The sequence below is a fragment of the Alligator mississippiensis genome, chromosome 1 (genome assembly GCF_030867095.1).
Source record: "Alligator mississippiensis isolate rAllMis1 chromosome 1, rAllMis1, whole genome shotgun sequence".
Taxonomy (NCBI): Eukaryota; Metazoa; Chordata; order Crocodylia; family Alligatoridae; genus Alligator; species Alligator mississippiensis.
This window is the reverse complement of record NC_081824.1, coordinates 318,406,407-318,694,764: the sequence shown is the minus strand read 5'-3', so window position 1 is coordinate 318,694,764 and position 288,358 is coordinate 318,406,407. Positions and strand designations below refer to the sequence as shown.

The following is a 288,358-nucleotide window of genomic DNA, read 5'->3' as shown; positions in this document are numbered from 1 at the left end:
CCTGCCCCTGCCCCTGCCCCTCTTCCCCCTCCCTGCCTAGCCTGGCTGCACTCCCCTGGGCCCTAGGCTCCCCCAGCACAGCACACAGGGAGGTGGGAGACAGTGCAAAACTGTATTGAGCAGTCTGCATCCCAATAGCTATGTGGGCACAGGCCTCATACACCAAGGAATGTGCTAATGCTTGTGGCTATGTCCTCCTCAGCTACAGTGGGGCAGGGATGTGTAACACAACCACAGGTAGCCCTCCAGGTGATGGTGGAGGTTGCATGGCAATGTGGGCTTAGCCCCCTGCACCATCAAAGCTCAGGGTCCTGTGCCAGATGCACAGGTACGCCCATGGCATAGTGGGTCAGGCACAGGGAGTAGTGGGTTGGGCACCCCTCAGTTTGCGCAAACAGCTCTTTGCACTGTGCCTGGGACATGTGCAGCAGAGGCACACTTTAGGTGCAGAGCAGCCATGGGAGGGGGCTGGCCCTGGGGCACCTCCCCAGAGAGGAAGATAGGGGCACAGGAAACTCTGTGTTCCAGTCACTGGGGAACCCTGTGTGCCCTGAGCCTGTGCGCCATGGGCTTGGTGGCAGCACAGGAGATGGGCTGGCCTGCAGGAAGAGAAGGGGGTAGGAGCGTCTGGAGCTACAGCAGCAGGTGCTGCCAGGAGCCAGGTCTGTCTCGGCCTGGGAATGGGGTGGAGAAGCAGGCTGCCTGCGGCCAGTGCCCAGAAGCCCACCGGCCCCTGAGGAGCAAGCAGGGATGGGGAGCTTAGCCGGAAGCTGCCTGTGCTTGGGCCTGCCTGACTGACTTACCATGGTCCCTGGGCACCCATGCAAGACCCCCAATCCAAGGCCAGGCAGTACATGGGCTCCTGGCACAGAGCATCTTATCTCAGAAATGTTGTAAACTCTCAAACAGCTTCTTTCTCATGGCTCTGCAGGTCCTGCACCTGCATGCAGGGAAGAGGCCACAGCTGGCAGAAAGAATATGCTGTCAGGGTCACTTCTACCTACAGCTAGGGCCCTGCAGATGCACCAGCTCTGTAGGAGGGAGACCCAGGACTGAACCCTCCTCCTGGACTGACTGGTGATTGCCGTGGAGGACTGGCTAGCAGATGTGTGGGCATGGTGGGTGAAGGACATTGCCCATAAGGACGTGTCGGACTGAGTGGACCAGGAATTCAGGGTACAGCTCCTGGTCCTGGAGTGGAAGTGCAGGGAGGACCTGCAGCAGCAGGCTGTGCTTGTGGTCAGAGCAGTGGAGGCCATGGAGGAGGACTGCTGGGTGCTGGACACTGTCCTGGCCCTGGTGGTCACCTTCATGTTGCCTGATGCCTGGCACCTGGCTGTAGTCCTGCCTGGCCCATGGCAGCTGCCCACCACCCAGTAGCAGACCCCCTTGTAGGCCTGGGCAGCCCAGTGCTACCTCCACCAGCCAGGAGCCCCTGCATTGGCCCCCACCCCAGGTTCCCTGCCATCCAACCCCCAACCTGGGCTCAGCCCTGCTGCTCATTCCAGCTCCGCATGGGTGTGGAGATGGAGCTGCCTGCAATGGGGCCAGGACCATGAACTGGCCCTGCTGGCCCTGTCAGAGGGGGAGCCACTTGCACTGGAAGACGAGTGGGTGAACCCCCTGCCCACTGGGCTTGCTGAGACATGTGTACCCATGGGGGAGCAGCCTGAGTCCGAAGTTCTGGCCACCTGTCCCTCAGTGCCCCACCCCATGGTCACCTACCTCAAGAGAGCACACACAAATAGTTTGCAGGGGGAAGAGGGTGTTTTATTGTTGGTGGGTAGGATGGGTGGTGGAGGAACTCTGTTGTTGGGGAGGGGGGATCTATTTGTTGTGAGGGCAATGAAATGTTTTTTCTGAGAACTTTCTGCAGTGAGCATGGTGCTGGGGTGGGTGGTGGGGTGGGGGGTTCATGGGCAGGTGTCCAGGTGGGCTACAGTGGGGAGTGCAGGAGGAGGTGGTCAGCCAGTGCCTCTCACACCTGGTGCCCTGGCCCTCACTGGCAGGTGTGCAGCTTGCTTAGAGATTCAGTGTGGGGGGCCTGCTGCAGTTGTTGCCACCACAGCTGGTGCTCCTGCTGCCAGGCATCCTCCACCCACTGTACCTCCTCCACCCTGTTCTTGAGAAACAGCTTCTCCCAAGCCTCACAGATGTTACACAGAATGCAGGTTGTGATGATGACCTGGGGGGTGTTGGCTTCGGTGAACTTGAGGTGGGCAGTGAGGGTATGCCAACATCCCTTCGGGTGGCTGAAGGTGCACTCCGTGAGGGCGTCGTCTGGCCCAGGCACCTGTTGAAGTGGGCCTGGTGGGGGTCCAGCTGGCCAGTGTAGGGGCACATGAACCAGGGTAGGAGTGGGTAGGTGAGGTCCCAGATGAAGAGGGGTGGCACTACCATGGTGCCCAGCTACAGGTCCAGTACCCCTGGCACAAAGTGACCACTCTGCCCCAGGACTGGCAGGGTGGAGTTCCTGAATATGTGGGCATCATGAACACTGCCCGCCCAGCTGGTGCTCACATTGGTGAAAGTGCTGTGGTGGTCAATGACAGCCTGGAACATGAGGGAGTGGAAGCCTCACCAGCTGTAGTAGAAGCGGTCGCCATGGGGCAGGCAGATGATGGGGATGTGGATCCTGTCCAGGGTCCCAATATACTGAGGGAATCCCAGGGTGTGGAACCCTCCCCCACAATCAGGGGGTCGTACATGTGGAGCACAGTGTGCCCTAGCATGTCCTGGAGGGCACTTGCCATGCTAAACAGGTGGCCCATGTAGCAGAGGCTGGTGGGTGTGGCCAGCTTCAGCTGGGCAATGGCCAGCCGGTGTGGTGTCCTGTCACTCCAGGTCCAGGTAGAGCTGCTCCAAGAGGTCCTGGAAGTTGGCCTGGGTCATGCAGAATGCCTCTAGCCACTGCTCATCATCCCAGGTGGCCTGGACGATATGCAGCTACCAGTTCTGGCTGGCCCAGGGGGCCAAGATGTGGTGAGACTTGAGGCCAAGGAGGGTGTGGACAGCCCCAGCGGTGGCATCCAGGAGCACATTGCTGGCATCCCTCCCTGGGTCTGGCCAGCAGGACAGGGTCCAGGTGGCAGCTGCATGGCGGCAGTGGCCCTGGGATGATGCGGTGCAGCCATGCAGGTGGTTGGTGTGTGTGTGGGAGCAGACATAACCCAGGTGGCCTGGGCCAGCCAGCAGTTGGTGCAGTGGGCCAGCAGGGCCAGCACAGTGGCCAGCAGAGGTCTGGGGTGCTAGGCATTTCTGCCATGGGAAGGGGCTAGAGCAGCCATGGTGTGGGGAGGCAGAAGCTGCGGCGAGACAGCTGCCATGTGCTCTGCATGCTGCTGCTGGCCAGGGATGTGGCTGGCCAGGGAGTAGGGAGCAGTTGCTGGCTTTTCAAGATTGTCTCTGGCCACAGGCAACTGAGGCCTGAGCCTCCAGCTCCTCCTGGTGGTGGCAGAGGCCCACTGCAGGGCCCCAAGAAGCAGGAGTAGTTTGCTGCCATTAGCAGCAAATCTGCTCCCATGTCCCTGCATGTGAAGATGCCTGCCCAGGAGCATTTACTCATGAGTAGTTTACTCGCAAGTAAACTGCTCCTGCATCAAATGCACATGTAGACACACCCTAGTGGTTAGAAATCTTCTAATTCCTGGTCTAAATTTATTAATGGCCAGTTTAAACTCATTTCCTTTTGTGATAAAGATTTCTCTATTTTAAATAGCTCTTTTCCTTTTCTGGTGTCTACTCACTTACCGATTTCTAGAAAGCAATTACATTCCCACATGGCCTTCAGTTTGCTAAACCAAACATGGCAGACTTTTTAGTGTTCTCTTATAAGATAGGCTTTTCATTTTCCAGATCATCCAAATATCTCTTCTCTGCACCAATTCTGGTTTGAATTAATTTTTCTTGGATGCAGGTGACTGGATATTTACAAAGCATTCCAGATACACCTTCACTTGTGGCTTGTAAAATGGCTTTGATACATAACTATCTCAATACTCAATGTCAGGGGTAGGCAACCCCTGGCATGAGAAACAGGGGGTGCAGGTAATGTGCATCATTGTATAACACAAAACACATATTTTTTCCAATGAAAAAGAAAACTAGAAGCTTTCTAATAGGTCAGGGCCTAGGATTAAGGGCTATATTATTTGGTATAAGATCTAAGCAAAAAAAAAATATAACTGGCTTTGCAGTGGGGGGGAGGTGCTAACTGCCAGCTGCAGCATGGGTCAGGTACCTAGTTCTGGGAGAGCACAGTTGTATTCCCCAGCCTGGCCATGAGGCCATGCTTCCTGCATTCCAACCCATGAGCCCCCTCCAAAATGCTCCACTATAGCCCCAAAGTGCCCTCCACTGCTGTTTAAGCCTGGCCCCTGCCACCTCAAGTGCCACTCGACTCCACTCTGCCCCCTGTTATCCCATGTATCCTCTATGCTCCACCCCCCCACCCCATTGTACCCAAGCACCCCCTGCCCCCTCACTGCATCAATGAACCCACTGCACCCTGCACAGTCCTGTCCCCCTTGTGCCCTAGCCCTCCTAACCCCGCACTAGTCCCCTCACACCCCACGGGGCCCTCTCCTGCCTCTCTGAGCATCCAAACCACATACTCCTGGGTCCTGGTCACACCTCATTTTACTCCCACAGCCCCCACCATATCCCTTATCTGCAAACCTCATCTGCTTCTCACATGCCCCATCCCCATAATACCCTGGCCTTCCTCACCCTACATCCCTCTATTTCACAAGGCCTCCTCTCACCAAAACCCCCCTCACTGATCCCCCTCCAGTCCCTCATAGCTCCTGGGAGCCCCTTTCCCCCAAAAACCCTCCCCTGCTCCTCATGGCCCTTGACCATGAATCAGGTGGGACAGGGCTATAACTGCTGTAACTGCTCCCCTCCCCAAATACCCCTCCTCTTTCTGCTCTGAAAAAGGTAAGAACTCTTTATCATCAACTTTATACAACTAGTTTTCAAGCAGGAATGAAATTGCTTCTTTAGCAAATGTATTCATGCATTCTTCCTAAGTATACAGAAGCATGGTAATTAAATGATAGCTATATGATTTAGTCAGTAAAATCCTAATTTAGTGAAGCACATAAGCAATGCATAACTTTAAGAATGTATAGTCCTACTGTCCACATACTCTATCAGCAAAAGCATGAGATGTGAGTGGCCAGCCACCTTAAGTCTGTAAGAACACAAGATTTTTTTCTTGATCTACAACTGTTGTATCCTTATTTGATTTTGTTTCATCCAAATGCACCCATAACGACAATGGTTAAATAGAAATATAGAAATATAAGTGTTCTAATACAACAGAACACTTAAGCATGTGTGTAACTTTTCAAATGAACAATTCCACTTATGTTTGTGCAGCATAACACTGAAATCTAGTAGATAATGGTGCATTTTCTAAGAAAAAATCCCATTTGAGACATGCACTGGACTGTTGTGTTGGATCCCAATTTGTTGTACTCATGTACTCTAAAAGCTTCCTTTGCTCTTATTAGGTTGAGTCACGTATCAAGGTGTAGGCAGTCTGGATGATGATTTGCACAAGCAGTTAGTGGAGATCCAAGCACTAGCCAGGGTCAAAGGCAGAGGGCCAGAGCCTGAGCCAGGGCTGAAACACTAGACAGAACAAGGTCAGGGAGTAAGCTGGGTCAGACACCTGTGAGAACTGAATTCCCAAAATCTGACACACAAGGAAGAGGTGGAGGTTGAAGTCCAAGGAGGATCAGCAAAAGGTGGTCAGATCCAGAGTTAGGGTGCGAAGTCAGGGAAGCAGCAGAGCGGTCCAAGGATGATAGGAACCTTGTCGTCTGGACAGCTTCCTTAGGAAACAGGAAGGCTTATATAGGTGGAAGGGTCCAATTAGGGGCCAGGAGCCTCAGGCCAAGCAGAGGCCAGTGGGGGTCCTTTCCTTGCCACTCTGCTTTTTGTCATGAGTGTTGGTTTGGTGTAGGGCTTAGTAGCCCGTGCTTGGTTCATAAGCCTTAGGGTCACAGGCTCAGGACTGGGTGACAGGTTGCAAGACTTTTTCTTCCCTTGACTTATTTCCTAAGTACAGTTTATCTGTTTGTTACCCCGTCATGACCTCGAGGACCAGTGTTGATCATCAACATGCCCCAGTAATTTAAACACACCCTCTCTGTGAACTCTAGCTATGTGTGTTCTAGGATTTTATCATTTATCTCCTCAAGGATATGTGATGGATGAGACTCTGAACAGGATTCTGACTCTCTTGATCTTTACTTAGTGGCCTGAGTAGGAAAGAAAGCTAGACAAAATAATAAATTCCACACCATTTCTTTGGCTCATCTTCATCACCAAGTTGATAATGATGTCCATTGGGCTGGGATTTTCCATAGTCCTTCTCCTGCAGCTCATGGTTTGCTTTCTGAACTATGAAGTCTTTTGGCTTAGTTTTCTTTCCTTGAGGGGTGATTATCCCAAAGTTAAACTGGGTCTGCTGATAAAAATGCCCATCTATTCCTCTCTTCTGTTCAAAGGTTCCCGTGTTACTCTTTCCTGGTTTACGTTCCTACATGTGACTTCTTTGTTTTACCTTTGGTAGTTTTCTTCTTCTTCTTCCAAAATCAAGTCTCCTAAAGACAAGTAAGAGAAAATTTGCTTTTGTAGGTGGAAACCAGTCTCAAGAGATTCCTGTTTCAAGAGATGACCATTAAATGCAACTGACTAGTGCCCCCAATCTAGGAGGAAGTTACTCTAAAACTTAAGCATGCTATGATGTAGCATTTTTTTCATAGTAACAATGCCTGAACATCAATCAGAATTCATAAATTGTATGAATAAATTTCCCCAAATCATTACATCTGTCAGTTACTCTGTTGCATAATGTGGACATTGCCTGTAATAATGCCCTATTTCAGGTGCCTAAATTGAGGTGATTGAGGGATGTTCAGACTCTCCTTTAATGACGTCTGTGTTGGTATAACAGAATGCTGACCATGAAATAAGAATGTGAAACAGACTTTCATCTTTTAATGGGAGTATGCAGTTGAGAGTTATAAGTAAATCCACAGTGTATATGCTTTTGTCTCTAACTGCATCATGCTGTGTAATGGTACATTTTTTTCATGACCCTTTAGCACTTTCTAGCTGTGTCACATAGTCACCAGCATGACCTGTAGTTTCTGTTCTAACTTTAGTTACAGTGAATTTTTTTATCATTTTGTATCTTCAGCGATGCCATAGCAGCACTTGCTCAGTGCTAAATCAGCTATTCTTACCTTGCTGCTGCATTCAGATGGAGTTTTTACTGGTAACTTCCCTGTCTTGTTAAAGTGTGCAGTTCTTTTTTTATTTTTAAACTCTTGGCACAATTTTCCTCCTTGGCCTCAATTTTCCTCCTTCCCTCCACCCTACTCTGTCTACACTTCTTTTTCTTCTGAGAACTTCTCTTTCTCCTTTCCACAGATTGACATTTTGGACATACTGTATTCGAACTCCATCAAAATAGATTGGCTTCACTTACCAAGTCCTGCTGCAACTAGGAAATGGGGTCTTTTTATTGCCATACACCTTCAGTTTTTCTCTTTCATTAGTTCATGTCACAGTGGAATGACTGTCCCATCACTATTTTTATGGTTGGACTTCACACTCTTGAAAAGTCCATGAGCTGCAAACAACAACACTCTTTTTTATTATGCCTCATTTTAGAGAAAACAGATCTGAAATATCAACTGTCATCCAACTTCTAGGGTGAAATATTTATTCCTACACAAACTACCTATATATACTAGAGCAGTGAATCTCAACCAGGATGCCATGCCACCTTGGGTGCCTTGAGATCCTTTCAAGGGTGACACAGGGGTGCCAGATAATGTTAGCACTGTTAAGAATGCAAACATGATTCACAAGATAAATCCAGAGATTTAAAACAGAAACCCATAGTGTTAAAAACAATCTGACCTTTTTTGATTTTTCTGAGGTCTTGGCAACATAAAAATTGCTCTATTTTGTCCTACTCACAAAATGAGTGAAAAGTAACAGTTGGTATTTTCCAAGGGGTGCCTTGAGTCTAACAAGGGGTACTTTGGGTCTAGCAAGGCGTGCCTTGAATCTAGAAAGGTTGAGAACCACTGTACTAGAGGCATTACATTTTTTTTATTTTTCCTTGTCCCTAACCTCTATAGCTGAATAAATTCATCAATTGCAGATTGCACCCTGGTTCTAATAGAACTCCTTAATAATAATATTTCATAGGAGATAGAATGGCATCGTCTCAGATCTCTGTTTCAGAAAACAGGCTTTTATTCACAGTAGTTGTTTATTTTGACCACACAGATTATATGAGAATCATTAAGTGATCCTGACAATTTTTCTTTTATGTTTAGCATGAATAGAACAATAATTGTCAGAACATCAAAGGGATCACAATTGTTTTAAACCTGACTTTTAAAAAATGTGAACCTTGCTTAAAAAATAAGGGCTATTACAACATTTAATTGAGTAGCAGACATGCTATACTTGCAGCCTTCACCTCTGACATCCATTTATTTAGCAAGTCTATATTGCTGTATGGATGAGAACATTACATTCTTCTTAGTCTATTGAGAAAGGGACTAATGCTGCTGTTGTAGCTTCCTGTAAAGTCTGCTTTATTATTAGGAGGCAGCAGATTTATTGTGCTGTTGTTTATGACAGAGTGGGATAAAATTCAACTAATTGGTCCCTTTTCAAAAAAGTATGCTTCTAACAAAGTTACCTGAACAGTTTTAGAACCATCTTTTGTGTAATTGTAAAATAATGAAGTGATGCTCTTAGGAATATATTTAGATATGTGAATTGGTTTACCACATTTATCAGTTCTAGAAGGACATGTACATAGGAATGTGCTGGAAGGATGCTTTTCCAAAAGGGACAAAAACCCCTTCTTTGATTTAAACTGATGAGGTGGTGGAAGTTCACTCTGAGAGTTAGGTTGCCATGGACCTGTCCTTTAGAAAACAATAGACACAAATGTTTAAGTCAAGTGGGAAAGTGCAAACCAAGTGTGTAAAAATACATCCATCCTTTATCTATCTATAGGTATATATTATACTATATAAATATATAGCATAAATATTATATACATACATAGTATATAAATATAATATATAAATACGTGTGTGTGCAGGCACACACATATATAGAGAAGTTGTTAGCCATGTGAGTCTGAACTCAGGTAGAAAGTAGGTCAAGGTGGCACCTTAGAGATTAAGTAGTTCAGAGAGGCATGAACTTTCTGTAGATGGGTTGGTGTGCCTGCTGCCTTGCAGGCTGGCGTTGCATCCTTGGGAGCTCCTGAACCAGTCCTTTAAACGCAAACTCAGATTTTGCACCGAACAAATAAACATATAAAACTTTTAACCCTTCTCTGGGTGGTAGAAGAGGCCCTTTAGCCCTGGTTCAGTAACCTAGCTTGGCTTCCTTCCTGGAAGTGAGCTTAACTGGGTTCCAGTCTACCTCCTGGCTGCAAACTGCTCCTTCCTGCTGCTCACCACTCCCTGCTCTGTCATTTGGGGTTTTAACTGTTAGTGTGAACCACTTGCAGCTGGACTTCTACAACAAGGTTGCCTGCTCCATCTTAAAGGGCCAGACTACCCTGTTATACTTTTGTAGGCAAAATCCCACTTCGTTAAATGCTCTGAAAGGTCCTAGAATAGCTACAGTCCTTTCATAACATCTGAAGAAGTAGGTTTTTGCCTATGAAATCTTATGCATCTCTGCATTAGTTTCTAAGGGGCTACCCTGCCCTATTTTCTGCCCCCCCGCCCCCATATATACACATACACACACATATATAATAGAATTAATATACAGGTATTATGATTAATTAAATAGTAGAAGCAGATTTGTCACTAGTTTGTATCAAGTTCAGCTTGACCTGCATCTTCAACCTTATCTGTTACTTCATCACACTATTACTGCCTCACTGTGGCAAAGATGCCAGACTCATTCCATTTTTTCTCACTCTTATTGTCTCTTGTGACAATAAGACTGATAAACCTGACTGATAAACCTGATTTTTTTCTTTTGTTTTTTATATTTCTGTTACTTGGATTATTTAAAAATGATTTTAAATGTAAACAAAAGCCATTTTTTATGCCCCTCAACCCATGATAAGTCTTGCTCTGAGCAGACAGATAAAATGACAAAGAATCAGATCCACACAGCTGCAGCCTCCAGGTAGGTGACATACCTGTGATCAGCCCCTGTAATCACCTACCACCTCCAGGCAGGTGCCATATCTACCTTACCTATGATCCTTTTTCACCAAAAAGGTTTACAGAGTGATATCCTTTATTCTTTACCCATATCCTGTCACCCACAAGGTGATTTCCTTGCCTTGAAGGTATCCTGTTGGGATTACAGTTAACCTCTTTGCAAAAGTTTGCTGTTCCTTCTTTAAAGTATTGTCCTTCAACCAATTTTTAAGGAGGCCTCCCTTGCAGTTTTCAACAATTTCCTTTGATCATTATTTTCCTTCTCTTGTCAACTATGAACTTTCAACTGATTAAAAGCAAAACACAGCTAGGAATGGATTCTAATGCCATATTTCCAGAGTGCTTTACTAACACAGAACACACTTTATATGTTTTGCCACAAAGTGCAATCTAAAAATAACTCTAGCTTTCTCTAAAACTGTTTGTGGATTGATTGGTTTTCTCCTTCAGAGATGGTTTGAGTAATCAAAAAGCAGGACCAGTTCAGGGAAGTGAAATGTGATTAGATCAGATGGCTTTATCATCACCCTATAGGCTTCTAGCTTCTTTTAAAATTTCTTTGAGGAATTATTAGTTTTAGCTCTGCCATATATCACTTATCTCCTGCATATTTAAGTAAGGCTTTACTGTTGGCAGCAAACTAATGCTAAAATTTTAATGAGGAGTGGAGATCAAAGACAAACTGGCTGTCAGGTAGCTGGTTAATCTTACTCTCCGAAATGGAGCTGCGAGCATTAAATGCATCTGTTCCTTGGTTTTGTCACTGAAAATGAAACATGGTTTTCTCTTCTAGCTCACATGCTAAAACAGAAATGTTACTTCAGCAAATGTACTTAGAGGGGCAAAACCACTTGTCAGCTGCATATCAAATGTGTGAACCAATGGAGAAAAAGGAGGAACTGACACCTTGCTTGTTGCACATTTGAGCCATATATGTCCTGGTGTGGCAAGCTTCAACTAAATTCTGGGGAGGCTAGCAGAGACAATCCCTGTGGTTCTGTGCTTTTACAGATACTTAACATTTATTTATTGCTAGATTTTCCCCCCAGTTCTTCACAGCATGTCTCTATTCCAATGTGGTGTTGGTGGCAGGGATTTAATTCCTCACAACCAACACAATTTGCCCCATCTGCAAACCTCTGTATTCAGGCCAGGCAAAATTTGTTCTTTCTGCAAAGGACAGTCATTTAACACTGGTAAACACCTCCCTGCCAACCTTGGAAAGGCATTGTATACCATATCACAACTCAACAACTGTATCTCTGCATAAAAACACTTCAGCTTTTCAGCTGGCTTTCACACAAGGCCTGGCAGTAAGCTAGAATTTAATTATGTGCACAGATCCCTGGATTATGTGCAGTGGGAATTCTGGAACTTTAGAAGCAGCTTCTGCCACATAGAAAAAATAAAGTTTTTATTTAGTTAAATATGAGATTGAGCAATACAATCAGTACAAGTGGGCTTTGCCCCATTAATGTTTAATGTTAAATAATACCAATATTCCATATAATCTGGAATTCAATTAATTTTGTGATGCCCCACAGTTCCAGTTGTGAAAATACCGTAGATGTTTGTTTTGACAATGCCTAACTGAATCACTGAAATCTCTTGAAGGAAATTTTAATTCTGGCAGCTGGGTAGGAGTCATTTGAGACTTTGGTATAAGAGGAAGTCTGGGACCAAACCATAAATGTATTGGCTAGAAGTTTCTGCTAAAATGACTAGCTATGAAATAATTATCAAAGTTGGCATTTCAACTGTTATCTTTAGTTTTCAGAGTTTTCTACCCTCTGAGAGGAATGGGTTTGTACCTGTCATAGCCTTTTCTTATGACTCAGCCAGATATAATGGGTGTTTTAAAAAGGGTTCACATTTTTGAAGGTTTCTGAATGATCTAGGGGCAAGAGAAATATTCTTCACAAAAAAATATTTGAAATTCTAGAAGAACACTTTACTAGGTGCCGTGGTCACACACTCCTGCAGTACATGTGCTTCCATATCATCAACCTAAAATGAATAATTATTTATGGTTGTAATGGTCTTATGGGAAAATGCAATGAAAGGGAAAGGAACAATCAGACTTTTGGCATAATGCACCTAATGCTATCAGTGAAAATAACCTGTGGTCAAGGATGTCCTGTACACATTCTGGGTTATATTGTCATTGATTCAGAGATTCTGAGAACACACTGATGTCAATAGAAGAGGACACGATATCTTATTTCTATTACAAATCCTAGGCTTGCATGATTGTGTCTAAATTGCTGCCTAGTGATATCCTTTTTCTATATGCTCAAATGCTTCTTAGCATTTTTATTGGTAGGTCATAAATAAAGGTCATTTTAGAAAGTACAGGACACATCATCCAGAGTTCAGTTCAACAAAAATTGTTGTTGGGGGGAAAAAGTACTAAAAATGATTACACAAAGGACCAAAACACTGTGCTAAGTTACATCTGTGTAACCTCAACAAAACTGCACATTGGAGGCAGAACTTGGCCCAAAGTGTTATTTCATAAACTCTCCTGGGTTTGCCTTTGTATTTACGCTCATCATCAAACTCAGAAGTTCAAACTCTGATGATTTCCTTGGTGTAATTTTTGATGTTGAGTGCACTAAAATTTGTCCCGAAGATGAGAAGAGAGGTGGAGGTTGTTTACCTCAATTTCCTGGCAGGAGAGAGTCCATTTCAGCACTGGAAATTATTTTTAATAATTTTATCTTACCTACCCCCAGAAGAGCACAGGAACATAATAATGTAACTATATTAAATTAAGTGATAATAATGCATAAAGGTTGTGGTTATTATAAAATATTTACACCCTTAGAGTGTTATAAACACACAGTGGAGACCTAATTGCTGATAGGTATTCTACTCTTATCCCATGGTAATAACCTTAATTGGAATTGGCTCATTATTGAAAATATAATTTGTTTTTTGTATGCCACAGAAAAAGGAAGCTGGCAATTGACTAAAAACAGCAACTATTTCATCTGATTTAAAAAAAAAAAAATTAAATTGCCCTTTTAGAGCCTGTCAATGTTCCCACAATCCTAGCCATTTTACAAACAAAAACAATAATCAAGTACAATTTCTGAAGCATGTTTACTCTTACAGCTTTGTTTCTGCTTCAGCATTAACAATGATTTGGCTGATTTAATAATGGTGATGCATTTCACAGAGGTCTGTAATAAACTGAAAGGGCAGCTGAACCACTCACAGGCATGCAAATATTTTATCTTGTGAAACCATTAAATGAGATATAGGGGTGGAAAGAGAATGCACTTTCTGATGGCATTGGAATTATTTTGCACTAGGTCCTGTTAAAGCTGTGCATACCATATTTCAGCTTAGATCTAACTCCTCTCTTTCCACACATACAGGAAATCTCACAAAAATAAAAAGGGTTGTTAATAGAAGATGGGTTAAGCAAAAGTTAAGATGCAATTCTAATGTGCATGTGATAGTCTTAATATTTGTGTTATGCATCTGAATAAGATCAGTGTAAACAAGAGGTGAATCTTGGTTCCAATGAAGTCAGTGTTGCCAAAAATATTAGTCAAACTAAGATATGGTCTCATCAAACTACTAAAACTTCTATGATCCCTATATATTCTGTGGGATTTTTCATGCTTAACCAACAGAAGAGCTAATACACACAATTTGCCATTCTTTGCCAAATTGATCCTGGTGTAATTTAGTGATATTATGTCAGAGAGATGTACCAAATAACTCTTGTTTACAAAATATCTTTTTTTCTGCTAGCTGTTCCCAGATTACATGAACAAGTAAATTAAACATAATTATAATATAACCCCCTGTTTATGTAGCCAGATAACAATATATCTTCTTATATAAGGGATGCCTCTTCTAAGTCACAAACAAATTATATCTTCTATTTCCTTCTTTTGATGCAGATGGTGATCATTTGATTTTCTCTTCATTGATGTGAGTTGAAAATACCTTCTTTGAAATGATCTCTGTCATATCTTTCTGTCTCAACAAGAGAAAAACAAGTTCTTTGTAGTAGTCTGAACCCTGAAAAGGCAAATATGACTTGACGTGCAGGATAACCGCAACTGGCATATGATTTATTGATTACACCCTGTACTATGATGGGTCCTCAGCTGGTTAATCTATAGTTATGATGACATTCTCTACAGCTTGTCAGAATCTTTCACTCTGACTTTTTCCTCAGAGAACACAACTAGCATATCTTTCTGTTATTACTGCTGCTTTTAATACTATTGGTTCACCAGCCCATTTTTACCCATATTGTGGTGTTTTTTAATTTCTTTCAATACTTTGCTGAGTTGTATCAGCAGATTGCCCCTTCTAAAGTAAAATTGCTACTGCCCTTTTATAAGAGAGGAAAGACTAGGTGGGAAGGAAACAGGTAAGGGAGCTGGGTATTGGCATGGTAACTAGTTGCACACAAGGCAGACTTTTTTAAGGTATATAAACCATAGCAGTGCCAGTTTTATAATGATCAGCCAGGGCAGTTGTGCAGAGACTAATGCCAGCTCTGGCTTCAGTGAGTATTAGATAAGGTGAACGTTGGCCAGATTTAATATGGCAAGTGTTAAGAGCATAGGAGTTCATAAACTCACACAGAATTATTGAGTTGTATAAATCAGCTACTTTTCATCTGCACAAAGTCTAAAATTGTTATATCACATGATTCTTTTTTATCCTCCATTCTGTTGACATGCTTAAAGAGTTTTAAATTAGAGCACCATTAACTGCAGTTCCAGAATTTGTGCCAAATTGTTCATAACATATTGTGTTCATCTAAACACTTTGTATAATATCTTTTGATTATGGTTTCTATCAATCATCTTGGTATTGAAGCAAGCAAGCATATGTCTACTTGGTCATGAAGTATAAATAGTCAGGAAGAAGGGTTTAAGCTCCTAAAATGTCTGAGGATTGATTTTTACAACTTCAGTCATGGCCATCCTTATGCTCTGTTTCCTTTGACTAAATTCAGTAGACCTTGTCGAGGTGTGTACATTCTGTATGTTGAATATGATCCTACCACTGCAGCTGCTTTTACTCTCAGCTGGCATAAGACTGCAACCTGCTGGGATCATCAAAGTACCTCCTTATTTGTAATATAACTGTACCAATGGACATGAAGCATTTCCATCAGTTTTGGCATTGAAAGCAGTCTAATTAATTCTCTTCAGATGTTTATAACAATCCCATTTTTGCTCCCCCTAACAGAGTTGTCATCAGTACTGCCTTGAACGGTGTTATCTTACTTGCTACACGCACGTTCTGCCACAAAGACCTTTGAAATCATTGAAATACTGTTGAAACAAGACTGGTCTAATGCATGAATTCTTATCCTTGGGAACCATCTGTTAACAACCAAATATACAGACATTTGATGTCACTGTAATCCACATGTAGCACTGGAAGGTCCATTGCTTGTGTTTTATAGGGGTCATGAATAACTGATTTTATCATGGTGATGAAAGTTTCTCTGGCTTGCAATTTCTCAGATTACTTCTACCTTTTTTTAAATAACAGCTAAGTCCCATATTGCCATACTCCAATTCTATGTTATAATCAGAAATTCCATGTTTTTAATGGCTCAGAAACTTCATTTAAGACTCTAGAATGTTACTACATTGATACTGTATTTCTCAATAGTTGATTCTGGTATCTCTTCTTCTAGCAGGAGAATTATTAATATAAGAATTGCTAGTGTGATGGGCTAGCTGGCAGTGACTTAGCCCAGGGGTTTTGAAAGGGCAAAAGATGATTGGAGGACTTGGGATTCCCTTTCCTCACCAATCAGGCCCCAGAGACTCACCCCTCATGTCCCCTGATTGGCCCCTTGGGTCAGCTGGCGGGGGATAAAAGGGGCAGCGCGGCTGACTCAGGGAGGAGACCAGTGAGGGACTATGAGGAAGGAGCTTTAAAGAGCTGAGCCAGTGGGGTGGAAGCAGTTGCCCCAGAAGAGCCTGAAGGAACAGGACCTACAGACAGCAGTTGGGCCCTCAGCAGCGCGGCATGTGGCTGGTAGGAGAGGCTTCCTGCTGGGTTCCAGGATCCCCTACGAGAGGCTGTGGCCAGCAGGAGAGGCTTCCCGCTTCAGCAAGGATCTGAGCAGCGACCTGAGGGGTTCCCAGCTTGGCTTCCAGTTCCTCCAATCAGAGACCAGGCAGCTTGATGTGAAGCTGGGGCTCCAGGAAGGTCAAAATCCTAACAGCTTGTAACAGTACCATATGGTGGCTGTGTGACAGTGTTTCTGCCTACCATGTGGGAGATCCAAGTTCAAGTCCCAGCTTTGGTGATTTGGGGTAAATGAACTAACAAGGGAAAACTCTTTTTGCAGTGGAAAGGGGCTATTGTGCTTTCCCCCTTTCTCCCCTTCCAGGTACCTAGGCCCTATATTTCTTTGTTCTTTGACAATTTGTATTGTGTGCCTTTTTATATTTCCCCAACCAGTATTGTTTGCTCTGCTGTTTGTGTTTTATATTTTGTTAACCCTGTCTTTTGTCAATGATTGTAAGTGTCTAACCTTTGTTGAATCCTGCCCCTTGGGGCACTGTAGTGTCCGCTATACCCCCTGATTATGCCTGTTTATGTTCCTAGTATTGTTTCCTCATTAAAAGGTATATGGTTAAGTCCCCAGTGGTGGTCTGGCTCTGCTCTATAGGGGGAGGAGAGTCCCTACACCTCCCACAGCGCTTGTGCACCTGCTTTGATCCCTTCAATTGGAGAGGGGGTACCTTTTGGAGTACCGCCTGGGTTACACTAGCATAAGATGTTGGACAATAAATTTGAATTTTGTTCACTTGGTTCATTGAACCAAATACACAAGTGCCTAGATTATAAATATATTGAGGGTCCTTCAAGAAGTAGAGTGGCACATTTACTTCAACAGGAGCAGAAATGAACAGTACTTTGCAGGGCTGCGTCCTTAAGCTAGAGATGATTCCATACTTAAGCATCTGTGACTTGCTAACAAGCTATTTGTTGCTATGTTATTCCCAATGCTCCACTGCTCCTTTTTTCTTAATCTGGCTACCAGCTACCGACAAGGAAAGTATCTTTTGGAAATAATGATACAGCATTAAAACAGGTGAAAGAAAAATCCTAAATCTGTTGAGGTGAAGTTTCTCTCCATCAGATTTCTCTCAACTTAGGCAAGGGATGCAATTACCCTGTAAGCCAATAAACGGTGAGCCTGATCTTTTCTCCCCCCCCACAGGGCCTGCCTGCCTGCCTGAACTGTGCAGGGGCCCGGTGCTTCTCTCTGCAGCTGCGGTGACCTCTTGGACTGTGTGTACACACACACACACACACACACACACACACACACACACACACACACACTACAAGGCATCTTAGCTGAAAACACACACACACACTACAAGGCTGAAAACCAACCATATATATATATATATATATCTCACCATTTAGACTGGTTTGTTTTTAGCTAAGATGCCTTGTAGTGTGTGTGTGTACACAGTCCCAGGGGGCACAGCAGCTGCATAGAGAAGCATTGGGCCTCTGTGCAGCTCAGGCAGGCAGGCGTGTGGTGGGGGGGGAAGATCAGGCTCACCCTTTTTTTTTTTTTTTTCTTCTCCTTCTGTAGAGTCTGCCTTCTTGGGCTGCCTGCATGGGTTGCCTGCACAGCCCCTGAACCACACGGAGCGTGGTTCTTCCCTCCGTGGCTGTAGGGTAGGAAACTAAAACTCCTCGGAGGTGTTTTACTTTGCAGCACCCCAAAGTCATTTGCTGTGTCCCAAAGTCATTTAAGGCGCGTTACTCTGCTGAATGTGCTGAAGTGGCTGGAATTAACATGCAATATGCCACTGATTGGGCAAACAGCAATGCCACTAAAGCGGTGCAAAAGGCATTTAACCCACTTTAAAGTGTTGTCCACAGACGCCCTCAGGGATCATCTCTCATCTTTACATATGCTCCAGGGTGGAGCCGCTCTAATTAAAGTGCCTGCAGCATCACATTAATCAGTATCTTGTGCTTCAAAATGGTGGTGGGGCGCTTTATCTAAAGCTTGGTTGATGTCCCTGCACTTTAAGTAAAGCTTTAGTTAAAGCACCCCCACTGCCATTTTGAAGCACAGGGACACACTAATCAGAGATTCTGTCGAGTTCCCAAAAGCAGAGTTCTTATACACGCTGTTTAGTTTAGTAACATACTGATCTATACTTTCTCCTGCTGTTTGGCTGTACATTAAAAAAACTGTCTTTCAAGGGTCTCATTCTTTTCTGGCAGGAAGTACTGCTCAAATGTGGGCACTATTATACTTAACATATTTTAGCCTTCTGCAAAGGTAAAGTTGTTATAAACAGTCAAGGCTTTCCCCCAACAATATGCAAGAGGACTGAGGATTTGACTGTCATTTTTTCTTCTGCCCCTGTGGCTGGTAGGTACTATTCAATTCTCTGTCGAATGCCCTGCTCTTCTCTGCTATATTGCCTGACAGCAGAGGTTGCAAAACTTCCATGACTTACTGTCCTTTCATGTACAACTATAGCTTTGCAAGAAGATCGCTTACAAAGGACACTTGTCCTTTCATGTGGCTACATTGCTCCACTTGCTCTCAGTTTCCAACTTCTTCAGTTGGGATCTCAAATTCTTTTGAGTTCCAATTTGCCATTTCTGACAGCACATAGTGATCACCAGGTTCAAAAACACAGGCATATGTGAATGAAAATTAAAGCAAATTTTATTTGTGGAGTAGTAAGCAAATTTTTGCAGTCCTTTAGTCTCTCTGACCATTAGTTACTGAACTGAGGGACCATCTCTCAATTGTTAAATTTCTTAGTCTCCTTAGGGAGCATCTTAAAAATTACAACTTTTATCACTACAATAGGTAACATAAAGCAACTCTTAAGGTGTTACTATTCCTTCTGTGCAGCATGTCAAGTGTAGTGATGGGAAATATAGTTCAATGTGATCTTTCTCACAGAACTCAAACTTAACCCAAAATCTGTTTCTGAAGGGTTTTACAAACTTTCCTTAACTGAATCTATAATAATCACAGGTTGCATCTGGGACTAGAACCAGATGTGCCAAAACTCTATATGAATATAGGCTTCCTTCACTTTAATGGGACCAAGATCTAGGGGTCAGATGAAGATATTTCAAAACAGAGCATCTTCTGTAACTTCTGTCTACACTGTCTCTCAGCCTATTGCTGTTTTCAGAATGGGAGGGGGGAAAGAGAGTGGAGGGAGTTTGGTTTGGGAGTTTGGAGGGTGAGATGGGTGAATTGGAGCTCCTAATACACCTGCCCCACCCTCCAGTGTCAGCTGGGGAACCCCTAGAATGAGCTCCCTCTGCTCCCTTTTCCCTCTCCCATCCTGAAAACAGCTCAGCCTTCCAGGGAAGAGAGGCTGTTCCCAGGGGAAACTCGCTGCAGGATGTAGCCAGCAGCTAGATGCCCCTCCTCCCTGGAACCAACAGTGAACTTGTGTTTGGTCCAGGGGATTGTTGTAACTCAGAACATTTTCTGCAAAGCGTTCTCAGTTACAGTGGGGAGCTGCATTTATGTCTGCATTTTTGGTGGTGCTTCCTGCTTTGCCACTGGCTTGCTGGATTAGGGTAAATCACTTAACATTTTTGCCTCTCAGAGCAAGTCCATACTGAAAATCTATAGCAGTGGTGCTCAAAGTACAGCCTGCAGGCTGGATCTGGCCCACAGAGCTGCATCAGCTAGCCTGCAGGGCTAACTACAGGTCTGGAAATTTGGTAGCAGAGCAGTGGTGTCAGTGTTAATTGTTGTGGCTCTGGGAGCATTACAGCTCCTAATGCCACCCCCGCTCTCCTGCCACCAAATTTTTGCATCTGTGAGGAGCCCCATGGGCTGGATGACATGGCACCTTGTATCATTGGGTCAGCACGTGGGGCTGGTCCATGACTGGGTCTGGCACATAGTCCCAGACCCAGCATGCGGAGTGGACCCGACCCATGGACCAGGCCCTGTGTACTGGATCTGGCCTGCAGGCTGGCCATACCCCACTCATCTGGTCTATGTACCAGAAAGGCTGAGCACCACTGGTCTACAGCACTACTGTAGAGTCACCTCTGGTTCTTGACCACCTTTTTCCATTAATAGCTCTACTCTGTGCTACTTATATTGCCTAGGTAAATTCCTGAGCAATCTGTCAGCTGTATTTCAGTCATCTTGTAGTCTCAGCATATCTATCCCCCGTGTTCTAGAATTTGCCACAGCTCCATCACACTTCTTGATTTCATGTGGCTACAGCATGTCAGCAATAGGTTTGGCTTGAAATCTAGTCAGAGAGATTTTGGAGACCTTATCAGGAACTATGAATTGAGGTGTCCTTCTAGGTTTGCCCACTGAATCTGACAAATGAGTATAGACATGGAAGCTTTGCTTCTGGTAGGGACTAATGCCATGGGAAACCAGGTTTGAGCCTGGAGATGTCATCTCCAGTGCTAATCTAACTTTTAGTGGAGACATGCCCTTGATTTCCTCTACTGGATATCCACCAATGAATAATATTTCTTATCCACATTTGTGAAGAGATCTTAACCTCTGCATCTGAGGGGCATTAATGAGCCAGTTTTAAAAGGGACTCATGCACCTAAAAAGGCAGATGAACACCAGAAAGATTTTCAAAAGCACCTTGGCACCTAACTCCTAGATGAATGATATGATTTATGGAAGAAGTGAGTCAGGGTGAATGTGGGCTGCCAGACAAACGAGATTTAACTTTTGAATGTTTTATGAAAAAAAGTTGCAGCTCATTTCTATTGATCATGCAAATGAGCAACCACAATTTTTACAAGGCTGATCTTCTGCAGTCTATTTTACTTGCAGCTTTTCACAATGTAATTAAAATTTTTATAGGAAGGCATAAGCTTTTTGGTTGTTTCTTCTAGTGTGCCCATTTAGCTAATCCAGTCAGGTTTAAACTCAAGGAAAAGATGAATTTTAATTCAGAATTTCTTTTCTCAGGTCAGATTTATTCATCAGTGTGATGTTTGAAAGGTATTTTGCATTTAATAGTCTGGCACTTGGTTGATACAATTCAGAAAGGTTTTTATAAAACCTTTTGGCTAACTGGAGAGAATTGATTTCTTTGTCAGCATAAGTGATTGACAGTTGAAGCTTGTATAACCTAAATGAGATATGAACACAGTTTCTGACAGTCCACCATTATGTCTAGCAAATGTTGCTTTTGTCTCCATTTCAGCAGCAAAGAGTGGAGCTTAAAAGTAATGCTAAATTTTGATCAGTGAGCACTTTCCTACCTGCCTAGCCTCTGCTCTCCCAGAGCACCCCTCCCACCACTGAAACTAGGAGGCCAGATGCACAGAGGTAGGAGGACACCGGGGACTGAAGAGGCAGATCCCAGTTCTGGGGGAAGGGCACAGGACCTCTCAGTTTCCCTGGTCTCTTGATTCCAGTAGAGGGGAGGAGGGGGACACTCCAGGAGAGTGGAGCAGAGCAGACAGAAGAGCACTCACTGACATAGTGCCCCACTCCCCACCCCACCCCTTCTCTCTTGGGCAAGAGGAAGGAGAGCACAGGGCTGTGGGACGCTGGAGGACCCAGTGGTCCCCTGTTGTGCTTTGGAGAACGTACATGTATGACAGTTTAAATAGTACCTGTTTTTTCAGGGTCAGTTTTGGAGCATTTTTGTCATTTCTGAAGTGTTTGAAGGCATCTGAAACACTTCAAATGTTTCATCTGTCCATACCCTTTGAAAGCGGGATTAGTCACATCAAACACAACTAAGGATTAAGTCACAGTGAACAACGAGTTTGACAGCTAGGAACAAAAACAAGTTGGTAAGCCTATTTCAATTCTTGCTGCTATTTTAATAGGGTGTATATCTGTGTCTTGTATCCATGTGATCCTTCAAACATATTCATTTATGAATATATACACCTCACTATCCCACTTCTCCCTCGCCAGATCATGAATCTGTTTAAATTTCAAAGCAAATAACAATATCATATGCATAAAAGAGGCTTCAAGTTACTTCCTTGTCAAATAACTTCTAGAACTCAGATCTTGTCTACATTTATAGGGTTCTCAGCAGAAACTGTCATGGCAGACAGCCATTGCTGTGGCCAAGCTGCCAGAGGGTGTACACATCTGTGTGTTTCTGCTAGCCCTGAGTTCTGTTTCTGAGTTTCTCTGGCAGAACATTGTAGGACAGGCCTTAGTATGACAGTAGTAATTACCTACCACTGTCTCTCATTGTAAGATGAGGCCTTGGCCTCTGTGTGCTATTGTAATGCTGCAGTTAGGAGCATCACTATCTAATGACATCCTGGCTTTCTCTTATTAATTGAAAAAACTAACTAAATAAAAATCAACTGCTCCCTGATATAATGCCAGCAAAGTCCTTAAGCATGTATACACATACATTGCTGAATTAGGGTCTTAATGGGCAGGGGATGGGGAGAAAAAGTTAAGCTGTATAAGAAACTTATTAGGGCATATTTACTTTGTAAAATAATCCATTAAATGGAAATGAGTGGAGTGTAAAGTAGAGAGATTTCTATTACTGAGTTGGAGAGGCTTATCTCATATCTTTCTGTGTATATATGTTGAAATTTGATATTAGAGTCTACTGTTAGCTAACAGTTAATGAAGCTGAAGGTGAAAAACAGCTTATTTTTATAGGCTTTTTTGAAGCCATTATGCATTTTAGTTCATTTAAAATTGAACATCCTAAAGGGATGTTCTTTCTACACATTGTCTGCTAGTTGCACTTTCAGCACAAAAGGGAAAAAAGAACTTTTTAAAGAAATCAAAATTATTTTTGCAAGTGGTTATCTTTAGATTTAATAGCTAGATATTTAGATAATAAGTTATGCTTCAGGTTTTAGCAGCTTTTCTATAGTTAACATCCTTTGCCTAGGTTTGTGGAACACTATTAAAAACCTCAAGGGGTTCAGAACCAGACAATTTTAGGAATAAAGTCACCTTTGGATTTTCTTTTTCTCTCCCTACTGGTACAGGATGAAGCACTGTTTTAAAACCCCACTTATTCAGAGCTGAAGAAAAAGCTCTTTTTCCAGAGTTCAGCTCTTCCACTCAGCATTTTTTCACAGGTTATTTTATTCCTGGCACCATGTACTATTTAACAGTTGTTCAAGGTATGTATTGTTCAGTGTTTGAGTTCTGACTGATCAGATTTTTAATGTTAGCCTTGGCACTCTATAGAAACCTGTTCCAAGTGTTTCTTTTGAGAGCGTCTTAAAGGCTAGGGACAGACATTCAAGAAGCTTGAGCCTGAATTGATTCAATCTTTGCAGGTTAGTCTAACCTGGCTTGGCTGAACACGTTTGTAATTGTACAGACATCCCCTCTGGACTGAAGAAATGCTGGCACATGCCTGAAGTGGCTCAGGCTAGAAGTGGGGGGAGGGGGGGCACTAGAACAGCCCTCCCTTCCCTTCCATAGTGATGAGCTGAGGGGGGGCATAGCCAGACTCAGGCAGGACCTTTGATGAGAGACGGGTGTAAACCCCCACCCTGACTGCACCATTCCAGGCTTTTCCCTGCTTGCTGCTCAAGGGGAGGAAGTGTTGCCAGCCCCTAGCCCCAGGCTAGCACTCTGAGGCAAAGCAGGGGAGGGTGTGTGCAGTGCATGCATCTGTTGATGATATGGAGCTTTTCAATCTCCCTCTTCCTGTTTCTTCATACTGTCTGCAGCAAATCTGACAGGTAAGGGAGCTAGCAGGGGGCTGATAACACAGCATTTATCAGCCCATCAACAAAACAAAAGCCTCTCTTATTAGTTCAAGCTCTTCTTAAACCTCTTTTCCCAAGGAAGGAACGGAGGGACATTACCAGCTGACTTGTTGATTAGCTCCAAAAAGCCCTGAGCAGACACTGTCTGCCTTTCTCAATGAAATTGGAGATAGATACATAAAGACACCTCTCAGGATTAGCTAGCATACCACATGCCTAGGGGCTGTGGGGCTGGGGTCTGTGCTGTGGGAAATGGGAGGGAGGGGGGATCCCTGCTTGAGCAGTGAGCAGCGAGGGGATGGGGCGGGGCAGGGGGAGCCAGGCAGATCTTGCTGTGCCTGCAGTCTCCACCGGAGCTCTGGCTAGGGAGCAGAGGGGCAGGGCCAGCCTGTTCTCTGGAGCAGACAGCCCAGGGCTGGAAAGCATCTTGGATGCTGGGGTCCCTGGTTTAACTTAAACCAGGAAGGGGTTTGGGGCAGACATTGCATAAACCAGTTTGACCCAAATCAGTTAAGTCTGATACTATATTCAACCAGTTTCAACCATTTTGAAACTGGTTTATATGCACCGAATGTCTGTTCTGTTACAGGTTAAAACCAGTTTTTGATCACTTAAATTGGTTTATGTGTAATGTCTAGCCAAAAGGTACAGCTCTTCATGCAGGCATCAGGCAACCTGAACCTCTGAATATAGAACTACCCATTTCTTTGTGGGCTTTTTGATGGTGTTTTTCACCATAGGGTCCAAATGTTTCACAACCATTCATGACTGTATCTTCCCCTGTATGCCCTTGTGATGTAGAGAGATTTTTTTCTTTTTGTATTCTAATTCAGTTTGGGGATAGATATTAAACATGTAATGACATATTCTTTTCCAAACTCTGCATTGATTTGCTTTGAGGCCCATGCAGAGTGCAACAAAATGTTGTACATCACATATAATTATCAAGTAGAATGCAAAGCTTAAACCAAAAAAGAAAGGTTATTTAGTTGTGTGATGCCTCTTTATCATCTGTGTCCCTGGAGTTTGTATGAAACTATCAGTTAAATGCTGAAGATAGTATGTTGTATATAAAGCACGACAACAATTAGTTTCTTTCAGTAGTAGGATCAATGATTAATGCAGTTTTGCTGTACTGTTCTACCCTTTTCTTTAATGAGTCACAAGGGCTGGGTGATAGTGACCTTGCATCCTTTTCAAGTAGGGTTTTATTTGAGTACATGTTCATTTTTCAGGGCCACTATAGTCAGGATATTACGTGTTAAAGGAGGCGTACAAAATTACTGCTTCTGACAGTCTTCCACCTTAAAAATAAATTTAGCGATGATGATAAGATGAAATCATCTCCTGTTTTCCTGGAAAAGAAGAAAAGCATTAAAAAAAATCCATAACTACCCTTAAATCAACTGCAATAGACATTTGGGGGACTGAGTAATAGAGAAAAGATTTTGCCATTCAGAGGCAAATCTACTAAAAAGCAGTGGGTTGAGTGCTAGGAATCTGTTGTAGTAGGAGCAAGACATCTCTATTTTAAATAGCTTAAGGTATCAAGAGCCAGGAGATATACTACTCAGTTGCTGCTATGTCCCCCAAAGTCAAAACAGCCTCTACTGCTTTTGCAGGACTATTGTAGATGGTGAATCTGTAGAGTAACAAAAAATATCAACCAAACCCTGCTCTCTGCCACGTGCCCAATGCCTCATTTTTTTCAGCATTCCTGGAACTAAGCCATCAGTTTGTCTGGCCTCTGTTGCTGAAGTATCTCAGCACCTCACAGCATTTATTCAACACCCAAATAATGCCTATTTTACAGAAAGGCGGGTGAAACACAGAGGGGCCAGACTTTAAAGGTATTTAGGCACCCAGAAGTGCTGACTGGGATTAGTTGATAGGTGCCTACTCCCTAAGGGGTCTAGGTGCTTTTGGAAATCTACTAGGCACTTGTCTGCAATATTAGGTGTTTAAATACCATTAAACATCTGACCCTACTGATTTGTCAAACATCATAAGAGTAGTCTGCTGGAGAGCAGGGAACTACTCACAGATCTCCGACTAGCATCTAACTCTTACAGCCCCGGGCCCTTCCCCACCATCAACCTCAAGATGTGCAACAAGCCGGACTGGGACTCCAGAGACCCCAGTGCAGCTGCATGCAGTCTCCTTGCCACCTGCTGTGAGTAGCTCAGGCTCTGTAGCAGGCAGCTGCACCAGGGTCCACAGAGCCCTGGCCCTGCTTATTACTAGTGGCAGATGAATGCATGCCTCAGGGCGGATGATGAGGAAGGGGCTGGGGCTGCACTGCTACAACAAGGATCAGGCCCCTTGTAGTACCCCCACCATCCATCCCTGAATGACACCATCTTACAAGTTGAAGTTGCGGGTTTTTTGGGCACTCTGCCCAAAAATGTTGCCGATGCCTGTCTTATACCATCCTTCCCCCACCCAATACAACCCCAGTTCAGAGGGGTGTATCATGGTATTAATGTGGCTTGGTTACTGCCATTAGTATATAAAGTGAAATAGGATCTAGAGTTCAGTCACAGCTCCTTAATTTGTGCCTATTTCAATGCAAATTATTCTCAGCTATTTCAAATAGTCTTCATTCAATGTACCTGTTGCAACCTAAGGGCCCAATCTGAGAACAGCAGAACCAAAGGCATCCAGTTTTGAAAGAGGGGAAGTAAACAACTTCTGTTATTTAAGGGGTGCATTCAGGAGGGTCTGCCCAGGGGCATAAAACCCATCTTTCCCTTTAACCATGACAATTAGAAATAATGATGATGAATTCTATTGCTCCTCATTTTTCTTCTTCTTGCATCCGCCTCAAAATTGAGCCATGAAACTATCTCTAGTGAACTGGTATATGCAGCACTGGTCAGACCGCAGTTGGAGTACTGTATCCAGTTTTGGGCACTGTACTTCAAGAAGGAGGCAGCCACACGATCTGGCCAGGCAGGCTGCAGGGCAGGGCCAGCCATGGCAGCTGTGGCTCAATGATAGGGATGCTGAGCCCTGTCAGTGAGTGCAGCCTGGCCTAGCTCAGCATGTGGCCAGTGGCTAGCTGGTGGCTGCTAGTTGGGCTGGCTTGGAGGCACCACGGGGGCTCGTGGGGCTGCAGCCAGCCTCCGTGGTGGGTGGCTGACAGACTCTGGGCCTGCTGGTGCTTCCAGGCTGGCCTGGCTAGCCTGCTGCCTGGCCAGCCACCAGCCACATGGTAGGCTGGGCTGGGCTGCACACATTGATAGGGCTCTATGTCCCAGTCACTGAACTGTAGCTGCTGGGGGGCAGCCCTGCCCCCACAGCCTGGCCGGACCATGCAGCCACCTTAGCCAGGCCTGAATGAGGTTGGTCTGGGCCGTGGGGGTACAGCCACTCCTGGCAGCTGCTCCCTGGGCCTCCACTGAGCCCAGCTAGGTTGGGGAGTGCTGCACAGAGTCCCCCCTTCCCACCCCATGGCCTGGGCTTAACCCGAGCTGGGATGAGGTCACGGGGCTGAAGGAAGTTTCCTCAGTCCTGAGTGGCACAGCTGGAGTTAAGGGGAGAAACACAGGTTTGCCAGGCCAAGCTGGCTTCCCTTTGCCTGCAGTGGTGACTCTTCCTCCCATTCCTGCCCCTCTTGAGCCACTCCAGGAGGCAGTGGGGGTGGAGCTTCAGCCCCGTGGCTTCTGCCCCATGCGTGGAGGTCTGGCTGCAGCACTCAGACTGAAGCCTTTCATCCAGGTGCCTTCTGCCTTCCAAGATGTCCAGGACCTGGAGCCAGAGCTTCACAAATGGGGCAGAAGCTTCCTGTCCCCTTCCCACTCCCAGAGTGGTACAGTGCAACCATAGTAGCTGCAAACAAGGGAGGCAGAGCACACCCCCGCCCACCCCAGCCAGCCTGCAGCTGCTTGTTAGGCTGCAGCCCTGGGTACTGCACAGGACAGGGGGCGCGGCGGTGGTGGCTGCTGGGATTGGGGCCTGCCAGCACCTCCGAGCTGGCTGGGGAAGCCTGCTCCCCAACCAGCCCCCACCTGGTGGGGCCAGACACTGGCTAGCAGGGCCCCTTGGCAGCAGGGGGTGGGGGAGCAGGGTTGGGGGTTATGATTCCTCCCTTTGGTGTCTGGTAGAGACGACTGGAGGGGCCTTATTCTGCTGCTCGTTGGTGGTCGGGGTGGGCAGACCTGGCTGTGGCCCCGTGGGGGTAGAGGGGAGAATAACACCCTTCCCTGCCCTCCTCTGCCTCAGGGGCCACTCTGGCCCACCACTGCAGCGGCGGGGGAGAATGAAACACCTCTCTGGCTAGTTCAGCCTGGACTGGCCATGCCCTCCCCCCTGCCCAGCTTCCCTGCAGCCGAGGGCATGCTCTAGTGCCCTCGGCTCCTGGCCTGAGCAACTGCAGGTATGTGCCTGCATGTCTGTTCTGTTATAAAATGGTTTGACCTAGGCATGTTAGACTGATCTGCAAAGGTTGAATCAATTCAAGCTCCAGCTTTTTGAATGTCTGTCCCTGGCCTAAGAGACTCTCACAGGAGCTACTGTTAACCAGTTGTCATGCTCTATGGAGGCTCATGTAAAGTAATGCTGCTTAGTTAGACACATAACACTTTACTACATAGTAAGAGTAGTGTGAAGATCTGACCCACAGCTGAACCACCCAATAAAACACTTATCCAGGATAAAGTTCCCCCTTGAAAAAATGTGTGGTAACTTGGCTATATGGAAAAGTTAGTACATAGAATATGTTGTGTGTCTACTCCAGGAGTAGCATCTATGGGTAACTTTTTGCTCAGTGCAAACAGGGGACTCATCATTTATTGGCCAGGCATTAAAATAGCATCTGTTATTGCTTCTTGGCCTCTTGTGAGCTAAGATCAAGTGAACTCCTAGCTTGGGAGAGCTGATTATGTATCTGCTCTTCACTATGGAGTAAAATATAGGGTAAATTATTTCACAGCAGAAGAGTGCCATGCCCGCACCCTCAGACATTGGCTGCAGCAGACCTCTGTCAGGTTCTTTGGCTTAGAGATGTTACTATTGTACAGTAAAATGGAAAGCGTACGTGGTCCTAAATGACTGATTCTTGGCTAGGGGAAATTTCGTTTTCCCCCAAAGCTGATGTAACCCAAGCAAATGTCTTTAAAGTGAAACTAGTGCTTATAAAAGTTTCTTGAAGGACACTATGGAAAAGTGAAATTGTTTCTGTATCCACTAGGGAACAAAAACCCAGTGCATACTATCATCAGAGATAGGACGCATCCCTCTTAGTATCTAGTCAGTGTGCATGACCTCTAACATAGAGGGAGCTATTTTAAGAATGGAGGCAAATTCTTGTCGATACAGTCTGTGGCCTCTTTGCTGAAACTGTCAACAAGTGCTCCAATTAGTGTCAATTGTGGCAACAGGTTCTGTGATGTGGAAAAAGAATTTTTCATAACATTCATATAGAAAATGGCCTTTTAGCCTCCTGCATATTTATTAAAAAAAAACCAACTTACTCTTTTTAGAGCTTTGTAGTTGTAAGAGAAACAATGCAAATTTGGGCCAAGATCCACCATCTTGAAAACATTACTAATGCTTAACTTTAACCATGTGAGTAGTCCAGTTATGTCAATGGGACTATGTATGTGCTTCAAATAAAGCAAGTGTGTAAATATTTGCAGGGTCAAAGCCTGATTTTGTATTATAGTACAGCCATGGAACAGCTCATTGGATTAAAGTGACTCAAATTTCTTTCCACACAGAATACATTCTATGTAATGATATGTGTAATGTAAAGCTAGTAGCAGCTAAATTCAAGAAGTAACCCAAAATTTTAGATCATTAGATTTCCTGCATCTGCAAAAATTGAGCTGAACTTTGTGAGGGTGACATCTCAACTGGAGAATCATACAGAACTAGAAGAACCCAGAAGCACACACTGGTAACAAATTTCTTCAATATATCTGGCTTTTTCTTTATTTTATGGGTCCTAATTTTGAGGCAGGAGGAGGAAGAGATGGCATATTAGATATCTGTCACTATGCTGGGCTGAGAGTAAGAGGTGATTTGATTCAATAAAACAAGCCCTGATCCAGACTTTTGTTCAGCAGATGAAATGAAGTGTGCTTGGAAAAACTCCCTGACTTGAAGAAGGGTGTTTTATACATGAAAGCTTGTTTAACATCTCTCCTGGCTATGAAGTTGGTCCAATAAAAGATAGCACCAAAATATGTTTAATTTCCCTTCTTTCTAATATATTCCTGTGTCTATACACAGTCTTTTCGTTGGTCAGGATCAGAAATGGAAATGCAGAAACATTGCATAAAAAGCTATTCCCAGGGTATTTGTGGTTCAGCAAAATCAGAAAAACCTGAACAGTTTGCATACAAGGTAGCCTGAACTTTAGTGGGTTTTTTCAGCTCAGTTTTCCAGCAGGATGTTCTAATTTTGGTACTTCTCAGGGCTTTGTGGTGGTTGGTCCTGTTATGGTTATAATCACAATGTTCTAGCTGCTTCAAGCCCTCAGAATTCTCCCTTTTATCCCATGTTTCAGGAGTGTTGGTTGTGGTCATGTTGGTTTAAGGAAATAGGCAGATAAGGTTCTTTGCCTAAATGTGATATCTTTTATTAGACCAACTAAACAGTTGGAAAAATTGTTTTTTGCAAGCTTTCGGGTACAAACATCCCTACACCCCACCACACACACACCCAACCACACCCCACATCCTTCACACACAATGTACAGCAGAAGTAAGACTTTATTTCTTAGTTATTATGTAGTCACCGCTTCCTACGGTACACACACACAAATCACAACAAACTATTTTTTGTACTAAAATTTAAATATAGCAGGTATTTGTCTTTTAGTGTATGATTAGGTTTTTTTTCTAGTTCTAAGATGGCAACTCCCCCATTTCCCAAAAAAGTATTGGGGGGGGGGAAGGGGAGGGATTTCTGGTGGCAAAGGTCAGGGGCTAGGGGTGGGATTTCTGGTCCCAATATGGTGACCAGGGGGTGGGACAGCTGCCAAGGGGGCAGCTGCCATGTGGCCCTCAACAACTCACAAAGATTCATTAAGTGGCCCTCCAGCCAAAATAATTGCTCATCTCTGTGCTTTAGACATGCCCACAGAGTGCTTAAAAGATTTAAATCAACTTTCATTAGAGTTTAATTCAAAGTTTTTCATTAGTTTCATGTATTGTTTAGCTGATTGGTATAATACAAACACACCTCATTTTATTTGATACCATGCCTTGACATATTACCCTGATGCTCCTCTGCTTCTCTATTTTGCCCTCTCCTGTCCTACTAACTTTACAGATTTAAGTTCCTGACAGTTGTTATTCCTTTCTATTCACTTCATATATTCACTTTGACTCAAGCTTTTCCCTGACTCACTATCTGTTCCTGTTTCCATAATCATGCGTGTTTGTGAGGCTTCTTGAGCTAATGTGAAATGGCATAGACATCAAAGTGTGTTATTCATACCTCTGTGAGTAATGGCCACTCATTCTTTTGGATGTTTGCATTGCTTTGTTAGCATCTTCACTTCCTGCCTCTTTTCATTTATTTAATCATTTTGGTCACTGGCATCCTACTACTACAGTCACAGAAATAATTCCTCTGTCACTGTGATGCCAGCATGAAAAAATGGCATTATAGACCTGCCTTTTTAGCCAGAATCTTATAGAATTAGCTACCAACTGAGGGGGAAATGTAAGGAATTTAGGTGCATATGTAAACAGCGAATGCAGAAGGGAGGGCAGGCTGACACCTAGGGACTAACTCATTTGGAAAGGCATTTATTCTCTATGGTGCCAGCCTGCCCTGCCTTCTGCCTGACTTCAGACTAGCACAATTAACCACTGAAGGGAATTGTGTAGATAAAACCACAAACACTCTACTCAACACACCGTTAGTCTTTCTTTCCCTAGTCTCTATGCCTCACAATTCTCAAGAAACTATGCTTAAGTTAGGAGCTGGAAAGTAACGATCTGTTTTTGTCTTTTCTGACCTACCAATTTTTCCCCCCATAAGTTATGCTGGCAGAGTAGACATATGCTGCTGTCACTAATGAGTTTGCTATGGCTATGGATGCATCTGGTACTGTGTGTTTATCATGAAGCATGCTTTTTCTTTTAACAATTACACATAGTCCTACTGTAGAATACAGGCTAGTAATACTGAGCCTGCAGCTCTTGGTGCTACATTAAATTTTTCGGTACTCTTATGTAAGAGTAATCTTTCTATACTCTTATGGTGTCCACTTGGGCCGATAGACATCTCTTTTGTGCTCTTATCTTGAAATTGTGAGGGGAATGCTAAGGAAACAGCTTCTGTAGTAGGGTACCTCTGTATTTCTCCTTCTATGTGCCATAAAACTTCAATGAAAGGAATGCACCTTTCTTCCTCAGGCATCAACAAGCTTGGGGAGGAAGCAGAGAAAGGAAAAAGCCACAAAATAATCATGTCATTTTCTATTAGTCATATAACATTACGTGCTGACACTGCTTAGCAATAACTTCACTGTAATAGCAATATGCATTGAATGTGAAGAATATGGGTGCTATATCTATGAATGTTACGAATATTTTATATCTATAATTCTCTGCATAAAATTAATGTGTATCTTATAAGATATCTATATATCTGTGGAGTTGGTGGTTATTGTTGTGTAGGAGATACTATCAAGCTGTAACAGTTAATTCCTACTGATGCTCTCCCAAGTATCCAGAAACCCAGTAATGATTCTGATTCAGTTGCCTGGTACTCAAATATTTTTCCACTCCGGCCATGCACATAAACCAGCTTGACCAATTTCAGAAGCTTTGCTTGCATCCTGTGACTTGTTGGAGAAATGGATCTTGACTGAGGACTAGCTCATCAGACAGGCACAAGCTGAATGGGATATGGCCTGTCCCTCTCACCCCTGAGATGGGAGGGTACCTGAGGAAAGAGGGACCTGCATAAACTGATAAGGCTAATGTTAGGTAAGACAATATATATGTATACTTCTGATATTGTAACTGTTTTCTTTCTATGTTTCTATAGACTAGTGATTCTCAACCAAGGTGCCACAGCATGAGATTCTTCCAAGGATGTTGCAGGGTGCCACACCCTGGTTAGGTGTGCAAACATGATTCACAAGATAAACTCAGAGATTTAAAATAGAAATCCAGGCTGACCTGTTGTGGTCTCTCTGAGTTCTTTGCAACAGAAAACTTTCCCTATTATTTTTGTAAAGTCAAAAAAATGAGTGAAAGCCAAAATCTGGCATTTTCTGAAGGGTGCCTTGAGTCTAAAAAGGTTTAGAACTACTGCTATAGACAAATAATGCTCATTCTGAAGAATTCTGTGCTGTAGTTTGCTGGAGGTAACATGGTTGGTAAAGAGGGTTGCTGTAACCTGCTGATCCCATCCAGCATGGGACAAAACCAAGGAGAGTACCCTGAGGTAAATACAAGTGCAGGCCTGCAATTGACAGGAGCCTATCAAGACACTAAGTGGGCAAGGCTACAGCTTCATCCCTGAACTGCAACACCAACAAAGCAATATCAGAATAGAAACATTAATATCAGGCTGTTGAGTTACCTTTTTATCTGATGCAAAGTTTTCCCTATTTTCTGGAGTGTTGATACTCCTCTTACAGATGTTACTAATATTTATTGTCCAATGCTTTAGGACATTTTGCCTTTTATATACTGAAAACCTCTTTCCATCAGGGGCAGCAGGGTTCGAATTACACTCTGACTCTTGGGGGCAGTGGCAACGCGTAGTGGGTGCATAGGGGTCCATGTACAGGAAAGGAAAGGCAGGAAAGGATGCTGGGGTCAAATGACCCCAGCAAGGTGTCTATCGAGCCTCCTTTTAAAGACCCCCCAGGGTAGGAGTGAGCACCACTTCCCTTGGAAGTTAGTTCCAGATCCTAGCCACCCTGACTGTGAAGTAGTGCATCCTGATTTCTAGCCTGAATCTACTCTCTGTCAACTTATGGCCGTTATTCCTTGTTACTCCCAGTAGTGCTTGGGGGAACAGGGACTCTCCCATAGCCCGCTGGTCTCCCTTGGCCAGTTTGTAGACAGCCACCAGATCCCCTCTCAGCCTTCTCTTGTGGAGGCTGAACAGGTTCAGGTCTCGTAGCCTCTCCTCGTAGGGCCTGCCCTGCTGCCCCCTGATCATGTGAGTGGCCCTCCTTTGGACCCTCTCGATGTTGTCCACATCCCTCCTGAAGTGTGGCACCCAGAACTGGAAACAGTACTCCAACTGCGGTCTTACCAATGTCATATAGAGGGGGAGGATCACCTCCTTGGACCTGCTCGTGATGCATCTGTAGATACATGAAAAGGTGCGGTTAGCCTTCCTGACTGCATCCCCACATTGGCGGTCAAAGTTCATCTTGGAGTCTATAATGACTCCAAGATCCTTTTCTGCCTCTGTGCTGATGAGAAGGGAGTTCCCTAGCCTGTAGGTATGCTGCTGGTTCTTTCTCCCTAGGTGCGGTACCTTGCACTTGTCAGTATTGAATCCCATCTTGTTCTCATCCACCCACCCCTGTAACCTGTCCAGATCCAATTGCAGCCTGTCCCTCCCTTCTAGCGTGCCCACTTCTCCCCATATATTAGTGTGATCCATGAATTTAAACAAGGTGCTTTTCACCCCCTCGTCCAAGTCTCTGATGAAGATGTTGAACAGTGCGGGCCTGAGGACTGAGCCCTGGGAGACCCCACTGCCCACATCCCTCCAGGTCAAAAATGACCCATCCACCACCACTCTCTGGGTGCAGCCCTCCAGCCAATTGGCGACCCATCTGACTGTGTAGGAGTTGACACCACAATCTCCTAATTTTTTAATGAGAATGGGGTGAGAGACAGTGTTGAAGGCCTTCCTAAAGTCCAGAAAGACTATGTCCACTGCGACACCTGTGTCCAAGGATCTTGTGCCCTGGTCATAGAAAGTCACCAGGTTGGTCTGACAGGACCTGCCTCTAATGAACCCATGTTGGTTGCCCCTAAGCATACACTCCCCTGCTTCTCCCTTGCAGATGTGCACCTGGATAATTTTCTCAAAGAGCTTCCCCAGAACAGAGGTAAGACTAACAGGCCTATAATTTCCTGGGTCCTCCTTTCTCCCTTTTTTGAAAATGGGGACCACGTTGGCCCTTTTCCAGTCCTCTGGCACCTCGCCAGAGCAGCACGAGTGCTCATAAAGCTGTGCCAGGGGCCCTGCAATGACCTCTGCTAATTCCCTCAGCACTCTGGGGTGGAGATAATCAGAACCTGCTGATTTGAACACGTCCAGTCCCACCAGAAGTTCCCTGACTAGGTCCTCTCTGACCCTGGGCCTGGCTGTGCCTCTCCTGGGACCATCGGGGATCCCAGTGGGGGGGATGATCTGGTCCCTGCTCAGAAAAATGGAGGCAAAGAAATTGTTAAATAAGTTAGTTTTGTCATCTGGTGAGACCACCAGATTTCCTAGCATGTCCTGCAGAGGCCCCACGTTACCCAGAACCTTCTTTTTACCCCTATGTATTTAAAAAAGGATTTCTTGTTATCCTTGATCCGGGTAGCTAGTCCCAGTTCTATCTCCACCTTGGCCTTCCTAACAGCCCCCCTACAATCCTGAGCAATGGAGATATAGTCTGGTGCGCTGCTGCCAGTTGCGGGTCAGCAGGATCTGCCGTGGGGGAAGCCCCCTGACCACTGACTGTCCAGTCAGGGAGGGCAAGTGCCATCCCTGACTCAGGAGGCACCAGTCACCCATGCTTAGCGGGGAGGGGGTCTGTGGCGGTGGCAGCTGGAAGCTGGAAGGAGCCACCACCACTGCTGTCTGAGCTGCTTAGAAAGGTGTGGGGAGGGCCAGGGGCTCTTGTCTCTTATGTCAGGGGGGGGTCTCATCTCCTTTGGGAAAGCTTATGGGGGACTCCTGTCTCTTCTGGGGGCTTTTCCTCTTTACTTGATAACTGTTCCCTCAAACCCTCCTTAGTAAAAGCACAGAGCTTATAACTGTTTAGATAACTGAAGTGAATTTGACTCTGACTTCTCAAGTATCATGCAGCTCCTAGTTTAGAACTTCAGTTCCTTTAGGGTTTGGAATTGTTTAGAGCAACTTCAAGTATTGGACTGCTATTTTTCTCTCACTCCTAGGACTAATTTTTAATGTTCAGTAATGTGGTGAAGATATCAAAAGTGGTGCCTTGTGATCCCTTCACAACAGTCTGGGAGCTAATTACTAATATTTTTTGCTCAACAGTGGTGACAACTTGAGTGATTGCCCAGGCATGAAGTTGGAAACCCAAGGGTCTTGTTAGCCTAGTTCTAATTTCCTACTACTTACTGGCTTGAAGATAAAGCTCAATATGGATCATGCCACTGACAAATAAGGCTGAATAGGAGTAACATTTTAACAGGGTTGGAGTGACATTACAGTCTTGAAACATCTGTTAGAGCATTTTCAATAGTTTCAAAGAAAAAAGTTGTTATACACATAATTATGTAATAGTATCACTTGTACCAAAGGATCACATTTCACATGATCAGTCTGTGGCTTACTAACTAAAAAACAATCAGAAAAATTCCTGAAGGTTAAATCATGTCAGTTTATGATTATTTTCCAAAAGCTGACCATGGCTTTCCATTGCTAAAAAACCCATTATACACAGATTGGATGTCTGAAGGCATGTCCTTGAGCTGTAGAGCTTGCCTGTTTGGATTAGCTTGAGAGTTTGGCAAGGATGAGGACATCCTGTATGCAGCAGGTGGTGAGGGCTTGAGTCTGAATTCCTGCATACTGTATATTCCCAGTTCTGGACAAGGGAGTCAGGGCAATCTGGTGTGAGGGAAATGTACTGCCATCCTGGGATGACCAACAGTGGTGCCAGACCTCCAGAATGACTGGAACAACACACAGCTGTGATGATTCTGGAACATGGTGTCAGCTGAGAATTGCTGAGAGCTAGTTGGTGCACAGAGAAAGGGAAACGTAGTTGGTGCATGGAGAAAGGAAGGTAAAGACCCATTGCCACTGGAGAAGGGGATGCGATGGCTGGCGATAATCAGAGATCATTTGCCAGAAGAGGAACTTGTTGCCAGTCATGGAATGCTAGGGTGGGTCCCGAGGGGAAGTTGCTGATGGAGCAGCACCAAAGGCTGCCTCCTGACTGCAGGTGTGGTACCTCGTGTGGCAGGCTGGCTGGTGAACTCACTGGCAGCTTGGATTGTTAGCTTGAGCCTGAAGGGCTTGGGCTCCCATTGGTGGAAGCAGGTTTCCCTTCTCCCCCAATCAGGGGAAGAAGGCAGTCGTGCCCTGACCCAGGAGTGAGGTAAGAGAGAGGACCTGAGGGTGAACTAACCTCTTGAGCTTCCTCATTGGTCCACTCCCAATCTGGGGTGGAGTGTCCAGAAGAAATAAAAGCCCACATGCTGAGCACGTGGGAGGCTTTGAGGTGGAACGACGAAGACAAAGGCTGCAGAAGAGCTGGTAGAACTGACCAGTGGGAGCAGACCCATTGCCCCAGAAGAGCCCTGAAGTGGCGGGCAGCTGTATCCCAGCTGCCACATGGAGAACACAGCGATGGTGCACAGGTCGGTGCATGGAGGGTCCGGAGGGTGGAAGGGACTGCACAGCTGTATGAGACAGCATGGGTCTTCAACCCTGCATGAGGCAGGGGTCCAGCCACTTTGATGCACAGAGTTCATAGTTTCATAGTTTCATAATAGATAGGGTCAGAAAGGACCTGAGCAGATCATCAAGTCTGACCTCCTGCCATGGGCAGGAAAGAATGCTGGGGTCCAACGACCCCGGCTAGGTGATTATCTAGCCTCCTTTTGAAGACCCCCAGGGTAGGAGTGAGCACCACTTCCCTTGGAAGTTGGTTCCAGATCCTAGCTGCCCTGACTGTGAAGTAGTGCCTCCTGATATCTGGCTTGAATCTACTCACGGTCAACTTATGGCCACTATCCCTTGTTACTCCCAGTAGTTCCTGAGGGAACAGGAACTCTCCCATAGCCTGCTGGTCCCCCTTGGACAGTTTGTAGACAGCCACCAGATCCCCTCTCAGCCTTCTTTTGTGGAGGCTGAACAGGTTCAGGTCCCATAGCCTCTGCTCGTAGGGCCTGCCTTGCTGCCCTCTGATCATGTGAGTGGTCCTCCTCTGGACCCTCTCGATGTTGTCCACATCCCTCCTGAAGTGCGGTGCCCAGAACTGGAGGCAGTACTCCAAATGCAGCTTGGCCAATGTCGCATAGAGGGAAAGGATCACCTCCTTGGACCTGCTCGTGATGCATCTGTGGATGCATGACAAGGTACGGTTAGCCTTCCTGACTGTGTCCCCACATTGGTGGCCCATGTTCATTTTGGAATCAATAATGATACCAAGATTCTTTTCTGCCTCTGTGCTGACTAGAAGGGAGTTCCCCAACCTGTAGGTATGCTGCTGGTTCTTCCTCCCCAGATGCAATATCTTGCACTTGTCAGTATTAAATCCCATCCTGTTCTTATCCACCCACTCCTGTAACCTGTCTAGATTTAGTTGCAGCCTGTCCCTCTCCTCCAGTGTGCCTAGTTCTCCCCACATTTTAGTGTCATCCACGAATTTGAACAAGGTGTTTTTCACCCCCTGTCCAAGTCGCTGATGAAGGTGTTGAACAGTGTGGGTCTGAGGACCAAACTCTGTGGGACCCCACTGCCCACATCCCTCCAGGTCGAAAAAGACCCATCCACCACCACTTTCTGGGTATGGCCCTCCAGCCAATTGGCGACCCATCTGACTGTGTAGGCATCAACATCACAGTCACCTAATTTCTCAATGAGAATGGGGTGAGAGACAGTGTCGAAGGCCTTCCTAAAGTCCAGAAAGCCTATGTCCACTGAGTGATGCATGGGGCTGGTGGAAAGCTGAAGGGACCACATGACTGCATGAGGCAGCAGGGGTCCCCAACCCTGCATGAGGCAGGCACCCTTGTGGTGCACGGGCAGTGCACAGGGGGTGGAGAGCAGAGTGGTAGTGGATGGGACACTGTGGCTAAACAAGGCAGTGTGTTTCCCCTTCCCTGCATGAGGCAGGTGCTCCCTTTTGGTGCACAGAGCAGAGAATGGACTGACAGGCCAGAAGCCTGCACGAGACAGCTCCTGCAGCAACTGGCATAGGTTGACCACCCCAGCGAGGGAGGATACCTTGCCCCAACCTACCATTGGAGGCAAGCCTAAGGCTCCATAAGCTGTGGGAGTCGTGAGTTACCTGAGAAGGGGATTCTCCCAGGGGAGGATGGCCCCTCCCTACTGTGGGTAAGTCAGGGGAAGCCCCTGATGGGAGGGGATGATTTGCCTTTGCACGCTGAAAGAAATTTAGGTTTCCTGATTAGGCATACATTTACTCACCATTCCTAGTCTGATGACCTAGGAGAGGGTAAACCTGTTCTTTTAGGTAATAGGATCCTTCTCTGGGTGCCATCTCTTCTTTGGGCACAGCTGCTGTGCCATTATTTGGAGTCTGATTACTTACGTCGTTGGGATTTGGGTTGTAACCCTGTGCCCTTAAGAGGATTTTAAGCTTCTCTATATCTGAATCTATTGTATTGGTTGTCTCTATATATGAGTGTTTCATTTGATGTAATCTTGTGCATGTTTAATTATGGTCCTACCTCTGCCAGGTATTTCAGATGTTGAATTGTTAAATAACCTATGTTTTTTTTTCCACTGAGTTCCCTTTTGCCTACTGCCTGGGAAGCCCAGTTGAGGAGCAGGAACTGCATACTAGCTGGAAGGTCACTGAGGACTAGGCCTGTGCTTGAGTTAAGGGCTAATAAGAGCTTTTGTTGGAGTAAATTTATATCTGTAAATATTATATGTGTATATTTATGTATGCATGCAAGTTTATGGTTATAATTTCAATATTATGTTGCTTTATTAAACCTGTAAATATTACTAGGTGTCATTAAATATTACTAGGTGTTATTAATATTACTATTAAATATTACTAGGTATTATTAATATTAATATTAAATATTACTAGGTGTTATTAAATATTACTAGGTGTCATTGGTTTCTGCTTTGTTCTGTAGGGAAAGGAGGTGAGCTGGCCTGCAGCTAGGCAGCTATGCTTCCACAGCATAGACACATCCGTTGACATCCCTTCAACTGGAGAGGCGGTACCCTCCACATAACACCCAGGTTATACTAGTATGGGTTACATCCCCATTAGTGCACCCTGGGTCTCCCTACTCTCCATTTTGTCTTGCCTTATTTTAGACACTGCCTTGGGGCACAGCAACAGCCCATGCAGAAACTGCCTCTGTCCTCCTGGATGCTGAACTATACCAGATTTCCTGGTGCTTTGCTGCTGCTATAGTACCACTAACTCTTGATACTCATCCATGGGGGTGGCTTGCTCCTGAGATGCCTCTACAAGTTCCCTATTATTTTTTCCTGGGACTTCCTTCTTCTCCTTTGCTTTGAAGCTGAGCACTGCATCTTTCTGAGGATGCATTCTTGACTAAGGTGGTGGTGGTCCCCTGGCTTTGAGGTAGGGCAGTGGCACTGGGGAGTAAAGAGTGCTCAATGCTCCATCTTCAGGAACAAAAATAAGGTATGATGCTTTCTTTTACTTCTGCCATGCCACTGCAGTTGTTTACTCCAGTCTGGAGAAAGGGTCACCATGGTGTGTACCTTGTTCCCCAGATCCTACATAGTTTGCAACCAGGGTTTGAGTTGGATTTGGGCCATCCAGCAGTGATGTGTGAGAGTCTTTTATGTATACCTGGGGAAGAATGGAGAGGCTTACTTGTACCATGGATATTGTCATGGACATGACAGGGATGTAGACTGTTGGGGCTTGACCCTAGGGTATCACAGGCCAAGGGATCACCAAGGCGCCCCCGGGGGTTACAAGAAACAATGGCCACAAGCTAGCAGAGAGCAGATTTAGATTGGACATTAGGAAGAACTTCTTCACAGTTAGAGTGGCCAAGGTATGGAACGGGCTCCCAAGGGAGGTGGTGCTCTCCCCTACCCTGGGGGTCTTCAAGAAGAGGTTAGATGAGTATCTAGCTGGGGTCATCTAGACCCAGCACTCTTTCCTGCTTATGCAGGGGGTCGGACTCGATGATCTATTGAGGTCCCTTCCGACCCTAACATCTATGAATCTATGAATCTATGAACAGGCAAGGTTGGGGAAACAATGGTCCAGAGTAGAGCTAGGAGTTAAGGGATCAGGAACAAATGGGTCAGGAGTCCAAGATCTATGAGGGATTGGGATGTAGGCAGTCACCCTGCAATAGAAGCATAGGCTAAGAAGGGCAGGAAGAGGGCACAGGAATCCAGACTGGTGTTAATAGTCAGGAGGCTTGGAGCTAGCAGTTTTAGAAGTATGGGACTAGCTAAGCCACAAGCTGGCTGTCAGAGGACAGGGATTTGGAAGTACAAAGGGTCAAGGAGCTAGCAGGCAGTCTGGAACATGGGTTGGCATCTGGAACTAGGAGCAGGTGGGCAGGAAACAGGAGCCAAGGCACAGGACACTAAGAACAAATAGGACCAAAGAAATGAGAAACAGGGTGTCAGAAGCCCAAGGCTAGACAGGGAGTTATCTGTCTTGTTGAGTAGCCTAATGGGCACTGAAAGAACTGGTGCTTAAAAGTAGGCAGGGCTGTGCGAAACAGCATCATTTCATTTCGACTTCCATTTCGCCATTTCAAAGGGACAGTGTTTCGTTTTCAAGTTTCATTTAGTTTTGAAGCTGTTTCGATGCTGTTTTGACGTTTCACCCACAGGCTATAATGGGGAATCACAAAACTGCCTATAACTTTGTCATTTCTTGTCTGATTTGAATGAAAACAGCTGGGTGGGTAGCCCCTGCTGTGGTCACAAAGTCCGCCATGTTTCAAGGAGATAGGTACCGGGGTTTCTGGGAAACTGCACCTCAAGCTGCTGATTTATAGATTTTACTGGCTGAGCCCATCTTTTCATTGCTGTCAGTTACCACTGGAAGGTGGACAGGATCTGACCCAGTTTAGCTTGGGGGAGAAATTAATGGGAGACTGTAACAGGACCCTTACCCTGTTACAGCCCTGAAGCCCTGAGGGGGGCATAGCACTTGCAAGAGGGCTCTGTAGGGGATATAACCCAAATTTTAGACTGAGGAGGGGCCACTGTCAGTTCCAGAGCTTTGGAAGGAATGGTGGTCAGCTTCCTGAATGCTGTGGGAGACACTGCTCAAGGTCTGCTCGAGGGTGGCATCAGGCAGCAGAACTGAGGGAGTTGCAGGTGTTAAAGGGTTAATTGCAATTAGCAAGCTACAGGAGTCAAGCCCTGAGCAGCTGAGAGGGAGAGCACTACAGCAAAGAGTGGCAACAGGCCTGTTAATCAAGCTAATAGGAAGCCACTGAGCCCAGTTAAGCCTGAGCCTCAGGCCAGGTGATCAGGAAGGAGAGGAGCACAGACGTACATAAGCTGGAACCAGACATTGAACCTCCAATGTTTGGTCTGGTCTTAGCAGAAGCAGGCTGTAGGGTTTCCTTGGGGGTGTGGGGAAGAGTTGCACAGGACCTGAGGAACATAAGTTCACAGACCCAGGAGGCAAGGCAGTGTATAGGCTCTGATAGGAAGGAGCCACTTTGAGGGAACACCTACAAGATAAGTGACAGAAGCTGCTCATTTTGGTTTATATTCTGGACTAGCTTAAAGGCTGTAAGGCATGGGAGTGGCTGAAGGAGAGGAAAAGAAACCGCTGAAGATGCCCTTTAAAGGGACTGAGATCACATTGTTGAACTGGGGCCCAGTGAACTGTGACATAGCTATTAAAGCAGTGAGAGTTGGGGCAGAGGGTGAGGGAGCCCTGAGAGCTGGAGCAGAGGGCACCTTTCTGGGTGCAAGGGCTTTCTTGTATACTGGAGAAAACAGAAACTTTTGAGGAGTAGGCAAAACAAGTAACAACCCAGCAGAGCCTGATGCTCTAAGGGGTTGGTGGACATTGAAGTGTTTGATAGCAGAAGGCACTATTGATAAAAAAGTAGCCTGGATGTATGCCTCACTAGTATCTGTGCAGTTTCTATCAATGGCTTCCTATTTTCCCCAGTTCATAAGGAATAAGAATGAAGAGGTGGGAATTGTGACTCTTAAGCCGGATTGCTGATCCACCGACTGCCAAAACTGCTAAGTGTTGAAGAGTGGTGGTCATAACAAAGTTTTAACGTTCCAAGAGCTCATGGTTGCATCTGTTGTGAAGCTGCTTAGGAAGGTAGAATACTAAATAAAGTTTAAAATCAATAGATCTGAAAATAAGAATGTTTATGTTGACAGCAGTGTACACCAGATTCTCAGTCTGCAGGTCTGTTGCAGTCGTAAATGAGAGATCCTTTCTCAGAGTCTGAGATTTTTCCCTATTAACTTCAACATCCTACCTAAAAGGAGAAAAATAAACAAGACCATCTGAATTTATATATATAATATTCAGTAGCAAAGGACTATGGTAATACGTAGCTGAAATGATCAGAACAGGCACTTTGACATGTCCTCTGGAGGGGGGGGGAAACGGGGATGGTGCTTTAATTAGAGTGGCTCCGAGAGCTTTAGTTCAAGTACCCCCACCACCGTTTTGAGGCATGGGGCGCTGATACATGAGATGCAGAAGGCTGCTGGAGCACAGTAATTACCATGCTTCAGCTAATCAAGTCTGTAATTACAGTGCATCGGAGCAGCCTCTGTGCTTGTATACAGGCACCCAATAATCCCTGTGTTCTAGTACTGATTGTTTCAGCGTCTCTGATCTTGTTCAGATATCCACTGTCTTAATTCTCGCTTGTAAAAAGGGTATATTACTTGGCCGCACGTTGTGGTCTGCTTAGTGTCTGTAGAATTAACAGTGCTAAATTGTGTACAGTATTTGATCACTTTTGTGTGAACCCTGTTATTATACATTTCTCTGTGGATTTTTATGGTACAAGTGCAGCAAAAAGCTGGGTGCTTAAATTTACTGCTACACATAAAAGATTTAGTACTACCTGTTGTTAAACCTCCCCCCACCAACCAAATATACAGATGCAGATGCAAATAACGTGTAGTTGTATGGGATGCGTATAAGATCTTGGTTATACTTATCTTGTTTGAAAGACAGATGGGGACGTAATGTATTGAAAATAATGTTCATGTAAATTTCTGGGTGTGCCTCGGGAGGTCCATTGGAAAATGTAGTGGTTAGTGTGTACAACTTATACACTGCAGACATGTATGAATATTCCCAGTTTTAGTTTTTTGAAGTATTTTAGATCTCATTTAAAAAGAAAAAATCAATTCTCATGCTATAAACATTCATGTGACTTTTCTCTACTACACTGTAATGTCAGAACCAGTGAAAGAAGCTTTGCTTAAATATCTTGAACATACTGAAAATAGCAACTGCTGAAAAAGCCAATAACATATGTATGTATTGCTAATCACCTTTGCATCAGGTAGATTCAAAATATAATGGAACAGCATATTGGAGTCTCTGGATATGTTGCCATTTATACTTATTTCATATTCCTTTACCTTGCCAAAAAGACTTAAAGGGGGCCTTAAAGTTTAATAAGAATTGGGTATTCATGCTTTGAACTAATATTTCTTAATTATTTCACAATACTATGAACTAATCTGTGATTGTACCTCATGCACTGCAGGCTGAAATCCAGGGAGATCTTTAGCTGTGAATAGACAGATCTTTTTGGAACTTAAAAGTATCAAAACAGCATAACTTATGACAGCTCACTTTTTAGTGGGGAGCAAATCATAGTTATTGGTCCTGCACTGCTAAAAGAAATTTCCCTTTTCTCTCTCCTAGGCTGTTAAACTTCAATGAAAGCAGTTGCCAGCCAGTGTGGTAAACCAGAGATCAACTGCTCACCTTGCTGCTGCTTCAGAACTGGTAGAAAAATAACAATTGACTGGGGGGTGCAAGTAAAAGGAATTCAACAGTATGGGGAAGAAATGTTTTCCAGTTATGACAGTCACTGATTTGGATGTACATTTTGGCCCTCAGTTTACTTCAAACAATGGCAATAGAAGGTAACATCTAACTGGGGCAGACTGTCTAGTTAAGCTGAAGACATCAAGGTCAACAAGGGGGCAGAAGGGTGGGAAAGAATTACACTTGCTGCAACCGTGTGTGTGTTTCTTCTGTTAGTGCCTGTTCTGAGCTCACTTAGAGCACTGGGGCTCTTATTAAGCTTTGGTAGAACTCCTGTAGACATTAATAGATCTACAGTTGGGACCTATTTACTCAGGCTCCTGTAACTACAGATCCAGGGTTACAGCTGAAAAGTGAAGAGGTCCAGGGACTCCCTGCAGAAGGAGATGCAGGTAGGTAATGTTTTCTGTTAAGTAGCATGGATTTTTTTCCCTTAGATCACTGGGGGGCCTTGAATTTTAAGTGTCTGATTGTGTGCATGTCTGTAAATGCTCCTGATGAACATGTTCATTATGATCTTCATAAACAGAATGAGGACACGATGCTCCATTATATAACTTTGCCTCTATTACAAGGTGGTCTAAAAGGAGATATTGTTCCCAAAACAAAACACTGTTCATCCGATCAAAACACTTTCTTAAGCAAACTCTGGGCCTTGCTCAGTGTATGAAGGGTCACCAGCCTCAGTGCCAAATCAGAAGCCAAATTTGAGGGGCTTCCACTTAGCTGGCAGATATTCAATGTTAGTTTTATTAGCTTGAGTACCTCCCCTGGCCTACTATGTGGTGACAGTCAATATAGAAAGAGTCTCCTGAGCAGGTGGCTCTTTGTAGATCAGTAGTCTCTTGTATTTCATCTGACTTCAGGTACATTTCTAGAAAACTGTTGCTTCCTGTTCCTTTTGGTTAACATTTGATGGGTAGAGAGTTGTATTCTGTAGCCATAAACTGCAGGTAGTTTCTAAGCGCAATGATAAATTTATGACAGTAATCCAGCCTAGAAACTGCAAAAGCCTGGATTAATGGAGTGAGGTCTAGATCAGAACAAAAGTGACAAGTCAGAAAAAAGAATGATTTGGAGAGAGATTTAGAAAACTCTTGGGTTCCTGGCAGAAGGGTCTTGCTCATACATTAAGGGTCAAACCAATCATCAGGTCTGGGATCAAGAGGGTTCTCTTCCCTGTCAGGTTAGATTGGTAAGGATACTTTGCGTTAATATAAGATCCAATGATCCTAACAAATTCCCGCTTGCAGTAGCAGGGTATGTCCTTATCTCCTCTGCTCTGTGTTAATGAAACTTTGTAGGGTGCTTGTGGCAGTGGTGTGTGGGAGGTATCAAAAGTGGATGATCTTGTATATCCTTTGTACAAATGGTGGTTTACAAACATGAGGCTAGCCAGGGAAGCCCCTTTCAGTCCTGTGTTCCTATTGTAGATGAGTAATTTTGCATTACCATTCAGAATGGTGGATAGGAATTATCTGGAAGGAATAAATGCTTGTTCTATCTTACAAATAAGGCAGTTTGGGAGCAAAGAGAAGTAAGAAGCCAGAAGAGAAGAGGGCTAGTTAAATCTTTTGCCTTGATTAGGCTTGCTATGAATATATGCCAGGGGTGGGCAATTATTTGGGCTGGTGGGGCACGTAGGGAGTCTTGGTAAGCTGTCACAAACTGGGTCAGCATTCCCCTCCCCTCCTCACTTGGCCCCAACCTGGTCCGCAACAGCTCACCAAAACTCTCCAAGTGGCTCTGTCCTTTGCTCACCGAGATGGATGAGGTGGGGCTGTGGGTAGGTGGGGAGCATGGCATCCAGGAGCAGGAGAGACGGGTGGGGATGGGGCTGGGATCAAGATCATGGGGTGGTGACAACGTGGGGGCTCAGGGCAGAGCCATGATCCTCTCCCCACATGCATCTGTGATGGGCGCCAATTCTGTGGGCAGGAGCATGTGGGGAGCAGATTGCGGCTGTGGCCTGGGCCTCAGCTCTATGCTGTCGCTGCCGCACAATCCTGGGGTCTCTATGGAGACCAGCCTGGGTCCCATGCAGGCAGGGTCCACTCAGTTGGGTGGATAGGATGGGGCCGTGGGTGGGGAGTGGTGTCCGTGAGCAGGACAGGCAAGTGGGGCCAGGGCTGGGATTGCGATTGTGGGGCAGTGGCAGTGCAGGGCCAGGGCCCAGGCCCAGGGCAGAGCTGCGACCCACAATCCACATGCACCTGCCCACAGAATGTGTCACAGGGATGTGCAGGTAACAGATCATGGCTCTACCCTGAGCCCTAGCCCCATGATGTCACCGCCCTGCAATCCCGATCTTGGCCCTGGCTCTGCCCACCGTCCTGCTCCAGGATGCTGCTCCCTACCGACCCACGGTCTCATCCCATCCACCTGGGTGAGCATGCCCTGCCCTCGCAGGTCCTGGGCTAGTTTCCATGGAGTCTGCCTGCACCATCTGGCGCCCCCAGCACTGGGTGCATGGCAGATGGACTGGGGTGCCTGGGCAGCAGGGCTAGTTCTGGCAGCAGTGGCAGTTTGGCAGTGGCAGCTGGAAGGAGCTGCTGCTGTGGGGGCTGCTGGGAAGTGAGTCCAGCCACTGTACTGTCTCAGCCCCACTGTGTGCCCAGGGGTGGCAGGACTACCTGCATGCATTTGTTATTTTTCTACTGTGGTAAAAATACAGCATAATCTATACACCCTGCTTTTGTAATTGCTTATGCACTCTGCATGTTTTCACTCTCGCTTCCACACTTATCACTAAGACAAGTAGACTAACAATTGATTTACAAATAGAACTAAAATTCTGCAGACGGAGCCAGGAACGGATGCAATAAATAACTCCTTACAGGAGATAAGCGAAGAGGGACAGGGAAAAATGTTGATGCAAAGAAATTTTACCCTGACTGAAGGATGACCAGAGGGGCTTAAGAACTGCCCCGGGAGGGGATTTAAGATGTAAATGATACATGTATGTAAACCGTCATAAAACATGTAACTGCTAAGACGTACGATGCAAGACGTAATGCTAAGTCTGCCAATAATTGCACGACACGTTGAAATCTATTGTTTACGTTGGCTATAAAATGAAGCTTCAGACACAGTTTGAAGTCGACTTGGCTTTGAACATTGAGTTCCCTTGTTGACCTGTTTGCAAACAATAAACTCGAGTTGGACCCGGCCTGAGTGTGTATGACTCTCTCCTTGAGGTGTATTGGAAAAGCCTCCAGGGGCACGAAACTAGCCGTTTGTGCAACACTACCAGTTCTGAAGCAGCAGCAAGGTGAGCTGTTGATCTCTGGTTTACCACACTGACAGGCAATTGCTTTCACTGAAGTTTAACAGCCTAGGAGAGAGAAAAGGGAAATTTCTTTTAGCAGTGCAGGACCAATAACTATGATTTGCTCCCCACTAAAAAGTGAGCTGCTCCCCATGCATGGGCTGGGCAAGTGCTGAAGGACCTGCAATGGGCTGGATAAAATCTCTTGGCGGGCTGTATTTTGCTCTGATATGTGCAGTGCTTAGCACAGCTTTCAGTTTAAGGGAATGGTTCTCTAGATGCAATGATGAATGCCAGGAGAAACAGCCTGAACTATGCTAGAAAAAAATTTCTTAAACTATTTGACTTCTAGTCTCCCTATCGTGTAATGCATATAATCCAGTTAATTCATATTTTATGTACATCTTGCCATCAGGACCTAAACAAGAGAAAGGAGGGGAAAAATCTTGAATCCAAAAAAGTTATTGACACTCTCAAGAAAAACAGCTAAATCTTTCAAACAGCCAAATCTTCCAAAGTAAGTTTATAGATGTAAGAAAAGAGCATAAATATTCAAAAGCTCTCTTGAAGGAAATGGAGGTGGAAACATATGTAAGAATAATCAGACCAGCCAGTCTTTCTTAGCCAAGGTGGCTGTGTTGCTCATGGACTTTTAAAAGTATATTTGAATTACAAAGCAGTAACTAGTGTTGCCTTCTCAGCTGGATGACAGACTTTTTCCAGATGGGTTCCTTGTATAACATAATGGATGATGCAGAGTTAGAGACTGACGTTTTGCAGAGGAAATGCAAGATTAAATTGAGACTGAGAGGACCTGGTATGACTGTTTCTTAGCCAAAACTAATCCATGCCTTGCTGAAATTCCCACGCATTTGCCCATTCCTGGTCCTTCATTAGTCTTCCCAACTGGCAGGGTGGGTAACAGGGAAATGAGACCCCAACCCATGAGGCTTCATGCACACATACGCAAATATCTAAAACCAGCTTTTTTCATTAGCTTTTGGATTTAAAACTGTCTCCTCTCCTCTCTCTCCTCCTGCTTCCTTTCTGATTTCTTACCAAATTCTCTTCTTTTCTTCCTGCCTATCTTTTCTGTGCGTCTCATGCATATGCCTCTGGCCATCTTCTGAAATGAGTAGAACGCTCAAACCTGTTACTTTTTTCCCCCATGAATCATCCCTCTGTCTTGTCACCTCTGTGGTGTACCATCTGTGGTGCTACCTCTTCCAATCTAACCTTTCTTGCTCCCTTGTCTTCCTGACAAGCCTGAAGTTTTTGGGGTAAGGAAGGAAAAGGGTATTCTTGGTCCACTACAAGTACTGTTCTCATTGCTCCTCCCTGCTTTGTGATTGCAATGGCACTCTTTATTGCCACCTATTCAGATGTGGTGGCTTCTTGATTTCTTAATATTTAGGGATGTAGCTGCCTAAAGGAGTGTATGGAGTTGTTGGTCTTGGAATTTCCAAAAGAGAAAGGTTAAATTAAAGGTTCAAATCTGGCCTTGCTCAGTAATGAATGGAGTTCATTGGTATCTATCTAGTTGGTGTACAACAGGGGTGTCAAACACATGGCCTGTGGGCTGGATCAAGCCTGTGGAACTCCATAATCTGGCCCCTTTGTTGAATCCTTATGATGCTATAATGGATTTTATACCAGGCAAGGAGACAAAGACATGGTTGTCCTAAACTAAAAGCAAGTTTTCTGAACCTGATCAGATACTATTCTAATTAAAATTGGAGTAGCAGTAGCAGTTAAAAATTTTAGGTTTGTAGCTAGTACAGATGCTCACCACCACAAAATGTTGCAAACACAACTTCACTGGTTGGTCAGGCCGTGAAGTCTTGTCTGGGGCTCCTGGCTCCCATGTCTGATGTCAAGACAGGATCTTGAATTGGTGACAGGATCTTTTCAGGCTTTCTTCAGGAGTGTTCTGAAGGGTACACTCTCTCACCTCTCTTTATACACCATATGGCTTGCATTTCTTAATACATAAAATTAACTTAAGCATTCCTCCTAATGCATATTAATAGTCTTGCTTCTGTTTGCCAAATATGGTTACCTCTAACTGGAATTTTCTATTCTGAGATAATTTTTTCATTCTTAGGTGGGGGTAGGTTTTGCTCTGACTGTTCCTCTTTTGCCCAGGTTATATTTATTCAATTTAGTTAGCCAACTTCCCGATTCATTTTAAGTCAGGGAGAGTATTTTTCTATCTGGTCCTTTCACTGGGTTCAGGTCTTGACCACAATTCAAGCTAAGCATGCAGCTTGAGCTGAGCACAAAGGTCAAACCGAGGCCTGAAGTCCTCTGGGTCCCAATACCCTGTGCTGCCCATTGACTCACACGCTGCACCAGATTGGCCTCGTGGTGTTTGCTGATGCTGGGTCCTGGCCTGCGCTGCCCAAGCATTCAGGTTGGGACTTCAAGAAATGGAAAATCTGCTACATACTTATGTAAGTTGTGCAATAGTTAATTATCCTTTCTGCTAAAAATGTGCACTCTTTCCACTCTTAATTGGTTTAGCTTTAGCTTCACATTGTTGAATCTCACAATGCCTTTTTCTCTTGGATAAAAGAACTATCTACTTATTGAAATCTCCTGTCCCTCACAGTAGGCACTTAGCTGCTTTTTGCATAATTTAAATAGATCAAGCTGCTTAAATCTAAGTTTTGTTTTTCCAGATCTTAAATAATTTTCTTATGGTTTCTGAACCCTTGCAAAAGAAGTTGATCACTCCCTTTGAGTATGGACAGTGTAGACCATTCCTAGAATAATGTATAATAGTACATTCTTCCCTGCTCATACAGTACAATGCTGAACAATCTCAATTGTTTGGAGAGACATTTATGCTGTTATGAGAATATCTGATCAGTAACTGGACAATAATTGTTCTGCATGCTTTTAAATCATTGCAGATTTGACTGTGTTTCATTCAGAGTTAAAGGGGCACATCTACATGTTGCCATATGAAATAGAGTCCAGAATCCATAGTCATTTTAAAGTTAACATATACTTTGTTAACATACAAAGGGAGTTAGAAGGTGTATTTTTGAGCAAGAGAAACAAAGAGATTTACTAATCAAAAGAGAACAAGAACTCTTTAATGAATTTTAGGAAAAGAAACTGCACTGCAGAAATGTGGCAACATGTGATCGACTGAAGGGCAGTTGTTCAGCACTTTACTGTTGTGGTGGGCTTGCCGGACTTAGGAGACCGTGAATGCAATTAATGGGGCAAAACCCACCAACCAGAGACAGGCGAGGAGGAGCCAGGAGGAGAGTTCACTCTACCTGTTGTGCGGGCCGGGAGCAGTCCGAGGCCCTCGGGGGTTTTTTCACGCGGCGGGCTGTGGCCAGCAGCCCGGACACGCCGGGTTGGGGAAGACAGGCGGCATGCTAGAATTAGGCACGGACGCTTAGTGGTTGTTTAAGATTGTTTACTTACACTGTAGATGGTCGCAGTGTAGGCTGGAAAGACTTCCAGGAAAAGCTTCGCTTAAATCCCAGTTTCAAGGACTCGGACCCGGGTAGAGCTCTGGATTCACTCACACGAAGTTTGCTAGGCTCTGTGGAACTTGCGCACAGGGAAGGGGTTCGTTGAGGGATCGTTCGGCGACGGGGAGAGGCCAGAGGTTGATCAGACCTCTATAGCCAGCTCTAAGGCACACGTGTTGGGTCCGATAGGCTCTGCAGTGTGCCTAGAGTTCTCCTCAAGATGTTTACGGAGTCCCCCCTTGCAGGGTTATCCTCCGGAGATCTCCAACTTGGGCGGAAACCACTCAAGCCTCTTATACGGCTAGCAAGCCAATCGCTAGCCGCCACGTAGGAATAATTTAGAACTGACCAATAGTGGGGCACGAATCTGAATACAAATGGCGGGAACTCCTTGCAATGTGCATTTCTATGTTGCAACGAAGAAATGCACCCTGCAAAGAAAGCTACAAGTGGCGGGAAATAATTTAGCAGTGCTGAAGCACACACAATCAAAAATCACACCCTTGGGTTGTGACACCTGTATTCCAAAGAGGGGGGGCAGGAGTGGATTTAATTGAGAACTGCAATTGCAGTCCCCCAGTTGGTTCATTTTCAATCTGGGGGTGGAGCCCCTGAAGGGGATATGTGCTGCTGTGTGCTGTGCATGCGGGGGCAGTTGGCAGGGGATGAAGAAGAAGGAAGAGGTCCCAGGGCCAGGAAGAACTGGGAGAGCTGCCCAGTGGGTGTATCCAGCTGCCCAGAAGAGCCCGAAAGATTCTGCTGCTGGATGGAAGTGGTGGGTGGTGCAGGCATTGCTGCACAGAGGGTCCACAAGGGACTGGGACGAAGGGAGCTGCAGCGATGTGGCTCGGGTCTCCAACCCCGGCACAAGGCCGGGCTGTGGTGCAGGCATCACTGCACAGAGGGTCCATGAGGGACTGGGACCAAGGGAGCTGTAGCGAAGTGGCTTGGGTCTCTAACCCTGGCACGAGGCCGGGCTGTGGTGCAGGCATACTGCATGGAGAGTCCGCAAGGGACTGGGATCCCGAGAGCCTCAGCAAGGCGGCTCAGGTCTCCAACCATGGCATGAGGCCAGGCACAGGAGCCAGTGCTACCACGGGGTGAGTCATTGTGGGGCGTAAGGCCCCGGAGAAGAAGGGGCCGGGTGGTCTGGGACCCATTCCCTGCAGTGGGTCTGCAAGGGCCCTGGGAACGGAGTGGTGCGGGGAGCAGCATTCAGAGTGGCACAGCCCTAGGTATGCATGAGGCGGCCCAGGCCTGCAACTTCCCTTAAGAAGGATTGAGCCACTGGGACGTGTGAGCAAGTCATGCTGCTCTCTTGGGGTCTGGACTGAGCCCTCCTGTGGAGAAACATTAGCCAGACCAGGGAGCTTATGAACACTGCCTCACCTGGCTCCTTGGGACACTTGGGTCAGTGGGGCAGCGGGTCTCCCACTGGGGAGTGACACTCTGGGAAGGCAGCCTCAATAAAGAGTCAGGAGGAAGATATCCCCTAGAGGAGGGGAACCACTTGAGAACTCTTGCATTTCATATTTTGGAGTGTTTATTGATTGTTTGACGCACACCGTGCATTTTTGGAGTGTTTATTAACTGTTAACTGTGCGCCTTGTATTTTAGAGTGCCATTTATTGTTGTACTTACCTGTTCATATTGTTTGGGACCGTTATGCTTACCTGTTTGTATTTGAGTGTGTATATAGTTATAGTTGTATGTATTTATAACCTGTAAATACTCACGTTAGTTCACTATCTTATTATATATATCTATATTAAATTTGTACCTGGTTTAATATATCTATATTAAATTTCTGTCCCTTCTCTATTGAGACACGACAGGCAGGAGGGAACTGTGAGTGACTGCAGTTTCCAGTCCTTGCATTGGTGAGTGGGAACACTCATTTTGGGGACACCTGGTTTACACTGTTAATTAAATAACGATGTTCATCTCCTTACCTAGGCTATCACAGGGGGGTTCGTATTCAACTGGTTATCTACTGTGATGTCCAAGTCCTTTTCTGTGTCACTCCAGGAGATGGCCTACCACACCCCCATTCTTGTAGGTGTCATCTGACTAGACTGCAAACCCTAATTGCACAAACGGACTATTTTGGAATATTTCTGTGATCTCTGGATGTGTGCCTTCCCCCTTCCTCCCAACCTTTCTGTATGAAGTTGTACATGGGGGTTAAATGGGTTAATTTCCTACCCTGACCATGGGGAGGGGAAGATGTGTATACTGTCATGTAACTGTGTGAAATGGACCTCTGAGAACTGAATGGGGCCATTCACTTGAAGAAGGAGTACTAATCCAAGAGAAGACTCAGCAACTAGGCTAAAAAGAAAGGCCTACAAAGGATGGAGGATGGGAGTCACCTCCAAGAAGGATTATTCTGCACTGGTCCGGTCCTGTAGGGAGCAGACCAGGAAAGCCAAGGCTGCAACTGAACCCCAACTAGCTTTGAGCATCAAGGACAATAAAAAGTCCTTTTTCAGATATGTGGGGAGCCGGAGGAAAAGCAGGGGCAACGTTGGACCCCTGCTGAACCAGATGGGGCAACTGACAACTGACGCCCAGGAAAAAGCCAACCTATTAAATAGGTACTTTGCGTCGGTCTTTCATCAGTCCCATGGGATGCCTATGCCCGCTTCGGGACAGGGAAGTCTGGGTGAGGGTGATCCCCTGCCCTCCATTGATGCTGACTTCGTGAAGGAACATCTTGAGAAGCTGGATACCTTCAAGTCAGCTGGCCCTGACAATCTTCACCCCAGGGTACTCAAGGAGCTGGCGAGCATCATAGCCCAGCCTCTAGCACAGATCTTTGAAAACTCTTGGCGCTCTGGTGTAGTGCCCGAAGACTGGAAGAAGGCCAATGTGGTGCCTATCTTCAAGAAAGGGAGGAAAGTGGATCCGGCTAACTATAGGCCCATTAGCCTGACTCCTATTCCGGGGAAGATCTTAGAAAAGTTTATTAAAGAGGCCATCCTTAATGGACTGGTCGACGCCAACTTCTTAAGGGATAGCCAGCACGGGTTTCTTGCGGGTAGGTCTTGCTTGACCAATCTCATTTCCTTCTATGACCAGGTGACCTATCACCTGGACAAGGGAAAAAAGATTGATGTCATATATCTTGACTTCAAAAAAGCCTTCGATCTGGTTTCCCATGATCGCCTCTTGGAGAAACTGGCCAATTGTCGCCTTGGGTCCTCCATGATCCACTGGCTGGAAAATTGGCTCCGGGGTCGGACCCAGAGGGTAGTAATTGTTGGAAGTCACTCATTGTGGTGTCCTGTGACCAGAGGGGTCCCCCAAGGCTCTGTCCTTGGACCCATGCTGTTCAACATCTTCATTAATGATGTGGACACTGGAGTCAGAAGTGGACTGTCCAAGTTCGCCGATGACACCAAACTTTGGGGCAAATCATCCACACCAGAAGACAGGCGGGTAATCCAGGCTGACCTGGACAGGTTCAGCAAGTGGGCGGATGAGAATCTGATGGTGTTCAACGCCGATAAATGCAAGGTTCTCCACCTTGGGAAGAAAAACCCGCAGCATCCTTATAGGCTCGGCAGTGCTATTTTGGCTAGCACTATGCAAGAAAGAGACTTGGGGGTCATCATTGACCACAAGATGAACATGAGCCTGCAATGTGATGCTGCGGCTAGTAAAGTGACCAAAATGCTGGCTTGCATCCATAGATGCTTCTCAAGCAAATCCCAGGATGTCCCTCTCCCCTTGTATTTGGCCTTGGTAAGGCTGCAGCTGGAGTACTGCATCCAGTTTTGGGCTCCACAATTCAAAAAGGATGTGGAGAAGCTTGCAAGAGTCCAGAGGAGAGCCACGTGCATGATCAGAGGTCAGGAAAACAGACCTTAAGACGACAGGCTGAGAGCTAAGGGGCTCTTTAGCCTGGAAAAGCGCAGGCTCAGGGGTGATCTGATGGCCACCTATAAGTTTATCAGGGGTGACCACCAGTATCTGGGGGAACGTTTGTTCACCAGAGCGCCCCAAGGGATGACGACTAGGTCGAATGGTCATAAACTACTACAAGACCGTTTCAGGCTGGACATAAGGAAGAATTTCTTTACTGTCCGAGCCCCCAAGGTCTGGAACAGCCTGCCACTGGAGGTGGTTCAAGCGCCTACATTGAACACCTTCAAGAGCAAACTGGATGCTTAACTTGTTGGGATCCTATGACCCCAGCTGACTTCCTGCCCTTTGGGCAGGGGGCTGGACTCGATGATCTTCCGAGGTCCCTTCCAGCCCTTATGTCGATGAAATCTATGAAACTGGAGTTTAACTTTTTCACAACTAGTACCCCAGGTCTGGGAACAAACTAATATGTCTTTGGAGGAATGAGGAACATACAGGACCCCACTTGGATCGTTGTCCCAACAGGATGATTCTCTTACACACAATCTTTTTCCCCCAAGGAGGAATCAGTGACTTACAGGAGTCCTTACTACCACAAAGAGATGCTCCTAGATGGAGTTTCCCCTCTGCAGTTCTGTTTTACCTTTCCTGTCTGCTGTTCTTCCCCCGCTTTATTTTTAGTAGGCTTCAGGCAGTTCTGAGGCAGTGATGCTGGCATCTGGGAGTAGCAGCTGGAAATTGAGAGCAGCACTGCTTGGAGCTGAAACCACTGCCAGCTGAGCAGTAGTCTACACAATGGATTCCAGAGAGGGCCTTCGTACCCAGCACCAGAACTGCGATTGCTTCATCTGGGATGGGTAGAAGAACCCTTGGAAACTGCACATAGGGGTGAGAGAATGACCTTCCTGTAACATGGATTCTAGGACTGTGCGAGGCTTCAGATCTGGAGAAGCTTTGGACACTTTGGGGTCCAAAGCAGCACACCCGGGTCAAAGCACTGGCCTTGTTAGGCTTCCCGAAGTGGGCCGGAGCTCCCGAAGAGCTTCGGAGCCGCCTCGAAGATCCGGCCGTAGGGTATAATAGGGAAACAATAACATATCTATAACTTGGTTGTTTTTTGTCTAATTTGGATGAAATTTTCAGGGATGGTAGACTCTGCAGAGAGAATGAAGCCTGCCAAGTTTCAAGAAGATCAGTGCAGGGGTTTAGGGGGAACAGCACCCCAAATTCTTGAAAGCAAAACTCATGTCACATCTAGGTTTTACAACATACTGGGGTGAAAACTGCAGGGGTGGTAGCTCTTACTGAGGCCACAAAGCAGGGGCCACCATCTCTGCAGCTTTCACCCTGCTGCGCCTGAACACATGCAGTGTCACCCATGTCATGAGTCTTGCTTGTCTGCAGCTTGAGGGGCAGTTCCCCCAAACCTTGCACTGGTCTTCTTGAAACTTGGCAGGCTTTGTGGCCTCAGTAAGAGCTACCACCCCTACAGTTTTGATCCCCCTGTGTTGTAACACATAGATGTGACACGAGTTTTGCTTTCAACAATTTGGGGTACAGTTGCCCCAAAATCCCTGCACTGATCTTCTTGAAACTTGGCAGGTTTCATATACTCAGCAGAAGCTACAATCTCTGCAAGTTTCATCCAAATTGGACAAAAAACAACAAAGTTATAGATATTTCATTAATTCCCCATTATACCCTATGGCCAGATCTCTCAGGTGGCTCCGAAGCTTGGGAGCTGCTTTGGCCAGATCGAAGTGGAAACCGAGTCTGGAGCTCCAGATCAGATTGTGGCTGGATCCGAAGTCAGATCGGATCACTGCCGACTCGCACAGGCCTAATGGATTCCTCCACCAGGACAGCAAGTGGCGAATGACGTCTAACAAAAGGAGGATAGTTAACTACAACCCTCTTATCAGCTGTCTTGGCAGTGGAAGAAGGACTTGCTATGGACTAGTACCAAAGGACTTTAGTGGGTACCTCACTTAATGATGACTTATGATGACTCAGGATTTCCAAAAACATTTGCTTGTTTAATTATGTTTCCCTGCATTCCCTGCTCCACGCCCCCTCCCCCCAACATTCCCTTTATATTTTTCTTTACAAAATCTTGTTTTAATTCCTGGGACTCATTCACCATGAATACTCAGATAGTGTAACTGAGCTTTCCTAGGTTTCTGGGTGGAAGGTACAAGGTAGTTTTATTGCAGTTTATTAGCAGAAAGTTCTAGAAATTGAACTCAGCCAGTTGTTGCCACGCAGCATCTGGGTCAGATGCCTCATTTGTTCCTGTCTTAGGGCTGTTGTAAAGCACACTTTTCAATCAAGCTGTTCTTACCAAGCTATCAGTAGGTGCCACTCTGATGACCTTGGTATCATCCAGAAACATTACCAGCACAGAAATTTATATTCTTCCACCTTACTTTGTCATTGTGCCAAGAACAGACCTTTGCAGGAGCTCTGTCAATGTGTTTTTCATCTATTTATTATGCATAAACCATATAAATTTGTATATCTTTTAGGGGACTAATTGTCACATTTTTAATGCACAAATACACATATATAAGAGGCCTGAACTTGCAAATTGATCATAATCTTTTTGTTCTGTCCTCCTCATCCTCCTCACCAAGTGGCTTCAGTATGAAATAATTTTGCAGTTGTGAAGTCCTAAGTCGACTTCTTGGTACCTCTGTCCCTGTATAGGTTTATCAATTGCTCTTTTTCAGAATAGGGTAGAAGGGGGAAGATCCTTGCTCAAGGAAGTAGTCACTTGAAATCAGTGAGATTACTCAAGAGAGGAGCGGCTTGCAGGATTAAACAATATGGTACGAACATAGGCTTTATATTTATGCAAGTTACTACTCTCTCCTAGAAAAAACTCTGAAGAATATTGTAAGGTACTGCATACAAAATTAAGTTCAGTTACAATTGCCATTGGGGGAGGGCGGGAGCCCCCTCGCCTATCCCTCATGCGCCTACCTTCGGGCCTTGGAGGAGCAAGTGAGGGAACTCCAGGAGGCAGTGAGCAGGCTAAGGGGGATCAGGGATGATGAGGCTGTGATTGACGGGTATTTCCATTCCTTACAGCTCCAGATGCCCATGGGTGAAACTCCATGCAAGGAGTCTGCAGCAGGGAAGTGGAGAACAGTCATCTCTGGATCCAGGAGGTGGGGCCCGGTGTCTGCTTCCCCACTGCATGTGGGGAACAGATACGGGGCCCTGAAAACCATGGAGGAGACAGAGGAGGAGCATTTTCCTGCAGAGTTGGTGATCCCTGTAGCCCCTATTGGGCAGGCTGGGGGATCACTGCCCAGGCAGAAGAAGAAACGCCGAGTGATTGTGGTGGGCGACTCGATCCTGAGAGGCACAGAGAGGCCGATCTGTCGACCAGATCCTATGGTGAAAGAAGTCTCCTGTATGCCTGGAGCTAAGATCAGGGACATCACTGAGGCAATTCCTGCTCTCATTAAGCCCTCTGACTACTACCCCATGGTCCTCGTCCATGTGGGAACCAACGATGCAGCTAGGACCAGCCCTGACTGCATCATGAAGGACTTCCATGAACTGGGAGACAGCCTCAAGAAGACTGGAGCACAGGTTGTATTTTCTTCCATCCTTCTGGTTGGCAGCAGCCAGAGACGCTAGGGTGCCCACATCAAGGAAGTCAACTGTCGGCTCCAGAGTTGGTGTCTTCAGGAAAGCTTCGGATTCTACAGCCATGACCAGCACTTCCAGGGAGGAGGCTTCCTGGGAGATGATGATCTTCATCTCTCTCCCAGAGGTAAGTATCTGTTCGCCCGCAGGTTGGACGGAGGTCGGGGAACTGGTGGTCAAAGAGAGCCCAGGGTTGGTAAACCACAAACAAGATGCCAGATCACACCAGATAAGTAGTAAGGGGTTGGTAAGCCATAAACAAGGCACCAGACCACACCAGATAAGTAATAAAGGGAACACACACCATCAAGGCACAGGGGCACCTAGAGCCCCCTTTGGGGGACTAAAATGTCTTTATACAAATGCCAGGAGTATGGGGAACAAGCAGCAGGAGCTTGCAGTCTTGCTTGCTAGGACCCAGTATGACCTAGTCAGACTAACCGAGACATGGTGGGATTCTACACATGACTGGGCGGTAGGCATTGAGAGGTAAAGGTTGTATAGGTGTGACAGAGTGGGGAAAAAAGGTGTGGGGGGGTAGCACTCTATGTTAAGGAGCAGTATACATCTTCCACCATTAAGGCGGGGGCGGAGGAGGGGAACACTGAGGCATTGTGGGTCAGGATCCTTGGGGGGCCAGGGGAAAAGGACTTGGTTGTGGGGGTCTACTACAGGCCTCCTCATCAGGATCAAGAGCTAGATAATGTATTCTCTGGGCAGCTAGTAGATGCCACACAGGCGAGGGAAGCGGTGGTCATGGGAGATCTAAACTATCCAGATATCTGCTGGGAGGAGCAGACAGCCAAAACAAGCCGCTCATGGAGGTTCTTACACTGTGTGCAGGACCTCCACCAAATCCAGGTGGTGTCTACTCCTACCAGGGGTAGTGCCTTGCTTGACCTGGTCTTAGCAACAGGGGATGATCTCATGAGGAACATGCAAATTCATGGTAGCCTGGGAGATAGCGACCATCACTTGGTCGAGTTCACTATCCAGCGAAGGGTGGGTAAAGTAACTAGTGGGGCTAAGGTGTTGGACTTCAGAAGGGCCAACTTTAGCAAGCTTAGAAGGCTAGTTAGTGAGGGGATGCAACTCAAGAACATAGAGCATATGGGGGTCCAGGAGGGTTGGAGGTATTTCAAGGGAGTGATCCTTGGGGCTCAAAAGGAGTCTATCCCATTACATAGAAAGAGAGGTAAGGGGGCAAAAAAGCCCCCTTGGCTGACCAGGGAACTCTAGGAGAGTCTGGGGGCAAAGAAAGAGATGTATAGGCAATGGAAGCAGGGAGCAGCCACCAAGGAGAAATATATCTCCCTGGTGCGCTATTGCAGGGAATCAGTTAGGCAGGCCAAGGCGGGGCTTGAGCTCAGGCTGGCTTCAACAATCAAGGTCAATAAAAAGTCCTTCAGGTATATAGCGAGCAAAAGGAAAGCTCAGAGCAACATAGGCCCCTGCAGGACAAATGAGGACAGTTGGTGGTTGACACGGGGAAAAAAGCAGAGCTCTTCAATGAGTTCTTCGCTTCAGTATTTCTATGTACCGACCAAGCCAATTCCCCCACCTTGATCATTGACGGATGTCCACATGGCACCAGTCCGCCTATGGTTAGTTCTGAAATAGTTAAGGAGCTCCTGGAGGAGCTGGATGGGTACAAGTCAGCAGGCCCGGATGACCCCCATCCACGGCTGCTGAAAGAATTGGCCAGTGTCATAGCTGAGCCGCTGGCACAGCTATTTGAGCACTCGTGGTGCTCTGGCCAGGTCCCTGAGGACTGGAGAAGGGCCAATGTGGTGCCCATTTTCAAGAAAGGGAAAATGGATGAGCCGGGTAACTTTAGACCAGTCAGTCTTACCTCTATTCCTGGGAAAATGCTAGAGAAAATAATCAAAGAACACATTTGTGCAGGCCCAGCAGGGGAAATGATGCTGAGGGGAAACCAGCACGGGTTTGTCACAGGTAGATCCTGCCTGACAAACCTTGTAGCCTTCTATAACCAGGTTACACACTGCCTGGACATGGGAGCTGAGGCTGATGTCATCTTCCTGGATTTTAGGAAGGCTTTCAACACAGTTTTGCACCCTATCCTCACTGGGAAGCTAGCAGACTGTGGAGTGGACGCCTACATGGTCAGGTGGGTGGCCAACTGGCTTAGGGACTGCACCCAGAGAGTGGTGGTGGATGGTTCCTTCTCGGCCTGGAGGGAGGTGGGCAGTGGGGTTCCGCAGGGTTCTGTCCTCGGACCGATATTATTTAATATCTTCATCAGCAATTTGGACAAGGGCATGGAGAGCACCCTCGCCAAGTTTGCTGATGATACCAAGTTATGGGGCAAAGTTAGTACACCGGAGGGCAGGGAGCAGATTCAGGCCGACCTGGACAGGTTGGATCAATGGGCAGAGAGAAATGGGATACAATTTAATAAAGATAAATGTAAGGTACTCCACCTGGGAAGGAGGAACCGCTGGCACACCTATAGGTTGGGGAGTGTCCTTCTCAGCAGCTCAGAGGCGGAGAGGGATCTTGGAGTCATAATTGACTCCAAGATGAACATGAGCCGGCAGTGTAATGAGGCCATCAACAAGGCCAATCACGCCTTGTCGTGCATTAGCAGGTGCATGACTAATAGAACAAAGGAGGTGCTGCTCCCCCTCTATGCGGCACTGGTCAGGCCGCAGTTGGAGTACTACATCCAGTTTTGGATGCCACACTTCAAGAGGGATGCGGGGAATCTTGAGAGGGTCCAGAGGAGGGCCACTCGCATGATTAGTGGCCTTCATGATAGACCCTATGTGGGGAGGTTGAGAGAGCTGAATCTCTTCAGCCTTCACAAGAGATGGCTGAGGGGAGATCTTGTGGCCTCCTATAAATTTATTAGGGGAGGTCAATGGGGAATAGGGGAAGCGCTGTTTACTAAGGCGCCCCAGGGAGTGACTAAGAATAACAGGTGTAAACTAGTTGAGAGTGGATTTAGGTTGGATATTAGGAAGAAATTTTTCACAGTAAGGATGGCCAGGATCTGGAGTGGGCTTCCAAGAGAAGTGGTGCTATCACCTAGCTTGGAGGTCTTCAAGAGGAGGCTAGATAGTCACCTGGCTGGTGTCATCTGACCTCGGTCCTCTTTCCTGCCAGGGGCAGGGGTCGGACATGATGATCCATTGTGGTCCCTTCCGACTCTACAATCTATGAACTATCTTCTGAAACAACCTGAATCCTTGGTCGTGCACTAAAGGCAACATCAGGCTATGTCTATTGAATGGAGGTAGCACTAACTATAAATAAACCTGTCTGTTTTATTCTGCTTTAGGGCTTTAATATTCATTTAATGTAGTCTTTGTTAGGTAACATTGTTTCTGCCAAATACTCCCATATTGATCACATGCTCCTCCTGAGGAAGTTCAATAGGAACTCTAAGTGCTCAGACCTATTGGAATTTGCCCATTTTATATTTATTTAACTAAATGCACAGGCTGGATAGACAGTAAACCTAGAAAAGATAGGGAGGAAGTGGTATTGAACCAGTCTTCTGCTTGCCTTGACAGTCAGGGACTCATTCAATTTCCAGTGTGAGTCTGAACAATTCCATAGCAAACTCATTTATGCTGCAATAGCCCTGAAAGGTCAGAGTGCCCTGGACTGTCTGCCTACACAAAGGACATAGAAAGTGGGTGGCACAGAGATGGCAATGGAAATGCCAACAATTGCCTTTAACCTTGTCATGGGACATGGGAATGACGTGTGTGTGTGGTATTTCTAGGTTTATCACAGCACAGAGAAGAAAATATGGTGCTTGCCTACAGTTGAATTTCAGCTATACTGTTCTCCAAAGAAGAGAGGATAAACAGAACAAGATGTGGGGAGGTAGTCTGGAGAGAATGCAGGGAACTAGCTTAATAACACTGCATACTTACTTAGCAAAAGCTAGAACAGAGGATGATGGGCTAAAAAGTATGTCTTTGTTAAAGGAAAGATAAAAAATAAACTATTAAGCTAGATAGTTTCTTGTGGGCATTAGAGGGAGTGGGTCTTGAGAAGAGAGTGACAGTCCATCTTAGAAGGAACTGAGAGCAGAACTATGGAAAGGGCAAGAAATTTTAACCTGATACCAGAAAACAAAGGAAGTTCACTGGAGGGATTAAAAAAGTGGGGTGATCTGGCCAGACTTTCCTGGAAAGGAAAGAAATCTTTTGTTTGTAATCTGTATGGCTCTGCCCAGGATGATGCAAGGATCAGGTAAACAACTGAGGTTGCTGTAATCTACATAGGTGATGACAAAGCTGGACAGGATGTTTGAATATCTAAATAATAGAAAAAGGTTTATTACTAATGTAGCCCAGGTGTACACAGGTTTGTACTTCCCTCTCCAATTGAGGGAATTATTGGCAGGGCAGTGTGGACACAACAGCCCAGCGGATGCCTCCATTCCCTATAGAGTCAGGTCAAGTCAGTTACTTAACTATATACAGATTTATTATGACAACAAAACCATTAAAAGGTAAGGACATAGATTATGTATATATAATGTACAAATTTACAAAACAATAAACCCTATAATTATATATATAACTCTTCACATGCAGTTATATATGTGTATATATACACACACACCCCATTATCATTTAAAATACAGATGAACAAGAGAACAAACCAGACCAAAGGATATTGATTGGGCAACCTTATAACTCTATTCATATACAAACTATTACTTCAAATTATTCACATAAATTGTAAGGCACAGTCCACAAATATAATCAGCAGTCCTTAAACTACTTGGGTGCCCTCCAGGGCAGGGGCTCCACTCCCAAGGTAACACTACAGGAAAGGAGGTGGGGGAAAAGAAAAAGGAGAGGAAGATCCCAAAGACTCCTAGGCTCCCCCGCTATCACCCAGGAGCAGCCCATGTGGTGCCCCTTCGCAACCGTTGGGGTGGCCCTTCCCTGTGGGGACCCTCTCTCCAGGGAAACTTACTACTCCACAGTCCCAGAGGATTGTTCTCCAGGTCAAGCTCTGTTCCCCACTGGGGTTTCTTGCCGCCTGACTCTGCTGCTGCTGCCCTGGCTTAGGGCCACATGCATCACTGTGTGTAGTGGGTGCTTCGTCTTGTGCTAGGGGTTGGAGGCCTGGACAGCCTTGTGCAGCATCTGGGGTTTGGTCTGTTCCTGGACCCTCTGGGCAGTGGCGTCTACACTGAGCTGCTGCCCCACGCCAGCAGCTGTAGACCCAAGCCACCTCAAGCAGCTCTCAGGGTCTCTCACCCTCTATGCAGCACCTCCTGCACCGAGCTCCCAGCCTCGTTCTGGGGGTGGAGGACCTGGTCCACTCCAGGGGTTCCAAAGATCCTACTCTGTGCACTGGCCTGTGCACCGTGTCTCTGGCTGCACGTCAAAGGTTGCAGACCTGAGCCACCTCACGCAGCTCCCAGGGTCTGGACGCCATGCGCCGTGCTGCGCACCAAGAGCCTAACTGCTGGACCCGTCCCCTGCTTCCCGCTGACAGAAGTCTTCAGGGGCCCTTCCTGGGCTACTGCTATGCCCCACTGAGCAGCTCTCGTCAGCTCTTCTAAGCCCTGCTTGCCTCTCTTCTCCATCCCCGATGCATCTCCCTCGTGCTGGGCACGCAGCTCCTTTTACATTCTCCAGGGCTCCGTCCCTGAGGTCTTCCAGACCTGACAGTGTTGCAGTCTTCAATCAGGTCTGGGGGAGCTCTTCTCTGCCTCCCCTCAGGAAAGGGGCGTGATGTTATTTCTCTTGCTGCCTCCTGATTGGTGGATGGGCTCCACCAATCAAAACAGCAGGATCTCAAGCCTGGGACTCAACCCAAGCTCTGAAAGGTAAGCCTGCTACACTAAAAAAAAAAAAAAATCTTGTAAAGTAAGAAGCAATGAGAGGCTGTATGTGTGGAGCAAGTGTTATGGACTTAAATGTCATAAGTTAAGTGTAAAGTTGCCACCATTGGACTTGTAAGGTGCAGTAGACTTTAGAATAGGTCTCATGTCTACCAATCACCTGGTAGCAGTCTCCATTCCACCCCCGCTCCTGCAAACGCCTTCCAATTTTAATCCAAGAGTCACCTGGTCTATATGACTTGATAAAGGAGTCTTTCTAAATCCCTCTCTCCCTGCCTAATTTGTTTTCTCATCTTGTTCTCTCATCTATACCATTTAATTTGTCCTACTTCTGTTTATTACTATAAGTAGTATCAGTATTAATAAAACTGGTACTAGCTCTTAGGCATTTTGATATACATTTTATTCTTATAATATAGAAACTGGTGTTATTGTATTTAGTCCATTCTAAGATGAGGTCCTCCTCTCTCCCATTTAATAATGGGTGGGAGGAACCCCTTGTCTTAGAATCACGTGTGAGGGTAGGGGAGCAAGTGGGTTCTGTGGCTCAGGCTCCAGCCCCTACCTGGTTTTGGGACCATAGCTGTAGTTGCTGTCTGCCTCCCCTGCTTCACCCTGCTGCGTCTGCATCCTAATACCTCCCCTCTGCATCCCTTATTTCTCCCACCCCCATGCAGCCTTTCCTCCCCTACCTGCCCCTCTCCCTCTCTGCCCCCACCTTACCTTTAGAATCATAGAAAATGAGGGTTGGAGGGGATCTCAGGAGGTCATCTAGTCCAACAACCTGCTCAAAACAGGACCATCCACAACTAGAGCATTTCAGCCAAGGCTTTGTTGATTCAGGCCTTAAAAATCTCCAAGGATGGAGATTCCACTACCTCTCTACGAATGACTCCACCACCATTCCAGTGATTTACCATGCTCCTATTGCGACATTTTTTCCTACTATCCAACCTAAACTTCCCTTGCTGAAACTTAAGACCACTGCTCCTTGTTCTCTCATCGGTCATCACTGAGAACAGTCTAGCTCTTTGTAACTAGCCTTCAGGTAGTTAAAGGCAGCTATTAATCCCCCCTCAGTCTTCTCTTCTGCAGACTAAAGCCCAGTTCCTTCAGCCTCTCCTCATAAATCATGTGTCCCAGCCCCCAAATCATTTTTGTTGCTCTCTGCTGGACTCTCTCCAACTTATCCACATCTTTTCTGTAGTTCAGGGGAGCCCTGAAGACTTCTATCAGGGGGGAGCGGGGGATGGAGGGAGGGGTGGCAGCAAAACTGGACACAGTACTCCAGATGTAGCCTTACAAGTGCTGAATAGAAGGGAATAATTACTTCTTTTGATTTGCTGGGAACGCTTCTTGTAATGCAGCCCAGTAAGCTGTTAACCTTCTTGGCAACAAGGGCACATTGCTGGCTCATATCCAACTTATTGTCCACTGTAACCTCCAGGTCCATTACTGCAGAGCTACAGCTTAGCCAGTTGGTCCCAAGCCTATAGCAGTTCATGGAATCATTCTGTCTTAAGTGTAGGACTTTGCACTTGTCCTTATTTAACCTTATGAGACTCCTTTTGGCCCAATCCTCAAATTTGTCCAGGTCACTGAATCCTAGCCCTACTCTCCAGTGTATCTACTACTCCCCCAAACTTGGTGTCATCTGTGAATTTGCTAAGGGTGCACTCCATCCCATCTTCCAGATTGTTGATGAAGGTATTGAACAAAACTGGCCACAGGACTGAACTCTGGGGCACTCTAATTGATACCAACTGCCAACTAGACATTGAGCCATTGAACACTACCCATTGAGCCTGATGGTCCATTCATCTAACCTGTACTTCCTTAGCTTGCTTGCAAGAAGGCTGTGGGAGACCACATCAAAAGCCTTGCTAAAGTCAAAGTATATCACATCCACTGCTTTCCCCACATCCATAAAGCCAGTCATCTCATCACAGAAGGCAATCAAGTTGGTCAGGCATGACTTGGTGAATCCATGCTGACTGTTCCTGATCACTGTCTTCTCCTCCAAGTGCTTAGAAATGGATTTCTTGAGGACCTGCTCCATGATTTTCTGGAGACTGAGGTGAGGCTGATAGGTCTGTAGTTCCCTGGATCCTCCTTTTTCTGTTTCTTAAAGAGGGGCACTATATTTGCTCTTTTCCAATCATCTGGAACCTCCCCTGATTACAATGAATTTTCAAAGATAATGGCCACTGGCTCCGTAATCACATCAGCCAACTCTCTCAGCACCCACGGATGCATTGCATCCAGCCCCGGTGACTTGTACACATCCAGCTTTTCTAAATAGTCCCTAACCTGTTCTTTCACCACTGAGGGATGCTGATCTTCTCAAACTGTGCTACTTGGAGCAGTAGTCTGGGAGCTGATCTTTCCTGTGAAGACCGAGGTAAAGAAGGCTTTGAGTACTTCAACCTTTTCCTCCTCATCTGTCACTAGATTGTTTCCCTACACTTTCCCTGACCTTCCTTTTGTTGCTGACATGCTTGTAAAACCCTTCTTGTTACCCTTCATGTCCCTTGCTAGCTGCTACTCCAGTTGCATTTTGGCTTTCCTGATTTCATCCCTGCATGCCTGAGCAATACTCTTATACTCCTCCCTAGTCATCTTTCCAGGCTTCCACTTCTTGTAAGCTTCCTTTTGTGTTTAAGCTCACTGAAGAGTTCTTTGCTAAGCATAGCTGGTCGCCTACCATATTTGCTATTCTTCCTTCACATCAGCATGGTTTGTTCTTGTGCCTTCAATAAGGTTTCTTTAACTAGGTCTCCTGGACACCATTCCCCCCAGATGGGACTCCCAGGGGATCCTGCCTATCAGTTCCATGAGGGGGTCAACTCTGGTTTTCTGACATCCAGGGTCCATACTCTGCTGCTTTCCTTTCTTCCTTTTGTCAGGATCCTGAGCTCAATCATCTCATGGTCACTGATACCCAAATTGCCATCCACTTCTACATTTCCCACTAATTCTTCCATTTGTGAGCAGCAGGTCAAGAACAGCACAACCCCTCATTGGTCTCCCCAATTCTTGCACCAGGAAATTGTCCCCAGTGCTGTCCAAAAACTTCCTAGATTTCCTGTGTACTGCTCTATTGCTCTCCTAGTATATATCAGGGTGATTGAAGCCCCGCATAAGAACCAAAGCCTGTGATCTGGAAGCTTCTGTTAGTTGTCTGAAGAAAGCCTCATCTACCTCATCCTCCTGGTTTGGTGGTCTGTAGGAGACACCCACTATGACATCATCCTTGTTGCTCCCCCTTTAACCTTAACCAAGAGATTTTCAACAGGCCTATCTCCAGTTTTATACTGGAGCTGTGAGTAAAGCTTCTTTACATACAGCACAACTTCTTGTCCTCTTCTCCCCTGCCTATCCTTCCTGAACAATTTGTACTTATCCACGACAGTGCTCCAGTCATGCAAGCTATTCCACCAAGTCTCTGTTATTCCAATCATGTCATAGTTTCTTGACTGTGCAAAGACTCCCAATTTTTTCTGCTCGTTTCCCAGGCTCCATCCATTTGTGTACTGATACTCAGAGCCCTGTAGTCACTCTTGATCTGCTCAGGGTCACCCTGGCAGTGTCACTGGCACCCACATGGATCAGCAGCATGGAATAGTAGTCAGAGGGTTGGATGAGCCTCGTTAATCCTTCTGTAATATCTCAAATCTGGGCTCCAGGCAAGCAGCAGACCTCCTGAGACAACAGGTCAGGCCAGCAGATGGATCCCTCTGTCCTCTGCAGAAGGGAGTCTCCAACCACCACCTCCTGTTGCTCCCTCTTCATGATCTTGAAGTGTGCCAAAGGGCACTGGGATATGCCTGCTCCTTTAAGAGAACAAACAGCCTGAGAGGCTGCTTGCAGGTGTAAGGGGGGAGCTAATGAGGGACTGACTTGACTGGAAGAGAGCTCAGGCTGGCTGGAGCTATATAAGCCTGCATGGGTTAGGTAGTCTCTCTCCAGCAACCATAAAGTGAGGAGCTCCTGGCTGCAGGGCTCCTGAAAGGACCTGGGTGTTGCTGGACAACTTGGCAGGTCTGGGAACAGAGGCAAGTTCTCTGGGCTGAGAAAAAGTCTGGGTTTATAGGCAAGTGCCTGAGAGGCATGCAATAGCCTTGAGCCTTGCCAGGGGGCAAGCTCAAGCCCTGACCTATTGTTGAGCCCAGAGAGAAGTGCAGTGTAAGGCTAGAGAGTACACAGGGTCCAGGGGCCCTGTGCTCAAGAGGAGCACAGCCACACAGGGGGCAGGGGCCTGGAGACTGAAAAGGACAAGTGAGAGCTGATGCCTCAGAACCAGGTCCAATACAGTGGGCCTAGACTAGAAGGCCTAGCGAGATTAAAGGGGCAGAGGCTGAGGAGGCTGAAGCCCCAACAGAGGGAACAACATTTTAGTAACATCCATGAGGCTTGGGGTGTGGTGTAGGGGAGGAAACAGAGCCACGCATTGAGTCCTTAAGGCTGGGGGGTGTCTGGGATGGGCGCAGATGCACATTGTAGTGCTCCAAGCTACAGGAGCCCTACAGAGGCAGAGGCCAGCTGAGGAGGTTCATTTGAACTTAAGGGCTGAATCTAAGTGGTTGGAGACCCAGTGGTAGTGCAGGTAGACTAAGGTTCACTCTAAGTCCCATGGGCAGTCTGCCCATATGCAACCTCTAGTAAGAACAAGGCATGGCTGGTGAGCAAATAAGGGAGAACTGTAATAGAAATTGAGCCAGGCAGGAGTTCTTGCCAGGGCCCCTGAGCCGGTGTCCCTCACTCCTGACCCATAGTCCCCCTCCCACCCACACCCTACCAGTTCCCCTCACTCCTGACCTGCCCCTGCAGCACAGCTGGTGCCCCTTACTCCCAACCCACAGTCCCTTGCCCCCCTAGCCCTGTTGGTTCCTCTCACTCTTGACCTGACCCCCCCCAGCCCAGCGGGTGCCCCTCACTCCTGAACCTCAGCTCCTGAACCACAGGGTGACTAAACTTGGTGCTGTTTTTAAACCCTGGGGATCTGCCAATGTCCTTAGACCAACGCTGCTACAACCAAACACCCAGTCCAAGAAAAAGTAATTTTAATTAACCTGAGTCTTGAACTGCCTGACCCATAACAATTTGATCTTTGCCATGAAGTGCATGCGAACACAGGGAACAATTTTTTTTGGAATCCAAAAAGTTGTATTTTTCATTAATCTGAACCTTGAGCTAAATCACCAGTAACAATTTACAAGATTAGCCCCTGGAGTCTTGTTGCAGCATTGCAATAAAAATTCAGTGGATTTCTATGGATTACCAAGTGAACCCAAGTGGCACCCAAGTGGCACCTGGTGGTGAAATTGTTGCAAAGCAGGGAAAATCCCATTTCTGGGCGTAAGTCAGATCCACATTGAAAATTTAAAATAATAAAAAAAGCCCTCATGGAAGAAATTCAGGACCTAAAAATAAAACATGCCAGAGGGGTTTTAAATTACCACCTCCCCCCACCATGATAAAATCAGCTGATAACGTGGATACATGGACATGATTTAGCTAGCTTAATGAGGATTTTTGTCACGTGGACACAGGAAGAGTGTAATGTGGAAACAGGAGAGGTGTAATATGGACAAGCGCCTGATGGTACTTCAACAACTTCAGATGTCTCCTGTACGTGTTCATGTATCAGCTCTGTACAGCAAGGTGGGGATCTTGACTGCTTGATAAACCATGAGCTTGGCTTTGGATTTGATGTTGTGATCTGGAGCAATGATGCAGCCTTGTTTAACTCCCATTTTAACCTCAAAGGGATCTGTGATAGCTCCATTGCTGAGAACCACCATTTGCATACCGTCATGGATCAGACAGAGAATGGTGACTAATTTCAGTGGGAATCTGTACTTCAGAAAGATCCTCCACAACACTTTTCAGCTGACAGTCGAAAGCTTTCGTGAAGTCAAAGGCAGCCATGTAGAGAGGCTTATGTTGCATAGACAAACCTTTTTAGTACTTGTATCCATGCAGGAAGTAGTATATTGTATCGGGCATCCAAGTATAAGTATGGAAACCTAAATTCTGCTCTTACCTCTGCCACTGATTCCCTGTGTAATCTTGGAAATGTCACTCAGTGGCATGAGTTAAGGCATGTTTGCATAGAGGGTTTTGTGGATTATGGTTTTCTTTGCAAAAGCCATTTTCTATTTCCCTTTGAGTTGGCACATCCACATGGTAGTAACTTGTTGGAATAAGGGCTGAGCATTGGGACAGGTGTCTCAGATTCCTCTGTCCTGCTACTGGTCTGTCTTTATTCAGGCGGGTTTCTTGCCATACCCTGTGTATTGTCTACCAGAAGCCTATGTAATTCTCTGACTGGCATTCCTGACAGTTTACAATACATGTGTCTATGGTGAACAAAACTGTTGTCAGGTGGCATGGAGGGAATACTGCTGTGTGGCCTGATCTGTCATCAATACGGAGAGGCTGTTCCAAATGTGTTTGTGATCTGCTTCCACGTGTCTCTTTAGTGGAAGCTGCTGCTGTGCTGTCAAACCAGGAGTTGGAAGAGGAGGATGAGATCAAGCAACTTCTTATGGGCAATGCTTTTCTGGAGAATCTTTAATTGGCTCAGGATCATAATGGTGACTGGTGGGGAGGGCTAGCTATGTGGTCCTAGGATGTCCAGCAGTATTAGAAAAGTAACAAAGGCGACATCAATGGCACTGTCTGCAAGATCTGCAGGGAGATCACCCTGGAGCTGCTACAGTAGTCCAGAGACATAAGAAGTTCCCTCAGACTGCAAAAATAGGGAATGATAGCATCCAGAAGCTCTCCAACCCATTAGCTACACATCTGTTGGTGGAAGGACTGTTAGGGCTGTTATGGAGGTGTGCACTTCTATAAAGGTACAGAGAGCATCAACCTGGAGATAACTGATGGATTTGCATACTTGGGTTTCCCAAATTGTATTCTGGCTAATAAGGGGACACATTTGCCTGTCCCTCAACAGGTTTCAGAGTTCGTAAAAGAAGTATTTTTACTTTGAAATAGTGAAGAGCACATCCCTTTATACTCTCTTATTGTTTTAGCTATGGTTCTTAATCACTGTGGGAGATGCCATCCATGTAGACTGTCTGTTTAAAGCAGGGGTGGGCAAAATGGTGGATCCAGCTGGTGGCCAGACTCCATTTCCCAGCAGCTTCTGTTTGTGATGCTGTGGCTGGTTTCCATAGAGACCACAGCAGCAGTGGTGCCATTACAGTGCGGGGCCAGGGTTTCCATGGAGCCTGGCCTCAGTTGCTCTGGCAGAGCGCGTAGCTGGGTAGGGAGCTACTCCAGGGCTGGGATCATGGGCAGGAGTGTGCAGGCAGCAGATCACAGCTCTGTCCTGGTTCCAGACCCCGCTGTCACTGCTGTAAGACTGCCAGTGCTGCTGGGGCTAGTCTCCATGGAAACCCTGGCCATGCACTGTCACTTTGCTGCTGATGAGGTCTCCATGGAAACTAGCTGCAGTGATGTGGGCAGGGGCTGCTGGGAAATGGAGTCTGCTGCAGGCCCAATCTGGCCCATGGGCTGGACTTTGCCTGCCCCTGGTTTAAAGACTCTGATGGCTTTTCCCCTTTTCCCCCCTCCCTTCTTTCTTTCTGTAGATAAGGAGACCATCAAACTTTGCAGAAGCCCCTTGCAATTAAAACATATTGCACGCACAGCACACAAACACAGTATAATGCAATGCCCTGCAGAAATAGCTGAGTTAGAGTATATAAACCCAGGCAGAAAACTATTCTAATACTGCTGTTGATACTTGAGTCAGCTCTAGTTTGAGTATCTCTGCCCTCCACTGCATTGTGCCATGTAGACTTAATCAATGATTCTAACAGTTCTTTCTCATGGGCTGCTTGCAGACATAAAAAAAAAAGTGCTTTATTTTAGCTTGGTGTGCTCCTGCACCAAGCCCAGTGCATGCCCAGAAGAGGCAGCACCTTAGTTGAACCCAGCTTGCCTTAAGTTTGTATAGCTCTTTAGTGGGGCTTTTCTGGCACTTTTATCTAATAACTGATTGAATCAGTTTAAGTTAAGTGCCAAAAAGCCTTGCTGAAGCACCTGAACTAGATAGACACTGCAGAGCTGGGTCCAAATAATGTGCTACTTCTTCAGGTAAAGCACATTTTTTAAAAATATCTGCAAGCAGCCATATACAATCTTTAGAAACCTGGCAACATCGTGGTTTGTCTTTTCTGTGAGCAGGAGATGGGGGAGACTCTTTCAGGCCTTCCTGGATTGCTCCTTGCTGTGGCCATTCAACTGCCTTCAGCATCCTCTTGGTGTGTTGGAGTTATAGATTCATAGATTGTAAGGGGTTTGAAGGGACCTTGCAAGATCATCAGGTCCAGCCCCCCTGCACTTGGCAGGAAGACAACTGGAGTCAGGTGACCCCAGTGAGGTGACTGTCCAGTCCCCTTTTGAAGATTTCCAGGGTAGATGATTGCACCATCTCTGGAGGGAGCTTATTCCACAATCTGGACACTCTACTGTGAAGAAGTTTTTCCTAGCGTTAAACCTGAAACGGTCTTCCAGGAGTTTGTGGCTATTATTCCTGGCTTTCCCCAAGGGTGTCCTGGTGAACAGTTGTTCACCGAGCCCTTGATGTACTCCCCTGATATAGCGGTAAGCTGCTACCAAGTCCCCTCTCAACCTTCTCTTTTTAGGCTGAAGAGACCCAGGTCCCTCAGCCTTTCCTCGTATGACTTAACTTGCAAGTCCCTGATCATACATGTGGCTCTTCTCTGGACTCTCTCAAGGTTTTCCACATCCTTGTTGAAATGCAGTGGCCAGAACAGGATGCAGTACTCCAACTGCAGTCTCAGGAATGCTGAGTAAAGTAGAAGAATCACTTCCTTGGTTTTGCTTGAGATGCATCTGTTGATGCATACTAGGGTATCGTTTACTCTGCTGGCTACAGCATCTCAGTGATGGCTCATGTTTATACTATGGTCTGTTATTACCCCCAGGTCCTTTTCAGTCATGATGCCTAGTCAGTTTGGCGCCACAGAGCCTGTAAGTATGTTGGGGATTGTTCGTCCCCAGATGGAGCACTTTACACTTCTCAATGTTGAACTTCATCTGGTTCTGATCCTCCCAGCTTGCCAGCCTGTCTAGGTTCACCTGTACCTGCAGCCTATTTTAAAGCGTGACCATGCTGCCCCATATCTTGGTGTCATCTGCGAACTTGGCCAGTGACTTCTTCACCCCAACATCCAAATAATTTATAAAGATGTTGAAAAGCATTGGAACAAGCACAGACCACCAAGGGATGCAACTGGCCACTTCTCACCAGGACAACACAGATCCATTCATTAGAATTCTCTACACAGCCAGCTTCCTACCCACTTAGCTGCCGAGCAGTTAAGCTTTCAATTTTCCTGTGAGAACATCATGGGATACCAGATCAAAGACCTTTTGGAAGTCTAGGTATATAATGTTGACCTCCTCTCTCTTATCCAGGTGGCGAGTTACCTGGTCATAGAAGGAGATGAGATTGGTAAGACAAGACCTGCCTGCAAAACAGCCATGTTGGCTATCATTCAGAATCCTGTCTTCTGCAACTATATTGCACATAGATGCCTTGATTCATTTTTCCAGGATTTTCCCTGTGATAGAAGTTAGGCTAATTTGGCATATAGTTGCCTGGGTCCTTTCTCCTCCCCTTCTTGAAGATGGGCACAACATTGGCCCTCTTCCAGTCTTCAGGGACCTCCCCCGAGTGCCACAAGTTTTGAAAGAGTTTTGCCAGAGGTCCCGTGATGACTTTGGCCAGCTTCTTCAGCACTCTTGGATGAAGGTCATCCAGTCCTGCTGACTTATAAATGTCTAACTTTTCTAACTGATCACGCACTAGCTCAACATCAGCAGTAGGAATGTGGTCATTCCCACCATGCCTGTTCTGGACCTTATCTAGCATGATTTTCCCCTTAGTCTGGTGAAATACCGAAGCAATGTTGTCATTCAGGAGTTCAGTTTTCTCCTGAGTGTCAGTAACCAGCTGTCCTGAGTTGTTAAGCAATGGTCCCATGCTTCCATTTGATTCCCTCCTGTTCCCTACACACCGAAGGACTTCTTATTGTCCTTGATTTCTGTTGCTAGTTTAAATGGACTTGGACTTCTCTGACTTTATGCATCTTTTCTGTTCTGTATCAAGCAGCTTAGAGGAGCATGATCTGCCTGGTTATTAACCTGCTGGGACAGGCCAAGATGGTGACCTTGAAAAGCCACAGAAACAACTTGCAGGGGCTGGCTCTGATTATACCCTCCAACTCTTCTGCTTCTTGGTCCAGGCATTTGAGTTTGGACACTTCACTTTGCAACAAAATGTGGACCAGTTTGTGTCATACTTGGACATCGAGGGGGCACACTACAAAGTAGAAGATGGACAGCTAGTCTTAAATATGTAATTTCATGAAGGGTTTTGTGGAGGAGGGGGACATGGTCTCTAGTAATGTGGTGTTTTTGTTGCTGACAAGTGGTTCATGCTCAGCCCCTGGGGAGACTGCACATTTTGCACTTTTATTCTTTGTTTTTAATATTTTTATAACAAAGGTTTAAAAAAAATGAAAAGTCAAATCCTGTTGATCTATCTCCTCTGTAGAGCAAGCAGTCCTTTCAGATGTAGCTGGGGTTAAATTTGTTCCTGAAAAAGCAAGGCATTTTGTCATGATATCACTTCCAGTAATGTTGTCACTTCCAGTCTAATGTTGTCGTATCTCTTTATCACTCTTATCACTTCATTTTAGTATAAGGTAAGGACAGGGTACTCCCCTGAAGAATCTTTTTTATGATAAAGAAAGAATTAATTTTATAAAATATCTTTCAGAGAATTTCAATTTCTCCTTGTTGCTAAGTGGTGTACAGTAATTCTGCAGAAAGACCTGGAGCTTGAACACATTGCTCCCTAGATATGTGTACCCTGGTGAATAGTGTATAATGAAAAATGAATTGGATTTTGAAGATTTTGTTGATTTCTTGAGTGAAGTACTATCATTTTTCTTTTCTTTATTTCTTTTGTTCCCTTTATATTACTGGCTGTAAAACAGATCTCATAGGTAACTTTTCTGCCAAGCATTTCAAGACGATATTAGCTGCCTCAATGGACTGCTGTGAGAACATTGCATTTTCTGAAACAGAGCTTTTATCATCAACTTGGGAAGGGAACAGTCTGAAAACTCTGAGTGTAGCTCTGCCAGGAAGGAGACTTGATTGCTATGAAAACCAGTGGTGAATGAGAAGGGAAGGGGATTTAGAACTAAGTATAAATATCTACAATAAGCATGTTGTTTATGAGAGAGAGATGCCTCTGAAGAAAACTGTGCAAGAGAGATGGAGTGATCGTTTAGGGTGTGGTGAAATACCTCAAAAGGAGGTAAAACTGTGCCAAACTCTACTGACAGTGGGGTGATGGAACTAGTATATTACTTACTTGGCATGAAGTAGGGAGCAGTTTATGGATATATAAAATGTTATATTGCTTATAAGTAGGTCCTGCTCTGTTCTGAACATACTACATATAATAATTATGGACTTGGCTCATGCTTGGGGCCCTTTTGTGTGTCTCAGTGATACAAACGATACTGAGGTTTCCCTATATAGACAGCTGAAGGTGTTTAGGAAGAGGGCAAGGAAAAATCTGAGGAAAGAATTTAGGTTGGAATATCATATGAAACAACCCTGAGAGGGGGCCAAGGAGAAGCCTTGTGTAGGAGGTGTTTTAGAGTAAGTAGGTCAGGGGAATAGGTGGCCACTGGAAGATCAGAGTCTTTGGGCCACAGCCAGGCATGTGGGAGGGCCTGGGTTCCCCTGGGCATCCCTAAACCAGCAATTCTCAGCATCTCTAGACTGAAGGCACCCTTAGACTCAAGGCCTCTCTTGGAAAATGCCAGCTCTTGGTTTTCACTCTTTTTGTCTACAGAAAAATACTTCTGTTGCAAAGAAATCAGAAAGACCACAACAGATCAGAATGCTTTTAACATTATGGATTCTTATCTGAAATCTCAGGGTTTATCTTGTGAACTATGTCTGTACACCTAACATATACACCCAAATGAGATTGGTGGATGCTTTGCCCCAAAGTTTGGTGTCATCAGCGAACTTGGCCAGTCTGCTTCTGACTCCAGTGTCCACATCATTAATGAAGATGTTGAACAGTATGGGTCCAAGGACAGAGCCCTGGGGGACCCCACTGGTCACAGGACACCATGATGAGTGACTTCCATCAATTACTACCCTCTGGGTCCGACCACGGAGCCAATTTTCCAGCCAGTGGATCGTGGAGGACCCAAAGCGACAATTGGCCAGTTTCACCAAGAGGTAATCATGGGATACCAGATCGAAGGCTTTTTTGAAGTCAAGATATATGACATCAATCTCTTCTCCCTTGTCCAGGTGATAGGTCACCTGGTTGTAGAAGGAAATGAGATTGGTCAAGCAAGACCTACCCGCAAGAAAGCCATGCTGGCTATCCCTTAAGATGTTGGCGTCGGCCAGTCCATTAAGGATGGCCTCTTTAATAAACTTTTCTAAGATCTTCCCCAGGATAGAAGTCAGGCTAATTGGCCTATAGTTAGCCGGATCAACTTTCCTCCCTTTCTTGAAGATAGGCACCACATTGGCCATCTTCCAGTCTTCGGGCACTACACCCGAGCGCCAAGAGTTTTCAAAGATCTGTGCTAGAGGCTGGGCTACGATGATCGGCAGCTCCTTGAGTACCCTGGGGTAAAGACTGTCAGGGCCGGCTGACTTGAAGGTATCCAGCTTCTCAAGATGTTCCTTCACGAAGTCAGCATTAATGGAGGGCAGGGGATCACCCTCACCCGGACTTCCCTGAAAGGGAAGTGCATTTGCATCCCCTCACCTGGACTTCCTTTAAAGCTTCCCTCCACCCCCCACTTCCCAGAGGACATTTATAAATGCCCAATGGTCTCCTATGGGTTAGTTATTCCATGGATGCACAATACAAGGCTTTTTTCACATTTTTTTTTTCAGGGTTTTGGAACTTTGCCTGACCCTGTTCTGGGTTCCAGTAGATCAATTTGTTTGTCTAAAACAAAATAGACGGGGTTTCTGTCAGCTGAATTTCACTACCAATATTGTTATCACTAAAGTGGCAAAGAGAAGACAAACTGGTTGGTTTTGATACATTAAAGTTAATGCAACCATGTGAAAATTCTTTCCCCAAATTGATGGCAGTTTTTTAACTGGGCCTGAACCAAAGCCTAGTGAGGTAGTTCTTCATTTCTACTTTGAAAATTGTTTGTGTCAGAGAAAAAAAAGCACCTAACTGAACCAAATTACTTTCACCTGCAGAGCTGCATCCCAACGATGATGATTATTAGTGATGTACATTGGATAAAGCTTAGGGGAGAAAGAGCTCAATTCCACTTGGATCTTGTCCTGAATTGTTCCCTAAATCCTGATTGCAGAACCTTTGGCTGCCTGTAAATATGCTCGGTCATGTTTTAATTAGAATGCATCAGATTAATCGAGAATGCATCAATTGAGTCTGCTCCATGTTCTCATAAAAATGCTCTAACGTTGCCTCATCTTCACATGTATTAAGCCTCCATGAGTTTTAAAATGGCCACCAGGGTACTTTAGCTATTTTATTTTATTTTATTTTTAATTAGAGTGACTTTCCAGGAACTAGTCTAATTAAAACATCCCCACCCCTGAGCACGTGTACACGCAGCCTTTATTGCTGGTGACATGGAAGATGCAGCTTAAATTTGAGATTCCTGGTAGATTTTTTAGAATTGCATTTCTTTCTAAGTTTAATTAATTAATTTGTCTAAACATAGGGCAGATTTGATTTGGAAATCGGTTGGGTGTAATAGACAGAACTCCACCAATGCCATTTGAAAAGGCACTTGTGCGAGTAGATAAATACCTGAAATTGGCCTTTTATTAGGCAAAAGATCTGAAAATGCCACTTTGTCTCTGCCCCTCGGCATGGAATATTGCAGTCCAACAGATTTGTGCACCAGAAGGTGTAGGAACTGTTCCTTTGAAAAGGAGGCAATGCTAAGTGAAGATGATGACAAATGCACTCACTTAACAATATCAGCTATTTTTGGTGTGACATTTTATTTTACCAATCCAGAAAAATAGTAACAGTAGTTAATAAAAAAAACCCAAAGAAACAAGCTGAAGGTAATTTTGTTCCAGCTGCTGGAATCAGTGGAATTACTTGCAGAGTAGTAGCTACTCCCATTACGGAGCAGTATTTAGGCCTTACCGTGCAATACTACAGTTGTTTGAAAGATGTTTATTTCTATCTTTTGCAAGGACTGCACTCTAACAACCTGAAATGTTTTAGTAAGGGGAACATATGCCTTAATTTAATGGGTAATGTACTGAAGACTGAAGCCAGAGAAACTACTTTCTGGTATCTGTTTTCACTAATGTGAAATATTACATTTTTCTTTTATGAACTAGCTCTAGATTTGTACATCAGTGCAACAGACTGTGAGCCCATTAATCATTTGGTGATGGTAGAACAGGGAGGAGCTCAATACCAAGACTAGAACTGGCATGCTTTGATACTGTACTTTAATGTTTGTGGGAAATAGTATTGATATACACGAAATCTTTGCCATTTGTGGATTTGCCATTCACGGTTTTGAATATTTGTGGTGCAAATATTCGAACCCACGTGCTCTCCCTGCACACTCTCGCCATGCTTCTCCACCCCCTCCCGCCAACAGCGCTGGCGGCATCTGCGGGAGCTCCATGCTTGCCACCATCAGGCTCCCGCTGCCACTGCCGCACTCCTGACATTCGCGGATTTCGCCATTTGTGAGGATCTCTGGAACGTATCCCCCGCGAATGTCGTGGGTTTCCTGTATCCTCATCTTCCAGTGTGCTGCATTTGTTTGCAGCCCTTTATCAGTAGGACCATATCAGAGTGAGTGGAAGTCCATACTGTGACAGCACAGAGCTGGGTCTTGTTGTTAAAGCAGCAAACCCCACACACTTGTTCCTGCTCTGTTCCAGTGAATCCTGAAAATGAAATAGTGAGGTTGTCCTGGGGCTATCTCAGGCGTAATGCTCAAGGCATGCTTAGGAGTGGCAACTTGGGGCACTCCTAGATCATACTCACCACCTCTTTTTCTGTGGCTGGTGTGTGTGTATGTATGTGTGGAATGACAGTAATAAGGGAGTGGCGCTTATTGTCTCAGCAGTGGGAACAACCTCTCTGCCACTGTAGTGTAGACATTCTTTTTTCTATGCCGTTAAATACAAACTTCCCCTGTGATGATATAGAGCAGTGTCCAGAGAGGAGGATGTTTTTATAAGCTTCACCTTAAGGGATGATGTCTTTATTCAAGTTAACTCACAGCCCCCCAGTATCCCTGCTTTGCATCTCCTTGGCAAACCTTCCCATGCAGGGTGGGCAGGCAAGTTTTGGCTCAAGCTGTCTGCTCCTGCCAAAAAGGGAGGCATGCTCTAGCAGACCCTGGCTTCTGGCCTGGGCTACTGCAGGCATTTGGCTGCATTTCCAGAATCAAAATTGAATGTCTGTTCACTTACTTATTGATTCAGTCTATGCAGTTTAGACTAACCTATGAAGATTGAATTGATTCAGCCTCAGGTTTTTTTACTGTCTGTACTTAGTCTTGATCTGTATTATGTGACTTAAAACTAATCCCCTCACATGAGTTTTTTTACAATCTTCATATACAGTCTCTCCTGCTCATCCCATCACCAGTGTTCAGTGGAGAGATTTCACAGGAAAGTAAATTAGCCAGGAATTTGATGAGATTTTAGCCTATTGTAATCAGAGCTGTTCTTCTGCATGTTGGGTCTAATTAAAATACTTCCCCCCCCTCCTTTTAATATGTCCAGATGATTGCAGTTAATTAAAACAACCCTCAAGAGATTAATTTGTGAAGAAATGTATTAGTATCTTTCAGGATAGTACATATGTCCAGCCAATATGTGCACACATCTAACTCCAGATCAAGGCATGCTCATCAAAGGTGATATCCCTGAATAATGGCTCTTCAAATCCACATTTTGCTTTGGACCTAAAAAACAATTTCATCATTCAAATCAGAAGTGATGTGTTCTGCATAATCAAAGCATTGTAGCCTTAGCATCGCACAGCTCCAGGAAAAACAATCTGCCTACCCACAGCTATTCAGGGAAAATGTTTTTCTTTAGGAGTAAAGAAAAGTAAAATATGAATATGGAAAAGCTTTCAGGCATATGTAATTGACCTTCATTAAGTTAAATAACACCTGAACTCCTGCTCTGTCACAGCCAGTTCCTCTGTGATTACCTGTGGGGATAGGCTTACAGGAAATGCCAAATAATATCACCTTGTAGTAAAAATCTGAGTCCTTAATGCCTTCTAACACTCTTAATTGAGCTAGATATAACCCTGAAGTGTATGGGCCTATTCCCCTTCCATTCAGAGTTAATGTTTGATTCAGTTTCCAAACATACTGATACATGAAGGTTGACATGAAGAAAATATAGAAATGAAGCTGAGCTCTTCAGTTTTGACATTATGTACAGCTGTATTCACACATGGATCAGGGCTTGCGCTCTCTTGTTTGCCAGCAATAAAAATAAAAATTCCAATAGTAATGCTAAAACTTGTATGCCTAAGATTTATTAGCACCAGTTGTTTAAATATGTTTGGAATACAGGAGAGCTTACTGAATCCCAGTTATTGTTCCCTCTGCCCAAATTTTACATAAAAAGACTTTCATTTTTCTTACCTCTTTCTGACATCCCGCTCTCTCCTTCTGCAAGACTATGACCCTCTTTCTTCTGTCTATAGGTGGATCTAGGATCTTTAAAAAGGGTGCGTGGGAGCAGCAATTGTTGCTGCCGGGGTGGCAACCCCCACCCTCTTGGCCTCCCTGCTACATGCACTTGGGAGGCAGACTATACTGCAGCAGCAGCAGCCTAACCCTACTGCTCTTTGCATCCCCTCCCTTTCCCTCTGTGCTCAATGACATTTCCCTTCCCTTGCCCCAACCTCTCTCTCTCTCCTTCTGCCTCTGGTCACAGGGAGACTTCTCCTGCCCCACCACGTCCACTCTCTTGGATGTTCCTCTCTTATTCCACCTGGGGTTGCAGGGACCAGCTTGTGGGTTCAGGCACACTGAAGTTTTCAGCGCACTGAAGTTTTGATGCAAAAAGCTACTCTGAAAATATAAAAAATCCCAAATAACAGTTTTCCAGCATATAAACTTTAATGTCAGCATCCACTTTTATGCCCACAAATATAGGTGTCTAAATTCAGGTTTTTTGGTGCCTAACTTTAGGAACTCAGGATCTGAATTTTTTTTGCTTGCAGTTTCATTCCTTTCACCATCCTCAGTTTTTAAAAAAACACTCTATCAATCCATAAGCAATGAGCACAGGTTTGAGATACAATAGCATACAGAAAGCACTTGTTCTCTTGCTGCGAATGATATTTTAGTTACAAAAGATCAGACTGGGAGAATGTCTGCAGAGGTGCTTATATAGCTAAACAGAAGCTGTAAAGTCATTCAAATTCTGCAAGTCACAGCCAGGAAAGTGAGCTTAACAACACGTTTTGTTGCATTCATTAAAACCTCAGGTAGCATTTCCAATATGTTCATAGCAGTAACAGTTAAATAACATTAAACAAACAGTAGAAAAAACTATTTCAAATTAACAGATTTTTCCCTGGCACTGTTTAGGACAAGTCTGATCTTGAATTGAGCACTGATAGGTATTCATGCATATCATGGTAATAGTGAATTACAAATACAAGATACACTGGCCATGCCTATATGACATGCTACTGCACAGTAGTTATAGAGCATTTATTTAGTACTTGTATAAACAAGTACTAAATAACTATGCAGTAACTCAAGTTACTGTGCAGTAGCACCAGCAAACACCTTTTTTGTGACTCTACTGTGCAGTAGCCTAATGCTACTGCGACGTAGCATCACATCATGGTTTTTGCCACTTGATGCTACTGTGCACTAGTATCGGGCTACTGCGCAGTCAGCATTTGGTGTAGATATGGTCACTGTTACTTCTCAGCTCTGTGTTCTTGGGGAACCCTGACACAGGACACAGCCTGTCTGACTCACAAAGAATTCCCCCCCTCCCCTGAACAAGAACTGATTACGAAAGACAATCAAGATGCAGTGGGAGATGCACCTAAAGCCCTCCAGATAAGGGAGCAACTGCCCTAGGTCTCATTTGCATCCGAGATGGAACCAGATGACAATTTATTTAAATGGGAGATGGAGAACAGAAAGCCCGAAGCAAAGACCACAGTGAATTCTGGGATCGGAGAAGCAGGGGAACACTGCATGATGGGGAATCTGTGCTCCAAATGCTAATCAACCCACATTTACACACACACCCAGCTCAGCATTTATCAGACCAATTCTAATCTGGATTTACAAAGGATTCCCCGCCCCCTGCCCCGGCCTCCCCTCCCCCCTGCCCCACACACCTCATCTAACCAGAACTAAGCAGAAGTAAAGTTTAATAGGCATCTCGGGCCGTACATTCCCCGGTCCCACTATAGAAGGTCTATTTAAACTTAATTGACTAAAACTCAGTTGCCGGGTTAGGGAATGCTGAGGCAAGAGACGGAGTCAGAGGGGATATGGGCAACATTTGAACAATGATAAAGGGTTCATCACAGCGTCCAGCCCGTTGGAGCCCTGACCACAAATGCTGTCATACTTTTTCTGGGATGATTGGTGGAAGTCTTCCTCACAAAAGTTTATGAAAAGTTATGCTAAGCTGAGGCTTGTTCACAACAGGTAAAAATCCCAAACCCTGACGCTGCAAGCTATCTATTGTTTCTGAAGAAACAATGAGGTATCCCACCCAGTATATCTGCTATCCATAAGAATTTCAAGATGGCTCCTAAGTGTCTGGTTACTCCTTAAAAACTTATGTTTTTCCTGGTTGTTAATCAGTTTCTTGAGATGTTCCAAACCAGATAACCCCTTGTCAATAGAAAAGACAATTATTTACACTATTAAAAGAATGCTTTGAAGAAACTGAACTGAGTGTATAAACATCTGTAAAAAAGCAGCAAAGTTGTGCTTCAAGAGGAGAAATCTCTCTGACACCATCTGCTGTTGCTCTCGAGAAGCTGGAAAAAACAGATTGTCTCCCTTCAAGGATTGTGCTAAGAACTTTACCTATCAGAATTGGAACCCGAGTGCCTTGGACTGGTGAGATCCCAACTCTCGCTCTATCTCTCTTCTCTTTTCTCTCTAGGCATAGATTTCTGAACCTGAACTACTGCCAGGGTAGTATTGTAATTGTTTGTGTTTTTTTTCCTTTGCATGTCTATTACTACTAGTACCATTACATATTTCATATACTTAGCAATAAATAACTTTTATAATCAAACTGGTGGTAACCAAGTGTATTTTTCTTTCTTTACTTTTCCTTCCCCACTTGCTCTGCAGCAACACTTCTTTTACCTAAGCTAAAGATCCCTGTGAAGCCCAAAAATACTGTGAGGTCTGCTCATCAAGAGGCTAAAGATTGGGATGTGCTGAGTTTGAGACACATAAAGGGATCAGCTTGTATAGGATGATTGACCCAGTTTGGCTCAGATGTGCCCTAATGAACTGAACGTTAGCCCGTGAGGGTGTCAGCTGGACACCCAGCTGGATTCAGAGGTATTCTGCTTGTCTGTGTGCTTGTGTCTGACTGCAGTTTATTGTTGCTCTGATGAACTGATTCCTGGAATATGAGGGTGTCAGCCTGTCCATGATGATCAACCCGGCCAGGTCAGGTGTGTCACGTTAATCTGTTGTGTGTGTGTGTGTGTGTGTGTGTGTGTGTGTGTGTGTGTGTGTGTGACTGATTTGGTGACTGGAGGAACCCAGCCCCATTGAAACTGAGTCCAGAAAGATAGCTCCATTGGGGGTGAAGACTTGCAGAAGAGAGAGATACAGCTGTATATAGAAACACAAGTAACACAAGCAGCACATCGATAGAATTACAAAGACCCTAGAAATGTACCCCTTATAAATGAGCACACCCCAAAGTGATGGGCAAATCTAGTAACACCACAGTAGCATAAAATAAAATATGCAGTGGTGCCAACTCTTGCAGTTTTATTGTAAGCTTCTCAGCATTTCCCCCTGCCTTAAAGATCTGATTGATTCCAAGGATCTCCATTTCCTTGTTAAAACACAGCAAGTTTTTAGCTTTCATAGTAACAGAGAAAAGCTTGGGATTTGGGGGTCACATTTTTAAGAACTTTAAAGAAAATAAAAGGAACTTCTAAAAAAATCTTTCACAAAACTCTTACCAGTCTTACAGCTTTTAAAATTAATCTGTTCCTTTTTGAAGGCCTGATTCAGAGTTTTTGAATAATGGCAATATTTGATGCAGTAGATTGAACTATGACAATAACTTCTAGAGGTCCAGTAGCATGAAGCTGCTTCGTCTCTAGGGAGATCTATCACGCAGTTAGATCTCCCCTCTCACCCTTTTTTTTTTTTCTTTTAAACTTCCAGTGTTTCCCTCTCATTTTGCATCTGGGTGGGGGACAGCAGAAGTAGCAGTTTCCTTACTCTTTGTAGAGAAGAATGATGGGAAGGAGGCCAAGTGACAAGTGTAAAAGGACCCTGGGAAGACTGGGGCTGAGCATCAGGAGGTTGTTGATGCCTGTCAGGGTAGAGGAACCTGCAGATGGGTTCTGTCTGGATGGTGAATAAATTTGGTGAGAGGTGAATAGGAAAAACAAATTATATATGGAGGTAGATAGGGTGGAGGAGTAGGAAAGAGATAAAGTGGGAAAAATTAATTTATTATATAGCCTTGTATTTGGTAATTACCTGTCAAGGTAAGTAAATATAAAATAGCAGAAATAATTGATTCTAGAGGGAAAAAATGACATTTGTTTGCTAACTAATAAGCAGGGATCCAGGTTTTCTGTTTTCCATGGAAAAAATGGAGAAAACTGTGGATTTTATCTTTTACCAGAGGCAAACACGGATTTCTCATTTTACTGGAGAAATCCATGGATTTTGCTGTTTTGGAAAGAGCTCTCTGCAGGCTGGCAGAGTTCCAACCTGCAAGGGGCTGCGGGGGGAGGGTGGTCAGGTGGGGAGCACCACGTGCATATATATGCACATGGCTGCCAGGCAGCCTGGAGAACAGCTCCCGCAAGTAAGTGGAGGAGGGGGGGGATTGAGGTTCCCATAGGGAGGGAGGGAATTGGGCAGGGCAGCGGTTGGTGCTGCTGCCTAGCCAGTCAGTGCCTGGGCTTGGAGCCTAGGGCTGCAATGTGTGGCTGCAAGGCCCTGGGGGGAGAGGGGAAGGGGGATGGGGCTGCAGGCTGCTCATGCAGGGGGAGGGGTGGGGTGGGGCTGGCTCCCCACTGCTGTGCACACTCCTAGGGCGCAGGGGGGCCCTTGCCCCCCAGATCTGTGTGCAGGGTGCAGGTGTGGGGGCAGGCTGCCTGCTTCAAGCTTGGGCTTCTGTCCTGCTGCCTTGCCCCATGGCCTCTGCAGCCCCATGGGTGCAACCTGGCACTGCAAAGAGCTGGGTGTGGAGGCCCTGGGGGTGGGCAGCAGGGTGGGAGCCCATAGCTAGCAGTGAGCCGCCCCTGCCCCATGCACAGATCTTGGGGCAGCGGGTCCCCCTGCCCCCTGAGAGTGCACACCACAACAGGGATTTGCCCCCCCACCCCCCTGAGCCTGTATTGGGCAGGCACAGGCAGCAGGCTTTGCTCCGCTGCAGCAGCTGCAGCCTCGTGCCAAGGGTAGGGGGCTGTGGACCTGGGTCCTTGGCTCTATAGCCCTGGCAGCCGGGGGAGCAGGAGCTGTGGGTACGGAGTGAGGGGCATGAGCAGGGCTGGGGGTTGTAGGGGGGAGTGAGGGGCACGAGCAGGGCCGGAGGGACTGTGGGAGGAAGGCTTTCATTTTAATCACAGAATTTGCAATTTTTTATCAGAGAATTTGAGATATATATATTAATCAGGGAAAATCAGGATCCCTGCCAATAAGCAGGCTAAACTGAAGGGGATGAGTGTGTACAAATAGAGAGAAAGGGATTTGGTGGTAGGGGTCTGTTACAGACCCCCACACCAAGGGGAAGAAATAGATGCGGGGCTCCTGAGGCAACTCTCGGAGACCATAAAAGCTAAAGAGGCGGTAGTCATGGGGGACCTAAACTACCCGGACATCTGCTGGGAGATGCAGACAGCAAGGTCCCATCGCTCACGCAGGTTTCTAACTTGTGTACAGGACCTCCACCTGACACAGGAGGTGTATGGTCCCACTAGGGGGAATGCCATACTGGATCTGGTATTGGCAACGGGAGATGACATGATAGGGGACCTCCAAATTGGTAGCTATCTGGGAGACAGTGATCACCTTATGATAGAATTCAACATAAGACGGCGAGTGGGTAAGGTAACTAGTAGGGTGAAAGTGCTAGACTTTAGGAAAGCTGATCTCATTGCACTCAGGCGATTAGTCAAGGAAGCACTGCAGAGTAGGAGTTTTGATGGGATGGGTGCCCAAGAAGGGTGGCTGTGCCTAAAGGAAACGATCCTTTGGGCACAAAGCAAGACGATCCCCGAGCGAGGCAAAAGAGGGAAAGGGGCCAGGAGGCTTCCATGGCTGACCAGAGAAATCCAGGGCAGCCTAAGGGCCAAAAGGGGAGCACATAAAAAGTGGAAACAGGGTGAGATCACTAAAGATGAATATACCTCCTCTGCTCGTGCTTGTAGGGAGGCAGTTAGGCGGGCCAAAGCTACCATGGAGCTGAGAATGGCAACCCAAGTAAAGGACAACAAGAAATTGTTTTTTAGATACATAGGGAGTAAAAGGAAGGCCCAGGGAGGAATAGGACCCCTGCTAAATGGGCAGAAGCAATTGGTGACAGATAGAGGGGACAAGGCTGAACTCCTCAACAAGTTCTTTGCCTCAGTGTTCCTAAGCGAGGGGCACGACAAGTCTCTCACTGGGGTTGTAGAGAGGCAGCAGCAAGGCGCCAGACTTCCATGCGTAGATCCTGAGGTGGTGCAGAGTCATTTGGAAGAACTGGATGCCTTTAAGTCGGCAGGCCCGGATGGGCTCCATCCGAGGGTGCTGAAGGCACTGGCCGACGTCATTGCAGAGCCACTGGCGGGAATATTCGAATGCTCGTGGCGCACGGGCCAAGTCCCGGAGGACTGGAAAAGGGCTAACGTGGTCCCCATTTTCAAAAAGGGGAGGAAGGAGGACCCGGGCAACTATAGGCCGGTCAGTCTCACCTCCATCCTTGGTAAAGTATTTGAAAAAATTATCAAGGCTCACATTTGTGAGAGCCCGGCAGGACAAATTATGCTGAGGGGAAACCAGCATGGGTTTGTGGCGGGCAGATCGTGCCTGACCAACCTAGTCTCTTTCTATGACCAGGTTACGAAACGCCTGGACACAGGAGGAGGGGTGGATGTCGTATACCTGGACTTCAGGAAGGCCTTCGATACGGTATCCCACCCCATACTGGTGAACAAATTAAGAGGCTGTGATGTGGATGACTGCACAGTCCGGTGGGTGGCGAATTGGCTAGAGGGTCGCACCCAAAGAGTCGTGGTAGATGGGTCGGTCTCGACCTGGAAGGGTGTGGGCAGTGGGGTCCCGCAGGGTTCGGTCCTTGGACTGATACTCTTTAATGTCTTCATCAGCGACTTGGACGTGGGAGTGAAATGTACTCTGTCCAAGTTTGCAGATGACACAAAGCTATGGGGAGAAGTGGACACGCCGGAGGGCAGGGAACAGCTGCAGGCAGACCTGGATAGGCTGGACAAGTGGGCAGAAAACAACAGGATGCAGTTCAACAAGGAGAAATGCAAAGTGCTGCACCTAGGGAGGAAAAATGTCCAGCACACCTACAGCCTAGGGAATGACCTGCTGGGTGGCACGGAGGTGGAAAGGGATCTTGGAGTCCTAGTGGACTCCAAGATGAACATGAGTCGGCAGTGTGACGAAGCCATCAGAAAAGCCAATGGCACTTTATCGTGCATCAGCAGATGCATGACAAATAGGTCCAGGGAGGTGATACTTCCCCTCTATAGGGCGTTGGTCAGACCGTAGTTGGAGTACTGCGTGCAATTCTGGGCGCCACACTTCAAGAAGGATGCGGATAACCTGGAGAGGGTACAGCGAAGGGCAACTCGTATGGTCAAGGGCCTGCAGACCAAGCCCTACGAGGAGAGACTAGAGAAACTGGACCTTTTCAGCCTCCGCAAGAGAAGGTTGAGAGGCGACCTTGTGGCTGCCTATAAGTTCATCACGGGGGCACAGAAGGGAATTGGTGAGGATTTATTCACCAAGGCGCCCCCGGGGGTTACAAGAAACAATGGCCACAAGCTAGCAGAGAGCAGATTTAGACTGGACATTAGGAAGAACTTCTTCACAGTTCGAGTGGCCAAGGTCTGGAACGGGCTCCCAAGGGAGGTGGTGCTCTCCCCTACCCTGGGGGTCTTCAAGAGGAGGTTAGACGAGTATCTAGCTGGGGTCATTTAGACCCAGCACTCTTTCCTGCTTATGCAGGGGGTCGGACTTGATGATCTATTGAGGTCCCTTCCGACCCTAACATCTATGAATCTATGAATCTATGGTTTGATTTGGAATAGCACTGTTTCAGAGTGAGCATTCAAAAGTGCTGAAGACAATACTGTATTTTGCTCAAATCCAAGACCAGTTTTTTCCTTCAGTCAACATGCGGGTGGGGTGGTGGGGCACAGCCTCATCTGTGGGGGAGGCAGGAGGTGGGGGGAGGCAGGGAGTAGGGAACAGAGGCAGGTCCAAGAATGGAGGGGCATGTGGCAGGGGGTGCATAGTGAGGGGGTAGGGATGGGGGGACAGGCACAGGAATGTGGGGGAAATGGGGCAAAGGTCTGACTCCTCTTTTCCCACCACTGCTTTCCCTGCCACATCAGTGGTGGTGGTGGTGGTGGGAGGTACGAAACAAATTTAAGACAACCTTCTACTGATTAGATTCTATACATGGAAAATTATAACACATTTATAATCTTCCATAGATAGAATCTAATTATTAGGTGTGGGGGGAGCATCTTAAATTCAAAGTAATCTCAGATTCAGGTAAATACAGTAAAAACTTTTCTGAATTACTCTTTTTATGTCCTTTACATGGATCTGGTAACAAAATCTTCTACATAATATTTTCAGCCCAAAATTCAGTTAGCAGCCACTAGATGGTAGTGTAACAAGCTGGGAAGGGCTTACTTTAGTAAAATGCCTTCCATTGTTTTACCTTAAATCTTGTATATGTTGTTGAATGCTGTGGCCACTTTAGCTTAAAGGCATTTAGTAAGGAGGAGTGGAAACTAAGTATTCTGAAGAAGAGAACTGGTCACTTCCACAATTTTACCTACTACTAGTAATATCACTGCAGCTAAATTAGATTATCCTTCTTACTCCACTTTCCCATTCTGTGTTACAAAATCCTATTTTCCCCCTGGCTAGCACTCTTTTGTTACCAATGAAATCCTTCTATAAGAAAGTGTGAAGAAGCTAGGTGGTATAATGGATTATTTTCCTCGTGCTTTGCTCCTGAAGCCCCAGATTAAAAATCTTGATTAAATTCAGTTACCATTTTACTCCAGTTATAGACAGGTAACCCAGAGTGGAAAGGCTTAATTCCATTTTCATTCCTTTGATTCATCCTGCTGCCAAACTTATTGGCCTTGAAGTATAAGGTTATTTTTCCATGTACCTCCTTGCAACCTCTGCCAAATACACCATGTATTACAGCATCACTTGATGAGACAGGACAAAGTCATTTCAATACCCTGCTCCCTTTTATCTGTCCTCTCTGTAACACCAGTTGTGCTGTACTTGAAAAATGTATTGGAATGAGTCATATGGATAATCAGACTGTGCCTTGAAATGTGAGATTTGACTGTATTTGCTTTTGCTCACTATAAATGTTGTTGCCAATCATAAAATTGTACTTCTGTCTTTTTTTTTCAATATCTCCAAACTTTATTTAGACATAAGTTCGAGTAGGCATCTCAGATCATGAATATTTAACTAGGTGGTAGTCACAATTCACATTTTTATTCATTTATTCCATAGGTTGATATTTACGGTCTGTAAACTACATACAGTATAATAATTCCTAATTCCAACATCACATTTTCAGCGAAGATACATGAGCTTTCTTTGTTACAGGAATCACATTATTACACTCCAGGATAGACTGAGTGACGGCAGAAGCAGAACATTTTTTTGCTTCGGAATATTTTTGCTCTGGATGCAGTTGAACAAAAGGAGCAAGATGTTTATGACATTGCTTTTCAAAACTATCATCCATGAACGGTTGCATTGTAGCTGTAGGGTAGATCCAGAGATTCATGGTTCACAAGATATGAACAACCAAGATGCAAGGAATGACAACTGTTAGTTAAAAGGGTCTTCATCTTTCAAGCACTAGACAGGAGCAGTTGATCATTTGCTTTTCCACTTCTGTCACACCCTTTCTTGTGTTTGTCATCTGTAGCCCACTGCAATTTGAATGGCAGCTATTGATAGTGTCATCACTATTACAACAAGATTTGTCATGGATTGTTTCATCTGTATCAATTTACGAAAGGAAAACGAAGGAATTCCACTTCTCATCTTTCTTTTTCAAATGTTTGCTGGTTCATCTGGCCATGTAGCTGATGAATACATCATTGCTAAGAGAGAACAGGGTGAAAGTGAAGAGTAACCAGTTTAAATTAGAAAAAGGCTCCTTTGATGTGGAATATGAAATTGGTAGATTACTAGAGGTGCTAGGGAATTTTTGATGAAATGCTTTCTCATCAGAAAATGTTGATATAACCCAATTAAAATGTTATTTGATGAATTTCTCAACTATCAAGTGTTTTGAAACAAAGGTTTGTAGTTGTTGATTTTCTTGACATTTTTCAAAATAAAAAAGTCTGGCTTTCTTTTTAAAATTACTTTTAATTTCATAATTGATGCTAATTATATGACGATCATCAAATGGCCACCATGAAAATTATGGACACAACATGCTTTTATTAAATCAGGCCATTTCCCCCCCAATATTTTTTTAAGTTTGTGATTTGGACTTTTCACCCTAATTTAGGATGGTATTATTTTTTTTTCTAAACTTAAGTTTTTTTTCTACCTATTTCTACCTGCTTTCTACCCATCTCTATGGATTACATGCTGTCTGTCTTGTTCACTAGCTCTGTTATCCTATCTCCTGCACTTGTAAAGTCAATATGTTTGACTACTTCCTATTATTTCCTTTGCTCCTAGTTCAAGGCAAGTCCTATCATTTGTTCATTTTTAATATCTCAAAAATTGTTCACTCTGAAACCTATTGAAAGTCTACTCCATTTTCTTTATTAGTCTTCTGCCTCTTGTTAATGTACTTCCCTCTTCTCTTGACACGTGTTGTATGTAGCTGTGGTAATTACTGACTTTTTTGTGATTGTATTTTAGTCTATGCAACATACCCATGTGAGTGAATGGAGAAATTTTGAAATGGTTGAAATGGTTTCCACTTGTTTCTCCAAACCGTAAATGACTAAACATAATGCATGCAGAGGTGAGTCAGATAGTGTATCTGTGGTACCCTGACATCTATAATACTATGGGTTAGAAGCTGATTGCAAGTACACAGGTGTATACAATTCAAAAGTAGCTCACTGATCAGTGCAGTTAGCCTTGCTTTATACTAGTATGGGAAGAGGAGAAGAGATTAACAAGTTAAAGATAGTCATGAGGTGAAGTGAGACCAGATGCAGCTTTATTAATGCATCTTATGCTGCATCAAGATCCTTATAGCCTTGATTGTTCTTTTTTATTTCCTTCTTCCCCTTTATCTAGGTAATTTAATTTATGAGAGGTTTTATGGTTAAATCTTGACCTCACTAATTAGACAAAAATGCAGGCACCAAACTCACTGTCTCAGATGCTCTGGCTATGTTCTTTCTACACACTTTTATGGATGAACAAAAGTAGCTTTAAATGTTGGTGTGTGGGGGTGTGGAGTAGGGACTCAGGAAATGAATACTTATCTTCTTGTGCTGAGGCTGTGTTGGTGGTGGCATGGGCTACTGCTGCCTCAGCGCAAGGGCCCTCAGTATAGTATAGCTATAACAATGGCTCCTTGAGGGCTGCAATTCTGGTACCCCCCACTCCGAGTCAGTGCCTGGATCTGGTGTTTTGGTCATCCCTCTCAGGTTAGGCTACTCTGGATACACACAAACTCGATTTGTTGTAAGCGTCTTCAGCTAAACTCTACACAATTCTTTATTTTCTGACACTTCAATTAGGTGGATTTTCCTCTTTGATTGTCCTACTGTCCTTTTCTTTATTCTTGGACATTTATCACAGATCACTAACAGCCTTCCCAGTGCTTCAGTTTTTCCCATATATGAAGTAAAGGGCACTGCATTTCCCTGTTATGACAAGGTAATATATGTTACAGAAATGCCTAACTGGACACTCATATTCCCACTTAGTGGTAGTATCTTAAATCAAACTCTGGAGGGCCTGATTCTCTGTTGTTCTGAGGCTTTGTAACTTGGTGTATATAAATGTTGCTGCCATTTCAGGACACCTTAGAAAAAAGGAAAGTAGTGCTTTATTTTACAGCTGGAAAGAAACATTTGTGTTAAGGGGAAGTTTACTGATACCTTGTATACTATCTTGTGAAGTGATTTATGTCTGTGTGAAATGGATGTAAAATGCTACTGTCACAATGGCAGCTATTGGCATGCACTTTGCACTGGTGGTAAAGATGAAGGAGCAACACATCCTCAAACCTTCCTGGTGAAGGATGTGGTGAATACAGATTTTTCAGATCACATCTGTGCTGCTAGGATATTGAGGGAATGAAGTGGTTTGCATCACATCCAGCCACCTTTGACTACTCAGCATGAATAATCAGGTACAGCTTGGCTACTTGAGGGCAGCTTCAGTTCACGTCTTCAGGGCCTTAGTGAGAGACTTCCATTACTCTGCCACAGTCTATTGCAGACATGTTCATTATGTAAGAAACTCAACTTTCATTTAAAAAGAACTGTCCAGTTTTCATGGATAGGGAGAAAATATTGAAAACGGTTTGGTTCAAAAACACTCCAAGAAGCAGAGAAAAAGAACCCAAAATTATTTCTTTATATCTCACTTTACACAAATCACATAATTTCAATGGCCTGACACAGGTTTTTGACTGCAACACTCAATATACGTAGTATTGCTTAAGTACATGTTGAGATCAACTCTGCAATCCTTGGATGGCAGGCAGGATTTTTTTTCCACTAGAAACCTACCTTTAGCATTCAAAACCAAGTAAGCTACTATAAGTTGGACAAATAAAACAGAAAAATGCTCCATAGAGTAGGCTTCAATTTAGTTTCCTTTGTCAGTCCATAGACATTATGGCTATGGACAGACATTCAAGAAGCCTGAGCCTGAATTGATTCAATCTTTGCAGCTTAGTTTAACCTGGCTAGTCTGAACCAGTTTGTAACTGTATAGATATCCCTTCTGGACTGAGGAAATGTGGGCATGTCTGCAGTGGGTCAGACTAGAAGCCAGAGGGTACTGTAGCAGCCCTCACTTCCCTTCCACAGTATTGAGCTGGTGGCGGGGCATGGCCAGGGCCCGGCAGGATGCTCTGATTAGGGAGGAGTCTCTCTCGTCCCCCGCCCCCCCACCCCACTCCTTTGACCAGTGAGGGAGCCAGCAGTGAGTTACAGAGCCTTTATCAGCCCATCAGCAAAACAAAAGCTTCTCTCATTAGTTCAAGCTCTTCTTAAACAACTTTTTCCAGGGAAGAAATGGAGGGACATTACCAGCTACCTGTTGATTAGCTCCCCAAAACCCTAAGCAGACACTGTGCTGTCTACCTTTGTCTTGTCTGCCTTACACAGACACCTCTCAACAGTAGCAAGCATACCACATGCTAGCTATAGTTCATGCTGTGGGAGAGAGGAGGGAGGGGTCCCTGCTTGAGCAGTGATTGGTGAGCAAGATGGGGCAGGGGGGAATTCAGGCAGACCCTGCTGTGCCTGCAAGGCTCTGCCAGAGCTCCAGCCAGGAAGCAGAGGGGTAGGGCCAGCTCTGCGTTGGAGCTGCAACCCAGGGCTGCAAAGCATCTGGGATGCTGGGGGAACTCTGGTTTAAGTTAAACCAGGAAGGAGTCTGGGACAGACATTGCATAAACTGGTTTGAGCCAAATCAGTTAAGTCTGATACTACATTCAACCAGGTTTCAGCCATTTTCAGACCGGTTTATGTGCAATGAACATCTGTTCTATTACAGGTTTAAGCCAGTTTCTGATCACTTAAACTGGTTTATTTGTAATGTCTGTCCCTAGCCTATTTCTTATTACCTTCCAGCTGTCTATTAGATATAATAAGAGCCTCTCTTCTGACAACCCAAGCAAAGAAAAAGAGAAGGTATGCCATATTTAACTACATGATTTTGAGGGGTCTGTGGTGGCCAGAACCAGAGGGGTTACTATCATGAGCAATAAATATATGTTCTTGGAGACATCCAGGCAATTGTCTAGCAGTTAAGATTAGCTAATGCAAAGCTTGCAAGTTTGCAACCCACAAGTGGAATTTGTCTGTCACAATTTAACCAAAGCATTGAATCTAACTGTTTGCACTGGTCATGGGACTGACTGGGCCCCCAAAATAAGCAAAACTACAAGATTAGCTGATCTAACAGGTTTTTTAAAGGTTATCCATAACAAGATCTGACCACCTAATATAATTAGCATGTTCCAAGGAATCCAAGGAATAGGAAACCAAGGGATTGAGCTTGGGCAGAGTAATGCTAATTTCAAGTCTCAAAGTAATGTGGTGTAATTTGCTTATTGGGTGAACCCGAGTTTGGGCGGTAACCTTCCATGATAATTTCTAACACCTTTTAATCCCATAGGGTAACAGCTATAGGGCAAGATTGTGAGTAGCTCTAAAGTGAACAGATTAGCATAAGGTAATCTGGCCCATAAAGGAACACGCATGTCAAGTGACCAGTTGAAAGGATGGGACAGAAGGACCATCGCTGTATCAAGCCTGGACCCTGGACTCCCAGTGTGAGCGAGGACCGGATCCTGGCCAAGGGATCTTCCTGGTGACCCCTCGGACAGCGTTGATCGGGGACACCTGACTTCGGTGGAACAACTTGGTGTGCACCTGGCATAGAGGGACTGCTGATAAGTTGCCAACCCCATGTGGGAACTCTTTGTCATTTTGTCTATCTGTTGTTATTATTTACTATTAGCTCTTTATTATTGTACTATTTGTTTGTTGCATTAACCTTTCTGTTAACTGTTGTATGCTAAGCTATAAGTAAATTTGCCTTTACTTCACTCCCGACTCGCCTCCTCGATCCCAAACCCAGCAGCCTAACGGCTGATACATTTACAGTTCCTAGCCGGCCTGTAACAGGGTTCTACTCTCACCAGTATGATATGCTGATGTCACACTCTGTCACATCACTTATCCCTTGGCTTCTTAAATTACTATAATACCTAAAGTGCATGTCTATCCCCTGTCCCTGCTCTTCCCCAGAGCATGCAGTCTTGAAACTGTAACATCACTAGCTGAATTTTTCCAGAGCTTCTGTTCTGGTTTGAAGCATTACAAAACATTGTTGAATAATAAAACAGAGAATTGTGTAACAGGGAACATATTGGTGAGGCCAGAGAGGGCAGGCAGTTGAAGATAGCCGGGTGGGTGGGCTGAGCCTAGCACTGATGAAGGCAGTCTATTGATGAGTGACCAGCTACAGCAGGCCTGGCCAGGTGATGGGAAATTGGCTGGGTTGGGGGATTTAGACCTAGCCCAAAACTATACCAGGGCAGGAGAGAGAGAGTGCAAACATGGCAGAGGCAGACAGGCATTTAAGCAACCCATGGGAACAGAGAGGAAGTCTCCTAGGCAGGTAAGGTAAGGCCTGAAGGTTGACAAGGGCAAGAGTTCTTATTTTCTTTGTGGAGCAGACAGTTTGGACCTTTTGGTTTATTTTTTGATTGGACTTGGACTTGTGAGTTGGATTACGGGAGCCCTCAGAAACCTGCAAGGACAGCTACATGCAGGGGGAGCCCTGTGTGGGTCCACCAGGTCAAAAGGACCCAATTCTGGAGATGGGTCTGGTGGATCTGGCTAGGTAGATGGCAGAGCTGCTACTGGTCCTAGGACTTCCTTCCCCTTCCCAATATCCAGTAACATCAAAGTTCTGGCAGATGAGGAATAGAAGCATAGGGAGGCTGGGAGAAGGTAGCAGCACAGCAGAGTAGCACAAGTTATATTTGCCTTTATAAACTATCATAAAAGGTGACAGACATAAAACAAAAAATCTACTTCAGTTCAGTACTGAAATACACTGTCATATGCACTGGTGGGATTACTGCATGTGGCAGAGCACAGGGTGTCTCTGCCACTTTAAGGGCCAGGAGCTGGCAGCCTCCAGGTGCCTGAGTAGGGCAGCCATTTTGGAGACAGCGGCTGCCTATTTAAACAGGGCAGTTTGGCTGCAGGAGGCCAGGCAGCAACATTGCCTGGCTGAAGGGCTGCTGTGAACGACCCGGAGGTAAGGGGGAGCTGCAAGGGGTTGGCAAGGAGGCTCCTGGTCCTGGGCATGACCTGAAACTGCACCGTGCTGGGAGTGGGTGGCCTGGTGGGGCTTTCAGTGGCGCGGGAGCCCCCAGGAAATGCCAGGTCAGTTATCACCCCGGTGAAAGGCGGGTCGGGGCGCCTTAACCCCTAGCTCCCACCACCACCGGGTGGGTTACCCATGTGTTTGTTGCGGGGCCCAGAGGTCCAGTGTTGTGTGGGGCCCAGAGGGGGTGGACCCTGAGAGCATGATGGAGTACAGGGCGTGGTGCTGCGGTTGCCCCTAGGAGAAAAGGAGTAGTGGCACGGTGAGGCCCGAGGATGCAAGTGAGGGGCTAGAGAGACCCAGCCCGAAGAGAGAGTACCCTCGACTGGCCCATGCTGGGGCCAGGACCAGTGAGGGTCAAAAGGGCCGGGGCCCACCGCGAGGGACACCCAAGAGCCAGGGGCCTGGGGTCCTGACTGGCCTGGAGGTGGGCCAGGGCTAGGTAGCTGAAGGTTCCAGGGGAACCACACCCGAGAGGGGAACATGGCTTCGGGGGGGGTGAGGTAGCCCGGATGAAGGCGAAGAGGCCGCCTGAGTGGAGAGGATCATAGAGAGGGGTCCTGTATGGATGATTCTGGGGCCCAGTGTGGGGCCGGTGATTATGGGAACATCACGATGCCATCTGTGAGGCTTGGGCTGCGGTATTAGGGGAGGTTGGAGCCGCAGAGTGCCCCCTGGCATCGGGGCATTACAGTGGCTAGCCTCCCACTTAATTGACATCTTAATGAATCAATTATCATCAAAGGCGTGGCGGGCGAGATAAGTGGGTGGTTGCCCAGAGACAGGCGGGCGGGCCACGAAGAGCTCAGCCCTGAGTAGGCCCCCTGTCACGGTGACAGGCGGGCAGGCCATGGAGCTCGGCCCCAGGAGGCCCCCTGTCACACTGCACAATCACCTCTTAGCCAGGCAGACAAGTGCTCAAACAATAGAAAAAAGTATACTAGGAGAGATGCTATCATATGACCATGACCAAGGACCAAGTTCTGCAGCTGCCTCAGACCTATTTTGCTATACTTTCTTGCCTTGACCCAATGCAATGTCGTTATTATGCTCAAGTACCTTGCTTTCCTTTGGTATCTCTTTATTTGCATAAAGCCACTGTAAAATGCTATCAAAACAAAATGTTGCCATTCTTCATCTGCTTCATTCTAATGTTACTAGGTACAGCTATGAAGATTGAGAACCATTGATTCTAGGAATACAACTATTTTCACTCGAAAATAAGTTTATACAGCAAAGGATTTTGAGACCAATCTACTTCAAATGCACGGTGACACGAAGCTAGGACCAATGATTTAAAAGTAGCACTTCAATTCTAGAGCTTGAAGAAAAATTAAGAGGCTGAAATATAAGCATTTCATTTTTTAAGTCATCATGTTTTAACAGATTTAGATAACAGACATATTGATGAATTGCTCAGCTCATCAGCGTGCTGTACTATTTATGTTTTAGTATGAAACTTTTTAGCAGAGAATAGAGGTGTGGCGGAGCACAGGGTGCTCCTGCCAATTTAAGGGCCTGGAGCCAGCAGCCTCCAGGTGCCTGATTGCGGCAGCCATTTTGAGGCCTGTATAAACCAGGCAGTTGGGCTGCAGGAGGTCAGGCAGCAACATCGCCTGGCCTTAGGGCTGCTGTGTACGACCTGGAAGTAAGGGGGAGCTGCAAGGGGTTGGTAGGAGGCTCCTGGTCCTGGGCATGACCTGAAACTGCACCCTGCCGGGAGTGGGTGGTCTGGTGGGGCTCTCAGTGGCGCGGGAGCCCCCAGGAAATGCCAGGCCAGTGATCACCCCGGTGAAAGGCAGGTCGGGGCGCCTTAACCCCTAGCTCCCACCACCACCGGGTGGGTTACCCTAGTGTTTACTGGAGGGCCAAGAGGGCCCGTGTGATGAGGGCCCGTGTGTGTGAGGGGCCCAGAGAGGGCAGACCCCGAGAGTGGGAGTGATGTGGGCGAGGTGCCGCGATTGCTCCTAGGAGGAAGGGAGTAGTGGCATGGTGAGGCCCAGTGTTAGTGAGTGGCTAGAGAGACCCAGCCCGAAGGGGAGAGTCCCCTTGACTGGCCCATGCTGGGGCCAGGACTACAGTAGTCAAAAGGGCTGGGGGCCCACCGCGAGGGACGCCCAAGAGCCAGGGGCCTGGGGTCCCGACTGGCCTTGAGGTGGGCCAGGGCCAGGTAGCCGAAGGTTCCGGGGGAACCACACCCGAGAGAGGAACAAGGCTTCGGGTGGGTGAGGTAGCCCAGTTGGCGGCGGAGTGGCCGCCTGAGGAGAGAAGACCATAGTGGGGTCTTGCACGGAAGATTCTGGGGCCCAGTGTGGGGCCGGTGAGATGTTGAACACCATGATGCCATCTGCGAGGCTTGGGCTGCGGTGTTAGGGGAGGTTGGAGCCGCAGAGCGCCCCTGGGCATCGGGGCAGTCGAAGGGCAGCCTCCCACTTAATTAACATCCTAATTGAACTCATTATCATCTAAGGCGTGGCGGGCGAGATGAGCGGGCGGTTGCCCCGAGACAGGTGGGCGGGCCATGAAGAGCTTGGCCCTGAGTAGGCCTGCTGTCACGGTGACAGGCAGGCGGGCCACAGAGCTCGGCCCCGGGAGGCCCCCCTGTCACAAGAGGCATAACAAAAGTGTTTTTCAGGCTGCACTGCAGTTGCACCAAAAGAAGTGAAAAACAAGGGACCACTCTAAGTGGCCACCACGGGTGAAGCTTTGTGTGTAACCCGGGCGGTACTCCAAGACGTACCTCCTCTCCAATTGAAGAGATCAAAGCAGGTGCACAAACGCTGTGGGAGGTGTAGAGACTCTCCTCCCCCTATACAGCAGAGCCAGACCACCAATGAGGACTTAACCATATACCTTTTAATGAGAGAACAGTACTGGGAACATAACTAGTATAAACCAGGGGGCATAGGGGACACTACAATGCCCCGAGGGGACATGATTCAACAAAAGTTAGACACTTACAATCATAGACACATTCATCCAGTTGACAAAAGACAGGGTTAACCAAAATGTAAAACACAAACAATACTGGTTGGTATTACTGGAAATACAAAATGTCAAATGACAAGGAATATAGGGCCTAGGTACCTGGAGAGGGAGAAAGGGGGGAAAACACAATGGCCCCAGTGCTGGGACTGTTCCAAGCTGCTAGGGGTCTTGACCTTCCTGGAGCCCCGGCCTCACATTGAGCTGCCTGGCCTCTGATTGGAGGAGCTGGAAGCAGAACTGAGACTCTCTCAGGTTGCTGCTCAGATCTTGCTGGAGCTGAGGAGCCTCTCCTGCTCACCACAGTCTCTCATAGGGGATCCTGGAGCCCAGTGGGGAGTCTCTCCTGCCGGCCACACACTGCGCTGCTGAAGACCCTAGTGCTGCCTACAGGTCCCACTCCTTCAGGCTCTTCTGGGGCAACTGCTCCCACGCCACTAGCTCAGCTCTTTGAAACTCCTTCCTTGTGGTTCCTCGCTGCTCTCTTCCCTGAGTCAGCCGTGCTGCCCCTTCTATCCCCCTCCAGGTGACCCAAGGGGCCAATCAGGGGACATGGAGAGTGAGTCTCTGGGGCCTGATTGGTGAGGAAAGGGAATCCCAAGTCCTCCAATCATCTTTTACCCCTTCAAAACCCCTGGGCTAAGTCACTACCAGCCAGCCCGTCACATGTGTACCACATTTTAAGAAGGAAATAGCAAAACTGGATGATCCAAAGGCAACCAGCACAGATGAAAAAATGGTTGGAATGCAAGTCATGTGAAGACAGGTTGAGAGAACAAAATAAGTTTAGTTTGGTGAAAGGGAGAATAGGGGGAGACACAAGCTGTTGCCCTGGTTCCTCCACCTTGCAAAGAGGTGGACTCAGAAGAACACTGAGTTTAGACTAAGCAGTGGGCAGAGTAAAGCGTATACTGACAACATTTCATAGAAGCAGGATGTTGGCTGCCATGGTTCCCCTGCTGTATCTGTGGCAAGTTAGGCTGTGTAGTGTCAGGGTTGATGGTAGTTTTACATGGAGTTTAGATTATGGTCTGGATAGGGATGATCCTGCTTTAAGAAGTACCTTCCAGCTCTACTTCTCAATGCTTCTATGAAAATAAGTTTGCCAACCACAATCAGTGTTCCTCTATTTTAAGCACTTGAGAATTAAAGATATTTGCAGATCAGCAGTCCTGAGATAACATGGCCATGCTGAGGGGGACTGGGCACTATATCATATCCAGAAGTGCTATATTAGCTTAGCTTTGTAATAGTTTCCTATAAGCCGGAATCCTGGTTTTCTCTGACTTCAAAAAATCCCCAGTTTTTGGTTAAATTTTTTTTTCTGTGATTTTAAATGAAACACCACATATATATATTAGCGATTTGCCCTTCAAGAATGATGAGGGGGTAGCAGGTGGGGATGGAGTGCTGTCACCCATCACCCCACAGTGCCACCACCTCCCAGGAGCGGGGCAGGGGGGAAGCTTGCCCCACCATCCCCTCTGCCCCCTGCTGCCAGCACCCCACGCTGCCTCCAGGGCTGGAGGTAACAGTGGGGATGGAGTGGGATGATGGAGTGCTGCTATGATGGTGGGGATGGAGGGATGGAGCTGGCGGGGGGGTGAGGCCAGCAAATTGCCTATTAAGAATGATGGGAGGGGCTGGGGGGGAAAGAGCACTGCTATGCACCACCCCATGCCTCTGCCGCATCCCAGGAGCAGAGGATAGGGGAAGCTTGCCCTGCTATCCCCTCCGTCCCCCTCTGCCAGCACTCCGTGCTACCACCACCTCCAAGGATCAGGGTTGGGGGGGGTAAGGCCAGCTCGACCCCCCACTCTGTCCCATCCATCCCCACTGTCATGGAGGCGCTCTGCTGTGGCACTCCATCCCCACCATCCCCTCTGTTCCCCTCCACTGAGGACGGAGGGGACGGAACTGTCCAGTGCCACCTCTACCTCCAGGGAGCAGGGCTGGGGGGTGGCAAGGCCAGTGGCGCTGGCCTCGTCCCCCTGCTCCATCCCTGCCATCATGGTGGCTCTCCTCAGAGCACTCTGTGCGGAGGACTCTGTCTGTGGAGCACTCTGGTCTTTTCACTCAGCATTGCAATTGGCTGCTGAGACAACCATTCAGAGTGCTCCAAGAGCATTATGGACAGACAGATGGACAGACAGACAGATGGACTAAGCCCTTTATATATATAGTTTCATAGTAGTTGGGGGTCAGAAGGGACCTAAATGGATCATCTAGTCTAACCCCCTGCCACTGTTTGGAGCACACGCTGGGATCACATGGACCCAGACAGGTGTTCATCCAACCTCTTTTTGAATTTACCCAAGGTAGGAGCATGGACCACTTCCCTAGGAAGCTGGTTCCAGATCCTAGCCACCCTAACAGTGAAATATTGCCTCCTAATCTCTAACCTGAACCTACTCTCCAGCAGCTTCTGGCCATTGTTCCTCGTCACCTCCGGTGCTGCTGCGGGAAATAGGACCCTTCCTATTTGCTGCTGATCTCCCCTAATGAGTTTGTAGGCAGCCACCAAATCCCTGCCTGTCTCCATTTGCTGAGGCTGAACAGGTTCAGGTCCCTCAGCCTCTCCTCATAGGGCCTGCCCTGTTGCCCTCCAACCAAGCGGGTGGCCCTCCTCTGAACCCTTTCAAGGCAGGCCACATCCTTCTTAAAGTGTGATGCCCAGAACTGGACGCAGTACTCCAATTGAGGCCGGACCAAAGTCACATAGAGGGGGAGTATCACCTCTCTGGACTGGCTTGAGATGCATCTTTGGATGCACGACAAGGTGCGGTTGTCTTTGCTGGCTGCGGTCTGGCACTGGTGGCTCATGTTCATCTTGGAGTCAATAATGACTCCAAGATTCCTTTCCACCTCTGTGCTTTCAAGAAGGGAACTCCCCAGACTGTATGTATGCTGTGGATTCCTTCTCCCCAGGGGTAGCACCCTGCATTTATCTACATTGAAGCCCATCCTATTACCGGCCGCCCACTTCTGTAGTCGGTCTAAATCTAATTGTAGCCTCTCTCTCCCTTCGAGTGTGCCTACCTCTCCCCACATCTTGGTGTCATCAGCAAATTTGGACGTGTTTTCCACCCCCTCGTCCAAGTTGCCGATGAAGATGTTGAATAGTGTAGGCCCCAGGACCGAGCCCTGGGGGACCCCACTATTCACATCCCGCCAGGTCAAGTATGACCCATCCACCACCACTCTCTAGGTGTGCCGCATCAGCCAATTTCTGACCCATCCAACTGTGTAGGCATCAATGCCACAGTCGCTCAATTTATTAATGAGAATGGGGTGAGAGACAGTGTCAAAGGCCTTCCTAAAGTCCAGAAAGACTACATCCATGGTGACACCATCATCCAGGGATTTAGTTACCTGGTCATAAAAGGCCATCAGGTTGGTCTGGCAGGACCTGCCTTTGATGAACCCATGTTGATTTTCCTTGGGCATGATCTCCCCTGCTGGCCCCTCACAGATGTGATCCTTGATAATTTTTTTCAAGGATTTTCCCCAAGACCGATGTGAGGCTTATGAGCCTATAGTTTCCTGGGTCCTTGTTTCTCCCTTTCTTATAAACGGGGACCATATTAGCTAGTTTCCAATCTCCGGGCACCTGGCCTGTGGACCACGATCGCTCGTACAGCCGGGCCAAGGGCACAGCAATGACCCTCACCAGCTCTCTCAACACCCATGGGTGGAGGGCATCAGGGCCCACAGGTTTAAAAACATCCAGCCCTTCCAGAAGATCCCTAACTACTTCTGTGCAGACCCAAGGCCTGGCAGTGCTATCCCCAAGATTGCCCCTACCTGTGGTGGGAGAGCTGTCCTGGTCCCTGTCCAAGAAAACAGAGGCAAAGAACTTGTTAAAGATTTTGGCTTTCTCATCTGGCATAGCCACAAGATTACCATTTGAGTCTAACAGGGTCCTTACATTACCTGGTGCCCACTTCTTACTCCCAATACAGGTGTTTCATTTTGATCATGGAAAAATGTGAATTTGGGGTTACTTTTTTTTAACCAAAAATTGGGGATTTTTTTTTTTAATTAGAGAAAAGCAGGATCCCTGCCTATAAGTAAGTTTGCCCAATATAGGCTCTATGTTTTATAAACATGCTCAGTGTGGGCATGCCCACTTCATAGATGGCTTCCATGACTGAGCACATGCTGCTTCTAGCAGCAGATTAATCATAGACAATGTATTTAAGGAAGTTTTCTTCTATGCAAATAATAAAATGAGGGTTTCCCCCCTCATGCTGCTTGGGGGAAAGCAAACCTTATGTTTTATTTGAGCAAATACAGTATATCCTATGAGATGATAAAGTTACTTATGGTACTACCTAAACTGCAATGTGGCCAATTTTAATCTGCTGCTCTTTTAATCTAACTTTTTTTAGAATAATTTTTATAGTAAAGAATTTTCATAGTGTGTGTTATTCTATTCATTTGTAAGTCTGTTCCTAACTAACTTTCGTGCCCCAGTTCATGCAGTGGTTCTGCTGCTTTTTCTGTGAACAGTAGGTGGCAATCATTTATCCCTGTCCCTGTCTATGTTTCCTGAAGGACCGATAACTAGCTGCAGCACTCCAGCACAACTATGATTCTGTTACTAAGGCAACCAGTTGTATATAGCAAGGAACAGCCATACCTATCCAGCTTTTCACTCTCAGGCTGCTGAAGCATGTCTGTCTAACCAGAATTTATCTGAAAAAAACCAAAACAAAATGGTCACTCTTTAGAGCAAATAACCCAGACCTATGTTGCCAGCCTCAAGTAGGTTGGTAGGTATTTTCTGTACTGCTGTTTTTAAAGACAGTCAGTAGTTTCTAAGTGATTTTTTTTTCAAAGTCCCCTTAAAAAAGTTTTCAGGGTTTCTCTTTTTAATTTATTTTTCTAAAACAAAACCTGGGGACATCCCTTGTTTCCCTTCCCTCTCTCCCCTGCTCATAAAAAGAAAAAAGGGGAGAAAAGGAGACAAAATGGAAATCTTGTTAATGATTTTGAACAAATAACTTTTTTGGGTAAGTTTTTAAATGGAATATTTTAGTGCCGAGATTTTTTTCCGCTCTTAAGCTCTCCAGTTACTGTCTTCTGACCAGCTTTAGGTATTTTTTAATTAGTTCAATATAGTTTTTGCTCTTCACTCTGTATTGCTTGGGACAGGTGACCTGAAACTAATTTTATCTATGGCCTGGTATATGTACCATTTTGAAGCTTAACTATATCAGTTTAGAAACAACGGTAACCAGATGGGTGCAGCCCCTTCTAGTATATATCTGTCTGCAGTGACAAGAGTCTAAACACCCTTATCTCCCAACTGATTGGTGCCATATTCAAACACGCAATTAAACTGGTATACATGCATTGTGTGTATATGTTCTGAGTTACATTACAAAGGCCTGATATCATGGTAAGATTGTAGCGATCTTCCCAGTCCAGCCTGCTAGTGCTCCAAGACAGTTATTTCAGCCATAGATGTTGTAATTTACAAGTATTTACTTGAATTTCCTTTGCAGGGCTGTTTATCATTCTTCTAATCTGTGCTTGCTGCCTCAATGAACATGCTTTACAATATATTTGTTTTGTCATCTATTTAGAGACCTAGCGTGGAATCCTTATCTCACTGAAATCGGGGAGTGCGGCCATTGACATCAGTGGATCCAGCATTTTACTATCACTATTGACTCTGGGAGTGTCACAGAAACCTTGAGAAAATCCGAATGGAGGTTGCAACTTGTTAGCAGCCCTTAGAGCAGTGATTCTCAACCAGGATGTTGCAGCATTACTTTGAGATTCTGTCAAGGGTGCCATGGGACATAGGCACTGACTTTGGTTTTTGCTGGTGGGTGCTTGCAGACGTAAAAAAAAAAAAGGCCCTTTAAACTCGGTGTGTTTGTGCGCCGAGCCCCGTGCATGCCCAGAAGAGGCAACTCATTTCTTCAGCCTGGCTTGCCTGATATCTGTAAAGATTGGGCTCTTTAGTGCGGATTTTCTGGTGCTTTTATCTAATAGTGGATTGACTCAACTTTAGCTAAAAGCACCAAAAAGCCCCGCTGAAGTGCCTGATCTTCACAGATGCTGCAGAGCCGGGTTGAAGTAACATGCTGCTGCTTCTGGTAGAGTGCTTTTTTGGGGTTTTTTAAAAGATGTCTGCAAGCAGCCCAGTGGGTATTGAGCACCTGCTAATTTTTTGAGGTAGGCACTTGAGCCCTGGAGCACCCACGGAGTCGATGCCTATCCCATGGGATGTCACACAATGTTATCCCTGTTAGGTGTACACATGAATCACAAGATGAACCCAGAGTTTTCAAATAATAATCCAGAGTGTAAACAACGTTCTGACCTGTCGTGGTCTTTCTGAGTTCTTTGTAGCAGAAGAATTGCTCTGTTCATTTTCTATAGTTCAAAAATGAACGAAAGCTCAGGTGGCATTTTCTGAGGGGTGCCTTGTCTAAGGAGGGGTTGAGAACCACTGTTTTAGAGGTTTTGGTACAGAATACTTGCATGCAGTCCTACAGTAGAACTAGTGACATGTCTCTTGGAAAAAGCAGGATACCTGAGATCAGTTTGACTGAGAAGAGACGAAACTCTGGATTTCAGAAAAGGAAAAAAAAAATCAAACTTCTCGTTTCCTTTTTTAAAAAAAAATTAATCTTTGAAATAAATAGAAATCTTGAATGGCTCTGTATGCAATTAAGAGTTCACAGAAGTGAAATGTCAGAGAAAACTGTCTTATAGCAAGTCAAAACACAGGGTCCTTTTGAATCCACCTGATTTCTACTGTCTCTTATGCCAGAGGAAACTATCCTGGAAAGGAAAGCGCTTTTCAAGTGTTTTTGTTGTATGTTCTGTTCTAACTGCTTAAATTATAAATGTGGAAAGATAAAACATAATTTGAGGCAGAAGAAAAACAACTGCAAGGTTTATTGTTATACATCTGTTTCGGCAGAGGAAAGTAAGCTAAATACAATCCCAGAATTAATTAGCTGAGAACACCCAAACAAACATAGTAGCATCTGCTGTTATTTTCTAAATTTCTACACACTTTCTTTCTGAAATTGACGGTGGGAAATCTTAGAATAATAGAATCACGGGGTTGAGAAGTGGCTCTGATGTCATCTAGTCTAATCCCCTGCTCTATAGGGTAGTCTTCAATCTAATTTTCCTACCCAGTCCGCAGACAGTGCTCCTCACCATGCTCCAACGGTCTGTTGGCTACAATGAAAGCCTCTCTTCTGAGGGCCTGTGCAAGGAGAAAGAGAAAGGAGACATATTTAACCATGTACTTCCAGGAGGGTTGGCTACAACTGGTCCACTTATCCAAAGCTACTTAGACAATTAGAGAATCCAAGGTATGGAGAAGCCCCAAGGAGTCACGTAGTTCAACCTCTGACAGGTTGTGCTGTCCAGCCTGGAGAGAAGTCTGAACCTGCCATAAAGGAGATTTTACAACTTCCCTAAATGTTGTTCCATTGTCCTAATGCTCTTACAGTTAGGAAGCATCTCCTGAGAGTCTGCTTTGTTGCAGTTTAAACCTGTAGCCTTGTGTCCTGCCCTCTGTGATAAGGAAGAACAATATTCCTTCCTATTCTTTATGGGAGCTTTTCATATATAACTCATTCTCAAAACCTCTTTTTTGATGGCTTGCATCCTAACCCTCCTATCATCTGTGTTGTTGTTTGCCTTTGGGTTCTCTCCAGTTTTTCTACCTCCATCTTAAAATGTAGTGCCCAGAATTGGATCCACTACTTCAGATAAGGTTTAACCAGTGTTAAGCAGAGTGGTCGTGTGCAAAGTACTTCTGTTCATGCAATCCCAAATGTAATTTCCATTTATTGAAACAACATCACATTGCTGACGCATGTTGAGTTTGGGATCCACCCTAACCCCCAGGTCCTTCTGGTCAGTGCTACTACCTAGCCAGATATCCTCCACTGTAGGTGTCTACATTCAGTTTTATTCTCTAGGCATTCCACTTTACATTTGACTTTATCCAATTTCATATTGTTGTCTGTCACCCACCTCTTTACTTTAACAAGATCATGTACCAAAGATTTCATTTTATGCTGAAATTTCTATTTGTTTTTTAAAAATAGCATAAAATCATGAATACAAATATTGATTATGGCTATTTGGATGCTAATGTTACCAGTTCCCTTAGATTTATAAACTGCTGTTGCTTTCTGTGTTTATAGTTGTTTGTAGTTATAATAGTAAAATGGAAATGGAGCCTATCATTGTATAGTTTCAATGCCTGACTGGGGAAGATGCATGGAGCATTTCCCATTGCAGGGGCATAACCTTTCTGAGAGCATTATAAACACTATGTTATTGGGAGAGGTCTACCACTATGTTATTGGGAGAGGTCTAGCACTAGCGACCTTTCACTATACAAATGGTGGGCAATGAAGGTAAATAAATACTTTGCAACCCCTATTACTAACCCAGTCTGCAGAACTGGATTAGAGGAAGAAATAATGCATGCCTCATTCTGCAGAAGGGCATAATGTGGAAGGATCAGAGCCTCCTGGCACAGTGACATCTTTTGCAAACTCTGCAGCTCCTCTTGACTTGCTTGCACAACATGGACACAGACTTTTCCTGGGACATTTGGATAATTTAGTTTGGGTACTTTTAGTTCTCTTCAGTAGTTATTCTTTTTTGTTGTTCACTAGAGGGCACTCTTAAACTGAAAATAATGCACCTTAAAAACAAAACCCACCATTTCCAGCTGCAAAAAGATCTGAGAAAATTTCAGCTTTGAACAAGTATTTTTAACTTGCCATTTATTTTGAAGCCTGTACTGCTACTTTACTGCACTTAATCTTCTCTGCCAGGGAAAAATGTTAAAATCATATCCATCAGCTGTCGGTGATGTACAACATTGGTATCTACGATTACTCCATAATGCACCAGCCCAGAAGAGACCACAGTACCAAAAGCACCACTGGGTGGACAGAACAATAGTTATGGGAATTACTTCTGCATTACTTTTCTCTAGTTACTGCTGCAAACATTACGTAATCTCTCATGGCTCTTTGGTCTTCACCATCATTTGCCACTCCAGGTGCAGCAAACTTCCTCACAGCATTCAAATTGGCTTGGAATATGAGTTGTCCTTATTGTAGAAATACTTTTTTGGATTGGTTACACGCTTCTGTTCAGAGACTAAGGCAGGTATTTCATATGTTTATATTTAAATCTTATAATTTTCCCTTTTATAAGAAGTATAAGTACAGCTACTTTTACAAAGGCACATAGGGAGATTGTGACCTAAGGCCTTTATTGAAAACCAAACTGGAATGACCTTTACATTTTTTCCTGAAGCTTTCCATGTGCCTTTCATAATTCAGTTAACTTTTTTATATGGGTTGAAGATCAGGAGTAAAAGAACTTGTGCCAGGCTCAAAAAATGTGAGAATGAAGTCATTCCATCACAGTTTTGTTAGGAACACAATGGGGATTGTATGTGTAGCAAGGAGCTGAAACAGTTTTGTCAAAGAAGCCAGTAAAAGAGGGAGGTTGTGTTCAGCAGACTACGACTGAAGAAGGAATGGCAGGAGGGTCATGGAATGCACCATAAAACATTTTAAAATTCGAATTATAAATCATTTTTTGCTGCAATTGTTTGGCCAGTCTGTTCCACAGGACACAAAGGAAAGTGCTTTGCATAAACTTCAGGAATTACGAAGAAAAATTACCTTTGCAACCAATTTGTAGAAGAATATATTGTACAAATACAAACTGTAAACTATAGGATATAGCCTCATATGAAAGTAGAACTGGAAGGGACCTCCTGAGGTCATTTAGTCCATTCCCCTGCTTAAAGCAGGATCATCCCTGACTAAACCATCTCAGCCAAGTTTCTGTCTGACCTGGTTTGGAAACTTCCAAGGATGAAGAATCTATAGTTTCTCAAGGTATCTTGTTCCAATTCTTATCTGAGTCACAGTCAGAAAGATCGACTTAATCTCCAAACTAACTATCCCCTGCTGAAGCCTGAGGTCTTGTCCCCTACATCCACAGAGAAAAGCTTATCTCCATGCTCTCTGTAATTGTGCTTCAGTTATCTGAAGACTGTCTTCAAATCCCACCCACCTCACTCTTCCCTTCTCCAGAGTCCAGACTGCCTAACCCTAGTTCTTTCAAACTTTCCTCATAAAGCTTGCTTCTGAGGCCACTAATCATTTTTATTGCTCTACGTTGGACTCTTCCCAAACTGTCCACATCCTCCTGGAAGTGAAGGGTCTAATGACTATCTCTCTGAACATGTTTCTATGTTTTATATATGTAGCTATAATATTTCATGGTGCGTTTTTAGCATGCTCTGCCTTTAAAATTAAGAAGTCTTCCTGTGTGAGAACAACCCTTTAAATCTAAGAATAGTTGCAGCTCATTATGGTAAAGAGCTACCCTATTTGCTCCTGGAGACCTTTTCTTTTGTTCTTTCTTTTTCTTGCTTTCATTAAAGTAAAAAGTATTCATATTCCTTTCAACCCTTTTTTGTCCTGTCTCTCTTAATGATGTGACTGATGAGAAATAAGAACGCATACCAGAAAAGTCATTATGTGAAATAAAGAAAGACAGGTGTAGAGGATTTCATGGTCCATTGGAAAAAGGCCTTCCAATATATAGCCAAAATGCAAAAATATCATTAGCCTGGAATTCTCTCACCCTGATACACAACATGTATTGAAACATGCTGTATAGCAAGCTGTACAGAGCTTTCTGGAACTGGGGTTAATAAAATAGTGTTAGCCTATGAGCTGTGGGTACATTTAATTCTGCTTTGTTAATATAGTATACTAACATGGCTAGAGAGAGATGTAGTTAGGCATGTTAGTCTGAAATAAGGCAGAAGACAGGGCAGGATTCTCATGCAGAGAAGCACAAGCTTTCGTGGGCTACAGTCTACTTTGTCAGATACGGTGAAAGAATTGGCTATCGTCCCTTTATATTGTTTGTGATTCTCCTAGCGGCATCCATTGTATTCTAGGTTGTTAAAGCCCCTAGAAACCAGTCAGTGGAATAGATGGATAAAGTGAAGCCTGATTCACTTGTGTGTATTTAGGAAACATGTTTTCTTTTTTTTTAGGAACCCAATATGTCCAGTGATGTCTCATTATTTTTGTTTTAAGAGCTAAAAACCCCATAATCATTACCTAAAAGTCAGTGATTTACAAAACAGTGCAGATCAAAATCTTTTTGTTCTTGTTTACCTCTTTTATCTAAACAGTTAAAAATCATGTCCATGGATGGAGCTAGGATTTTCTAAAAGCAGGTGCAGGAGCAGCACCCAGATCCCAGCTTCCTTCTCTTCCTGCACCCCCTGCCCCCGCCAATGGGATGCACAGACCTCACTGCAGGAACAGCAGCTCAGGACATTTTTAAAGCCCCCAATCAGGTAAGAATGTCCCTGCCTGGCTTTTCGCACCCACTCCCTTCCCTCTATACTTGGTGGCACATCTCTTGCCCTCCCACGTGCTCCCTCCCCTGCCCATTACTGCTGCTCTCTCCACTGTCCCCAGCTAATATGGGGACAGGGGGAGCTCCAGAACAGCTCCTTCCCTGCTTCAGCTGGGCTGCAGGGAGTGGCTACGCAGACAGCCAGGCTCAGCCAGGGACATGGTCAGTGTCAGCAAATGGGTTCCCCTTACCTTTCCTGCTCCTGCTCCTGGCTGGCAGGGAACACCTTGGGGGGAATCATACAGGAAGGAGAAACCTGCCTGCCACTGCTGCTGCTGCTTTCCCCAGCTAAGCCCACCTCCTCAGGCAATCAGGCTGGAGTGGAGCAGGAGTGATTCTGCAACTCCCTTTGCTGCTGCCAGTCAGCCAGGTATGATGGCAATGGTGGACTGGGGAGGGCCATATGGGAGGGGAGGTAATGTGCCACTGAGTTGGAGACGAAGGGAAAGGGGGGATTCTCACCTGATTCAGGGACTTGAAAAGACCCTGGCTGTTGCTGCCGTGGTGTGGCCTGATAGGAGTCAGGGGAAGCACAACCAGGCCACTGCACCTGCTCTGGATCTGCCTTGGCATGTGTAGATCAAAAGTTGTTATAGAAATTCACTTATATGGTGGCACTGAGAGTTGTGCTGGGCCAGAATCCTTCTTAGCTCTGCATGCAGTGATCTATTTTGTTGGTACAGAACCAGATTTTTAAGTTTGGCATTGTATATCAGGACTAGATTTCTTGCAGTTATTTTTTGGTTTTAAATGCAATTGTCATGCTAGGAAGAATTGAGTATCCTAATTTCTGCTTTTTAGTACCTGTGCAAATGCATAGGTACTGACTTGCACAGGTGTTAACTGGAAACAGATTTGACTCTAAATAAATAATGGAACCGTTTCAGAAGGCATGCTCTCCTGAACTCTCGAAGGGGGACTGACTCACTTAAACAGAAAGAGATTCTATCCCTCACTCGTAATTGAATATAGAGAGAAAGAGATTTCACTCACTCTTGCAAATCTAGCTTCAGAGTAAGAAGCAAAGAAAAAGAAAATCAGATCCTCCTATGTACAACTGGATTTATTCCACTGCTGATGCACCTGCAGTATAGGCCACATGCCAAATCTATTACTTCAGCAGGGAAGGTGATTGATTAAATCAAGTTAACCATGGTATGTTTACTAAACTTCTTCTTTTTGTTCGCTTCCTCCTATTTTTTCCTCTTTCCAGAAGATGCTGCTACAAATGCTGAAAAAGAGGCTGACTATGACTATGCCATGAATAGTGTTAATTTATAGTTGGACAGATATGAAAGGAAAGTCTGGGTTTGCCTTTTGCTCTGTCACTGCTACTCCAACAGCAGTTACTGTATATTTTTTTTCCTGATCTCTAGTGTTTCATGATTACTGTGCAACTGTGAAGAGACACAAGTGCTCTTATTTCCAGACCTGCTTGCTATGAAGAACTGGATTCTCAGCTGGTACAAATCCAACATATCACCACTTAAGTCATCAGAACTATGTCAGTTTATCCTCACTGAGGATATGAGCCATGGTGATTTTTGGGGGTGTATTGTTTTCTTAAGTTAGCCCCTTAGCTTTAAATCAGAGCTTAAAAATACATACCATATTTTAAGGGACAGTCTTGTACCATGGAAGGATGGAGTAGAAAGATGATCAAGGGCACCCATGTCCAGAACAAATCAAGGCTCTCTATGACTCACAGTAGCTGCTTGCCCTGATAATATTGAGATGTTTTCTCTAGGTCACGTGGAAAATTGTCCAGTAGGATCCCACTCTCAAAACAAGCCTTTGTGGGGGCATGGGTCTCCTCTTCTCACAGGGGCTAGATCTAGCCTCTGATTCATTTTTTTCTGTCTAGTACTTCCTTATCAGTATTCTTATGATTCTTTCTACTCTAAATATTTCCTTCCTTCTCAATTCTTGTCTGGCATTTTTCCTAGGTATAAGGGATGCCCCGCTGTTTCCTGTGTGGCTGTATTGTCCTCCATTGCTACAGTATCTTCTGCTGCATGTAGTACATGCCATCAAACATCAGCTAGCAAAAGTGACACTGAAATGGTGGCATGCGAGCCCCCTGCAACAATCATGAGCCTCTTGCTGTATTGCTGAGAGATTGAGAAGACATCAACACTGACTATAGCTATACTAGAAAAGAACTGAAAAGTGTGTAGTCACTGAAGAGAACATTTGCAGCAGGAAAAGCTCTTTTCAGCCAGGGAGACAGTGAAAGCAAAACTGTCTTTAAAGAAAGTACATGGATTTTAATTGTTTACAATTAAATATTTAAGGACAATTGCATTCCTTAATCTTGACAGTTTGAACACAGTACTTACATATGCTCGTTTGGGACTGTGAGTTCTCTCCTGTATCTTGCTCTCTAGACCAATAATTTGCATTGGCAAGCTCTGTTAGTGAATTTCCCCAGATCAAAACTTCTGTTCTGAAATGTAGGTAGTGAGACCTTGACTTTGAATGATAGGGAAATCAAGTGGCTTGGAAATGTGCCAGCCTATAAGGAAGTGCCTGATTGTACTTGCAAATAGATTCTTTATTCATCATCTCAGCAGTTGTATGCAGCACAGATGAAATCCCTTCTGATTTTTCTATTCCTTTTAGAGAAGGGGTGGATGACCTGTCTGAAAAAACATCCCCTTGAAATGATTTATGTTTGGTAATGCTGCTGCCTCTGTACACAGTGGTAGCCCACTCACACAGTGAGTCACCGTGTCAGTTCTAAGATTTAAGAAGAATATCTACAAAAGCAAGCTTTAATCTGAGAAACAATTTAAATAAAAATCCCAAGTGAACACCCTTATTATAAAAGCAGACCTTAGTGTTGGCTTCTGTATAGACTAAATGCTACATATGAAGTTTAATTTGAAAAACAAAATGACCCACATTTACTTCCACATTTCTTAAAGGAATTTTCTAAAAATAAACTTCAAGTTTCACTTGCTAAGGACAGATATGATGATGAATTTTTTAGCAGTTGCCTATTAGTTTTCTGACTGAACAATACAGAGGATAACATCTTAAAGACATTTAAAAGACCCTAAGCTTGTTGTTAACCATGTCCCTGTCATTCATTTTAAATAACGACCAGCCTTCTGAATTTGACAGTACTTTATTTGCTTCTTTGGGGAATTTATCTTTTTTTTTTGGTCTGTCTCAGTCTTCACAAATTAAAATTACTATCTCCTCTTCTGTCATCTATAGCTGTGTTTTGAAGTCTATTCATTGCAATGAATCAGAGAAAAATGGAGTGGTTTATGTGTGTAGGGGTAGGCTCAGCATTTAACTCATTAGCTATTTTTAATCTTCATTTGCTTGCTTGCTGTACCAAAGTCTAAGAGGCAGACAAAAACATTTTTAAAATGTGGGTTAAAGCCCAAGATGTAAGCATGAGTCTCAAGTTAGATTCCTAAAGATATGGTTTCAGGCGAGATAAAGGTAAAAGGCACCTATTCACCCCACTAATGAGATCAAGTGTGCTGGATGGTCCAAGGATGGAGAGCTTTAGCACACTGGGAGATGGGTTCTCCTTTCTGCTCAGTCCCTTAGATAGACAATTACAGAATCTTTTGCTACTGCTGTCAGCTGATCTGGATAGAAACAAAAATGCTCCATTTCACTCACTAGTTCTCCTGGTTGGCAGCCCTTATATATCCCCTCTCAGCAAAGGGATTGGCATAGGGGAATCAGTCCCATCCTACTCCACTAGATCCTGGGCCAGGGCTATGATCTTTTGCAATCAGCAGACCACCATCCTTCCACAACATGCAGTTCTGTGTAGCATTTCCTAACTCTGTCCTTTAGCAGTCCTCTAGCAGTTTAGTATGTCACCTCTATTGGGGTACCATCTTCCTCCTCCTTCCAGAGCTTATGGACTTCCAGTGACCCTGCTGTCTGAGAGAACTCACAGTGGGAGCTCTCCAGCTGTGGCTGATATCTGGGAGCTCCTGATGCTTCCCAGACTCAACTGCACCCTGTTCCCTGGCTCAAACTTCATAGATGCAGGTGTAGAGCTGGATGTGGTCAGGAATCTATGCCTTCAAAAGCCACCACTTGAGGCTTCATTAGTATTCAGTATTCTCTTCCTGTGTGTTCCTCATCATAGGAATGGAAGGGAGTATGTGGCGCAGTAGATGTGGAATGGCACTGCTCATGTTCCAGGATTTGGGAATAGTATGGGTTTTATATACGTGTCTCTCTCTCTCTCTCTTATTTTGCAGGACTTGCCTGTACCCATTCAGATTGTTTGCATAGGGTGATTTATTTTTTTTCAGCCAGCAGTCAAATCATCCTTCAGAGTTATGCACACATCCACCACTGGAGTCAACCAGAGATCATTTGTCAAAATCAAAATGACTCTGAGATGTAAAGTTATTCCACTACAAGCAATTTTAAATTGGTTTGGGCCCAGGCCAAAACTCCAGATCCAGTTTCAGAGCTCTCACATATCTCTGCCATGGTCTGTATGAGGACACCTGTCTGATATCTCCCAGATAAAAATTTTAAAACTTTAAAGAGATTGGGATCTGGAAATTTTTACAAATCATTATAAAGCTGCAGGGCATAAGCCTCCTCTCATAAAAGAAGAACTCATTCCATCAACTGTATTAGAGATGTAGCAACATGAGCAAAAGGAGAATTTGGCTCATGAAGTTTAGATCCTCCTCTGATATGGAGCTGCAGTTGGGATGTTGGAAAATGACTGAATCCGCCGGCAATATGGAATGAAGATTTCTATCTCTCTTTGTCCCTTTGTACATGTGCACACACACATATATATGTAATCAAGCAAAAACTGTTAATTATCTATCTTTGCTGATTATTTTGGGGGCGATGATGCTAGTCATAAGCATTCATTTCTGTAGTGTTATCCCACTCCACCTCCTCACCATGTGTTAAATTACTGTGATATTTTTATTCTTCTCTTGTCTAGTGCTCTCCAGCCTTCTCTTTTCTCACCATTGACTTATGAGAACTGAGTCTTTGTTATTTTCTCCTTTTTTATAATTGAAATTGTATGTGAGTGAGATGAGGGAAGAAGAACATTGGGCTGCTCTCCTTGTTTTGCGTTGGTGTTTACTATGACTCATATCAACAGCTTGGTGCTCTTGAAAAATTTTATGGTGGGAGAACCAACAGCCTGAATACAGCAAAAGTAACAGCAGAAGGTACTGTACTTGCAGTTCACTGATTCAAGAACATAATTATGGATGGTGAAGATGCATTTTTGGTAGGGGTTTACACCTACTCATGAGCTGGGTATGCAACATTTATCTGAGAAAGCAAACCTTGAGGCTTGAATTTCTGGGAGGGGGGACTTGTCAGGAAGAGATTTGGATTGACAGTTCACTCACCTTTTCTGTGAGATCCTGGAATACAGTGGCTGTGAATAGCAGTGCTAGAATTATTATTTATCTTATGGTAGCACTTAAAGGCTTCAACTGAGACCAGGCATCCATAGAACCAGGCTCTGAACATTAACACAGTAATAGTCAGTCCCTTCACAATGATTTTACTATTGCTTAAAATGAGATGGGAGAAAGGAAATGCTATTTTTCTTCATGTTATGCATAGGGAACTAAGGCAGAACAAAGTTAAATACTTTGACACAGGTGATGCAGGAAGGTTGTATCTTGTGCCCCAGCTGACTGCTTGAGCTGCACAAAACATCTTTCCTTTCAGAAGTCAAAGAAGTGAGAGGTAAGCAATAACAGCCTAATCAATTGAGAATAGTGGGGTTAAATAACAAAGGCATCCATATTAACCAGATCTTTACTGGAGGGACTGTGTTTATAACATGATCATCTCATATCATAACATGATTTTGTCTTGCCTGCATAGATGGAACCAAATGGTGTTCTAAACAAGCTTCCAAATTGTGCTCTAGTTCTGATCTTTCAGGATTGGACACGGGCTGCATCTACATGAGACCAGCTGACTGCGCAGTTGTTACTGCACAGTCATTTAATACTTGAATATCCAAGTACTAAATGACTGCACAGTAACTTCGCCCCACACCAAGGGGAAGAACTAGATTTGGGGCTCCTGAGGCAGCTCTTGGAGACCATAAAGACTAGGGAAGCGGTAGTCATGGGGGACCTAAACTACCCTGACATCTGCTGGGAGACTCAGACAGCAAATTCCCACCATTCACGCAGGTTCCTATCCTGTGTGCAGGACCTCCACCTGATGCAGGAGGTACATGGTCCCACTAGGGGGAATGCCTTACTGGACCTGGTACTGGCAATGGGGGATGACATGGTAGGGGACCTACAGATCACTGGTCACCTTGGGACAGTGACCACCAAATAATAGACTTCACCACAAGGCGTAGAGTGGGAAAGGTAACTAGTAGGGTGCAAGTGCTAGACTTTAGGAAGGCTGACTTCATTGAGCTCAGGTGTTTAGATAATGACACACTGCAAAGTAAGAGATTTGGCGAGATGGGAGCCCAGGAAGGGTGGCTGTGCCTTAAGGAAGTGATGCTTCGGGCACAGAGGGAGACCATTCCGATGTGGGGAAAAAAGAGGAAAGGGGCCAAGAGGCTTCCTTGGCTAACCAGAGAAATCCAGAACATCCTAAGGGCAAAAAGGGGGGCATATAAGCAGTGGAAACAGGGAGAAATTACTAAAGAGGAGTATACCTCCTCAGCTCGCAGCTGTAGGAAGGCAGTTAGAAAGGCCAAAGCTACCATGGAGCTGAGGAAGGCATCCCAAGTTAAGGATAACAAAAAATTGTTTTTCAGATGTATAGGGAGTAAGAGGAAGGCCCAGGGTGGTACAAGACCACTACTGAATGGGCATAAGCAATTGGTGACGGACAGGGGGGACAAGGCTGAACTCCTCAATGAGTTCTTTGCTTCAGTGTTCCTAAACAAGGGGCACAACAAGTCTCACAATGGGATCATAGAGAGACAACAGCAGGGTGCCAGACCACCAAGCGTTGACCCTGAGATGTTGCAGAGTCACTTGGAAGGACTGGATGCGTTTAAGTCGGCAGGCCCGGATGAGCTCCATCTGAGGGTACTGAAGGCACTGGTTGATGTCATTGCACAGCTACTGGAAAGAATATCTGAGCACTCATGGCGCACTGGCCAGGTCCTGGAGGACTGGAAAGGGCCAATGTGGTCCCTATTTTCAAGAAGGGGAGGAAGGAGGATCCAAGCAACTACAGGCCAGTCAGTCTCACCTCCATCCTTGGTAAAGTCTTTGAAAAGATTATTAAGGCTAGTGTGCCCGCCTCTGCTCGACCAGGTGCTCTCAAGCTGCTCTAGCCCGAGTGGCCGTTCTAACTGGCCACGAGCTCACGAGAGGGCCCCGGGAGGTGCCTCGGATGGTGTCGGTAGGCCCCCTAACCTCTCCTGCCACGACTTTGAATGTAACCTCAGTGGTGGGGGGTCTCCGTTAATGCCGCCTCCCGGGGTCGTTGCACCTTCGGCGGGCACTCACGGGGCTCCGACCTCCCCTACACCCCGGCCAATCGCCACCTGCTGTTGCAGGTCTTCTAGTGGCCTTCCTCTGGCGGCCCCGCCACGGTTCCAGTCCTAAATCTCCCGGTGGTCCTTATTCCGGGGACCCAAACTACCCAGGCTGGAATCTGCCTAGGGGTCTCACCCCCTCCTGGTTTCTCGGTTGCCCCTAGCCTGTATTGCCCCGAGGCCTCCGCAACACTACAACAACGAGCGAGCCAAAAGAAAACAAATACTGAAACTGAAAACTTAAACTCTTTTATCACGCCTAGCCCAGGCTCTGACCCCGGTGCCTAAGCCCCGACCGATGAGCTCCCCCTGGCTCCTGGCCTGTCGGGAGGCTTAAGGCCACCGACTTCCTCGGGTGCCTACTCTCCGGGCTCATGGCTCCCTCTCTCTGGGAATCTTGTATCCAGCGTTCTCTCCCTTGCCGAGTCCACTGCCAGCTCCCCGCCGGCCCGTCTGTCACTTCTCTCACGGGGTCTGCAACCGGTTGCCTCACTGGCTCCGCCCCCCGCTCTCCTGCTACAACTGTAGCCAGTTCCCTCTCCCGTCGTGCTGCCGACGTCGTCTTCCTTTTTACTGTCGGCTCCTTTAAGAGCACAGCTCTCACTGCTGTAGCTGCAGCTTCCTCTCCCGGCTCCTTTAACGAGGCGGCTCTCCCTGCCGCTGTCAACACTGTTATTGCTGCCGCTCTCACGGCAGCTGCTGTTGTTAGCGCCGCTACCTCGGCTGACCCTGTTGGGCCGGATACATGGGCCCTGCTGGCACGGGTCCCACTCTTGGGGTTTCCTGCGGGCTTCCCTTGCCTCTCCTCCTGCCCTGCTTCCGGGGCCGCCTTTTATCTCTGCCGGGCGGTGTCTCCCGCTGACGTCGCCCGGCCCCAGCTGGATATAAGCGCGGCTTACAAACCGCGCCGGCGGTCTCCCTGCGCGCGTGCCCCTGCTCGCTCCGGCCTCTGTGTGGGGTAAGTAGGTGGTCACTTCCCCCCTGGTCCGGTCCCGGGGTACCCTTCTAACCCCGGTGTCCCTGGGACAGCTAGTATATATGAGAGCCCAGCAGGAAAAATTATGCTGAGGGGAAACCAGCACAGGTTTGTAACAGGTAGATCATGCTTGACTAATCTAGTCTATTTTTATGACCAGGTTACAAAACACCTGGATGCAGGAGTAGGGGTTGACATCATTTACTGAGACTTCAGGAAGGCCTTTGGTATGGTATCCCACCCCATATTGGTGAACAAATTAAGAGGCTGTGACTTGGATGACTACACAGTCCGGTGGGTGGCAAATTGGCTAGAGGGTCGAACCCAAAGAGTGGTGGTGGATGGGTCGGTATCCACTTGGAAGGACGTGGGCAGTGGGGTCCTGCAGCACTCGGTCCTTGGACTGATACCTTTCAATGTCTTCATCAGTGACTTGGACGAGGGGGTGAAGTGTACTCTGTCCAAGTTTGCAGATGATACAAAACTGTTGGGAGAAGTGGACACACTAGAGGGCAGGGAACAACTACAGGCAGACCTGGACAGGTTGGACAAATGGGCACAAAACAATAGAATTCGATTTCATAGTTTCATAGTTTGTAGGGTTGGAAGGGACCTTGACAGATCATCAAGTCCAACCCCCTGCCATGGCAGGAAAGAGCACTGGGGTCAAACGACCCCAGCAAGGTGTTCACTAGCCTCCTCTTAAAGACCCTCAAAGTAGGAGCCAGCACCACTTCTCTTGGAAGTTGGTTCCAGATCCTAGCTGCCCTGACTGAAGTAGCGCCTCCTGATGTCTAATCTAAATCTACCCTCGGCCAGCTTGTGACCATTATTTCTAGTCACTCCTGGTAGTGCTTGGGGGAACAGGGAGTCCCCCAATGCCTGCTGGTCCCCCCTGGTGAGTTTGTAACAGGCCACTAGATCCCCCCTCAGTCTTCTCTTGTGGAGGCTGAACAGGTTCAGGTCCCTGAGCCTCTCCTTGTAGGGCCTGCCCTGCTGCCCCCAATCATGCGGGTGGCCCTCCTCTGGACCCTCTAAATGCTGTCTGCATCCCTCCTGAAGTGCGGTGCCCAGAACTGGATGCAGTACTCCAACTGCGGCCTGACCAGTGCCGCGTGGAGGGGGAGGATCACTTCCTTGGACCTGCTTGAGATGCATCTGTGGGTGCATGACAAGGTGTGGTTGGCCGTCCTGACCGCGTCCCCACACTGCTGGCCCATGTTCATTTTGGCATCAATAATGATTCCAAGGTCCTTTTCTGCCTCTGCACTGACAAGAAAGGAGTTCCCCAGCCTGTAGGTATGCTGCTGGTTCTTCCTCCCAGGTGCAGCACCTTGCACTTGTCAGTGTTGAAACCCATTCTGTTCTCATCTGCCCACCCCTGTAACCTGTCTAGGTCCAATTGCAGCCTATTCCTCCCTTCTAGCGTACCCACTTCCCCCCCCCCCCCACATCTTAATGTCATCAGAAAATTTGAACAGGGTGCTTTTTACCCCCTCGTCCAAGTCACTGATGAAGATGTTGAATAGTGTGGGTACGAGGACCGAGCCCTGGGGGACCCCACTGCCCACATCCCTCCAGGTCGAAAATGACCCATCCACCACCACTCTCTGGGTGTGGTCCTCCAGCCAGTTAGTGACCCATCTGACTGTGTAGGTGTTGACACCACAGTCCCCTAGTATTTTAATGAGAATGGGGTGAGAGACAGTGTCGAAGGCCTTCCTGAAGTCCAGAAAGATTATGTCCACTGCTACCCCTGCGTCTAAGGATTTTGTGACCTGGTCATAGAAGGTCACCAGGTTGGTCTGACAGGACCTGCCTCTAATGAATCCGTGTTGATTGCCCCTAAGTATAACCTCCCCTGCTAGCCCCTCGTGGACATGAGCCAGAATAATTCTCTCAAAAAACTTACCCAGGATTGAGGTAAGACTAACTGGCCTATAGTGCCCTGGGTCCTCCTTCCTCTCTTTTTTGAAAATGGGAACCACATTGGCCCTTTTCCAGTCCTCTGGCACCACACCAGAGCTCTATGAGTGCTCGTAAAGCCATGCCAGGGGTCCTGCAATGACCTCTGCTAATTCCCTCAGCACTCTGGGGTGGAGATCATCAGGACCAGCTGATTTAAATACATCCAGTCCCTCCAGAAGTTTCCTGACTAGATCCTCACTGACCCTGGGCCTGGGTGTGTCTCCCCCGGGGCCTGAGGGGGTCCCGGCAGATGGGCTGATCTGGTCCCTGTTGAGGAAAATGGAGGCAAAGAAATCATTAAATAGGTTAGCCTTGTCATCTGGTGTGACAACCAGATTTCCTAACGTGTCTTGCAGAGGCCCCACGTTACCCGGTACCTTCTTTTTGCCCCCTATGTATTTAAAAAAGGACTTCTTGTTGTCCTTAATCCGGGTAGCTAGTCCCAGTTCCATCTCCGCCTTTGCCTTCCTGACCGCCCCCCCTGCTGCCCCGAGCTACTGAGGTATAGTCTTCCCTGGTGATGGCCCCTCCCTTCCATTGGGTGTATGCCTCCCATTTAGCCAGGAGACGTTCCCGTATGCTTTTGGTGGGCCATGGGGGCTTTTGTGCCCTCTTGCCCCCTTTTACCCTTGTTGGGATTACCTCCCTTTGGGCTTGGAGGATCGTCTCCTTAAGGATCGACCACTCCTCTTGGACACCTGACTCCCCTCCCCTCCGGGACCTTAGTACTTCCCCAACTATTCTTCTTACCTCATTGAAGTCTGCCCTCCTGAAGTCCAGGGCTGCTGCCTTGTTGCTGGCTTTTGCCATCTTGTGCTGGATGGTGAATTTCAGCAGGCGATGATCGCTGTCGCCCAGGTGGTCGAGTACCCGCAGCCCCCCCATGAGGTCATCGCCTGTGGCCAGCACCAGGTCCAAAAAGGCATCTCCCCTGGTGGGGCTGTGCACCTCCTGAGTTAGATGGAGGTTCTGTATTTTGGCTAGGAACCTACGTGAGCGGTCAGACCTGGCTCACTGCTCTTCCCAGCAGATGTCTGGAAAGTTCAGGTCCCCCATGATGACCACGTCTTTTGACCTAACTGCCTCCATGAGCTGACTTAAGAATTCCCGGTCTAGCTCTTCCCCTTGGTTGGGTGGTCTGTAGTAGACTCCCACCGTTAAGTCCCTTTCCCCTCGACTTCCTTGTATTCTAACCCAGAGCACTTCATCTGACCTTGTGCTACTCATTGAGGATGTGCAGCTGCGACTTAACAAGGAGAAATGCAAAGTGCTGCACCTAGGGAGGAAAAATGTCCAGGACACCTACTGCCTAGAAAATGACCTGCTCAGCAGCACAGAAGCGGAAAGGGATCTCAGAGTCCTAGTGGACTCCAAGACTAACATGAGTCATCAGTGTGACAAAGACATCAGCAAATCTAACTGCACTTTATCATGCGTCAGCAGATGCATGATAAACAGAACCAAGGAGGTGATACTTCCCCTCTATTGGGCACTGGTCAGATCGCAGTTGGAATACTGCGTGCAGTTTTGGGCACCACACTTCAAGAGGGATGTGGATAACCTGCAGAGCGTCCAGAGAAGGGCCACTCATATGGTTAAGGGCTTGCAGGCCAAGCCCTACGAGAAGAGACTAGGGCACCTGGACCTCTTCAGCCTCCGCAAGAGAAGGTTGAGAGGCAACCTTGTGACTGCCTATAAATTCATCGTGGGGGTGCAGAAGAGAATTGGTGAGGCTCTACTCACTAGGGCATCCCTGGGGGTTACAAGAAATAATGGCCATAAGCTAGCAGAGAGCAGATTTAGACTGGATATTAGGAAGAACTTCTTCATAGCTAGAGTGGCCAGAATCTGGAATTGGCTCCCAAGTGAGGTGGTGCTCTCCCCTACCCTGGGGGTCTTCAAGAGGAAGTTAGATAGGCATCTGGCTGGGGTCATCTGAACCCAGCACACTTTCCTGCCTATGTAGGGGGTCGGATTTGATGATCTGTTGAGGTCCCTTTCGACCCTAACATCTATGAATCTATGAATCGATGAATCTATAACTGGTGTTACTGTGCAGCAGTATCCCTGCACAGCTTCATGTACAGTAGAAGTCACATGACAGTTCATGCCGTGTGATGCTACTGCATAGTAGTAATGGGCTACTGTGCAGTAAGTACCTTGTGTAGGCATGGCCAGGGAAAATAAATATTGCTATGGCATGATCTTGGGACTCTCAACATTTTTCTGACACAGTATCACAACACAATGGATTTGCTAGTCCAGATAAAATAAAAGGGGGCAAGAGCATATGAGGATAAACAAAAAACACATAGCTGGGAGGTCTTGATTTCTGACAATAGGGTGCAATTTTCGGCATAGAATATCAGGAATTTGTGAAGAACTCCTATTCTGAATGCAAATTACCTTCAAAGCAGTGAGATGGCAGTTCAGACAATGGCAAATATGAGAGTAAGGCTAAATTTTATATATATATAAAGACAGACAGACAGACAGAGCCTATATATATATATATATATATATATATATATATATATATATATATTTAGCCTTACTGTCTTTATATATATACAGTCCACCTGAGAACGAATACTTATAACTGAAATCCAAAAGGAATTGTTAGCCCAAAGTAGAATAATAATATATTTTGGAAAGGCAAAGTCAGATATACATGAGAACTCATAGGGTGTGTCCTGTCGAGTGTGGCTGTGTGATATGTGGTGCCGCAAAAACACAGGTGTTCTCTGTGCTCCAAGGGAACACTGCCTGTGCATGTGCTGCTCCACTTTTTTTTCCCTGCAGGATATCCAAGGAATATCCATGGGTCAAAAAAACCCACAGAAGAAAAACTGGACCAGTGCATGCAGGGGCAGCGCACCACTGAAAAGTGGAGCTGGACTCTCTGGACCCGGCAGGATCACTGTTGCTGCAGCCCTGGGAGGCCCCCAGGATCCCAAGTAAGGCTGTTGGGGCCAGCCCAGTGCTGGCCCCAGCCTTCCTTACTCCACCCCACCCAGGGTAACTTGCCGCATGCCAATGCGCATGTATCACAGGCATTCTTCAGGGACAGCTTTGCAAGGTGCCACCGCTGCTACTCGTCCCTGGGGAAACAAAAGTCCGTGTTCATGTGGATGCAGCCATAGGGCACACATGTGCTTGCTGCAGCTTAAATAGTAGTGGCACAATTTGTGCCAGAGATTTGTGCCTCAGCACATGTGCCTGAACATGCACTTTGGTGTGGAGCAAATCGTGCCTCTTGGGGCAAACTGACCCTGCCCAGCTTCTCCTGGACCTTCAGCTAGGGGGAGCTAGAGGCACCTGTGCTGGCCCCAGCAGTATAAAAAGCTGCCCTGGTAAGCAGCCCAAGGCTACTTGCCCTCAGGAGCTTTGGAGGCCCGGCCACTTGGTATCTGGGGGCACTAGCCCCTTATGCCAGGCAGTTACCCCTGCAGCCAACAACTCCTGCCAGCAGGTCCTGTCCCATCACATTTGGCTGGCTGGGCACATAGGGTGAGGTTTGGGAGGGATGGAAACTGTGGGGTTTGTGGGTGGGGGTAGGGCTTGTGGGGGTAAGGTTTGTGGGGGTGGTGTGGGATATGTGGGTAGGTATGTGGGTGGGGAGTTTGTGGAGGTGGTTTGGGGTTTGTAGTTGTGGTGGCCTGTGGTTGTGGGGTTTGTGGGTGGATTGTGGGGGAGTTTGTGGGTGTGGGGGACTGTGTGCAGATGGGGGGAACTGCTCAAGGGGGGTGGCACCCCCATCTGCCCCCCCACCTGGTGCACAGCCCCCACCCCACCACAGCAGCAGCGGCCGTTGGAGCACTCCTGGCCTGCTCCTGGCAGAGACCTCCAGCAGCGCGGTGCTGTCTCAGACCTGGGGGCTGCACATAGTGCACAGTGCTGGCTTGGTTTGCTGGCACGTGCCTTTAACGAGAACCGGGACAGATCTTGCTGTCACCCAGGCCCCTAGCACTGAATGTAGAAGCAGTTCACCATTGGGCTGGGCCAGCTCCTGCCTCCATGTGCCCCGTGTACCAGTGGACTGGGCCAGCACCATTTGCCATGTGCAGCCCCCGGGTCTGAGGTGGTGCTGCGCTGCTGGGGGTCTCTGCCAGGAGTGAGCCATGAGTGCCCTGATGGTTGTTGCTGCTGCATGGGGGTGGGGCGGCAGGGCTGTGCACTGTGTGGAGGGATGGGTGGGGAACCTACCCCTCCCGAGCAGTCTGCCCCACCTCCATGTCCCTACTTACTGGGGACAAAGCCTGGGTCTGATTCACTGCTGCAACCTTGCCCCACTCCTACTTTCCCCAGCATGCTGAAGCAACATGCTGGAGCAGCAGGGGCATGGGGCAGCCATAGAGACACTCTGGCTGCATGCTAGAGTGTCTCTGGAGATTTCCTGGTATCAAATTTAGAGTTTGCACTGCAAATATGCAGCACGGGGAACATTTTTTCATTCTTAGCTTGCCTCTTGCTAATATCAAACTGCTTTGAGGTATCACAACAGGTATGTACTCACTTGTCTGGACGTGGCCATAAGGTTTACTTGAAATAGCTGAGTTATCCAAATATCTATTAATGCATAAGGAGAATAATAGCATAAACTCAATTACTAAATGGTTAGATAACTAGAAAATTTGTGCCAGGTGAACCATTATAGATAACACTGTTGCAAGGGTTGCCCCCTCTAGTGTCCTGGCTGGAGCCTTATCATAACCAGTGCTGTCATCACCATTTTAATGGCTGTGTCTTGAATGATTCAATTGGAGATATACTAGACTGGAAAAAATAACTACTGGTAATTGCTTAAAAAAAATCTATGAGTTGTTTGTTTCAAAATAAACAGTGTTTTTAGAAGTTTAATTAGATAAAAGAATTGGGAGGTATGTGTATTTTGGGGGAGCGAGGGGAAATAGAAAGGGATAGAGAAATTCAAGTAATTTCTATAAAACGACTTGTACTAATAACTTGTGATAGATCTGAATGTGCCCAGTAGAGCTGTTAACAGATAACAGGCAGAGTCAGAACATTTATGAAGTTAATTAATGTGCTATGCCTCTTTCAAGTGTTGCCTACCTATTAAATAGTGCAAAGCAACCCTTGAATTCAAGTTGAGTTATCTACCATAATCATAACGTAGTAACCCTTTTCATTGCTACTGCTTTCCAAAATCCAGTCTGATCTGGTTAAGTGTGGGCTATATTTGTTCCTAGTTGTGTGACTGTATGATTATTCAAATAAATTTGACCTGATGTCATCATTATTGCCTACTTCATCTACTTTTGTGGTATCTGCAGATTTTAGCAGTAGTGATCTTTACCAGATGATTAGAAAAAATACTGAATTGCATTGGGCCAAAAAGGAAGCTTTGTAGGATACCAGTAGAAAAATCCTCATAGAATGATGGCTTTTTAAAAAATGACTGCTTGAGGTTTATCAGTTAACCAGTTTTTAATTCATTAGTATGGGTCACCTGGATAATGACTCGTGCTAAACTTGTCAGTGTCATCTGTTGAATGTCTCATCAAAATGTCTTTAAATATATTCTTTCAACCAAATTTATAATCTAATTCAATAACAATACTGTTTGCTTAACAAGAGCTATTTTCCATAAGGCCATGCAGATTTGCATTAATTATGCTATCATCCTTTAATTCCTTACTGATTATGTTCTAGATCAACCTTTCCATGACTTTGCCTGAAGGCAATGTCAGACTAAATAGCCCGTGATTATCTCATCATCCCCTTTAGCTGTTTTAAATACTGGCCTAACTTTAGTCTTTTCCGATTTCTTAAAACTTTTCCAGTTATTAAATTTATTCCTGTTCACTTATTTTAGTACTTCTCAACTAACCAAGAATGGAGTCCCATTCTTAGGCACTGTGCAAACACAGAATAGCAGGCAGTTAACAGTTTATAATTTAAGGGGTGGGTTTTGTAATATATAACACACAAACAATATGAATGTTGTAACAGAATTCAGTTCAATTTTTTTTTAAATCACTATTATTATTCAAGAGAGCTCCTTGGCCGAAATCCTCTTTCAATACTCTTTGGGACAAGCTATCAGCTGTTGCTGATATTAAGATATTTAATTTTAATAGCTTATTTTTAACATGCTTTCTACTTGATGAAAAAAAGTATTTCTTTATCAAGGTAAGATGTTAAAAGCTCATCCTATTCTCCCCACATATAGAACAGAAATATTTGTTGAATACTTCTGCTTTTTCTGCATTGATAAATCAGTTAGGTCCTGATTTAACAAGTCATTTCAATGTTGCTGACCTGAGGGCACAAATCTCTGCTTCATTTCCCTACCTGTACTATATATTAGGGTGTGGCAATTTTCCATGTGTAGACAGGGAATAGTCTGAGCATTATGAGAACAAAGTTGTGGGTGTTCAATGACCTTTAGATACAAGAGACATGGTGAACATGGAATAGAAAAATACAGGACAGAGTGATTTTATTCTACAAGGTAAACCCTTCCACAAGCATCAGCTACATAGTTGGATAGGATTCTGAATTCTGGTGTTCCAGAAATAGACTTTGGATAAAATATGCTCATTGTCTAATATTACAATAATTATGTTTGGCTACTGACCTTATGAAGGAGCAAAGTATATGTCTGCCATGTGATTACAATGAATCTATAACAGGTTGTTCAATATATTAGAATGACAGTCAAATTAAATGGTCTCGTACAGGCTGAGCATTCAGAGTGCCTTAGAAGTTGTAAATGGTAGCCCTGGGAAAGAGGATTGCTTCTGTTTACAGCAGCTTGATTAATGTCTGTCAGGTGGTGTCCTTCCTTTCCCCCCCACCTCCCAATTCTTAGTTATCACTGCTTTTTAAAGAAGCTGTAAAGGAAAAAAATGTAGACACTCTCAGGTATTTGGACATCAAATTTAGATGAAGACACTGAACTTGGCATTTCATTATATCTGCCTCTTTGCAGCATGAAAATCTAAATGCAAAAATGATTAAAGGCCTGCTCCTGAGTCCATCAAAGTAAGTGCCAAGGTCCTGATAGTTTCTAGTCGGGGTAAGATCAGGCCAATAGTTTTCTTTGTCTCATTCTCTTTGTTAGGAATACAGCACAGGAATACTCACTAATAAACATCTGAACCTATGTTCTTTCACCTTTGGAAAGCTATTAACAATATTAATATTTGTAGTGTTTTTATTTAATTCTTTATGTGTGTTGTTAAGTTATTAAGGTCGCTAATCCCATGCCTAATTTTACCAAGAGACAGAGGTCAGGGGAGGTATGGAAAAGGTGTTAATGGAATCCAAACACATAAATTAGTCATGTTCACAAGAGTAAACCAGGTTGTCATTTATCTTGTTTCTTCTTCAGAAGCCTGAGAGTTGAAAGTCCCAGGGACTGTGATCAAGCAGTAATTGGCAGATTAAGATTGTTGCAAGAATCAGTTTACAGAAGCCAATGGAAATGCTGTGCATTAATATAGCATACATGAGAGGCAGGTGGATAAACCCATAGGAATCTGAGCAGAAAGACAGAAAGCAGCCCAAATCACTGCACAAGGTAACTCTAGACAGAACAACACCTATAAACTATGATTAAACAGCACCATTTCATTTTGACTTCCGTTTCGCCATTTTGAAGGGACAGTGTTTCATTTTGCTGTTTCGAAGCACTGTTCTGTTTCGTTTTGCTGAAACTGTTTCACTGTTTTGACGTTGTTTTGACGTTTCACCCATAGGCTATAATGGGGAATCACGAAAATGCCTATTACTTTGTCAATTCTTACCTGCTTCAGATGAAAATTGCAGGGATGGTAGCCCCTTCTGAGGGCATGGAGCTTGCCAAGTTTCAAGGAGATAGGTGGAGGGTTTTTTGTGAAACTGCACCTCAAACTGTTCAAAGCAAAATTAGTATCACTTCCTGGCAGCAGCAGAATGCTGTCATCCTGCACACAGATCCAGGGGCCCGCTCCCCCCGGGAGGAGTCTGGTACAGCCCCGCAGCACTCCCAGGGGGTGTGGGCCCCCAGATCTGTGTGTGGGATGACAGCAGGCTGCCGCTGCTGGCTGGGGCTAGCGCCAGCATTGGGTTCTTCCTGGAGTTCAGTGTGGGCTGTGCTGGGCAGACTTGGGTGCTGATGCTGGCCCCAGCTGGTAGTGGTAGCATGCTATCATCCACATGCTCTGCAGCTAGTGAGTGTGGAGCTGAAAAAAAAAGCCCCGCATTTTCCAGCTCTGGTGGCAGTGATTGGGACCTCTGGGCACTCATGGCTGAGCCCCACTGTGCAGCATGGGGCAGCGGGGATCACCCCCCCACCCCAGCCTGGCACCCGTGCAGCAGCTGCACGATCATGCAGGTACAGTGTGGCTTGACAGGGTGCCATGCACTGTCCCAGAGCTGGGATGGATCTGCCTGCCAGCCGGAGCTCCTGGTTTGATCCCCCCAGGTCTCTGATCATTCCCTAAGCTGTCCTCAGTGGGTGCATCTCCCAGATCTGCGTGCAGGGTTTCAGCAGGCTGCTGCCACTGCCTGGGGAAATAGCCCAGAGCTGCAGCCATCCCCAGCTGGCAGCAGTAGCCTGCTGTCACCCCGCATCATCCGGAGGCTTGCGCCCCCAGGAAGAACTGGGGGAAGTGATCAGAGAGCTGGGGGAAAGATCAGGATGCTGGGGAATCAAACCAGGAACTGGGGGAATATGCAAGGACCTGAACATTCTTCCAGCTCCTGGTTCGATTCTCCAGGTTTTCTTGTGGGGTGCAGGCCACTGGATCTGTGTACTGAGTTTCAGCAGGTTGCTACTGCAAGCTGGGGCCAGTGGCAGCACGTCTTCCTGGTGTTTGGTGTGGGCTGTGCTGAGCAGCTGCTGCTGGCCCCAGCCTGCAGCAGCAGCCTGCTCAAACGGCGTGCACAGATCAGTGGCCCATGACCCCCGGGAAGAGCTGAGGAAAAGATTGGAGAGGTAGGGAATCAAATCAGGAGCTAGATGCCAATATCAGAGCAGTCCATCCCCCCTCTTCTCCCTCCCTCTCTTAAGTTTCTATTTAGCTGCAAGCAAGCCTGGCTTCGAAACTTGAATCGTTTTGAAATTTTTGAAACATTTCGAGTGCCCTCATTTAGTTTCAAAGCTGTTTCGAAGCCTTTCGTTTTGTTTTGATTTCGCTGTTTCAAGCTTGAAACGCATCAAAACAGCGTTCAAATGAAACACCCATTGAAATTTCGCACAGAGATATCCAACTTCCCAATAGAAAAAAAAAGCAATATCTGCTTTTCCTTGGTTCTTTGAAATCAAACCCCAGCTGTCACACCAGGTGGGCTGCTGAAGAATTTCAGAATATTTGGTTCAGTCAGTTACATATTTTTTTTCTTTTTGAGTATCAAAAATCCCCTATTGCAACCTTTCCATGATAAAGTCCCATGAAGGTCTACTCCTTCCAAGGGTTTGCAGGATTGGAGATTAACTTTTTATAAGTATTTACTTATTCATATGAATAAATTAATTTTGATAAGGGGAAAAAAAGGAATAGTTAAACCAGCCTCAAATTGTATTTTATTTTGAATGAAATTAAAAAGATATATCTGACCAATTGATGCCTTATTATCTTCACTGTCTTTCCCAGGACACAAAAAATAAGAACTGATGAGTTCAGAAAGACAAACCCAGGTCTCCACCACAGATGATGGAAAGTAAGGAATTAAAAAAAAAGAGTTAATTGAATGCTGCTTATAAAATGAGAGGTGTAATTTACTATGCAGGGAGCATAGCTAATATACTGCATTCATCTGAGGCTAATCATACTAAAGTAGGATTAAATTAAAGGATTTAAGCTACCTAAAGCTGTTTGTATGTATCCAACATTGCAGCTTGAATATCTTTCAGGTAAAAAGTACAATTCTCATGTTTTTATCTGGTAATGTTTTTCCCTTCCACACTCTTTGATTTTATTATTTTGAGCCCCTCAGCCTGTGCATGGCATTTGTTCAGTGCTATTCTCTTTCTCTATTATTGTCCTTTTATAAGACCCCTTTAGGAAAAAAAAAAGTTTCCTTCTGATTCACATGCCATCTGCTCCTGTTTCTCTTAATTTAGTACTAAACTAGTGTCAAAATACCTAGTTTCCTAAAGACTTATCGGTAGACATGCAACTAATTAAGCTCATCAACTGTGTACACCTATGTGTTCTATAACCAGATCAGTTAGTAAATATGACTGAGGCTGGACTGGATATTGGGCCTGTTTCCCTGCTGTATGTCCCCCTACTGACCCAACGTCAGGACATGATGCGTTAATGATAGATGTACAGTACCCTTCCAGAATTCAGATTTCTGGGAAACCCATGTGCTATCACTATGGGTTTATATTAGAGAAATCTTACTCTAATTTTTAGTCTTGCTCGAGGTACATCTACATGACACATGTCTACATAAATGCAGTAGACTAATTCTACTGTGCTTTAGTGTGGGTGGGCCAAACCCATGCTAATGTGCAGTAGAATTAGTCTACTGTACATTAGCATCACAAAAAAGCTTGCGCCGGCACTAATGTGCAGTAGTATTGATTACGGCGCATTAAGTTAGTACCTGTAATTACAGGTACTAACTTAACGCGCTGTAATTATGGTGCATTAATGAACATGTAGATGTACCCTTTAAGTCTTACTTCTGAGGACTGTCTTTGGATGGTATTTCAGCTTAGACTTTCTAAATCACAAAAGACTATGGGGGCACCCTCTTGCTTTCTCTTCTCATGTGCAGAGAAGATTGTCACTTGAGTTGCAATTTGACTTAACATCTGGTGTATCTGCATTTCTGTTTTAAAGCACTATCTTTGATGACCATAAGTAGTCAGTCCTCTGTTTTAATGTCTTATCTGAAGAGCACATCTGTCCTGTTATGCACACTGCTTGAGGCATTTAATCTCTAGAACAAACCCTGCCTCTTGTATAGTACTTTCAATCCACAAATTCACTATCATTATCTCTGTCTTGCATATGAGAAACTGAGGCAGTGAGCAGGGAAAAAGCATGCCACAAAAATCATCCAGGAGGTCAGTGGCAGAGCCAGGCATGGAACTCAGGTTTCCAGCTCTATCCACTGGAAGTATCCTATGTAGATATTTGATGCTGCCACATGGAAGTGTGTCACCTCCTGAATTGCTAGCCTCTGTGCATCCTGTGGGCGTTCTCAGATTTACTCTGGAGCTGATAGCTTCTAACTCTTGTCAGAGCTGATAGCTTGTAACTCTTGTCAGAGGTAGTTAAAAACTCACTTGTAAAGCAGTCAAAGAAAAAAAAATCCTAATCTAAAAGGACCAGTTAAGTGGAATGTTCAAGGTAACAGGAAATTATTTTGAGAGCTTTACTGATGCCTGGTAAATTCAGATGAATTAAAGCATAAGTTTAGGTGAATTAAAGGATCTATTTGCTTATATAACCATAGGAAATAGCATTCATGCTCTGGTGATATGCAGCATAACAGGTTATTTTCCTTGGATTATTTAAAATGACAAGGATTCCTCTAAAATGATGGGCAGCCTGCACATATTTTTGTGAGAATTATTACCTCAAAGTGCATCTCCAGGAAGCAATTAACAAGGATGGGACATCCCATCCTTGCCAAAAGGAGAATGAGAAACCCCTTACATTGTTTGCTGAAGATATTTCTCTGAAAACCATAATTCACCGCTACTCCTGTCAAGCAGGAAGGCTGTAGGTAATTTTGTCTGTAATGTACTGATAGGAGGAAGCATCACAGCAGTGGCAGAAAAAAACATCTGGACTGGAAAAGACTAGCTGCCAAGCACCTTAGACAGTAATCATAGCATGCCAGGGGAAAGACTTGATATAATAATAACAAAAAAGTAAGTGCAGTCTGGGAGGAAACTATCATACTCCTTGAGGAAGTAAGCAGCACAAGCCTCAGTCCAAAGAAAACAACCCAGCTTTTCCCAAAGGCTGCAGGGTAACCCATGTTTCTTGGCTTGTTAGTATATACTTCTTTATGTTCTGTCTATATATGTATTTGCAAATGTGAAAAATATGCATTGAAAGGCCCTGAGTTAATTAAAGTGAACTCACTGTTGGTAGCCTGGGGTAGGTGCGGTGCATATATTTTGGTGGGGAGGGGGAAAGCCCTAGGGTCCAAATGATTGACTTAATGAAACTTTATTATGTTTCTGCCCACTGGGCCTTAAGTTACACTTCAAAGGTAACATGCAAACTATCTCTTCGAAATTCAGTAGGTACGCATTTACTTATCATGCCTGGGTTTAGTAACAGTTTCCCAAGGGGGAAACTGTTTTATGCTGCCTGGTTAACTGGCAGAGACTACAGGAAATAACTTTCCTATCTTAAACCGTTTTGAAGCAGGCAGGTCTTAAGTAGGCATTTCTGGCCTTGAGCTACTTCCCCTTCTGCCTCATGAACTTCATGGCTTGTTTGCCCAATGTATGTTCAGTGGTGCACTCGAGGGACCCAACTACTCACCAATGATATCACAATATACAAATAACCTTTTATACAGGGCTCTATAACTGTATAACTATACAAACACTTCATTGTTATAAAACCAGGCCACGTTGGCACACAAATATTTTTCAGTGATGCGGAAACCTTCATAATAAGCTTTGCATATTCAAATTTGAACCTAAATGTTTCCTACCCTGCAGCTAAATATATGAGCATAAGTTACCATTAGGGCAGCACATCATTCGCTCAGCAGTAACTTCCTTTCCACAGGGTCTTACCCCATGGCAAATGAGAACTGACTGGCAGGGCAGGCTTGGCTGCAGGCTAAAACTGTGCACATTGGCAGGGCTGGATTAACCCTTTAGTGGGCCCTAGGCAAACTAACTATGAACCTAATTTCTTTGCATGGGGTGGCAGCAGCAGCAGCCACTGCCAGGGCTTGGAGCTGTAGCATGCAGCCCTAGAAGGGAAAAGCAGCCATGCAGCACTAACGCAGCAAAATAAGCACAACTGGGCCCATCTTCACTTAGGGCCCTAAGCATGTGCCTAGTTTGCCTATGCACTAATCTGGCCCTGTACATTGGTAGTTATTGTGGACAAGAAAATGTGTTGTACAGCCCCATTCTTGTTTTCCACATAGTTACTTGTTCATGTGTGCACTCCCTAACTACGTTGCTTGCAAACCACAGCTGTAACTTACACAGGAGTTGGTGCAATGTGATATAGCTCATATATTTCAGTTATAGCTAATTGCTATATTATCAGCATGATATAGTAGCAACACAGTCCACTTACGGTGAATTTGTGTAGAGATTCTTGTTTTGAAAGTCCCATTTTATGAGTGGACCAGTGAATCTCAACCAGTGTGCTGTAGCACCCTAGGGTGCTATGAGATCCTTTTAGAGGAGATGCAGCACAATATTAGCACTGTTAGTTGAGCACAAGATAAACTCAGAGATTACAAATAGGAATCCATGGCATCAAAAACATTTGGATCCGTTGTGGTCTTTCTGGCTAGAGATGGAAATTACACATAAACCAATATAAGGGATTGGAAACTCATTCAAATTGTAACACAACAGAAGTTCAGTGCATATAAACTACTTTCAAAATGGCCAAAACCAGTTTAAAATAAACCTGGGTGGATGTAGTATGAGACTTAACTGATTTAGGTTTAAACGGGTTTATTGAACTTCTGTCCCAGATCCACCTCCAGATACAAGTTAACTCACAGTCTCCCAGGATGCTTTGTACCTCTCCCACAAGTTCCCCCTTGTAGGGTGGGTAGGGTAGCCTTGGTCCAAGCTATCCACTCCAGCTGAGCAGGGAGGTATGCTTTAGCATCCTTTGGCTTCTGGCCTGATCCACTGCAGGCATGTGGCTGCATTTCTGGAATCAAAAGTGAATGTCTGTTCACTTGCTTATCAGTTCAATCTACATAGCTTAGACTGACCTACCACCATTGAATTGATTCAGCTGTGGGCTTTTGACTGTTTGTACTTAGATTATTTGAGTTCTTTGTGACAGACGCATTGTTCTTTCACTTTCTGTAGTCAAAAATGAGTGAAAGCAAGAGCTGATATTTTCTGAGGTCTGCCTTGGGTGCTTTGAGTCTAAGGTGGGGTAGGTACCTTGCATTTTAAAAGGTTGAGAAATACTGAAATAGACCTAGGTACTGAAAAATCAAAATCTGTAACTAGATTATAAATCAGAACCAAGGTAGGTGTCAGTCCTTTCCATTAGGGAGATGGGAGAGGAAGAAAATCCTTATAATTTCAGATAACTACCAAGAAATCAAGTATGCTTGGCTAGTTTTAGAATAGTTGACAGTTTTGTTTGATTCTGTTTTCTTTTTAAATGCAAACCTTGTCAGTTTGAATGGGAAGGGAGAAGGAGTTATGAAAACATGATATACGAATCAGGTAAACAGATTTTCTTCTTAATTGCTTAAATAGTGCTGTATTTATACTTTTGTTTTTTGCATCTCTAGGAGAAATCAGCAAGTAAACAAGAAGTGTCACTGAAGTGGGAAATAATTATTAGTCTGACTAACAGAAAGAGCTCTTTGAAATGCTTAACAACAACAAAAAAAAAAAGAATCACAAATCACAATAATGAAACTCACAATAGCAAGCTGGAGAACACAGCTTTGGAGAGTAAAGAAAAGATGGTTAAAGAAAAGGAGAAGTAGATCCAGAAAGATGTACTGCCTCCCTTTTCAACACAGCAGCAGTCACATTGATCTGAAAACTGCTTCTTTCTTTAATGCCGGGGTGTCAAACTCATTTGGTCCTGCAGGCCAGATTAGTGGCAAGGGGCAAGTTTGGGGGCTGGATCAGACCACAGATTATCTCCTCTTCCCCCTCCTCTCCCATGTCTGCTGGATCCACCATATGCATTCAGTGTGGGTCCTGGACCAGTAGCAGGCACCATGTGTGGCATGGATTCTGGCATGGACAGAATGAGCACTGTGCACGGTACAGTCCAATCAAGATGGGTGACACACAGCACCCAGCCTGGCTGGACTGCGCTGCATGTGGCACCTAATTTGGGATCCATGCTGCATGCAATGTAGGGCTTTGCAATCCAGGACTGTGCTGCACATTGCACCTGCTCCATCCAGTTTAGGACCTGTTCTATATGTGGTACCTGAGGGTGCCACGTGCAGCCTGGATCTTGGGATAATTGCTGCACATCCCAGGCCCTGCCTGTGAGGCTGGGCCATTGTTTGTGGGTCATCTCTGACCAGCACTTGGGGCCAGACAAGAGGGCTCCATGGGGAAGGTCTGTCCCACAGGCCGTGTGCTTGACAGTTCTGGCTTATGTAGTTATAAATGAAAATGTTTTACTGCTAGGAGCAATATGTTTATTCACATATGTTTATTAACAATTTTCAAACTTGGTTGCCCAGGGTTCTTAAGATAATAGGATCATTGGAAAGTAGACGTAGACAGGACCTCACAAGGTCATCTAGTTTAGTCCCCTTATCAAGGCAGGATCATCCCTGACTAGTCTATCTCAGCTAAGTGCCTGTCTAACCTGCTCTTGAAAACTTCCAAGGATGGAGATTCCTCTAGGTAGCCGGTTCCAATGCTTGACCACCCTCCTGGTCAAAAAGTACTGCTTAATCTCTAATCTAAATTTCCACTGCTGCAGCTGGAGGCATTGCTTGTAGTCATGTCTCCTACAGCCACAGAGAAAAGCCCATCTCCATGCTCTCTGTAATTGCCTTTCAGGTTTTGAAGACTGTTATAACATCCTCAATCAGTCTTCTCTTCCCTAGGCTAAATAACTCTAGTTCTTTCAGCCTTTCCTCATAAGTCTTGCCTCCCAGGCCTATAATCTTTTTTTGTTGCTTTTCACTGGACTCTTTCCACACTGGCCATATCCTTCTTAAAGTGGGAGGCCCAAAACTGAACATAGTACTCCAGGTGAGATCAGGTAAGGGTTCATCCCATGCATTCCCAACTTTCAGAAGCATCCAAAAATACCCATCGGTGTAGATTGCAGCCGTGGGTGCTTGGTATATTTGTTTAGGTTTCTAAACCTAGAAATAAATGTTTTTATTTTGTAAATGTTGGTCCTAATGTTTAGCCTATTAAGCTCATGATTAGTTATGTTAAAAAAACCCCTATTTTCATGTTACCATTCATGTTCTCCCTTCCTGTCCTGTTTTTAATCTCCTGTTGTCTGTCATCACTGTGGACAGGTCTAGGCTGCAAACTTGCTGTGCCTGGCTGTGGTGCTGTACCGCTGCTCCATCTAGAAATAGTGTGTCTACATTGTACTCAGGCTAGGCAAATTAGCATCGTCAACCAGCACTGCTAATTAGCCCATCTTTTTTACTTTGCAAAAGCAGTCACACTGCTTCTGGTTTTAAAATGCATAGGCTGTGTAGAGCAATAGGGCATGCTGAAGGACCTCTACTGGACAAGGCAAGATTGAACTCTAGACACAAATGTAGCCTCTGTGGGGTCAGGCCCATCATTTCACTGTATTTGTGTATACAGCCTAGTTCAGTGGTGACTCAGGGAGCTCACTGGGCATGCTCAGCCCATCCAAAGGGGGGTGGGGGTGGCGGCCACATCCCCTCTCTTCCTGGATCTGTCCCTGGTGTCAGAGAGACTAGAAATTCTGTAAGGATAATTCTGGGTATGGTGTCCTGAACTGAGGGAGGTTTTGGGGATGTGCAGATCATTGGCTTCGGTAGCCTCCAGACCTTATGGGAAATAGAATTATAATAGGAAAGGAGGAACAATGGCTGAGGTCCAAGTGTTATATGCTGCTCCCATTATTTAACATTAATTTAAATGAGGAACTTGGTGCAAGCAAGGCCTAATAGCTGGCCACCAAATTCCACTGAAGTCAAAGCAAGAATCCTACACAGGTAGAAAAACACTTGGCTGCCTGTAAGCCACAGGGGAAATGGACTCAATATTTGTCAGGGGCAGTGATTCAGATTCAGTTCTCCAAGGGACTGTAACGGGGAACCCTGGCCCTGTTACTGAAGAGCAGTGCAGCCCCTTTAAGGGGAGAGTCTTTAAAGCACAGGCAGCCTACAGAGTGGGGGTCAAGAGATAGCCTGTAGCTGGGTCAGCTGGCTAGGGCATCACATGACTAGAAGTGGGCTCAGCCCAGAGCTATATAAGCCCTGGGTTTGAGCCAGTCAAGGATACCAGCCCTGAGAGTCATGGAATATGGAGCTCCTGACAGCAGCATGGTGGGGCCCCCAAATCTCCAGTGTGTCTGGCAGGAAGCAGCTCTGCAGGCCTGGGAGCAAGGAAGAACTACCTGGGGCAGAGAGAGAGAGACTCATTATGGAGGCAGGTGGCCTTTATTTTGGATGCCTAACAGAAGGCCAAAGTGTTATAATTTTAGTTACAGTGGTGGCTTGGGTTTGGGACTAAAGAGGTGGTTTGGAGGTCCCATTAATGTCCTAGGGGCACTGTCTTGAGCCTTGCTGGGGGCAGGCTCTGGGCAGAGCGTGGGGCCGCAAAGCCCAGTGCCAGAGAGAGGCAAGACTGGGGCTGGGGCCCAGAGACCAGGCCTAAAATAATGGACCTTGACCATGGGACCAGCCAGAATAGTGGGATGGAAGCTGGGAAGGCTAAAACCCCAACAAGGGATGGAAGGCCTGAAGTGGCTTAGAGATGTAGGGACACGTGTCCCACCCAGTTGGTGACTGAAAACACCTGTGAGGTATGGGGTGTGTTGTAGGGGTGGAATGGAAGCCACTCAATTAGGCCTGAAGGGATCATTGGTGCAAGATCAGGGCAGCCTCCTGTGCTTTAATAATAATTTCCATCAAGGTGTGGCGAATGCAAGAAGGGTGGACTACCTCAAGAATAGGGTGCAAAGAATTTGCTTGGCCTTCAGGGGCTTCACAACCACCCCTGGAGATGGTGTCCCATTACTGGGACGCATTAGCATTCAAAGATCTTGCCATTAGATGCATAGTCAGGGTGAGACTGCTATGCAACAATTGATAGTGGGTAGGAGGAATTGTGTCTGCAGTTATGGAACTGTGGTTTTGCTTTCTGGTTGCTGCCCTGGTGTATTCCTAGGCGTTTTCTGAAGGCGGTTTCCATGTTGTGTTTGGTTCAAATACAGCCTTTTAGGGAAACCTCACTTTTGCCTTTTCCTATCTTTTGTTTGTTTCTTTTTTCCCTGTAGTCTGAAATAATAAATTTAGATTGAAGGTATTTGGTTGCTCTTTGTATATAGAAAAGAAGGAGGAGATGTGCGGGGGTTGGGAAAGATACAAAGAAAACAAGGGCTCATTTGATGTCTTTCGTTACTTTATGGTGTGTACTCCTAGCTTTACCAATTTAAACTCCTGTCGTCTTAATATAGCCTATAATTTATTCCTCAGGGTACTTCAATTATCAAGTGCCTATTTAAAGTATCTAATAAGCTATCTTTGACAGGTTCTATAGACACTAATGTAAAACAACTGTTTTTGTTTTTTTTTTATCCCCCTTAAAATATTTTTCTCTGAATAAAAGTGCTCCCTGTATCTTGAAGGAATAAACCCATGTTTCATGCTTAGGTTTTGTTCTGGAGTTTCTCATTTTGTACTTGAGTAGGGGAAATTGCTTTGGTTTCACAAGTGTTTTAGTGGTGTTTATTAAATAAATAAGCTCCTGTTTTTTGTACAAAATGACAGTCGGGATCCTCATGACAAATTATTGCTGTAATTTAGCATGCTCACAAACTACAAGTTGTTGGGTTTTTTTTTTTAAAGAAATAACATTTCATGGTATTCACATTTGTTTGTCAGATGGAATACCTTTAGATCCACTGTTTTGGATGAATTCGAGTCTGGCTATAATCACCAAGAACAATATTTCCTACAATCTTAGTTGGCAAAAAGTGTTATGAACAGGCTAATGCTATGCACAGTGTAAAAGAGAAGGCAAAAAACCACTAACCAAAACCAAACAGATCACCTTCAACCAATGATAAAAAATAAGCTGGAGGTGTGGCGCACACATCACATTTTAAGACACAATTAATGGGGTCATGGTATTTTAAATAGTAACCTGGCCACACATTAAAGTCAATTTAAGGCATGATAATTTAGTTAGTGAGCCACAAAGTTATTTCATGTATAACACGGCTTATTTGTATCACTCCTTAAATTGAACAGCTGAGTGTCAGGATCCAGCCTGAGGCAGCCCCAGGGTGGCAGCCTGATCACAGGGTCTCTGTACCTGGGGCAGACTTAAAATGCTGGCTGGGGTTTTGACAATTCGCTGATTGTCAGTTGGGGACAAGGACATTACTGCATTTAGTTTCAGATCCCAGTTTTGTCCCCGCCCTCAACTGGCTAGAAGCTGAATATTGGTACCTGGGTTTTAATTTGCTGGTGCAGTGGAAGCCTGGGATTATAATCATGATCTTGGGCTCCTCTTGCACTGACAAGTAAGGTGCAATAGGGATCTAATCCCCAATTCCAAAACTGCATGTCCTCCTGTGCATGTGTGGCATGGGAGGAAGTGCAGTTGTTGGGATTGTGGATTAGGTCCCATGGTGCCTTATGTCTGTTAGAGGCCATAGTCTGAGTGTAGTAAGGAACTACCCAATTCCTCTAAGAACTTCGGAGGTACAGTATTTTGGAGAGTGAAACTGCTTGGTCACTTTAAAGATGTGTGTGCTCCCATTTGCCTGTGAATTTGTACAGTGGGGCTACAGGGCTCAAGTCTCGTAATGTTATTAGCTCAGTAGAGTCTGTGTTCCTGTCATGTAACCATTCCTACTATCCCCAGTCCTTGGCCATGTGCATGTTGTCAAGAAAGGGCATGGGGACCCTGCCTGAGGGTGTGAGAACCTGCTTTAGGCCTCCTGCCCAAGAACCACATATACTAACAATATGGGATTGTGTTTATGATATAGCATTAAACATATGAAACATGCTTGGAAAGATGCATTTTTGCAATAACTTTACCCAGTTGTACAGCAGCATCCAGGTGAAATGAAATCAACTGCATGGAGATGAGATGAGCAAGTTTGTTCATACTGTCTGAAAAATCAACCTGTTTGAAAGTGGCGTGAAACCTTTCTATCTCTGGTTTCACCATGTTTTCCTTTCCATTTTCCTCCAATAAACAGAGCAGAAAGTGAGGGTTCAGGCCAGATGGAAACTGGTTTGACTTTAAGATAAGAAAGTAATGTCAAGCTAGGGTGTTCATCACTGGTTGCTGTCTCTCAGCAGTGTAAGAATCTGGTGAGTACAGCTTTTAAACAACACTGAAGATGTGGGAGGATGCCCTACATGCTAGGGTGAACCCAACTAATAGTTTGGACTGTCGGGCTTCTAAAACACTAATCCACAATGGTCAAGTCAATGGGAGTCACAGGTGCTCAGCCTTCTCTCAGGATCAGTCCTGTTGGAGAACGTTGATTTGTAACAGTGAAATAAAATTTAAGCCTAAGGGTTATCAAGATGGAAGGGAGAAGGGATTGAGCTTTAGCAGATCTGTTGAATAAGTGCAGGCGTAAGTCTGGAATAAGGAGCTAAAAAAATGTAGAAAAACATTTGGAAGGTGCCTGAAGAAATTATGCATAGAAAAAAACAAGAAGCAAATGCTTTTGGTATTTATGCAGGGTTTTTTAAATTCTATTTACATGCTAGTGAGTAACATTTAAGTTCAGCACCATGTGTTGTTGCCTTCCCTAGTCCTATTGTCTGTTAGATGTGAAGCAAAGGAAATAGGTAAGTGTCCTCTCTAATGTTGTTTCTGGCAGCAAAAATGGCAGCCTATTAACAGGTTTGAGATCTGCTGGGACTGGCCTATTTTGGAAACTGCAGAAGAAAAAGAATAGGCCTATGACTATGTCTGGAGGCTTATCTGGGACAGAGAGACAATGGAGCCTGAAGTCAGCAGTCTCCTGGTCTTCTGGCTGTAAAGTGTCAACTATTCATTCTTTTAAAGGTTTTATCTTCCTTATGGGGAAGATCAATAACTAAGTGATTTGATGAATTGAACAGCTGAAGTTTGAAGATTTTAATTTTTTTTTTTTTTTGGATGGGAAGAATTTAGAGCCTGAGAGGTGCCAAGGAATCGGGTGGAGGGAGGGATATCAATAGTTGGGTAGAACTGGAGCTGAGATGCTTGTGAAGTTGCTATTTTTCCCATTCACTGTCAGCAGATCTGTCCTTCCCATAACAAATATGTCATCATACCCTGGGGCTCTGTGGCCAAAGGTTTCTTATACTTTGGGTACTCTCCATCTTGATTTTTTTTTTCTCATTCCCAGTGAATTTATACCAGCCCCACTAATCATCATCCAGACAACGTTCCATTGTGCTCCATTCTGATGGCCTCTTAAACCAGCTGTCCATGTGCCACTTGCTGCTGCCACCTAATATTAACCTTTTAGTTCAAGTGGTTCTTCTTGCTGCTGCAGTGCTGGCAGGTCATAGTTCCAACTTGGTTGATGGCTGATGGTGGAGAAGTTGGTATGGGTTAGTGTAATAAAACTTTCTTTTGCATTTCTCCCGTGAAGACAGAGCCTATGGAATAACATTATATCATTTTAAACCAGGAATTGTTTTAATTTAGACTGCAAAATCAGATATTAAAAAACTGGGCAATGCTAGACTTTGAGTTACTTATATAGCTTTAATTTGGTTCTTCTATTCATAAGCATTGAGTTAGATGTCAATAGCATGATACTATCTTCTCCCACAAGACAGTTGCCTATTTCAAGCACATTGCCTGTGCATTCACACATCATTTTTAGTTTGCTGTAACTCATGAGCCATTTATTCAGTTATTGGTCTGGCCCACAAAGAAAATAAAGATGATTATTCAGCTTACAGAATCAAACACTAGAAAGTGAAAGTATCATATTTATGTTGTAACCATCTGGTTCACTAAAGAAGGCAAGATGCCTATGATTGAAGAATTAGTTGTTCTAATTCAGTTATGTAACATTTCAGTTAAAATCCAAGGATCCTTAGAATTTGTATATCTAAAGTGTTCTGTAAATGAGTAAAAAAAATTGCAATATTGTAGTGGTTAAGGACTAATTGAAATCCTTAATTATGGAAACTAGAGAGTAGGAAAGATCACAGTATACTTTAGAAATAGCAGGAGGTGATGGATTTGCAAAGCAACTGAGTTTCTTCTGGTTTTGCTTTGTGTGTGAACACTTCTATTATACCAATTAGTAACAAATTACTTGCTGGACTAACAAATTCGTTAATTAAAGAAACTAAAAAGTGACTCATTCATTTCTATATTGCACATATTTCCCTTATGGGATCTATCTAATTATGGGATTGCAGACTTTAAAGGAAGAGTAATTGGGATTGAGATGTGTTGGGAGCAAAATTAACCTTAATAGTGAGTTCCAGTTTATACTGGGATAGACTTAAATGGATGCTTCATTATATTAGATAAGGGATCACAAAAATCCCAGTTTAATATTGGTTGAGGGAGCTTCACATGTTATCAAACTCATAGTGCCTTTTGATGTTGCGGAGGTCAGCGTGTTCACTTTTTCTTTTGGTTACAAAACTTCTGTCTACTCAAACTGATATATAACTTTCCTTTTCCCATCAGAACACAAAATAACAGCTCATGAGTCACACAGTTCTCTGTGCAGAAGGAAACGAATGGGAAGAGGGCATTTGTGGTGTTGCTTGCATGTACACACTGGCTCCAGTACAAAGCTTTTGAGTGGATTGGCAGGCTATGGGTTTGCAAAGCTTTCTTCAGCCTACTGCAGATTCATTTTAAGTATAAAGGGGAAAATGTGAATTTAGAGGGAGATTGTAGAGCGGGATTGTGGCAAAGGAAGAAATAGGGTGGTTCCTGCTGCCTGGGAATTTATGCATGTTGTACCTTTTATACTTAGAACTGCTTACAGGTCTTTAGGGCAGGGACTGCCTTTTGTTGCATGTTGGACAGTGTCTGACATTTCGGGCTACAGGCCCACATCAAAAGAGATGGAAGCCTTAGAAGAACTTTACATTTAAAATTGCTGTCCATCAAGGCACAATAATCCTAGATTACTGGGATCCATTGAAATCTGTTTGATAAGCAGGGTAGTGAATGTGAAGTTTGGGAGACGGCTGGTAAGGTAAGTAAGACTGGAGAGGCAGCATAATTTAGTGTGCAAGGTGCTGGCCTCGGATTCAAGAGGTTTGGGTTTTATTGGTGGCTCTACCACTAAGTTGTTGTGTGACTTGGGGAAGTTGCTTTACCTCTCCTTCCTCTCCTGCCTTTGTCCTTTTTTTTTACTATTTACCTTTTATAAGCTTTTTGGGGCAGGAAATCTTTCTGCATAATTCTATAGCACCCAGCACAGTAGGGCTCTAATCTCTGTGCTTCACTGATGGAAAGAATCTTAAGTAAACAACCTGGCAAAAACCTTCCCTAGGAGGGGAAAAACTAACTAACTAAATGAAAATTAAACAGGCTGCAAAAGGAGAGAACTGGTTGTCAGTTTGTCCAAACCTTAAAACTAAGACCCACAAAATTTAATGTGGAGGAAATCGGGAGCTTATTTAAATGTAGCAAGGCTTTAGGGCCTTAAGGTTTACCTGGACCAGGCAAATGTTTTGATCTTTTTTCCATCTTGCATCCTTGATCCAAGCCTGATTTCGGAGATAATAGTGTTCATCCATTGGTCATGATAAGCTTAGAAGTATTCAGTTTTCTTATACTTCTTGCCCTAATGTGATTCCTAAAACTAGGCACTGAATGCACAGTTAGCGATCCTGTTCCACACATAGCTTGTACACACACGCATCCACATAGCTACTGAGTATGTACAATAGGCTGCTCTCTGGCCAAGCAGGTACATATGGATCTGGGACAGCGTAAATCCCAAAACTGTACTGGGCAAAACCCCGTAAGTAGTGGCTGTTGGAAGGCTGGGGGAGGGGAGTGAGAGCTCTCTTGTGCTTTAGACCATTGGTGCCCAAGCTTTTTGGCCTTGTGGGACAGATGAGTGATGCAGGACCTGTCTTCAGGCTGGATCAAGTCCCATGTGCCAGGATTGGGCTCCATGCTGGAATCAGGCCCTACACTGGTATCATGTACCAAGATTAGGCTGTGATGCCCTGTGCTGCCTCCTCCTGGCCTTGCACACTGCAATGGGATCAGGGTGCCAAGTCAGACTCTAGAGCCTAGCACTGCCATTGCCTGACTCTGCGTGCCATGGTTGGGCCCTAGGGGCCTATGCTGCTGCTGCCACCCATCCCTGTGCCCCAGGATCAGGGTCCATGCTGCCCTTGCCCAGTCCTTGGTGCCAGGATTGGGCCCTGGAGCCTGGTGCCACTCCTGTCTGTCCCTGTGTTCTAGGATTGGGCCCCCCATACTGGGATCAGGCTCTGGGGCCCAGTGTCACCCCTGCCCAGCCCTGCACACCAGGATCAGATGCCCAACCTAGCATGCAGGGGCTAGGGTAGGTAAATCCCAACATAGGGATCTATCTATCAGGCTAAAGGTCAGAAGCCAAACCACTGTACCTTTGCATTGTAATATGCCTTGCATAAAATGAATAGAGGCATGGAGAAATTTCTGTCTAGCAGGGGTCCAAACTACAACTGGGATAGCAGTAGTCTTACTGAGTCACATACTCCCTAGATTGTTCACTTTCTCCTGATCTCTGTCTCTGTCTCTGTCTCTCTTTCTTCCCCACCCCCGTGGCTGCTGAGGGGACCAGCATCTCTTGAGAATTCCTTACCAATGACTTAAAGAAGCAGGAGAGCTCCAGTTTCATATCTGCTTTGGGTGAAGGTAGCTTAGAATAAGGGCTCCTCTTTTCCTGGGTGAGTGGCCTATTAAGCAAAAACATAGGAGGGATTCTTCTTTCTCTTCTACCAGTCATGGCTTTTTGCCTACCTACAATTCCAGGACTTGGGCTGCCCAGGTATATACATACAGAGCTGTGTACTTGCCTGGCCAGAGTACAACCTTTTTGTGCTCAGCAGCAGTGTAGACACCTGCATATCCATGCAGCACATGGAATAGAATCACTAATTGTGAGAGAACAGTACTGACACAGCAGGGTAAGTAAGTGTCAATTTGGGTGGGTCAAGTGAAATAGAAATCTGTCCCTAAGTAGGTTCCTGAATAAAAGGGACTTCCTTTTTAAAGCTTCCCCTGTATCCTCACCCCTTCCCTTCCCTGCAATTGCCAGTTCCCTCTATATACCAACATTAGTTGAAGTATAGCTAATGCTTAATCCACAAAGATACAGAAGGCATGTCTATTATACTGTTAGTAGCTGAACAATTGCCTCAACGAAAGATGTTGTATTCTACTCCCGTGCTGCTGTGAACAGATCTGACCCATGTTCTATGTATGGGCTACGGCTTCCTGGGGTGTGATTTTATTCTTAGGTCAAATAATGATAGCAAATGCAAGATCAAAAAACTGCCTGTCTCTAGGGTTACCCTAAAGACATCTCTTTGGCCTAACTCCTTTTGTTCAAAGAGAGACTCCCACCTCCTTTATACCCAAGCGTAGATAATTAATAGTGTCTGTGACAATGAATCAGCAGGTATGACTCAGTTTTTCCCTGAAGGTTTCCAGCATATGCGAACAAGACAGGTCCACAGAAGATACTTAGTATCCTGTTAGAGATGTCCCCCCAACCCATCCCGCATTAAGAAAATTATAGTAGTGGTACAGCTAAGACTGAAATAGCAGCAAGGTTTAAAAGTGCTATATGTATTGCCCTCAGTCAGGGCAAAATCCCACTGACATCACCAATATATTTCTAGTCTCCTTGGAACAGTTTGTATCTTCTCTCAGAAAATGATCTTCTGGGTTGGAATTTCAGGCACATATATGAAAGTTTGTTTTTATACCAAGTAGTTCAGCCATTTAAAAAGATGATTTACTTGTACTTAACAGACTTCTTCACTGAGTGTCAGATATTCAAAAAGCCCAAGGCAGAAGTGTTCTAAGTATCGCACTTTACTCAAAATGCCCTAGATTAGTGCAGGAGTGGACAGAAAAGATGTTAGCCCTTGGGGGGTGGGGACACGAAAGCAGCCTGACTTATTGGCTCACCTCTCAGGTGGCTGCTTGAAAGGCTCTTCTCCACAGCCTGCCCCCCCACACAGCTGGCGGCTGTCAGCAGCAGCTGGGGAGAGAGGGAGAATGAAACCTCCTATATTGTGTGCCCCCCACCAGCTTGCTGGCTTGGATCTTGGTGAGGAGGGGGAATGGGCAGGACCACATAGCAGGGGGGCTCCATTATCCCTACCCCCACCCGAGTTTTCTTTCGGCTGCAGCTTGGAGCTGTGCAAGGTTTTTTGCTGCACCAGGAACTGGGGTTGGGGGAATGGAGCTCCCTGACATGAGGATCCAACCTTACATCCCCAAGACCTGAGCCAGCGAAGTGGGGGGGTCTTGCAGCAAGGGGGCTCCATTCCCCCACCCTCCTGGCCCCTAGTTAATGGTGCACTGAAAAGGCATGCATGGCTGTGGGCTGCAGCTCTAAAGAGGCTGGGGTGGGAAGGTGGGGGGACTGGAACCCCTTTGCCTTGCAGGCCTGGTTCAACCCTTCCCCCCACCCTGATCCAATAAGCTTGTGGGGGAGGTATGTGTGGCAGGGAGGGAGGCTTCATTTCCCCCATCCTGTTGCCTGGCTGCACAGGGAGGAAACAGAACCTTTTCCGATTCCTCTCTGTGACAGCCCGGGGGCAGGGCTGGACTGGTGCTCACCCAGAGCACATGAGCACTGGCCAAAGTTAGTATGCCACCATGCAAGGGGCCCCTGGGATGCTGTGGGACTGCAACCTAACTTGAGTTGCAATAGGATCTGGTACCGAAATTCGATTAAAGCGCTCTAACCTAAAGTGCTTTAGTAGGATACCATATCCTCCAGGGCTATCTTAGATTGGGATCTGCCATTTTTAATGTGCTCTGTGTGTGGTGAATATCTGCTTGGTTATGGCTGTAGAGCGCTTTCTGCGTGCTTATCATGCGATAAGTGTAATGTAAGATGCACAAAGCAGACCCAGATCAGGTTAACCATGTTCTTTTCACTTTGTTTATGTACAAGTCATACTAACCCTTTTGTAGCCACAATTGTCATGTTGTTGATGGAGGTTCAGATTTCCTTCAGACACAGTGTTTGACAGTATTTGATAAACCAGTGTCTCATCAAGGTCTATATTTCCAAAGGATGATGGTAAGGCATTACAGCTTCTAAGGTATATCTCCTTAAGAAACTGACTGTACCAGGCAGTGGCACCCACAGACACCACAGCTGCTCTATGAAGGCTGTCTCCCAGACTGGAAGCAGTGTACCTACATACATGCAGTGCTGTGGATGGACTAATTAGTATGGGATGGGCTACCTGGCATTGTGTACCAGCAATGCAAATTAATTATCCTGATTTGAAGTGCTACACAGAGGTGGCTACACTGTTCCTGGTTTCTCTGGCAACCCACCCGAGAGAGCTGCTAGACACAGTAAGCTTGTTGCATAGCCTTGTTCTGAGGTTTGTTTTTTTTTTATACTGAAAACGGGAAGTTTTGACCATTTCCGAGTCCTTCAGCCTGCTCACTTCCCTGGAAAGATCCTTTCGCCATGGATTGCCCTCTGAACTATCCCTTGAAGAGAGGTCCTTATGTGATCCCAAGCAGTGCTAAAATCTATGGGCTCCCCAGAACATGATCCAGAATGTAAAAATGTTATACAGAATAGCATCTGCTTATGGTCTACGGAAAACCTCTGCAACCATACTAGTGAACATATGTAGATTTTCATAGTTAAACAGTGTCACAGAATCACAGACCAGGCACGTCATACTCTTACTACATTCCCTTATAGTGCATTGAGGCTCCATGTTGCTTGTCTGCTGTGTGGAAATACGGTTTCCTCTCTGTTCAAATGAAGTGACCATACTCCTTCTTTCCCAAACATCTGAATTCTTTAGTTAGAAGAAAGAGGAGCTTTAATTATGAAGTTTTGCAAAGCCTTGGCTGTGAATGTTTGACAATCAATGCTGCTGAAACCCAACAACTTCAACATTCACTTAATTAGAAAAGATAGCTAGATCTGATATGTACAAAACAATCACTTGGAGAAGCCATAATTATTTTGGTTACAGAGGGCCATTTTACTTGAGTTGTCATCCACTTGATTTACTTGAAGTGTTCTTTAATAAATATGTTTTCAGCACTTCACAGGGACAACATTTCCTCACTGTGAGTGCAAGGAAAGCAGAATAATTTTCATTCAGAGGTAGCAATTCCTGTATTTGGACACGAACTTCAGAGAGAACAAAAAAAAAATCAATATGCACAAATCAAAAGCAGTTTTAAACTAGACACCTATTGTTACGCAGGGTCTAGGAAAATATTTGCACATTGTTAACACTTTCCTAGGGAAATATATATCATCTAGATGGACATTACAGTGATTAGCTAACAAGTTTACATACAATTGCTCAGACATAATATTAGGTGTTTCATTTTCCGTTGAATCTTATAGTCTTATTTTTTGCCCTACCACACACAATGTTTACTATGTAACATGGAATGGTATTGTTAGCTGCATTTCCTGGAAAGATGGAAAAGTTTTATACTTCCTTAGGAAAATATCCTGTGAAAAGTTTCAGGGATCATGATTATGGCTGAAATTCAGATTTTGTAACCCTCAATGCAACAGGTTTTCCTCTCAAACTTGAAAATAACAGTCACCTAAAGGCAGGTTTCTTAGCTTAGTCTGTTAGAGTAACAACCCAGCTGTCAGAGAATCTAGTAATCCTCAAACAAAAACCAGCGTGGCTTGTCTTTTCATGTCTACCAACCAGGAAATAACATCATTAGCAACACACAACTAAATATGAGAGAGACACGTGGGAGTGTAGAAAGGACATTTCTATTCTGCCAAACAATCGCCCAGCTGAACATGCGCTGAGAGCATCAAAAGCTTTATGAAGCAGTGCATAACATAAAAGCATAACCTCAGTGTGGAGTGGCACACTGGAGTGGCATTTAGCAGTTTGAGCAGGTGTTCTCTGCCTTATACAATGAATATACCTATCTATACCCAAATTGACTTGCATGCAATTATGGATAAAATATTTTTCACTTAACTCATACAGTGTTGCTTGGAAAGTACTTTGAGAGTTTTGGAGGGTTCAATGACCCATACTCTAGTGTATAATTTTCATAAGTTTATTCTCTTACCTGATATCTTTGTAAATAAGATTTAACTTTAGCGTAACACTCATGCACATACAGTTAACTTTGTCCTAAGAATTTTTTCCAGGTTGAAACCTCTTCCTTTTTTGAACAATACCAACAGATGAATAACAATATTAAGAAGAGAAAAAAGAGGATGGGCAGGATGGGGCAGCTAATAACCAGAAATATCACAATTTTTTTTCTGAGCTTTTGACAGTCAGTTGTCCCATTTGCAGACTAGATTATTAATAGATTTTATCAGAGGAGGTGTGATGTTAGAGTATAATGACCTATGTTAGTTTGAAAACACTTCTAAGTGGTGTGAAAACAAAAACAAGTATTGTGCTCCACTGGAAGTTGAAGGAGAAATTATCAAATTTGATTATATAGGGATGTTCTAACTTTTATTGTGCAGGAATTTTTTTTCCCTTTTGCTATTTCTAAAAGGGAGATTTAACTACAGCTCAGTTTTTTTCCACCGTGGTTTCTTTAAGAAACTATGGCTCAGTTCCTTATCTGTCAAAGAGGTGAAATTAATCCTTTTAAAATTGTTGTATGTAATCTCAAACCCTGTTGTATTAATGAATTTTGGCATAAAAATATGGTAAAAAAAGATAAATATGAAACGGTGTGATGCAAAACCTCTCTTAAGGGCTTTGGTATTATGCTCTTGTGGTTTCTAATGTTATCAAAATCAGTTAACGAAATTACTCTTATCTCTTCTGCAAATGCATGAGGAAAGAACAGCTTTTTCAACATGCCTATTCTGAAGGCATTATTCAAAGCAATGTGGAAAATTACTTTACTGGTAAAACAATAATAAAAATAGTTTTATGGGAGGCGATGAGCCAAAGCTCTCAAGTAGCTTGTGATTTTGGGTGACTCAGTTTTAGTGTGTCCAACTTCTAGTCTGAGCACTCACACAGTTGGAGGTCCCAACTTGACACACATTTGGCTTGATGCTTAGAAGTGCTGAGTGCACATCTTCAACACACTGTGAAGGTCACAAATCCTGGGTTGGTGGGAGGCCAACAGATTTCTTGGGAAGGAAACCCATTGCAAAGGAAAAACTAACTGTTCTCCACCAGAAAATTGCACAGCATGCAGAGAGCTCATGCAAACAAATGTTACTGCAAATGAGGGGACAGATGGTCTTGGCAGTCCATCCCTCAATAATCTTCTAGAGGGAAAAAAATACCCATAACTTGGAGTGCATGTGAATGGGGGTGGAGGATTTACTGGAGGACTGATGCTTGTGATGGCCAGTGCTTTTGGGTTTTAAATTCTTTAGCCTATGTTTCCTTTATTATTCTTCACTACCTGGTAGAGATATTCTGAACTACTGTATGACAGATTGGATGTGTCATCAATTTTCTGCAACTTCCCCTGGCGTTAGTGAGAAGTAAGGGTCAAAGGATAACATTTGTAGCTCTTCCTAGCTAATCTCAGGAACAAACCAGTCAGCTGAGGAAGAGTTCCTCCAAATGTCCATTGTCCAACTCTCTGCATTATCATATATTTCTGGCAACCAGTCAGCCAAGCATCTACCTAGGTAATACAGGACAAAGCAATGCTATAGAGGATGACATTTGATAATTTTTGTTCACCATGCTACACATACTGTGCTCCAGACTAATCCTGTGTATGGTGTTTAGGACAATACCTATAAAGATTCCTGCCAGTTAAGAAGACATAACAAGCCAATATACTTTATCTGTCAGTTTATTAGAAAAGGCTCTTTTCATAACCGCTGTGTTCAGTTGCAATTCAACAGAACACTGATTTTGAAAAAATATCCATTAAAGTTTATGCTGTAATGAAACCAACCACATTTTGTTTGATTTAAGAAAAACAAATTAAAACAAAATTAGGACATATACACATTGTGTAGCAAGCACAGCTCAGGAGCACTGATGTAAAAACACACCGGACCTATGACCTACTTGTTCCTACTCTGTGCTGAAATGTACCATGTAGCTGCTTTCAGTGTATGCCTAAGGCATGCCCCTTGTGTAATGATATCTACCTCCAGAGGAGGCTGTTCAGCCCTTGGTGGTTCTACTATGCCCTTTCTCCTGCTCTGGCTCCTCCAATATGGTCTTGCCCTCTCACCTGACATACCTTGATGCCAAAGTTATTATACTTTTGGCCTCCATTTTGGCTTTCTTAATAAATAGAAAACATATCTTAGAAGCACAATTAATGACCACAAGCATCTATTTGTTAGTGGGATTTTTGCTGTAATTATACTATAATTTTAATAGCTCTTAACTGATTTGGGTTTACAGTTAAAGTCCACTATTCAATAGCGTAACTAAGTAGGGGCAAGCAGGGGAACTGGCACCAGGTGCCAACTTGGGCCATGGGTGCAAAAGTAAAAATCTGTCATGCTGTTTGCCCTGTTGTCACTGCCAGCGCCTGCTACCCCATGCACCTCTGCCACTCAGGGTGCAGAACTGCCCAATTCTGCCTCTGCTCATTAAAGGCGACTGGTATTTGGCTGTCATGTAGGAGTTCAGGGAAAAGGTATAAAGGAAGCTCATTCTCCCCTTTGTACTGCCAGGATAAGAAGCAGAATAAACCTTAAACCTTTCCTTCCATGGAGCACAAGGACATTCTCTACTACTTTAGTTGGAAGGAGACTGGGGGAGAGGATTTCAGGAAGGCCATGGCTCTGGTCCTATGTGCCAGTCAAGACAGCTTGCAAAGGTCTACACAGCAGGCAATGGCATATGCAGGTACTCACAAATGCATTCAGAGAACCAGAGTTCAGACTTTTGTGCCTTTTTCAGGAACCATCTCCACAACATGTGGTATAACACTGGCACTCATCATAACAGTGCCCTTCCTAGGGTAACCCTTTGTGGCCTCTGACTTCTCTTTTAGGCACACCCATGCCTCACAACTGTTACCCTAATTCCATTCACTGGGCTCTCTGGCCCTGTCTTTACCCAGCTCACCTGGCTCTTTTTGGGGGTAGTGAGGGGTGGGGGTGGGGTGCTGATGTGGCTTATTAGCCTAATCAGCAGCTTGGCATGCTGCTGCCTGTAAACTGCAGGCTAGGCCCTGTAGCCCTTTAACTATGCTGCTTGTCTTTGCTAAGCTGTATTTGCTTTGCTAGCTGTTTTGCTGACAAGCAACAGGGATTCTGCTCTCTACAGTTCTGAAGTAATGGGGGTTAAGGGGCTCTTGTTACATTGTGTTGGTTGTAGGCTGTGTACAAGTGTTCAAATGCACCAGTACAAATTAAAAGAGTTTAGATGAAGCAGATGCAAACCCAGCAGTACTAGGTTATGCATGCATACACCCAGCTGGCTGCCTGCTCTACAGACAGATTTCAGGGGGAAGGGAATCATCCAGGGGCCTTAGAGCATGCATCCTGGTGTGTGTTGCAGATGGGTGACAGTATGGAGGGAGCAGGTCAGGGCTGACTGATTGGCTGTGGCCCAAGGGGGACCATGCTTGCTCCTAACAACCCTCCCAGAGACATCTGATATCTTTTGAAGCTGCGGCTCTGAAGGGAGAGGGGCTCTGCCTGCAGCACAGTAGGGGCTGCACCTCCGTCGTTGTGGCCTGAGCTGGGGTTCTGGCTGCAAAGTCGAGACTTGACCACGGTGATCCTGGGGCTCTCGCCATGGAAAGGCTCATGGCTGCTGCTAGAGCTGAGGGTCCTCAAGCTCTGCTGGGGGGAGCATGTTCCCTGTCTAGCATGTTTAGCTCATGCCCTGTGTACAGCACTCTCAAGTGCCTGGGGTGGGCTGATGCTCCCTTTCCCCTACAACACTTTTTTAGCCGGTGCCCACAGCGACACATGTGGGACTGCAGGCATGGGGTTCTCAAGTGCTGCACACCCCCACCCCACCTCCTATGCAGCACTTTTAGCCCATGCCTTTAGCTCTGAGAATCAAGCTGCAAGCATGGGGCTCACAGATGGTGCCAGGGGCACAGATGGGGCTCACGGATGGTCCCCGTCAACTTTCAAGTTGATTCCTGTATCCACCCATGTGGGGCTGCAGGCATAAGGCTTTTAAGTGCTATGGGGGAGGTATGTCTGGGGGTGTTGGCAAGTCCAGGGGTGCTGGCAGGCATGGTAGGATGTTGCTAGGTCACTTTGCCCCATCTACTTGAAGTTGCAGGTGGGGGGGCAGGTAACAGCTGCATGCCCTGGTGCTGTAGAGGAGGTCTGGACTTTCCCAGCTGCTGATAGGGAAGGGTTTTGCCTGTGACTCAGCTGGAGCAGTAGACTGTCCTACTCTGAGGGTGGGGGGTAATTTAACAGGGAGCCTGTAAGGGGAAAGTGCAGCAGGCTAACCTTGCCACGTGATCAGGGAGCTGAGAAAAGGCTAGCTGTGCTTCAATAAGCAACCAAGGGGTGGATCTCCAGGCAGCCAGAAGGCAAAGACTGCAGGCAGCTGGGTTTGGCTATAGTGGAGAAGGGCAGGTTGGCCAGGAGGCAAATTGGGAAACTTCTATGTGTAGCTGGGAAGGCACATGAACAGAGCGGATGATGCTTTAGGTCATATAAGATCAGTGCCTGAAGCAAGGAAGGTAATCTGGCCTTGCATGCTGCAGGCAGAGGAGCTCCAGGGACGAGAAGCTGCAGGAAGCAGGTCCACAGACACCCAAGCTATCCCAGGAGAGCTAAGAGGAAAATACAGTTTGAGGTGTGGCATAGACCCAGAGTGGAGTGAATCTTAATTGGGAAGTGGTTTGCTTATACTTATGGCATGACTAAGCTTGACACTAACAGGCACACCAGGGTTAAATGCTACATGGGGCAGGGATGCAAAACGGAGGGAGACAGAGGGGATCTGAGGCCAAGAGGGCTTGAGCCTAAGCCCAGAAGGGTGACACAGGCAGGCTGAAGCCAATGAGAGGTTGAGACTGTGAGGCTAGGCCAGAACAAGTGGTCTTAGGCTACAGCAATAGGTGGGCTAAAGCCAAGAGGGCAGAAGCCTATACAGAAAGGCAAAGTTGATGACAGAATGACACCTGTGAGGCATGAACATGCATGTAGGGGAGGACGGAGGCCATGAATACAGCCCATAAGGTGACTGGTGCTCTGAGGCATTGATATTACCAAAAGGGCCACAATTCAGTGCCCAAGGGACAAGACTGGGACCAACTGGATGTGGGAAAATACCACCTGGCCAAGGTGAACTGAGGCTTATTCTGGGACCCTCCCTAAACACTAGCTTATAAGCATGCCAGGTGAGGTAGAAAAGGAACCCTCAAGGAGCTGGAGTGGGGCAGGAGTCGCTTGGCCACTGGGGCCATCACAGCAACCTTTGGGGGTCAGGTCCTGCTACAGGGAACAATGTACACTGGGATGCCTGGAGGAGCTTACAACGATATGGGGACTGTACAAGAATTTGTTAAACTAGTCTAGCCTCTATTGGTCTAGAGTAGGAACTCATTTGACAAGGTATAACTTTAAAGAAGGCATGCCATTTTTACACTGGACTAAGAGTCCTGTGAATGTTTGTACAGTGAGAGTTTCTACTTCACTAAACTCAGTTTTGTTGGCCTAAATGTAACAGTTGTGCATAGCCTCTGCGTCTGTGCTCGTGAGATTGGCAACATGACATTTTTTTTTTTCAGTTGTCAGCATGTATGGGGTGTGTTTTTTAACAGTTGTGTTCCCCAGCACCATCGGATGCAGCACTGACTTGTTGTAGAGTAACAGCAGGAGAAACTTTCCTTATTAACATAAGGAGCCAGTGGTGCACATGACCCAAACACCTAATTCAAGTTCTGATGCAGACCTTATTCATACTTGGCACTTGGGGCCTAACTCTATGTAAAATGAATGTGAGGAATTTGCATTTCACACATTCTTAGTTGAGCTTCCCTGATGTCAGCATCATGAACTTACTTTACATATAGAAAATTAACTGAGAAGAGTCAGGAATTTTAAGGATGCAGCAAGTGGCCTAATACGGCATTTTATCTGAAAGAAACCACAGAGATCATTTTCCTAGAGAGGAGGCTACATTATAGAAGCTAGATTATGCCATATAGACACATTGGATATTGGAGGCTAGATTATGCCATATGGATGCATCCCATGGAAAGTGGTAGAAAAAGTGGAGAGAAGAGTCAGGCGCCACTTTGTCTCCATGAGTCACAATGCATTTGTGAGTACCTGCATATGCAATTGCCTGCTGTATAGACCTTTGCAAGCTGTCTTGACTGACGCATAGGACCAGAGCCATGGCCTTCCTCAAATCCTCTCCCTGACTCTCCTTCCAACTGAAGTGGTAGAAAGTGTCCTTGTGCTCCATGGAAGGAAAGGTTTAAGGTTTATTCTGTTTCTTATCCTGGCAGTACAAAGGGGAGAATGAGCTTCCTTTATACCTTTCCTCTGAGCTCCTACATGACAACCAAATACCACTTGCCTTTAATGAGCAGAGGAATAATTGGGCAGTTCTACACCCCGGTGGCAGAGGTGCATGGGGTAGCAACCGCTGGCAGTGACAACAGGGCAAACGGCATGACAGATTTTTACTTTTGCACCCATGGCCCAAGTTGGCACCTGGGGCCAGTTCCCCTGCTTGCCCCTACTTAGTTATGCTATTGAATAGTGGACTTTAACTGTAACCCTGAATCAGTTAAGATCTATTAAAATTATAGTATAATTACAGCAAAAATCCCACTAACAAATAGATGTTTGTTGTCACTAATTGTGCTTCTAACATACATTTTCTGTTTATTAAGAAAGCCAAACTGGAGGCCCAAAGATCCCCAATGTACATTGGTTTAAAAAAAAATTAAAGATTTCTTGGGTTCAGATAAGGCCATAACTGGGGCAAAGTTAATTACATTCATATTAATTTTGGATTACATAAAATAAAAAAGGAAGCCATGGGAAAGGGATAATTAACATTTTCTATGTCTGCGAGCATGGAAGAAGCTAGTGGGCTTAACTTGCCCTGCTCATCAACTTCCTGCTTCATGGTAATTGTTGTAGTTCTTGTTCTTTAGTAATGCACTCCTAACACCAGTTTAAATCCATACACCTCAATTTAGTTTAGTTCCTAAACCTGGAAAGTTCTGCGGTTATTCTCAAAACCCCGTGTTTAAATTCAGAGTTTTTAAAACTGCATATAACTGTTGCTATACAGACCTTTCTAGATAGTCTTTGAGTTTTTCTCCTTGATAAAAATAAAATGAGACCAGCCAGGCATGTATTATTCATCAAATTGTCAAAGGATATGGAAAATGGAGTTCATACTGGATAAGAAAGTGATTAAAAAAGCTATAGTAATAAATGACAATACTGCAGCTTAGTGCACTATACCAGCATTCTCTGTATATTTCTGTAAGCAAGACTCTGGTCTACTCATCTTGCAATGAACTTTGCTACAGACTGTTTATATTTATGAGCTTAAACAAATCCCCTTCATAGCAATAAGGAAACATTCAATATGCTCCCTTAAATCAGACCAGGTTATCGGTTTTTGGATTGACTGTAAAATCAGTGGTACAGAATCAAATATGGAAAAAGTCCATATATATTGCAGGTTGTATCTTGAAGATGAATAAATGATTATTGTATGACAATAAATCAATGACTCTCCAAGATGCTGTTGAGAGTACAGTCATTTTACTTATTTAATGCAGGCAGTTATGGCTCATGGAAAATAAAGTTTTAGTGCCTGAAAACAATATAATTAAAAATAATTTACCGTTGGGCTCTGGAGTGCTGAAGTTCCAATTAGAAACAAGACTTCATGTGGCATTGATAAAACCAGATGGAGGGAAAACTATGCAGGTCCCCTCACCCACCCCCTGCCCCAGAAGCTCATTGACATGTTCATTACTTTGTTTTATACTGCATTACCCATAGTTATTTGATCTCCATACTCAGAAGACCCCAAATCTCCAACTGGTAGCCTGACTCATAGTTAGTCAGGAATTGGCAATGTGGGCAGTAGGAAGGATGAAGTTCAGTACCGATGTAATTATAAGCTATTTATAGAATGATTTCTGTCCTGAAGATGATGTGTTTATGGGGCAAACTCTGATAAATATGTTGGATGGATCAGATGTAGGTGAGAAGCTGTTTTGAGGGTCTCCCAGTTTTAGGTCACCAGTTCAAGTTTAGCCCTTGCAGGTGCTAAGAGGAAAGCCATTACAGTGGTAATTGTGACATGGAGCTGTCTAGATAACCAAATACTCACAGGGTGTGCAGGAAGAAATACATTAATAAAATTCATTTGATGAAGATTCAAAAGGCTGAATTCTGCTCTCACCCCAGTGTAACACTGATACAGCACTATTGATTTGATTGACACATTTGAAGATTCATTCCTCCAGAATCTCTCATTTTCATAATCTGGCTCAGAGTGTGTGAGGTTTTGGGAACAGACAGAATTGATAACTTTCACTTTGATCTGGCTGTACAAAGTGGTCTGTAGCTGTGACCAAACACAAGTGCATGGCTACAGATTGCTTAAAAATGGCCGACCAGGTGAAAATTGGGACCCTTATTGCATGAGGGTTCAGATGAAGATGTTTCAAAACATAGCATCTTCTGTAACATCTGGTCTGTGCTGCCTCCCAGCCTGTTGCTGTTTTCAGAATGGGCGAAGGGAAAGCGAGTGGAGGAAGTTCAGTCTGGGGAGTTTTCAGCTTGTGCTGGAGAATGGGATGGGTGTATTGGAGCCCTCCTGACATGGGGGGCTCCAATTCACCCACCCCACCTTCCAGTGCTGGCAGGGGAACCCCAAGAATGATCTCCCTCTGCTCCCTTCCCCCCCCTGCAGTTCTGAAAAAAGTGACAGGCTGGGAGGCAGTGTAGACAGACGTTACAGAAGATGCTATGTTTTGAAACATCTTCATTTGGCTGGGAGGGAGGAAGGGTCATCGCTAGGGGAAACTGGCTGCAGGCTGAAGCTAGAATTCCCTGCTTGGTCCTGAGGATTGGTGTAACTCAGAATGCTTCCTGAAAAGCATTCTCAGTTACAGCGGAGAACTGCAGTTCTGTCTGCACCCTTTGGGCGCTTGTACGCATGATGAAAATTGGCCATTTTTGCAGTTTAATTGTGTCACGCTGTACACATGCAAGGTGGTTTTACAACTTAAATGAGTTTGTTAAGTTGCAGACTAAACCACAACTGCATGTACTGTAGTTTCATGGATTTCATAGACATTAGGGCTGGAAGGGAGCTCAGAAGATCATCGAGTCCAGCCCCCTGCCCCAGGGGCAGGAAGTCAGCAGGGATCATAGGATCCCAGCAAGTTAAATATCCAGATGTCTTTTGAAGGCATTCAGAGTAGGTGCTTGAACCACCTCCGGTGGCAATCTATTCCAAACCTTGGGGGCTCGGACAGTAAAGAAGTTCTTCCTTATGTCCAGCCTGAAACGGTCATGGAGGAGTTTGTGACCGTTCAACCTTGTCATCCCTTGGGGCGCTCTGGTGAACAGACATTCCCCCAGATCCTGGTGAGCACCCCTGATAAACTTAGAGGCAGCCACCAGATCACCCCTGAGCCTGCGCTTTTCCAGGCTGAAGAGTCCCATGGCTCTCAGCCTCTCTTCATAAGGTCCGCTTTCCTGACCTCTGATCATGTGTGTGGCTCTCCTCTGCACCCTCTTAAGCTTCTCCACATACTTTTTGAATTGTGGAGCCCAAAATTGGACACAGTACTCCAGCTATGGCCTCACCAAGGCCGAGTACAATGGAAGGATGACGTCCCGGGATTTACTTGAGAAGCATCTGTGGATGCAAGCGTTTTGCTTGCTTTACTAGCCACAGCATCACATTGAAGGCTCATGTTCATCTTGTGGTCAATCACGACCCCCAAGTCCCTTTCATCCGTAGTGCTAGCCAGCGTAGCATTGCCGAGCCTATAAGGATGCTGCAGGTTTTTCTTCCCAAGGTGGAGAACCTTGCATTTTTCAGTGTTAAACACCATCAGGTTCTCATCCGCCCATTTCCTGAGCCTGTCAAGGTCAGCCTGGATCACCCTTTTGTCCTCAGGGGTGAACGCTTTACTCCAGAGTTTGGTGTCATCAGTGAACTTGGCCAGTCTGCTTCTGATACCAATGTCCACATCATTAATGAAGATGTTAAATAGTATAGGCCCAAGGACAGAGCCCTGGGGGACCGCACTGGTCACAGAGCACCACGATGATTGACTTTGGTCAATCACCACTCTCTGGGTCCTACCACGGAGCCAATTGCCCAGCCAGCGGATTGTGGTGTGGCCGAGGCCGCAGTTAGCCAGTTTTACTAAGAGGTGATTATAGGATACCAGACTGAAGGCTTTTTTAAAGTCAAGATATACGACATCAATCTCTTCTCCTTTGTCCAGGTGATAGGTCACCTGGTCATAGAAGGAAATGAGATTGGCAAGCAAGAGCTACCCGCAACAAACCCATGCTGGCTATCTCTCAGGAAGTTGCCATTGGCCAGCCTGTTAAGAATGGACTCTTAGATAATCTTTTCTAAGACCTTCCCCGAGATAGAGGTCAGGCTGATGGGCCTGTAGTTTGCCAGATCCACTTTCCTCCCTTTCTTGAAGATAGGCACCACATTGGCATTCTTCCAATCTTTGGGCACTTCACCAGAGTGCCAGGAGTTCTCGAAGATCTGTGCCAGGGGCTGGGCTATGATGCTAGCCAGCTCTTTGAGTATCCTGGGGTGTAAATTCAGGTCCGGGTGACTTGAAGGTGTCCAGCCTCTCAAGGTGTTCCTTCACGAGGTCAGCATTGATGGAGGGTAAGTTTAGTTTGAAACTTTGCTATTTGTAACATTGCAACCTTTTCACAGCTTGCCCCTCCCCACTGCAGGAGAGGCAGGCTGAAAGAAGAAGCAATGAGGGGCCTGATCCCTTTTTTTCACGGTGCCTGCCTGCATCTCCTCTGGCTGGGGGGTGATCTGCCAGCTCTGGCCCTGGTCCTTCCCTTCATGGTGGTGACGTCCCCCAGGGCCACCCAGGTGGGCTGCTAGTGGGTGGGTGCTGCCCCAGCTACGGGGGGCCTGGTCCTTCCCTCCATGGCAGTGGCAACCCCCTGGGGCTGCCTGGGTGGGCTGCTAGAAGGTAGCCCCCTGAGGCTGCCCAGGTGTCTGCTGAAGGCAGGAGCAGCAAGGGGCCCAATCTTTTTCTTCTACAGAGCCTGCCTGTTATTCCCATGGCTGGGGGTGAGCTGACAGTTACATTGTTGCAATCTGCAATATTGCAAACTAAACTGTGTCCAGATATAATTTAGTTTGCAACAATGCAAGTAATTTAAAACTCCCCAAACTGGTGCATGTGCAATGCATGACGCCACTAAGCCATATAAATTACATTTTCATCATGTGTACATCAAGATGACAGTCACATGTACAAGCACCCATAGGGACTCAAGGCTGAGATTACAGTTCTACACGTGCATTAGACAGTTGAAGGGAGGTACAACCACACCACTGCATGCCCCCTGCCTCTGCCCCTCCCTCCACCCAAACTTTTGTTCAGAACAGTGAAGAACTAATCGCTTTCTCTCTAGGGGAAGGACCTTGACTGGGAAACGCTAACCAGCTTTCACTGCTGAACCTGCTTGGTGTTTTTGGTGTTTGTTTTTTGTTTTGTTTTGCTTTGGTTTTTTTTTAAGATTTCTGATTTTCAACAGCTTTGAGCCCTGTATTGTTTTGCTCATTTAAAAAAATACTTTGAAAAAGAGATTTTAAAATAGGAAAAGAAATATTAACAACTGCACAGCATTATCTAAGTAGTAGTCACAACCTTTTCATTTTCCTCATATCAAATGTTTGTCTCTCTCAGGTAGGTTTTTCCATGCATGGTAAATAATGATTGTTCATATATATAGATATATATGGAAAAACCCACCTGAGAGAGACAAACATTTGATATAACATATATATTTATTTATTTGTAGGTTTTGGTAATAAGGGTATCCCAAAATCCTTCTTGCAAATGTATCTGTTCTGTGGTTTGGAAACAGAATGTTTGGAGTCATAATGGGAACCAACTAGTTCATATTTAAGTTCTTGTGATTTGAGCAAATGTCATTTGTTAACACAGAATCACTTCTGTTTGTCTGTCTGCAGTAAACAGGATTTGCTGTATACAAGTGGCCTGTGACAAGGCCAGGCTATGACTCATCACCCTCATTGCGTGCACATCCTCTCTCCTTCCTGGGAGAAGAGAAAGACTTTAGTGTTCTGTTGCACTATCTGGACTCCAGATATTGCAGACATATTCCCCTAATGAACTGTACCTTTCTTAAGAAACAGCAAATATCAACATGTTCTGGGTGAATGAGTGGTTTGAGAGAAGGTTAAAGATTTTTGCCTTTTAAACCTCAGATCGCCCACAACTGTTCATTCCTTATGGAATGTCCAGAATTCTCTCCATTTGTGGTAGGCACAAACTTTCTTCCTTTGGTTAACCAAAAAAATGCCATAGGTTCCAGCAGCGTGGGTAATTAGGAATTTTACTAGTTAGTTTCGTCCAGTTCTTGTTTAACACAACTAAATAAGATACGACTTGTGCCTTATGACTTGTCCATATTCTCATGTCCTGCCAGAATCAATTTGCTAAATGTATCAGCAGCTGGTGTATTCTTTTGTGGTCCATGTCTAATGACAATATTGTATGTCTGCAGGCATCGTTCCAGTCTCTGCAGCCTTGAGACATCTAATTGTTGCTTGTAAAAGCTTATCAAATTACGGACAGGCTCCACTAACTTTTCCCTGTATATATACATTAATGGAAACTCTTAGCCTAATAGAACTTCATATTTTTCTTTAATAATTGGAACATAGCTCATTTGTGTTCATGTGAGAAGGCCAGATGCATAATACATTGCGTTCTCTTTTTACAGAATACAGCCTGAAACTCCTGCTAGGATGTGCCCACCTGAATAATTTATTACCTTATTTATGGCATGGAATCCCAACCTATGTTCAGTAGGGATTAGTTGTTAAAAATAGTTGTGAATGCATAATCTTGCTGGATAATCCTGTATTGATATCCAGCTCCTCAGACATTATCAGCTGATGCTGCTCCATTGAAAACATTAGAGCCTTTCTGATTTGGTAATCTCGGGATAAGACCCAGTGTCAAGCCCTTCCCCAGTTGAGTGTCATGAGTATTCACTTATTCAGTTGGGATCACTTGTTGACTTAAACTATGGGTTTAATAGCTAGCACCCTTCAATCAATTTTCTCTGCAGCATTCCTACACTAACATCAACTTTTTGACACCATGATCCACATCTAGGATGGAACCCTACAAACTACTGTATACAAAAAAAGCGACGGACCACCATACTTATGTCCATAAAACCAACAATCATCTCAAACACATCAAAAAAGCTGCTGCTCTGAGGAGAACTGATACCCACCTGGCTAGCTTAAAATATACCTTTTATACATCAGTGACATTCTGGTAGAGAAAGACTGTGCTTTTGGAAAAGCCACCTGAACACCCCTCAGTGACCTACTAAAATACAAAGGAACAACCCTCTCCCACCCCCCACATGACTGTGTGCCCCTGGTGGCCAGCTACCATCCCATATGGGACCCAAATAGAAGAAACATTAAACAATTACTGCCTATATTTGACAAAGATCAGATCTTGAGAGAAATATTTCCAGCCCTTCCACTCCTGGCTTTCAAATAGTCCTCCAAACATTGCCCAACTCATCATCAGAAGCACACTCTCCACTGTTCAACAGACATCAAATGGGATGCAATCTTGCCTTAACAATAGATACAAAACCTGTCAACACATCTCTATTGCTACTACAATCAATACTTCCCACAACAAATCCATTAGACCCCATAGATTCTGCACATACTTTATGATCCCTATATCACATTCTGGGAAAGGTAAGTCTGGAAGGGACCTGACAAAATCATCTAGTCCAGTGCCCTGCTCAAGGTGGGATCATCCCAGATTATACCATCCCAGCCAAACATACATCTAATTTGCTTTTAAAACTTTCCAAGGATGGAGATTCCACAACTTTGAGGCAGTCTCTTCCAATGCTTGACTACCCTCATAGTTAGTAAGTCCCTCCTAATCTCCAACGTAAATTTCTCCTGCTGCAGTTTGTGGCTATTGCTCTTAGTCCTGTCCGCTCTGGCCACAAATAAAAGCCCATTTCCATTCTCTCTCTACTTGACCTTCAGGTTTTTGATTTTTTATCTGATTTGATGCACCAAATGCCCTTATGGTAACTAATTTGGTGAAACTAAACAGCAGCTATGCACCAAATGAACTCTCAGAGAAAATATATAAAGGACAGACACACAAACATCAGTAGGAGCACATTTTTCACAGAACAACCACTTCCTTTTTCGACCTTACTTACAGCCCTTGTGCTCAAGGGAAATCTACCAAACACATTTAAAAAACGTGTTTGGGAACAAAAATCCATAAGCTGGTTGGATGCTAAGAAACAAGGCCTGAACACCAGTATTGATTTTTACCTCCATAATATACCTGATTCCTGAAATTCTTCCTCCACGCTACAAGTGATAATGACTCTCCTCTCTTTTGATAGGTCTTGATCTCCCATTAAACAAGCTTCTTTTCTTCTGCTAATTGCTTGTCTGCTATTCCTGGGAATTTCTCCCCTCTCCAGTTTCAGAGTTCTTCCCATTGTTTCTAATTATTGCTGCACCTGCTTTTTTCCTCCATGATGAGGAATACCTGGCATTCAAAAGCTTGTTTAACTTCATTCCAGCCATGTATTTGGTTGAATAAAAGAGGTCACCCACAAAAATCCTTGCCTCTCGCATAATTTCTGGACCTTCATGGCTACAACAGCACTCCAGCACAACATAACCAAGTAAGAGGCCTACATCCATGCACCTTCCTGCATTGACCAGCAAGATTACATTCCTTTGCATCCCCCAAAAGGCATCACATTAATCTGTGAAACAATCCCTCAGGATCTTCAGCTGTGGTATGGCAACTCTTGACCTCCCTAATTCCAACCGATTCCTTTAAAAATATGACCCAGATCCTAACAGAAAGTGTCCATATAATTCCATTAACTTTCTATTTTTTATTCATGTCAGATCAGTTGTCTCCTCATTATTTATACATTAAAACTCTGATTGTGTTACTTTAAGGTGTTCTCTTTTGTTCATAACTTTTGTCTGATCTGAATTCCAGTGTGATTTACTATTAGAAGGGGGATATTGAACAGTTGATTCTGGAATGCTCAGTATATTTACCAATAGTACACATAATGGTGGATGCCAGGGGATAGGTCACTCTAGGTATATCCAGTTTAATGCTTTCTCTCTATAGCACTTACCCTTGCCACTGTCAGGAACAGGATACTGAGCTAGATGAACCATTTTCCTGGCCCCGTATGGCTCTTCTTTTGTTCCTGTGTTGCCCCTGTTTGTATGTTTTCAGATCATAAAAGCCCACCGTCCATGGTAAATCCTTTCTGTATGTTTCATGTACCATACATTCCGTGCACTTCAAAGAACCCTTTCAGCTTTCAAACATAGCTTTTGAAAGCAAGTTTTCACCTCAAATTGGTTTTCAGTGTCACAGTTTAAATGTCATAACTTGCAGCAGCAAAGCACTTCCCTTCATAAAATGGAAAGATTATTAAATAAAAATGCTCTGATTTTTGTAAAAGCATATTGACTTAGTCAGTTTCATATTCTTATGATATCTTGTGTAATTTAGTCAAGGACATGTTTCTCTGACAAAATAGTGAAGTGACTAACAATTTATGTTTAAAAAATGTGAGGTTTTTCTATCAAATCTCTCTCACTTTTACAAACGAAAAATCTCTTGCTTGAGCAGATTGCTGTGCTGATGCTGAAAGAGTTGAAAAAAGTATGTGCACTGAACCTTCAAGTTGAAGAGCTATTGTTGCCCCATGGACACCTGTTTGACATTCTGTTTGAAAGCAACATGTCTTGTAATATGTTCGGTGGTTTTCTTGTCCTGCTCTGAGACAAAGGCATTTACACTCCAAAAAGAACTTTGCTTCAAGCCACCTCTGAGCCACACACAATTGCTAGGGATGTCAGTAGGAGGTGCATGTGTAAATTTATGGCAGCCCACACAGCCCTAAGAGTATCTCTTCCTGATAATTATCTACTTTTCATTATCCTCTATGATGTCACAACAACTGTTCTCTGGATTACATATAAAGTGCTCTGCACAGAATATTTTTAAAGCGGCTTAAATTTATTTTCATCTCCATTGATATGGGCCCCGTGTGAAGGCATTTTTGCGAGGTTAATTATACCTTTGTGATAAAATTCCAACTGGAAGTGTGCAAGGCGACGTTATTGTCTCCTTCCAGTTTTCCCTCAAAGGCTGGTACGTTTGAGACACCCAGACAAACAACTTTCCCAATAGTTTTTCTGCCTTGCTGACTAGTATCGAGAGGAGATTTGGGAGGATTTCTCCTTGCTTTTAAACAACCCTGGTGAATCTAAAGAGAAAACCCAGGTTAAAGTGGAGAAGAGGAAAGAAGTAAAGAAAAGTAAAGATTCCCCCACTTATACAGCATCCTTTTTAAGCTAGAGGACACTTTCAGAGACTTTCAATCTGCTCTCCTATACTGGTGATTCCTCTCCTGTTTGCTAACTGCTCCTACCATCTTCTGCTAGAATACTATGAGGGGTATATCAGTTGAAACAAGTCTCAGGATGCCGTGTCAGTACCAGAGACAAGGCTGTGTACTGTTAAACCCCTTTTCTTCGTTAAAATAAGAAGTATCAGATGATGATGATAAGGGCAAATCATCCAACCCAATTCAAGTTGGGCATTAATTTTATGAATGGGGTTATATTGCCTGGTTGTCTGAGCGCCAAACGGTAGGGTATAAGGAATTCACTATGATTTTTGGGAATTGGTACCTAAATAAGGAGGAGAGTGCATAAAATCTTGTGCTTTTAATTTTTGCTGCTTAACTGCAAGGCAGGCACTAAGTATCCCATATATTGGAGAGTCAAGTCAAACTAAGAAAATTGCATAAAAATGCTGTTCTATTCCAACAAAATGATGTTCTATTACATCTTTCACAATATGTAAATAAAATTAAATAAAGGCCTAGAACTCTTACATAACCTAAATGCTACTTTCTAAATCTTTTCTACTCAGCTAGTGGCACAAACAGAAGAGGCATAGTTAGATTGGATGATACTGGCGCGTAGTGGTGGGGGTAGGGAAGGTAGTAGAGTTCTTACATGACTGAAAAGTCAACAGCATCCCTTTGATGTTAATTTATAGACATTTTTATATTTGGGAACTTTCAAACTTTTACTTCTTTTGTAAAGGAAATGTACCCTTTTGATGCTATTATCCTGTTTTAATTGAAACACACCTTCAGCCTGAACTCTATTCAAACAGGCTTAGTTTCAGGATTCTTTTAGTGCCACCCAAAAATGAGCCCTCAAGACTTAATCCAGAAAATCAACACTGGTAACTGAAACCAGGAATCTTTTGATACATTTCCAACACATTTATGTTATCTTCGCTAGGATTAAAATCACAACACAGCTATATTTTTCTCACTGTTGTGAAGTTCTGAGTTTCTGGATCCAAGGTTTAGGCCATCACCTCTCATTTAGACCTTTCCTACATACCTTTGCCATAGCAGGATCATGGGGCTGTTTTCACCTCACATACAACCTGTAATCTTTTGTGCAGTTAGGAGGGAAAAAAAGGACACAATTAACTTAGCTTGGACATGGTCAAAAGAAAAATAATGTCAATTGAGGAAAATAATGTTTCTTTACTCTGCCCTATTATTAACCATTTCAAACTAAACCAGGACAAGACAGTGTAACAACTGTTTATGTTAAGTAACATACTGCATTTAAATGTGTGGGGAAATTTTTACAGGGGCCTTATAGTATATAGCTGACAGCAGCTTATAATCAAAAAACAGGTGATGGCCTTTCTCCGACTAACTTTATTTATTAATCCTGTCATGCTATCTTGGGTTGACCTCTTTGGAGTATATGAGTAATATGCACAGAATAGTTTTAGGTATTCAGCTGTAATTTCAATGTAACCTTAACTTGACAATACTGGTGAACTGAAGTAAACACAAATTTAGAAATTTGGGAGTGGTGGGTAGGGAGAAAAAAATAGGGCCCTGAATAAACCTGGGCTTGTAACTTTGTCTGGAAGTATTTACAACTGTGATTGCAACTATACATAGTATACACCCACGTGCTAAGTCTTAACATCTTCAGAATGTGTTTTGTAGAGCTCCTGTATGGAAGAGTAATGTGAAGAGGCTCCCTATACCTCTTCAGAGACAGAGAGAAAGCCCAGGGAAAACTTACCAGCACAGGCGGATATGACCTTGCTGCAAAGAATGCCGTGGTTGCCAGAACTATATTTTTCTAGCCGCCGGTTTATCCAAACTGGTGTCCTGTGCTGCCCATGTCCTATTTCCAGGGAGGAGCCTAACCTGGCAGAGAACTCGTCTGGGGAGAGGGAGCAGATGAGTGCCAGGACTTTCCACTGAAGCCTGGCAGAGCTACCCCAGGAATGGGGCAATGACTGTGTTGCCACACTAGGCAACTTGGCTCCCTAAGGTCCTGGGAACATGGGGTTCCCCCCGATTGAACCCTGATTGAAGGGGGAGCTTAGCCCAGTTTGGACTGAAGGGCTACTCGCCTTCCCTGCAGCAGCCCAAGCCCAAGCCCAAGATACCGAGATGCACGAGGCATCTCCACGCGCTCACCCTACCTGTGGGAAATCACGTGTCTGGTGATGTCATAAAAAGGCGTCTGGGGCACCGGCAAGTCCCAGACACTGGCAGTGGAGGAAAGATACCACAAGCTGCAGGGAGCATCCCTGTAGACCCAGCAGAAGCTGCAGAAGATGCCAGGGAAGCCTGCATGGGCAGGCATGGGGAAGAGCCAGGAGCATCTCCCCATTGGAGCATTGGCAGCAGATCCTGCGGATCTGACTGGTGGGACCCACCTTGGGAGTGAGCCTGCACAGTGCCACACTGGACACGTGAGCCCCTCCCAAACCCTGAGTGTCACTATGTCAGATACCAGGGTAGTTTTGAGTTATTATCTATTTACTTTGAAGATTTCAATGTACACTGAGATAGAGACAACCCAGGAGGGAGTATCCTGGCAGGACCCAAAGAAACCCAGTGGGGAGAGCTGGTGACAATGCCCTTTCCCGTTTAAAGGAATATGGCCACAGCAGAATAGCTTGACCGGTGGCGCTGGACACTATCCCAGCAGGGGAAAGGGTCAATTTAACCCCTAAGGGGGTGTGATAGATGGAGTCTATACTGTGTAATGGCCAATCTTGGGCCAGTGTTGCAACTATTTTGGTTGGCAGCTGGACAAGGTGTAGGGTAGGCAGAGCCCCAAGTCGCTCACTATCACACTTGGCTACCCTGAGGCTGGGAAGACATCTGATCTTCCAAGGAACCTCCCATTCCTTTCTTAAATCCATCAAGTCATGGCGGGTGAGTAGGGGAGACCCACCTCAGGCTCTGAGGCTTCAAGTGCTGGTTACATTCGCTTGGCACAGAATGGATACTAGTCTTAGAGCTTGGAGGAGCTTGCATGCTGACAGAGAGGCTTGGCAGAGCACTGCAACCATGGAGCCCAGAACCCAGAAATTAGAAAGAAGAGACTGCAGGATGCAGGATCAACAGGGAGGTTTCTTTATTTTTTTCCCCACCTCCTTTTAGGGACTACGAGGTAACTTAAATGGTGAACAATTAAGACAGTGGGAAATGCTAACTTTGGCTCTGGTAGAAAGAAGAGAGCTGGACTCTAAGTAACTACAAACAGTAAGCAGTGGCATGGATGGTGCTGGCTGATTATTAGGTTGTTTTGTTGGAGTTTTTTTGCTAGAAAGATTTCCCCAGGAACGTGATGGGCAAATCTTGAAGTTCTGATTGGGAAAATTGGGAATCTGAAAATAGAGGAAGAGAAGTGCTGGAAAGCTAATAGAACTGTAAATATTGTGAAAGGTAAATACTTGACCTGATGTAGGTCATTCCAGGTGTTGCTCCACCCTATATTCAGTGAGCTGGACTGTTCTCATGAAGAAAGAGTGGTAAACCTTTTGATCTGAAGGAAACCAGGAAAGAAACAAGAGAAAAGAACTAGTTTGAGGAAGAATAATTAGTTTGACATATAGTTGACAACTATCAATAATATATTAGCAACTGGTTGGTGTTTGGTTGGAGTGTAAGGGGAGGTTGGAGCCCCAGTAGGAGGGCTAGCCCCCTATTTCAGGGGCTCCCAAACTCTGACAGATTGCATACCACCAATTTAAAATGATACAACCTTAAGTACCACCAGCAAATTTTATGTCATATAAAGTAATTACAATAAGTCTGTTAATGGCAGGGCCAGATTAGCCCTGTAGTAGGCCCTAGGCAAACAAACTTCATTGATTTGCCACAGACAAAACAATAAAAAAAACCTCTCCTGTTTTCAGTGGCAAAAATTGGGGTGACATCTCTCAGCAGCAGTGAACTCTGCTGTTGCATATTTCCCAGGATACCCTTCACTCAATGCATGCTCCTGAACCAGTGCTGTTTGCTGTTGGGGCTGGAGCCAGAAAGTGCAGGTGTGGGAGTAGGAATAGAAGGGTGAGGCACCTTTGGGCCCTGGGCAGTCGTGACCCTGCCCCACCCTGCCCCCCGTGCTGCCACTGGTGGGGTGCGGGGCTTCGAGCCACTACTAGGAAGCCCAATGCATTTCAAAGGCGGGGGGTATGGCTGTGTGTGTGGGGCAATAGGGTATGTTGGGATGTATGTGTGGGAGGGAGTTTTTGGGGGCAGTGTGTATGTATGTGTATGTGTGTGTGTGTGTGTGTATGTGAGAGAGGGTGGGGGGTGCGGAGCCCCCTCACACACTTCCCCGCATGGCGTATAGTCCCCGCCACCAGCTGCGGCAACCCTGGGGCATTCGTGCCCTGTGCAGGCACCAGGGCCCCTCCATGTGGAGCTCCAGCAAGTGCTGCACAGTGGTAGTGAAGAGTGCAGCTCTGCTGGCTGCCTCTGGTGCTGGGTTCTGTGCAGTCCATGTGCAGCTCCATGCTACTGGGGGGAAGTGGTGCAGGCTGGAGCTGGCTGCCTTTCCTATTCTCTGCTTCCTGGTACCTGCGTGCAGGGGGTGGGGAAGGCAGCGGCTCCAGGCTTTCCCTGGTAGCTTGGAGCTGCATGTGGGCTGTGCGGAGCCTGGATCTAGAGGCAGTCACAGGGCTGTGTTCCTCACTTCTGCCATGCAGCACTGGTCAGAGCCATGCCTAGGCCTGTGTGGGCCATGACTGCCCCAGAGCTGCTGCTGCTGGGCAATGTCTGTGTGCCATGGGAGGAGTGTGTGGTGATGGGGGGGAACATCCCCCACCTTGCACCCTCAGCTCTGTGCTCCTGCCACCTCCCTGGGCATGGGCTTTGTGCTTCTGCCCAGCTGAGGCCACCTTCTCCCTACCTGGTGTCCAGAGTGAGCCACAGGCTGAGGAAGTCACACAGGTCCCAGGGGTGGCAGCAGCTGCAGCCCCACCCGGAAACTGCGTGCTGTCCCAGCTGGGCCCTTCCACCACCCCACCAGAGGGAAAGGGAGGGGATGTAGATGGGGCTATTCACATGGCCCTGATTAATGTGTATTACCAACAGGTTTTCATACCACTGGTGGTACACATACCACAGTTAGGGAATCACTGCCCTAGTGATTAACCTTCAGCAGAGCAACACCTCATAAGTTTATGAATTACATCAAGATGTGGCAGGAAAGAATCGGGCTGTGATTATCAGTTGATTAAAAAGGGTAAAGAAGCTCTTGCTCGTGACACAGACTCACAAGACACCAGGACATCAGGGCCCTGTCCATATATCATGCTCCTCTGACAAGAAGAAACCCATGGGCACCTGTATGCACTATGGGTTTTAATCCTCATAGGTTTATAAAATTTAAACCTGTTTATTTTGGAGTGTCACATCAGTGTTTGCATGCACTAGGTTTTTGAATTTATTAAACCTGGTCTCTGGCCAGCACCACAGGAGAGTGGGGTGGTCCAGCACTGCCTCCCTGGCCTGGGGCCCTCCACCACCCACCCCATGCCCAAGTCTGTGTCACAGGGAGCTGGCAGACCTCACAAAAAAAAAAAAAATGGAAGCAGTTCAAAAGCAAAAGCATTTCAAAGGGATGAACTACAAAAAAGTTGCAGCCACCTGGTGGACAAAGAGGCTCATTACACGTCTTTGAGTGCCTTTATGTTTGTATGCAATGAATCCATGGATGCGACTCTTTATTTTCCGGGGAGCCAAATTAAATTACGTCCAAGGAGTTTTACTTTAATGCACTAGAAAGACTTTTAAAGTGTCCAGAAATCCTACTTGTGCAAACAGACATGCAGTTGCAGCTCATGAAAGGGCAAAAAAATATGATGTGTACAAAGACCCCATAGCACTTTTTCATCTAGTGCAGTTTTTTCCCCCCAAACATCATGCTAGCAACAAGGCAGGGGAAAAGTGATCTAGGGTGTTAAATTTAAGAAACCTGCCACAGACTTTTTGTGTCACCTTGGACAAGTTGCTCAGGCAAAAATGTTAAAGCATTAGTAGAGGGGTAAGAATTTTTGTGGATGATGCAGTTTATTGGGTCAGCTGTCTAGTTGAGCTAGTCTTGGGGTGGAAACAGATGTCAACTTTGGTCACCTCTGTGCTGCCATAGAGGTGATCTCTGGGGTATGTCTCCGTAAGTGGGGAAATACAGGGTTTTGCCACTTATGGAGATGTGCCCTGGAGATCCCGGGGGTGTATCTATGTAAGAAGGGAAAAGAAGGCAGGTGCACTTTGGGCTTGAGGGGCCCAATCCTTTGTGGGTATTCTGAGGTATTGCAATGAGCAATACAGGAAACCCTCACTATTCACGGATTCAGCATTTTCGATTTCAAATATTCCTGCATGTCAAATCTGCTTCTTAAATACACTTAAACGAACTCCTCAGGAGCTCTGTGCTTGCCGCCACCAGGCTCCTTCCACTGCTGCTGCACTTCCGCCGCCAGTCTCCCGCCGTCTCCAGAGTAGCCGTGCCCCACCCCAGCCGCCAGGGGCACTGAGTTCACGAGTGCTGGGACACATCTTGACACAGCTGATCTGCTTCTTTTGGAGATGTCTATTTCTAACCTTAGCCAAGCTTTTGAATTTAGTGCATTCTTTTTCAGATGACCTGAAGCTTGTTTAAGTCTATTCCAACCAGGCAGTTGGTCCAATAAAACATGTTACCCACAGAAGTCCTTGCCTTTCACATTTCATTGACCATCATTGCAACGACATCATTCCAGTACTTGAAAGTAATCTGGTACATCAGTTTTGAAGAGCACTATCTGAGGCAATTTAAATGGCTTAATTCTTAGAACATGGGTGCTAAATGATTTCTGAAGATTGGGCCCTGTTGGAGGTATGTCTAGATGAAAACCACACATCTGAGGCTTCCAAAATCACTAATGACTTGTAGAAAATCTTAGCCTTTGCGTACCATCTGTAAAATAGGGCTAATTGTTCTCCTCTGTCTCCCATGAGTGTTGTGAAGATGCATAGATTGTGGAGTGGCTGGATATATTTATTAGACAGAACAATATTTAGATATATTAAATCTTTTTTAGCAAGGTCATGGTCTGTAGTTAACAGGCTTTGATACTGATTGGAAGAAGCTTGCAGGTTGAGTTAAACTGTGTCTGTTCTTTCTCTTGCAAAGGAAGAAGTTAAATTTTTTGCAACATAGTGTGTTTTCCTTAATTGTGCACAGTATGGATCAAATTACAAAGACAGTGTATCACTTATCCCTGGGTGCTTACAATATTGCAGAATTTTTGTAGGCAGAGCAGTCAATGACTCTAACTTCTTGCCATCACAACCCCATCCACCATGTAACAACAGAGCCCAAATAGGAACATTCTCTGGAATCTCATTTCATTGCTGAATTTGAGCCAATAGCTTGATCTGCATAATGCAACTATGGATTGCTTTCGTGTCACACACTGTATTATATTGTTATGCACTGAGAGAATGTGGCATCCAGCAAGGACCCAATATCAGAGATCTGAACAAAAATCTGTATTGCTCCTTGACTATATAACTGGCAAGCTTAGAGGTAAAAAAGACAGGCATTTTCTCAGCTTCTTACTACTTTCCTGCGGAGAAAGTAGCAGTCAGTTCCTAGTTGGAAACAAAAGTTCACAGTACAATGTACATTTACAGCACTTGTTGTTCTATATTATATTGCATTAAACCATTGCTTCAGGGGCTGCCTGCAGGATTCAAGCATAACTTTATTTTTCTCCCAAGAATCCATCACCCAGATTCTAGGGGTTTCTTTCCCCTTCCTCTTAAGCACAGAATATTGGCCACAGCTTGAGATGGGAGATTGGCTGGTTTGTGCTGTTGCTTCTAGTGATACTGAGAAACCTCCCTGTGCTTGGTTGGAGGGTCTTGCTCATGTACTTAGATGTAAATCAATTTCTATATCTGGAGTCAGCAAAGAATGTTTTCCCCAGGCGAAACTGGCAAGGACCTTTCAGGAGAAGAGGTACATACATACCTTCCATTGAGTATGACCCATTCCCTAGGATCATCTGAGATTATTTTACCTAACATGTTCCTTGCCATTTCAGCATCCCAAGGTATTGGTGGCCATTGGTTTCATCTGCTTTCTTCCTGTGGTGCATTTAATTGGTGAGGCTATTTTTTATATTAAGAATCCTAAATTTGTGATGCAGTATTTACAGGGAGCGCTGTGACTCTGGTAAGCAGCAGGCAGCTGAGCAGATGTTCTTGTGGACCCTTGGACTAAACATCTATTACCTGGTTCCCTGTAATAACACGGGACTGCACTCAATGTCAAGAAGGATTTTTCTTGCTCTGAGGAGGAAAGTGCACATGTACACAAGAGAGAGAGAGCGCTTACTGTGAAATAAAGGTCGAGCTTGTTTCCTCTGTCCCCCAAGTTAATCAGAACTGAGTTTCATCAGCCCTTGATGGGAGTCATCCAAGGAAATGGATATTCTTTCTGAGCACAGTAACTACAGGAATTGAATGTAAACCAAGGTACTAGCCTGTTCATGTGTTTTAAAGGCTTCCTGGAGTTCCCATAAAGGTGGGAGTGATAACCTTCATGTTCTGGCTAAATGCCAATGAAGTAATTATATACTGCTTGCTTTAATTTCCCCTGCAGTTGTTCGTTGTTCTCTCCTTGTCCTGACCTGTTGTGTAGTGTTGCTAGGTACATTAGCTATTATATCTCATTCCAAAAGGGTAGCTAATATTGTAGTTCTGTAATAAAGTTCTTTTGTTTCCCCTTAAATATTAATTGCTCAAATTTTTTTTTTTGTGGATCAGATGTGCTATTTAGAAAGGAAAAGGACAATGGATCTAGGCTTAGCTAACTGCAGAAATGTGTTTTCGTTTTATTGCTCACAAAAGATACTATTCACTCCCTAGGGCAGCCATGCTTTTATTTTCACAAAGCAAAAGGAAGGCACCAAGCTAGGGCAAAGAAATGTCCTTGTTAAAGCTGGATTGGATATTCAGTCTTCCCCCAGAGAATATCCTGGCAAAAACAATGTTTAGTTGGTCTCAAAGTAAAGATTTTTTTTTTTAATTTGCAACATTTGCAAAAACTCTTTCCCTACTCTTAGCAAGTTAGATCAGTGGTGCTAAACCTTTTGGTCCTGCAGGCCAAATGAGACCCAGAGCTCATCTGCAGGCCAGATTGGGCTCTGGCAGTCTGGAACTGCCTGCTCTCCCATACCCCTCCCCCTGCCCTGCCATGCATTGGGATTGGCTCCTGGGCCTGGCCCTGTCTCTTCCCAGCCCTCCACAATGAGATTGGGCCGTGGGGCCCAGCATCACTTCTGCCCATCCCTGCATGCTGGGATCAGGTGTCGGATCCAGGGGGCAGGCCCTGGGGCTCCCTGTGGGTCTGGAGATGTGGCAGCAGGGGAACAGCGCCACTGCTCTCCCACTGCCAAATTTCCAGACACGGAGGGAGCCCTGCGGGCCAGATGACATGGTGCTGTGGGCTGGATTTGTCCTGCAGGCTGGATATTGAGCACCCTTGTGTTAGATCCATGATGGGTAGAAGGATATAAAATATTTGGATATAAAATGTCAGGTGCAAATGCAAATACTGTGTTCCTGTTTAGCTCCTAGCCAACACCCCCAGATTACTGGCTGAGTGCTTCTATCTGCTGTTAACTGCACCAGAATGGTGGAGGCAACAGACTGTAGCTTCTTGCATTTGGAAGTAAAAAGCCAGTCAACATGAATAGGTGCCAGCCAGGAGAGAGTGAAAGAAGTTGCAAATGTTAGTAGTGCTCTCACTGAACTTCAGGTGAAAGAAGGAAGGAACTTTGTAGGATAAAGCTGAACAGAAATAAATGGTTTAGGTTAACAGTTTTGTATGTAGATATATGGGGAAGGGGAAGTAAGAACAAAATGCAAGAGATGCTAAATGAAAAAAACAAACAAACCTGAACAACTCCCCTAAATGCTTTCCTTCTGAGTTGGGAAGTGATGTGCCATCTTGTAAACAGTGAAAGGAAAAGGGCTCACACCTCTTGGGAGTGGGAAACAATTCTATATTCAGCTTCAGATTTTAAGGGTAGAGGAACTATTGGATACTCTAATTTTGCCTCTTATATAACATACATGGTAAATAGGATGTTGAGAGGTGTATAAAGCATCTGGTTTTGAGTTGGGTTCCATTATGAGTGCAAGCTCCCTGGGTTCTCTGTAGTTCTATTGTGTTAAAAGAACTTTGTGTCAATAACAAATGTTTTATAACTACGGGAAGACAAAGCCCATAAACATGAATAAAAGCTCTTTATTTCTTTTAAAATAAAAAATGAGGACAGGTTGTATTGTATGGCAAAAGACTCAAGGGCTTTGGAGGCAAAATGGACAGGGAATGAGAAAAACAGTGCATAGAACTTGATGGCAGCCTGAGAATGCAAGAGGGCTCAGACAGATAAGCAACTAGACACTAAAAGAGTTTTTAAAAAGGACCCTGACTGGAGAAGATTGACAGCAGGTGCTATGTATAGATTCATGCTAGTGCAGGAAGCTGTCTTAATAATTAATGATGGCCATGTAGTACAATGTGGCCTTATTACAAAAAGAAGAAGTGGGGTGGGGAGGAAACAGTAATTATGCAGACTGCTGCAATGTATTGATTGACTTGCTTGATATGGACTTCATAGTTTGAGAAGGATGTGTGTGTTTAAATACAATTTTTTTTTGTTATTGTAAATTGCTTGGTTCTCTACCCACAAAAATCCAGTATTGCAGGAGGACATAATATTAAATGGGATATAGAAGACAAGGAGGAGCAAAGATCCAGAAAAATATGGTTTTAGCTTGGAATACTGTGAATATTAAAATGTTTTTTGTACATTAATCCTACCTAAACAATCACTGCATAATTGATGAACCTTGCTTAGATGCGACAGACAAACTGCAAGGACATTCCTAGCCAATACCAGCATCCCCCCCCCCCCCCCTTTCTGTTATGACTTTCTTCTCTAATCATTTTGTTTTTTGAGAACTGTATTTAAATTTCAATTTGAGTGTAGGTGTAGGGGACACTCCAAGCCCTGGCCCTTGTGCTTGGACATGCTCCCTGTCAGCCAGGTGTGCCCTCACCTATTGCCTCCTCCCTGAGAGCAAACAAGGAGAAATCCTCTGTACTGCACCCACAATACCCAAGTGTTTCCACTTTCTGAAGGTCCCAGTGAGCAGCAGTGGGGAGAGTACAGTTGCCAACTGTCTGTACCTTTTACCAACATTGAAATAATTTATGGATAAGCATTTTTAACCACTTTTTTTTTTTTTTTTTTTTTTACAGATTGTCTGTAACTTTACAAACGGTTGGCAATCTTGCTGTGTAGTTACAACCTGTGCATGTCTGTAGCCCTGCTTAGTTGTAGAACTTTCTAACTGTGCTCAGTATAATTCTCCCAGGTGTGGCAAAACACATGAGGCCTGTACTATTCAGGCTAAGTCTTTACTGCAATCACTGCTGTGATTGCAATTCATATAGACATACCTGAGCTAGATGGCTCAAGTACTGCTAACAATATAGCCATGGCAGCCTGGAATTTAGCAAACACTGCAAAACCCATCCAAGAAACTGGGGAAATACTTCCACAGTTAGACCGTGTCACTGTGGCTGTACTATTAGCAGTGGCTGAGCGAATTAATTTAATGTCAGTTTGAGTATGTCTCCAACCTTTGCCGTTGTACCAGTGGCATAGCCGTAGGTTCCCCTTACACCTTATTTTGTGGGTCTAAGTGAAGTTTAATGGTGTCTAGGTCAGCTTGTTAGTTCACCACTGGTGAAATGTGTGGTGTTTGTCATCTTAGTCAGCAGAATATCTCTTGATTTTGATTTTCACTCCTGCATGTTTTCTGATACAGATGATAAAATACAATAAATAGAAACACATTAAGGCTTTATATTGGAGAAGCAAAACATGGGAAAATACTCTAGTTGGGTGAAACTGATCTCCTTGTGGAGCAGCTAGCACAGCGCAGATGCACCAGTTACAAAAAAACAACCCACTGTGAAGGAAGTGTTGCTGTCAGTTTTACCTCGTATTCACTGTGGATAAGCTAACTCCTGGAATCAAAATCACCCAAATAATCAACACTGTGGCCAGCTTTTACATAGCACTATTGATTTCTAGATTTTCAAAGCAATTTACCTGGGAGGTCAGTCTCCTTATACTAGTTTACATCTGAGGAAACTGAGGCAGAGAGACTCCTCCAAGGTTACTCAGCAGACCAGTCACAGATTTGGGAATTGGGCTCAGGTTATTCAAACATATATGCCACTCTAAATGTTTCCGTTGCAACCATAATGTTGCATGAATACAAGCATATGCAGTTAATACAGCCAGTGAATTGCAATAAAACTAGTCATTACATAAGGCAGTCATTAAGAACTGCGGGGGGAGGAACGGGTGCTAAAAACCATCGGTTTGTTTTGAACATCATTCTGTCTTGTGGTTTGTGATCGTGCTGCAATTGGAAGGTAAGGTCAGCTTTAAAATTCAATAGAGACATGGATGATAGGGAAAAATGTAGGCTCTGTTTTCTGCCACTGAACACTTCTATGTCCCCCTAAGGGGTTAACAAGATGAATGGGATGAAATAATTGCATGACCCCCAACACCATTTACTGGGCAATTTGGGAATTAGGACTTTGAAGCAACCTTTCTTTAAACATATTTTAGGCAAGACAAAGGGATTTTTGCGGGGTGCTTACAGCACACAGAGCCAGTTTTATGGTCTTTTTGCGGTGAACCCCTTGCTGCTGATTGATTGAGAGGCCCAAGTAGGCTCACCCCTCACCACTGATTCACCAAGAGGCAAATCACTCACCATCAGACTGCAGCATTGCATCTGGCTTCTTAAAAGGTGGTGCCAAAAACCTTTCACTTTCCTGCAGTGCCTTCACTGCATCTACTTTACTAGCTCAGCCTCTCATTGCTGTCCTTTCTCTGTATTCTGGTAAGCTTCTATTTTTTTTAAATAACATTTATTTGACTAGTTCATGAGAAATGCAGATAGGCTGGGAAAATGACATGCAGTGTGGGTTGGGCATGCAGCTGCAGTGAAGCCCTCTGATGCCCACTGTACCTGGCTAATGGCCAAAAACATGCCCATTTGCTTCTTGCAGGTATGTGCAAACATCCACAGGGGGTAACCTTCCGATAGTTTATCTATGGAGCCTGACTATTTTGGCCTTTCCCCCTCTACACCATGGCTGAGGATTTTTGGAAGCACAGACAAAAATTTCACTTATTAGATTTTAACCGTAAGGAGAAATGAGAAATGGTGTTACCCTCATTCAGGTTCCTGTGAAAAAATGAGATAAATGCTCTAAGTTTCCCAAAGAGCAAATAAACAAATACCTGTTTAACTTACGGTTGCTATCCTGTTATGTAGTCACTTGTGGGGTGAGAGTTTAGTCAAGGGAAAAAGACATAATCAATTCCAGCATGTGAGGGTCAGTAATTGTTCCCCCAACAACTTAATGTGAATTAAAATTAAAATCAATGATAAAAAATGTTTGAATAACAAGGAACGATCAATCTGCTCCTGGGGCTTCATCTTTGTTAATAAATTGCTTCCTTGTGAATAGAATCTAGCTGATTCTTCAAAAATCTGGAGGTTTTATATTAAAAACTTTGATGCTGCCACAGGCAAGGTGATTGTGGCCATTAATTCCTCTTTCTGTTAGGGGAGAATCTGGAATAAAAAACCCAGAGGATTCCTAAACTGCTTTGCCAATGCCTTAAAAACAAAAAGTTCTAATTGCATTCATGGAAGAAAAATCATGAAAGTAGGAAACTCCCACTGAATCCAGAGGCTCGTTAATCTAGCTTATAAATCAGAAAATCAAAGCAATTATAAATTATAAATGTGGTCTCATTTTCTTTCCCTCTCTTTTTTTTAAAAGGCTTTCTCACTCTGCATTCTTAAGTCATGTTTCAGATGCTCTCTCTTCTAGCCACAGGGCATGAATTGGAAGACTGGCAAAGTGTGGGTACAAAATTCCTGTCCCCCAATGTAAGATTTTCTTTTCATTCATTTTTTTTTTTTATGTCCTGCCTCAACAACTGCAAACACAAGTCTAGATTTTTATCTAAACCTAGACTTCACAATATAAACTGATATACTATTACTGCTAATTATAACAATCTTGCTCTAGGCTTTTTATAAAAAAAAAAACTACCTTAAAATGTAAATTTAATAAAACAGACAGGCAAACAGTGTATCTGAATACCTTCCATGCCAGAAGAAAACCTGAAATACAGTACCAAGATATAATGTAGCAGGTCAGATGCTCTACTAATGTAGCTCCACTGAAGGCGAGAGTGCAACCACTATCTGACAACAGATGAGATCTTCTCTCAGAGAACTCAAACCACCAAATAATATTTGAAAGGTGATCGTGGTAGCTATGAACTTGTTATTCTGGACTCAGTAGTTATGCCAGGCCTTAGAGTTCATTTTGAGAGAAAGTATAATTTAAATATATGGAGGTAGATTAGAGAACAAGCCAAAATGAAGTATGGATTCCCAAAGATAGATTGTGCCAGTTATTTTTGTTGAGTCAGTTGATTTATTTTTATACACAAGACATGGGAGATCTACCACACTTAGGTGTCAGTAAAACATACAATGTAGTATCATGTAGGAAACTGGTGAAGATAAAGATTTGTAAGAGAATTGCAAGGTGAGTTAGGAAGTAGGTAAGGAGGCGAAGATAGGATGGCATTGGATATGTGCTACTCAGTGGAATTTCTGAAGGCATGATGTTGGGGCTGATCTTATTTAATACTCCATTAATACTTGCACAGGGAATAGGAGTATGGGACTAAAACTTCTGGTGCCATGAAGTTGGGAGGCCTTGTCAGTACAGAAAAAGATTAGAATATCATGCAGGACCTTGCAGATTGTGGCAACAGAAATGGAGTGAAATTTTATAGTACAAAATGCAGCCATCAACTTAACTTCATGACAAGCTTTGCTATTAGTCCTTGTCAAAAGTATCTATTTGACCATGAAATATTTAAATCAAAACATCCTGAATTCAGAGAACTTTCACTTGCTCCAAGGCAGGATTCATCTAGCCAGTCTGCCCTAGGGTGAAGAACCTTGAATCATGGCACTCCCTTTGAAGTTCCCACCAGACACTCACTTACATTGTTAGACATCTAAACACCTTAAAAAATATGTACTAAGGACTAGTACATATATTGCTAGTGCATATAATGCATGTAATAGAAAGGTTTTCAAGGGTTGTTTCAAATAAAGTTTCAGTAATCTACCCGACAGATCAAAGACACACAGATCAGTGATGAGGATGAGCCTTAACCCACTGCTTGAGAGAACTGTTTCCAGCCAAACAGCAATACACACAAAGGTATGAATTCTGTTCCCCCCCCCCCCCCCACTTCTTCCCCCCTCTATTGAGCTCCTTAAAAGGTTACATTTCTACCTGCAGCTGAGATGGACTCAATGACAGGTTACAGGAGGAGGGTACTAATGCAAAGTGCCTGGGGTATTTTTGCTAGGACCAGAAATACCCTGTTTAAATCACTGGAATAATACACTCAGGGAGATGTTTGTAAAATCTTGGCATGGGGAAGAAAGTCTATCCTGCAGTGCTGCTGTTTCCAGACCCAGCCTATTGTTGTGCTCCTTGATTATCAGAGAGGATCTTACTGGGTATGTCCTCTATGCTGCCTCTTGAGTTGACCTTGGACTGTTGCCAAGAAATGAGCCCCACTTAAATTGCAGGCCTGGGCCTATATGAGTAAGTAGCAAAGGTGGCTTGAGAGTACACCTGAGCAGCTCAGAGGAGAGGAGACTTTGCTTTCTTTGCAGTGCATGTTCAGGTCTTCTCTTAATCATCTGTACTGTCTAATTTGCAGGGTAGGCTATGTAAGCAATAAACCCATAGGAATAAAGGAGTTACAAAAGCTAATGCATGTAATGGGATGAGAATCTGTAGTCCTTGCTTAAACCACACTTAACACAATCTAGTCTGTGGATGATTTCTTGTTCTGAGTTTTCCTGTTCACATAGGTTTTTTTAAAGGTTTGCTGCTTAAAAACAGCCATTGTCAGGTCAGCAATGCAGTGTCCAGGGAAGTTAAAGTCTTCTGCCACAGGTCTGCATGTCTTTCTGCAGTTGATGTCAGATTGGTATTCATTCAATTGTCATCTAGGTTTTTCCCCATCTAGCCAATGTTGACAACGCTTGTTGGCCTCTCCCAGCATTCTTCCCTTCCTCCCTCCCTCTTCTCTCCTTCTCCTTCTCCCCCCCAACACACATACACGCTTTTGTTAGTCTATAAGGTGAAAATCTATCCTGCCTTCTACTAAACATATAAAATGTTGCAGTGAGTCACAGGTCCACTTAGCTCCGTCTCTTGTCCCTGATAGCATTCAAGGAACAGTGTGTGATAGTTGGAGCTCTCCTCTCCTGCTTAGTGTGTTCCCTGCCACATTAGCTATAAACATATAACTGCACTACTGATCCTATTTTCTCATGAGTTGCCCCATAACATTTTTCACTTTACATTTAGTATCCTCCCTTCAGCCATTGAGGGGGGCTTGTAGCTCCTGGTGAGCCGGGTCAAACCATCAATATATAATACCATAGGCCTATCTCAGTGGCAGAGTGAATGCTAAGAGGAAGCATAGTTAAGCAGAGCATATCCTGAATGATCCATTCCCTGCTCTTCTGTTCCTCTACACCTTCTAGCATTCAGAGGCATTCTAGGAAATGTTAAGGTTGTGCCCCTAGCTTCAAAATATGTAAGTAGGCAGGGATTTCTCAGCAGTGTTCCTCAGGCACACTCAGGTATCTATACTCTCTATCCTTTATTCTCTCTCCCTTCAGCCTCCTCAGATCTGTCCTCCTGGCCTTCCTCATTTTTGTGTAAAGAAGTCTGGCTTCATCACTGAAAGTTTAGCTTTCTATTCTCTAACCTGGAGCTATACAAAATCCAATAGGCATGCAACGTCTCTTGCTAGACTTGTACTCTCTTCTCCCTGAGAAGTCATAAGGCCTGAACCTCAGTCACAGTCTCAGCAGACACCTTCACAATGTCTAATCCAGAGAGCTATCTACAATAAAGAATTTTTGCAAAAGAATCGTCATGACTGGCAGCTCTAACACTTCTCCTGGGTCCGTCTCCTTTTTTTACCATGACGTCAATTGGGTTTTCTTCTCTTCCAATTTTGCTAACACAAAACAACAGGAGCCACTTTTATGTTATCCTGGGGCTTCCACTGGTACTACAACAGTTTAGCCATTCCAGCACCTTACGTATCTGTAGGGTATAAGTCAAATGTATGAGGAGATGAATTTAAGGCAGGGCATCTGGGCACATTTAGCTCTCACAGCTCTAATACTGTGGCTGAGATAATGCCCTGTCAAGAGCAACAATCCCCTGAACAAGTGGCAGTTGGTCAGTATTTGAAGGGACTGTGATCTGATGCTGGAGATGGCATCAAACAAAGTGCCCTGGTCTCTGTATGGAAAGCAGCACAAAAATAGTGCTCTCTCACTCTGATTAGACCTACATTTAATAAGTTGGAACCTCATGACTGAAAGAATCATTGTCTGGGAGCTTGGCAGAGAGTTGCCAAAAGAGACAAATAAAACTCTTGGTTTCATGCATGCAAAGTTTTGAACCTCTGCCTAGATCAGGAGAGTAGATGTCATTTAGTGCTTTCCACTTCTTTGAGTTAATGAGTGTAATTAATGCCCTCAGGGTATTGTCTTCTCTTGTAGCATGCTGCATGCTAGCCTCATCATCAGTAGTTCTAGTCAGATTTTTGTGAATTAGCTGAAAGAGACACTAAAGTATACCAATAATATACATAAACTTTTACTCTAAGTAATGGCATTAGTTATGATTGCAGCCCTTTTACTGCTGTCTCTTCTTCACCAAATGCCTACTTCCTCTTTGCTATGACTGACTATATTTGACACACAGTTTTCCTAGTATTCTAGACACTGCACCTTATGTGTTTTGAAGGCAATGCTAACCATCAGGGTTAGAAGGGAGCAGAGTCTTTTCCTTTTTTCCTAACCTAAGACAGCTGACCAGATTTGGTGAGAAACAGCCTCTGTGTCCTTTAGAACAGGAGTGTCAAATTCATCTGGGCTGGGATACTGTATTTTGAAATCCCTGCTATAAAAGATGTTTCTCTGGTTACAGTCATCTCCACAATTCCTATCAAATAAAATGCCTCCTGGAGCTACTGCCCCAAAGGCAGGGCTGGGCCTGGAAGGCACAAGAGAGCACTTAATTACCAACACAAAGCAATTTACCCAGTTTCAGCTTTGGGCTTCAGTATCTGCCTCCAGGCTCCTCATCTTCAAGAAAATCCTAAATTGACTAGGTAGCATGACAGGCTTGTGGCACATTTTGGTGCCTGTACACAAGCCCAGAGGCTGCTCCAACATGCTGTAATTACAGCGCATCAGAGCAGACTTGATTAATTGAGTCTGCTGGAGTGTGGTAATTCCATGCTCCAGCCACCCTCTCAGTCTTGTGTCCTTGTGCTTCAAAATGGTGTCAAGGGCACTTCATCTAAAGCTTGTTCAAGCTTCAGATAAAGTGCCTTTGCCACCATTTTGAAGCGCGGGGGCGCTGATACACGAGACACTGTGGTGCTTTAGTTAGAGCATCTCTAGGAGCCACTCTAATTGAAGTGCCCCCCACTCCTGGAGCACATGTAAAAACTCCCTTTGTTTTTAATGTGTTGCCCATGTTTCAGAGCAAATACAGTGTGATCTTAACTAAATTGGAGATGAAACTAGGTCCAGGTTAATGTTGGCAGCTGTTGGGGAAGGGGAATGCTCATTTTGTTGGCCACAAAAGACCAACTCTTGGGATCATCATAAATTCTAGTTTATTGGATGGGATGTGAAGTTACCAATAAAATCATAAATGCAAACTTTGAGTTCTGAGGGGTACTGGTCATCTTAACACAGACACTCACTCATTCAAACCCCTGTAGTATAGTGTATAGTCACTGCTGTAGTGATTGTGAGAGCACTGCTGGTCTTTTATCTACCTATCTGAGGCTGCGCAGTTCTGCTGTCGATGGTCAGCTTCCTCCAAGGTGATGTCTTCTCCAGAAGGGGGTCACATGTTTGTCCTTCTATCTCAGTAGGTCAGGTGCTGGATGAGAGGGTGCCACTGAGGGTCATGCTTCACTGCCTTTTATCCCTTTCTGGCAGGCTTATGTGATCCTCCAGCATCATTCTGGCTGCCCAATCCAGAGGTCATTGTCCCACGTGGGTCTTGAGTAGTGCATGACAGCTGTTAGTCACAGTCACTGGGGGTTTCACCTAAGGGTGCAGTTTTGGGAGTCAACCCTTGACTTCACTGATTCAATCTGCAGGTTCCAGGTGGCTTGATTAGCTTAAATGGCTTGTAGAGCAGAGTTTGTGATGGTAGGTTCCTCTGGCTAGGGTACTGTCAATTAATAGTCAGAGGCTCTTGCTTTGCCATTCAGTTACCTACTAATCATACATACTCGCATTCACTCAAGGGACCAGCCCATTATAGCAGATTTTATCACTTTACAAGTACAATTTCAGTGCAGTTTTTAACAATGGTCTAGGGTGTAACTTCATTTTACAGGGAGTACATTCCTTAAGGGTTTAAAAGTATAAAATATAAAATGCCATGGTAAAAATGAAATACAAAGATGCACTGTGAGAAATATATAAAAATGCAATGTGAGATAGTGAGGATCAAAGGCTACTGGGGACAGTAAGTGTGTTAGGTTAGCACCAGGATATATTTAGTCTTTGAAGTGGATATTTTAGTTCTTTTGTTTTCTTTGGTGACGCTTAGCTCAACCGGTATGTAGATGCTGTTTGTAGGTTTATCCTACAGAAAGCTAATTCAGCTTTCTGGCTTGCTCTGAGCCTTGTCACATCCATGCAGTGAGTGTGCTAGGTCTTTGCCAATACTTGGAAAAAGAAATGCACAAAATGGTGGTGGGGGTGGGGTGCAGGCAAGAAGAGGCTTCTGTTATATCAATGTCCTGAAGGGAAATGTACGAAGGTGGCTTTCTGTTACAATTTGAGGCATTGTGAAAATGGGTAGAATAATTATTTGTGTGAACCTACAACTTCAAAGGAAGTTTTTTAAATTGTCAAAGGAAAAGCAGGAACATAACCTGTCATATTCAAAGCAGTAAATGCAATCCTGATGAGATTTGGTCTCAGACAATGGCCATGGCATGACAGACCTTGGGGAGCTCCATTTTGTGAGGGAATGTCTGGGATGATGATAAGCCAGGCATATAAAAGAATTCTGGAGAGAATTAAAGGGTTGGAGGTCATGCAGAAGGAGGGGAAAAGATGCCAGACAACACCATGTGTCTCACGATGTACTGCTTAGATCAGGAGGCACAAAAGAGAGAAAAGAGGGTTTTTTTTTTAATAAAGTGAGCTCATTCTGATTCACTCTAAGCCTAATATGACTATTTGGAGTAGCTCTTGAAGAGTTCTAGTCTAGGTATGTAGTTCATGATATTTCTTTTTTTTTTTTTTTTTTAATCTCTCACCTCCCCCCTTAGTGTATGTAACCTCTTATTTTTAAATTAACCATTTTGGTCTTAGACTATTTGGAAATATCACTTTGGCTGTCCTGGGTGAGAGGAAATAATCTTTAGATGCTAAGAAAAGCTGGAAAAGGCAGGCTATATAGAGCAGAGATGAGCAAAATTATTTTGGCAAATTGTATAATCCCTGGAAAATGCAGTATGGCCATCCTGAAACAGCTCACAAAGTTGGGCTGAATTTGTTGAAACATTTTAGCTAAAAAAATAATTGATGGTTGTTTTCATTTTTTATGAACCTATGCTGTGGTCTTGCTCAGTGGGTGACCACTCACCCAGGATGTAGAACACCATTGTTCAGTTTGCTTCTAGAAGAGCAGTGAATTCCAGTTCTCAGAAGAGGTCTCTGATCACCAGCCCATAAGGCAGAGCACCTTTGGTGCCGACCACTTTAAGGGCAGAAAACAGGCAGCAGCCAGGTGCCTGAAGAGGGCAGCCATTTTGGACCCAGGGATATAAGCTGGGCTGCACTTTGCTGTGGGAGGAAGGAGGTAATATCAGGCTGAGAGGTTGCTCTGGTCAGAGTTGGCAGGGGTTATGGGGTGGAGGTGATCCTCTGTGCCAGGTAAGATGTAAAACTGTACCCTGTTAGGGAAGGGTGGTCTGGTGGGGCTCCTAGTGGCATGGGAGCTCCCAGGAAATGCTAGGCCAGTTACCTCCCCAGTGAAAAGTGGGTTGAGGCACCTTATAACCCCTGCCCCACATCCCTGGTGGTGTTCTGATGAGCAGGGGGAACCCAGGGCTCGTTAAGGAGCCCTGAGGCAGAGCTCAGACTGGAGGAGGGACCTGGGCAGTGCCCAGGCAGCAGGGGAAAGCCTGGGGGTGTGAAAGAGACCCTGAGTGAGACAGCCGATGAACTGACTGGCCCTGTGAGTGTGGGCAAGTGAGGGGGCCCAGTGGAGGCATTGTGGCCTGGGAAGGAGCCAAATAAGCCTATAGTTGTAGAATTGCTCAGTCAATGAGCGGGAGATGCCCAACAGACTGACTTGAGGTGAGGAGAGCTGAACCTAAAGCCAGGTGAGGCCGGGCAGGATAAGTATGGCCCCTGAGAGAGGGCAGTATGAAAGAGGCTGGGTGAGAGCCAGCAGAGTGAGTGAGTCCCTGGTGAGAGAGGGTTGGTATGTGAGTGGCCCTTGGGGCTGTAGAAAAGAGCTGCAACTGTGTACCCAGTTTGTTCTGGCTGTAGGCCAGAGAAGTAACATCTTACATCAGCATTAACCCAGCAGCACTCTTTCCTGCCTATGCAGGGGGTCGGACTCAATGATCTATTGAGGTCCCTTCCGACCCTAACATCTATGAATCTTAGCTGCCTATAAATTCATCACGGGGGTGCAGAAGGGAATTGGTGAGGCTCTACTCACCAAGGCACTCCTGGGGGTCACAAGAAATAATGGCCATCAGCTAGCAGAGAGCAGATTTAGACTGGACATTAGGAAGAACTTCTTCACCGTTAGAGTGGCCAAGGTCTGGAATGGGGTCCCAAGGGAGGTGGTGCTCTCCCCTACCCTGGGGGTCTTCAAGAGGAGGTTAGATGGGCATCTGGCTGGGGTCATCTGAGCCCAGCACTCTTTCCTGCCTATGCAGGGGGTTGGACTCGATGCTCTACTGAGGTCCCTTCTGACCCTAACATCTATGAATCTGAGGGGCATGGGACCCATGGAGGGGAGGTCAGAGCAGGTGTTGGGCCCTTGTCAGCAAGGCAAATAATGGGTAGCCTCCTGCCTTAGTAACAACTCTCATATTTTTCCATCAAGGCATGGCAGGAAGCAAAGAGGGTAGTTACCCCAGGAGCAGAATGGCTGGCAAAGACCTGAAGGCCCCCCCCCCGTTACACAGGGGTGGGCAAAATATGGCCTCTGGGCTGCTCCAGCCTACTAAGGGATTTTCTGTCCTGCAGTGGGTCCCCTGGCCCCACGCAGCCTAGGCACAGGGGCAGCTCAGGCCATGGCATGTGCAGCTAGTCCCTCTGCCTCCGGGTGCACAGTGGTGGCTCCTTCCAGCTGCTGCTGCCAGTCTCCACTGCTGCTGCTGGATCGGGTCCTGCTGCCTGGGTATCCTGGCCCATCCACGCCACACCTGCTGCCAGGGGTGCTGGACAGAGTGGGTGGGGTCTCCATGGAGACTGCCCTGGGACCCATGCAGGATCCGGCTGCAGGAGGGTGCGGAGCATTGTCTGGGAGTGGGATCGGGATTATGGGGCAGTGACAGTGTGGGGCTGGGGCCTGGGGTGAAGCTGCAATCTGATCCCAGCACACTCCTGTGATAGGTGCCAGTTCCATGAGAAAGGGCATGTGGGGAGCAGATCCTGGCTCTGCCCTGGGCCCCAGCCCCACCTTATCATGGCCCTACCTGTCCATCCCACTTCTGGATGCTGTTTCCTGCCCAGTTGTAGCTCCTTTCCATATGCCTAGGTGAGTGTGGGGCAGAGCCACTTGAAGTTTTGGTGAGCTGTTGCAGGCCTAGGGGGTGGGGGTGCTAACCAGTCCACGACGGCTCAACATAACTCATTAAGTGCCCCTCCAGCCCAAATAATTGCCAACCCCTGCCATAGGGTATTCTGCAATATGGTAACCTCAATCTCTCTTGTCTGAACAGTTAAGAGCCCACTGGAGCAAAGACTGAAAGCCAGGTATCCCATCTCCTGAATGGGTGGCCTAATAACCAGACCAGAAAGTAATCCTTGCATGCTCTTTCTTTCTTAATGACTAAGTCTTTTGTGGAAAGTGGAACAGTTGTCAACAGGAGAAACTGAGGAAGAATAATCTTATTTTGGCGTACTCTGTAACACAGTGACTATAACACTCAGCTGAACTCTAAACCCTGCCCTGACTTAGTCAGAAAGCAGATTTGAACTAGGTTCTCTAAATATTAAGGTATATGCCTTAACCCTTGGGTTACAGGGTAATCAAAAGTGAGTCTTCCTCATATCCAACAGCTAAGCAGAGTTTCACTTTCTATAAAGTACTGTGTTTATTGAGTCATGACTCTCAATCCTGGTGGTTAGGACCCTAGCCTGACAGGTGGGACATCTGGGTTCCAGTTTTCTTCCAAGTGAATCAAGAATCGGGCATTTTTTGGTGAACAGTCATTTTCTTATTGGGCCAACAGTCTAAGTGCACATCTCGTGAATGCATGTAAATATGTCTATGTAGTGGAACAGGTTCAACAGAAAACAGTGTCACATTGCAAAGCTGGTTTTCCCATGCTTCATGAGTGCCTGAGCTCCTGGACTTCTGGGGAGATGTGGCAGGGAGATGGGAGGAATGCTGCTACCACTTTAATAACTATGGCTATTTGGTTCCTTTAATTTCCTTGTAATGGTTGAAACAAAATGATTCCTGGTGAACAAACTATACTTTTTATTTTGGTTTTGTTTCTGGCTTTGGCAAGACCAAGATAATCTTACTGTATTTTTTGTCTGTACAGCTGTAGTCCAGCCTTTTCTTTGAATTTTCAGGCCAAAGTTCTCAAGTCCCTTCCCATACATATATTTACTTGCAAGTGTGCTGTCCAAAGGATTCATAGATTCACAGATGTTAGGGTTGGAAGGGACCTCAATAGATCATCAAGTCCGACCCCCTGCATAAGCAGGAAAGAGTGCTGGGTCTAAATGACCCCAGCTAGATACTCGTCTAACCTCCTCTTGAAGACCCCCAGGGTAGGGGAGAGCACCACCTCCCTTGGGAGCCCGTTCCAGACCTTGGCCACTCGAACTGTGAAGAAGTTCTTCCTAATGTCCAGTCTAAATCTGCTCTCTGCTAGCTTGTGGCCATTGTTTCTTGTAACCCCCGGGGGCGCCTTGGTGAATAAATACTCACCAATTCCCTTCTGCGCCCCCGTGATGAACTTATAGGCAGCCACAAGGTCGCCTCTCAACCTTCTCTTGCGGAGGCTGAAAAGGTCCAGTTTCTCTAGTCTCTCCTCGTAGGGCTTGGTCTGCAGGCCCTTGACCATATGAGTTGCCCTTCGCTGTACCCTCTCCAGGTTATCCGCATCCTTCTTGAAGTGTGGCGCCCAGAATTGCACGCAGTACTCCAACTGCGGTCTGACCAACGCCCTATAGAGGGGAAGTATCACCTCCCTGGACCTATTTGTCATGCATCTGCTGATGCACGATAAAGTGCCATTGGCTTTTCTGATGGCTTCGTCACACTGCCGGCTCATGTTCAACTTGGAGTCCACTAGGACTCCAAGATCCCTTTCCACCTCTCTGCCACCCAGCAGGTCATTCCCTAGGCTGTAGGTGTGCTGGACATTTTTCCTCCCTAGGTGCAGCACTTTGCATTTCTCCTTGTTGAACTGCATCCTGTTGTTTTCTGCCCACTTGTCCAGCCTATCCAGGTCTGCCTGCAGCTGTTCCCTGCCCTCCGGCGTGTCCACTTCTCCCCATAGCTTTGTGTCATCTGCAAACTTGGACAGAGTACATTTCACTCCCACGTCCAAGTCGCTGATGAAGACATTAAAGAGTATCGGTCCAAGGACCGAACCCTGCGGGACCAGGATGGACAAGAAAAAGCTTAGAGTGGTAGCCCTAAAGTTTAGTGTCTAAGGAGGTTTGCCTTATACAAGGCAGTGCAGTGCATATTTACCTGGTCTATCTTTTATAGCAAGCTAGATCCCATGGTTGAAGCAGCCTAGCTACATTTGCTAGAACTTGACCTGGCTTGTTTTTGAGCTGAGTTGGGTTTGTCTACACCACATTCTCAAGTAGTTTATGGCAAAATATATTGGCAAGATTCTGATTATACTCATTACCACTAAACCTAGAAGTATTCAAGCAACCCAGTTTCTTGAAGCTGGCATCTAGTGTTTGCTTGAAAATTTCTCAGAAGAATAATTTGACTTGGTGCTCAAACGGTAAAACATGGATTCATCAGGCCTTCAACACCTAGAAGTATTTCATTGCACCAGATTTCTCAGATAAAATTTGCACTCACCCTTTATTTTTTCCATATTCTTGCATGTGAATGTATTTTCCCAATTCTTGTATTGGTCATTTTCAGAAATAAATTAAATTTTAGTTGTGTGTTTTTTTTTTTTTTAAATAAGTGATGGAATGAAGTTTTGAATGGCATATACTGTATTCTTCTGCTTAAAACTCTGCTTCTCCAAAAGAACTAATAAAAATTGTTCTGGATTTATATACTAGGCTAGTCTATAATCTGGCCCCTACAGTCTTGATTTTTGGACTTGCAGGGTTTTTTATGCATGTAATAAAAATACCAGCATCTTTTTTTTTCAGTGCAGCTTTTATTTTGGTATTTTTAGTGTATTTAAACCCTCTGGGTTCTCTCCTTGCTAATTTGATTCTTCTGTGGGACTTTGTAAGGACAATAATGGTTTAAGGGCTCTATATATAGTTGTGGTATTCATAACAAGGGAAAGTTGCTTTTCTTAAAATTGAGCCCAAAAGTGTGCACTTAACACAGAATAATGCAGTATGTAAGTGGGTTTTCTTTTGGGGTTAGATGAGAATTGCTGGTAGCAATGATAATACATGCTTATTGATTATGTTCCCTGTTGATGTGTAATGAATGGATCATATTTATTTGGACGATATCTTTATCACATTTTATTTTTTTTAAATAATCTTATAGTTGCAAGTGATGAACATGGATATTCTTTGGATATCTGATTTCTAAAGGTTCAGATCCAACTCAAGCATATTGTTTTCATTCAGGTTCTAATGCTAGCTGCTATATGTGTCCTCAGCCAAATGTCATTTGAATCTCTGATTGTTAACAGCTTAGTAGTGTTAATGGAGCGCTGTGTTGATAAGTCTGTGTGAGTGTGTCTGCTTCACAGAATGCAGTGCAGTGTAAACATACCTGCCTCTGCTATTAGAAATACCCTATTTCTGCTAGCATGAAGCACCAGAGGAGCTCATTTACTTTATTTCACAAGGTAGATTTAGAGCAAGGTTGGCTATCTCTATATTCTGCTGTAGTACCTGTGCCTCTGATTTAAAAAAAAAAAAAAAAGGACGGTTGGGACAGATGAAAAGATCTTTCTGTATAATGCAGAGCAAATGATGGGGATAGGTGGAATTGGAAAGCTTTTTGTGGGTTATTTTCACAATAAGCACCTTTTGAAAGCTAAGTTAATGGCATCAAGTTGGAGGAACATCAAAGTTCTGTGCTATATTTCTGGCTGCTATCAGTCATCTTTCCACTTCCTGCCAGGCCATCAGCTTCTTCAGCACTGAACTATCATTTCCAAGACCCCTAATTTTGGTGATCTGAAAGAAGAGGAACACTGTCAGCTACTTGGAACAGAACATAAAAAGCCCCTACTTATCATTGACCAAGTGGGGGGCACAAAAATAGCTGCCACATTGTTACTAGCAGACAATCTGCAGTTGCTGCCCTGTGAACTGCCACCACCCAGGGCACAGGACTGCCAAGTTCCATCTCTAATACTCAGACCTTGGTCTAGCTCAGAGGTGCTCAGCCCCTGGCCCATGAGCCAAATCTGGCTCATGGAGCCATGCCATCTGGCCCACAGGCATCCCCATGAGTGCGGAAATTTTTTGAGGTGGAAGCAGTAGAAACTTCTCGTGACCAGATCCAGACCTGTCTAGGCCATTGCTGTGTAGTGGGATCAGGTCTGGGCCCACTGCCTTTCTGTCCAGATCAAGCTGGGCTGCTCCCTATCCCTGCCACACCTTCCCATGTCTGGATCAGGGCTGGGCTGGGCTACTCTCTGCACCCTCCCTCCCCCCTGGGTGGCCAGACTGGGGTCAGACTGTGCACCTCCCTGCAACTGGATTAGGCCTTCCCTGCACCAGCCCCAGGTGCCTGCAGCTGGACCTTGCATCACCCATCTAGCCTGGGGGGCAAAAAGGTTGGGAATCACTAGTCTGGCTTGCTGGCTTTTCTTGTGAGTTGTTTGGCTAGGGGGCATCAAAATTAATTTTAAATATAAATCAAATCATTTGTTGCTGGACACAAAGCATCCCCAAGGCACAAGCAGTGCTTTGAGACAAACATCAGCTTTCTGAGTGGTTTGCATTTTTCTACCTTTAATTCTCCTTGAGGTTGTTCTACTTGTCTCATTCCTTTGTTCAAGTGGCATCCATAACTAGTATTCTTAGCCTTCCCCTTCTCAAGACTCTTTTGTTTTTGTTTTTGTTTTTAACTTTTCCCTGTGATTTGACTCATGTATCATGAACAAATTTAACAGGTTTGTAATAGTGCCATTGCAAAGGTCCCTCCCATAAATTAGGAATGGAGAGCTTGCCTCTCAGTTCTTTGATATCCCATTGACCACTACTCTTCTGAAGGTTGTTATTCTGCAAATCATGCTACTTGCAAATATCCTTATTGCATTAATTTCTCTTCATCATTTTGCCTCAGTCCTAACATGCATGTTCTTCCTCCCGCTAGTGTTCCTTACCTGGTTAAAGGTGCCCATCACAGGGCAACTTGTGAATCTTTTCCAGAAAGTGGAGTGACATTTAGAAATGCTTACACAGGTTTTATGGGGGTGCTAAAGTCTAAATAGTTCCTTGCTTTTAATTAGTAGAGAATAAAGAATAAATGACTTTTCCATTTATCTGTTTTAAAATTGTGGAGACCATGTTTATCTTTCCTCAAAACATTAACATTTAATAATGATCCCTAGAAAACTAGAATGCCAGATTTTTCATGGTATAGTACAGGGTTGGGGGGCAGCTTTTTTGGCCATTGACTCAAAATGGTTTGCCACAGGTTGGAGGCTTCTGGGCTTGTGAACTTCCATATAGGAATAGCAATACACCTCTTCACACATCAGAGTGTCTTCATCACTGTTGTCCACTGCTGTAAGTGTGGGGCAAGCTTGGTGCACATTTCCATAAAGGTGCCCCTAGATATGTGGAAGTTCATGGACCACTGCTTGTCATTCTAGGCGGCCATGATGATCTGCTTCCACTGGTTGCTGTTGTCTCCACAGCAGCTGATGCTGGTGGAAAAGCTGGGATATTGTCACCGTCACTGGTGGCAAGTAGCACAAATACAGCAGACATTCATGGAGGTGGTGAGGGGCCTGAGCTGCATAGCTAATCGCACCAAAATTCCTCCCACACAAAGTTTGGCACACACAAATTGAACAACCAGTTGGCATTTTATCCAGTGCTAGCAGGGTCAAAGGAACGTGAAGACACCTGACCAGCACCACGCATGTTGGTATGTGCACTTGCTTAGGCCACCTGTTGGTGAAAGGGTGTTGGTATATTCAGCCACTCTTTAAATACTCTTTGAAGTGCAATGTGTGGATACATGAATCCTGCAACATCTCTACTGTGGGGCAATTTGCAGTACAACCAGTCCTGCAACAACTGTGATGTCTGTTTATAGCCTTATGATCTCAAACATACCCCATCAGTTCAATAGGCATGCGTGTATAATCCAGGCATCACAAAAGCACACGAGGCCAGGTACAGACATTACATTTTTTCTGGTATAGGGGTGTTTATGCATGTGATCCGGGGGAGGGGGGGGGAAGGGGGAGGAGAGGCACTTTCATTAGAGTAGCTCTCAGAGCCACTCTAAAGTGCCTGAAATGTCATGTGTATCAGCGTCCCTGTGCTGAAAAGTGTTGGGACTGCTTTAACTAAAGCTCATCATATGAACTTCAGTTAAAGCTCCCCTGCTGCATTTTTAAGTGATCAGAAATTGGTCTATACCCATAATAGAACAGAAGTTTGGCACATGCAGACAGGTTTAAAAATAGCAGAACCCTGTCTAAGATTTGTCTCCCCACCACCAAAAGGCAAATGTGTTCTGTTCGCTACTGGTCTAAACTATGCTGCTTACAGAAAACCATATAACTTAGAACGATTTTGCTTTGGGCTTTTTGAGTATGTGTACCTAGCCAGGATGCTCAGCTGCTCCTGAAGAAGTTAGTTGCAAAAGCTTCAACTCTTTACTTTGATTTTACGTGCTCTTCAATTTTTGCAACGCTTACTTTGCAGGATGAAATTTCATGTGCTCAGTTCCCATCAGAGTATTATTTTATTTTTTCATCTGAGAGACAATTCCCTTCACCTTTTTTCACTTTGGAGAAGATAAAACCTGTCCCTAACTTTTCCTGTTGAGAGGGGCTGTAACAAGATGACTGTAAGTTATCTGTAGTTTGAAATTTTGTGTGGAACAGTTCTATTTAGGGACTCATGAGCCTCTGTTCAGTTTGGTATAACCAAAAACTGAAAATAGGGATAATGGGCTTCCACAGTAGAAAATGCCCATTGAGTGATGCAGACTTAATATAGGCTAGCTGGACTGCATCTGTGTGTGCAGCTGGTGAAGTTCTGTTTGAGTTTTAAGTGCCAGGAGAGTTGGGGAGAAGAGCCCTTGACTGAAAATAACATCTGAAGCAGGGCATTATGCTTTTATAATGCATAAAGCAGAGTGGTGTCATAGGACTATTTATAAAGCACAGCAGAGTCAAACATGATCAGCATCTTGAATTATTATAGGTCAAGTCTCTGCCTGTGACTTCATATATGCTTTTGTGACTTTAGGCTGTACGCTTTCTGGTTATGGAGTGTTGCTTGAAGTTTGTTCAGTGCTCCTATAAAATATGTGATAAAATTACAATATATCCAAGTCCTAGCTCTTCTAAATCAGTTGTGAATAAAATGGGAAGATTTTGGCTCCTGCTGGGGATCTGAATTTCAAATTTTAAGATGAGGAGGGACAATTTTTACTAATTGAATCAAATAAAGTATTTGACAATAGCTTTTTTTTGTAAAAGTCTGGGGTGAGTTATGTTGGCTGTGTCTTCTTAAAAAATGAGTTATTTTGGCTTCAAGTTGCTACTCGCCTCCTACTCAGTATTCCAGCACCTGGGATTATTTTTGCATCTTCTTTATTTTATTCTTGAAAGCTTTCCCAGTACATATTAAGCTGGCTGAAACTCATCACAATCTTGTCCTTGCATGACTCTCATATCATAAAAAATGTCATTTGCTCCTCTGTTCTGAAAAAGGTCTATAGGGTAAATTCCTGATAAGCCTTTTCAACTGATAATCAAGCTTATCCTCGATTATTTCATCCCTCCATCACTCCACCCCTCACCCCCATTTCAAATGACAGGTATATCTCTTCTAAATCAAATTTTATGATCTATAATGAAAGGCTAAGCCTTCTGTTTTGAGTTTAGGCCACCCTGTAGAATCACTTGAGTCATCTTAATACCAATCACTTCATAAAGTCCATATGTCTCACACTTTCTAGAACTGAGAGTGTTCTTTTTAAACGATCCTTGTATAAGCACTGTGCCACATACAGTATTTACTTGAATATGCGGCAAGATTTTTCTGCTCCAATCAGCATGGTGAGAAACTCCTCATCTTACATTTGCATATAAGGAAACCTCATTAAATACACTGTTTATCATTAAACTGCTGCCAAAAGCAGCATGTTTTCAGTAATGGAAACCAACTATGAAGCTGATTAGATGCAGCCAACACTGAGCGGGACTATAAAACACAGCCCATATTGGGCAAAAATCCTGATGGGGAACCTCTTTTTTTTTTTTTTGTGTGTGTGGCCCTTTTATAAAACAGGCAGTTGCTCCCCTAGGAGGGAATAAGCACAAGGGCTGGAGGTTCTGTAATATTAGGCCAGTACTCAGGGAGGCCAGAGCAAGCTCCAACACATTCCCCTGGTGACAAAATGCTGATAGGAACGCACCACAAGGAAAAGCCCATCTGAAAAAGATATATGGTAGAGGCCATTGTGCTCAATCCCTCTTAGTGCCAACTCTTTTTTCAAGTCATTGTGAGCCACTACATTGAATACACTTCTGTTTTCTCTTCACTCCAACAACAGTGCCTTTCTTTCCCATTTCCAATGATTCCTGTTTCTTCATCAGCCTTAAATGTCTGGCAAACGCCACAAAATGTCTATGTAGATGAGAGGCTCTGTCATTCCCTCTCTTGGCCCATCACATGTGACTAGTGTGGTCCCACCCTCCACAGTATCATAGTACTTAGGGTTGGAAGGGACCTAAACAGATCATCGGGTCCGACCCCCCTGCCCTGGGCAGCAATAGGTGCTGGGATCATATCACACCAGCCAATAACTGTTCAGCCTCCTCTTGAAGGCCCCTGAGGTAGGAGAGAGTACCACCTCACTTGGGAGCCCATTCCAGAGCTTGGCAGCCCTAACTGTAAAGTAATGTCTCCTGATGTCCAGCCTGAACCTTCTCTCTACCAATTTGTGGTTGTTTATTCCTAGCAACCCCGGGTGGTTCCCAGGGCAACAGAGTCTCCCCCAATTCCTGCTTGTCCACCCTGGTGAGTTTGTAAATGGCCACCAGATCCCCTCTTAGTCTTCTCTTGTGGAGGCTGAATAGGTTCAGGCCCTTTAGACTCTCTTCATAGGGCCTGCCTCGTGACCATGCGAGTGGCCCTCCTCTGGACCCTCTCAATGCTAGCCACATCCCTCTTGAAGTGTGGTGCCCAGAACTGGATACAGTACTCCAACTGTGACCTGACCAATGCTGCATAGAGGGGAAGGATCACTTCCCTGGACCTGCTTGTGATGCATCTATAGATGCACAACAAGGTGCGGTTAGCCTTACTAACTGCTTCCTCGCATTGGCAGCTCATGTTCATCCTAGAGTCAACAATGACTCCAATATCCCTTCTGCCACCGTGTTAACAAAAAGGGTGTTCCCCAGGCTATAGGGAACACCAGCCTATATTGCTGGTTCCTTCTCTCTAGATACAGCACCTTGCACTTGTCTGCATTGAATTCCATCCTATTTTCATCCGCCCACCTCACCCCACAACTTTGGTGTTGTCAGCAAATTTAGATGGCGTGCATTCCACACCCCCATCTAGATTGCTGATAAATGTGTTGAACAGTACAGGCCCCAGGACCGAGCCCTGGGGGACTCCACTGCCCACATCCCTCCAGGTCAAAAATGACCTGTCTACTGCTGTTCTCTGGGTATAACCATCTAGCCAATTTGCCACCCATCTGACTGTGTAGGCATCAATGCCGCAGTCACCAAGTTTTTTTTTTTTTTTTTTTTTAAGAGAATGCGGTGCAAAACCATGTCAAAGGCCTTCTTAAAGTCCAGGAAGACTATATCCACCCCAACACCCTCACCCAGGGACTTTGTGACCTGATCATAAAAAGGAACCAGGTTAGTTAGGCAGGACCTACCCTCAGTGAACCCATGTTGGTTGCTTCTGAGCATTACCTCCCCTGCTGGGCCCTTGCAGATGTGCTCCTTGATAATTTTTCTCAAAGGTCTTCCCAAGGACATGTTGGGAACATGTCCTGCCTCCCCCATTCCTCCCCCCCAATTTATTTTCCCTGATGTAGCAGTGGGAGGGGGGACAAATTCGAGGCAATCCTCCATCATTTGATTTTTATATGCGTAAAATTGTGACACTTATACATTGTTCATCTAAACAATCTAATTATTGGGGGTTCGTCTTATGTTCAAGTAAACGTGGTCATTTCCTTGGTTTATTTCTAGGTCTTTGCTCTTACAGGTAAAGTGAGGTTTTTGCTGTGTGGGTTTTCCCACTCCAGGTTATTTGAATCTTGGTTCTGCCTTTCATACCTCTCTGCTTTCCAAGGAAGAATTTCCAGCTCTGTAGGCATGGTGTATGAGCTATTTTGTTTTTGATTCTGGTGCCTCAAGCTAAGACTAGTTTTCTTGTACCTCGTTATATTCAGAGAGAATTTCTGCCATCCTCAAAATAACATCCCTCCTTTTTTGTTGACCCATGTGCCCATTTATTTTTAAGGGCCCTTGTGGTTGACTCTATTTCCAGGACTGTAAAACTGCAGGGTTTGGGAGTCTGAATTCTGAGAAGCTTGGATATGCTTGAAGAATTTACTTTTAAACTGTCTTCATATGACTTTAAAACATATGTTTAGGGAAGAATTCTTCTACTGCTGTCTTGTAGATAACACTGTTGGTGCGTGGGAGAAGACAACATGAGTATGCCTCAGTCTGGGATAATAGATAAAGGCTGCGTGACAATCTCTTGCACTCCAGAACTGTTCAAAATCTTTTTGGAAAATTAAAGAATTGACATGCAGCATTTCTGTTCTTCATAAAAAATTACTTGCATTAAAAGAAAAGGATGCAAATGTTGTAGAAGAGAATGGGTGAATATCATGCTACTTGCCTTTTTTTCTGTGCTGAATCAGTACTTCAGTGACTGGCAGTGTGATACTCCCTTACATTATTTTAATGTACCAGTGCTGATAGGAATATTTTTTGGGAGGGGGTAAGGTCCTTATTACTTCCCATATGGTTTTTAAAACATTGCAGAATTACACTTACAAACCAGTCAAAAGTTTTCTGTTTCTTTCTAAGTTGGGGTATAGGTATACAAGTTATGTCAATGTTTAGTAAAAGCTAAACCTACCTAGCCTAATTAGCCAACACAAACTTCTTTAGTCTCCTTTTGAAGGCTTCAGCCTTATCCTTTTTAGAGCTGGTTTCAGAAAGTCCAGAAGACTGTAGTCTTTCCTTATCACTGGGCGTGTCTACATGAGATGTTACTGAGCAGTTGACTAATGAACTGCACAGTAAATGTCTTGGCACCTACATGTGCACCCCTATTAGGATGCACAATACTAATAAAATCTGCAGCAAAGTAGTGTTTGTAAATACAAGTGCTACCCTGCTGTGGAGTTGTTGTGCAAAGCAGTGCTTGTGTAGATGCTGCCCTGGGCTGGCAGACTGATCCCCGTGGGTCCCCTACCAGCCCGCGTTGCTCCGACAAGGCTCCATGTGGTGTGCATGAATAAACTCCAGAGTAATATGCTTTGGGGTCTATTTGTGCACATTAATCACACGTGTAGACATGCCCACTATAATACTTTCCTTTTGGGTTGATTATGGTCCCTACTTCTGAATATGCTGCCTTTCTCTTAGCTGTGCTGCTTTTTTGGGGATGTGCATGTATACATGTGCTGGTTCTTTAGTGTGGTTTTTTTTCCCCCCTATGGTTGCTAGACTTTACTTTCCTAAAAACAATTACTTTGGCTGCTCTGATTGCTGCAATGCTTGGTGCAAAATTTGTTTTAATAAAATAAAAGCTTTTTAAAATTCTTTCTCTTTTCTGGAGAAAATAGCACACGTTTTATTTCTTCTGTTTTCTGCTGCCTAGATTTCAACCTTGATTTCTGCAGGAATGTCTCTTAATTTGATTCTGAGGCCAGCTAATCTATAACTTTGATCATTTTGCCCGATTTTTTCAATTCATTTCTAAAAGCAGAAGGCTCATTGTGGATGTATTCAGAGAATGAGCCAAGATTTCCCATGAGCACCATTCTAGGCATTCCTAGCTGATATTGCCATGACTTAAATAAGACTAATATGAAGTGCTTGATACATTTGGATATATTCAGTCAATATATGTGAATCTTGCTGTGTTACCTTGTTTCTTCCCCTGTTTCTACTAAAATTATAAAAGAATAAACTAGAGTGAAATCCTGGTTCCACTAAGACAATAACAAACTTTGGATTGGCTTCAGTGTGTCCCTAGGTATCTAAATGTAACTAGATGCTGTTTTTCTGATGTATGCAAGCAAGTAACTATCTACTCTCACAGAAACAGGATGTCTGCATTGACAGGCTAGCAATGGCCTATCCAATAGTTCATTTTGAGTGAACAGTATAGGAAGGCAAGTAGTAGTTTATGCCCCTTCTGCCCCTTTTTATTTCAAGTTGAACGTCTCATTCATTTGAAATGTCAATAACCAATTAAGTTGCTTCTTCATCACCAGCCCCTTATCTCTTCCTGTCTCCATCTGCCAGTGGCAGTTTGTTTTTTCTTGACATAGGGATTTTCTTTCCTGTTCCACAGCCTAATGACTAGTTCTGGGTTTGCATTCCATAGGTGTCTACACTAGATGTTTTATTGCGCAGTAGTGTAGTTTACTACACAGTAAGTGTGCATGTCTACATGTACACATGCTTATCGCACAGTAAACTTCACTTTTCATGAGTAAATTTTCTACCTGTAAAAACAAGTAGCAAATTTACTTGCAAGTATTTACTGTGAGTAATACACATGTAGATGCTAACTGGAAGCAGATTTGCTCCTGGTCAGCCCTGTCATGAGAGGGTCAGTCTTAGTTTAGCTCCAGGGCTGGGAGCCTCTCCTGCCTGAGGACTGGGTTGCCTCTATGGCAGCACCATCCACAGGCCCTTTAAAAGCCTGTAGGCATTTTGAGCCCTGGGGCACAACAGCAGGAAGCCTGGGGGAACTCTTGGCTTCTGCTGCCACTGCACAGGCTGTGGTCTACCTGTGCCAGATTGCCTGAACCCTGATGCCACTGCACACCATGCAGCCCTGCAGGGTGCTCCAGGCTCCTGGCTACTGGGGCCAGCACCAGCTGCCTGCAGCCAACACCTAGCAGCCTGCCTAGGTCTTGCAGGTGCTGCAGGGCATCACCTTGCTGCACAGCTGCTAGTTCCATGCTGTATCCCTATGCAGGGCACTGCAGGCAGCTTCCCAGGCCCAGCAGCACAGACACAGCCACACAAAGGCCCCAAAAGTTGGTGCAGGAGCCCTAAAGGCCTTGTCACTGATACCATATGCCACCACCCAAAGCCCCAACTGGTCACAGGAGGAGACTAGTAACCTTGTAGGACTGGGGTGAGGCAGATGTGCAGCAGCAGTTTGCATGGGGCAGGTGCTCCAACGCCCACTTCTGTGAGGGGCTGTCAGGCTGGATGCGGGAGCACAGGCATGACCAGTCAGCATAGCAGTGCCACATAAAGGTCAAGGTCTTGCAGGGACAGTGGGTCACCATCACTGACCACAATTGTCAGGCAGGGAGTCCATTAACTTTATATGGCAGTGGGATGTCATCCATCCTTGTGCCCCGGCACCCAGGCTGCAGCCATGCTACTATGTACAGCAGCATGAGCAGTCTATCCATGCCCCTGCTTTGGCCTGTCACCTATGGTGTTGTGTCACTGGGGAGGGCCCCTCTGGGTGCCAGCAGCCCATCCTGCTGAACTCCCCACCTCTACCAGCAGCTTGGGGAGCACAGGCCAGTGCCTGCCCTGACAGCTCTGCAGCCTTGGCCCCAGCCGCAAGGCACAGCTAGCCATATCACTGCCAGCCACCAGCAGTGCCAGCTTATCCCAGGGAGAGAGCCCTGGTCAGGTACCTGCACGCCATGCTCTGCTGCCCAATGAGTCTACCAGGAGCTGCATGACATTGTCGCCAGCTGGAACCAACCAGAGTGGCCAGCCACACCAGCTCTGCCTACATGGTAAGGGCCCTCCCTGCCCATGCCCCCCTCCCCACTCAGCCTGGCTGCACTCACCTGGCCCCTGGGTTCTGCCCCTACAGAACACAGGGAGGCAGGAGCCAATGCAAAACTTTATTGAGCAATCTGTGCTCCCGCAGCTATGTGGGCATGGGCCTCACATGTTGAGGGACATATCAATGCTGGCAGTGATGTTCTTCTCAGCTGCGGGGGATGGGGATGTGTAACACAGTTGCAAGTCACCCTCCAGTAAGTGGTGGAGGTTGTGGGGCAGTCTGGGCTTGCCCTCTGTGCTGTTAAAGCTCAGGGTCCCACACCAGGCTTGCAGTTTCACCTGAGGCACCATGGTGATCAGCAATAGCAGGGCACAGTAGCTTGGGCACCCCTTGCTCTGTGCAAATGGCTCCTCATGCAGTGCCTGGGACACATGCAGCAGGGGCATGCTCGGGGTACAGTGTCAGTATGAGGGGGGCTGGCCCTGGGGCACCTCACCAGAGGCCCCCTGCAGGGAGGGTGGGGACACGGGTAGCTCTGTGTCCCAGTTGTCCAGGAGCCCTGTGTCCCCCTAGCCCACGTGCCATGGGCTTGGTGGCAGCACAGAAGACAGGCTGGCCTGTAGGAGAAGAAGTGGGGGCAACGGGGCCTGGAGCTGTGGCACCAGAAGCCTGGTCTATCCTGGCCTAGGAATGGGGCAGGGTAGCCAGGCTGTCTGTAGCTATCACCCAGCAGCCTGCTGGCCCCTGGGGAGTGAGCAGGCATGGGGGGCTCAGCTGGTGGCTGCCTGGGCCTGGGCCTACCCAGCTGACTTACCATGGTTCCTGGGCACCCATGTACATCTGATTTTTCCCCCCCCCGCCCCCCCCCCCCCAGTCTGAGGCCAGGCACCACATGGCTCCTGGTACAGAGCATGCTATCTCAGAAATGTTGCAAACTTCTCATAAACAGTTTCTTTCTCCTGGCCTCCCAGACTTGTGGTGTGTGCACCTGCAGGAGAATGGCCAGAGGCTGGGGTGCTGGCTGCTTGTACCCAGGCTCTGCCCCCTATGTGCCCCCAACCCCACAGCCGCCTACCCCAGGTGGGCAGACACACGAATCATATTGTAAATAGTTTGCACAAGGAAGAGGGTGTTTTATTATTGGTGGGTGGGTGGTGGAGGGACTCTGTTGGGGATTGAGGGGGGCAGGCTCTATTGGGAGGGAAGCACGGGTCTGTTTGTTGTGAGGGCAGTAAAGTATTTTTCTGAGAACTGTCTGCAGTGAATGTGGTGCTGGGGTGGGTGATGGGGTGGGGTTCATGGGCAGCTGTCCTGGCATGCTATAGCAGGGAGTGCAGGAGGAGGTGACTTGCAGCAGTGATTTACACCCAACTGGCCACTGCCCTGCTGAAGTTGGCCGTGCCCACCAGCTTCCCCTACGTGGGCCACCTCTTTGGCATAAGCAAGGCCACTGCAAGGGAGGCCATACTAGAGGTGTGTGGCACCCTCCAGGACATGTTGGGTCACACTGTGCTCTGTATGCACGATCCCCTGGTTGTGGTGGTGGGGTTCTAAGCCATGGGTTTCCCCCAGTGTATTGGGGCCCTGGATGGGACCCAAATCCTTATCACCTGCCCACCCCATGGTGACTGCCTTGACTACAGCCAGAGGGGCTTTCACTCCATTGTGCTCCAGGCCATCATTGGCCACCACAGTGCCTTCAGCAACATGAGTACTGGTTGGGAGGGCAGTGCCTATGGCACTCGCGTTTCAGAGCTCCACCTGCCAGCCCTGGTGCAGTGCAGATGCTTTGTACCAGGGATGCTGGACCTCCAGCTGGGCACCATGGTGGTCCTACCCTTCCTCATTATTGGCAACCCCACCTACCTGCTTCTCCCCTGGCTCATGCAGCCCTACACCAGTTAGCTAAACACCGGCCAGACCCACTTCAACTGGTACCTGGACTGGACCCACACCCTGGTGGAGTTCACCTTGGGCTGCCTCAAGGGACACTGGCACGTCCTCACCACTTGGCTCAAGTTCACCGAGGACAACATCCCTGGGATCATAGTATCATAGTGCTTAGGGTCAGAAGGGACCTAAACAGATCATCAGGTCTGACCCCTTGCCCCGGGCAGAAATGAGTCATAACACCCCAGCCAAATATCTATCCAGGCTCCCCCTTGAACACCCCCAAGGTAGGAGAGAGCACGACCATTCCAGAGCCTGGCAGCCCTAACCAAGAAGTAATACCTCCTGATGTCCAGCCAACTTCAGCAGGGCGATGTTGGGTGTCTGTGGCAATGACCTGCTGCATGTTGGTGTCCTGCCACTCCAGGTGCAGGTGGAGCTGCTCCAGGAGATCCTGGAAGGTGGCCCGGGTCATGCGGAATGCCTCCAGTCACTGCTCATTGTCTCAAGTATGCTGGATGACATGCAGCCTCCAGTTGTGGTTGAAGGACCCAGAGGTGGTGAGGCTGGAGACCCAGGAGGGTGAGGACAGCTCTGGCAGTCGCATTCTGGAGCCTGTTGTTGGCATCCCTGCTAGGGTCCAGCCAGCGGCAGTGGCCCTGGGATGGCACAGTGGGGCAGGGCAAGTGGTCATTACACGTGGGGGAGCTGGGATGGCCCAGATGGCTGTAGGCTAACCAGCAGCCAGCATGGTGGGCCAGCAGGGCCAGCGTGGCAGCCTGCAGGAGCCCAGGGTGCCGGGTGTCACTGCCAGGGGCAGAGGCTGGAGAAGCCGTGGTGTGGGGAGCCAAAGCCTGCAGGGTGAGAGCTGCTGCGGTCTACCCCCTTGCTCTACACACTGCTCCTGACTTGAAATGCAGCTGGCCAGGGAGCAGGGCTGGCTTTTACAGATGGTCTCTGGCTGCAGGCAGCTGCGGCTGAAGCCTTGATCTCCCTCTAGTGGCACCAGGGGGCCATTGCAGGGCCCCAAGGAGCAGAAGCAGTTTGTTGCCAGGAGCTGCAAATCTGCTCCCATGTCCCTGCACATGTAGACATCTGCCTGGGAGCATTTACTTGCAAGTAAACTAGCCCCATGTCAAATGAATGTGTAGACACCTCCCATATACTCACTGCCTTACCATCATGCTAGGGAGAAGCCCCAGAGGAAGGCAAGGCACACTTAGTGCATCTTAGAACAGAAGTACTATAGCTGTTGCATATCAGTAAGGTGTATTACTTCCTTTTTGGGAGGTGGTAGGGAGGAAGCATGAACTGGCTCACTGTTACCCTTCATTAGTACACTAATGAAGTACTGGAGATTAATCCTATTTGTGTTCTTTCTTGCCCTTTGGTATACTGTGCCTTTTGTTATAGGTATGCTGCCTGACAAGGTAACTAAAAAAAAATAAGTCTCTGTCTTGTGCAGTCTCTTGTGTACTCTCACAAAAACAGGATGATGTACGAAATGACATGCATTAACAGGGGTCCTGGAGAGAAAGTTGTAATGCTGCATAATCATAATGATGTCCCAGGACCTGGGGCATAGGTCTTGTCAAGTGAAGGCAGCTATTGAAGAAAAAAAGATTGTTGGTTACTAGTCATCAGACCAGACTGAAAGAAGCAGTTGCCAGAAGTTGTGCTTAATAAATAAGAGGTTTACTGCTCTGCAGTTTTACAAGCTTGATGTTTTTTGATTCTTCTGCTGCAGCCTGGAAGATCCAGTAAATGCCTATAGCTACTATTTCCCCATAGGGCCCTAAAAATCCCAGGCTCTAGTAAGCAGGACATGGATTCAAGGAAGAAAGAATAAAACATGTGAAGAAATCCCACTACAGGAGAGAGACTGCTGTTGTGTACTTTTAAGATGTTATTGTTATTAATAACAACAACAATAATAACATCAATAATAAAAGGTTAAAGCTCAGAATATGTTGGCTTTACCAATTGAGTTGGTTTGGTCACTTTGAAGGCACACATGGGCATATTTTGCTTAAAATGCCTGAAATGATAGCAGAATTTATTATGAATGCCTGGATGATAGCAGAATTTGCAAAAATAATGTAGTGTAATGTTCAGTTATTGCATCTGAGAGGGAGGAACTTGGGCAGAGACCCAGTACAGACAACTGAAGTATTAGATATTGGTAATATCGATCTGATATTCTGAAAATATCAGCCCAAAAGGGTTTTAAAAATCTTTTTTGAGGTTTATATGTCAATGGAATCTACTTTCTAGGTCACCCAATGTACATATCACACACATTGCCCTCTAGGCTCAGCCTTAATGTGGTGAGGAAATGGATTGGGACCAAGGGTTCCTTAATGTTGTATTTGGGGGACATCAACTTTTATGAAAAAATAAGAGGGCTGGGAGGATGTGAAAGTGGGCAGATTCTAGGTAGGATAGTTCTTAGCATTACTTTATATTTTTGTCACTTTAAGAATTTTGGATGATGCTTTACAGCCTAATTTAACCTATAAATCTGGGTGAAACCAAAGTTGACTCAGCCACAGCATTTATAAAAGCTTGGCTTTGTGAAGAAGACTGTAGGAAAAGGGCTGGGGCAAAGGTCTAGAGGGTCTAGACACATGGAAATAAAAAAGGAAGAAAATAAACCTTTTTGATTTTTAGTGGCAGGCTGTATTAGAAACTCACTGTGCATGTGGTACTTTGAGTTCAAGCTAATTTATACTGACTCCTTTACTTAGAATCACTTTACAGTGAATCCTAATTGTGTGCTTAAAACTTGCTGTTTTCACTGTGAGCAAAGCATTAGAGAAGGTCATAAGAAAACCCACTTGAGAAGAAGTGTTCTAAGTAGTCACTTTCTGTATCCCCATGGCAATAATATTCCAGTGACATTGAGGCAGGAGTCAAGTCTATCCAGCAGCATCATGAACCATCTGCTGTAGTACAGTTGGTTCTGCTTCATTTATGTTGACTTCCCTGCCTTCCATCTGACTTCCAATTTTCTCATTGGCTCTGGCTGTGTGAGTGCATGTCTAGACATGTGAATGTTTCTTATTATGATTCATACTTCACCCCCATTGGAGTTTATCATTTCCTCCATATAACAAAAAATGTTTTGGTTTAGAATTTGGTCCTTCCAAAATGCAGACAAACACTGCAAATCTCTGCTGATCCTCTTGTTTTATTGCCCCTCTCTCTCTTCACGGACCATATGTTTTCAGGGCACTCAATTTCTCCTTTAATGGCTCTGTTTCTTCTATTTTCTGCTTCTGAGGCTTCATTTTTTTATTCTTTGCTCTAAGATCCAAGTCTACCACATTTAAATCTTCTTAACTTCTCATGCCCTTTGGTTCTACAATACTTGTTAGGTCCCATAGGTCCTTTGTATCTATTTAACTTCTTTCTGTACCTGCTCCAAGATTCTCTTTTCTCCAGTTGTCCTGTTATATTTGATCTCTCTTCTTGAGACAAATGATCTTTCTTTTTCATTCAAAAAATTACACTTAAAATGTGTATGATGAAAAGCTGCCAGGGCAAAGTGAAAAGCAGATATAAGTATCAGTATAGGTAGTGATATTCGGTGTACTACTGTGTTGCTTTAGCCTGCTATTGTCAGTAATGACCATCCTGTTGTAAGTCGCTGATGTAGTCCATGGAAACAACAGGAGCTTAAAGAAAAGAATGGTTTATTGGCTATAACTCTAAACCTTTGAAATGTGTTCAGACACATCCTTCTAAGCTTACCTACGCTAAGCCAAGTATAGCATTTAAAAAAAAAAAAATTAAAATTAGCAAGGGTTGACTGCTGTATTTTTAGTAAGAAGAATGAAGTTGATGTTATAGGTTTCTCATTTTCATGTGTGTTCCTTTCATTGGGGGAAAAAGACACGTTGCTAGTAGTTTTCTATTTTTGTCATTCATATTGCTTCTGCTGATCAGAAGAGAAAGACGACTTTGAGCTTAGAATGTGTTTGCAAGCCAGGAGAATTGGGTTCACTGATCAAGGAGCCATAGGCTGTATCACCTTGGCAATTTTGTGGGTGCACAGCTATAGAGTGGGTATAACAGTGCCTTGTGTTGTAATAGTGCTAGGAGGCTTAATTTCAATAGTTTCCAAAGCACTTGGAAATGTAGAATGGAAACATACAACATAAGGCCATTGTTAATTATGCCCAATATAAAGACAATTGTTGTTTAACTATGCAGAAGGTTCTTTATTTAAATTACTATTTTAAGTAACATTTTGGATGGGTCTGATTGCCGCTCATGCGGGGAGGACCCAAGTTAAACTGGTTAGTTTCTTTCTATAAGGACTGGTTATCAGGTGGTGAGTGAAAACTAAACAAAGCCCTGATCTTTGTTTTCTATAATATTACATGCCCAGATTTCAAATCCAGGACACAATATTGTACCTGTTAGGGCTGTATTGATTATTGTGGAAAAATTATAAAGCAAGTAGTAAGACAGACAAACATTATTACAAGCTTCTTAGGTAGTTAGTTACCCAATATCTCTTTCCTGGTTGCCAAGTTTCAGCCAAAGACTAGGGTGCTCTTTGAATGTTTCAAGGGTACATCAGACACTTGTTTGTAGTTTTGGGATGTGTGTAAGTTGGTAGCCATAGTTAATTCCCCTCCTTGCTTCTTTGACTTCCTAAAACATCTATCTCTGAAGTATGTCAGTGCTTTGGAATACCAGTTCTTAAAAGAACTGACAGTCATGTAAATGACAGCCAGTAGTGAAGCATATACATGGTAAAGCATGGGTGTAGCCACACCTATAAGCATACCGTAAATAATGCTGCTGCTGTAACCTACACTGAATGTATCTATTTATACGACGGTGCTGGTTAACGATTCCTGTAGCACACCGAAAATGCACAAGTCATTTTGTGTTACGCAGTGACATGAAACACACTTTATATCTTGTTTGGCTGTAAAGCATGATCACGTTTTCTGTGTGATTGTTGTATATTGTACCTTCTCTAGGATGGGAGAGGACCACCTCCCATTCCTCGCCCCCCTCCCTCCAGAGCATTGCCTTAAGATTCCTTAACACACCCTGTAAAAACCAGTTTAGTGACTGTGGCTGAATCCTGGAGTGCTGACCACATTTGAATTGATTGGTCTGCATTAGCAGTGTTCCAATGAGGCTGCTTCTTGACTGGGGACCTTTGAGTTTAGAAAAGTTATTTAAGGTTCAGGCCACTTGGGATGGGGGCTCTCTCTTTGTTTTTCCCCTGGGTCCCTACGGAGGAGAGGGGAATGCTTGTTGGAGCCTGAGGCCAGGTGGTACAGACAGCCAGGGTTTCAAGTCCAGTAGCTGTGTGGGGTTTAGATTGGGAGTCCAGGGCAGGCACTGGTAGCTCACCCTCACAGCCACTCAGGCAGGAACAGAGATTGGTGCTCCACAGCAGCTTGGCAGAGATGCATCGACTCACTGAGGGGCCCTTTACAATGCAGAGGGAACTGGCACCCTCAGTGGACAGTGACAGCGAGGGAGATGATGCACCCAAATTCCCAGGGACTAACTTGTTTTTGGGTCAAGGCTCCCCAACTCTCGGACCGCCAAGCCTGGGGTTGAAGAATCCCCAGTAGGGGTAATACAGGATATACTTTGAACCAGGACAGTGTTTTTGTTTTGCTTAACTGTATGTTGTGTTTTGGTGTTGCTCTGTAATAAAGCAGGGGTTTGTGTTCAAACTGCTTGTGAGGGAAGGGTTGTTAGTTTTATTGGACACCCTAGTGATTCATTTAGTGTTTCCAGGTAGACTGGTTGGGGGCTCAAGCCAAGGTAAAATATATTTAGTATGTCCAAAATTGAACCTGGCCCTTGTTGCTGTTGACAGATGCTCAGCAGAAGGGTTACATAATCCCAATGGTGGATCAGGGTCTCTTTGTGCTAGGCACCATGCAAAACAAAAATGCTCCAAAGAACTCAATCTACATATAATATGAAATAATGGATGCATGGTACTAACAGATGGTTGAAGCACGTTTGTGAAATTTATCTGCTGTCAGTTAAAGAAAATGAGGCAAACACATATTGAGTTCGTTGTAATGTCTAAATGTCTCTGTAGAAGAAGAAAGCCCCTTTGGAAGCTGCAAGTACTTTTTAATGATTGGAATGCTGCTCTGAGCAGTGCCAGAGAAATTTTGCATTGTCAAGAGAAACCAGCTCTCAAACCTCTCCAGTGTACTGCTGAGCCCAGTGTCCTGGCTCACCAGAGATGCCTGTACTAGAAGGAGAAAAGATTAATAGATTTCTAGATTGTGAGGCTGGAAGGGACGTCAGAATATCATCAGGTTCAGCCCCCTGCACCAAGCAGGAAAGACTACTGGGCTCAGGTGACCCCAGCAAGGTGACCATCAAGTCTCCTCTTGAAGATTTCCGGGGTAGGCAATTGCACCACCTCTGGAGGGAGCCTGTTCCACAGTCTGGACAACTGACTGTGAAGAAGTTTTTCCTTACGTTGAGCCTGAAATGGTCTTCTAGGAGTTTGTGACCATTACTCCTGGTCTTCCCTAAGGGTGCCCTGGTGAACAGTTGTTCACCAAGCCCTTGATTTACACCCCTGATGTAGTGGTAAGCTGCTACCAATCCCCCCTCTCAGCCTTCTTTTTTTCAGGCTGAAGAGTCCCAGGTCACTTGCCTTTCCTCATGTGGCTTGCTGTGCAAGTCTCTGATCATATGGGTGGCCTGTCTCTGGACTCTCTCAAGCTTTTCCAGGTGCTTGTTGAAGTGTGGCACCCAGAACTGGATGCAGTACTCTAGCTGCAGTCTCACCAGTGTTGAGTAGAGCTGAAGAATCACTTTCTTGGTCTTGCTGGAGTATTATTTGCTCTGCTGGCTACAGCATTGCACTGCCAGCTCATGTTCATACTGTGGTCTATTATTACCCCCAGGTCTCTTTGGTTCATAGTGCTGGTCAGATCGGCATTGCCAAGCCTGTAGGTGTGTAGGGGGTTGTTTGTCCCCAGGTGGAGCACTTTACATTTCTCAATGTTAAACTTCATTTGGTTCTGATCCACCCAACTTGCCAACCTGTCTAGGTCCTCCTGTATCTGTAGCCTATCTTCAAACGTGACCACACTTCCCCATAACTTGGTGTTATCCATGAGCTTGGCCAGTGAGCTCTTCACCCCCACGTCCAAATCACTGATGAAGATGTTAAAAAATACTGAACCAAGCACTGACCTCTGAGGGACACCACTGGCCACTTCTTGTCAAGACAAAACAGATCCGTTCAGTAGGACACTCTGGGTCCTACCCCACAGCCAGTTTCCTACCCACCTAACTGTCTCACAGTTAAGCCCACAATCTTCCAATTTTCTCATGAGAACAACGTGAGATAACAAATCAAAAGATTTTTTGGAAGTCAAGGTATACAATGTCAACCTCCTTTCTCTTATCCAGGTGGCAAGTTACCTGATCATAAAAGGAGATGAGGTTGGTGCCCACACTGGCTGTCATTCAGAATCCTACCTTCTGCAAGCCTATCACGCATAAACTCCTTGATGATTTTTTCCAGTATTTTCCCTGGCTTAGAAGTTAGGCTAATTGGCCTATACTTACCAGGGTCCTTTCTTCTCCACTTCTTGAAGATATAGAGGGAATAACCATTGAAAGCCCTAGGCACTTCTATGTTTTCATTAATGCTTTGCTAAGATCATGACTGTCTTGCAAATTTCTCACTTGACCTTGCAGGAGCTAAAAGCATACAGTTTGGTTCGTTGGTTGGTGGTGTTTTTTGTTTCACTTTTAAACCCCAGTTTTAAACTCTCCTTCACCTTTTCTTCCTCTTTCTTCTTTACTTTACCTCACTCACTGTCTTCCTAACCCCACTTGGAGTGTTTTTTCAAAAAAATCTTTAGATTTTAAAATAAGCTTTCTTAACTTAAGCCCTTCTGATTCTGCTTGGATTGTTATTTATGTCAGAGAAGAATGGCCCTTTTCTCCTCCCACTACACTATGACATATGCTGTGGTGCATCTCCCTTAGTCTGTCTACTATTGATGCTATACCACTTTGTTTAGAATATCTAAATATTTATCAGGTCAGGGAGAACAGGAGTGACTCTCCAGCCCAGGGACAAGAACCCTCATCTGGAAAATGGAACATTTAGATTCTACTTCATGCTCCAGTGGTTGTTCCACAGAGAGTAGTACTAAAGAGACAGAGCATACATCTAGTGCAGAATACCCAATGAACTCAAATACCCTATAATGGACTCAAATAATTTCAGAAAGAGAAAGGAATCAAATCTAGTCTTGCATGATGTCCTGGGTTTAAGGGCATACTGTGGTGATAATGGTGCCTATATTTCCATTGCTTTGCTTTTTGTTCAAGATACCTGAAATGGAATAGACACAAGGGAGCACCTTTACACGTGGTCCAGGGTGGGGATGGATGGGTGATTTAATTAGAGCGGCTCTTGGGAGCCACTCTAATTGAAGCGCCTGTAGTGTCTCATGTATTTGGTGTCCTACACTTCAAAATAGTGACAACTAAAGCTTTAGTTAACGTGCCCTCACCGCCATTTTGAAGTGTGGAATGCTGAATACACATGATGTTGAGGATGCTGGAGCATGCTAATTAGCGCTCGATTAATCTGTCTGCTGGATTAATTTAGTCTGCTCCAACACATTCTAATTGGAACACATCATAACAGGGATATAGGTGTGAAAGAACATTCTGGTGGAGAAAACCAAATATTTTCATTTTGGTTCAGCCAACCAACATAAAATAATTTGCACCACTCACATTAGAGTTCCATCATGCTAGCTGGGGAGGATAGTTTTAAAGGATTGTGTCTGTCACAAAGAGCCTCAATTTAAAATCCCAGTGTTATCATGACTTCTACATGCATAGAATACAACTAAATAATTCCATTGAAGCCAATGGGACAATTCAGGTGAATATGTAGCAAAACCCCCATTTTTTTTTCTTTTTTTATTATTTAAAAATACATTCCCTCCCCTTCTCCAACCATTTCTGACTTTCTCTCTGCCCTCTCTATCCCTAATAAGTAATTACAAGTAATACTAGGTAAACTAAGATAAGTTCTTATACTCCCTTATAGTAACAAGCCCCTTTTATATTGTCAATAATGTTCTGTTATGTTTGTATTGACTTTTTTTTTTAACTGTTTTATATTGAATTTATATGATTTAGGCCTGTGTCTGTAATGTCAAGTTTCCATTTTGTATGTCAAGCCTCCATCGTGTGTCTCCTGCCTGGGTATAACCTATTGTATAGTATGTTGCAACTGTGACTCATGTCTAACCAGTCTCTCATAAATTGGTTCTTGAATGAATGAGGGTGCTTGAGGTACAATGGTAGCAGGCCTCTACTGGACCATCAACTCAATGACTGGACCATTGCCTTGCATTGACTTGCCTAGGAACAGAGACGAAACCCAGCATTCGAACGATAAAGAACCTACAGAACCCAGCAAACCCACTATTGTGTCCCACCAGACAATGAGGACACCTGGATCTGCACATATGCATCTGAGCAGGACTGGCTTTGCCTAGACATGTCCTTTCCATAGGAGACACAGGTAGCCCACCCCTATAAAAGGGGTGGTAGAGTGTGATCTCTTTGGGATGCCCTCTCCATCTGGACCAGAACTATGCCACACCACCTATGCACCCAGAGGCCCTGCTGGTGACCCCCTCTGGACAACACCTTGCTGGAGAAGACCCTGACTGGCCGTCGAGGATCAACTCACAGTCCAGGATAGGTAGCTATCACCCCACTTGCTTCCCCAAGCAAAGGACCTGGACTCTGTCCCTATACACCTTGACTTAAATCCCTCCACCAAACCTTTCCTCTCCTGCTGCCATTGTGTTGGTGTGTGTGTGAGTGCCTGTGTTTGTGCATTTCTTTAACTTGAATCCTTTGACACCTTGCTTTTGGATTGGTATCTCTGCAGTCAGCATATTGTCCATATTTTTCTTGTCAGATTCATATTCTTTTGTTCAACAGACAAATTATGAGCACACCTCTTAATTTTGCCTTTTTCTGGTGTCTTACTTTATGTATTGTCCATTGGTCTCCTTTATCATCTTTTATTAACATATCAAATCATTTCATCCCTCCAGGGTTAGTGCCAAATTCAGTTAATTTGAACTAGTAACAAAACTATTACTATGTTGTGGTAGAAAAACTTGTCAGTGATAGAAAAAGGAAAGAAACATCATGCGAGCAAACTCAAGGCCATAAACTACTTACAAGAAACAAAGCCAGCTGATATTACAAACACCAGCAAAATGAAAAGTTCAGATAACAATGAGGCTATACAGAACTTTAGCCTGAATATAAAAGAAAACTTTAAACAATACTATAATCCATAGATTCATAGAAGTAGGGTCGGAAGGGACTTTGTAGATCATTAAGTCCGACCCCCTGCCCTGGGCAGGAAAGAAAACCGGGCTCAAATGACCCCAGCCAGGTAGATGTCAAGCCTCCTCTTAAATTCACCACTCTATATAAACAGGTGTGACTTTTAAAGCATAAAATATGACAAGCTACCCTAACAAAGCAGCCAGACAAGCCCTGGTTTGAGCCGGCAGCCCTGGAAGAAGCTAGAGCTCCCCCAGCTGTCCCCACACCAAGGTGCAGTGCTGGCAGCCCCAGGAGAAGTGGTGGGGGCTGGGGGAAATGATCAGGGAAGCTAGGGGGAAATGATTGGGAGGTGGGCAGAATGATCAGGGAGCTGGGGGGAATTGAACCAGGAGCAAACTGTTATTTGTTCCCCCAGCCCCTGATCATTTTCTCCTAGATCCCCAATCATTCCCCCCAGCCCCTGTGGCTTCTCCTGGGGCTGGTGGCTCAAGCTGCGGCTTATCCAGCTGCTCCCCCTGGCTGCACCCCTGCCAGGGTGAGGCATGCAGTGTTGGCAGCTCCAGGAGAAGCTGCGGAGGCTGGGGGAAATGATCAGGGAGCCCAGGGATTGAACTGGGAGGTGGGGGGGGGGATGATCAGGGGCTGGGGGAATGAAAGGGGGGCTTCCCCCCAGCACCCGGTTCAATCCCCCAGCTCCGTGATCATTTCCCCCCAGCCTCCACAGCTTCTCCCAGGGCTGCCAGCACTGCCTGCCTCGCCCTAGTGGGGGCAGCCAGGGGAGCAGCTGGATGAGACGCAGCTTATCCCAGGGCTGCTGGCTCAAGCCAGGGCTCGTCTGATTGCTCCCTTAGGTGCTCCCACCAGCACTGCCTGCCTGTATAGTCTATGGCCAAATATCCTTGGATTTGGAATTGGCTGAATTGAATCAGGACAGTGATTCAAATCACTGTCTCTCTGAATGGCTGAATCCAAAGCGAATATTTTCCGCTTAGCACAGGCCTACTGAGCAGTAACTACTTGGACATAAATTTGCTACCTGAATCATGTAGGTAGCAAATTTATGCCCAAATCAGCATAAGTCACCATAGTTACTGTACAGTATGGGTGTGCACGTGTAGACGCGTGCCTGTACTGTGCAGCCATTTTTGGTTACTGTGTAGTAACCTAAATTACTGCGGAGTAATGGTGCACATGTTAACAGGCCCTTTGTGTCATGGCACAGCCCCAAGTCAGGTGCTCAAAGGTTAATGTCAGTGAAACCCATGAGACAAGAAGGAGGTTCACGTTAGGGTGGCCTAGAACTCATGGCAGGTCTCCTTTTTTCTACTGGATTGCATGGTTAATAATTTAATGCCTATCAAACTGAAGGGATTAATACTTCATGCTATGCTAATAACAGCTACTTTTATTATTTAAGCAAATTTAGTAGGCCAGTCACATTTTTTTCACATGATCATGGCGCTGCTTTCACAACCCCTTTCTGTAAACATACAGGACCCACGTGTCTTCAGGAGCAAGAGATATACCTTGGTAAGAGCTAGCTTTTTTTACTGCACCCCATGTCTTACATGGTGGTGTCTGAAATCCTACTGTGTCTGATTTCTTTTAATTGGGCAAGGGAGAGAATTACTGGAAGGGCTTAAATAGGAGAAAATGTACCCAGGGTTTTTCTCCCAGACCATTCTCCCCTCCTTTTTTGTTGATACGCTGGGGTTCATTTCCTTGTGAGACAGGGTAAAGGGCCCTCATAGGTGTCCTGTAGATTCTAGGGGCCATCTTTATGATGGTATCTGGTGGCTTTTTGCCTATGCAGCAACTTTGGGCCATACAATGTTGACTCATTTCCCTGGCAGTTTAGCTTTTAAAGAGCCATACCACCAAGGCCTACTTAATTGGTGGCTCTGTTTCCTGGAATCCCTTTGAGGGATTCCCGGAGCAAAATGTCTGAGGTAGCACTCATGGATACTTGCTGTTTTGTTACCTATTCCCCCCTCCTTCCTCATAGATCTACCCCAGACCTTACAGATAATGTGAAATCATCTGAATTTGGAAACTAAACTCCTTGGTTTTTCAGTGAAAGAACACAAACCTCACAATGTGAGTTAGCAATACAAGGTATTCTCTAGAAAGAGAACTTTGCAGTAAATCTGGATTTGAGTCAGCTTTGATTTTTTCCTGTAACAAATTATTTAGCAAGTCAATACATTCAGTGCAATAGAAATGTTTTTTGAAAGGTTTAAACAAATTAAAATTTAAAGGAAAGATAATCTCAGTAGGCATACCTGATGGGGCAATTCATAACATATGTCAAGCAGATGAATACACTCAGCCTTTAGCTCTGAGACTTCAAACCCATCTAAAGTGTGCATTAATGGGCTATAAAGCATATCCTTCCATGTTGTTATAGCTTAAACAGTCTTTGGCCAGTTGTAGTTTTGGCAACTTTTTTTTGCAGTAAATACTAATCAAATAAAGTTTACTGACCTGGCTTACATTAGGAAAAATATAAAAATTACATTGGTAAAGTAGTATGTAAGCAGTGCCAAAGGAATGAAGGGCTTTATGTGGGTGCTAATACATACATTGGTTGATTTAAGACACAGCAGTTGATATGATCTTGTTCAGCCTAACCATTCAGTGCAAGACTGGAGGGCTGGTGTCTTCCTCAACTGTTCTAACTTTTATGTCCAGATGTCTATGGCCCTAAAGGGCTAGCCCAAGCAGCTGGGGATAACTGAGGAACAGGGGTGGTCAACTAGGCTCCCTTTGCCCTAGATACATGGCTTTGTGCTAGAGGCTCTCAGGATGTTTGGAGGTCCTTTAGCATTTAAAAATGCTTTGAAAGAGGGAAATTCTCAGGAATGGCAAATACATTGGATTTCCAAATGCTTTGCACCACAAGTGCTTATAACTATAAAACCCAGTCTGAGGAACTAGTGCCTATGCTATCATTACTTCCCTAGCTTACCCTCAAGCTACATGTGCATGAAGCTGTGTAGCACTTTCCAGCCTTAAGTTCCCCAGGAGAATACTGGTGGTAGAGACACAGCAGGGCAGCTGGGACACACAGGGTAGCACAGGATGCTGCAATGCTGATTGTGGCAGGGCAGTCAGCTGCTGCTGTGATGGCAGCTAGTTTTGCATCCTCCCAAGTTACTGTCCTAGTTACCACCTGTAGCTGGGCACTGGGCTTCACCTGCTTCTTTAAGAGGGCAAGCAGCCAGAGGCAGCTTGCAGGTGGCAAGGGGGATAATTGGAGAGTCACCTAATAAATGGACCTGGCTGGAGCTATATAAGCTCAAGGCCTCAGCTGATCAGGCAGTCTAGCCCTAGGAGCCAGGAAAAGAAGAGCTCCTAGCAACAGAGTACTAGGGCTCCTGAGGTTACAGTGAAATGGGTAAGTGAATTTGCAGGTCTGGGAACAGAGGGAATCTTCCTGGGGCAGAGAGAAAGGCCAGCTTGTGCAGGCAGGGGTTCCCTATTTTATGTTAAGCCCAGAGAGAATTTGGGCATCTGCAAGATGGCATAGGTATTTAGTTCTAAGTTATACTGATAGTTTAGTCTTGAACCCTGCTGGGGTAGGCTCAAGTTCTACTCAGAGAGCCAGTAGCTCAGAAGGGGCTTTAGATGGAGACTGCCAGGGCTGGGGAAGCTGGGTGGTCCCAACTGGCCCAGAATGGGGGATGAGGCCAAGGGGCCAAAAGGTCCAAGAGGGACCACTGCCAGGGACTGAGAGGGTCAGGGCCCTGCAGGTAGGGAGGCTGGAGCCTAAAAACCAGATCCTGTACCATGGGCCTGGGCTAAAGGGCCAAGAGAAAGCATAGAGGGAGAAAGCTGATAAGGCCAAAACCCTTACAGAGTGGATAATGGTACAGTAGCACCTGTGAGGGTTGGGGCATGGTGTAGGGAAGGAATGGAGCTGCGCAATCGGCTCTTAAGGCTTCGGGTGCCCTGCACGGGTATAGGTGAGCTGAAAAGGGCCTTTTGGGTTTAAGGGCTAAGCTGAGGGGAAAGGGACCCAGAGGAGGGGCCTGGTAGTGATTTGCACGGACTCAGGCTCTCTAATAACCCATGAGCAACTCCCTTACACTATAATAAGGATAAGGTGTGGAGGAAGTGTGAACAACTGAGGGCTACATTAGAGCCTTAGCCAGGAAGGGAACACATGGCCACCAGGGGGCATCACAGCCACCCCAGTGGCCATGAACTTGCTACACCTGCTACTCTGTTTTATTACTGCCTGGCAGGTGCTACATCTATGGCCTTTCCATGAGGACTGGGACAGGGGGAGCAAAAATCATGTCACATCTAGGGCCTTGTGGCACAGGACGCTTAGCACGTGTTATATGTAGATTATAGTAAGCGTTATGAAAAGTTAGAATCTGTTCTGAGCAGTCACATGGTAATGTTTACTACAATCTCTCAAGCTGGGTCTCTTCCACTAGCAACAAGCATGGGAAGCTGAGCCTGGGAGAGGGGGCTACCCCTGGTGCTGGATCCCACCTTTGCCAAGGACTGGAGCTGGCTAAGACTCTAGTAAGGTCCCAAGGATGGATTGACTGACTATCAGTTGATTTGTTGGTCCCAGCCTCTGTACCTTAGGAAAGCTAGTTCAAGGCTCCAGTCTGGCGTGTGGGCTGGGACCCACTCAGTGTGGTGTGGGTCCCAGCCCTATGACTAGGACCTCAATTGATGGTATTATCCTCATAGTTAATTCAACAGGTGCTATTTAATATGATCTGGAGATGCTCCTTGCTGCAAAAGGCTCAACTTCTCTATGATAAGAGTGCACTTAGCAGGTGTTAGCTTGCTTGAATGTGTGGACACGCAAGTTTTATGTGCATTAAGTAAGTCCTAAGTTCTTATGCAACATGGCCCTTTAGTAATGTTTGTGTTCTTGGCTTCTGAGAGAAGTGTAAATGGTTGGGATAAAATTTTAAAAGAAATTAATAAAAGGAAGGTAGAAGTAGTAGTAGCAAGCAGGTAAGTAACAGGAAAAGCTTAATCTCAGACTGACAAAAGTACAAATAAAACAGAAAAGCCATGATAGGTGAATGAGGCAAGAGGCTGTGTCTTCTCTGACATGTTTTCTGCATGTCAGGACAAGAAAATGGTGGAAAATCAAACCAGAAGTTTTGATGTCTACAGGTGTCATAGATCACACTGCTTTTAAGGGTAAACTCTGCTTAGGGCTCCTCCAAAAGAAGCCTTATTCAGTTTCCCTCTTTCAGGAGTCCTTAAAACCAGCCCTATCATGGCTTCTCAAGGAGCAAGCCTCTGACTCAAGACCCTGGCTCTTCTCTGTCCCTGGCATTCCTGGTAATCCATAGCACCATACCTGTTTATTAGGTAGCTCCTGTGGAGGAGGTTCTTTTATCTAAGATGGGGTCAGAGTGCTGATGTCCTAAACAGCACGGCAGACTGCTCCAGTCTCTATTGTTCCATGTCTGTTCCCTTTGTCCTTCCTTGGACTCCACTGTCTTCCCTTCGGACTGTTCCTTTCTCTATACTCTGTCCTCCCTGGGACTACATTTTTTTTCCTCTTCAACTCTCTCTGAGCCTCACTCTTCTTGGGCATGGTTGGCTGTGGTTGCCACAATTCAATTACAAAACTATAGGATTTGTCTGGGGACAACACTCACTCAGTAATATGAAACATAAATCGGAAGTCTCTGTGGCCAGCTGTCAGGCTTAGACTGCCTGAAGTGAAAAGGGCATAAAAGGGTTCTACTTATGAAACCATTCAAAAGAACAATTTGCAATAAAGTGTGCTCATTTTGCAGCGCAAATATATACCCAAAACTGTTTCCCAAAAGAGCTGCAGGCTAGAACTCAGGCCACGTAACCTTTTCCATAATGTAAGGTCAAATCTGGATAGTGTGGAAACAGAAATGATTTTCATAGTCATGGGTAAAAAGGTTGTAAATAGTAGTTTGTCTTCCATTTTCTGATAGAGAAAAAATATGCTGTTTTAATATTTAAATATTTACCAAAAGTTCTTTAATTAACATCTCTGGTTCCTGCTGGTTATACTGGATAGATGCCTTGGTTCATCTGTTTTAGTGTTCTGTCTGACAATGGTGACTTATTCTTCAATACAAATTAAATCTCCCCTAAAACTCTAAATAGTACCTAAACCATCCTTAGTAAAATACTAGTGTGGTTCTCTTCCATAAAATGTCTAAGTAAATATGGCAGATTTTGATTACTTTATTTTAACAACCCCCCTTTCCCCATTTCTCCCTTCCCCAAAGTCTGTATCAGTTCTGTGAAAATGAATTGGGTCCTTTCCAGGTTCTCTAGCTAATAGGACTGAAAGCTTATCTTTTAAATTTTTGGCTTGAGAGAGCAAGATTAGCAATCAAAATATCAGTGTGTGTGTGTGTGTGTGTATGTGTGTATATATATATATATATATATATATATATATATATATATATATATCAATCATCAGTTGGGACAGAGCTAGGATAAATTTCTGGCAATACTGAGGTCAATAGTAAAGCATTTTGACTTAATTGGGTTGGTTTTGTTTTTTTTCTTTTGTTTTTCACTAAGAGAATAAACATAGAAGCCCTCAATGCCATTTTTAGAGAGTACTTTTTTTTTTTTTTTTAAGATGGAACATTCTTAAACGTGTGTGTGTATATCTATATCTGGAACTGAAGAAAAGTGGCTCTGCTGTGTAGCTATATATGTTCTCTAGATATATATTTTTTTGATGCTTTTATCACTTGCAGATGTTGGGTAATGACAGGAATAAATTAAGGGTTTACTTCAAGGGTTTTTAGAATCATTTTTCAAGGAGAAGCACTGTACTTAAAATGGGGAAGCAACATTAAAACTAGTAATCTCTTTAGATCAAGAGGGAATTTTTTTTTTTTTTTTTTTTTTAAGGCTGTCCACTGTCAGGTTAATTGAAGAAGCCAATATGGCCTATTTTTTTTTTTTTTTTTTTTCAGGGAAAAAGACCACAAGCTAGAGATTTTCATCAGCCTTTTTAAAAATGTAACTGTTGCTTTCTGTTCTTTACAAATGGTTAGTAATAGAAATAATAAATATACCGTTAAAGGCATTTTGGAATACTTTTAAGAATGTTCTATCGGCATGGGTATTGGTATTACAGAAAAGGTTTCATCTCCTCTGTTTCTGTTGTAACAGGGCCCCTACCCTGTTACTGGGTGGGGGAAGCCTGGAGAGGGAGACGATGCCTCCACCTGGGCTCCACGTGGAATATAATCCAAACTTCAGACTGTGGAGGGTGCCAGGGCCTAAAGCTCCGGGAGTAGTGGCAGTCAGCCTCCAGAGTACTGTGACGCTACCCATGTTCTGCATGAGAGTGGCATCAAGCAGCAGAACTGAGGGAGTTGCAGTCACTGAAGGGTTAAATTGGCAAGCTGCAAAAGCCAGAGCTTGAGCAGGTAATTGAGGGAGACAGGACAAAAGTTAAGAGCAGCAACAGGCCTGTTAATTAGATAACAAGATGCCATTGATCCCAGTTAAGGGAGCCTCAGACCAGGTGGCCAAGAAGGGAGGAGCAGAGATGCATATAAGCTAGTCCCAGGGGCTGGAGCCTCAGTTTTGGGGGTGGCTTTGGCAGAAGCAGGATGTAGTGTGCCCTAGAGAGCAGGAGCTTTGTAGGAACTGGTTGACTGGGAGCCTACAGACCTAGGAGGCAAGGCAATCCATAGACCCTGACAGGAAGGAGCTACTGGAAGGGAATGCCTAAAGACAAGTGGGGAAAACTTCACATGTAGTTTATGTTGTGGACTAGTATTAAAAGCTGTGAGATACAAATGACTGAAGGGGGGGAAAAGGAGGCCGCTGAAGATGTCCTTCAGAGGGATTCACATTGTTGAATTGATGGCCTGTCCAAGGCCCACTGAACTATGACAAAGCCACTAGAGCCCTGAGAACTGGTGTAGATGGCATGGGAGTCTTGAGCGGGGGCAGAGAGCAAAAAGGGCCTGGGGACCAAGCTGAGGAGAGAGGGAGCCCAGTGACTGGTGCAGTGGAGCAGGACACTTATCCACGTGCTGGTTATTGGAAGGCTGGCTCTCGGACATTTCTAATCACATCAAATTGTTGGCAGGCAAGAGTGAGACAGGTGACTGGTGGGGTGGCTGAGGTGTCTGAACAGGTCTCCGTGGGCCACCAGAGGGCTCCAAGTGACTTTGGGGGAACTGAGGCCTTGTTACATTTGTCTTCCTCAAAGATAGTTAATTAAACAGGACCTTGTCATTCCCACATGCTGGAAGCTTTGTTGAGTATGAGGTGCACTAAATTATCAAGGCTACTATTCACATTTTATTGATAACTTTCAGCTTGGTATAAACATGTGCTTAAGACAAACACAGACTTATGTTAACCTATAGTTTTTGTTTTGTTTTTTACTTCTCTTTGAATAATCCTTTAAGATAGCTGCCACCAACATTTATCCATATTCCCTTTTCTCCTCTCCCCACAGATCACTCCTCCTATGCTTAGTGCTTCATTTTTGCATACTCCTTAAATGTTGTCTTTTTTTTCTTTTTTTTTTTTTTTTTAGGGGTGTAGGTCCTCTTTTTAGCATTTCACTGCTTTTAGCTAAGCATTATATAATCTCAGGCCTATTTACATTAGTGGTAATGGTATACCTCAGTGTTTTAAGGTTTTGACCTATCAGCTCCTTGACAGTGACATGCTTTAAATAGGCTGTGCTGGACCTTGAATTCAGATACGTTTTTGAATGAGAAATTTATAACCTGTAGATGTTTGTCATGCTTAATCAATCTCTGTTTGTGTAACAATATTTAAAGCCTACCTGTTTCCTTTGGTTTATGGTGATGGATTGAGCAGTGGGGGTTTTTTGCTCTTTATTTTATGAAGAGTGACTATATGGAATGACTTCTATGCACTTCACAAGGCCTGGTTCCTCAGTTAACCTGGCCCAAACAGACAACTACTATAAATCAGCTGCTTATAGACTACTTGAAGGTAAATGCACTTAGAAATATAGGCTTCTTCAACGGAGGCCTGTGAGTACCAGGATTTTCAGAGGTCACTCTGTTTTAATTAGCTAGGTCTGGGATTTCCCTGATCCATTTAATAAAAAAAAGAAATTGGAATAACAGAATCATGAAAGTCAGAGTTGAATAGAAAAGCCTTGGTAGGACTGCAAACAAGTGTTGCTTCAATTCAGCAGCAGAACAAATAACCGTAATTCCTTCTCCCTCTGGTAGAATGGGAAGTGAAATTTCAGAATTTTCCCCAAATGCAAATAAAGTTTGCTCATTTGTTCAGAGCAAAATGATTTTTTTTTTTTTTCTAACAAAAAGGAAAAGCTGAGGTTCTCAATGGTAACTATACCATATCCACATGGAGTGAAATAGCCCTGTGCCAAGATACGTTGGGGTACTTCCTGAATGGAAGCAGAATAATCAGTGTGGTATTGCACAAAGGTTGCTAAATTCTGCTTCTTTCTTTCATCTGTTTAGGAGCACTTGTAGCACACTTCAGAATGTCTGTGCCTTATTGTGAATAGGTTTTCAGGGTATAACTGTACACATACCAGGGAAGAGGAAGTGATGGTACTTCCCTCCTTAAAGTGTGTGTTTAGGGCATTCACTTTGCTGATGGGAGGCTAGGGTTCAAATCCGTTTGCTTTCTGGTTCTGGTTGGGGATTCAAATTAAAATATAATATCCTCTAGAGCTCTGCTATTGGGTCATATAAACCAAGACAAAATTATTTTTTCCTCCCTGCATTGTATTCCCTGGTGCTGTATCTGGATTAATTTTTAAATGACTTGTGATTGGGTTTCTATTAGGAGTGAATAATACTGCAGGGCCAGACTGTGACTTGGTCTATGCATCCCCATAAAGGAATAAAAATTCCTTTTATGTGCTTATATAGAGTCCTTGAGTTATACATTCAGGCTTGTAGGGTTATTCTTTTCTGTTATCCAGAACTGCCCACTGAAGGAGTATAGGTAAATATGTTATTCCATTCAATGCTCTCCTAGGCTAAAATACCTGAGCCAGTGCAGGGAGATGTGCAGATAGACAAAGCTTGCAGTAATCTGTCACTTTCTGGGGGAAAAGGAGGCATTGGAGCACAGAGATGCATTTGAGTTACATTTTCTTTGGCTACTCCTGGGATGCCAGAGACCATCCCTTGTTTAGCACTGTCAGAAGTCCCTAGGTAGTCTATAATTAGTAGGTGTTCCTGATTTATTCCTTGTAAGGGTGACGTTACATGTGACACTTAGATCATACTAAAGGTGCTTAAAATGCATGAATTTGCACAGTAAAGCTCATTAAGTCATGTTAAGTGACTACTGAGCATCTCAAAGTTGCACCACTTCAGGTAAGGGTTAATTCTGGGCTGTGCAACTGAGCTCATGTTGGAGTAACTTAAGTCTGCTCCAAGGAGAAGAAATGAGCAATTTGCAGTCCTCCAGCACCCCAGGATGCACTACAACCAGCCTCCCTCCCTTCCACCACCACACCCAGAGCAGGGATAGAGCCCACATGTCTTGGCTTCTAGCTGTGCCCCTGCTTGTCAGCCTTTTAGTGAGAAGTTAGAGCTGTGCATGCAAGAAATGGTATTAACTCTTAACCTGTGACTACTCACAGCATATTCCAACTTCTAATATTCCACAGATTTAGTATGGTCTAAGTTGGGCTTGTCCAACATATGGCCCGTGGGCTGCCATACGTCCCACCAAGGCATTTTCGGAGGCCCACGGTGCTGCAACAGGAAATGAAAGTAAACGCTGTTTACTTTCATTCCCACCCCTTGTCCCTTCCCCAGCCCTTAGGAAGTGGCTGAGGGGCTGGGGGAGGGACAAGGTTCCCACATGCCCCACATCAGCTTGATGTTGCAGACATGGTGCGTGTGGGAAGAGGAGTAGCCATGTGCCTCTCGGGACAGAATGAGCCCAGCTGGAGCACCAGGGGCTCAGCTGCACTTTCCCCCTACCTGCGCCGGTCAGTCCCGAGCAGCAGGTGGCTCCGCCGCCGCCTCTGCTGGCTGGTGCCAACCCAGGCAGATCTGTCCCATCCAGAGCAGCATGAAGCTGAACCTGGACTCCCATGTGCTGCTGGGGATGGGAGGAGGCTGGCCAGGCCGGCACCAGCCAGCAGAAGCGGTGGCAGAGCCGTGTGCTGCTCGGGATTGACCGGTGCAGGCAGGGGAAAAATGCAGCTGAGTCCCTGCTCCTCCGGCTGGGCTCGTCCCATCCTGAGCAGCACACGGCTCTGCTGCTGCTTCTGCTGGCTGGTGTAGACCGAGCTGGCCGCCTCCTGTCCCCAGTAGCACGTGGGAAGCCGACTTCAGCTGCATGCTGCTTTTCCTGGCCAGTGCTGACCTGGATGGGTCCGTCCCATCCAGAGCAGTGTGCAGCTGAAGCTGGCTTCCCACGTGCTGCTGGGGATGGGAGGAGGCCGGCCCGGTCTGCACCGGCCAGCAGAAGTGGCAGTGGAGCTGTGTGCCACTCGGGATGGGACAAGCCTGGCTGGAGCAGCAGGGGCTCAGCTGCATTTTCCCCAGCCTGCACCGGTCAGTCCCGAGTGGCACATGGCTCCGCTGCCACTTCTGCTAGCTGGTGCCAACCTGGCCAGCCTCCTCCCATCCCCAGCAGCATGTAAGAAGCCAGCATGGGGGGGCCTCGGCAGGCAGGGTCCTGGCGTGACCTCTGTGGGGTGAGGCGGCAGGAGCCAGTGTCTGCTGGACCCCACACTCTGGGCTTGCAGCACTGGGGCTGCGTGCACAGGTGGCTGGGCACCATGGTGAGCGGGGGTGGGCAGGTGAGGAGCTGCGGTGCAGTGACTGCCTTGCTCCAGCCCCCCTCAGGCATTGCCGCCTCGTGGGGCTGTGCTGCTCAGGGGATGGAGATGTGGAGCTATTTATTTCTCTCCTTCAGTCCCTGGGGCAGTAGCTGGCTGGATGTAGAATGGGTCCCTCCTGCCCCTGCCCACCAGCAACTACCATGAACCTTGCAGTAACAGGCAGGTGCAGTAGGGCTACACAGGCAGGGTCTCTCTGGCCCAGGACAGAAGGTGTTTTAATATGGCTCGCTGGCCCACTGGGTGATTAAAAAGTTCATGATCCGGCCCCACTTTGAAAAAATGTTGGACACCCCTGGTCTAAGTGTAATGTGTAACTACCCTAATACTCCCTTGCTTAATTTTATTTCATGAGTCCTGAAGGAATAGTGCTTTAATCTTAAGGAATCCATCAACTTTATCCCTACTCTGGCTGGCTTCAAAATCCCAATCTACAGGGAGGAAATTGGGCTCCATGGCAAAAAAGGGGAGTGACCTATATTCCTGCTTTAAGTTCATGTATGCTTATTTACCTTACTGTAAAAGTCAAATACCCTATCTTCAATGCACTGTATGTTTACCCCTGGATTATTACCCTGAGTTATAAAAGATACTTTTTAATGATGAAGACTAGGTTGTCCTTTGCAGGTACCCAGTAAGATTACTGAAAAGGTGTTTGAGCTTCTGTAAAATATTATGTGTTCATATTATCCTATGGCTACTCTGAATCATCAGGGTTTCAAACAATCCCATGGTTTTGCTGTTTTCCTGCCTATTACATTTTCTCCAGTGCTTACAGCAGGCTCTTGTCTTCAGAAGTAGACTTGTCATTGATGTTCCTTTTTCCAGAAATAACTAAGAAACAGATGCACTCTTCCCAGTTTGAATGAGGAGTTGCAGTTCTGGTGATTTTGAGCATGGGTTTAACAGAGTTTTGGTGAATCTGTGGTGCTTTTAATAAAATTTGATCTATTCAATTAAAATATAGCCTCTGCTGAAGTAGTGCACATCCCTGATGAGACTATGAAACAATTTTTTTTTTTTTTTAAGAATGCATCTCGTATTTCAGACAAGGTTCCTTGGGTGAACTTGATATCTTTTATTAGACAAACCCAAATAGCTGGATAATAGTTATTAAGCAAGCTTTCGGGTTCCAAAACCCTTTGTCAGGCTACAGAAGTTTCAGCAGTTGGCAGTTTACTTTGCTGCTTCATTCATAGCACTTGCACCTGAGCTTAGGGTGAAAACTGCAGCAATGCTTTGTTCTTGTGAAAGCTCTATTTGCATAGAAAATCATAGATCATTAATGTAGCTTTTATCACATGTGGTAGATAATCATGGGTGGATCTACAACTCTGTAAAGAAGGGTTCAGCATGTAGGCCTCTTAAACAACGGGGGAATATAGGAGCACAGGATCCCCTGGGCCAGAAATGGACAAGGGGAATTGGGTAGAGAAAGCATAAAGGGGGGCAACCCTTCCACTATTGCCACCGCCACTCCTGCTGATCCAGGTGCAGGAGAAGCCCCAGGGCTGTTTCCACCTGGGGTCTGTGGGGAGTAGCTGTGCAGGGTGCCACACTTGGCAGGGGACAGTGGTGACAGTATGCATGTTTCTCCTTCCAGTGCCTGCTCCTTGGCTGCCCCCTCCCCCCTGCTCCCCGGGTGTCCCCTCCTGGCCAGGAGCAGGTTTTGGAAGGAGGAACCTGTGGGCACTTACAGATGTGCTGCAGGGGGGTGGGGCTTTAATCAGTGCAGCTCCAAGAGCTGTGCTAATTAAACTACGTGGAGGGTCATATGTATCAGCATCCCCAAGCTGAAAAATGACAGTGGGGTGCTTTGAATTAAAACTTGTTAAAGGAGCTTTAAAGTGCCCCACTGCCACTTTTTAGCGCAGGGATGCTGATGCACATGACGCTGGACTGTGGTAATTACCATGCTCCAGCAGACTCGATTTAATCAAGTCTGTGCCCATGTGCTGTAATCGCAGTGCATCGGAGCAGCATCCCACCACATGCATAGGAGCCCAGAGTGCCACCTCTGCTGTTTTCTGGTCAAACCTGGCTCTTCCTGTACCTTGGTCAACCAGTAGTGGTGGTGGAAGGGACTACTTGACCACACTGCTGCACCCATCATTGATATTTCTCCTGTAGATAATAAACATAAATGGTAAACAGTGATAATAGAAAATTAGTAACTGCCATAAAACCACACGTAAACTGGAACTCCACACCAAAGAACTGGGAAGGAAACTCATTTTCTTTGCAGTCACTATTGTTGAGGAGTATATCCATTAACAGTTATGATCATGATGTACCAAACATATATTAAGTGCAAAAACTTCAAAAACTGTTTCGCATTTTGATATTATGTGGCTGTTCTTATTGTTGATATAAACTTAAATAAAATACCCCCTCATCCCCAAAACCCATGATAATAACTTGTAACTATAATCTTCTCTTGGAATAAGCCACAAGGGAAAAGCAGACCGTAACTAATGTAGCAACGATTTACTGAATCAATACCATCTCATTCCTCAGCATAATCTGATTTATGTTTCAGGGTTCAGTTAAAGCCATTGTATCCTGCTGCTGGCAACAGGAACCCACCAGCCAGGATAGTTTCTTTCTAACAGACGTGATGCAATACAAACTGGCTAATAATTTTTCACCTTTTATTCTTTCTGACTGACAAACTCTCCTATCTCCTCTTAGGATAAATCTCTTTGCTGCTTGTCATCTTGACATATGCAAGGAGAATATTGCATTCCTTGCTTTCCATCTGTTCTCTGCTTATTGTCTGCTCCCATTGAAGGGGATAACAAAATTTCCACTGACTTCTTGGGAAGCAGGCTATAGACCTACGTAAGCAATTCACAGACTCCCTGTGTACTGTCAAGCCTTGACTCTATTATAAAATGATTAGCTGCTTTCACCGTTGTATGTTTCTCTACTTGACAGTTGCTGGCCAGAATCTGTTTGGCCAATGGAAGCTTCTTTTGATGAAAGTTCCTGGCAGCATCTAGAAGAATGATAATGTTTGTATCCATGTTGTTATAACCTTCTGTTTTTGGCTAGACTGAACAGCCCCCAGATGGATGAGAACAAGAGGCGTGCCTGGTGTTGCTTGGTGCCATATTGTCTTGCTTATTTCAGTTCAGCTCTTCCATCCCAGATGTTCATTAATCAGCAGGAGATGCTTGAACCCTGAATGTAATGCGTTTATTTGGGTTCATTTGTTGTCGGGTTGTTTGTTTGCTTTTTTTTTTTTTTTCCTCTCCATCCACTCTTCCTCCTGCAATGAAGTGCTACCTCTCCCTCCACAAAAATGTGAAATTAGAAATTTCTATTTCATGCACTTAACTTTTTGGCTATACTGCAAATTGTTACCAGAATCTAGCTTTGGCAGAACATCAGGAAAATGCACTGACCAAACAAGTAAGCACACCTGCCTCCATTCCAGTGTTGTGTTGATATACTACATATGGGTTTAACATGGTTTCCTGTAAACAAAGTTGTATGGTCTGAGATGTTATAACCTGCCTTCCTTATGGTATATGCTCTTGTGAATCTCTTGTCTTTGCATTGTTTCTAAATGCCTGCAAAATCTCCAGCTTGGATTACACCAGCACATTGCACATCTGGTAACTGCTGGAGCACAAGCCAGCGTAAATCCTTTATTTGCATTTTAATGGGACTCTTTTCAGGAACATGCTAAAAGAACGCATCAGTGATAAGAAGAGAATAAACTAAAAATATGCAAATGCTCCTGATTACCAGAAGAAAGATATATTTGATAAGATTTATTACACGTAAGGGTTCAGCATTCAAAGCTATTCTAAAATGAGTTATCCCTGATACTATGCATGCTTTCATTTTATTTTATTATTATTATTTATTTATTTATTTTTTTTAACATGGGCATTTAAATTAGAAATACCTCTACTGAATTCAGTAGTGATAGATTTGGCATAAAAGGTAAAGGTGTTCCAGTTACAGGAGACTGAGGCAGAGCTCCATGGTTTCTTTATCTTTAGCATGAGAAGGACGTGATGTCGTCAGTACCTTATTTGGGCTGCCTTTTTCACATGGTACCCATTGGATAGAAGGCTGGGTGGGTCTCAAGGCCAGACTGAAAGTGCAAACAATGAGTAAAAATCTACCACCTTCACCTAGGATTAAAACCAAGGACTTCTAGTTTGTAGCCAGTTGTCCTACCAACTAAGCTAAGTAAAATTGGTAAACAAGAGGAAAATCTGGTTCTTTGCAAACTTAATGTATTGAATAATAGTACACTGAGTAGCCCAATGTCCAAGCCCATGGTGGAGAGGACACATGGCTATGTTCTGACACCTGTATTCATAAGTCTTGCTGGTAATTCAGTTTTAGTCAGTAAAACTATTCACAGTGGGCACATCTACATGAGATGCTAACAGTGCAGTCCTAATTATACTGTGCAGTAGTGCATCACATCACAGCACAAACAGTGCTAATATGCTACTGTGCAGTATTAGGCTACTGTGCAGTAGCATGACTTAAGAGGCATTTGCTGGCACTACTATGCAATAACTCTGGTTACCACACACTTATTTAGTACTTGATTATACCATTGCACATTAATGGAAGAGCAGATACTTACAGTGTAAAGCACTACTCAATGAGAGTAGTAAGGGTCCTGAAATTTGGTCTTTAAAGCCAGTACATCTAGCCTTGAATCGAAACCCACTGAAATCGATGGATTTCCATTGACTACCTTTGGATAATACTTATACAAACTCAGTTATAAAATGACTACATTATCAAATGAAATAGATGTATATTAAATCAAATATGTAGATGAAGGTGAATGCCAAGATGCATAGTTTGGAATTGAGAGGGGGCCATTCCTTTCTTTTAATTTCAAACTTCATTGCATTGTCTTCAGTGAGGTGGCAGTGGAGTCGGACAGTAGAATTTGGCCCATGGAATACAGCTGGGCTTCTGCGTCTCTCCCCTCAAGTAGGAACATACACCTTGAATGATGTAAAGACAAATAGATAAGGCTGAACCTATAAATCAAGTTACTGGTGTTAAAGGACTAGAATAATCAATTACAAAACACTGTTAGTACAGCAAATCTGGTGTTCTTTCCTCCTGAGTGGCTGGTTGCTTGGTGGTTTGGTGACTTTCACGAACTAGGGCCTTTCGTTTAATTTCCTGAAGGAAAAGCTTGCATAAGAAGACCTCATAAGTCCACACTGTTGCTTGCGATTATATAACTATCTAATACTGTCTATGTTCACAAAATAACCTTACGTACCTCTTCATTCACTTCTTTGGGCTGGGGTGGCGTGGGTGCTAAAGTGTTCAGTTGACAGCCTAGAAGTTGCACACTCGAGGCCAGAGTGGAGTGCTCCTGGCATGGCCTTGTCAGATGCCAATGAATTTGTGATTTCTGCTAAATACATTGTCACACTAGGACATGAAAAAGGAAAGGAAGGAAGTCACTTCCTTTAAAGCAGAGACCATAGAACTTTTGTACACCTATTCTCGCCCTCCAGTTCTTACATTAGTTTGAAACATGTGGATCTGAACTTTTGGTTTAGTTCCATCTCTAATTTAGTTTTCCCAAATAAACCTAAAAACTACTGTACAATAGCAATTGATGTTAATATTGTAACAGCATTTTGCTTCCCACCCCCTCTTCCAATTGCAGTCAAACCATTTATTTTAGGTATGTTTAGTAATTGGGGTATTTACCTGGTATTTTTATCTGTTTTAAAAAAAGTAATGTTCTGGATGAATATTTCCTTACTTGACATGGGGAAATATTAGTATATTTTCATCACTTAATTAAAATATAGGATGAGAAACTTTCTTTAGCATAGAAAATATAAAATTTGTTTTCCTGGAGATGTCAGTGTTTCCCAAACACAAGGTTAATTTCTTTCCATGTCAGAATTCAGAAATTCTCTGTTTACTAAACAGCAAACTGAAAATTCGATGTAGAGTTGCAGATCAATGAACACACATGCTCGTGCACACATTAAAAGCTTATGAAGTTGAAATTGCTTCTGTTGCTTTTGGCTGTACAGCCTTGCTCCTTCCCAGTAAGCATTCTAGTTGGCTATGCCAAGGATGTGGCAGGACAATGTAAAACTGGTACTAGAAAATGCTGCTGATCAGGGGTAGGGCACTGAGTATAACAGGCCTTGGCCAACCCCCTTCTCCTGCATTCTCTATTCCTGCCCTGCCACCCACACACGCCCTACTCGCCCCCAGCACCAGTCTCAGTTATCCTTTCCTCACAAAAATACTTTATTACCCCGTGCCCCCCCCATCTGTGACAGCTGCAAATTATGTCTGTGTGATAAAGGTGGTTGCTGAAGGCTCTATGAAGATTAGACACAGGATTTTTTTTCTGTCATTTGTTCAGGTATTAAGCTATATGTTGTTGCTAAGAGCCTAATTAAAGTCTAAGATGTAGTGAGGCCTTGTATGTAGTATGAGGCCTAGTAAATTTAGCAAGGCCTTGTAGTGGTAGCTGTAGGCTCTGTGGTATAGTTAAAATTAACCTTATCAGAAAAATGCAAGGCTTGTACTGCTATTGGTCAGTCTAAGGACAGTTGAAGTAAAAAGAATCTGAATGGCTATAAGATATCAGCATAGCTCAGAACTTATAAATTGGCTGGCACATCTAGAAATCATTTAGAAGGAAGACAGCTCTGTGAAAGGAACTACAAATTGACTGCTGGCCTGGACTCAGTGGGCCCATGGATCTCAAGGAGCCCAAGGACTGAATACCAGGGTCCTTCCTGGTACCTCTCAGACAGCACTGATCGGGGACACCTGACTTCGCTGAGCTTTGTGAAAGAGAAACTCGTCGTGCATCAGGGGACTGCTGATAAGTTGCCGACTTGAATTATTATGGTCCATCTTAACAAAAACATGACTACACGTAGTAATAAGTCAATAAACCTTTCTTACCTTTCTACCCCTGACCATACTCTCAATCCCAAAACCTCCGCAGGTATCTGGGATACCCATCCCTCCCCACTAAGTAAACAGAACCCCCTATCCCTTTCCCCCTCAACCAACAGTGTCTTTCTACTACCCTTCCTACCCACCAACAATGTAAAACCCACTTACAGGTGGGATAATATTTACAGTAATTTTAGTCTTGAAGCCAAGAGCAGGCAGCCATGGTGGGAGGGGAGGGGGTTAGGGGGAAGATGCCTACCACCCCAGCTCCTAGATGTTCCCCTGTGGGTCTGGGGGCTGTGGCAACCCCAGCAGGTGGCAAGGCTCTGATGTGCATAAGGCACCCAAGGACTTCCTCCCAGGGCCAAGTAGGAGCCTGCTGCAGGGTAGTGGATGGGACCCAGGGGCTCTGTGGGTCCATGGGTGGGGGCCAGGCAGTGGGGAAAATGTACATGGCCACTAGGGCCAGAAAGGTCTGGGACTGCGCCAAGCATGAGGCAGCTGCTGGACAGGGAGCTAAGCTGCCAGTGCATGCAGCAGCCAGGGAGGAGGGCAGGATGGGGTGCTGAAGGGCTGAGGTCCCCTCCTCCGGTGATGTGCATGTGTATATATATCCTCTTCAGCCTGGAGAAGTGAAGGCTCAGGGGTGACTTGGTGGCAGCCTATAAATATATGAGGGGTGTGCATCAGGAACTGGGAGAATGCCTGTCCACCATGGCACCCCAAGGAAAGATGAGGTCTAATGGTCACAAACTGCTGGAAGACTGTTTTAGACTGGACATAAGGAAAAACTTCTTTACTGTCTGAGTCTCCAGAGTCTGGAATAGACTCCCCCCAGAAGTGGTGCAAGCATCTACTCTGGATACCTTTTAAGAAATGCCTGGATGCTTGTCTTGCTGAGATGATCTGACCCCATCTGACTTCCTACCCCTTAGGCAGGGGACTGGACCCAATGATCTTGCAAGGTCCCTTCCAGCCCTAATGTCTATGAAATCTGTATGTCACTGGAGGTGTCAGTGGGGCAGGTGCTTAGGCAGGCTGACACTGCTGGTGGCACTTGCAGAGGGGCGGCCTGGCTGCTAGGGTACCAAAATGCAGGTCAGCTCCTGCATAAAGGCAGTGGACTTTTGGGTATGACCAGATGATTGAAGTTGGTCATGGCCATCCACTCTACCTGCAAGGCCTTGACCTTTATGCAGCACTGCCATGCCAACTGAGAGGGCCCTTACTTCTGCATCCTACCAGACAGGGCCTCATAAATGTGGGTGTTCGAATTCCCACCCTACGTGAACTGTCCTTGCACATTGGCATGGCCCCAGAGTGCCCTGAGGTCGCACACCTTTTCCCAGGTCCATTTGGGGGCCCTGGCAGTTCATACAGGTGTGCACATCTGGGTCAGGCTGGGGCTCTATGGGGTGGAAGATGACAACATTCACATCCTACACTGGCTTTCTGGGCCCTCGCATGGCTGTCCTTATATGGCCAGCCCCGGATGGCTGCCAGCAGTGCCCAGCACAGGGGCAAAGCCAGGGGCTGGGAGCTGCACAGCAGAGGCACTTCACCACAGGAACTGCAAGCACAGCTGGGGTTGAGCAGCAGCAGGGAGCAGGTGCTGGCCCTGTGGCCAGGCTGCAAGCTGTAGCCCTTTGCAACATTCAGCTGTGGCCAAGCAGCAGCTCTGGAGGGGGACAGGCCAGGTAAAGACAGCTTGTCACCTGTCCAGGGGGGCATACAGCAGTGGCGATGTATAGGAGGTGCACAGGGGTGCACGTGCACCCCCTGAGAGCGCTGATGCACCCCCTGACCAGCTGCGCTCCCTGCTTAGGTGATGGGCTGGGGGGGCAGGCAGGAGCACTGGCTGGGGAGCATGAGTGGCTGCTTCCTGGTTGGTGAGTCTTGCCGCAGGGGAACCCCCCTCATCAGTCACTTACTGGTTGCTAGGGGGGGGCATGTGCCTCCCCCCCCGACTAAGGTGGCACCAGTCGCCCATGGCACACAGGGCATGCTGGGCTTCTGCACAGAACAACACTCTTGTCCAGCCTCCTGTTGTATGTGCCTTAGGACACAAAATTAGCCTGCAGCTGCAGGCTGCCACAGATCAGCCAGTCTGGGGGAGGAAAAGCAGCCAGCCAAGAACCCAGGGCTGGGCTCAGTCCAGTCCCCTAGTGGCTGGGCAGACCTGGCAGTAAAGTTAGTGCTGGGTTGTGTCTAAACGTGTGTACTGGACATTAACGAATCATAACTAAATGTGATCCGTGCATTTGCAGGGATTAAAATTAGGTGTGATTAGCCTAATTCAATACGCATTAAGGGTGTGTACGTGTAGATGTGTGCCTGTAATGCACATTAAATTAGGCTAATATGCATTAACGCATCTCATACAGAGGTGCTGTCAGAGCCTCGCTCATTCTCCCCAGGCTGAATCAGCCTTACTTGCAACAAAGCAGTTATAAAACTATGGTATTCACCTGGGGGCAACTCATCCAGTACATGAAATGTTATATAATTGGGAAGCTTTCAGAGAGCAGTCTCTGTGGCCAGTTGCCAAATCCAGATTACTATCTTCCTCTAGGGTGAAAAGGGCATATAGATGTCCCATGTAGGGGTCTAGTTACAAGAATAATTTACAGTAAAGACTACCCACACTGAGCCTCTCAAAGTGCTCCCTACAAGAACTGCAGGCTGGAATCCAGTTCACCCAACCTCCTTTGTCACAGTCAAGTACTAGATGCACCTGGAATAAATAGAGTCCTGGCTCCAAACAGGAGCATGCAGTTTAAGTATATTATGAGAATATCACAAAGAAATGGTGGAACCCAAGATAATGGTAAGCGGCTAGTATAGTAAACAGTCATCACAAGACACACATTACTTCAGATTGTCTAACTTTTGTTAGCCTTTCCCATGAGATCTGAAATTCCCCATATGATGCTCTGCCTCTTGCTGTTGGGTGCACTGTTGCATGACCATCTGGGTTTGGGAAATAAGTACTACATTGTAAATCCCTTGTCTACATGATGAACTTTGCTGTTAAGCCTCTTTTTCTCACATACCTCCCTTTTCCATTGATGAAAGAACCTGATCTTCTTATACCATGTGCTCAGAGGACTAATGGAGTGTATGTGCGAGGGACTCCAAGGGCCTGAGATTTAATGTGGATTAGTGAGGTGGACTATTCGGTGTATGCAACTCAAACACAGATTTGGGTAGGATCCTCCTAGTCCTACCCCACTGCCCATGAGTCACTGGTGCCTCCTGAATCTGGGGGGAGCATCCTCAGAAGCCACCAGTGGTGGTGGCCCTGTCAGGGGGGGAACGAGCCCTACCGACAGCATCAGTGTCAGCTGTCGGGAGGGGCACCGGCCCTGTCGGGGTGCATGTGCACCTCCATGCACTCCCTACCTGTTGCCTATGCTGCTGCCGTACCCCACTGCATTAGAACTGCCAGGATAAAGGTAATACTTTTTTAAAGGACTGTCTTTCACTAGCAAGGCTGGCACTTCTAGAATTACTTAGTCCATGTCTCTACTGATGCCTGGGTGAACTTAGAGTGCTATGAGGAGCTTGGCCCCATTTTCTCATGTCAGTCCCATGTACAGCTAGACCCAGAAAATGGGGCTACATCTGTACAGCTTCTGGGGTGATTTGAGGAATGCCACCAAGATGTCTAGCTCCTCTTGCTCATACCTGGTCTAGATTGAGTTGTCTAGATTGAGTTAGGCAGTCTAAGTTAGGTAGTGTAGGTGGTTCATAGTGTGTGCCTCAGCTCCACAGGCAGTGTCTTAGGAGAGCTGTCCATGTCAGCTAATTGCAAGTTTGGTCATCTAAGGATCACCTTAGAGGTGGTATAGACCTGGCCCCATTTTTGCAGCTTGGTAATAGGTAGACTAAGTATGAGTGGACAGGGCATGCTTATCAGCAGGGATCCGAGTTTTCTGTTTCCCCTGGAAAAACAGAGTAAAACATGGATTTCCCTGCCTTATTGAAGTAAAATGCAGATTCCTCATTTTAGCAGGGAATCCTGTGGATTTTGCAGTTTTGCAAGGAGACTTCTGCAGGCTGGCAGAGTTCCAGCCTGCAGGGGGCTGGGAGGGTGCGGAAGGATGGTGTTCTGGTAGGAGGGTGCCAGGTGCATGCACATGCACATGCACGTGGCTGTCAGACAGACTGGAGAGCAGCTACCGCAGTTAAGTGGGTTGGGGGGACTGAGGCCCCCATAGAGAGGGAGGGAGGGATTTGGCTGGGGCTGGGGCTGCTGCCACCCAGCCTGGGCAGGTTTATGGGGCTTGGGGCCTGGGGCTGCAATGCACAGCCACGGGGCCCCAGCAGGGAGCGGGTCAGGGCCATGGGTGGCTCATTGGGGGATGGGGCCAGCTCCCTGCCACTGCACGCACTTGTTGGGTTACTGGAGGGACCTGTAACCCCCAGATCAATGTGTGGGGCAGGTGTGCGCTGCTCGCTTTGGGCTCAGGCTCCCACCTTGTTGCCCTCCCCTGGGACCTCTGCAGTCCGGCAGGTGCAAGACAGCACTGCAAGGCAGAGTGAGGCCATGCAGGAAAATTGCTTGCTGCTGTGAGCTCTGCGCTGCCCTGGCAACACATCCCCTGAATGTGCAGGTGTAGCAAGGTCAGTGGCATGGGGTTGTGCCCCTCACTGCTGCTGCATACAGGGGACGTGTTGCCAGGGAAGTACAGAGCTCACAGGGACAAAGAGCTTTCTTGCGTGGCCTTGATCTGCCATGCAGCACCGGGTCACACCTGCCAGACTATGGAGATCCCTGGGGAGGACAGCAGGGTGGGAGCCTGAGCCTGAGCCTGCAGCACGCAGCCTATGCCTGCTCCCACCCCGCACACAGATCTGGGGGGCATGGGTCCCCACCATGCACTAGGAGTACGTGCAGCAGCGGGAAGCTGGCTCCTTCCCCAGTCCGAGCCTGCAGCAGGGTGGGGAGCTGGGCCCCGCTCTGCTGTAGCAGCTGCTACCTCCTGCTAGGGGCAGGGGTCTGTGGACCCAGGTCCCTGGTGCCATAACCCTGGCAGCTGGGAGCCCCTCCAGCAGGGCTGGGGGAGCAGGGACTGTGGGGCTATGGGGGGGAGTGGGGGTACGAGCAGGGCCAGGGAGCTGGTTGAGGGAGGAGGTGAAGGGCACCAGCAGGTCTGGGCGGGGGCAAGGGGCACAAACAGGGCTGGGGAGGCTGTGAGGGGCCTTTCATTCTAATAATAGATTTTGAGATTATCAGAGAATTTGCTATTTTTTTTATCAGGAAAAACCAGGATCCCTCCTTATCAGTGGCAGTTCTGGACTCAACCAAGACGGGGTAGAAGCATAACTTTGAGTTCCTTATCCAGTGAACCACTGAAGATACATAATTTCTCATCTAAACGCTAATTTCTCATTTAAATGCAGGATGTCTCACTAATTTCAGTGGGCCCATATCTTTCTGGTGCTAGTCATCCCAGTCACTATTTGAAGACTATCCTAGTTCCTTCAAATAAAGGTATAGTTCTTTTCGTTGATGTAAAACAGAATATGGAGAGATGGTAACTTGAAATGGGAGCATTTAACTGGACATCCTTAGATGAACATTTGCAATTATTATTGCAATATAAAAATACATGGTACAGATGGCACAGATGAACAGAATTTTTTCAATTCGAAGGTGGCATTGGCCCTGCCTCATTTGTCTTGCACTTCAGTGATATTCTAGACTGTGATTCCTTCTTGATTTGTCTTTGGCTTGAATCAATTTTTTTCTGTGATGTGGTGATGTACCCAACTCCTTACATTACTGTGTGTTGACTGAAATAATAATGCTTTGCTTCTCTTTCCTTTGTGTAAGCAAGGCTTGCCTGCTCAGCTAATGCAGACTTTCTGCACCTACTGCTTTATTTTGGCTTTTTATTTATTTTCTTTTTCCAGTGTTTATACAAGAACTAATCTGCATTTAATAAAGTTTTCCAGTTCTGACCATCAGGTGGTTTATATAAAGCCTCATTATCTTATAAATTGCCTTTAACAGCTCTCTGAGAGAAGGATTTGTTATCATGTTAGTGTGCATGGCCTTGATTTGCAGGTACACTAATTGCTACTTAACATAACAGAATAGTAAAGCTTTCTAAGCCACATTGGACAGGCAAGACACCATCGCATCTTGGTATTACATTCCAGTTTTCTTCTGAAGCTAGATTATAATTAGCATTTGTTCTCACCTATCTTGCTGTAAGTTCAATGGTATCTCCACAGCCTAAATATACCTCCATTGCTTAGTGTTCACGGCCCACGGGACTTGAGAAAGAGAAGACATCTGATGACAGACAGCAGCTATACTGAATCAGTATAATAATCCTGTATAGAAATGGGGGTGTGGGGAAAAGATCTATCGCAAGGCAGTGCGCAAATAGAATTCTCTTTCTCAGCAAATCACCTAAAGTGGAAAACTACTAGCATTCATTTTGGATGCAAAGCACTAGAGAGTGGTGGTGGTTTCAAAGACAATAAAGAGAGAGACAGAAGGAGTTTAAAGCAATGTCCATTAGCGTGGAATGTTGCTCAAGGGAGCTACAGCTGATTGGATTTTTTTTCAGACATCTTTGTAAACGTCATGCTCCTTCTCTGTACTGACCTACAGTACTCTCAGTTGCCCTTGCTTTAAACCTTTTTTCTACTATTAATTTTTTAGGATAGAATCATATCAGTGACATCTTCTCTAACTACATTAATGACACAACTACCTTTTATAGTGACTATAAGATTTTCATATAGGGTAGGGGCAAGTGGGGAGGGGGAAGATGTGGGAGTAAAAGTATTTATTTCTCGCTGCTGTGCAGTGAAGAGAATCAAATGCCTGGGGGCAGAGGTTGATGAAAAGAGGCTACTTGCAACTGGCAGAGGATACCAGTGTGAGTGATCATGGACCATACCCAACTGCAAAGCCTGTCCAGTGGTTTTGGAGCAGCTACGCAAAGGCCATAGAAGGCAGTTTAATTAATCACCAGTCACTTGTTCTACCATTGTGGACAATTTATGCTTGAAATCCACTCTGTCTCCACTTAATTACCATTTGTGGGTGCATCAGGGGTAGGTGCCCATGCTTGGATTGTCCCATAGGTGCCACCACCTATCCTGACTGGGATTGTCCTATAGGTGCCACCACCTCTTGTTTTTCTTGCCCCCTATGACTTGCTGTAAGTGAGCATAACAAGACTTTGGTATAACTTGATAAGATTCACTATATTATGGATATGATGCATTTCTGCATAGGCACTGGCACATGGGTGTTTTAAATTTAAATCAGGTTTAGAAAAAATACAGATCTACAAGAGTGGTTTTTCTGGCCACTGAAATACTGAGGTTTGGTGCCCAATTTGGCTTTTGAATTTTTTTTTGCAGTAAAGCAAATTTGGGAAATTCTTAGATGATGTTAGCAAAGTTTCCATTCCTGAACTAAACACTCATATTTTTAATTTCTCACCATTGGTCCCATTTGGTTTCAACAATTTCCTCTAGAGATGGGAATCCTACCAAGACTGTTATTTCATAAAGTGCAAAATTAGAATGTGTTTTTTGTACAAGGAGGTTGTTTTTTGAACAGCTGTACAGCTCATCTTCCAGTTTCTTCTCTTGAGGTGGAATCACATCATTCCTCTGCTTTCAGGATATATTTAGGCTGATACTTTGGGCTGCCCTCAGGCTTACTCACCCTGATGAATCTATGTCAAAAGCCCTTAAACTTTCCCTCTAGTAGAAGTCTAGCCCTCTCCCAGAAATACTCCTGACTTTCAGGGTCTCCTCCTGACCTGTTCCTCACTGCAGTGTTTTCATAATTCACCTGGCTGCTACAGCTTGCGAGCCCAAGAAGTCTGCCAGCAGCATCTCACCACTTCCTATTCCTGGATTTCTAGTGCTTTTATCTTTATTTTCTGCCAATAACTAGAACCATCTCTCCCCAACTATATGTCACCTTGTGTTGGTTGGAGGAGAAACAAGAAGGGAGTGGACTGTTTCCTAGGAGGGATCTAGTCAAGGAAAAGTAATCTTTTTTTTTTTCATGCTGGGCACAGCAGCTGCTACAAGGTAAGGTATAGATAGCGAGAGGTGACTTTTGCACAGTAACCTGGTTACATGAAACCACATCATCAGCTAGGCTTGACTAAGTAGCATTATAGACACGCTGCAAATCAGTCATGATCATCAAGCAGGTCTGGCTGAGATTTGGCGCCTGCAATTCTTTCCCTGAGGAATCTGTGACCAGTGTGAAAGACATTTGTAAAGCCAAGATATTATTTAATCTTAATGGAGTAAGAAAGCAGAGCATAAGAAGTAAAGATGTTTAAAATAACAAGCCATCTATATGAATCACTTACTGTCCTTTTGTAGAGTCTCTAGGCAGGACTCACTTTCACAGTTACCTCTTTCCTGTGGGGGCAGGTATCAAATTGGATTTTCTTTACTGCCTTTTTTCAGCCTCCTTCAGGGAGGGTGAGCTTTTAAATGCAGTTGGGGACTGTGTTTTTCTGTGTTTATAAGCTTGGTTCCCCTCACAACAGTCTAGTCTAGTGCATGAAACGCTGTTAGAAAGACCCAGAAGGCAATGGATCTTTCATTGTCCTCTATACAGATAGGTGGGTTCTGCTTCCTGATTTCCGCCCCCAGTCTAACATTAAACATCCCAGTAATTAACCCAATATATTCATGCAGTAAAGATCCTAGTAATCAAGTCTATGTACTTTATTCATAAAGTATTTTAAAGCAGCCAGACTTCCACCACAGCATATGAGAAAATATTTATTCCCTCCACCAGTAAAAATAAGGCAAACAAAAATATGTATTTCACAAGGAAGGTAGATAATTTGTATATTCTAGTACTTGTCAAAAATATATCAGCCTGGGGCAATATAGATCTTGAGGCTGATATAACAACTTGTATTTGCTAAGGTCAGGTCACTGGAGATCATCCACTGATAAGTAAAGTTAGGTTTTTTTTGTTGTGTGTTATTTCAGTTAGATTTTAAAAGACAAAAATAACATATTTAAAAACCCGACAAAACCTTCAATCCAGCGGATCAAAATTTGCTGTGAACTGATTGGTTCAGATCCAGCCCTGAACAGCCCCAAATTCTCAGTTTTCATGGCTGGGAGCTTGGCACCACCACCCACTCTGGTGTAGACATACCCTTTCATTCTCTGGGTACTGATTTGGGGTGTGCCTATTGAAAATGCTGTATTTACTCGCATACAACATGCCCCTAAGAGAGATGCACTTTTTTTTTTTTTTTGAAGGCAGAGTTAAGAAAAAAAAATCTTTTCTTGAACATACTAGGCAGTAGTGGTGAGTAACTCAGTAGCAGCTTCTGCAGAATGAGCCTCTGTTGCATGGGGGGAAAAAAAGGAAGTGCCCACAGCCAGCAGCCTGGGAGCCCTCTAAGTAACCAGAGTTACTTTCACTTTCCTCCAGAGACAGAAACTGCTTTTCCTTGCTAATTTTTGGGGAAAAAGTTTGTTTTATGCAAGAAAATGCTAATTTAATTAGTGCTGTAATAACTGAATTTGTGAAACTCGTTTATTATTACTTTGTATTACAACAGGATTAGAGACCCACTGTGATAGACCTCACATGGTAAGAAGGCAGAAGCTGCTCTGAAGACTTCAGAGGTGAGGAACAGGGAACAGAGAGAAGAAGAGACATAATAATTTGTCCAGTCACAGCACTGGTTGTCTGTACAGTTGAGGATAGTACGGAAGCATTTTGTCTTATCCATAGCATATACTCTGTCTTGCACATATTTATTTCAAATGTGAGCTGTTTAACTTTCACAATTAAATGTAATATATAAATATGTCTGAAAAAACCTGTACACAACTATTTATATCACGATAAGTCCATGTACAAATACTTACATTTTATGAGCTATGTATTTAAATATGTATAGCTGCCCTGTGAGGCTAAAGGTATGAAGGAAGCTGTATGTGTTTGTGTCTCAAACCAGGACTGTGAGAGGTGGCATGGGCTGATTCATAGGAAAGTATGGTGGGAATAGACCCGATAAGGTCACCTAGTCCAATCTCCTGTTCAAGGCAGGTTCATGTCTGGCAAAACCACTCCAGCCAAACTTCTGTCCAACCTGCTCTTGACATTTTCAAGGATGGAGATTCCACAGTTTCTCTCAGTATCCTGTTCCTTTGCTTGACCTCCCCCATAGTCAGAAACTTCCTCCTAATCTTAAACCTAAAATGTCCCCCTTCTGCATCTTGAAGCCTTTGCTCCTAATCCTGTCCCCTACAGCCACAGAACGCCCCCCCCCCCCTTTTCCAACTTCTCTATAATCGTCCTGTAGGTATTTGAAAATGTTTATCAAATCACGTATTGGTCTTCTCTTCTCTAGACTAAATGACCCTAACTCTTTCCGCCTTTCCTCATAAGTCTCGCTTCCCAGGCCTCTAATTATTTTTGTCACTCTGCTGGACTCTCTAATCTATTCACATTTCTCTTGAAGTGTGGGACCCCAAATGGGACACAGTGCTCCAGGTGAGGCCTCACCAGTGCTGAACAGAAGAATCACTTACTTTGATTTACAAGTGACACTCCTGTTAATACAACACAGTAAGCTGTTGCTCTTTCTTGTAAGAAGAGCACATTGTTGGCTCATATTCATTTTATGGTGTACTGTAACCTGCAGGTTCTCTGCAGCATTGCAGCCTAATCAATCCAGGGCCAGCCTTACAGGTAGGTGATGTGAGAAACTGCCCAGGCTGCTGTGGTCAGGGGAGTGCCACACACATACACTGGCCAGCCTGAGTGAGTAGCATGTGAATATGCACATGGATCATACAGTAGTGTTCTCATCCTGCCCTGCCCACCCTGGTCAATCCTCACCCCAAGCAGGAAGAGCCCACTTCCTGCCTCCAGCTAGTGCTCAAGGAGAGCTGGGACAGGCACATGCAGCTGGGGTGGTGGCTGCTCCAGTCCACCTACCTTGCTTTCACAAGAAGCAGTACTGCTTCCTTGTGGGGAAGCAAGTCATTCAATCAAGCACTGGAAGCTCCTCCTCAAGTTTTATATCTGAAACTTCTGCCAACACTACGACATACTTGCATTCAAAGAAAGGACACCAACATACAAGTTCGCTCAGGGTGCCATTTTCCCCCCAAGACCAGCCCTGAACTAATCATTCCCCAGTCTGCATGTGTACATGCACCTGGGACAGAATAATTGCAGACTTCAAACTTGTCCTTGTTGAATCTCATCCGATTGATTGCAGACCATTTCTCCAGTCAATCTAGGTTGCTATAGATCTTAGCCCTGATCTCCACAGTGCCTGCAACTCCACCCAACTTAGTGTCATCTGCAAATGTGCAGAGTATGCACTCAATCCTGTCATTCAAATAATTAAATGACGAAGTTGAACAATACCAGACCCAGGGCAGCCCCTGGGGAACCCTACTATGGCTTCTCAACTAGATATTGAAGCATTGATTACTACTCATTTAATATAGTTATCCAACTAGTTATAAATCCACCTTACAGTGTTTCTATCTAGTTGGAATTTTTATAGAATCATAGAAAATTAGGGTTGGAAGGGACCCAAGGACCAGGAGACCATCTAGTCCAAGCCCCTGCTCAAAGCAGGATCATCCCCAATTAGATCATTCTAGCCAGGGCTTTGCCAAGCTGGGCCTTGAAAACCTCCAAGGATGGAGATTCCACCACCTCTCTAGGTAACCTCTTCTAGCGCTTCATCACCCTCTTAGTGAGAATTTTTTTCCTAATATCCAAACTAAGCTTACCTTGGAGCAAGGGTCTCAAGTTGCAGCAACTTGAGACCACTGCTCCTTGTTCTGTCATCACTGAGGACAATCTAGCTCCAATCTCTTTGGAACCACCCTTCTGGTAGTTAAAGGCTGCTGTCAAATCCACTCAGTCCTCTTCTGCAGACTAAATAAGCCCAGTTCCCTCAGCCTATCTTCTCAAGTCATGTGCCCCAGCCCCCAAACCATTTTTGCTGGCCGCCTCTGGACTCCCTCCAACTTGTCTACTTCCTTTCTATAGTGTGTGTGTGCATGCGTGCATGTGTGGGTTTGGTTTTTTTTTTTCGGGGGGGGTGGGTGCAAAACTAGACACAGTACTCCAGATGTGGCCTCTCCAGTGCCAAATGGAGTACAATCATTACTTCCCTTGATTAGCTGACAACGCTCCTACTAGTGCAGCCAGTATGCTGTTAGCCTTCTTAGCAAGAAGGGCACACTGCTGCCTCATATCCATCTTATTGTCCACTGTGAACCCTGGGTCCTTTTCTGCAGAGCTGCCGCTTAGCCAGTCAGTCCCCAGGCTCTGGCAGTGCATTGGATTCTTCTGTCCTAAATGCAGGACTTTACACTCAGTCTGTACCAAACCTCATAAGATTTCTTTTGGACCAAGACTCTAATTTGTCTAGGTCACTCTGAATCCTAGCTCTACCTTCCAGGATACCCACTACCCCCCAGCTTGGTGTCATCCACATACTTGCTGAGGGTGTAATCCATTCCATCTTCCAGATTGTTAATGAATATATTGAACAAAGCCAGCCCCAGGACTGACCCCTGGGGCACTCCACTTGATACCAGCTGCCAGCTGGACATTGTGCCATTGATTACTACCTGTTGAGCCAAACAATCCAGCCAACTTTCTTTCCACTTTACAGTCCATTCACGCAACCCATACTTCCTCAGCTTGCTTGCAAGAATGCTGTGGGAGATGCTATCAAAAGTCTTGCTAAAGTCAAGGTCTATCAAATCCACTGCTTTTCCCACATCCATAGAGGCAGTTCTCATTATAGAAGGCAAATCAGATTGGTCAGGCATGACTTGCCCTTGGTGAATCCATACCAACTGTTCCTAATCACTTTTTTCTCCTCCAGTGTTTTGAAATGCAGTGTTTTGAAATGGATTCTTTAAGGACCTGCTCCATGATTTTTCTGGGAACTGAGGTGAGCTTGTTAATGTGAATGTTGTGGGAGACTGTCAAAAGCCTTACTAAAGCCAAGTAATACCACATCTACTGCTCTTCTCGCATCTCTTTTAGATATCTTCTGCATACGTAGGCCGTTTAATGGGAACTTCATCTGTAGGCAGCGAATTTTCTCTCCCTTATATACATTTTCCCTTTGGGAAAGAGATGCAAAATGAATAGCAGGATTTTCTTCAGTAGCTTAAACAAATGTTTATCTCTTTATAGTTGCAATGAGACCCTGACACTTGATTATATTCTACACTGTCAAGTCATTACTTTGTACAGCACTCTAGTGTATAGCACAGGGAATTCTGAAATGGTATTGTAGATTCCTAATGATGTACTCTTACTTTTAGCTCAGAAAATGAGGTAAGGTTATATAGAAGGATAACCTCTAAATAAGTAAGTAGAACTTCACATGCATGTACAAAGATGCATTCAAGTTTGGATATTTTTTCATGCATGTAAACGGATCCAATTTTGTTTTTGGAAAACGAAGTAGCCTTTGAATGTGTAGGTAAAGTGTCACTTCTGCACAATTATGCTAGATCACTACACAAGCAGAGGCTTGCAGATGCATACCTTTATGCACATGGATCATTAAACTGTCATTGAAAATTTGTCTATTAAGTTTTCTGTAAAGGTGCAAAGGGTATTATTATACTGTAGCTTTTATCCTACACTGAAGTCTGCTCTGCGCATATTATCTTAGATAATTTGTTATTGTGTACAAGCTTGGGGCTGTGAACACATGATACATTTACACTGATAATCTGCCTTTACATTGTAGTAAATATACAATGTACATCCCTACACTAGAATAGATCACTCTATGCTGGGGTAAGTTACTCTTCAAAGCCAGGAAACAAGAACGTGCAAGCTACATTGGTGGAAGCCACTGGTTCTCAACCTTTTTAGGTTCAAGGCACCCCTCAAGAAGTCAGCTCTTAGTTTACATTAATTTTTTCCAGTATGGAAAAAATACAGCAATTTCTATAGCAAAGAACTCAAATTCTGACCTGTTGTGGTCTGTTTACCACTACAAGTTCTTATTTGAAATCTTTGGGTTTATTTTGTGAATCATATTTGCACACCTACAGTGCTAATGTTGTGCGACATCCTGTAACACATCAGGATCCCAGGGGTGGCAGTGATGCCCCTGGTGGCTCTGCAATTGTCTCGCTCTGCCCCTAGGGTGCCTTCCCATCTTTTCTGCCACACCTTGATGGTATAGTGATAAATAGGAAGGTTACCCACGGACTTGTGTGGCCCCAGTTCCACAGAACCTCCCCCTACTAGGGTCCCTGGTATCCTAGTTGTCCTCACTGGTCACCGGGGCCCTTGCTTGGCCTCACTCTAACTGTGCCATGCAGGGCACCTCAAGCTTTAGGAGCTAATTGTGTGGCTCCAAATCCTCCCCTACATCACATCCCAAGCTTCACGGCTGTTACTATAACCTTGTTCTCTCTGGGGCTATGGCCTCTTCGGCTTCCAGACCTGTAATCTAGCTAGGCCTTCTAGCCTAGGCCCACTGTGTCAGACCTGGCTTTGAGGCACTAGCTCCATTCTGGTCAGCAGTCCCCTGCCCCTGTCTGCTCTACATCCTTACACTTTCTGCCCACTTCTGGGGCACTAATGGGACCTCCATAAACCACCCCCTACAATCCCAATCTAAACCACCAGTGTAGACACAACATAAACATAAGCCCCTGGGCTACAACATAAACATGAAGGGATAACAGCCTTCTGCTCCATTAAGAGTGTAAACCTTCACTTGCTAATACAGCATACCTCCCAGCCTGGGCTCCTTGTGAGCTCCCCAAGCCTCTCTGTTTCTGCAGGCAGCAAAGCAGTCAGCCTAACATCCCCAGGTGGCTCTCCTGGGCAAGAGCTCCTTCCTCTGCAACTTCCAAGGAGAGACTCCTTTATCAGCCCCAGCCTTGGGCTTATACACTCCCAGGGCCCTGCCATCCTCCAGTCAGATGACTGCCTGAAGGTGCCTGCTAATTGCTCCATTAGTCTTTTGCCCCAGCAACCTCCAGCTGCTGTACCCTGCCTAGCCTGCTGTGCTCCCTGGCCAGGTTGCTTTTATCTTTTATACAGCCCTAAATGGATCTCAAGGCACCCCAGGGTGGTGTGGCCCCTGAGTTGAGAATCACTGGGCTAAGCAGCATATGTCCTCAGCTCTAATTATCCCCAGGGAGCTGTTTGCTCAACACAAACAGGCCAGCTCCCCTGCCACCTGGGCTAAGGGCAGAAATTACACGTAAACCCATATAAGTGATTGGAAAATGGTTCTGATTTGTAACACACCAGAAGTTCAATTCACATTAACCACTTCCAAATTGGCCAAAACCAGTTTAAGATAAACCTGGATGGATGTAGTATCAGACTTCACTGATTTAGGTTAAATCAATTTATTGAACTCTGTCCCAGATCCCCTCCAGATTCAAGATGACTCACAATCCCTTAGCATCTCAAAATGCTTTGCACCTCCCCTGCAAACTGCCCCTTGCAGGGTGGGCAGGCTTGCCTTGACGCAAGCTGTCTGCTCCAGCTCTGCAGGGAGTTGTGCTCTAGCACCCCTCCCCACCAGCTTCTTGCCTGGACCACTGCAGGCATGTGGCTGCATTTTCAGATTCAAAGGCGGATGTCTGGAGAATAACTCAATTTACACAGCTTAGACTAACCTGCAAAGATTGAATCAATACGGCCTCAGGCTTTTTGACTGTCTGTACTTAGCCCTAGTGGTTAGGCACTGTAATAGTGCCTATGGTGGACAGCTAAATCAGGAAAGATTCTTTCTTTCAAATCTATGAGCCACTGTCTGGTACTATTGTTCAATGTATGGATTCCATCTGCCCCATCTGTGCATTTGTAAAGACTGCAGCTTTTAATTAAGTGCTATGCTGTTTGCTGGATGTTGCATTCACGCAGGAGGCTGTCCAAGAAGTTTCATAGTTTCATAGTAGCAAGGGTCAGGAGGGACCTGAACAGATCATCTAGCCTGACCCCCTGCCACAGGCAGGAATGAATGCTGGGTTCACAAGACCCCAGACAGGTGATCATCCAACCTCCTCTTGAATTTGCCCAACGTAGGGGCAAGGACCACTTCCCTGGGAAGTTGGTTCCAGATTTTGGCCACCCTAACTGTAAAATATTGCCTTCTGATCTGTAACCTAAACCTGTTCTCCATCAGCTTATGACCATTGTTCCTTGTCACCCCAGGTGGTGCTGGGGAGAGAAGAGCTCTGCCTATTTGCTGTTGATCCCCCCTGATAAGCTTGTAGGCAGCCACCAGGTCCCCCCTCAACCTCCTCTTGCTGAGGCTGAACAGGTTCAGGTCCTTCAGTCTCTCCTCATAGGGCCTGTCCTGCTGCCCTCTCACCAAGCGGGTGGCCCTCCTCTGAACCCTCTCCAGGCTGGCCACATCCCTTTTGAAGTGCGGTGCCCAGTACTGGATGCAGTACTCCAACTGTGGCCTGACCAAAGTTGCATAGAGGCGGAGTATCACCTCTCTGGACCAGCTTGAGATGCACCTTTGGGTGCATGACAAGATGCGGTTGGCTTTGCTGGCTGTGGTCTGGCATTAGTGGCTCATGTTCATCTTGGAGTCAATAATGACTCCAAGATCCCTTTCCGCCCCTGTGCTTTCAAGAAGGGAACTCCCCAGCCTGTATGTATGCTGTGGATTCCTTTTCCCAAGGTGCAGCACCCTGCATTTGTCTATGTTGAACCCCATCCTATTCTCATCTGCCCACTTTTGTAGTCTGTCTAAATCTAGTTGCAGCATCTCTCTCCCTTCAAGTGTGTCCACCTCACCCCACATCTTAGTGTCATCAGCAAACTTGGACAGCGTGCTTTCCACCCCCTCGTCCAAGTCATTGATGAAGATGTTAAACAATGCGGGCCCGAGGACCGAGCCCTGGGGTACCCCACTGCTCACATCTCGCCAGGTTGAGCACAAGCCATCCACCACTACTCTCTGGGTGCGCCCCATCAGCCAATGTTTTACCCATCCAACTGTGCAGGCATCAGTGCCGCAGTCACTTAATTTATTGATGAGGATGGGGTGAAAGACAGTGTCAAAGGCCTTCTTAAAGTCTAGAAAGACTATGTTTATCCTTTGAAGTATTGTTCTGAAGCGTCCGTATCCAGATCTCAATCTGTTCAGCTTGACTCATGCATCTCTGTCAAGGTTGTGCCCAGTGAGGGACTTGTTTGGTGTTGGTATAAAATGTTGTAGGAATAAATCTGATCTTTCCCAATGTCAAGCCCGTTCCATTGCTGCCCATAGGTTTGGTGTAGCATCCCCAGTCTCTTCCAGGAACTTGTCGACTTCATGTATAAACAGTTTACAACTTTTGAGCCTCTTAAGCCTCCATCTATTTGGATCTTCAGTTAACAGTTGATGGAGCAGTTGATTTTGATCATCTTTTGCCTCTCTTTCCAGTAATGATATTAGGGTCTGTCTTATATCACTTGGTCTAATGTCTGAGAGTACAAGAAGTGTATTTGTATGTTTGTAAGTTGTGCAGCTTGTTAGGCTTTAAGCACACTGTTAAGTACAGTGTTCAGCTTTTTAGTGTGACAACTTCTGGACTGTACAGGAGCACAATATTCTGCTGGGACATATAGCATTGCAAGTGTGGTGGTTCTGAGCACTTTGAAGTTGGCACACCATGTCATGCTGGCTAAATATCTTAAGGCAGCTACTTGTACAGATACTTTACTGCTGACCTTCTGAATGTGATATATATAGGTGAGGGAATGATCTGATGGGACTCCTAGGTAGGTTGGGGTGCTCATGGAGAAGGATGTGGTTGTTTACTCTGATATTCAGTGTGCTTGTGGCTCAACAATTGCCCAGGTGGAAGAGTGAAAATACTGATTTAGTGACGCTCAACTTTAAGTGCCACCTGGAGACAGTCAGTGATGAGTTCCATGTCAGTACTCAGTGTCTTTTCCAGTTCTGTCATGCCTGTTCTTTGGGCTACTATGGCAACATCATCAGCATACATGTATCTCTTAGATGTTGTATGTAGGAAGTCTGAGGTATATACACTGAAAAGTATTGGTACTAGCACTGATCTTGGGGGACTTCATTCTTCAGAGTTCATACTCTGCTTTTTTCTCCTTGGATGGTAGTGAATTGAATGATCTGCTGGAGGTCATATTTGTGATGAAAACACATAGCTTGTGCTCAGGTATCATAGAGTGCAGTTTATATTTGAGGTCTTGATTCCATACAGTGTCAAAGGCAGCTATGATGACATTGATAAAGACCATGCCTATTTCCTGCCTCATTTCAAATCTGTTTTCTATGTCAGATGTAAGTAATGTAACTTAATTGGTGATACACTGCTTTTTTCTGAAAGCCAGATTGTTCTTTTGGGAGCTGGGGATCAATGATGTATTCTGTTCTATTCAGGATTATGCGCTCCATGAGTTTGTATATAATGCAGAGTAGTGAGATGGGTTGGTAACTCTTTGGATCCTCTGGTGGTTTATTGGGTTTCAGGATAGCAATGACATCAGCTTTTCTCCAGATTTTTGGAAGTCTGTTACTTTCTAGACATGTATATGTGAATTTCTGAAGCCATCATTTCATCGTGGTTCTGAGCTTGGTAATGCATTCTAGGAATATTTTATCTGGTCTGTAGTTTTGCCAGTCTTGATCACTTTAATTGCCATGCCAAACTCATTGTCAGAGATAGGGGCTGTTTAATTAAAGTTGGCACAGGGTGATTTAAGTTGTTCATGAGTCAGATATCTAATCATTTCTGCGTGTTGCTTACTTTGGTTACTGTACTTGCATACTTGATGTTGTTGGACAGTATTTTTGTGATGGAATTTGTTGACATAGGGCAATGTTGGCATTTGCCTGTAAGGCAGTTAGTGGTGCTTCATGCTTGTTTGCTTGAGTGGGTTGTATCCAGTCCTTCTATGGTAGTAAGCCCATTTCTCCTTTTTTATATTGTTCAATGTGGTAGTCAACTGTAATAATAAGGTTTGTTTCCAATCCTATTTTACTACATGAGTTCCAAACTTTTATTGTAAAGGTTTTGTTTTTTTTTTAAACATGCTATATTAAAGCAAATATAGGAAAATATTACAATAGATGGATCATTTATTTTAGGAGATAGCATAAAGAGCATGACTTAGCAAAACTTCCTATGAACTGATAAATGCTATGAAAGGACATAGGCTCAGCAGCCTTACGTTATAGCCATGAGTAGTTCCTGTCATTTAAGTCACCAGAGAAGCTTTCTCTGTTATTTGGAGATGTGAAACACATTATCATAGTTTTGTTCATTATTTCCAGTCAGGAAGTTGATGGAGCTAGGAGAAAGGCTGTTGAAGTATTCTTTCACAAACTGTTGAATTGTATAAAAGGGGACCATAGATAGCTTGAAGTTTTAAAAATCTAATGCATGTATAGCATTATATTGTAATATTCAGTGGCAATGCATAGAGGGTGCACATGCATCCCAAGAGTGCCAGTGCATGCCCTGACCGGCTGTGCTCACCACTTAGGCAATGGGCAGGGGAAGCAGGTGGGAGCGCAGGTGCCCCCTTTGCAAGCGCTGGCTGATTGCTGCAGCTGCTTCTGGAAGTGGCTGCAGTTGCTTCTAGGAGTGACTGCAGCGATCAGCTGGTGCTTGCTCCCGGAAGTGGCTGCAGCAATCGCAGCGATCACAGGATGGCCTGCAGGGGACTCTCCCCTGCCCGCAGGATTGCCTGCGGGGGACTCTCCCCCGCCCCCATCATTTGGTGGGACTGGTAGCAGGGTGGGGGTATGTGTCACCCATGGTAATATTTATTAAGGAAAACTCATTGTTTTCTTTAAGAGTGTTCTCATTGTTCCTTTTGATTATGTTAGCTTGGTTAAATGTGACTGCGCCTTGAATCTCACTAAGGACTTGCTAAATATGGGTGGGTCTGAATGTGCAAATAATCCAAAGGCAGTTTACTCTAGAGTAAAATATTCTAGCGTATACTCTCTCAGACATGCATCTACACATGCAGGGATATAGGAGCAGCAGGCTGCTTCTGCTCCCTGTGGCCTTGCCCTGGACCCCTGCAGCTAGGGGGAGCTCTAGGCTCCCACTAGGTGCAGTCCAGGGGCTGGCAGGGAGCACAGGACCAGGAGACAGCTGTCTCCTGACAGAGGCTGAGACTTTGCTTCCTGCCCCCGGGAGCTGCTTGCTGCCAGCATGGGCTCCACCACTGGAGCACAGGTGGGGACAATGTCCCCCTGCCCTGGCAGCAGGGAGCTCCCATCCCCCACTCCAGAATCACAAAACCTGCAGTCACAGGGTGGGGGCTGGGAGATCCTTATCTCCCAGCCTGAGGGACAAAAGATTGCTCCCTGCCCCTGGGAGCTGCCTGCTGCCAGGGCAGGCTCCACCACTGGAGCCTGCGTGGGGACTACGTCCCCTTGCCGCAGCAGCAAGGAGCTCCCAGCCCCCAGTCCGCGATCATGAGACCTGCAGTCGCAGGCCCGGTGCTGGGAGATCCTTCTCGGTCATGGGGCCCGGGCTGGGAGATTATCATGACTGTGGAGCTCAGGCTGGGAGGTGAGGATCTCCCAGCCCCGGGCCTGCGACTGCAGGTCTCATGATTGCGGACTGGGGGCTGGGAGCTCCCTGCTGCTGCGGCAGGGGGACATAGTCCCCACGCAGGCTCCAGTGGTGGAGCCTGCCCTGGCAGCAGGCAGCTCCTAGGGGCAGGGAGCAATCTTTTGCCCCTTCTGCATTTGCTCCCCATCAGGCGTCTACATGTGCATTACTGCACAGTAAGTAATTGAGAGTAAATCTGCTTCTTGCATTTGCAGGTAGCAAATTTACATGTGATTAGAGCAAATTACTGTGCAATAAGTGTCTGTATCTGTAGACAATAATGCTTACTGCACATTAATTAGCTGTAATCTCAAGCAAAGTGTCTTGTGTCGATATGCCCTGTATGTACTTTAAAAGTATGTTCCATTTATATCCCACAGGGTAGGAGAATCAAGAATTGATAGGCAAAATTCATTATGCTTCTCTCTTCCTGTGCATCTGAAACATCTTTTATATTTGTACCTAGAAGTCCTAGCTAAAATTGCATAGCCTATGTGAGAGACTGCACAAACACAAAGTAACAGACAGCCTGTGGTGAAAATATTTTACTGCTTAACCAGCAATATAGCAAAAGTGTGGGAGAGAAAACAGCAACATGAAATGACTTGGCCAGGGTCACAGAGAAAGTCAGTGGCAGTGTGAGGAACAGAAACTCAATTATTGTTGACCCGAACAGTGCCTTGTCAAAATTGCCTTATTTTCCCCAACCCATTCAAAAATAAATATGCTGCTTTTGTTTCAGTAAAAATAAATAAATAAAATACAACAAAAACATGCCAACAACAAAAAATTGACTTCTGAAAATTATATTATTGAAGATCTTTTAGAAATGGGAATAGAATAGGAATGGAAAACTCCGTGATAAATATTAACAGGGGGATTTATAGCTAAACCAAATCCTGATTAAATTAGGATTTGGAAATATATATTTATGTACTCTCTTCTTTTTACTGACAGAATACTCAGTGGAAGTTTTTTTCCACACTTTATCAAACTAAATAAACTTAACAATATCTTGTTATCTGGCTGCAGAAAAACGTTAGGGGGTGGATTTAAAATGATAGATTCATAGAAAATTAGGGTAATTGTATATAACAAATTCAAATGATATATAACAAACTTAAATGAAGATTTGTTACATTTTTTTTAATATTGTTTTCCTTTCTCCTTTCATTTGTGGTAGTTTCCTGTTTACTGTGCATTATTAAGTTTTTATTTATTGAAGGACTTAGACTTTCTCTGTTTCTTCCCCTCTCTGCTGTGTTCCATTTGCACAGACTCTTTTTTAAGTAATTCATTTGATTTTAAACTAGAAGGACAATGCAATGTCAGCCTGTTGAATTTATGGCATTCATAATTTAGCAGGCACAGTATTAAATAGTGCTGCATTAGTTAACAGCTGTATTAGAAAAGCAAGCTATTTTGAGGGGGAAAAAATAATATTGCTATCTAAAAAGACTTGTACTGGTTGAAGCATGTAAGTTGCAAAGAGAATAGGTGTGAAGTTGTATGCACAGCTGTTACTACTATGAATAATGAGTAGACAAGGCCAGTAGTCATATGGATCAATATGTCCTTGGGTGTCATGTACCCCAAGGTATTATAAGAATTGTTGGGCTGGAGTACACTGGTGGCATTAAACTCTGTGAGCACTTCATGTAGACAGCTCTGACTTATTATGTTGCTCTTCACTTACGATGAGCATCCCAGCAATGCTTTGTACTCTTGAGCGTCAGTGGAATACATCTCCAGATCTGGTTCCATTGCCTCTGAAAGTACAGAGATGGAGATGTATCATAGGCCAGATGGTCTCAATATTTTTTACTAAAAAATTTAAAACATGGATACCTGTTGTATTAGGGCACTGTACAAACAGACAGAAAAATATTTTTCCTGTGCCAAGAAACATGGTTTCTGATAGTGCCCAAGGAAGATTTAGCTTATGGCAAAAGACTTTCACTTCAAGTGAAGTGTTGTTTATTGTTCTGAGACCACTGATGGTTGTTAATTTAAAAGCACGATGGGATCTGATATTTAGTCCCAACAGTCCCAACATGGCAAGAGACACAATTTGGGGAACAGAGATCAGAACCCAACTGTACCTTACTTGCCAGTGCAGGGGCAGTCTGAGATCAGGATCCTGGATTTCTTTGCACAGCAAATTGAAAGCTTGAAGTGTGACAACCAGCTGATCGCTGGCTGGCTCTGGGAGTGCACTGGGGGTTCAAACCAGCCTCAGTGTGATCCTCAGAGCCGCATGATGATCAGCTGGTGATTGGCAGGATCTGTGGGTCACAATGAGGCAGCAACTGGCCCCAGTATGGTGCTGATCCAACTGATTGTCAGCTGGCAGGACAGCATTGGGGCCAGTTTGAGCCGAGGTACAGTTCTGATCAGGCAGATGAACAGATTATTGTCAGCTGGATTGGGACCACATTGGGGCTTGAGTATGGTCCAGTATGGTCCTGATCATGCAAACAAGCAGCTGATCATCAGCCAACTTTGGGCACCACACCTGGGTTAGTTGGAGACCCTGGTGTGATCCTAACTCTGCCACATTCTCATTTTAAGTTGTGAAGGAGACCTGCAACAGAAATATTACACATTTTTTGTTTGATATTTTTGTGGCTGATTTTTCCCTTTTATTTTACACCATTACTACCCTGAACACATTGCTGGATTACTACTTAGTAGACTAATCATGTAAGATCATAGAAAATTAGGATTGGAAGGGACCTTAAGAGGTCATCTAGTCTAACCCCCTGGTCAAAGCAGGACCATCCCCACCTATATCATCCCAGCCAAGGTTTTGTCTAGTTGGGTCTTAAAAACCTCCATCGATGGAGATTCCACAATCTCTCTGGTTAGTCTGTTCCAGTGCTTTACTACCCTCCTGGTGAGAAACTTTTTTCTAATATCTAACCTAAAATTCCCTTGCTGCAACTTGAGACCATTGCTCCTTGTTCTGTCATCTCCCACCACCCAGAACAGTTGAGCTCCATCCTCTTTGGAACCACTCTTTAGGTAGTTGAAGGCTGCTATCAAATCCCTTCTCAGTCTTCTCTTTTCTAAATTAAATCAGCCCAGTTCCTTCAGCCTCTCCTCACAAGTCATATGCCCCATCCCACTAACCATTTCATTGCCCTCTGCTGGGGTCTTTCCTATTTGTCTGCATTATTTCTGTAGTGGGGGACATAAAACTGGACACAGGACTCCAGATGTGGCTTCACCAGTGCTGAATAGAGGGGAATAATCACTTCCTTCAATCTGCTGGCAATGCATCTTTTAATGCAGTCCAGTATGCCGTTAGCTTTCTTTGCAACAAGGGCACACTGTTGGCTCATCTCAAGTATAACAACTGCCAGAGGCCTGAGAGAGACAAAATAATTGGTGGAAGAAATATTACCTTGAGCTTAACATGTTATGTTATAAACAATCAATATTATTTGGCTACTATAGATAACATGCAGAGAGAGAGAAATCTATATAATGTAGTTGTATAATAATATATTAAGAACTTAACAAGATCCATTTTAAACATAACCAAAATGATGTTTTTCAAAGTTACATTTTTGTATCCTTCAGCCAAAGAGGTGCCCTGTGTCTGACATCCTTATGGTATTGTGTTGTGTATGTGTGGCCTGCAGGTCTGGCATTCCTATAATTGACTGTACAAAACTTGAAATAAGAAGAGCTCTGATCCCAAGGCTAGACATAGGTCAAGGCACATAGTGCATATCTAGGTCTGAATGCTCCAGTGCCCTGAGGAAGGGTAGTGTGATACATGAAAACTTGCCTTTGTCTATACCAAGCATACAATTGATCCAATAAAAGGTATCACACACCAGAATTGTTGCCTCCCTCAAACTTAATGTGTTCCCATTTGAGATTTGTGTTTAAGAGCATCTCTGAAAAGTGCTCCAGTGCTTAGCACATGACTACAGCTCACGTGTTGCATTCTGACTTGCAGAGAGCTTTGTACTGAGCATGAGAGTCACCACAGAGCAGAAGGTCTATGCCAGGCTCCAGTGGGGGAAGTGCTTCTGGACTGGTGTGTATGTCACTCCAGAGCAAAAGCCCATTAAAGAACCTATATTTTCACTTGACATGTAATTCACTTTTACATTCAATCTATAATTCAATCTCATTTTTATATAATAAGAAAGTTGTGATTAACGAGGAATAAATGGTTCATTTAAAAGACATTGAGAGATTCTTCCTGTCCCCAAGGTTGAACCAGATCTGAAATATCCATTTCATTAGAGCAGGTCTGACTAGATGATGATAGCACATACAGCACAATAGACTTGATCACTACAGAAATGTGGCTGGTATTCAATCCAAAATTGAACTGTTTTGCATTTAGCTGAACAGTCTTGGATCCAAAGTTGTCCACAGCTGTCTTGTTATCTCCAAGTGTTTGTACAGGCTGGTCTGGCTTGTTTTCTGCTTCTGCTGCTTCTCCCACTCTTCATTAATTTGTTTACATGTGCAAAATAAAAAAAAATGCAGGTTCAATTTTACATGTATTATTAATGCCCACTGCAGTTTATGGTTTTCAGTTGATTACAGCAAGCATTTAACTTTTGTGTTCTTGCTGCTTAAAGCTGTAGGAGCTCCCAAGGGGCTGGGGGCACAGCCCCACTCCCTTTGCTCACCTGTGCTCACATACCTTTGTTCACCTCTGTGAAAACTTTTGTGGGAGCATGGGTTTATGCTGCTGCTGCTGCTTCTTTTCTTCCCCTTATTTTTTATGATTGCCTTTCAGACACTCTCATTTGTATCTGAAAATCAAACTGCATTTTAGTGTGGCTTCATCACAGTTTCCTTGGTCTGCCCCTTGTGATAAGTGTCAGGCACCCAGCGTTTCAGTGGCAACTGCTGCCTGGCCCAGTTCTGGTCTAGAAACTTATACAGCAGAAAGTTTCTGCCAGGTAGCTGTCGATCAAATAGTTGGTGCTACTATGCGAACATTTTTGCTTATCCTTTTGAGTGACAACTGCTCTGCTAAGGAACTTCTTGTCAGATAGGAGCTCACTGCTTATCAGCACAGCAATGATACATGAGGGAGCAACCCTTTCATGAGCTCTAGACCCAGCTTTTTCAGTCCAGTGGAAATTATTAGCCAAACCACCCGCTCAGGCTTATTCATCAGGAAAACTCTAGATGGAATGCATGCGTTTTTCAGTCACTGTATGTTTTATTAATGCTATTTAAAATAAATTATTTCTACGTTCAAATGGTCCATATCATTTTGCACTGAGCAATCTGTTATTTATGTGTCACCATTTCCCAAAGATGTCATTTCCGTAGGACATGAGGAAACAATGATAAAATTTAGTATGTAAAAAGTCTCAGACAGAAACAAGTAGAGGTATTTTGCTATAGACTGTGAAAAAACATATGTTAATAAAGGTAGGATAATATGTGGTAAAATTACTTGCCTTTGTGAGCTGGCATAAAATATAATTAAAATAAAGAACTGACATTTTATGTGACAGAACCTGAGTAGGCAGCACAGCATTTATCACCTCCTGTTCACTAGCTTTTCTCTTTTAAAATTAGTGAGATTTATCTTATAGGACGCCTACATGTGGGTCTTGGCAAAACTAAAAACAAAAAAATAAGGGGTGTAAAATAATACCTTAGGCTGCTTTGATCAACATGATGAATTGGCATATACCAGAAGGGACAAGTGAATTACTGGTGGCTCTGTAATGGAGCTATGCCAGGAGTGACTTTGGCTCCCAACATGGGTATTTTACCAAAAAATAATTATTTCTCTTCAGGGAGGAAGACTTGAGCTGTCTTCCAGAAAATTAAGATCAGATTGTAATCTCAGTTTCTATGGTGTAAATCTAGACTCATTCTTGTGAAGCCATGCGGTTACTCTAGGCTGACACCGCTGAAACCTTAATCTGAATATGTCCCTTGAGTATGAGTGAACAGTGACTGTGCAGCTTGACAGTTGATTCGCCTTACTCTTCATGCTGAGTTTACCTGACTGTTTCAGCTCAGTGACATGTTGAAATCAATGATCTCTCCTCCAGGGAGTTCTGGGGCCTGGCCCATTTCTGGGGGGAGAAAAAAAAAGTGTTTAAAATCATGATGGAGGAAAAATAAGCCCTGTTGGAATTGTGAATTAAAAGATTTTGTGAAATGGGATGTGGCATCAAGTAGGAATCTGCACTTAACTGCAGGAAAGTGACAGGAGAGGACGAGTTGTTTTATAAATATATTTCTTGACTCAGAGTTCACAACAGGGATCAGGCAAAAATATAGTGAGTAGGAAGGCAGAAGGGAAACGTGATCTGCAGAGTAGCTATAGGCACTGTTTAAAATCCTTGCTTGAAATGAGGGACAGGGTGAGAAAGCACAGGTTGGAGGAGAGATGAGAAAAGTGATCAATGTCAGATTTTTTTAGATGAGTTGCTTTTAATGCCCACGCTCCCTTACAATGCAGCATCAGACAGGGAGCTTCTCAAAGCAGCTGTGAGGGAGGATTAAACATGCCACGTGACATCATGTCCCAAAGACACAGCCCATATTAAAGGACAATGTTAATATTCAGCAGCATCATGCCAGGGGAACTTGGGAAGAATGTTTCTTGGAGTACCCTAGGGTTCATGGGGAGCACTCAGCTGGATCACCAAATGGGTTGTCACTGGGTCTGCATGCTGCTCCATTAACGAGTGAAGGGCATGGTATGAACTTTCCTCCTCCTCACTGTCTCTAGGGTGCCCTGGCACCCAGGAAAGTAGGAGGGAAGGAGGTTTTGCACTTTCCAAAGTGATGAGAATGATGTTCCATCTGGCTGTGTAAGGGGGTTGGCTTTTTCTCTCCTTGTCAGCAGAATTTGGCTCATAAGTATTTTAAGGTAATCCAGAAAAGAAAATCCTTGGAAAAGCTGTCCTTGGCTTTGTGAGCTTTAAGGGATCCTTACATGCAGAACAGAAAAGAAACAGCTTGTGATTTATGTGGGTTGTTCTTTTCCAAGCTCCCTTTATCTCAGTAATAAATATCAGCGGCATGAGTGCACCAAGTTTGTCCGCACACAGAATCGTGTACTGTACATTGTGTCCTTTTGTATTTTGGCAAGTAACAAGCAGTAGCGTAAAACGGGGCTAGGAAAAACGGAGAGAGATGCTGTTAGATAGGCCTCATGATGGAGGAAACATAACCGGTAGACAACTGCAATAAATATTTGGCTACAACAATGGAAAACCAACTCCGGTGACAGGCTTAATATTCAGGAACTAACATTTCTCTAGTCAGTCTGTTATATGTTGTTTATTCTATCTTGCATACTTACTGACCGCTTAGCAGTATGTGTATCTGCGTGCTTTGTGGTGGACTGTAACTGCCCCAATCAGGCATCCTTCCTGTGCGAGGCACTGTACTAATGTATAATAAAAAACAGTCTCTGTCCACAAGATGTCAAGGCTGACATCAAAATGCAACAGGTGAAGAAACCAAAAAATCATGCTTGGAAGGGGAAAAAAAAAATCATGTTAGAGCAGCTGCCCTAGCAACCCAGCCAGCAGCCATTACTGTGCTTGTAGGCATTGTTTTGGTTGGAGCCAGAAGAATGCCTGTTACTTGTCTGGGTTAATATTATACAGCGATCAGCCATAAATGCAAATTTGCATAAAATACAGCTTTACCATGCAGTAGCATAGCTTTACCACAACACCCTTATTACCCACTAATAAGTCAATATTAATAGTCACATTAATAGTCACTATTGCCCTATCATTATTATTTTCAAGAAAATATAAAAAAAATGCAGTGTTTGTTGCAAAATAGATTTATTAATCCTTCACACTTAACTGTATCACTTGAAAGTGTTCAGATACCAGATCTGGATAATAAAAAACATGTTTAAAGGTATGACTGTAGTTCAAGCTCACTGAAATTTGCATATCTTTATTCCTGATCAGAATAAAGTCAAGATTTTTTTAAGTAGCCTCTTGGATTTAGGAGCCCAACTACCACTAATCTTTCACTGGGAACTGGGTGCATAATTCCTTTGAGGTTCTTTTGAAAATCTTAGTCAACATGCTGATATTTATCATGTGGGTCATTTTATCTCTATAATATCCTTTACTTTTCAATTCTTACTAAATGGTTTGGTTTTTGAAAATGTAGGATAGATGCATACATTATTGTCACCTAGCAACCTTCAACTGGCTTTTTGAGGAAAAAATACTGAATGAGTAAAAGCTAAATCATTATTAAAATAAAAAGGCAAAAAATTGTTTTTGCATGTGGAAGATGTTTTCCCATATGTGCCTGTGTGGAATGATAGGAAAGCAATTAAAAATCCTTCAAAGAAGAGAAAATAAAAACTGAATCATATGGTATAATTGGCATAAATGTATATAATTACTATTTCTATACACCCAGCTTGTTGTCATCCACATATTTAATAAGCGTGTACTAAATGCCATTCTCCAACTCATTAACGGAGATACTGAACAGAACTGCGTACAGGACAGACCCTAGCAAACGCAATCAATATATTTCAGTGTTAAGCCACTGATGATTGTGCTTTGAACACAATTATCCAATCAGGTATGCACGCAATTTATCATGGCTTCTACTAGACTGCACTTTCTCAGCTAATTCATGAGAATATTATGCAAGGCTATGTAAAAAGTCTGTTAAAGTCAAGGTATTCTGCTGCTGCCATGGGCAGATCTAAGATTTTAAATAGACGGGTTCAGCTGATGTGGCACATCATCTCACATAGCACATATTTTTCTCCAGTTAAAGGGAAACTAGAAGCTTTACTAATATGCTAGGGGGCTAGCACTATATTATCTAATTTAAGATCAGAGCAAAAACAAATATAAGTATAGGAATGTGCACTGATTTGCTAGATTATATATAACAATTAATAAACTACAACAAACTAGGCAAAGAATAGTCAAAATAGCCCAAAGATATCATATCATTGGTTCTGTAGTCATTATAGTTAAATGTATGTTTCTTACTCAGGTTCATAAAATAAACCCTAGTCTTCCTGAGTGTCTTGACAGGGCTTCAGTGCTGCACTGTCAGTCATTTCTACACCTAAGTTAATATTACCCCACCTGAATAAAGGATTAAGCTAGAGTTAAAAAGTCTGCAGGGCTGTGAAATAGAAAAGAGACATTACCAGGAATGGCTAACAGACAGCAACTTTGTAGAAGAAAGGATAATTTCAACATTGGAACATCAAGATTATTAAAAAGAAACGTGGGTTGTGGAGTGGAGAGAGATTAGCAGGAATCAGGGAGATGTTAATGAGCCATGAAGTCAATTGCCTGCCAGTGCTGCCTGAATAGAAATTCTGCTGCCCCATTTTTGGGTAGAACAGGACTCAAAGTGGGGTGCAGCTATATCACTGGGCCCCCTGGATCCACCCTTAGATTCTCCCAACCACAAGGTCTATCATCTAAACACAGAAGTAAGTCGGATTAAGCATGACTTGCTCTTGACAAACCCATGTTGGCTGTTCCTGATCACACTGCCATCTATTTGGTGTCTATGGATTGCTTGCTTGATATATGCTGGTCTCTCTCCAGGTATTGAAATTAGATCTCTAACTTGCTATTTCCCTTTTTTAAAGATGGGCGCTATATTTGTTCTTTTCCAGTTTTAACCTCCAGGAATTCTGGGTGATAGCAATCACCTGAACTAATTCCTTCAGAAGGAGAGGATGAACCTCATTGCTGGCTTGAAAACATAAAGCTTTTCTAAATAATCCCTTTCCTTCCTGTTAATCAAACTTGTAATCTGACAGTTGACCTTTAATTGTGAAGACTGTAGTTAAAAATGCATTTAATGCTTTGACTTGCCTTGCATTGTCTATTATTAGCTTATCTCCCCATTATGTAAGGGATCTACACTTTCCTTGCTCTTCCTCTTAATTTTAATGTATTTATATACAATGGTTTTATGTTCATTTTTATGTTCCTTGCTAGTTCTTTCTCAGTTTGTGCCTTGGCCTTCCTAATTTTGTCCCTAGATGCTTGTACTTTATTTATCTTTATCAATATCACCATTTTTCCAATTTTTGTAAGATTCCTTTTTAAATTTTGACACCTTTGGAGAGCTTGTGTTTTAACCTAGGACATCTCTTGTTATACTTTCTATCCTTCCTCTGTTTGGGAAAGTGTGTTCCTGATTCCTTACTACTGTTGTTTTAAGGAACAACCAATTTACATGCACTTTTTTTTCTGTAGATTTGTTTCCCATCGCATGTTAGGCTCTCTGAGCTTGTTGAAGTCCAGTGTTGGTATTCTGCTGTTCTCTCTTCTCTCTTTTTTAAAATCATGAATTCACCATTTCATGATCGTTGTCACTCAAATTACCTTCTGCCTTCAGATTTTTAACCAATCCTTTGCTATTGATAAGAAGCAAACTGCGAAGAGCCTCCAATTTGCCGGTTTCTCCACCATCTATACCAAAGTCATCTCCACTTTAAGAATTTACTGGGCTGCTTGTGTTCGCTCCCGGCAGATATCTTGGTAATTAAATTATTTTTTTGTTTTCCTCTTTTATTTTAACTTACTTCCAATATGTACACCTCCTACTTTGTTCAGGACCTCAGAAAAATTACATGCATCTTTAAATTGATGTTTTATGAAACACTTCTCCCCCTTTTTCTTGCATCTCTTTTCTGAACAATCTATGCCCTTCCATGTCAGTATTGCAGTCCTCCAGAATGAAGAATCTTTCTCGATAAATCTAGACAAGCTGTATTCAGGGTACCATGTTGAAGCTACTGTTCCTAGTGATTCATTTTGATTTCTCTGGAGACTGAAATCATCTAATTTCCCCATTACAGTCAAAGTTTTTGAAATAGTTAATTCATTGTGAAACTGGATGCACTGTTTCCATTCTTAAAATAAAGTGCACATTGTTTGTTCATGTAATCACTGATGTACATTAAGAAAGACAGTAATATTGAATACTACAAAGTTACTTAGAAATCCTCTCTGAGCTTTCCCTACAAGCTTCCACCTTTTCTTTGAATAATAAAAACAATTTATTGATAAATGAATCACCAATATTACAAAACAGAAACTAGAAAAAAAAGAAAGGTAAACTGCATTTGTAAGCTAATCAGTCTGATCAATTTGTTTCTTTTCACTTTCTGTCCCTGGACTTTCCTTCACTAGAGTTTCTTTATCTTGAATTAATTAATTGCCAGTTAACTTCAGGTAAAGGACATGTTTGTAACACCAAGTCTGGACATTCTTCATCATTATTTCAGGGTAAAGGCTGATCCTTAGGGTAAACTAAGGACTTTTGAAGATTGGAACAAGCACAATGGTTACGTCCAGATTAGTCTTCCTCACATGCAACTACCTGGAATTAACTGACAATCAGTTTTCTCAGTGTAATGGTTATAGAGAAGACGCATCTAACTTTGTCTTCAATAGGAGAAAAAGATGCATTTAAAATTTTTAATTGTCTCAAGGTAACCCAACATAAAATAAAATCTTAAAAAGCAGGCAACTTGTTGTTTCTGCTTGTAGTTTCCATACATTTTAGTGGGTCAAGCTAAAGACTATGGGAAGCCTAGTGAAGATGCATGTATGTGTATATACCATTATATAGATATTTTGCACGTTTTAATGAGGTGTTACTTATTCACTAGATGATAGCATAATGTACAAGAAGTGTATACCAAAATGACAGGGCTTTACAGCCACTTTAATAATGCATGTGCTAACTAGATTCTTTTACACACTAGGAACCTTGAGTTCTTTGAAAAAAAGTTCATTGGATTAAAATTACTTTACTTTTTTTCAAGAAGCTCCTCCATAGGACACATACCATCTGGAAGAATTCTAGTTGGACTTGGTACCACAGTGCCAAAAGTATACAACATAAAGATCTTTATCTTACATTTTGGTTGGATCTGTACTTCAAAAATATGATGATTCACATATGATGCTCAGTTGTGTATTTTGAATGATTTTTCACTTTAAAAGTGCTGGCTCTCAACACACTTAGAATTCTTTCTTTTGTTACACTTTAAATAATAGTGGTAAAGTAATATATTTTTTGCTCAAGATCTTCTATTGTAGAAAACCTTTTATTCTCTTTGTTCAAACTCCCTAGCTGTTTCTTTGCTTCACAGTTGAGTCTTATTACACTTCCTCACCCAGTAAGGGTTTATTAGCAAAACGTGACTCCCCACCCTTTCTATATATGGAATATAGTCCTGTACTTTCTCTAAGCCCACTCTTGTTCTTGAGGTTGATTAGATGTCCATTTCAAACTGGGTGCACACAAGGACACCTTCCCTGGCTCTAGGAAATATTTTTGATCTACTCAATTATCACATGGTGAATTTATTTTTTCCCATAGTCTTAAATAAGTGGGACTGTTTGTCCTTAAGGACATGCTCAGCATAAGTATGGTAGACCTTTTTTTCTTACTTTACTATATCTCTTTCTTGCAAGTAGTTAATTTTTTGCTCCACCAAGCTGTTTTGCTCCAACAAGCCTATTCCCCTCTTCCCCCCCACCCCCCCCAACCTTGTCCCACTGGCTGTGTTTTACTGCACTCAAAGACAGGCACACCATTTAATTTGTTGTGTCATTGAAAAGTTTCCTGACATACCCGTCAAATTCAGAAAGGAAAATGCCTGCCTTATGAAATATAACCAAGACAGACGTATTATAATTTTTGCCCATCTGGATCATTTGAAAATATAAGGCAAGTCAGATTTAGGCCCCTTAGTGAGAAAAGTACATTTTGTGAAGTTTCTATTTTAAAATCATAATGATCTCATGGAAACTGACAAAAATTACTCATATGCTCTGTACTTCTCTTGGGCTTTTAAGGAGAGACTTGTCACAGTCCTAAATATAGCACTTTTCAGAAACATTTGGGTGCAAAGGAGTGGGCTAGTGGTTGCATGGCTTCAAAGAGAGTGCTTCTATACCAGAATGACAGTAGGAATATAAGCTTGAAATTTTCCTTGAGGACTAGAATGTAAATGAAGTAATGAACTGAATTAGAAGAATGTTCTGTACTGTATGAAGGAAAACATACACCTGCAACATTTAGTACAAATTAACATTAGACATGGTAATTAACTTCAATATTTTTCAAAGATTAATAGATGTTTAGTGTGATGTGCTCTAACGGTATAACAAAATAACAATATCTTATTGTATTGTACTCTCTCTTGTATATATTCTGGTAAGGTGCTTTGCTGTTAATATCCAGAGACAATGCTACTTGGATGCATTCGTAAGATTTAGGCAGACAAGGTTCCTTGGGTGAATTTGATATCTTTTATTAGACCAACCCAAATGATTGGAGAATAGTTATTAAGCAAGCTTTCGGGTTCAAAAACCCTTCGTCAGGCTAAGGAAGCTTCAGCAGTTGGTGTGTGCTCTTCCTGGATGGAATGCTTCCTAAGATTTAAGAACATAAGCCATATTTTCAAAACTGAGGATGGATTTTAATATTGATCTGGCCAGGAAATGAATTTCCTGGGGAAATATTTTTTGGGGGAAAATCAGGGTAATAACTTTTTTTTTTAATAACATATAAAATTCAGAAAAAAATTAATGTGGGGACAAATAAACTAAATATTTTGACTTGCCCAAAGCTGCCCATCACCTAGGGAGCTGATTCCCTGAACTGCCTCATCCTCATGGAAGTTGAGGCCAGACCACTAAGAAGCTATTTCAAACAAATCTATATACTGTAGTGTTAACATATTTTCTGTAAACATATCAATTTTGTTGAACCAACATGTTTTGAAGAAAAGGTAACATAAGTGGTAACACAAGTAAGCATTACTTAGGCACCCATGTTCTGGTAATATTATTAGACTTCTCAATGAGAGCTGAATTTACTTTTGAAAATGGGACTTCTTTTTGAAACTCTTGAAAAAAATATTGTTTCCCATTACTTCAAGCAAGTTCAAATAGCTGTGGGCTAAAAATTGTTTATCCTTGTGACACAGCCTGGCCTCACTTATCCCAAAGCCCAGCCAAAACAGTAATCACAGTAAATGTGAATAATAATAAAAAAAATATTTCAGTAAGGATGAATGTGACACATGCTAAATCTGACAGAAAAAAAGCATCTCTGTTGGTGATGCATTTCTCTACTGGTTCAGTGTTTTGCTTAATGTAAAAAGCGTCTTTCCAATTTCCTAATTTTTGTAGTTTAGTAAAAATGCTTGTTGCTCTACAATATTATTTGCCAATGATTCAGGTCAATTGGGTTGTTAGCTCCTTGTCTTGTCTGTATTTTATAGGTTTCCTGGAACTGGAGCCTCTTTAAAAATAAATGAGCAATGTAAGATAGTTGTAAAAACATAATTACATTTCAAAAGACTATTTTCTTCATTATTTATAAAGTAGTCAGTTGTGGCACCAAGCACCAGCCCTGTGTGAGGGTGGAACAACCTCCATCATCTTGGGGGTAATACTAGTTGGCATTTAGTCTCAGAATGCTTCTTAGAGCTCATGTGTGTGTGTGTATGTGTGCGTGCATGTGCACACCCATGTGCTGGGAGATTGCAGTTGGTGACACTCACCCCTGTGTGACACAGTGGGGGACAAAAATATAATCCTGGTTCTCCCCACCTTTTTTGGTGAGTAGCTTTCAAGGTAGGACCTTCAGGAGCAGATTTTCTCCCTAGCTAATTTGGGTTACCCTTATGTAAGCTGTGCTGTAGGAGGGAGGTTTTTACCCCTTTCCCCACTCCTAAGGACTAATCACAGTCTACCTCCTGGTATGGCAGGAACATGTAATGTAACTATTAAAAAACTGTGCCCTGAAAAAAAAGATCTAAATGATACTAGTAACATTAGGTGTAGTGAAAACAGACCATACTAACTCAGACTGGGTGAGGGTGGTAAAGAAAGGAAAGTGGTTTTGAAAGGCATTTTTATAAGGGAAATAGATCTTATAATTAATTTTGTTTTATATGGCACATTTTCCTTTTTTAAAAAGCAATTATTCTTTTCCCTTCTGTTTTAATGGGCAGGCAAGAGAGTAGGAGTAGATCGTGCTGGAGTGGAACTGAGTGGTGGAAAGCTAGTTAATTGGGAGCTATAGTTAGACAAACTGCAAGCCTAGCTATATCGCTTGTCTTCACAAATGCAGCTTGTTCTCACATGTCCCAGTTTTTGTGAGTGTAAAAACTTTGGACTTGGAATGCTGCAACTGTATTTTTAGAGGGTGATTTGAGGTTTCCTAAAATTTGGTTCATAAAAACAAAACTGTGGTATTGAGGGGGTCTCTTCTTTTCTGGGCTGTCTCATTGTAATGAGGGTGACTTGTAATATTCACTTTTCCAACATGGAATACCAGTGGAAGAAGTCTCATTTAACATTTAAAAGATAGTAAGTATGCATATTTTTTCTTAAGGCTGCCTCTGTTAAATGGTTACAAAGATGTATATACTGTATTTCCTGGCATACAACACCTGCTCCAAATGAGATACATGCCTTGTTTTTTAAAAGGAAAATGAAAAAGTATAAAAAAGTTTTTTTTTTCCTTGAAAACACTGGTAAGGTTTAGTAAGTAGCTGAATAGCAGCTTCTGCATTAGGAGATTCTGTGGGGGAAAAGAGTGTCCACAGCCAGTAGCTAGGAAGCCCTACATTCAGCAAGTGAAGTGTTATTTTTCCTTTTCCTTAGTAGTGGCAGAAACTGCTATTAGCATTTTTCAGCACCCCAGTTTTCAGCAGCTGAATTTTGGGGAATGGTGCTTTCTGTGCGTGAGGAAAATGTGGTAAATCTACTGGAGGAGTTAGCTGTAGCATTTTATACAGCAGAATCGCAAAACTTCCAAACAAAAAATGCAACAACAAATAATTTTTCAAGTGCCGAAGCTTTGCTGGAAACTACCTGTATTTTCGAAAGACATACAGAGATCTGATCGGTAACTGCTAGTCCATTAGAAAAGGTTATGGAAGACAGGCAGCGTTATTTAATTAGATATGGGTTTATATAAATCAAGCCATACACGCACACAGACACAGACACACACACACACACACACACATATATATAAAAATGTGCCATACATATATATACATACATACTAGGGGTATGCGAAGTTTCGGTTGCCGATTTGATTCAGAGAAGATTTGTACCAATTCAGAGGCTGAATCACCAACTCTGGATTGAATTGGGAGGCCAAAAAAACCCCTCTGAATTGATTCAGAAAAAGATTAGGAGATTCAGAAGGCAGGCTTTCAGGGGAATAGAAACTGAGAAGGAGGAGGGGGAGCAGGGCAGGAAAGACTGACATCTGTAGCTGACCAGTGTGATCTTTCCCTGACTCCCCTTCCAATCACAGTGCTCTGGGGAGGGACGTAGAAACAGCACATAAGCCTCTGTCTGCAGCCTTTCTGTCCCTTTTGTGCAGTTTCTGCCTGAGCACTGGGAAGGCCCCCTCTTACAGGCTACTGTTCCTGCTGGTTTCATCCTACTGTGCATTATTACACACACAAGTCACGTCATGAGTTTTGCTTGTCAGCACCTTGAGGTGCAGTTTCCCAGAAACCCCTGTACCTATCTTATTGAAACTTGGCAGACCTCATGCTCTCAGAAGGGGCTACCATCCCTGCTGTTTTCATCCAAATCTGCCAAAAAATGACAAAGTTTTAGGTATTTCAGTTATTACCCATTAAAGTCTATGGCCGAATTTCCAAATCTCTCCGAATCAGCGCTGAATCTTCCAAAGCCGATTCAGCCAAATTGATTCGGGGCAGTGATCTAAATCTCTGAATCGAATCACTGTCCTCCGAATTGGCCGAATCAGAATCTGAATTGAATACTTCCCTATTCACACAGGCCTAATACGTACATACGTACATACATACGTACATACATACATACATACATACATACATACATAAAAGTAACTGTGCATATATGGAACTGCAGGTGGCTTGACACCCCCCCGCCCCCCGCAAATAATGTATCAACTGCTAATGACTAACAACAAAATAAACGGATCATTTAAGCAACCCAGTGAATGAGGCTGAATGAGGCTGAAGCTGTTTCATTCACTGACCCCTCAAGCCCTGCTCCCCCTTTCCAAGATAATTAGAGAATACCAGGGGTTGGGTGTCAAAAGTAGCTGCATATATGGAACTGTAATTGAAAGCGTAGTGGGGAAGATCCTTGACAAGGATTTGATCAGAAATGTATTCACATAAATCAAAGCTGATTTCCAAACATTTGTTGAAAAAGAATAGAAATAATGGTCACAGATTTGTGCAGCAAAATGAACAGGAAAGGAGGGAAACAAGACTGAGTCAAGTTGAGATATTCACAAAGTACCATGTCACAGAGAATGTACAAAATGAAGATGACTGTTAATGAGGCTAGAGTTTGGAATAATTTTAATCAAGCAGCACAAAGGTGAAGTCAGCATGATTACTATGCTGTTGCAGACTTTGAAAGCCCTAGATTTAAACCTGCTTCTGAACTTGACTTCAGTTTCGCTAGGCACTTGGCACTTTACAGACAAGCCAAGCAATATCCTGTTTGTTAAAAATAATTATGGGGATCAAAAACAACTGTTCATCACTAAGCTGTGGGGGAGATGAGTCAGCATTCTGTCCTCTTTGACCTTGAGGTGTAAGAGGATGGGCAAGCTTGTGTCCTCTCTGTCCGGGAGAGCTCTGTCATAAGTTGACTGCCTTCTGTCTAGTTCTGTAGATGCATTTTTTCCTGGACCTTCTGTCGTCACTTGAAAATCAATCTCTTTTTGGTCTGTTTTCTCAAAGTGCTGCTAAATCACGTTGCAAGAGTGGGATACAAGGAGCAAATAAAATAGTTACAAGACCACTTAGGTTAACTAGCAGACAGGGGATATGGAAATTTCTCCGTGGCAACTAATATTAGTTTATTAAGTGCTTAATGACTGACAGATTGATTTCAGTGTGGTCTTCTGAGAAAATAAGGATACGTGAGAGTAATGACAGGAGATAAAAATAATGATGAAAAACAGTGATGATTGAGAACCTAATACTGTAATTAGGCAGGAAATGAATTCTGTTATCTATGACAGATATGGCTGACAGAATGTGTGTAAAGGGACACAAATGAAGAAGAAATGTTTGTTCTTTGTAGCGGAGGAAAATAAGACATGATATGCTTGTGAAGGGAATGGAAAGAACATTGTTCTCTGTGGGAGAGGTGTAATCTTACATTCTCAATCCAGTGGCCTATGAATAAAATGGATTTAGCCTGCAGTATCCAAACCTTGTTGGATTTTATTAGATGTGCAGTATCCATGTGATAAAAAGCCATATTGAAAAACTATTTAATTTCCTGGTCTATGTTCTGGAAATATTTACATAGATCGTACCAATCCCCATTATAATTCAGATGTGTTTCCTTCTGAATGAGGGTCTGAATTTGTGATGTTGTCCTGTAATGGCTCCAGGTGTTAGCAAAATAAATTTAGCTGTCATCAAATATCTTGAACAAGTAGAAATGTAGGGTCTGATTTCTTTCTCTTTTTTTTTTTCTGTCTGCAACTAAGTTCTGCAGGAATGTTAAGCAAAGGTTTTAAAATGTCCCATATGGTATCATATACTGATTCTACAGAGCACCTCAGTGCAATGTTAGTTGATGAAAGTCTGGATCATGGTTGGCCTTTGCAATGTTCCACAGAGGAATAAGAACCCTCCCACGCCTGTATTTACAGAAGAACTAATCAGAATCACAACCCCTGTGCTAGGCATTATTTTGTTATATGATCCACCCTGGGACGAGGTCACCCCAAAGTAGTCAGGCAGGGGTTAGGAATAAGCAGAACATGATTTCTCTTTCTTCCCCTATAAGCTGATCATCTTGAAGAGGAATTGGAGATTGTGGCCACATGTATACAAGAAGTTTACTGCTTGTTAGTAGCTATGTACAGTAGTAGCATTGTGGGGCACAAACCATGATGTGATGCTGCTGTGCAGTAGTAACTACTGCACAGTAGTAACAAGCTACTATGCAGTCAGCATCACCATGAAGCTGTGTGGAGACGCTACTGCGCAGTAACGCCGATTACTACACAGCCATTTAGTACTTGGGTATGCAAATACTAAATTTCTGCCCAGTAACAACTGCGCAGTCAGTGTCTCATGTAGACATGGCCAGTATCTCTCCAGCACAACCAGGGAACTCAAAGAGTCAGTACATCTCCAGTGCTCCTCTTGGCCAGTGTTGCCATGCCCTGCTCATTATTACAGTCTGAAGTGAACTGCCACATTCTAAACCTGAGAAAATGCTCTGTACATTGACCAGGCAGATGAAGATTGTTTTCCTTGATCACAAATGTCTGCAAAGACACCATCACCTGAATCAAACATTTGTATATCTAGCTATGTGACACCCTTCATGAACTGCTTCTTTTATCCAGTGAAATGATCTCAACTGATTTTTAGGGTGAAAAAAGTATCCCTTCTTTTGAAGGTTCAATGGTTGAACTATTTCAGAAAGAGCCATATATGATGAACAGCTTTTAAGGAAATGATACAGAAGTTAGGGGAAAGAACATCAGTACCTAGACCGCACATTCCATTGCATTTTTTTAAAAAGTTTTGATGTGGGTAATGGGTAGTACGCCTAATGGCTGCACTTCCTCTCAACATCAACAAGATTTCTAACCTGCCTTACTGTCTTTTATGCCACCTTTGAGACCTCATGTATTTTGTGGCATATCTTTAAACTAATTATTTTTTATGCATCCTATTTGAAGGCAGACAGAAGTACATAATATATTATTACTGACTAATAGGAAAATTCTCCTTTCTGATTAAATCTTTTAAAGTAATTTCATACATGGATTGTATGTCCTTTACATGAAAATATCATCAGATGGATGTCATTAATTAATGAACACTGTTCTGTGTGTGGCTTGGTTAGGAAGGTGCTAAATTGATACTAACATTATTTGTTGCTGGTCTTAACATTTGCCTACACATTGGCCAAAGGCTTGTCTTCACTGCAAAGTTAATCCTATGTAGAACTAAAGTCTAGTTGCCTGGTCTGGTTGGAAGTATAGGATATAACTAAAATTAGCACAAATTGCCGGCTGCTAACATAGCTACTCTGCAATCTGATCATAAGCATAGCTGCTGGTCCTCCAATGCCTACCTATAATTCCTCCTGAGTAAACGGAAAAGAGAAGTTCTTCCACAATTTCCTTGGATAAAATGGTAGAATATAGGGCAGGGCAGCACCTTAGACAATAATTTGGATAAAATCAAAGAGCAGCTTAGTTGACTAAAGCATAAAGAATGTGATATGACCTTACAGGTCTTGGTGCCACATGGAAACAAGTTTAATATTAAGAAGCAGTTCTATTAAGAAGCAGTTCAAGATTTATTTTACATTGTGGCCAAATTCACTGAAACTAATAGGGTAATACTACTTTCACAGTGTCCTTGAGGCTGCTGCTGAAATCTAAAATCTGCTCATCTGCTTTTCCTCTGCATGCTACAATCATAGCATAATAGAAAATTAGGGTTGGAAGGGAGCTCAGGAGATCATTTAGTCCAACCCCCTGTTCAAAGCAGGACCATCCAACTACATCATCCCAGCCAAGGCTTTTTCTAGTCAGGTCTTAAAAACCTCCAAGGATGGAGATTCCACCACCTCTTTGGGTTTTTCCTAATATCTAACCTAAACAATCCCAGGACAGAAGTGATGAAAATGCTTCAGGGATGTTTCCCTTAACTTCTGCCCTTCTGCTGCTGCTCTTGGGATCTCTGTTTTTGGCATGCTTGAGGGTAGCAGTGGTGGGTATCCTAGGAATCTCTTTACCACCTCAGTTCTGGGCTGGGAGCATGCAACATGGGACCAAGCATGTGGGGGCTTTATTTTTGGCAGTAGTCTTGAGAGCACTCCAGAGACAGAGTAAACATGTCCAGAGAGGAGTAACTTAAGCTGGCTTTGCCATGAAGACCTACTCCTTTCCTGCATTCCACTGTTATGACTGTATAGTATAGAAGAAAGCATAAGATGCCTTCTCCCTCAGGCATAAAGCCTGAATGAGAGCCAGACTGGTACTAGCTAACACTGAAAGGCTATTTTCCAGGCAGTGAATAGTGGGAGCAGCAGGAAATAGAGGACTTTTATCCTTCTCATGTGAGCCAGAAGAATAGAAAAAGCTATACCTTCTTTAGAGTTGTCATTTGTTTTCCTCTGTATACTTCTTGGCTGGTAGAATCTGGCCCAACACTGGCACTGGGATTTTTGGTGAAGTTTAGAACATTTCCTAGTTTGATGGGGGCTAACCTTTTTGGCAGACTATAACAGGGAACCTAACCCCTGTTACCTGCTGTAGTGGGACCTGGGCTGAGGAGTCACGCCAGAGTGGGACCTGGGTGCCTCACTCTCAACAGGTATTTTGTGCCCTTATTTCTATATCCTGCATACCACGACTTGATGTAAATGTAAAGGATATCAGGAAGTGGTACCTGACTATATGGGGCTTATTGAGATGGGTGCAGGTCTCAATGTCCAGGAGTTTTCTGTGGAGCTCCTAAGCACCTGCCTTCATGTCCTGAGTTGAAAGGTATGTCAAGAGAAGAAAACCAAGTGGCCTGGATGTGTGAGTTGGCTGAGCCTTGGGATCCTGGTGAGGGTCTGTGGCCAATGGCATCCAGGTCATTTGTAAATAAATAAACCAATATAACATAAATAATTGTGTCTGTGTCTGCTTCAGGCTTTGCCTTGGCCTTGCAGTTTGTGGCAGTTTAGGTGGTTGAGGATCTTCAGGGTTTGCTCCCTGTTGTAAGGCTAGTTCAAACAGGCAGGCCTGTGTCAGGCCAAACTCTTCAGGTAGTCTGGGGCCATGGGTATTATGAACCCCCATGGTGCCCCTGTAGGTATCTGACCTCCAGTGTCTGCAAGGTGGTCAGGATTCTGAGAGTCAAGCTGGTCTTGGGAAGGACATGTTTGGCTTAGGTGGAGGTAAGTGGCATGAGCTAGTGCCTACTCCAGTGCCTCCCCATCTCTGGGGCTGGCACAGCCCTATAACAGAAGTTCAGGTTGGTCTGGGCCAACCTGGACCCCTGCATACCCCCATGTACCCTGCAGCTGCTATAAGGTGTTCAAAGTCATTGTGGGGCTCATAATTGCCTGCAGCTGTGGCCTATGAGCTTTAAACATCACTGGATGTGCTGGCTGCTTGTTCTCTTCCTGGGCCAGGCTCCAGGCCCAGGTGGAGCCCAGCTCCTGGCTCTCAGCTCTGCCCAGGGGATGGGCCCATGGGGACTGTGGGGCCTGCAGTCTGCCTGCCCCACCTGGGGAACAGATGCATGGGGGGAGCTTCTGTCAGTCTGTGGGCTTGCCACTGTTTGTCAGGATGGCCTGGGGGTCCACAGACTGCAGGGCATTCCAGCAGCCATCGCCCCAGTAAGTGCAGGGCCTTTTTGGGTCCCTACTGTAGACCCTCCCCTTTCGGTTGGCAGGTACACTCACTACCTTCCATTACGTGTTCCAGTGTACCTGCATTTGTGATTCAGCTAGTGCCTCATCTTCATCTTTGCTTGATAGAAAATCTGCTACAATATTTTTCTTTCTAGGACAGTGTCATACTGCAAAATGGAAAAGCTGTAGTGCCAGTATCCATCTGGTGATGTAAGCATTATGTATTTTTGTGGATGGGAGCCACCTAAGCGGCACATGATCTGTGACCAGAATGAAGGGCCTCCCCAACAAGTAGTAGCCGAAAAGGTCTACTGCCCATTTAATAGTCAAACATTCTCATTCTATGACAAAATATTTTCACTCATATTCTAATAACTTACAGCTTGCATATGCAATCAGGAGCTTGGTTCCTTATTTTTCCTGTGTTAATACAGCCCCCAGGGCCCCCCTGACATGTCTGTCTGCAAAACAAAGGTTTGGTCAAAGTCCAGAATGTACAAGACCAGTTCCTGGCATAAGGCCTGTTTTATTTGTTCAAATGCTTCCCGGACTGCTGGGTTCCATTTGCTCTTGTGAGGCAGATTGGACTGAGTCAGGTCCATTACGGGCACCAGTATTTCTGAAAAATGTGGGATGAACTGTAGTAATTTAATACAGCCCCCAGGGCCCCCCTGACATGTCTGTCTGCAAAACAAAGGTTTGGTCAAAGTCCAGAATGTACAAGACCAGTTCCTGGCATAAGGCCTGTTTTATTTGTTCAAATGCTTCCCGGACTGCTGGGTTCCATTTGCTCTTGTGAGGCAGATTGGACTGAGTCAGGTCCATTACGGGCACCAGTATTTCTGAAAAATGTGGGATGAACTGTAGTAATTTGTGAGGTCCACAAAGGATCTGACCTGCTTTTTTCTTACAGGCTGTTTATAATCCTTTAAAGCCTGTATTTTATCAGCTAGTGGCTGTATTTTCCCTTGTCCTACTTGGAAGCCCAGATGCTGGGTCTCTTTCTGGGCAAGCAGACATTTGTCCAGATTAACCATCAATTCAGTCCCTGCAGTTCCTGGAGGATTTTCCGTAAGGCCTCTAGGTGCTGGTCCCAACATTCCAAAAATGTAATTACATCGGCTATATACGCGGAAGCAATAGGACTGATGGAGAGCCATTAGGTGCTGGAATGTGGCAGTCACACCATGTAATCCAAACGACATGCAGCAGAATTCAAATCATTCCCATGGAGTGCTGAAGGTTGTTTTTTCTCAATCCTTAGTGTCCATGGGGATCTGCCAGTACCCTTTTGTCAAGTCCAGGTTCTGTGCAAAATACATCATGGTATTCTCATATTAACCCCTGTAATTGCCACAGTTGTGTGACATTGAGCTGTTTAGCAAGCATAGGTCCTTCCACAAGGTCAGGCTCTTCTGGCAGTGGTCCTAACTCCAGGCTGTCCGAGAAAGGGGTTATTAGGAAGCCCTACCACTCTTTTAGTAGATTTACATGGAATATTTGTTGGGGCGGTTCATGCCCTGGCCAGATAACCTCAGAATCCACAGGCCCAACTTGGCACAATATCTCAAAGGGGCCCTGCCATCTAGATAGATGACTATTCTGGTCTAGTAATAACACAAGGACCTTGTCTCCTGCTTTAAATGTGCACTCCCAAGCTCCACAGTCATAGTAGGTCTTTTGCCTAATCTAGGCTCTTCACAGATTTTCCTCTGCTATTTGCTGAGTGCTGCGTAACTGTTGCCATAGGTCTGGCAGGTATCCAGGGATTTGGAAAATTAGGACTCGCTGTTGTTCCCAGTCTTCTTTGTGTAGAACTGGGAAGGAAAAATGTGCTAGCCTGCAGGCAGCAGGTGGGGGAGTGAGAGGAACTCCTTGGAGCTGGAGAAGGAAACCTCTGAAGTTCCAGACAAGGGAAACCTTTGCCATAATCCTGGAGGGCTGGAGGAGCTGGTTACAAGGTGATTAACCCCTTTTCTTTTGCTTTTGACTCTTTATTTTGAGAATAAAGCAAGTACCAGAGGATGGGGAGTGGCTGTAGGGGTGGAAGAGGCCATGAATGGGGTATCTGGCAGGTACCCTCTGGTGCAGGGCTGAGGCCCAGAGAGCCAGGGTCTGAATTAATGGACCTGGGCTGAGAGGTATCAGGTGGAGGAAAAGGGGCTGAAGCTGAAAAGGCTGAAGCCCAAAGAAGGGCTGGGGCCTGATGGGCCCAGTGTTGATTCTGTATACAGAAAACGAAAAAGTGAGAAGGAGAGTACAAAAAGGGGCAGGCAGGGAGCCATCAATGAGGCATGGGAGTGGTTAAGGAGGTGGCAAGGAGCCCATGATAACAGTCCTAAAGCACCACAGAAAGGACTACCTGGTCTCAAGGGCAGCCTCCCTCCATATACACACTGATTTACCATCAAATTGTGGCAAGTGAGAAGTAGGAGGTGGAGTAGACTGAGTCGTACTGACAAGGAGTTGGGGATGAAAGCCAAGAACTGTCAAACAGGCATGCCACAAATTAAGCACCATGCCTTCCCCGAGTGCCACTGTGATCCCTTTCCCTTGCCTTATTTGCTGTTCTGCTTTCTGCTCCCTGCCCTTTTTGCCACTGTGCTGCCTGCCTCCTCCCCACTCTGCCACATGGCACACACAGGGCCTGCCTGTGCTACTTGCGGTGCACATGCCACAGGTCAGCCACCCTTGTCCTAGCGTGTTTAAAGTGTTGCCTACTTTCTAATTTGTCACACTGATGCAACTTTGGGGGCAGATATAAGTGGGTAACCACACTGACAGCAAAGATCTCACCTTTCCAAAAGGTGAAAGAGGAACTCTGTTTTGCTGATTAATCTCCATATCTGCAAATCATTTTCATTGCTGAAGATGTGAACTACTAATTGCAGAAGCACACTCTAATGACTAAAGCACATAACTTGGAATTAGAAGGTTAAGTTTCCTGGTTCTGCCAGTGTCTTATTTTATGATCTTGTAAATCATTTACTCTCTGAGCAGTAGCAGAATGGGAATGATAACGCTTGCATGACCAGCAGAGGTGCTGTGATGCTTCCTCTGATTTTGTTTTCTTAGGCCAGTAAAAACATAGTACAGTAGAAAGTCAATTACCTGAGATAACTAGTGTCACCAACATTCTGGATAATCAATTTTTCCAGGTAATCAAACATCATGATACGAAACGCTGAAAACTAAACCTTAACTACTGCACTGTACAACACCTTTTAAAAAAAACCAACTGAGAAATGAACATACAGTATTAGTCATATTTTAAAAATCTCAAAATTCTAGTAAATAAGCAATGGGCAGCTGTCTCAGCGACAAGCAAAACCCACCTGTGGGCTGATGGTTTTATTAATACAAAACCTTCCAGTTAATTGACTTTCCAGATAATTGACTCTCTATTGTACTTGGAAACTCTTTGAGCTGTGTAGTACTTTATTAACTGAAAAGCTATAAGCTGAGCTGCTTCACTTGGAGAAGAACAATGTGCAAGTGTATTCCCCAATCTCCTTGTAATTCAAAGGCCCAAAAGTGCCACAGAAGGTCAAAACACTCTTATTTTATGGCGGGTGACTCTTATTTTATGGGCAGTTGTGAGGTAAGCAAGTTAAGCCCAATTTTTCCACTAATGCTTGGAGGCTCCTAGGATTCCCAGCTCAGGATTTTTCAAACCATACCCTAGATTCTCTCTCTAGAGAGCCATTTCTGCTTTCTTTTGCTATCCTGAGTAAATAGAAAACTCTGAAAACAGAGAAGGGGGTATATCATAGTTCTTCTCCATTCCACTTAAATCAGATTCTGGGTGTGCATTACTTTTATGCTTTCTTGAATAACTGGGTTTTTGTTGTTGCTGTCAAGGAATCTTAATTCAATGTGATATTTAATCTATGGGGTTTGAACAGCAGAGTAGTAATATGCCAGGTTGCCCACAGCACAGGGGAAGCAGCGACTTCTAGTGGCCACTGCCCTGCCAACATGTGATTGCTATCATGATCATGTCGCTGCTAGCGTTAGCCTATTTTTTGCCTTTACCTCCCAAATGAGCCACTGGGGTGGTTGCCTTGGTCATGCCTCCCTAGTCACACCACTGAGTTTGGATGTCTACGGTTCACCAGGTAAACTTCATAGGAATACATTTCAAACATATCAAATCTCATTATCTGAGTGGACAGTGTTTTCAAGAAAAATAAAACCAAGCAACTCACAATCATTTAGCCACCACAGGAAGATAAAAACTGTGCTTCTTTAGTTAAAGGTCCATAAGAAATTTCTCCAAGTTCTCCCTTCAAGTGTCTGAGATTAGGAATGGTACAATAAATATCCATCCCTAACATTTATTAAGTATTACAGATGCATGTTACCACTTGAATGGTTTGAATGCATGGTACGCAAGGCAAAATGCATATGCCTGATACAAGTACACTCTTCTGAAGCTCTGTGCTCAATGATCAGTGTTTCAAAGCAAGAGGCCACATTCTGTGGCAGCTCACAATCGCATAGGAGTGAAAGCGTTGTGTTATCTTGCCTCACTTTCACTCTAAATGTAATCAGGCCTCTCTTCTACAGGTGCACTTTTCTGCTTACAAATACATGCCTGCACATATATATCTAATGTATCTACAAACAACTGTGTCTGTTAGTATAATCTAGGTACTTTGAATAAGGAATGACCTAAAGACATCAACAATAGTGGAGTCAGAGGGGGACAGGTGTGATCATGGTGACGGATCAGTGTGCGGCCTTTTGCGGTTATATAGGTTGGCTACTCTGACAGGAAAAGAGTTCAATTCCTGGTGCTGGGAGAGCAGGTGGTTAAAGAGACACCAAGCTAAGCAACTCAGATCAGATCCTGAATACTGAAACTGCAAAGAATACCAGCAACCAGTAATTACTTGTAGAAATTATTTGGTGAGTAATTTTTGAATGACACATGCATTCATGAAAACTCGCAATCCACCCCCAGGCAAGTTAAAAAAAAAAAAAAAAAAGTATGTATGTGGAGGGGAGAAGAATTCATCAGAGAAATTATTTTTTCCAGATTATTCACCTATCTCTGGTAAGAACTCAAAATCACAACCCCATTGCCATTTCTAGCTTGCAAAAATAAATAAAAGGGTTAACTGGAAAGATGATGACATAGTAGCTGTCTTGATATTATTTAAATATTATGATCTCCTTAAAAAGGCAGACGTCTCTGAGAGGAAATACTCCTGCTTTGCATAAAACACATTGGTTTAACATCAGTATTAGCACCCTGTTACTGTCAGAGCTACAGCATTAATTTCCAAACCTTTGAAATCTCATAATTTTGCGTCATAATATGGTAATCAGTTGAGTTAGCAGGAGATCTTCAATAACAGAGGGTTTTTTAATAGACTTGAGATAGAAATGACTGCTTCCACAGGCCATAAGATTTGCCTGAATACAGGGAAAACTATTTCTGGTCTCCTTTTGGAAAAGCTCCATAAATTATGGGGTGAGTGTTGCATGGTTTGCAAAGGATACACTGTACATATAAATGTCAGGCAAATAAATTCCAACATTACATTTTCCCATTTTGACACAGGCAAATTGGCACATGACAAATAATTCCATATCAGGTTTTTATGGTCCTAAATAAAACTCATAATTTAATCTGCCCAGTGCTTTAAACCAGTTCTATGGTACTATGGGGGGAAAAAAAACCCAAGGTGAGTCTATTCATCTTTCCTTTACTGCTGCATATTTAAGAAGGTTGCTCTGTAAGACAGTGCTATTCATTTGGAATATTTAATTGCCTTCTATTATTTTATGCAATTTATACTAGTCCTTAGTGGCTCTACTAATACTCAGATTTATATTTTCTGACTTGTGAGTACTGAGGTTAAAAGAATTATATATTTGTAAATTGTTCATAGAAATCACAAGAGTCAGACTGTGGGCATACTGTAATAAAAGATAACATGTATTTATTCATTAGATTTATAAGCCCTGATCATACTTTATTGCCACCATGTTCTAGATCATTTACTAGGGAATGCTGAATACATCTTGGGTTTTAAAAAACAATTTGTCTTGAAGTGTCAGTGATTGAGCACCAAAGAGAATTAAGCCAGGTCATGACATCTGACCCCAAGCTACAGTAAAGGATGGTGTATTGCTTCAGGGGATATGTGGGGAAAAAATTGCCTTGGGGAAATACAATCTCTTTTTTCTACCTTCTCAGTGGGCAGAGGAAGTGGGAATGGTGGTCCCTTCTATCTCAATAACTCTGCAGCCATCAGGACAGGGTAGATTGGGTAATGTTACTGTCCCCTCCATTTACCTTTTGAGAAAACTTAAACTCCAAGGGAAAGAGGAATGGGAGAACTGATGTATGTGCTCCCAGACTCCCCTGTGTTTACAGGCTGTAATTGTCATTGTCTCTTGGTGACCATAGCAGGAAAAGAGCGGAGAGGTGAAAGTCTTTTGTCTTCCTCTTCTCCCTTTCTACCCCACTGATGGAAACCATTCTGGTGCAGAAAGAAAATAATGCCACCTGATACAGGTGCACTGTGACTTTTTATGGACCAAATGACTTTTGGAACATCTATGCTACAGTGAATTAAATCATCATTGCCTTGAATCACAGCCACTAAATAAATAACCAAGGTGGTCCCAGGTGGGCTTTCATTTTGGCACTGAAGCTAGGTTAAAGCTAGTGCAAGTGTTCCCAACTCTAGTGTAGACATAGTATTAGAACTATTAATGATACATTAGAAGGGGTTACATATATGACAGCGACTCAGATAGCCACCATTCAAGACAAATGTCTCTGTAAGAATGTGTTTTTTTGATGGTTAGAGAAAAATCCACCAAGTCGCTTCACAGTGGCATGCCAGGTATACTAAATAATAGATATGTTTTCTACAACCTTTCAAACATGTTTGTTAAGGCATCAGCAGAGAGAGAGAGAGAGAGAGAGAAATAGAGCAGATCCTCAGCGGTAACACTTCCCAACTAGTTTAATCAGAATTTCAGGTAGCCATGAAGGTAGATGGAATCATACAACCTTATGTCATCCACCCTCTAATGGTCCGAAGGATGGGTTTGTTCAAATGTTAAAAAAGATTAGAGTCTATGGAAGCTGAAAAGGACATTCAGAAAAGGAAGCTAACCAGCTCCTTCTTTACATATATGTACAGAAAAATGCCCCACAAAACACTGGCCAGGCACTGTCTGTTTTTAATTTGTGAATGAAATGTTCCTTCTTGATTGGCATTCCTAAAAATAGACCCTTGAGGACTTGCTTATAATAAACAATAAAACAAACTGTCAGTGGTCAACATCCTATCTTACATAAATTATATAGGGTCCAAAGAAATGTGGGAAGGAGACTAACGCAGGCTAAAAATGGATCCTGTGTGCCATTCAGTCTCAATGAGATCCAGTGTTATACATAGTAAAGGGCAAAGATGACACAATCAAAGCCACAGCCTAATTCTAGCCAACTGGTTATAGAGACGCTTTTATCACTGCTGGCAACACCATCAGCTTTAACAAAGGAGGACTTTTACAAATACCTCCTGCATAGAGGAAAGCTCAAGAATTAATTGTACATATCTTTTAGTAACCTGCAAAGATCAGAGGTCAAGCCATTCAAGAATTCCATGCTTAGAAATCAAGGGGAAACTATCTGGGGCCAGGGGAGGGTGCTGAACTAGAACGATCTTTACTTACTTTTATTGATTATTGGTTGTTTACTCAAGACTTACATTGCCAGTTAGCAATGCATTAAAATTATACATTGGAGGAATTTCCTGTATGGATGGAAAGTGTATTCTAGGCATGCAATGGTGCTAGTAATTCTGGAAAATGTTAATGTATGCTTTTCCTCTTTTGTATAGTACTTAGTGAAAAATATGTACTTATTATGGCTGTGCAAAACAGCAGCGTTCTTCTTGGACATCCATTTCGACAGGATAGTGTTTTGTTTAGAATTTTGTTTCATTTCGAAACGACTGTTCTGTTCCATTTCGTTGAAACGGTTTTGCTGTTTCAACGCTGTTTCGATATTTCAATTGGGCTGGGGAAGGGAACTCAATTCCCCTCCCCAGCCCTGTGATTGGGCTGGGGAGGAGGAAGGGAACTCAACCCAGCTGAGTTCCCTCCCCAATGCTGTGATCGGGCGGGGGAAGGGAACTCAGCCCAGCTCAATTCCCCTCCCCAGCGCTGTTCCCTTCTCAGCCTGATCAAAGCATTGGGGAGGGGAACTCAGCTGGGTTGAGTTCCCTTCCTCATCCCTAGCCCAATCACAGTGCTGGGGAGAGGACCTGAGCTCGGCTGAGTTCCCTTTCCTGGCCCGATTGCAGCCTGGGTTCTCCCCTGTCTCCTACCGCCTGGCTGGCTGCTTTGAAACTCAGAATGTTTTGACTGCCCTTGTTTCGTTTCGAGGCTGTTTCAAAGCCCTTCATTTTTTTTTCGATTTTGCTGTTTCGAGCTTGAAATGAGTTGAAACTATCGAAACAAAACAGCCAGCAAAATTTTGCACAGCCCTAATACTTATAGGTCAAATACCTTTTAAGTTAGGCATCTATTGCTCCCGCTTCTCTTCTAAACCACAGATGAAATTTTAACCTGTCCTGCTAAACAAATATTCTGGACTTTCATCCAATCTTCTTCACCTGCTCCTTTTGCTCTGCTTGTGCATTCTTTATAATTTTCCTCCCATGTATTCTTTTGATTCCTCACTGCACATTTGGGTTGCTTGATTTGTATTCTGAAACAACAGGGTGCCTATACACAAACGTGGAGGCTGCTCCACCATGCTGTAATTACAGCGCATTGGAGCAGACTTGATTAATCAAGACTTGATTAATCAAGTCTGCTGGAGCATGGTAATTACCGTGCTCCAGCAGCCTCCTGCATCTCCTGTATCAGTGTCCCTGCACTTCAAAATGGTGGCAGGGGCACTAGAATTAAAGCTTGTTGAATGAGCTTTAGTCCAAGTGCCCCTGCCACCATTTTGAAATGTGGGGATGCTGATGCACTAGATGCTGTGGTACTTTAATTAGAGTGGCTTTTGAAGCTGCTTTAATAAAGTGCCACCCTCCGTCCACAGAGCATGTGTAAAAGTGCCCAGTGTGTCTAGAATTCAGGATGTCTGCTTCTAAAGTGAGACTTTCAAAATATTGTGCCAACCCTGCAGCCCCAGATACTGGCACAAGAAGCAAGGGTGAGTTTCCACTTTTATATAAAAAACCGCAAGGGTTAGGGGCACAAGCCAACAATAGGGAACAAGTAAAAGGTAAAGAAACATCAACACTATGGTGACATATACTC

The 288,358-nt window shown here is 44.6% G+C and overlaps 1 long non-coding RNA gene across 1 annotated transcript; it reads left to right on the top strand.

The window, feature by feature from the left end:
* The first annotated feature begins 97,472 nt into the window (after positions 1-97,472).
* On the top strand, positions 97,473-245,729 carry LOC132247747 (uncharacterized). Its single transcript, XR_009459136.1, has 4 exons — positions 97,473-97,545; positions 111,830-111,997; positions 114,006-117,245; positions 245,615-245,729. It is a non-coding gene; the product is annotated as an uncharacterized LOC132247747 (long non-coding RNA).
* Positions 245,730-288,358: the final 42,629 nt, after the last annotated feature.